The sequence below is a fragment of the Halichoerus grypus genome, chromosome 7 (assembly GCF_964656455.1).
Source record: "Halichoerus grypus chromosome 7, mHalGry1.hap1.1, whole genome shotgun sequence".
NCBI classification, from domain to species: Eukaryota; Metazoa; Chordata; class Mammalia; order Carnivora; family Phocidae; genus Halichoerus; species Halichoerus grypus.
Window position 1 is genome coordinate 103361870 of NC_135718.1, and position 288358 is coordinate 103650227.

At 38.6% G+C, this 288358-nt stretch overlaps 7 protein-coding genes, 2 long non-coding RNA genes and 9 other non-coding genes across 36 annotated transcripts in view; 3 read left to right on the forward strand and 15 right to left on the reverse strand.

The window, feature by feature from the left end:
- Positions 1-18350, reverse strand: part of ANKRD45 (ankyrin repeat domain 45) — a 54707-nt gene extending 36357 nt beyond the window's left edge. Inside the window, exons 1-2 of the mRNA XM_036103926.1 lie at positions 18272-18350; positions 9354-9714 (exon numbers count right to left, since the gene is read on the reverse strand). Of these exons, the coding sequence (XP_035959819.1) occupies positions 9354-9699 (346 nt within the window). The 5' untranslated portion in view covers positions 9700-9714; positions 18272-18350. The remainder of the gene's footprint in view (positions 1-9353; positions 9715-18271) is intronic.
- A 19702-nt stretch (positions 18351-38052) lies between these two features.
- On the forward strand, positions 38053-96275 carry KLHL20 (kelch like family member 20). Of its 3 annotated transcripts, none has more exons than XM_078077975.1 (13): positions 38053-38186; positions 39088-39151; positions 46116-46318; positions 53725-54298; positions 67272-67430; positions 67969-68063; positions 70412-70527; positions 77968-78151; positions 80326-80469; positions 89161-89294; positions 90245-90453; positions 92119-92225; positions 94732-96275. In XM_078077975.1, exons 4-13 carry the CDS (start codon positions 53756-53758, stop codon positions 94814-94816), a joined length of 1776 nt encoding a protein of 591 aa, XP_077934101.1. In that variant the 5' UTR covers positions 38053-38186; positions 39088-39151; positions 46116-46318; positions 53725-53755; the 3' UTR covers positions 94817-96275. The 3 variants fall into 3 exon arrangements, with proteins under 3 accessions (XP_077934101.1, XP_077934100.1, XP_077934099.1); XM_078077974.1 differs by lacking the exon at positions 46116-46318 and having other exon boundaries at positions 53725-54097; positions 54149-54298; XM_078077973.1 differs by lacking the exon at positions 46116-46318.
- A 2696-nt stretch (positions 96276-98971) lies between these two features.
- CENPL (centromere protein L) lies at positions 98972-117052 on the reverse strand. 2 transcript variants are annotated; one of them, XM_078077980.1, is made up of 6 exons: positions 116663-117052; positions 116445-116536; positions 112397-112573; positions 109784-110035; positions 104962-105504; positions 98972-102675 (listed from the first exon to the last, which is right to left on the reverse strand). In XM_078077980.1, exons 3-6 carry the CDS (start codon positions 112568-112570, stop codon positions 102604-102606), a joined length of 1041 nt encoding a protein of 346 aa, XP_077934106.1. In that variant the 5' UTR covers positions 112571-112573; positions 116445-116536; positions 116663-117052; the 3' UTR covers positions 98972-102603. The 2 variants fall into 2 exon arrangements, with proteins under 2 accessions (XP_077934106.1, XP_035933504.1); XM_036077611.2 differs by having other exon boundaries at positions 116445-117052.
- A 117-nt stretch (positions 117053-117169) lies between these two features.
- Positions 117170-143620, forward strand: DARS2 (aspartyl-tRNA synthetase 2, mitochondrial). 3 transcript variants are annotated; one of them, XM_078077976.1, is made up of 18 exons: positions 117181-117277; positions 117710-117875; positions 118499-118598; positions 120415-120481; positions 121254-121355; positions 121943-122038; positions 123648-123771; positions 124470-124516; positions 125267-125373; positions 126332-126401; positions 127804-127983; positions 129037-129144; positions 131079-131141; positions 136640-136792; positions 139199-139417; positions 139637-139747; positions 141336-141411; positions 142203-143620. In XM_078077976.1, exons 2-18 carry the CDS (start codon positions 117752-117754, stop codon positions 142415-142417), a joined length of 1962 nt encoding a protein of 653 aa, XP_077934102.1. In that variant the 5' UTR covers positions 117181-117277; positions 117710-117751; the 3' UTR covers positions 142418-143620. The 3 variants fall into 3 exon arrangements, with proteins under 3 accessions (XP_035933447.1, XP_077934102.1, XP_077934104.1); XM_036077554.2 differs by having other exon boundaries at positions 117170-117875; XM_078077978.1 differs by lacking the exon at positions 117181-117277 and having other exon boundaries at positions 117741-117875; positions 121258-121355.
- A 1965-nt stretch (positions 143621-145585) lies between these two features.
- Positions 145586-150522, reverse strand: LOC144382589 (uncharacterized). Its single transcript, XR_013449829.1, has 2 exons — positions 148950-150522; positions 145586-145775 (listed from the first exon to the last, which is right to left on the reverse strand). It is a non-coding gene; the product is annotated as an uncharacterized LOC144382589 (long non-coding RNA).
- A 407-nt stretch (positions 150523-150929) lies between these two features.
- On the reverse strand, positions 150930-155696 carry LOC118526383 (uncharacterized). Of its 7 annotated transcripts, none has more exons than XR_013449831.1 (12): positions 155581-155696; positions 153984-154036; positions 153752-153785; positions 153523-153558; positions 153226-153257; positions 152846-152888; positions 152550-152576; positions 152386-152416; positions 152143-152197; positions 151420-151447; positions 151176-151227; positions 150930-150997 (listed from the first exon to the last, which is right to left on the reverse strand). It is a non-coding gene; the product is annotated as an uncharacterized LOC118526383 (long non-coding RNA). The 7 variants fall into 7 exon arrangements; XR_013449830.1 differs by lacking the exon at positions 155581-155696 and adding an exon at positions 154617-154761; XR_013449832.1 differs by lacking the exons at positions 153523-153558; positions 155581-155696 and adding an exon at positions 154617-154761.
- Positions 151063-151139, reverse strand: LOC118526419 (small nucleolar RNA SNORD81). Its single transcript, XR_004912605.1, has one exon. It is a non-coding gene; the product is annotated as a small nucleolar RNA SNORD81 (small nucleolar RNA).
- LOC118526442 (small nucleolar RNA SNORD47) lies at positions 151305-151381 on the reverse strand. The gene has a single exon (XR_004912622.1). It is a non-coding gene; the product is annotated as a small nucleolar RNA SNORD47 (small nucleolar RNA).
- On the reverse strand, positions 152019-152098 carry LOC118526426 (small nucleolar RNA snR60/Z15/Z230/Z193/J17). The gene has a single exon (XR_004912608.1). It is a non-coding gene; the product is annotated as a small nucleolar RNA snR60/Z15/Z230/Z193/J17 (small nucleolar RNA).
- LOC118526438 (small nucleolar RNA SNORD79) lies at positions 152261-152346 on the reverse strand. Its single transcript, XR_004912613.1, has one exon. It is a non-coding gene; the product is annotated as a small nucleolar RNA SNORD79 (small nucleolar RNA).
- Positions 152664-152728, reverse strand: LOC118526434 (small nucleolar RNA SNORD78). Its single transcript, XR_004912611.1, has one exon. It is a non-coding gene; the product is annotated as a small nucleolar RNA SNORD78 (small nucleolar RNA).
- LOC118526451 (small nucleolar RNA SNORD44) lies at positions 152960-153020 on the reverse strand. The gene has a single exon (XR_004912632.1). It is a non-coding gene; the product is annotated as a small nucleolar RNA SNORD44 (small nucleolar RNA).
- LOC118526432 (small nucleolar RNA SNORD77) lies at positions 153336-153403 on the reverse strand. The gene has a single exon (XR_004912610.1). It is a non-coding gene; the product is annotated as a small nucleolar RNA SNORD77 (small nucleolar RNA).
- On the reverse strand, positions 153861-153922 carry LOC118526437 (small nucleolar RNA SNORD75). Its single transcript, XR_004912612.1, has one exon. It is a non-coding gene; the product is annotated as a small nucleolar RNA SNORD75 (small nucleolar RNA).
- Positions 154324-154403, reverse strand: LOC118526448 (small nucleolar RNA SNORD74). Its single transcript, XR_004912627.1, has one exon. It is a non-coding gene; the product is annotated as a small nucleolar RNA SNORD74 (small nucleolar RNA).
- ZBTB37 (zinc finger and BTB domain containing 37) lies at positions 155015-173662 on the forward strand. Of its 3 annotated transcripts, none has more exons than XM_036077580.2 (4): positions 155015-155044; positions 156888-157844; positions 159322-159421; positions 165761-173662. In XM_036077580.2, exons 2-4 carry the CDS (start codon positions 156922-156924, stop codon positions 166247-166249), a joined length of 1512 nt encoding a protein of 503 aa, XP_035933473.1. In that variant the 5' UTR covers positions 155015-155044; positions 156888-156921; the 3' UTR covers positions 166250-173662. The 3 variants fall into 3 exon arrangements, with proteins under 3 accessions (XP_035933473.1, XP_035933466.1, XP_077934105.1); XM_036077573.2 differs by lacking the exon at positions 155015-155044 and adding an exon at positions 155643-155768; XM_078077979.1 differs by lacking the exons at positions 155015-155044; positions 159322-159421; positions 165761-173662 and adding an exon at positions 155643-155768 and having other exon boundaries at positions 156888-157848.
- A 9037-nt stretch (positions 173663-182699) lies between these two features.
- Positions 182700-193286, reverse strand: SERPINC1 (serpin family C member 1). Its single transcript, XM_036077597.2, has 7 exons — positions 193137-193286; positions 190660-191029; positions 190150-190365; positions 189202-189339; positions 187080-187470; positions 185973-186037; positions 182700-182943 (listed from the first exon to the last, which is right to left on the reverse strand). Exons 1-7 carry the CDS (start codon positions 193175-193177, stop codon positions 182767-182769), a joined length of 1398 nt encoding a protein of 465 aa, XP_035933490.1. The 5' UTR covers positions 193178-193286; the 3' UTR covers positions 182700-182766.
- A 9808-nt stretch (positions 193287-203094) lies between these two features.
- On the reverse strand, positions 203095-285054 carry RC3H1 (ring finger and CCCH-type domains 1). Of its 6 annotated transcripts, none has more exons than XM_078077981.1 (21): positions 284776-285054; positions 283262-283405; positions 251379-251752; positions 247276-247396; positions 245906-246145; positions 245288-245463; positions 241576-241776; positions 238223-238355; positions 233108-233226; positions 231328-231440; positions 227349-227630; positions 226794-227008; positions 224081-224451; positions 223090-223257; positions 218105-218257; positions 216130-216343; positions 215239-215329; positions 214832-214964; positions 212755-212925; positions 211737-211852; positions 203095-210766 (listed from the first exon to the last, which is right to left on the reverse strand). In XM_078077981.1, exons 3-21 carry the CDS (start codon positions 251607-251609, stop codon positions 210616-210618), a joined length of 3399 nt encoding a protein of 1132 aa, XP_077934107.1. In that variant the 5' UTR covers positions 251610-251752; positions 283262-283405; positions 284776-285054; the 3' UTR covers positions 203095-210615. The 6 variants fall into 6 exon arrangements, with proteins under 6 accessions (XP_077934107.1, XP_077934108.1, XP_077934110.1 ...); XM_078077982.1 differs by having other exon boundaries at positions 283236-283405; XM_078077984.1 differs by lacking the exon at positions 283262-283405 and having other exon boundaries at positions 238223-238349.
- Positions 285055-288358: the final 3304 nt, after the last annotated feature.

Below are 288358 nucleotides of genomic sequence, written 5' to 3' on the forward strand. Positions count from 1 at the left end.
TATTCTTGCTAAATTACATTCTATTAGTACTAATAGTAGATTCCCTTGGATTTAAGTCTATATCCCTATGAATAATGAGAGTTTTATTTCTTTCACTCAAATTCTTATACCCAGCAGTTTGCTGGTAAATGTTTACCACTAGTTCTCTGGGGAGAAATCCCTGATTTGTACCATTAGCAATTTCCATGATATATACTCCTAACATGGCCAACTTCAACCTACCAATGTGATGTCAACCAATTTACAAAACCCCTGAAATTTTAACAATCAGCTGGCAAGAGCTGGTAAAAGCCAGCTCCAGCACATACTGTGTTATGTCTCTTATTTATTTTTCTTATCTTACTGCACTTGCTAGGACTGCCACTCTAGTCATTAATAAAAGCCATGATAGGGGTGCCTGGGTGGCTCAGTCGTTAAGCATCTGCCTTCGGCTCAGGTCATGATCCCGGGGTCCTGGGATAGAGCCCCGCGTCGGGCTCCCCGCTCCGCGGGAAGCCTGCTTCTCCCTCTCCCACTCCCCCTGCTTGTGTTCCCTCTCTCGCTGTCTCTCTCTCTCTCTGTCAAATAAATAAATAAATAAATAAATAAATAAATAAACAAAAGCCATGACAGGGATGCCTGGGTGGCTCAGTTGGTTAAGCATCTGCCTTCAGCTCAGGTCATGATCCCAAGGTCCTGAGATCGAGTCCCGCATCGGGCTCCTTGCTCAGCAGGAGCCTGCTTCTCCCTCTGCCTGCTGCTCCCCCTGCTTGTGCTCGCTCGCTCTCTGACAAATAAATAAATAAAATCTTATTTTTTAAAAAAAAAGCCATGATAGTGAATATCATAGTCTTGTTTCTGACTTTATTTTTTTGAAAGATTTTACTTATTTGAGAGACAGAGATACCGACAGAGATAGTGACAGAGATGGCGACAGAGAGCACAAGCAGGGAGGAGAGGGAGAGGGGCTCCCTAATGAGCAGGAAGCAGGTAGCCCCACACGGGGCTCAATCCCAGGACCACTGGATCATGACCTGAGCCAAAGGCAGATGCTTAACTGACTGAGCTACCCAGGGGCCCCTTGTTTCTGACTTTAAAAAATGCTTCTAAGGATTCAATACTGAGGTGGCTGGGTGGCTGACGGTTAAGCGTCTGACTGTTGATCTCAGCTCAGGTCTTGATCTCAGGGTTGTGAGTCCAAGCCCCACATTGGGCTTCACGCCATACATACATACATACATACATACATACATACATACATAAATAATAAAGATTCAATACTAGGTAAGTTTGCTTCAGGTTTTTGATAGAGAGCCTTAAAATTAAGGAAGGTTTCTTCTATTTCTATTTCCCTAAGAGCATTCATCATGGATGAGTGCAACATCTTTTTCAAAAGACTCCCTACATCTTTTGAAATTATCATGTGGTTTTGTTCATTCAGTCCTTTAATGTAGTAAATTATACTAATATTTTTTTCTAATGTTAAAATCAACCTCTCATTAATGGACTAAACCCAACCCAGTACATTACATTTTGTAATACACAATCTAGATTCAATTTGTTAATATTTTATTTAAGATGTTTGCATCTTTGTTATTAAATGAGATTGGCCTATAACTTTTCTTTCTACTACGGCCATTAAGCAGTTTTCCAACTCTCTTCCAATTCTCTGAACATTGTATAAGCCAGAGATTACCTTTTCCCTAAAAGTGCAATAAATCTTACCTTTTAAAATGTCTGAGCCCAGAGTTAGGTGGAGTTGGGGGAAAGAGGCCTATTTTTATTACTTATTCATTTTTTCAAAATAACCATTGATCTAGTCAAGATTTCTATTTTTTTCTTGAATTAATTTTGGTAATTTATACTTTATAAGAAAATTGTCCATTTCATCCAAGTTTTCAAATGTATTGTCATAAAATTATTTATAATATTTTCTAATGATTTTTTTCTTCAAATTTTTATTTAAATTCTAGTTAGTTAATGTATAGCGTAATATTGGTTTCAGGAGTGGAATTCAGTGATTCATCACTTACATATAATACCCAGTGCTCATTACAACAAGTGCACTCCTTAATACCCATCACCCATCTAGCCCATCCCCCACTCACCTCCCTCTATCAACCTTCAGTTTGTTTTCTATGGTTAAGAGTCTCTTATGGTTTGTTTCCCTCTCTGTCTCTCTTTCTCCCCCTTCCCATTTGTTCATCTGTTTTGTTTCTTAAATTCCACATGAGTGAAATCATATGGTATTTGTGTTTCTCTGACTTATTTCACTAGCATAATACATCTAGTTCCATTCACATCATTGCAAATGGCAAGATTTCATCCTTTTTGGTGGCTGAGTAATATTTCATTTTATACACACACACACACACACACACACACACACACACACACACCACATCCTCTTTATCCATTCATCAGTCGATGGATGTAATGATTTTTTTAAGATTTTATTTATTTGAGAGAGAAAGGGTGAAAGAGAGCATGAGAGGGGAGAGGGTCAGAGAGAGAGCAGACTCCCTGCTGAGCTGGGAGCACAATGCGAGACTCGATCCTGGACTCCAGGATCATGACCTAAGCCAAAGGCACTTGCTCAACCAACTGAGCCACCCAGGTGCCCGATTTAATGATTTTTTAAGTCTTAGTTTTTCCTGTGTGTATGCTCCATCTTTTAAAATTGTAATTATTATTTATGCTCTCCACCTCTCTGATATTAACAAATATCAAAAATTATCAAATATTATCAAAGGTTTATCAATTCTGTCTTTTTCACTAAATTAGATTTTGGTTCGTTGATCCTCTCTTTTCTTTATTTTCAATGTCATTACTTCACTTCTACTTTTTTCCTATTTTTCTTCTACTTTCTTTCGATTGCTCAGATTTGGGGAGTTTTCAACCATTATTTTTTTAATCAGTTCTCTTGCCCCTCCCTCTCCCTTTGCCTCTGAGACTCCCATAAAGCAAATATTGTTTTGCTTGCTAGTATCCTATTCTCTTTTTCTAACTCCTTGAGTTAAATGCCTTGCTTATAATTTTCAATGTTTCTTATATTCTAATATATGTTTTAAGATTTTTTATTTATTTATTTGCCAGAGAAAGAGAGAGGGAGAGTACAAGCAGGGGGAGTGGCAGGCAGAGGGAGAAGCAAGCTCTTCGCTGAGCAAGGAGCCAGATGTGGGACTCAATCCCAGGATCCTGAGATCATGACCTGAGCCAAAGGCAGACACTTAACCATCTGAGCCACCCAGGCGCCCTAAACTAGAATTTTAATTTTAGTTTTAGTCCACAGGTCTGACATAGAGTGATCCTGTTGTCACTTAAATATTTCATAAGTTCTAGTGTATCTTCTCTGACCCAGAGATGATTGAAAGTGTGCTTTTGTTTCCAAAATTATACAGGATTTTCAGTTATCTTTTTGTTACTATTTTCTAATCTTATTTTATTGTGGTCAGAGAACAAAGACTACATGCTGTAGATCCTTTGATATTTGTTGAGACTTTATGGACTTACTTGTGATCAATTTTTTTAAATATTCCATGTGAACATGAAGAAAATGTATATTCCCTATTTGCTGGAGGTCATTTTTTTCTTTTATTTTCTAAAATGACCATGTAATATATTTGCAATCTGAAAAAAAAAAAGTGACCAAATAAAAAGAGCTAATTAGATCATGACAGCAAAACTAAAAAAATCTTCAAAGGAAAGAGATAACAATATTATTATTAAGCAATTACTGTATATCAGCTTACTATGTGCCAACTACTATGATAAGATATTTATATTTACTATCTTATTTAATCCTTACAACATCCTTTAAGGAAAAAACAACTATTATTCCCATTTTTCAGATGAAGAAACAGAAGCACAAAAAGATTAGGTAACTTGCCCAAGTCATACAGCTAATTAAGAGTGAAGTCTCTGAGGATGCCTGGGTGGCAGCTGGTTAAGCATCTGACTCTTGATTTCAGCTCAGGTCATGATCTCAGAGTCATGAGATCGAACCCAGCAGTGGGCCCCATGCTGAGTGTGGAGCCTGCTTAAGGTTCTCTCTCCCCAAGGGACAGGTCTATTTGAACAAATTATAGCTGAGAACTTCCCTAATCTGGGGAAGGAAACAGGCATTCAAGTCCAGGAGGTACAGAGAACCCCCCTCAAAATCAATAAAAATAGGTCAAAACCTTGACGTATAATAGTAAAGCTTGCATTCATGCATTTCAAAGATAAAGAGAATATCCTGAAAGCAGCTCGGAACATGAGGTCCTTAACCTACAAGGGTAGAAACATAAGGCTGGCAGGAGACCTGTGCCCAGGGACCTGGCAGGCTAGAAAGGAATGGCATGACATATTCAATGTGCTAAACTGGAAAAATGTGCAGCCCAGAATTCTTTATCCAACAAGGTTGTCATTCCGAATGAAGGAGAGATAAAGAGGTTCCAGGACAAACAAAAACTAAAGGAATTTGTGAACATTAAACCAGCCCTGCAAGAAATATTAAAGGGGGTCCTTTCAGTGGAGGGAGAGCCCAAAATTAACAAAGACCAGAAAGGAACGCAGACAATCTACAGGAACAGTGACTTTACAGGTAACACAATGGCACTAACTTCATATCTTTCAATAATTATTCTGAATGTAAATGGAGTAAATGTACCAATCAAAAGATATACACTATCAGAATGGATTAATAAAAAAAGACCCATCTTATATGCTGCTTACAAGAGACTCATGTTAGACCCAAAGACAGCTCCACGTTGAAAGTGAGGGGGTAGAGAACCATTTATCATGCCAATGGACATCAAAAGAAAGCTGGAATAGCCATCCTTATATCAGACAAACTAGATTTTAAGCCAAAGACTGTAATAAGAAGGACACTATATCATAATAAAAGTGTCTATCTAACAAGAAGATCTAACAATTGTAAATATTTATGCCCCTAACTTGGAAGCAGCCAAATATATAAACCAATTAATAACAAAATTAAAGAAATTCATTGATAATAATACAATAATAGTAGGGGACTTCAACACCTCACTCTCAGCAATGGACAGATCATCTAAGCAGAAGATCAACAAGGAAACAAGGGCTTTGAATGACACACTGGACCAGATGGACTTAACAGATATATTCTGTTAAATATATTCAGAGCATTTCATCCTAAAGCAGTAGAATACATATTCTTCTCGAGTGCACATGGAACACTGTCCAGAATAGATCACATACTGAGTCACGAATCAGGTCTCAACCAGTATAAAAAGATTGAGATTATAACATGCAAATTTTCAGACCACAATACTTTAAAACTTGAAGTCAACCATAAGAAAAAATTTGGAAGGACCACAAATACATAGAGATTAAAGAGCATCCTACTAAAGAATGAATGGGTTAACCAGGATCCATGGAGGCAAATGAAAATGAAAACACGACAGTTCAGAACCTTTGGGATGTAACAAAGGTGGTCCTAAGAGAGAAATATATTGCAATACAGGCCTTTCTCAAAAAATAAGAAAATCCTCAAATACACAACCTAACATTACACCTAGATCTGGAAAAAGAACAGCAAATAAAGCCTAAATCCAGCAAGAAAAGAGAAATAATAAAGATTAGGGCAGAAATCAATGATATAGAAATAAAAACAATAGAACAGATCAACAAAATTAGGATCTGGTTCTTTGAAAGAATTAATAAGATCAATAAATTCCAGGGTGCCTGGGTGGCTCAGTCAGTTAAGCATCTGGCTTCAGCTCAGGTCATGATCCCACAGTCCTGGGATTGAGCCTTGCATTGGGGTCCCTGCTCAGCAGGGAGCCTGCTTCTCCATCTCCCTCTGCCTCCTCCCCCCGTTCATGCTCTGTCTCTGTCTCTGTCTCTCTCTCAAATAAATAAAATCTTAAAAAAAAAAAAAGAGCAATAAACTCCTAGCCAGACTTATCAAAAAGAAGAGAGAAAGGACCCAAATAAATAAAATCATGAATGAAAGAGGAGAGATCACAACCAACACCAAAGAAATACAAACAATTATAAGAGAATATTATAAGCAATCATATGCCAACAAATTAGGCAATCTGGAAAAATGGATGCATTCCTAGAAACACATAAACTACCAAAACTGAAACAGGAAGAAATAGAAAACCTGAACAGACCCATAACCAACTAAGAAACTGAATCAGTAATCAAAAATCTCCCAACAAACAGGAGTCCAAGGCTGGATGGCTTCCCAGGCGAATTCTACTAAACACTGAAAGAATTAATACCTATTCTGAAACTGTTTCAAAAAATAGAAATGGAAGGAAAACTTCCAAACTCATTCTGTGAGGCTAGCATTACTCTGATCCCAAAACCAGATAACGACCACACCAAAAAGGAGAATTACAGACCAATATCCTTGATGAATATGAATGCAAAAATTCTCACCAAGATACTAGCTAAAAAAACATTAAAAGGATTATTCACCACGACCAAGTGGGATTTATTCCTGGGCTGCAAGGGTGGTTCAACATCTGCAAATCAATCAATGTGATACACCACATTAATAAAAGAAAGGACAAGAACCATATGATCCTCTCAAAAGATGCAGAAAAAAGCATTTGACAAAATACAGCATCCTTTTTTCAGAAAAACTCTCCACAGCGTAGGGATAGAGGGAACATACCTCAATATCATAAAAGCCATATACGAAAAACCCACAGTGAATATCATCCTCAATGGGGAAAAACTGAGAGCTTTTTCCCCCAAGGTCAGGAACACGACAGGGACGTCCACTCCCACCACTACTGTTCAACATAGTACTAGAAGTCCTAGCCTCAGCAATTCAACAACAAAAAGAAATAAAAGGCATCCAAACTGGCAAAGAAGTCAAACTTTCACTCTTAGCAGACAACATGATAGTCTATGTAGAAAACCCAAAAGATTCCAGCAAATAATTGCTAGAACTGACACCGGAATTCGGCAAAGTCGCAGGATATAAAATCAATGCACAGAAGTCAGTTGTATTTCTATACACTAACAATGAGGCAGAAGAAAGAGAAATCAAGGAATCGATCCCATTTATATTTTCACCAAAAACAATAAGATACCTAGGAATAAGCCTAACCAAAGAGGTAAAGGATCTGTACTCTGAAAACTACAGAACACTTATGAAAGAAATTGAGGAAGACACAAAGAAATGGGAAAACATTCCATGTTCATGGATTGGAAGAACAAATATTGTTAAAATGTCTATGCTACCCAAAACAATCTACACATTCCATGCAATCCCTATCAAAATACCAACAACATTTTTCACAGAACTGGAACAAACAATCTTAAAATTTGTATGGAACCAGAAAAGACCCCGAATAGCCAAAGTAATGTTGAAAAAGAAAACCAAAGCTGCAGGCATCACAATTCTGGACTTTAAGCTGTATTACAAAGTTGTAATCATCAAGACAGTATGGTACTGGCACAAAAACAGACACATAGATCAATGGAACAGAATAGAGAACCCAGAAATGGACCCTCAACTCTATGGTCAATTAATCTCTGACAAAGCAGGAAAGAATATCCAATGGAAAAAAAAACAGTGTCTTCAACAAATGGTGTTGGGAAAATTGGACAGCCACATGCAGAAGAATGAAACTGGACCACTTTCTTACACCATACACAAAAATAAACTCTAAATGGATACCTAAATGGCAAATCCATCCTAATCCTAGAGAACACAGGCAGCAACCTCTGTGACCTTGGCCACAGCCACTTCTTGCTAGACATGTTTCCAAAGGCAAGAGAAACAAAAGCAAACTGAACTATTGGGACTTTATCAAGATAAAAAGCTTTTGCACAGCAAAGGAAACAGTCGACAAAACTAAAAGGCAACCTACAGAATGGGAGAAGATATTTGCAATGTATTATCAGACAAAGAGCTAGTACCCAAAATCTATAAAAAACCTATCACACTCAACACCCAAAAAACAAAAAATCCAGTCAAGAAATGGGCAGAAGACATGAACAGACATTTCTCCAGAGAAGACATACAATGGCCAACAGACACACAAAAAAATGTTCAACATCACTTGGCATCAGGAAAATACAAATCAAAACCACAATGAGATACCACCTCATACCAGTCAGAATGGCCAAAATTAACAAGTCAGGAAACGACAGATGTTGGCGAGGATGCGGAGAAAGGGGAACCCTTTTACACTGTTGGTGGGAATGCAAGCTGGTGCAGCTACTCTGGAAGAGTATGGAGGTTCTTCAAAAAGTTAAAATTAGAGCTACCCAGGATGCCTGGGTGGCTCAGTTGGTTAAGAGTGTGCCTTCAGCAGGTCATGATCTCAGGGTTCCTGGATGGAGCCCCATGTTGGGCTCCCTGCTCCATGGGGAGTCTGCTTCTCCTTCCAGCTCTCCCTCTCTCAATCTCTCTCTCTCTCTCTCTCTATCAAATAAATAAATAAAATCCTTAAAAAAATAGAGCTACCCTGTGACCCAGCAATTGCACTACTAGGTATTCATCCAAAGGATATAAACATAGTGATTTGAAGGGGCACATGCACCCCAATGTTTACAGCAGCAATGCCCACAATAACCAGAATATGGAAAGAGTGCAGATGTCCATTGACAGACGAATAGGTAAAGAAGAGGTATATATATACCACCTCTTCTATATATATATATATATAAATGTGTCCACACACACAGTGGAATATTACTCAGCCATCAAAAAGAACGAAATCTTGCCATTTGCAACGATGTGGATGGAACTAGAGGGTATTATGCTAAGTGAAATAAATCAGAGAAAGACAAATACCATATGATTTCACTCTTATGTGGAATTTAGGAAACAGAGGAACATAGGGGAAGGGAAGGAAAAATAAAATAAGATGAAAACAGAGAGGGAGGCAAAGCATAACAGACTCTTAACTCTAGGAAACAAACAGGGTTGCTGGAGGGCAGGTGGGTGGGGGAATGGGGTAACTGGGTGATGGGCATTAAGGAGGGCATGTGATATAATGAGCACTGGGTGTTACATGCAACTGATGAATCACTAAATTCTACTTCTGAAACTAATAATATAGTATGTTAATTAAATTGAATTTAAATTAAAAAAAGATTCTCTCTCTCCCTCTGCCCCTCTCCCCACCCCCACTCACACATGCACATGCAGGCTCTCTCTCAAAAAAAAAAAAAAAAAAACAGAGTGAAGTCTGTGTACTTAACTACTATGCTATACTATATCAACATGTATACACATGCTCACACATTCATATATATGTATACTATATATAATATATGCAAAATATAAAGCAGGCACATCAAATTTATCCAACTTTAGAGATGGTACATAGCATCTTTAGGTAGTCATAAGTAATATCGATGAGAGAAAAAAGACAAAATACCTCTGGTGGTTTTTTCATTCAGGTTCACACCATATTTTGCCAAAGCTCTAATCACATGACTTTGCCCAGCCATGCAAGCTGCATACAACAAATTTCTCCCAACGATGTCTTCTTCCAAGAGGAGCTGCATGGCCTGTTCATGATGAGGGTTCTTAGGATCCTCAAAAATCTTCTGCAAACCTTCTACATCCCCTGTGAGAGCAGGTTGTAAGAGAGGATTAAGAGTGGCCGTTTCCTCTGGTTCTTTCGCTTCTTCTTCATCTTCTTCTTCTTCATCGTCTTCTTGCTGTGAGAAAAATACTGATTTTTCTGAACTCTCTGATTCTGGAGGTCCTTCTGGCTCCATTAACTCCCAAAATACCTGAAGCCAAGAAAAAGTAATAGTAATCTACTCAAACAAATCAGTATTTGTTTATCTGCTTATTTCATCAGTCAACTGACAATATAGATGGGATAAAAATACTTAACTGGTTGAAAATAATTATAAGACACTTACTTCATCCCGCAATCAATAAAGTTTATTGTGCACCTACTATAAATGAGCACACTGCCTGAATATATACTAAAATGCTGAATGTGTGATATAAACAATAAATTCAACAGGAACAGAAGAAGAAGCAGATCAATGTGGCTAGATTTATTAGGAAAAGATTGAAAGAGAATGCTAAAGAGATTCACCTGCCTAAACAAGGGTTCATGCTGGGGAAAAGTGAGAAATACAGAGGGATTACTGGAGCCAGATTAAAACTTTAAAACTTAGGCACTGACATTTAGACAGAATTATTCATTCAGTGATGCTTACTGAAAGCTTACTAATGTACTAAGTGCTGTGTAGCCACTATGTAAATTACAAAGAAGAATCAAATTTATTTCCTGCCCTCAATGACTTATTATTTTAAGGGAGAAAATATGACATGCACAAAATAAGTGTGATAAAAGGTAACAAGTGCTAAATATCATAAGACATGAGGTATGCTATGGGAGTTCAGAAGGGATGAGATTAATCCCAGGCACAATTAATCAAGGAATTCGTTGTGCTCAGTCTAGCAGAACACATATTAAACTGGTAATGATTCAGAGAAGAGTAGCATAGTCCCCTTCATATGTATAAGAATGTTTGTAGTATCACTGTTCATAACAGCAAAAATCCTGGGCAGGAAAACAAAGCCCAAGAACAGGAGTATAAACTGTAGCATAGTCACACAAAATAGTATATAGTAGTTAAAATGAATAAATTATAGTGATACCATGCGGTAGGCAGCTTCTAACAGGGCTCCCAGTGACTCTTACCCTGTCTCCTGGTATTCATACCCTTGTGTAATTCCTGCCCCTGAATGCAGCCTGGACATAGTGACTTTCTTCTAATGAAAATACAGCAACAGTGATGGGATGTCATTTCCACAATTCAGTTATAGCAGACTGTGACTTTGCCTTGTTGGTATTCTCTCCCTGGCTCTTCTTATGTAATATGATGGAGAGGGCCACCTTTCAAGGAACAGAAGGCAACCCCTGGCCAGCAGCCAATAAGGAATGGAAGCCCTCAATCCATTAGCTCATGAGGAACTTAACTCTGCCAACAACCACTGAATGAGTTTGGAAGTGGATCAGCCCCAGTTGAACCTTGAGATGACTGCAGTCGCAGGCAACACCTTGACTGTGTCTTCATGAGAGATGCCAAAATGAAAGATCTAGCTAAGCTGTGCCCAAGAAACTGGGAGATAAGGAATGTGTGCCATTTTGAAGCTACCACATTTGGGGGTAATTTGTCACACAGCAATAAATAACTGAAGCACACAATATGAATGAATCTTAGCAATATAATATTAATGGGAAAAAGTAGATCCAAAAGATTATATATATCAAGATATATTTTTGTAAAGTTCAAAGCAATTAAAATTGACATTTTAGGAATGCAAATAGACTCAGTAACACTATTTTTTAAAAAAGAAGAAAAGCAAGATTCAACATAAGATTCAGGATCATGTTTGTGGCAGGAGCGTGGGGGAAGACACAGGAAATGGGATAAATGGATTCATATATTGAGTAAAAAAATATATATATATATAGCATTTAAGCTGGGCCATAAAGAATTGGCAAGATTTGGTCATTCAGAAGTCAGAAGGAAGGGCAATCTAGTTAGACAGAATAACATCTCTATCTACATAACCCTACATTAATCTCTACCTTTACTAAACGTGTATACTTGTAAGCTGTTGAAGTTAGGAATTCTTTGGTTATAGATAACAGAAAAATAGTAAGATTGACTTTTAAAAGTAAAAGATTATTTTTTCACATAACAAGAAATTTAAAGGTGGAGATGGTTCAGCAGCTCAAAAATATAGACGCAAGCTCTTTCTACCTTTCTATTCCATCATAGTGTGTAAGACTTTCATCATCATGGCTATTGCCTCATAGTGACAAGAGGGCTGTCATAACTCCTGGCATCACATCTGCATTTGTGGCAGGAAAAAGAGGGAATCCTCCAGAGGATAGCTATGCCTTTTTAAAAGGAAAGCAAAACAAAATCTTTCCTGACAAGCCCTAACAAAGGCCAGATTGTATCCCTATATTTAAAAGAAGAAAAAAAAAAAAAGCAAGTTTCTCAATTTTCCTGCCTTTATAATAGAAGCAAGCAAGGTAGATGGGGTTGGGAATGGGAGTTGTTAGCCAATCAGCCATGACTCCACCATAAGATTTGGCCCAAACTTTATCTTTGAAATTGTTTCATTTAATTCCCTTCATTTTACAGAATAAATATGGAAAAAACATCCTTTTGAGTGCTAGCATCTAACTTTCCACCCTCCTAACACACACACACACACACACACACACACACACACACACACACACACACACATTCTTAAAGAATCCCTATCTCCATTTTAGAGATTTCTAGTGGAAGATAAAGCTAACTTCCCACTATATAAGCCAAAGGCAAAATCCTCCTCCTCTCCATCTCAGCACAAGGTTGGGGGCAAGAAAATAAATTAGCTCTGCCAATCAGGTGCTCAATCCTACGATCTTGACACTTTTTCTGCTGTTGTTTTTAATCATTTTATTTTCTCATTCACATATAACATTGTATTAGTTTAAGGTATGCAACATAATAATTTGATCTATGTATATATTATAAAATGATTATCACGGTAAGTTAACTCCATCACCCCACATAATTACAAAACTTTTTTTCTTGTGATGCAAACTTTTAAGATCTAATCTCTTAGCAACTTTCAAATACAATACAGTATTGTATTTAATTCAATGCAGTATTGTTAACTATAGTCATTATGCTGTACAGTGCATTCCCAAAACATATTTATCCTATAATTGGAAGTTTTTACATTTTGACCCTCTTTACCCATTTCACCTACCCCTAACTCCACGGTGGCTCTGGCAACCACCAATCTGTTCTCTGTATCTGTGAGTTAAGTTTTTTAGCTTTCAAAATAAATGACCAGGATCTTGACACTTGAACAAGGGACACAGGAACATGAGGCTAGTTGAAGGTCATTCATCAAGGTGACAGCAAGGGTGTACTGATCAAACTTCCTGCTATGAGAACATGCTGTGGTTCTTGTGGTCTGACCCTCCAGAGCTCCCTTGGTTCCTGCTCGTTTCCAGGCTCCTCATGATCATGCGAGCCCCTGTTATAGTACTCAGACACAGCTGTCTTCCATAAAATCTGATCTCCCCTTCTTTAGGAACAGAACCCCATTCTCTTTTTTTTAACCACACATTTTTTAAAAACCTATATTTATATTGGGATAAAACTACTTCCCAGTCTCTCTTGCAGCATGATGTGGCCATATGTCCAAATAGTAGACCTAAGATGTAAGTAGTCATGTAGTATACAACTTCTAGGAAAGTGTAATTCCTTCTCACTGGATTGCAAGCATGATGACTAGAGCTTGCACAGCTAATTTAGACCATGAGGTGGATGTCCTGTCCAAATACATATATATTGTTTAATATATTGTATTACACATAGTATAAATTATTTTTATTGTATTATATAGTATATATTAGTGTATATCTTATTTCAATTTTATATATGTAAATATATATATACATATATATATCTCCTACTAATAAGGTAACCAACCAAATAACTTATTGGCAGTGGTAATGGACACTTGGACACTTTTGTCCTGGGTACATTGCATATATGGGGTATACCTGCATGTATATCATTAACCAAAATACTATTTATCCTTACTACATGTAATATACTGAAGTTTTTATTCCCATTATGTATTTTTTAAATTTTTCATTTTTTAAGTAATCTCTACACCCAACGTGGGGCTCAAACTCAGGACCCTGAGATCAAGAGTCACATGCTCTACCGACTGAGCCAGCCAGGCGTGCCTATTCCCATTACATTTTTTAAGGCTGGTGCAACCCACCAAATTGATTTCATGATCCGCCATTGGGGCACAAGTCACACTGTGAAAAAACACTAGTTTTGAATAACCTCTCTGGAACTATACCAGGAAATCGACAAGAGAGAATTTAACAGAAGTTAGACAGCAGGTGTTTATGGTTAATAGCTTGGGTGACATATGTTTCAATGGACCCAGGGCAGTTCCAGTTACATCTGTTCCCCTGCTGTAATTTTTAATAGCATCCTCTTACTCTCAAAGGTGTCTATCATTACCACACAATAAATGGTTTCATCACCCTATTAATAACATTGTGATCTTCTGGAACATATCTGCTATAGATATCCATATTCAAACCTTAGAGAACAGAGGCAGAATATGCTTAAAATGCCTTTCCTCACCGGCCTAGTGGGGGCCCAGACATGAGACCTTGAAGATACTGAGAAAATCCTATTTACATCTCATACATATTCCTATTACTAGGCCTAGAATAATGTTTTTTTCCTCCTCCATTCCTACTCTCCAAATCCTATTTAGGCCAACCTATAAACCTATTTTCTTCCTAAAGCTTCCCTTGACTCCTCTCTAGAATGCACATGGGCCTCTCCCTCCTATAATCTTCAAAGGCCATTATATATAGTCTATAACATACCTTACCAAGGATGGTATTACATTATTTTCTATTTGTTTCAAGTATAGAAGACATCTACTTAATTAGATTATAAACTGGATGGGGGCAAGGATCAAGCCTTACATTTCTCTTGTGTCACTTTCAGACTTACCACAATTCTTGACATGTATGTATTCAATAATTCTTAACATCAACCTTGCAATTCCCACTGCTTTTCTGCACAGTCAAGAACAATAGGAGTTTTGGAGTCAGAAAGACTTGAGTTTACCATCCAATCCTGCAATTTATTAGCTGCATAACACTGGGTGATTTACCTAATCTCTTGTAGGAGTAACACTAGACCTAGTTTATAGGATTGTTATAAGAAATAATAAATTAGATGATGCATATGCCAAGCACATGGTGAGCACTCAGGAAGCAAAACCTATCATCATCATATCATCATTCCTCCAGCAAAAGCATTTGTGAAATAAAAGAAAAGATGGTAATTATTATTCTTTTTCTTTAATACACAGTTGTCCTACACAAGGTGTGAGTAAATTATTTTCTATTCTACCACCACCAAACATTTGATTACAGACAGATTATTCTGCATCTAGAGATCAGTGTGGTCCCAGGTTATTTCAGAGATTTGTAAATAAACTAGATCAAATCTGGAAATATGATTCAGGCCAGAATACTCAAAGCTACAGTTGATATACCCTTGAATAGAGCTTAATTTCCATGTCAGCCCAGAATTAACATGACTAGGGCAGCATTTCTCAAATTCCTTGGTCTCGGGGCTCTTTACACTCTTAAAAATGGAGAGCTCCCAAAATTTTTATTTGGGTTATATCTATCAATATTTACCATATTAGAAAAAAACATTTACCATATTAGAAATTAAAACTTAGAAATCCTTATTTATTAATTCATCTTAAAACAGTTACATGTTAACATACAAAATATAGCTTATGGGGGGCACTGGGTGGCTCAGTCGGTTAAGCATCTGTCTTCAGCTCAGGTCAAGGTCCCAGGGTCCTGGGATCGAGCCCCGCATCGGGCTCCCTGCTCAGCGGGGAGCCTGCTTCTCCCTCTCCCTCTGCTGTTCCCCCTGCTTGTGTGCTCTCTCTCTCTGTCATATAAATAAATAAAATCTTTAAAATATATATATATAGCTTATGAAAAATATATTTTACAAGGAAAATTTGATGAGAAGAGTGGCATTATTTTACATTTTTGCAATTCCCTTTAATGTCTGGCTTAACAGAAAAGAGATGGGTTCAAATACCTGCTTCTGCTTTCATTGCCATGACATGTGATGTTGTGGTATCACCTGTCATTTAGCCTCTAGAAAACCACCATAACATGTGAGAGAATGAGAATAAAAGACAAATGATGTGTAAGAATTAATATGAAGATAGCTTTACTGGTGAACTCTCTGAAAAATGTCTTAAGGATCCCTGGGGAATCGTCAGACCATACTTTGAGAACCACTGGACTAGGACAAAGTCCTAGGACTTAAGCCACCGTGGTCTATGGTCAAACCTTCAAGACTATTCTAGTCCAAATCTAGACTAACTGAGATCAGCCTTTCTGAAATAAAAGGACAAAGTGAAGTCTTCCAGGGCATTTATCTTTAGGTCTGCCTTTTAAAAGACATCTAATCAGGAGAAAAAAAAGTAAACTCTCCTGTCATGTTTGGTGGTCTACGGCTGATTGTGTCCTTCATCATACTGTCTTTTGGAGATAGAGCAAAGAATTCTATTCTTTATGGTTTTTTCTTCTTATAACATAGAAGTTTTAAAATATTTTGAAGTATTTTTACTGTGACTATAAGTACTAATAGGATGATCATAGTAACATAGCTTTTCCTTTCTCCCTGTTATCAATATTCTACATATTGAAATTTTTTAAAAGATTTATTTATTTGAGAGAGAGAGAAAGAGAGAGCGAACATAGGGAGAGGGAGAATCTCAAGCAACTTTCCACTGAGCACAGAGCCCAACACGGGGCTGGATCCCATGACCCTGAGATCGTGACCTGAGCAGAAATCAAGAGTCGGACACTTAATCGACTGAACCACCCAGGCGCCCCTATATTGAAAATGTTTAACTCTACTTCCTCACTAATATTTTTGTTTTAGAAAATACTTACCTTCCATGAGAAATACGTAATTTATATTTAACATAAAATGGGCTTATTTTTGTTATTGTTAAAAGAATTAATAAACATGTTTTTAATTCTCAGTATATTTTTAATGCTTACTGTATGGCTAGATAAAACCCACATAAAGGAAAGCTCTTTGGGATCAGTAATTTTTTGAGAGTATAATGGAGTTCTGGGACCAAAACATTTGAGGACCACTGTTCTAGGACACGGATGAGATCCAGAAGTGGCAGAGTCTTGCAGGGGCCCTTGCCCCCACATGGTTGCTGTAGCAGGGTGAAGAAGTTCTGTAGGGAGGGACGCCTGTGGGCCAAACCACCCCACCAGGGTGGAAAGGAAGTCACAAGAAGGTTCAGGGCACTGATCAAACCAGGAGAGATCTGTTCACAAGGTACATGACCCCAAACATGACAACGGGACCTTGAACACTTTCCCAAAAATCTTGTGAATCCACATATATCCACATACCAGGACACCATCTCAAGGAGAGAATCAGGGGAGAAGTTATCTGAGAACCTAAGTATTTTTGTATAAGATAAATTAGACATTAGACAAAGAAGCCAATTACAGATTGGTCTAAACTTTAAAACCAGTTGAACGTTTCAATTATTTTTTTTCCTAATAATCAATGAGTGAGTGCTCCCAAAAGAAACTAGAAACAAAAATAAATTACATTTTCTTTGCCCATAAAAGTTATAAATCAAAATTCAACCTAGGTGCCTATAGCCAAAAGTTCATAGAGAATGTAAGCATGGAGAGGGGAGACAGGGTTGGAACTATGAAGGCAGAATGGCATAGCAGTCTGTGAGTCAGAAGGCCCATGCTTTAGTCCTAATTCTGGTATTTAATAGACTTTTCTGAACTCACACTCCTTATTCGTGAAATGAGAACAGCACCTGCTCTGCTTTCCTTAATTCGTGTTGGAAATAAAGCAGGTCTACAAACTCTTCCTTTTAACTATGAAGTGCGAACTCTTTTGAGGTTGCTAAGGAACTAATAATAGAACATCCCAGAGGCCACGGTCCTACCCCATAGGCCATTTATTCCCCACAGTGGGGGAGCCACCAGTAAATCAGCAATGACGATGAGCTAAGGGATACAATGGAGAGAAGCAAAGAGCACTTTGAGAGTAACGACACTGGACAGCTAAATTAGACTCGCAGCGGGGAGGTTCGGAAAAGGCTTCCCAGAAGTGGGGACACCCATCATGGAGTAGTAGGAGTCTTAAAGAGAGAAGAAAGCGGCAATCCAGGTCATGCGAAACATAAAGGGCAAGGAGGCAGACAAGCTCGAAGTTATGACGAATAGATCTGAAGGGACTTTTAAGCTAATTGAATTCTTTCTTCAAAAAACGTGGTCCCTTGAGGATTTTAAGTCCCCAGCTCAAGGAGAGGGCCCTAAAGGGCAGCCCTGGGCCCCGGGGGGTTAAACAGAGGAAGGCCTGAAGAAGAGCAAACAGAGAGTGGCGGCCACACCGCGCGTCCCAGGAGGCCCGGCGGGGCGCACACCCGTCGCTTCTGGACCCCGGCGTTCGCCTTCCGGCCTGAATCCCTCAGGGACCCTCGGGGATCTCCGAGGCTGCCCGCGGGGCGGGAGCCGCTCTGCAAAGCTCTGGGCAGAAGCAAAGCCGGAGGACGCCGGGGTGAACGCCCACTCCCCTCCGGCTCCAGCCCCAGCGGCCACGCGGGGAGATGCCCATTCCTTCCCCCGACCCCACCCCGAGCACCCACCGCGGCCCTCCGCGCGGGACCTCGACTCACCGCTCCCTAGGCCCCTGGCTTCCGCGGTTACCATGGCGACGGCGCACCCGTGCGCGCTAGCGCCGCCCCGAGCGCTGCGGTTCCGGCTGCGCGCCTGGGTCAAGGTTGCGAGGTGCGAGCCGAGAGAGAGCGGGAGAAAAATCAGGAGGAATCCCTCCACATGAATTAAATCTCTGCATTCGGATGGAGGCGGGGGGGGGGGGGGGGTCTTTATTTTGTAAATTTTCTACCATATGGTCTATATTTACTTTACAGTTTAAAAAAAATAAAATTTAAAAATAAGGCGTGCACACTGGTTGCGGGTCCGTCTTAAGTCTTATCTTTGGCCTTTGAACTAAAGAATTTTTCCAGAAATACGAGGATGCTTTCTGAAAATTACAAAAGATTGTAATATAACGGACAGCTTGCTTAATTTTCTAGGCTGTTAGAGGTCTTTTTCTTATGGTTTATGGTCATTGTCACCAAGTCCGTTTCCTGAGACCTCACAAGTCCCAAGTATGTCAGGAGCGGAAGGGCCTTGGAAATTAACATCTAGCTTGGTTGAGGAATTTAAGATCCAAAACAGAAGACGTTCTAGAAAGGAGGATGGGAAGGGGTGGGACGGGGGTATCAAAAGAAGCCAGCAGAGAAGAGCCACGCTTACCCAGAAACTATATAAATGTCCACATTAATCAGAGGGAAGACGGGGAAGTTTTGGTCCTGAAGACAACTAGTGAAGGAAAACATTCGTTTCTTTACTATTTCCACAAGGAAATAGTTAAGGAGGAGGTAATATTTTAGAGGAGCTCAGAACATCTGAGTTGAAGGCTGAATAGCCTAGTTTTAAAATAAATATTTGGCCTAAGACCCAAGCAAAATATCGCTATCATAGATCTGAACTTCTGGAATAAAGAATAAGTTTGAAACTGTAACTATTAGATTTCTCTTATTCAAAGTAGTTGTAATAGTCAAAATATTAGAGTTTGATGTATAGACAGGAACAATAAATAGTCATCTGCTAGCTCACTCACAGCATATAGCACATTTGCTCTACTAAGCACTCACTTCCTACTGAAGTTGTTGGAGGAGCAAGACATTTTAGGTATTTCACTTTTAATATGTTTTATGTATGTACTATGTTTTTCATAGTCTGGTTGGGGTTTCTTTTTTAGCATCTGGATGGAAGATGACTTCTGATGTATGATCGTGCATGAATCTGTTTTTAATTAATCTTCATTGGGTGTGAAGAATTCCCAAATACAACTGTTTATGGAAAGTCTTAAATGGATTTCAATACTGAAAGTTAAATAGAATTAACTAGAAAGGATGGGAAGACTCTAAGTAGGTCTGAGAAACCTAAAAGCAAAGGGGCGCTGTTCTCTGCTTAACTCCATGTCAGAAACAACTGCATGATTCATTTAGGCAGACCAGGTTAGAAACAGCCTTATGAAGGAGAATTCTGGCCTGGGGGTGGTCCAGATGCAGCAGAAAGACTTTCATGATCCTCTCTAACTCCCATCCTCTGTCCCCCAAGTTTGGCATGAGAACATTGAAGAGAGCCTTTAGATCTAAGGGACCAAATTGATGTGCAAGAGACAAATCTTAGCAACAACTTTTGGGTACTAATGATGGAAGTCCAGATACGACAATGAAGTCCTGGTGTACAAATGGCTTAAGGAGCAGATGAGTTAAGCAGTATTCAAGCCCCCCCCTAGAAATTAGGTCAGCTCCAGAAAATTATGGTAGGGGGGAGGTTTACAAATTGATTGAAATTAATTTTTTCCATCCTGAAGGTAGACATGCCTGAACCCATTTTTTATGCTCCTTTTTCAATTATTACAATAAAATACTTTTTTCTAGGGGCGCCAGAGTGGCTCAGTTGGTTGAGTGTCTGCCTTCGGCTCAGGTCATGATCCCAGGGTCCTGGGATCGAGTCCTACATTGGGCTCCCTGCTCGGCGGGGAGTCTGCCTCTCCCTCTCTCTCTACCCCTCCCCCCTGCTCGTGCTCTCTCTCTCTCTCTCTCTCAAATAAATAAATAAAATCTTTTAAAAAATTACTTTTTTCTAAGTAATCCAAAAAAGGATTGGATTTCTGTTACTTGTAACGTCAATGCCTCATAATATTGAAGAGGGAAAATATAGTATGGCTTTATTTCAGAAACATGCTGTCCCTCAAGGTAAATTTCCCAAAATGAAATTTGGGAAGGATAAAATTGCAGGTAGGTGTTTCACTTGTGGATGAACAACTGTGTGTGAGTATTATTAGTTAGAGGATCAATGTTAAACCTGGAGGCAGGTTTCTAGCAGGATGCTCTAGTACTCTGTCACCCTCTCCATTTCAACAACTTTGTGTCAGTGACTGAACTATAGCCCTATAAGGCATACCTAACAGATGACCCAAGGCTCAGAATAATAAATAATATGATAGACGATGGCAGAATGAAAATCTAAAATCAAAGGATAAATAGAAATTCAACAGGCAAAGAAGTGGGAAAAGGCATTTCAAAAGAAATTTGTAAAAAGGGATGGAGCCACAAAATAAATAGCAAAATAAATGCATATGTAGATTGAAACAGGCCAAGGATATGCGGTTGAGAGAGGCGAGAGATGTAATTAAAGAGAATGGAAGAGGGGGTGCCTGGGTGGCTCAGTCGTTAGGCGTCTGCCTTCAGCTCAGGTCATGGTCCCACGGTCCTGGGATCGAGCCCTGCATCGGGCTCCCTGCTTGGCGGGGAGCCTGCTTCTCCCTCTCCCACTCCCCCTGCTTGTGTTCCCTCTCTTGCTGTGTCTCTCTCTGTCAAATAAATAAATAAATCTTTAAAAAAGGGGGGGGGGATTGGAAGAGGTCAGACAGCAATGTGGAGAATAGTTTAGAGGAAGACAACAGGCACAAAGAGAAGCCAAGAGTGACTCCCAGGTTTCTCTTGGGGGACCAAGTGACTAGGGGTCTTCTAATTCAGAGGGATTTTGAAGAAAAGCAGGGTTAGAATCAGGATGATGTGTTCAGTCTTAGACAAGCAGAGGCAGAAATATCAGTGTGCCTCCAGCCAACATACATTTGAATCTAAAGCTCAGTAGGGGTGCCTGGGTGGCTCAGTTGGTTGAATGTCTGACTCTTGATTTCAGCTCAGGTCATGATCTCAGGGTTGTAAGATCCAGCCCCTCCACCCACCCACCCCCAAAAAAATCAGGCTCTGTGCTCAGCAGGGAGTCTGCTTGAGATGCTTTCTCTCCCTTTGCCCCTGCTTGTGCATATGCATGCGCACAGGTGTACTCTTTTTTTTCTCCCTCTCTCAAATAAATAAATCTTTAAAAAAAGTAAAGCTCAATAGACAAGACTGGAATATAAATATAAATTTGGGAGTCATTGGCATATAAATGTTATTGAAAACCTTCAAAGAGGATGGAGTCATCCAAGGTGATGCATAAAAGAACAGAGGGCTAAGGGCAAGTGATGGGAAGAGCAACGCTAAGGAATAGGCAGAGGAAGATAGGGAGAGAATGAACAGGCCTAGGTGAGTGTGGCAACATAGAAGCCAAGAAAATCGTTTCAAAAAAGACTTGAAAAAATGACAATGGAATTTGGCACCTATGGGTAACCTTTATGGGATCAATTTTGGTGAAGGGTGGTAGGCAAAATCAAGATTGCAGTGGACTGAGGAGTGAATGAGGGAGATCAGGAAGTAGACCACTAGGAATAGAATATTCTAGCTTGAAGAAGGTAGAATAGAAAGCTTTTTAAGAAAACTCTCTCCCACTCCCCCTGCTTGTGTTCCCTCTCTCCCTGTGTCTCTCTCTGTCAAATAAATAAACAAAAAAAAGAAAACTCTCCTTATAGGAAATATCTTTATTTTTAATGTAAGATAGGTTTGGCATTTGTCAGAGATAACATCAGGGTAATTGATTTAACAACTATAATTGAAAATGAAGTGGTAGCAGTGAAGGTCTGCTATTCTTTTGAGAAGTTCCAATAAGACGTTGAGGAAAGAAATTGCTCAGAAGTTAAAGGAATAAAAGGATCAAGGGAGATATTGCAGCAAGGTGAGGATCACAGAAGCCTAAGTGTATCTATAGTGTGACAGCAAGGAACTTGCTGAAAGACAAGATTAAGAAAAGAGATGACCAATGAAGTAAGATCCTAAGGGAAATTGAAGGGTAAAGGGCTAAGTATCTATGGAATGATGGCCTCGAATAGGAGGAACTTCACTTGCTCTTCTAATTTTGAAATGAAAAAAAGTAACAGAAGCTTGGATGCAGATAACTTTTCATCCTATGGAATTTATGTTTGAAGAAAACCCAGCTTGTGACCTTGGACTAAGTATGCTTAAACTGAGGGAGGAAGGCATGGGAGGGGTGAGAATAGCATGAAGATTTGGCAAAACAAGTAAAAACTTTGGTTGCATTGAAGAGGTGATTGAGGTTGAAGACTGAATTTGAAGTCACCTCAACCTGCACAGTTGAGAGATTTTCTCCAGCAATGCCCAGACGCCCAGTTCGGTCTGAAGTTGGTATGACAGAGGCATGGAGGTGTGTGTGGATGAAAAGTGCTGGGGAGAAAACGAACTCTTTCTTGTCCAAAAAAAAAAAGTTGGCCCTTCTCCCTCAGCTTCTGGAAGGTAACTTCTAAGCCCTTGGAATGAACTGCCTGTCTTTGTTTACCTGGAGCCTGTGGGCCATGCTGCAATAGTCTACACTAACAATGTGATTTATGTTGGGACCTTGGGCCATGCAGCAGCAGCTCAACCTATGCATTGGCTGGAGACTAACCATTACTATAACTCTTACAGATCCCTTCCATTCTGCCTCTGCTGCTCATTATGATAATTGTATCTACCTGGCCTCTGATGATTAAGTTATGTCATCTAGCCTCTATTGTGTGTATGAGGGAGGTGGGGCCATCCTGACATCTTCACCATAATCAGGAAGCCCAGTTCTGTGTCAGCATCTCCTACCATCAATCTGATCTACAGAGGAGAGCCAATACTGAATTTATTAATGGTTCTGGGTACCCCTCTCACCAGCACCTTCCTTATTACTTTGGTAAATGGTCTGTCCTCTGGTCCCTCCTGTGGAATATAATTGCCTGGTGGGTTTTCAAGGCTTACATAGGATATCCACTCTAGCATGCTCACTTCTTTGAACTTTTTGATCTCTTATTCTACTGCCTTCCATGGCAATTCTGGCACCTTTCCTTCATTGAGTATGGGTCATCACTTTCCATGCTTATGAAGCCATTCTGTAGCATGTTTGCACCATCTCCTAAGATCCTTGTCAGGTTGTTAAATCCCAGGAGAGTGTTTCAAAATTAAACTCCCTTGTTCAACTTTGTATTCTGTCTCCCCAGATCCAGTGTCCTCAGAATTAAGTCCCACATGCACTCACCCAGATCCTGAGCTCCCGGGATATAGTCCCTTTTACTCTGTCATCATGTGGATTCCCCTGGATCCTGAGCTCCTTGGGGTATACATCATCCTTTTCCTGCATTATCAGGCCTACCATATCCCCAGCCAGGTGACTTAGTGACTTAATTCTACTTACTAGTGGTATATATATACAATGGAATATTATGCAGCCATCAAAAGGAATGAGATCTTGCCATTTGCAACGACGTAGATGGAACTGGAGGGTGTTATGCTGAGCGAAATAAGTCAATCAGAGAAAGACATGTATCATATGACCTCACTGATATGAGGAATTCTTAATCTCAGGAAACAAACTGAGGGTTGCTGGAGTGGTGGGGGGTGGGAGGGATGGGGTGGCCGCGTGATAGACATTGGGGAGGGTATGTGCTATGGTGAGCGCTGTGAATTGTGTAAGACTGTTGAATCACAGACATGTACCTCTGAAACAAATAATACCTTATATGTTAAAAAAAAAAAAGAAGAAGAAGAAGATAGCAGGAGGGGAAGAATGAAGGGGGCAAATCAGAGGGGGTGACGAACCATGAGAGACTATGGACTCTGAAAAATAAACTGAGGGTTCTAGAGGGGAGGGGGTTGGGGGGATGGGTTAGCCTGGTGATGGGTATTAAAGAGGGCATGTTCTGCATGGAGCACTGGGTGTTATACGCAAACAATGAATCATGGAACACTACATCAAAAACTAATGATGTAATGTATGGTGATTAACGTAACATAATTTAAAAAAAAAAAAAAAGACTGACAGCTGAGATCTGTCTGTCCACAGCACTTCCAGTGACTGGTGGATTACGTCCCTCATTTCTGAAGGGTGTCTGGCTGGCACGTTACAGGACTCCCTATATGCCACCAATTTGACATGCAGCTCCGTCCATCTGTTTTTCAATATTCAGACATTGCTTTTTTTTTTCAATTAAATCTTGTTTTAAAATTACTGAAGACATTTAAATAAAATGCCTTAAATTTTATTGAAATAAAAAATAGATGTTGTCTAAGTAAATAATAAAGTAAAATTTTATTTAAATAGAAGTAGATTTTGCTTAAATGAATTTTTAGTTATGAAGAACATTTAATAAATTAAAATATAAAATTCAATACTTTCGGAGAAATCTGACTTCCATCCCTAACCTTTCCGTTACCTCCTTTTCCTCTAGCCAACCATTTTTATTGAGTCTCATCTTATCAGGGTGCCTGGGTGGCTCAGTGGGTTAAGCATCTGCCTTCAGCTCAGATCATGATCTCAGGGTCCTGGGATCGAGCCCCTTTTTGGGCTCCCTGCTCAGCAGGGAGTCTGCTTCTCCCTCTGCTGCTCATGCTCTCTCTCTCTCTCTCAAATAAAATAAATAAATCTTTAAAATATATATATATTTTACATATATATATATATATAGGTAAATACACATATACCTACATACACTTACACATTATATTTCCTCCCCTTGCTTAATCAAAGTTAGCATGCTATACACACCATTCACTTGGTTTTTTTCACAATATATCCTGAAGAAGTGCCATGTAAGTATTCAGAGATCTTCCTTATTTCTTTTTTTTTTTTTTTTTTAAAGATTTTATTTATTTATTTGGGAGAGAGAGAATGAGAGAAAGCACATGAGAGGGGGGAGGGTCAGAGGGAGAAGCAGACTCCCTGCCAAGCAGGGAGCCCGATGCGGGACTCGATCCAGGGACTCCAGGATCATGACCTGAGCCGAAGGCAGTCGCTTAACCGACTGAGCCACCCAGGCGCCCGAGATCTTCCTTATTTCTTTTTATAGCTGCATAATCCTCATTATGTGGATATCCCATTGTTTATATAATCAGTCCTCTATTGAGAGGCTCTATGGTTATTTCCATTCTTTTGCTGTTCAAAGAATCCTGCAGTTAATAACCTTTCACATAACTTTTTTTGTTAATATTTTTGCAAGTGTTTCCTTGGGGTAGTAGGATCACCGGGTCAGAGAGTAAATGCAAATGTAGTTTGGCTAAATGCTGCTGAATCCCTCTCCACAGAAGTTTTACCATTTTGTAGGCACACCAGCCATGAATGAGAACGCCTCCTTCCCCACAGTCAGGTCAGCAGAGCAGGTTGTCCAATTTTGGATTTTTGCCTACCTGATAGGTCTTAATACAGCTACAGTGAGCATTTATCTTATTATGAGCAAGACCGAACATATTTTCAAATGTTTAAGGGCCATTTCTTTTCCTGAGGACTGCCTGTTCATGTATTTTGCCCAATTATCTATATTATATATTTTTTCTCCATTTTTAGGAGACATGTATATATTACATTATGAATCCTTTGTGATATATATTGCAAATATTTTTTCCTGTCATTTCTTTAATTCATTTGTATGTAATATTTTTCTCATGGAAAATTTTTAAATGCAAATTTATAAATCTTTTTGCCTCTAGATTTTGAGTCACAGGGAAGTTTTTCTCCATTCTCAATAAAGAAATTCATCTGTTTTCTTGTCCTATTTTTATGCTTTTATTATTTGCATTTAGACTTCTGATAATTTAGTTGTTGTGGGGTATGAAGACCCAACTTCTTCACCCCAACTTGTGACAACTCTGAAGGGCCATCCCAGCCCCGGAGCTTCCCACGGGGTCTTAAGAGGCCTTTGTTGAGATTGCAGTGGAGTCCAGTTCCTTATATGAGATGGATCCAATTTTGTCTTTTTCCACAGCTGTGTCCACATCATTTAAGCCACAGTCCATATATTCCCCACTGATGTGAAATATCACCTTTATCACATACTATATTCCCATATGATCTTGGGTCTATTTCTGGATTTCCTACCCTGCTCCATTTGTCTGTCTGTTCATACACCAAAACCACAGTTTTAATTACAGAAGTTTTAGAACATGCTTTAATAATATCTGTTAGGGTTAGCCTTCCCCTTTGCTGTTACTGGGTATTCTCATTTGTCTGTTCTTCCATATGAACTTTATAATCAATTTATCTAGCTCTGTCAAAACTCTGATGTTGATTTACTTGGATTGCACTAAATGTATAGATTAACTTACGGCGTGCTACCATCTTTATGAAATTGAGTCTTCTTATCCAATGACATGGAGTGTCTTTCTATCTGCTCAGGCCTACTTTTGTTTCTTTCAGGAGTGTCTTATAGTTTTCCTCATATAGGTTTCATGTAACTAATAACCCTTGACTGAGAGTTGTAAAGAATTCAGATTCCATCTTGTAGGTGAGAAAACTGAGGACCAGAATGACCAAGTGATGGCTTGAGATCACAGAGTTAGCACTGGGACTCGGCTCCCATCATAGTGCTCTCCACTATCCCACCTTCTCATCCTGTGGGTGCATCTAGGGAACTAGGAGAATGCTCTGCTGTTGTCTGATCTGTGCTCACTCCTCCTGTTCTGTTCCTGAACTTCCAAAGTGTTTTCCCAGTTCTCCAGCTCTGTCTGCTGCCATTCTCTCCAGTGCACCCCTGCTGAGCTGTCCTTGCCCCTCTGGCTTTATTGTCTTTGCCTAGAACCCTCCTCCTCCCTTCCAGTTCTGCCACCTAATAACCCGCATCATCCTTCATGTCCCAGCCTAAGGGGCGCTCCCTCAGGGAAGTCTTTTGTGTTAGTTACCTATTGCTACATAAAAATTTATTTCCCCAAAGCAAACATTTATTATCTCACAACTTTTGTAGATCAGGAACCCAGGCATGGCTTAGCTGGATGCTCCTGCCTCCAGGTCTCTCATGAAGTTGCTGTCAGGCTGTAGGCAAAGTCTGCAATCTCATCTGAAGGCTCATTTGGGAAAGGATTTGCTTCCAAGCTCACTCATGTTGCTGATGGCAGGATTCAGTTATTCATGGGCTATTGGATTGAGGACTTCAACTACTTGCTTGTTCTGAGGGAAGTCAGCTGCCATTTTGTGGGGTGTCCTATGGAGAGGTTCTCATGGCAAGGAACTGATAGAGGCTTCTGGCCAACAGTCAGCAAGAGAGAGATGACATTGCATCAGAAGCTCCAGTCCTTTTGTAAACTAATCTTGGAAGTAACATTTCATCACTAAGTCTTCTATTAGTTAGTTCCTAGGTGCAGCCTACCCTCAAGGGAATTACACATGGGCATGAATACTATGAGGCAGAGAACATTGGGGGTTATTATAGATTGGATTGCATGCCCCACTCCCACCCCCAGTTCATATGTTGAAGCTCTAAATCTCATTGTGACTATATTTGGAGATAGGGTCAATAAGGAGGTAATTAAAATTAAATGAGATAATAAGGGTAGGGCCCAAATCCGACAGGATTCATGTCCTTATAAGAGACACCAGAAAGGAGCTCTCCCCTACCTTCTCCTCACCCCAACCCTTTATCTCTCTCTCCCTCTCTCTCTCTCTCTGCCCTTCGGGGACACAGTAAGAAGGCAGCCATCTACAAGCCAGGAAGAAAATTCATCAGAAACCAAATCAGCTGACACCTTGATCTTAGGCTTCCCAGCCTCCAGAACTATACATTTCTGTTGTTTAAGCCACTAGTTTGTGGTACTTTGTTGTGGCAGCCTGGACTAAGACAGGAGCCATCTTAGAAACTCCCCACCACACCTTCCCATACCCTCTAGACCAGGTCTGGGCTCCTTACTACATAGTTTCCTTAGCATGTGGTAGGTCTCTTTCAGACAATTATCCCAACAGCAATTAAACAACTAATTGCACAACTCATGGTTTAGTTTTAGAATGTCTCCGCAAGAATGGAAATTCCATAAAACAAGGAAACCTAACATAACAATAAAAAAAATTAAAAAAAAAAACAAGGAAACCTGTGGGTCTTGTTTACTGCTGAACCTTGGATCCAAACACAATATTTTATACACAGCAAACAATGTGTAATTTCTAATTGAAAGACTGTAAGCAACTCCTGATGAACTGTTTGGCTGTTGTTACTTCCTCATACCCAATCCAGATAAAAATATATTTTAGGGTATTTTCAACTAGAAATGCAGGCTCCGGGGCACCTGGGTGGCTCAGTCAGTTAAGTGTCTGCCTTCGGCTCAGGTCGTGATCCTGAGGTCCTGGGATCCAGAAGTCCCGCTCAGTGAGGAGCCTGCTTGTCCCTCTCTCTCTGCAGCTCCCCCTGCTTGTGCTCTCTCTCTCTCAAATAAATAAATAAAATCTTTTTTAAAAATAATTAATTAACTAATTAATTAATTAAAAAAGAAAAGAAATGCAGTCTCCCCATGGGCACACTTTTACTGAGGGTGACAAAAATCTCTCAGTTGTTGCAAATGCCAGGTTTTTTGTACTCGTATTTCTAAATGGAGTTCTCTAGGCCTTGACATATATAGAAAGGGTTGATTTACACTAAACTTCTCCACTTTAAAAAGAAACAGAGTTAGCAGAAGCACAAACCAGATCACAGTGGGTTGGAGAATGAATCATAGCTTTACAAAAGTAGGAGGGACTGCTCTTGTCCTGGCTAAGGGTTTGAAAATTCAGTCATTGCTTGGCAGCATTCCTTAACATTTTTATACCTCCCTCATTATCATTTTCTCATGTTATGAACGAATCTAAGGATCACCTTGGAAGATGTTCTTTTACAACAGGCAATTCATAGAAGAGAAACCTGAATGCCAGCCACAAGTATGAAAAGTTGCCTTGACTGAACTGGCCATCAGGGGAAAGTGCATCTAAACCACAGTGAATTACCCTTTTATACCCATCAGATTGGCAAAACACATTTAAAGTTGGGAAACACAAAGCGTAATGATGATGTAGACCAATAAGAACCTTCATACATGGCTAGTAGGAGAGGCAGCGTAGCACTGTGGCTGAAAGCAAAGACTCTAGAGCCATTTTTGTATGGTCTCAAGTCCTGACTCTGCCTCTTTGCCTTGCCCTGACTTTGACCAAGTTCATTAACATTTGGTGCCATCTGTAAAATTGAGATGATGATAATAATATAATAGCTCCTAACTCAAGAAGACTAGTGTGAGTATTAATGAGTTAAGAAAAGCACTTAGAACAACATCCAGCATGTGGTTCATGCTACACAAGGATTTGCTAGTAGTAGTAGCAGTAATAGTAGTAGTTGTTGTTGTAAAACAGAACAACCACTTTAGAGAGCAATTTGGCTAGTGCCAGTAAAGTTGAAGATATACATAGCATATAACCCAGCAATTTTACTCATACTTCCTATCCTAGAGAAACCCTTACAGATTTACACAAGAGAGCATATGCAAGAATTTACATTGTAGCATTGTAATAGGCAAAACTGGAAATAGTCAAAATATCCATCTGCAGGATAATAGATCTTTTAAAATCTCTGGTATAGTCATACAATAAAATACTATATAGCAGTGAAAATAAAGAGTGCTGGATTTCAAGCTTTAACATGCATTACAATTACCCAGAGGACTTGTTAAAACAGATTACTGGGCCTCACTCCAAAGTTTCTGATTCAGGAGGTCGGTGGGAGGGCTCAAGAATTTGCATTTCCCGGGGCGCCTGGGTGGCTCAGTCGGTTAAGCGTCTGCCTTCAGCTCAGGTCATGGTCTCAGGGTCCTGGGTTCGAGCCCCACATCGGGCTCCCTGCTCGGCGGGAAGCCTGCTTCTCTCTCTCCCTCTGCTGCTCCCCCTGCTTGTGCTCTCTCTCTATCTGTCTCTCTCTGTGTCAAATAAATAAATAAAAAATCTTAAAAAAAAAAGAATTTGCATTTCCCAAGTAATGCTGATGCTGTTGGTCACAGTTTATGAATCACTAAATTGGACCTTCATTGATTAACATGGATAAATCTTCATTAACAAAGTTGAGTGATAAAAGCAAGTTTCAGAATACATTCACTTTGATATCATTTATGTAAAGTTTAAAACAATATGCACACACACTGCATATGCATTTTTGGTCAAAATAAACACAAAGAAAATGCATAGGAATGGTAAAGCAATAACTTTGGAATGATGTTTACTTTGTGATGAAAGAAGATAAGACAGCAAAGGGGAGTAGATAGGGTGCTTCAATTGTATCTTTGACATTTTATTTCTTAAACTAAATTGTGGATATAGTATGTTTATTATAATATTCTCTATACATTTTTATATTTAAAATGAGTTTCTTATAGGCAAGATACAGTTGATTCTTGCTTTTTTTAAATCCAATCTGATCATCTCTACCTTTTAACTGGAGTGTTTAGTCTACTTATATTTACTGTGATTATGATATGTTTGAGTTTTTAATCCACTATCTTGCTATTTGTTTTGTAATTGTCCCATTCATTCTTCATTCTCTTTTTCATCTTTTCTTATCTTCTTTTAGATAAATTTAGTATATTATATGACTTCATTATATCTCCTTTTTTGGTTTATTAGTTATACTTTTTTGTTTTGTTGCAGTCCTTTGTGGTCACTTTAGAGTTTATATTATACATCTTTACTAGAGTCCACTGTAAAATAAAATTAAAACCCTTTTATGTATATATAAGATCCTTACAAGCAGACAGTCTCTCCTTTGTCCTGCATGCTACTCCCTTGCAGTATATTCAATAAACTTCTATCTCCTTCATTCTGCCTTAGGTGAGTTCTTTCATTGCCCATGCCGCTGGCCTCCACTCGATTGGGATGCCCCACATTTGGTGGCCCCCATGGGTACCTCTGCCAGCTCAGGACTTTCCCCAGATTCTCTGGGAATTTCTTGGGACTTTGCCTCTGTAGACCACTCTAGTACTCCTTGGGGAACTGACAACCTCCAGTCAAGTTTAATCCTGGGTGAGGACTAAAGCCCCAGGAGGAACCAACCAGACAGCCCTTGCCTGAAAGGGTGAGGGATTTCCCTTCTTGTCCTTTGGAGGGATCCTTCCCTCCCTCTCCTTTCTCTTTTTAGCCCTTTAGTAGTCTAACCCTAGTACTCCTCAGGCAACTTAAGATCTCTGGCCAGGGAAGCTCCCTGGTATGATCTGAAGGTCTGAGGGTGAACAGATCAGACTGCCCAAGCCTGTGATGGCCAAGGACCCTTTTCCTCTCCTCTCCCACTCTGTCCTTCTGTGGCCTTCCTTCCTAAGCTTGTCCAGGGCAATTCCTCACACATTACAGACTCAGATGGGACCCTTTCCTGATGCTGGCTGGCTCTCAGCCACTTCACTTCTTTCAGGCTCCCACCTTTTTTCCTTTGTTCCCACAGATCCAGCTGCCATCTTGATCTACATGTCTGAGTGAATCCAACAATTCCATGTACGAATGCTGGTTCAGTAAGGATTCCAACCCATACCATTGGATGATCATCTCCCCCTAAATCCCATGGACCTGGCCGCCAAGGAATTTCACTCAAGTCATCTATCAGCACATCAATATAATACAATGCTCCAGTCTGTAACTGCACAGAACCCCTGACGGACTGACAAGTTTAGGTAGGGACAGCCTCTCCCCACCCCCACCCCTGTACAGCATGAAGCAACTGCTGAAGATGAGACCTCTGCTCAAATGGTAAAGATTTGTCATTGTCCATCTGTCCAGGGGAATGTAGAGGTTGCTTTTAGGAAAAAGGCTTGAGCAATGGAAACCCCAGTAAAGTAAAAGGGCCCACAGTGACCACTGGGCTGAATGTAAACAGGCTCATTAGGTGACCCACCTCAAAATAGCCATAAGCCCAAAATGACCAATGGGCTACTTACAACCAGGCACAGTAACCAAAAAAGGAAATTTCCATACATTCCCATAACCTCCTCACTCCCCCCTCCCTTAACTCTTACCCTCCTCCCCTGCCTCCTGGCAGACAGTCTCTCCTTGCTGTCACACCTGCTGCACCTTGCAGTGTATTCAATAAAATTCTATCTCCTCCAAAGAAGAAAGAAACTTATGGGGCACCTGGACGGCTCAGTCAGTTAAGTGGCCAACTCTTGATTTCGGCTCAGGTCATGATCTGAGTTGTGAGATCGAGCCCCACATTGGTTCCACACTCAGTGGGGAGTCTGCTTCAGATTCTCTCTCTCCCTCTCCTTTGCCCCTCCCTCACCTCTAAAATAAATAAAATAAATCTTAAAAAAAAAAACAACAGTATACTTCCATTTTCCTCCTCTTGGCCTTTGTTATTGTTGCCATTCATTTCACTTCTGCATGTATTATAAACCCAAGCAAACATTGTTATCATTTTTGCTTTAAACAATCATTAATCTCAAAAGATATTAAATATGAGAAAATATTATTTTTTATTTACTCACATATTTACCATTTCTGGTAGTTTTTGTTCCTTTATGTAGGTCCAGATTTCCACAGAGTATCATTTTCTTCCTTCCTTCCTTCCTTCCTTCCTTCCTTACTTCCTTCCTTCCTTCCTTCCTTCCTTCCTTTTTCTTTTTCTTTTTTTTTTAGAGAGGGGGATAGAGGGAGGGGCAGAGGGAGAGAGAGAATCCTAAGCTGGCTCCACACCCAGTGTGGAGCCTGACATGAACTCAATCTCACAACCTTGGGATCATGACCTGAGCTGAAATCAAGAGTTAGACACTTAACCCAGGCGCCCTATCATGTTCTTTCTATATATAAGGTTTTCTTTAACATTTCTTGTAGTGTAAAGCTGTTAGTGATTAATTCCTTCAGCTTTTGTATGTCTCAGAAAAATCTTTATTTTGCCTTTCATTTTTGAAATATATTCTTGCTAGGTGTAGAATTCTAAGTTGACAGTTTCTTCTTCAATACTTTAAAGATATTGTGTTAGTCTTCTGGCTTACATTGTTTCCTATGAAAAAATCTGTCGTCATTCTTATTTTTGTTCCTTTGCATATAATGTGTCTCTTTTCTCTGTCTGCTTCTAAGATTTCCTCTTTATTATTGGTTTTAAGCAATTTGATTAAGATATGCATTGGTGTTGTTTTCTTCATATATCTTGTACTCAGAGATTATTGAGCTTCCTAGATCTGTGGAGTTACAGTTTTCATCAAATTTTGAAACTTCTCAACCAATATCTCTTCACATATTTTTTATGCTATCCCATCCCTGCCTCTTTTTCAGGAACTCCAATTACACATACATTAGGCCACTTTAAGTTATTCCTCAAATCATGATGCTTTGTTCATTTTCTTTAGTCTCTCTCTCGTTTCATTTCGAATAGTTTCTATTGTTGTACCTTCAAATTCACTAATCTTTGTTCCTGTAATATCTGATTTGTTTTTAGTCTCATCCAGTGACTCATCTCATACATTTTTGTTTTCATCTCTAGAATTTTGAGTCTTTTTTTATATCCTCTGTGTCTCTCCTTGACATGTTCCTTTACCTCCTTGAACATATGGAATATAGTTTTAATAAACTCTTTTTATATCCCTGTCTCTTAATTTTATCCCCTGTGTCATTTCTGTGTCTGCTTCCATTGATTAACTTTTCTCCTCAGTATGAGCCATGTTTTCCTGCTTCTTTGAATGCTATGTAGTTTTTAATTAGATACCAAACATTGTGATTGTTACTTTGGTCACGGTTGTATAGTTTTTTTTTTTTATTTCTATAAATATTCCTAAACTCTGTTCCGGAATGCAGTTAAATTACTTGGAAACAATTTGATCCTTTAATCTAAGGCTAAATTTGTCCCAATGCTAACACTACACTCTTCTAAGTATTTTACCCAATGCCTTGTGAATTATGAGAATTTTTCACTCTGAATTTTTCACCCCATATACACTCCACAGATTGTTTCTTCTAATCCTTCCAGGTAGTATCTTCCCTGGCCTTACTTACTTTCATCACATGCATATGCTGATCAGCACTCAGATTAAGATTCAAGGGGGTACACCTTAAATTTACACAATGTCTATGTCAGTTATATCTCAGTACAGCCCGGAAAAGATTCAAGAGGAATCCTCTGAAGCTCTCTGGAACTCTTAGTGTAGCTCTTTCTTCTATGGTACTCTGGGCTGCAAACTCTAGCCGCCTTGGTCTGCCCAGACTCCTAACTTTATCTCATCAATTGAAGGAGGTTTTCAGGCACCACCTGGGTTCTCCTTCCCTGCTCTGTGGCAAAATATCCAAGCAATAAGCTGGGGCAATAGTAGGATCACCTTGTTTGTGCCAGCTCTCTCAGGGTTCACTATTCTGTGCTGCCTGAAAACTGTTGTTTCATATATTTTGTCCAGTTTTTAGTTGTTCTTAGTGGGAAGGGAAATTTGGTCCCTGTTACTCCATCTTTCTTTTTTTTAATACAGATTTTTATATCTTAATTATTTCATAGTAATTTCTTCCAGATGACTTCTTTTGTGACCTGACTCACAGAGCTTTCCATTGGATTTTTCATTTAAAAATCCAGGTAATTGCATTTATTGAGCATCTCTGATGTGCCAGGGATCTCCTAAGTACTTTACGTGTATTTACATGTATTACAAAATTCCTGTCCTGTGGAAATAACACAGCATTATTAACTTTCTTCTTGGACCGGGCAAGACTTTACCTTGATATTCTATACTTTCTTTATCTATTCATCCATTAGTGAACACTTAGGTTGTTTCCATATCTTAGCTATTATAAATAATGTTGCAATGAGCATGGGAATACATGTATCTTTTCAAGTTAGCGTTTTTGTTTACTTAAGGTAAGTACCCAGATGAAATTGCTGGATCATATGGTAGCCCCATTTTTAATTTTTTGAGTTTTCCATAATGGCTGCACCAATTTACACTCCCACCAGCAATGCACAAGGGTTTTCTTTTCTCCATATCCTCATCACACTTGTTACTTCTTGTCTTTTTGATAAAAGCCATTCTAACAGGTGTGAGGATATCTCACTGTGGTTTTGATTTGTATTTTTTTGATGATTAGTGGATGTTGAACATCTTTTCATGTACCTGTTGGCCATCTATATGTCTTGTTTGGAAAAATGTCTATTCAGATCTTCTGCCCATTTTTTAATTAGATAGTTATTTTGTGTTTGTTGCCAGAGGGAAGGAGCATGGGGCAATGGGCAAAATGGATGAAGGGGAGTGGGAGATATAAGCAACAGTTATGGAATGAATAAGTCATGGGAATAAAAGGTACAGCATGGAGAATATAGCCAATGATATTGTAATAGCGATGTAACAGGACAAATTGTATCTACATATGTGGTGAGCATAGCATAATGTATAGAGATGTTTAATTACTATGTTGTACACCTGAAACTAATGTAACATTGTGTGTCAACTATACTCACATAAAAAAATTTTAATAAAAATAAAAAAATAAACTAGCCTCTCCTTTCCCCAACTAAGTCACTCTCCATAACATTACTCTGTTTATCTTCTTCCTAGATAGCATTTGCCACTGACTGAAATTATTTTGCTTATTTGTTCACTTGTTTATTGTCTATATCCTTTTATATGAATTAGTATGCTCTGGCTGCAGGTAATAGAAACCCCCAACTCACTTTAAAATATGAAATTTATTATCTCATATGACTAGATGTCCAACAATAGGGAAGTCTCTGGGCAAGGGAGAATGAGTAGTTTAAAAATGACATTTAAGGGGTGCCTGGCTGGCCCAGTTGGCTAAGCATCCAACTCTTGAGATAGAGCCCCGCAGCAGGCTCTGCATTCAGTGGAGAGTCTGCTTGAGATTCTCCCTCTTCTTCACCCTCTGCTCCTCCCCCTGCTCTCTCTCTCAAATAAATAAAAAATAAATATTTTTTAAATAACATTCAAGGACCCAAATTCTTTCAGTCTCTATGTTCTACCATCTTTATTGTCTAGCCTCATTCTCCTCTGGCTTCCCTCATGGTTGCAAAATGGTTGCAGTGGTTCCAGGTGTCACATACAAACCCAACAATGGCCAGAGAGAAAAGATGCTATCTCTTCCTATATGTTTTCTAAAATTGGTGGGAAGTCTTTCTCCACAGTCCTCATTAGATTTTCTCCAATTTTTCATTAGTCAGTATTGGGTCATTTGCATGGAGATGGTGTAGACCAATTACTCCTAATGGAAAAGATGTTAGAAAGTCAACCACCATAACCACATAAATGATCAGTAGAACTTCAGGATGTTGTCTATCTCCTTCATGATTATAGTTCCAAAGCCTAGAGTAGTACTTGGCATACAATAGGTGCTCATTTAATAAATAAGTCCATTTAAGTAAGTAGCATTGGAAGAGGAAACAAAGCTAACATTTGTTGAGTGCCTACTAAATGCCAGACACACAACATGATCTTCATTATCACTTACTTCTCAAAACAACTTTTTTTTTAAGCTATTATTATTCTTTTACACAAAGAAAACTAATGCTTAGGAGATGAAGAACTTTGACCAAGATCATAAAGCCGGTCAGTCAGAGGACTAGGATTTGAAACTATGGGCATCTGGATCTAAAGGCCATACATTTCCCACTACAATCTAATTAACAAAAGGTATTCTTTCCTTTTCAGAAACAACTGGACAAACATGTCAATCCCATGTGAAGAACATCTAAAGAAAATCTGATTAAATTCATGCTTAAGCCTGGAAGTTATCAGGAAACCAGTGACAGTCTTTCACTGATATTACTGAAATTGTATCCCTTACCCTATCACTTGTTTATTTTCAAAATATAATCAGATGGCTGTATGCTCTGGTAAAATCAGGCAAAGGACAAGTTAAAGGGCGCCTGGGTGGCTCAGTCGGTTAAGCGTCTGCCTTTGGCTCAGGTCATGATCTCAGGGTCCTGGGATCCAGCCCAGCATCCGGCTCCCTGCTCCGCCGGGAGTCCGCTTCTCCCTCTCCCTCTCCCTCTGCCCCGACTTGTGCTTGCTCTCTCAGTCTCTCTCTCGCTCTCTTTCAAATAAATAAATAAAATCTTAAAAAAAGAAAGGACAAATTGAAAAGGAATTTTTCCCCTTAAGACTAAAACGAGTTCACAGAAGTGTTTGAAATGTCTGCATAAAGTATTTGGACAAAACACTTTTTGTTTTTCTCCTGTTAATCTATTTGTCTTTGGTAAAGTGTTTGGATAAAACACTGGTATTTTGAAAGCTAAACTGTGGGAAATCTGGAAGATCAGGTCTATTTCTGATTTGGCCATGTATTGTGGGCAGCTTGTACATAGGAGGGGCTTAATAGGGTCGACACCGCTTATGCATGCACCAATCATGCAATCCACAATTACGGACAACATTGTGCCTATATTGTGCAATAGGAGACCCACCGGCTACAAATATATCAAAATTCCTAGCTTTCTGTGATTACACCCATCTTTCTGTTGCCTTCTGCTGGGGAAAACAAAGAAGAAAGGAGGAGGCTTCAGTATTCAAATGCTGCCAGATCCGCTGTGAACTCGCGAAGTGATCACCCTCAGAATAGGAGGAACCGGATTCGAAGACAGGCAGTCTTTGAGGTTATAGGGATCCCCAGCAAAGGGCGCGGCTACTTCCTGAGCCACACCGGAACCTTTGGGTGGGCTATATGGATTCCAGAGGGAACGACTTAGGAACAGGATCACTTCCGCTGCTGAAGAGAAGAGAGGGGTGGGGAGGAAATAGCTCGAGGATCTGCATCCTGCTTGCGCTAGCCGCGGCTGCGAAGCAGGCAGAGAGCGGGCGGCGGGTGGAGGAGGCTGAGGGGGCGGCGGCAGAGAAGAAAGTGACAGAGCCGGTAAGTTAGCCGCCTTAGAGCAGGGGACAGTGGACAGCGCCCAGGGCTTGCTTTGCAAATCTTGTCCTAAGTTGCTGAGCTGCCGGGTGGGTAGGGGGCCGGACTTCGTCCGCCGTCTGTCAGTCGGTGCCGAGAAGGGGCTCTTGGGGCGCTGGGGCTGGGCCTCGCGGGGCACTAGACTGTGCCGAGCTGGCTGACAGCCCTACCCCGGAGCCCGGGGAGGCGCTGGGGTTCTCACCCTGGACAGCTTCCCCGGACAAGGGCTGGAATTCGGGGGGAAGGAAATGGGTACTGTGCGTCCCATTTAACCCTCGGGACCTAGCGAGTTCTTCCAAGTGGGTGGTGGATATTGTTTCGGGCACTGAGGGAAGGGCTTGTAAGGAGAATGTTAGTCTGGAACCAGAGCTTATCTGCCCTGTTCGTGCTGCCCGGCAGTCGGAAGCGGAGTTGTTTTTAAGGGCAAATGCCGCCCCCTGCTCCTGTCACTTCGGGACAAGTTAGAGCTTCAGATCCGTTGTTAAACCTGCGTGTTCCCTATCCGATCTATCATGTCAATACTGCTGTGGGTATCTGGTAAATGTTCTGTAGGTATACTTGATAGTGAGATCAGAGTTAAACGTCTTAAAGCACTTCTTGAAGAGAGACAGGACTAACCTAGCAATCAGGACTGTATAGCGCTTTCCCTCACCTTCACTTACAATCGTTTTAGCATTCCATGTCCATATCCAGAGTAAGGATAGTCATCTTAGAGACACTAAATAAAGCTTATGTTATGAATAAACGCTTGTGGTATAATATAATATAAAATTCTTTATCATTGAACGAAATGATTATATTGAGATTGTTACTGGAAAGATCAGAAATAGTTTTTTATTAAGTTACTGCTTTTCTATTGTCTTAGGTTCGGCTTTAGAGTGTGGTGAAGGGTACTTTTCATGGTGCATGGAAGGAAAGCCAATGCGCAGGTAGGCTTTTAGGAAGAAAACCTTCGGTTCACTGATTGAAATTCAGCACGTAATAATTCAGGACTTCATTTAATTTTTTTAAAGGTTTTCAAACTTTACCAAATTCTGCTTTGAACTAATGATTCTTGTTCTAAAGTAAATAAAAACTATTATCAGGAATTAATCACTTTTGAAATAAGGGTCCAGTATAGTACTTAAATTTCTAAAGGGCGTTCTGAATTTTATGTAGTTACTAACATTTAAATTTTCCTTTTTGCATGGTTTTTTTTTTGTGATAAATAATCATTAAGTATAATATGATACTATACGGGTTCATTAGTCTTCAATTACCTATAGAATGTAAAAGGTTCTGTTGCCGTAGAAGAATAATAATTATTTGTAACACACTGTCCTGTATATCTAATTATGGTTTTGGTTATTTCATTGATGATCAATAATACATTTGTTCTGCGAAGTAAAATAGCTGCATTGCAGGAAAGATTGGTGAAGGACTAAAAAGGTATTGGACATAATAACTTAGCCCATAGAAAAATAGAACAGAGTGTAAGAAAATATAGTCAATTATAAGCCCTCCCAATTCTAGAATTTAGTAATGTTTTTTCTTAATCTTTTCTAACAGATAAATCTAGAGTCTTCTTCAAAACAAAATCAGCCTAGTTCTTTCTTTGTTATTTAAACTCATTTTACATTTATTGAACTGTATGGAATCATTTGTTATTTAACATCAAAGAGGAACAGCTCTGGCAGACCCTCTTAAGAGAAGAAACATTTTATGATGGGGGTATGACTTTTGACTTAGAACCAGGAGCAAGAACCGGAATATCTATCTTTTTCCAAATCTGTTATTGACTTTTTTGGTTGACCTTGAGCTATTCGCCTTCTCTGTGTCCTAATTTACTTTTCTAATGTATCTGACCAGGATATTGGGAACTAATGGGTGCTTGCAAGTGCTTTGAGATCTCCAGATGAAAAGATGTTGTGGATGTAACAAATGTCATTATCTTATTTGTATCTAACTCCAAGTAGGAATAATATTTGACTGTGAAGTACATGAAGAAATTAACAAAAATATATTAAATGCCTTACCACTTCATCCTTTATCATGGTTGCAAAAACCACTGATTGCTTCTCTTCCTCAGCTGCCATAAATGTCATATCTTATGTAATTGCTAAAGTAAGAGCTTATTATTTTTTAAAAAGGGAAGGCACAGCGTGGGAGTGTTTTTGGTTTATCGGTAATTTCTATATAAAATATTCACTTAATCATTCATACCTACTCTCTTTTTTCTTGTTTTATTATATAATACTGCCAGTTATTCAAAAATCAAGTTGGGGGGGTGCCTGGGTGGCTCAGTCAGTTAAGCATCTGCCTTGGGCTGGGGTCATGATCTCAGGGTCCTGGGATCCAGCCCCACATCAGGGTCCCTGCTTGGCAGGGAGCCTGCTTCTTCCTCTCCCTCTACCCCTCCGCCACCTTGTGCTCAAGCTGTTTCTCTCTCTCTCTCTCTCTTTAATAAATAAATAAAATCTTTTTTTAAAAAATCAAGTTGGGGAATTCTGGTGGCATTAACTTTTAAACTACACAGCTCTTTCTTCATCACCATCACATGGCCAGAGCCCAGCCTACCATTGCTCTCTGATTTAATTTTACTTTTGCTTACATTAAGTCACCTTTCCGTATTGGGCTGTTATTTTTGCTGCTGCAGCCCAGAAGGCAGTCTCTGTAAAGTAATGTTGGTTAATTTTATACTTAGCTGCTATTGGAGAAGCTTTGAATGAGAAGTAACTGTATACTAAGATTTTTTGAATACATGTTCATTCTCCCTACTAGGATATAAGCTCTTTAAGTCTCCTATGTCTTCCATATGTTTGTATCCCTGGCACCTAATGATTACTGAATAGTAATTCAAATGACCACACAATATCTGCAGACTTCTCCTCTGAGTGCCCCCTGCCAAAAAATATGAATGAGAGGAAGATTGAAAACTATTGTTAAAGGTATTCTAATGCTTAAATATAAAGTTTTATGAAATTGGTTGATATTAGTAAAGCTTCATTGCATTCATTTAACTAGTCATTATGTGTACAGATACAAAATTTAAAAGATACAGTAAGATATTCAGTGAAAAATAAGTCTCCCAATGCCAATCCCAGCTCCCAGTTCTCCTCTTTATAGGCCACCACTATAAACAGTTTCTTACTCATTTTTTGTAGACATTATAATACATATACAATCATATATAGAATATCTCTTTTTGTGAAAACACTAATGTCAGCATATCATGCACATTTTTCTCTTTCTTTTTTCACTTCCCACATTATTTTGTAGATGGTGACAAATACATATAGACCCACCATATTCTTTGTAATAGTTACATAGTATTTCATTGTCTGTAGGTGCCATAGTTAACCAGTCCTTTTCAGAGACATTTAAGTTATTTTGCTGTTATAACCAGTTCTGCAGTGACTATCCTTGTCAGTGGTTTTTGCCCAAATGTGTATGTATAGAATAAATTCTTAGATGTAGAACTGCCCAAAAAGTATGTGTGTTTTTAAATTTTGGTAGATACTGACAAATTTCCTTCCTGAGAGATTATTCCAATCTATAGTCTCACTAAAAATGTGCCTGTTTCCCAGAAGATGGCTCTTTCCTCAATTAAGAATATTACCTTTGGAATAGAAGGTCTAAGGAATGTGTGACATGATAGCCCTGAAATTTGAAGGTGACTTACACATTTGGGTGGGTGGAAATGTTATTTACTTAGGGAGGTACCAAAATTTGTAACATTCCTTTGGTAAACATGAAGTATATTTAAGATACCTGATTTGTTCTTTGGTTTATGCTTCCTACCCGCACATGATTCGGTTATTGTCACTATTAAGAGATATCAATATTCATAGAAATTACCCATCCTGGGGCACCTGGGTGGCTCAGATGGTGAAGCATCTGCCTTCGGCTCAGGTCATGATCCCAGGGTCCTGGGATCGAGCCCCATATTGGGCTCTTGGCTCAGCAGGGAGCCTGCTTCTCCTTCTCCCTCTGCCTCTCGCCCTGCTCATGCTCTCTCTCTCTCTCTCTCTCTCAGTATCTCTGTGTCTCAAATGAATAAATAAAATCTTTGGGGCACCTGGGTGGCTCAGTCATTAAGCGTCTGCCTTCGGCTCAGGTCATGATCTCAGGGTCCTGGGATCGGGCCCCACATCGGGCTCCCTGCTCAGCGGGAAGCCTGCTTCTCCCTCTCCCGCTCCCCCTGCTTGTGTTCCCAATCTCGCTGTGTCTCTATCTGTCAAATAAATAAATAAAATCTTTAAAAATAAATAAATAAATAAAATAATAAAATCTTTAAAAAAAATTACCCATCCTTTTACCTAGCCTACATTTCCTCGACTTCCTAAATTCTTGTGACTTTGACCTTCACTTACTTCGGTGATTCATTCCTACTGTCACTGAGAACAACTCTCTCTCTGAAATCATAAATCCTCATAACTTTTTTCCTGAGCATAACCTGTGAAACGCCCATTCCATCAGTTCTTTTATGTAGTCACAATCAACATGCCTTTGGCCCTTCTGTTTTCACACAGTTCACTTCCGCAACCACTTCAACCATTTTCTAGCCATCACTCAAATTCCCTAGATTGTTCATGGCATTTCCCAACTCTTGATTAATGTAAACATTTATATTCCCTGATTTGAATGGTTGATTTACTGCTGGATGAAACCAGCCATGGGATATTTGTGCTACTGTAATCAGAGTCTGTAATATTATTTGAGCCAACATTGTTCTCCAGCAGTAATTCTGAAGGTCCCTGGGTAATGCTTACTCATTCCCCACAGCAGCTGTGTCACATCTTCACCCATTCTCTCGTGATCCTGTCACTGCTCCTCTCACTGGCAGCAACTTCACAGAAAAAAATAGGGGCCATCAGGTATGAACTTCTCCAAGCTCCTGATGCCTCCTTACCATAAAATAAATGTATCATTTCCACCTTATTTTCCCACCCCACTCCCTTCCTCTGATCTCTTATGTAAGCCCTTCTACCTTTTGTCTAAGAGTCATTCCTCTGTATTTTGGTTCCATACACTCCCACTCTTCAAAGATCTCGCTCCATCATTTATTCTTTCCCTTTTATATTTTTTAATTTCTCCCTCCTCATTCTTCATATCAGTATATATCATTTTCCAGTCTTCCTTAACTTTAAACTGACATAGTATTGGATGTCTCTTCTTTTCACAGGTAAGCTTTATTCTAGAAATATTCCATACTCACTGTCTCTTTCTTTACCTTCATTGACCACTGCCATTGACTACCTCAGGTTTTTACTGAAAGTTTAGGATAATGAAGTTTTTTGGCTACTCATCATTTTCTTACTGGCTCTCCCTCCTTAGATCACAAACTGCCACCATTTTTATCAGTTCCCCTTTCCTTCCCTTCTTTCTTTCTTCTAAATTACTGTTACTTTATTATACTGAGCAGTTTAGTCTCTTTGTTATAATCCTGGTATCTCTAGAAGAGGTTAAAAAACAAAATCTTGTATCTTTAGGTAGTTCATATAAATGTGGGGCACAGCTTCACAAGACAAAGAGTGGTGGGGACTATGGTGAAGTAAGAGTACAAGCCCTCCTAATGATACTCAAATTCAATTTCAATTTCAATCTCAAAACAAAACAAACCAAAATGGACAGGCAAAAATCCTTCTGATGGTCTTTATCATTCCAGGGGACCCTCACCTTGCCTTTTATAATTAAAAGACCTAAATACTTGTTTTCTCAAAAGCACCATCTGTCTCTGAAATAAATGTTGTTCTTTTTCCCAGAATGTAAAAGAACAATAATTGAAAATTTTTAATAGCATTTTTTTCCTTCTCACCATATGTAGAGATTCAAATGTAGTAATTATAGTTTCTTAAACTGATTCCATAATATCTGATGCCTGCCTTACAGAATTTTTTAGATTTATTGACATTTTGGTAAATATGAATCCTTCTTGTTTTATTTGATTTTATATGTTTGGTAATGACACTTTTACTTTTTTTTTTCCTTTATACCTGCATTTTGAATTATTGCTTTCTCCACTCTGTTATTTCCCTTCAACTTAGGTCAATATATTCTTTTTGTAACAACTGACTTAGTCAAATTTTATTAGCCAGTTATTAGTCAAACTTTAATGTGTGTTAAAATTACCTACTTGCTAAATGCAGATTCTAGAGTCATACTACCAGAGATTCTGATTCTCTAGTACCTCAGGAGCCTGCATTTTAATCAAACACTCCTGTATATCTGGTGTCAGAGAAACACAATTATTTGAAAAGTTAATATAACAGCCTAATAGGAATTGGGCAATCAACGAATAATAGTATCTTCTCACATTTTCACTTCATTTGAAAGAAAAGCCACAAATTCAAGCCATAATTTTAAATCTATCAATACCATGTTTAGAAAATCTGGTAATAATGGAGGAAGACCCTCTAGATACAAGAGTATTTGACCAATCAAAGCAAGGGGAAATTTCTATATTCAAATTGGTTAGTAAATTTAGAATATGTGGCTGATTTTACTTTCTCATTTTAACTACCATGTTTTTGGTATCAGAATGTTTTGGACTGAAAGTCCTGACTCAAACTGGTTTAATCAACATGGAAACCTTTTGTTTACATAACAAGAAGGCCATGGGTAGAGTGGGTTCCAAGGTTGGTTTGAGACCAGTGGCCTGATAATAGCATCTTGGATCCAAGTTCTGTCTCTCCAATGTAGCTGTGCAATAGCAGCTTCATCCTAACCCAAAATTGATCTTCCATTCCACTACCACCTACCAATGTAGAATGCTACATTCTTCTTTGTTAATGCCTGGCAGAAGAAACTCCCTAAATCATGGAATATAAGTCTGTTCCTGTAGTTTGATGACCAGCTGAGGTAAGAGCATGCCATCAGCTAATTGATTTGAGAGAATTCAGGATTCGTGCTTAAAAGCTAGGGACATCATCATCTTCCTCTGAAGCAAATGGCTAGTAGAGGAACAAAATCAAGGTTATGCTGAAGTTTGAGAGAGTTGATGGTAAAATATGATATTAATAGAATTTATCTTGAAGTTATGCTTTTCATCAGTGCTAAAAGAATAAAAAATCTGCTAAGGTTATTATTAGCAGATCTTACACCCTTTGGTTTTAGAAAGACTGATTTCTTTCCCTGAATTGACAGAGTCATTTTGTGAGGGAAGGCAAAAGCTCTGTTTGGTCTCCCTAGTTTGTTAACTGTGGATAGGGTCCAAAGTAATCCTTTCACTTGCCTCCTTCAACCTTAAAATACATGTAGATTAATCTTGCAAATTAAGTTAATAAAAATGTTATTTGGGTTCAGTTTCTTTTTGTCTGTATTTGTAATATCATTAGTTCAATATTGGAATAGAAAGCCACAGATTGAAAAAGCAAATAATTTGAGATCTTCTAGTTTTTCTAGATGAATATTTACTTGGACAATAAAGCTTGCTGCCTCAAGGTTTAATTAAAACCTTTTGTAGGGTTCTGTCCTGGGGAGCAGTTCACACCTCAATTTACCATCCCCCCCACCAGGTCTTTAGAGTATTTATTTCATCAGACTCCAAACAAAGAAGTTGTGAATATAGATGTGACAAGGTGTAAACACAGTCTATTTCTAGGACCCTTATTATAACTTCCCTTCAGAAGGTGCCCAGAAAAATGTACAAAAAACCCCACTTTTCTGCAGTTAGAATCCTGTGGATGTAATGAGACTAATGGAGGATATGCACTTAGATTTTTTAAAGTACACATTTACAAAAACAAAATAGAACCATAGGAGAAATAACTTAGTGTATAGAATTAAATATGGCTTCTGGAATTAAATTGTTAGAATTAAATACTGCTTCTCAGGACATTAAAAATGAGGTACTCCTTCAAATCTCAGCCTACCAGTAATCCCTCTTCTCGTTTCTTCTCATTCTCCTAAAAGGGCAACATGGTCCAGCCATGGGCAGTATGCTTGCTTTTTTTCTCCCATCTAAGAATAACAACTACATAAATCAGATTGCCAGAGTCATTTCTATTTCAAATACTCAATCTAGTTGCCTAAGACAATTTGGGATAATAAAGCACTGACTTCGAAGTCAGAGGACCTACATTCAGACAAATCCCAACACTGTCACTCCTTGTAAGGTAAGTTTAATTATCCCTACATTACAAATAATGAACTTGAGGATCAGAGACGTTAAGTTATTTGCCTGAGATTATACCTAATGAGTGATGGAGGTAAGGTTTGAACCTGGCTACAAGTTTGCCTGGCTACAAACCTGGTTTCAAGAGAATTAGACAAGACTTCAGGAGGTATAGTTTTTTTGGGCAGGAATAAAAGCTGAATTCATTTAACAACAATTTAATGAACACTAGATCCAGGTATTGGGTTATAGCAGTGAGCAAAGAAAAACATAAGGGCCTTGTTCTCACAGATCTTATATTCTATTTGGGGGAAAAAGCCACTATATCAGTAGGTAATATATTTATGAAGAAAAATGAAACAAATAAAGGGTATAGAGTGGTAGGAATTTAAGAGATGCTATTTCATAGAACATCGTGTTGGGGAGGAGGAAGTTCCTCTGCCCTTCAAGGTCCTTCTAGCTGGACTTAGAATCAAATTAACAATGAGACAGATTAACAGGAGGAAGTCAAATTTAATAGCCTTCTTAGGGGGAATCCACACAGACATGGAAATTCCAAAGATAGTCAGGCAATGAAATACTTATATGAGCAGGGGAGGGGTAGGGACTGAGGGTACAAAGGGGAGAAAGACCATTAGCAGAAGGGAAAGATGTTTAGAAAACAAAGGTGCCCTATTTATGTAGATAAGTTTCTTAGGTAAAGAGAAATCTGTTAAAAGCTCTCTTCCTGGTAAAGCAGGCAGTTGAGGGGGAAGTAAAGAGCTTTTTCTGAGTCTGCTGGGTTTGGATTGCTTTTAACTCAAAATAATGTTCATGCCAAAGTGGCCCACCTGGGGGTGGCCTGCCACTGGCCCCTACAGTGGTCTGGTAAGTTGACATTTGAGCAGAGATCTGAAAGAAATGAGGGAGTGAGCTCTTCATAGTTATTTGGGGGAAGAACCTTTCAGGAGGAAGGAGGAATAAGGCTCTTTAGCGAGAGAAGTCTTGGCATGTCCCAGAAAATAGCAAGGAGGTCTGTGTGACTAGAGAACAATGGGCAAGAGGGAAGCAGTAGGAGATAAATTCGGAGAGTTAGGGACGCCTGGGTGGCTCAGTCGGTTAAGCAGCTGCCTTCGGCCCCCGTCATGATCCCAGGGTCCTGGGATCGAGTCCCACAGTCCTGGGATCGAGTCCCACATTGGGCTCCTTGCTCAGCAGGGAGCCTGCTTCTCCCTCTCTCTCCCTCTGCTTGTGCTCTCTCTGTCAAATAAATAAAAAAATCTTTAAAAAAAAAAAATTCAGAGTTGGCCAGGGGAAGAGTCATGTAGATGTTGGTAAACCTTATATGCTTTGTTTTTTACTATGAGTGTTTAAAGCATTTGGAGCAGAGGAGTGGCATAATCTGACTTTTTTTTTTTTTAAGATTTTATTTATTTATTAGAGCGTGCACAAGGGGAGGGGAAGGGCAGGGGAGAGGAAGAGGGAGGGGAAAAGAATGTCAAGCAGACTCTTCAATGAGCATGGAACCCAATGCAGGGCAGGGTCCCATGACGCTGAGATCATGACCTGAGCTGAAACCAAGAGTCTGACGCTTAACTAACTGAGCTGCACAGGTGCCCCATAATCTGACTTTTCTAAAGGATCAGTTAGGTTGTTTAGAGAAGAGAATATAAATTGGCAAAGATAGAAGCAAGAAGACCATTTATGAGACTATTATAATATAAAACAGTGAAAATAGCCTGAATTAGGGTGGGGCTGGTGAAGATGCAGAGAAATAGTTGGAATCTAGATATTATTTGGAGGTAGAATGACAGGATTTGCTGATGGATTAAGTTTGAGGGTGTGTGGAAGGGAAGGGGCTCCAAGATTTTTGGCCTGAGCAACTAGAAGAATGAAATTGCTTTTTATTAATCTGGGGAAAGCTAGAAGAGAGCATGTCAGAGAAGGTAGAGAATCAAGGGATCCATTTTAGATACATCATTGAGATCTATTTAGTTTGTGTGATAAGAGACATTCATATGGATCCAAATTGAGACCTTATCCAGGCAGGAGATAAGGCTCTTTTAGCCATTCATATATGGGTGATGGAAACCATGAGATTAGATGAGCTCCCCTAAGAATGTGTATAGAGAGCAGAGAGGATAGAATTTTAGAGAATGACCACATTTAAGAGATTTTTTTGCAAGTTTGCAAACCAGACCTTTGATAAGAGTTTACAAATTAGCCATTATTAAAAATCAGAATCTATACTAATACAGTAATAATAGCACAATTTTTTTTGCTATGGTATACTTTTAAATGAAAGGGAGATACGTAGAAATTAGCTTCCATATTGTATATAGGCAAAATAAAAAATTGTTTATATCTGAGTTTAATAGTACTGTCTTTATGTACATAATTATGGTTACAACAAAATGTTTTCATTTCAACATGCAATGTCAATATTAAAATAGGAATTTTTGAATTTATCTTGTCTTTAATGGTGGTTCTTTTTTTTTTTTAAAGATTTTATTTATTTATTTGAGAGAGAGAATGAGACAGAGAGAGAGAGCATGAGAGGGGGGAAGGGTCAGGGGGAGAAGCAGACTCCCTGCTGAGCAGGGAGCCCAATGTGGGACTTGATCCCGGGACTCCAGGATCATGACCCGAGCCGAAGGCAGCCGCTCAACCAACTGAGCCACCCAGGTGCCCTAATCGTGGTTCTTTTTTAAAGAAGCTTGATTGTACCACTGTTAATTAACCATGTGATTTATTCTTTCAGCATCTACTATGTACAAGGTATCTTTAAGCACTGTGGTTAAAAGCTTCCTTGATTGTTTATGTGGGTGGTAAAAATTATTCTTTAACTGCTCAGTTTTTTTCAGTCTTTAAATTGTCAAGCATAAACAGTGCTGTTTCTACCAGATGTCAGAATTATGAACATTTTGTATTCTAGAATACAGAATCACCTATGGGCTAAGGCCAAGCCTAGAAAGATTGAATTTATAAGTACTTTGGAAAAACAGGTTGAGAGAAAGGAACAACGGTCTTCTTTGCTTTCAGGCTGTGCCTTTGTAATGTAAATGTAGTTTCTTTTCCCAAAATGTCCTTTTCTTCTCTCCTTCCCTGGGAACTCTTTCAACACAGGTGTTTTATTATACTGTAGTTCCTGTTGGTGCCACAGCTTTAGGGGTAGTAAACTGATACTGTCCCTTGCAGGCCAGATATTAGACTATCTCAATATAGTCATAGATGATTAAGTCTGTGAGACTCACATGAGGCTGACCTAAAACCCAGTGATCAGAACGGTGGAGCTACCTAACCCCCTTTTAAATAACATGGAAGAATTATTCATCAGAAGACTGCTTAGTGAATATAGAATCAGAAGCAGAAATACAATGATCTGGACCATGGGTATAGGATATTTCACCCAAGTTCCAGAATAACCCAATTTAATATTCCTACTTCACAACAAAAATACATACCTGTGAAGTAACCTTGTAGCTTATGCCAGTTAGATCTAGGATCTTTCCAGTATAAACAAATACTTTATTGATTTTTGCCTTTCTGACCATAGTTTGTATCCTGGTTGCCCTCTCTCTAGTTATTCATGTATCTCCCCTTCTCAATAGTTAGGTTCCCTGGTTGCCTCTTTATATTCCTTTGAATTTTTCTCAGTTTGAGCAAAATGCTTTGTAAATTATATGCAATTAGTAAATATTTGTTAAAAGAATAATTACCATTTTAGAGGGGCATAGATCTCTTTTCTCTGCATATCAGTAGATACAGTGTGATGATTATGAAAATCCAAATATCTTCATTACACTTATGTGTCAATTTAAATTTGTGGCATTTATCTAGCAAGTTAACCCCTGAATTTCTGAAATATGAACATAACATGTAAACTTTGCTTCTCATATATTATCTGGAATAACTTTTTAAAAGGTAATAAGCCTTTGACTATATTTTATTAGAAATGTAATTTCTTATGTTTAAAGTTTAAATGTTTAAAGATAATTCTGAAAAATTCTTAGACTATCCCAGTATTGTTTAGCTGGAAAAGACTTAGGTTCAATTTTGTTTGCTATTTTCCTCAAGCTTAACATTCATTTTGTAGGCCTCTTACCAAGTTAGTTGATTCTTCCGATAGTTCACTGGTGAAGTTCTTTATGATGACTGGACCAAAATAATCTGCATTTATTGCAACTTCCTAGGCTTTTAAAAAAGAATTGTACAGAAATTTGGATATCCATAAGGAAAAAAACTGAAAATTTTATTTTGAATTGTTAAATAATTCTACAACTCCCTTCTCTCCCCAACCCAGCATTCACATCAATCCCAGTTACTAAATATTTGCAGTGCCCCAGGAGACAATTGTGGTTTATCCAAAAGCATCAGGAGACCTGCTCTGCTACTGAAAGGATAGCTTCATGATTTTAGCAAGTCACCTAACCAAATCAGTTTCTTCATCTGTTAAAGGAGGATATTATGCTAAATGATCTGATGGTCCATTCTATTTCAAATCTCAGTCTCCATTCTTCAAGCTAGGTAACAGATTATGCCAAGCAAGGAAGGATGGTTTTCATATTTAAAGACTTCTGGAGAATATTAACATGTAAAATTTACTAATACATATATACCCTGATCCTGTGATGCAATGTGTATCAAATTTGAGAAATTTACAGAGCTGCCACTTTTTTTTTCAGATCCTTTTTTAAAGGAAAATAATTACTACAGCCTCTCAAGAGTGTGTCCTGTAGCACCATTAGGGTAATACGTACTTAAATATATAAGAAATGCCCAACTTACAGACTTCCAAAGTCTTTGCATAAAAGTAGCTTCCCAAGCTCCAGCCATCACCCTACCCAAAAGCCACCAAAAACAATAGCAACAGCAAATCCTAGATAATACCAAAATGACAGATATTCTTTTCCTTCTCCTTGTACCTCTTGGCCCTTTTGTCTTAGGACTTCAAAACTCAGGTCAGAATTCTGTGTCAGTGGCTTTTAAACTTATTTGATATAACATACAGCCTGCAAAGGGACCTGATTATGCAAATGTATATGAATTTAAATGTGTATAGAACACATAGTTGAAACATATTTAACTAAAAGGAATGTATGCCAATATTTTTTCTTCTATTTCATTTTTTTAGTGCTGCTTTTAACACACCGAATTGATTTTACAACTAAACCTAGCCCCACTTACAGCACTCTTACTAAAGACAAATACAAACCTCCAGGCAGCATAAAATTAAACTTTTAGAAAAGTATTTGTAAAGTGGAGAATGTCTATTTATGTACCTATACATTTCTTTTTTTTTTAATTTTATTATGTTATGTTAGTCACCATACATTACATCATTAGTTTTTGATGTAGTGTTCCATGATTCCTTGTTGGCATATAACACCCAGTGCTCCATTCAATACGTGCTATACATTTCTTTTGTAATCATAGTAAACCTTCATCAATTCTGACTGATTTGGTAGGAACAATTGGATATATGTAGTACTTTTATTTCGGGAGGGAAGGGGCAGCAGGAGAAGGGGAGAGATAATCTTAAGCAGGCTCCATGTCCAGCACAGAGTTCAGTGTGGAGCTTCGATCTCACAACCCCAAGATCACGACCTGAGCCAAAATCAAGAGTCGGACGCTTAACTGACTGAGCCACCCACATGCCCATGACATATGTAGTACTTTTAAAGGAATGAGGCTTATTATCAGATTTAATATCTCTAGCCCCAAATTAGTTCAACAAAGTCTTTCTCGAGGCTCTTAAGAGTTCTACTAAATAAAAAAATATTTTACCTGCCATCTTCTTTACCACTTTAATATTCATAAACTGTGAAGAAAAGATTTCTAAGTGAAGATAAACTTCAATCCAGACTTGCTGGATTATCATTAATTCAAAATTTATGTAAATATTAATTGAAGCATATCAACTCAGATTGGATTTTTTTATTTGATTTCTAATATGGATAAGCGTAACTACCTTATCTGAAAGGAATGTAGATAGTTCTATTACTAGGATAGCTACAATTTAAAATTGTTAACATGTAGCAAGCCCTGAGCTGGAAGCTTTTATGTACATTATCTCATTTAATCTTTACCATATGGGGTAGATACTTACCCATTTTAGAGTTAAAGAAACTGGGGATTAGGAAGGATAAGTAACTTGTCCAGTAATTGTCTGTACTAGCATTTCAACCCAGGTCCATCTGTTACACAGTGTGCTTTGAAACTTTATGCTAACTAATGACAGAGTAGCCATAGTACCCAAGTGTCAGAGCTGTTAGACTTGGGGAGAAAAATAAAAGAAATCTTAATTTAAGGTATGGTAAAATATTTTGAGACATCTATGGTTGGACTAAGACTTAGGCAGAGAAGAGAATTTTAACTCGTTTCTCCCTGTGAGTGGCTTCTAAAATCTTTGGTTTGATTCTTTCCCTTTTTTACAAACTAATGTGATTACATAGTTATTTACTATATTTCCTTCCTTATAAGACACATGACTCATTTAATAACTTTTTAGAAGTGTAAATATTGCATTAAAGGTATGTAAAGCTTTTATTAGCTGATAGTCTAACATGTATTTATCCATATAATCAATACCTAAGTTTTCTTCAATATCACAAAGTTTGATTCTAAGCTTTCCTCTCATTCACAGACCAAAGAATGTCCTGAATTATGTCTGGCCATTGCAATTATCTGTAGCATCCCAGCAACACACTAGTTTTTGTAACCCGGGCTTGTGTGTTTTGGTTTTTGTTTTTTTTAGTTTAGTTTGTTTTTTACTTAACACCATTGTGATAGACTGTACAAACTGTGAAAACTATGCATCTTAAAATAAAGGAAATATAGTACTATATATAAAGTTAATTTGGAGGGCCTTGGCCTCATTTTTCTGATCTTTTCATGCAGCATGGGCTATAATATTTTATAGCTTTGTGCTGAACCTGAGAGAAATCTAAAATATTATCTGTGATAATGAGAAATAAACATTTCTGTGTTTTAGAAAAATAACAAATATCAATATTTTGGTTAAACCAGATTAAGGATTTAAAGTCCATAGGTCTGTTTTGTGCAGAGAGAGAATAATTTACAAGTGTTTTTCATAAATTTTTATTAATGTATTGCAGGTAGTTATAAAAGATGTGGCCCGAGACAGTCTAGTCTGAGTACTTATGAGATGAAAAAAGAATTGTCCTTTATTTTATGGGAGTGCATAATGAAAGTGCCCTGATTTGGGATTAATAATGTTTGTTCAGAAGACTTTAAGGAAGTTTATGAGTTTTAGCGTTCTTAGAAACGAAGCTCTTTGGGAGCTTAGTTCTCCCTTTTGATTACCTGCAGGTTTCCCTATCTCTTGACTGTGAACACTTTATGGCAAGAGTGAGTTTCTAATAATATTGCCATCATCTTTCTTCCCTCCTTCCCCCATTCCTGTAGGTGTACCAACATTCGACCAGGAGAGACTGGAATGGATGTAACAAGCCGCTGCACCCTTGGAGACCCCAATAAACTGCCAGAAGGGGTTCCCCAACCTGCCCGCATGCCCTATATCTCAGACAAGCACCCTCGACAAACCTTGGAAGTGATTAACCTTCTGAGAAAGCACCGGGAGCTCTGCGATGTGGTGCTAGTTGTGGGCGCTAAGAAGATATATGCCCATCGAGTCATTTTGTCGGCCTGTAGTCCCTACTTCCGAGCTATGTTTACAGGAGAATTGGCAGAGAGCCGTCAGACAGAAGTTGTGATTCGAGACATAGATGAGCGGGCTATGGAGCTCCTGATTGACTTTGCATATACCTCCCAAATAACAGTGGAAGAGGGCAATGTTCAGACCCTTCTGCCAGCTGCTTGCCTCCTTCAGCTGGCAGAGATACAGGAAGCTTGCTGTGAATTCTTAAAGAGACAGTTAGATCCTTCTAATTGCCTGGGCATTCGGGCTTTTGCTGACACACACTCATGTCGTGAGTTGCTGAGGATAGCAGACAAGTTTACTCAACATAACTTTCAAGAGGTGAGTTGTACTTGGTGGTTTGGATGCGTTCATAATGTATTGGTCAGGAGAGCACTATGAGTTCATGTTCTGCTAATTAACATGTACCTGTTTGGGTATTTACTACTGATTCTAACTCATAATACCAAAGATATAAATTGTTATAAATTCTAAGCCTGGTTTTTATTTTAGAGACCAATTTTATGTTCTGTCAACCAAAGGTAAAGTTTAGGGATTTGATTCTCCCTAGCCATACTAATAAACTAGTTTATAAGTCAGAATACAGTTTATTAATTCATTAGGAGATCGGTGATAGGATACCTGGTATCAGTCATTTGCATGAAACATTACCTTTCTGATTATATGGATTGTTCAGCAGAATAAATAATAAATCAGCAGTTACTTGGAGAACTAACAATTGGGAAAAAATGAAGTTAGATGTATATGAAAAGAATGTTTCATTAAATCTGTTATTTTTCATTTCATTTATTTAATAAATATGTGAAAAGCTACTGTTTCGGCCACTGTACTTGGGAAAAAAAGGCTACATGTAGTAGTGAACAAGATGCCTAGAGTGTCTGTTCTCATGGAGGTTATAATCTAGCAGGGAGGATATCCATTGAATGCATAATTACACAAATAATTAATTACAGTTTATAGGTGCTACAAAGAAGCCTGGATGATTTAGCATATTACAGAGAGATTTAACTTTGGTTCTGGAACAGCTCATTGCAAAATTCTGAGACATAGGTTGAGAAACTGAAAGAAACCCAGTGAGACCCAGAGAGCAAAAGGGAGGATGTTACATATTGATTTTACAGAAAGAACAGAGCCCCATCACACTGGAGTTAATAGACCATGTTAAGAATTTGAAATTTAATCTTAAGAGCAATAGAAAACCATTAAAGGGCTTTAAGCAAAGACATGGTCCCTTTTGCACTTTACTATCACTCTTCTCCCCAGCAGGATAACTTCCAATGGATCAAAGATTTAAAAATACAAAATGAAACCATGAAAATATTAGAAGATGACATGGAGCAATTTCTTTTTAATCTTGAATTGAGAAAGGCCTTTCTAATTGACTAACACAGAAGGCATAGAAGAAAATACTGATAGATTTGACTACATAAAAATAAAAAATTTTTTCATGGTAAAACAAAAAAACAGTAACAAGATAAAAGTCAAAGACAAAGTGAGGGAGTGGGTGGCACCTGGATGGCTCAGTTAATAGAGCATGCAGCTCTTGATCTCAGGGTTGTGAATTCTAGCCCCGCGTTGGGTGTACAGATTACTTAAAAATAAAATCTTAAAAAAAAAAAAGATAAAATGGAGCAAAATATTTGCAACTATCACAGACAATAATCTCTTTAATACAGCAAGGGATTTTATTGGTCAACAACCTAGACCAATGATGTAACCAAAAAATGGGCAGTAAACAAATTCAGATTGCCCTTAAACATATGAAAATCTGCTGCAGGTTGTTCATAATGACTGAAACATAAATTAAAACTATACCAAAGTACTATTTTTCATTTCTCAGATTACAAAATTATAATCTATCAGATTCCAAATATCTAGAAGTTTGATTCCACACCCTGTTGACAAGGCCACGGAGACAAGGTAATGGAGCTACATTGCTAGTGTGAATATAAATTGATACAACCTCCTTGAAAGGAAATGTGTACACTTTTTTTCACACTCTTTGACTCAGCAGTCCCATTTCTGGGAATTTGTGCTACAAATTTACTGGAGAAAGGAGCAGTTTGAGGAGATGAGATCATGGGTTTTGTTTTAGATATATTAATTTGAAACACCTATAAGATGTCTAAATAGAGATACTGAGCCAGGCCACTGTTTATGAGTCTTTTATCTTAGAGGTTAGACTGAGATTAAAATTTAGGAGTCATCAACTCATAGTAATAAACTATGATGGCTTAATCCTTTTAAGGCAGGATTTAACCCAGGAACCATAAAAGGTTGATAAATTTGATTGCATAAAAATTTTAAACTTTTTTATAACAAAAAAGCACCAAAAACAAGGTCAAAAAATCAATGCCAATGAGATCACCAAGAAGGGAGAGAGAAGAGAAAGCCTTAAAATTTTTCCAGCATTGAAGGATGGTTAGTGAAAGAGCAACTGGCAGAGGAAAAAGGGAATAACTAGAGAAGAGAGAAGAGGAAAACCAGGAGTGTGAGATCATGAAATGCAATGGAAGGGATTTTTTTTTAAGAATGAGGAAATTATATATATGTGTGCGTGTGTATGTATACTGGCATAGCCAGGAAGTTTCCAGAAATTAAGATTAGGGCCATTGGCCTTAAGAAATAGTAAAACATTACAAACATTTTGGTACTAGAGAAGGTATAGATCAGTGGAGCTGAAAAGAGTCCAGAAGTTGACATTTCAAGTCCGTGGAGGAAAGTGAATTGTTCAATAAATGTCATTAGGGAAATGGTGATTTGGGGGAAAAAATAAAAATGGAATTCCCAGTGGATGAATATTTTAAACCTAAAAAACAAAATTCTAAAAGTTCTAGAAAATACCATTGGTTGGCTGGTAGTAAAAATGACCTTTCCAAGCAGGATACAACCGAGAAGCCATAAAGAAAGATTGATAAATTTGATTGTCTAAAAATTAAGAATTTTTGTTCTTTATAACAACAATAACAACAATAGCACTATAAACTAAATCAAAAATCAATGCCAAACTCATATGTGGAGCATACATGACAGAAAAAAACAATAATTCCCATAAAACTCATACAAATTCAGTGAGAAAAACCTTGAAAAACACAATAGAAAAATTGGTAAAGGTATGAATAAGTAAGGTGTAAAAAGAGATTTTCAAATGTAAATAAACATACAAAAGCTTAGTCCCCCTTACACATAATTAAACATACATCAGAACAAGACATGATTGTTAACCTATCAGGTTGGAAAAACAACTTTTTAATTTTATTTGAAAAAAATTCAAATTTACAAGAAATTATAAGAAAAAGAAAAAACTTTCATATATCCCTTACCCGGATTACCAGTTGTTAACATTTTGCCACATTCGCTTTACCATTCCCTCCTTGTTGTATCAAATCTTTTTCTCTGAACAATTTGAGTATATTGCATACATCATATTCCTGTACTCTTGAACATTTCAGTGTGTATTGTCTAAGACCAAGGACATTTTTTTTACATAGAATTCTCTTACAGCAGTTCATTTATCAAATGCAGGAAATTTAACATTGATAAAAACATTATTTAATCCATAGTCCCCATTCCAGTTTCACCAACTGTTGCAGTATTGGTTTTTGTTTTCGTTTTTTTTTTTAAGATTTTATTTGACAGAGAGAGAGACAGCCAGAGAGGGGATACAAGCAGAGGGAGTGGGAGAGGGAGAAGCAGGCTTCCCGCGGAGCAGGAGCCCAACGCAGGGCTCGATCCCAGGACCCTGGGACCATGACCTGAGCCAAAGGCAGACGCTTAACGACTTGTTCTTTTTAACAGTTTTTTTCCAGTCCAGATTCCAGAGCAGATGATTGCAGTGCATTTATTTGTCATGTTCGTTGAGTTCTAGATAATCTGTAGTAGTTCCCTCCACATTTAAAAGCATAGGCCACTTGTCTCATGTTTCCTCATGGGTAGATTCAATATACATTTTTTTCCTTTTTTTTTAAATTTTATTATGTTATGTAAATCATACATTACATTATTAGTTTTTTTTTTTTTAAGATTTTATTTATTTACTTGACAGAGAGAGACACAGCGAGAGAGGGAACACAAACAGGGGGAGTGGGAGAGGAAGAAGCAGGCTTCCCACCGAGCAGAGAGCCTGATGCGGGGCTCGATCCCAGGACCCTGGGATCATGACCTGAGCTGAAGGCAGATGCTTAACTGACTGAGCCACCCAGGTGCCCCTACATTATTAGTTTTTGATGTAGTGTTCCACTATTCATTGTTTGCATATAACACCCAGTGTTCCATTCAGTACGTGCCCTCTTTAATACCCATCACCAGGCTAGCCCCTCCCCCCACCCCCCTCCCCTCTAGAACCCTCAATTTGTTTCTCAGAGTCCATAGTGTCTCATGGTTCGTCTCCCCCTCCAAATTCCCCCCTTCATTTTTGACAGGAGTACTAGTAAGTGATACTTTGTCCTCAGTGCATCACAGAAGTACATAGTATCTATTTGTCCCATTACTGATTATGTTAACTTTGATCATTTGGTTAAGTGGAGTCCCCAAAGTTTCCTATTAAGTTATTATTTTTCTTTTTGTAACTAGTAAGAACTTTTAGAGAGATACTTCAAATCCATGTAAATATCCTATTCCTTATCAAACTTTTACTCACTTTCACTCACATCCATTGATAATTTCTACCCAAATTAGTTATTACTATGATGGTTGTAAAATGGTGATTAAAAAAAAAATTCCCACTTTTCTATCAACGTTCTGCTATAAGGAAGAATTTTCCTTGTTCTGAGTGATTGGTTGGCATTATGGATTCATAGACTTTTATTCTAGTATAGTCCTTTGTTACCATTTATTATTTTGGTGCTTTATAGTCTGATTTATCCTTCCTATGCTTTTTATTTCCATTTCTGTCCTACACAAAAGGTAGCATTGTGTATATTCTCTGTTGCACTTTGCCTTCTACTTAATTTATTCCGAAATTCATTCCATATCAGTTCATAGAGATCTTCCTTGTTCTCTCTCCACAGCTGCATTCTTCTAGTGTGTACCACAGTTTGTTCAATCAGTTTCCTATGTTTGAGCCTTTAGATAGTGTTCAATGTTTTGCCATTACAAATAATGCTGCAGTGAATAGCCTTGTGTATGAATATTTCAGTGTTGTTGGAGGTTTATTTTCAGGATAAATTCCTAGAAATGGGACTGCAGGGCCAAAGGTTAACTGCGTATGTAATTTTGTTAAATATCACCAAATTCCCCTCTATGGGGATGAAACCATTCTGATCCTAACATATGAGGGTGACTATTTCCTTATAGCCTCACTAACAGAGTATATTGTCAACCTTTTGAATTTTGCCAGTCTAATAGATGAGAAGTGGAATCTCGGTGTGGTTTTAATTTGCATTTCTCTTAACATAAGTTGAATATCTTTCATATGTTTAGGGGGCCTTTTTAATATAATTTTAATATTGTTTATTATCATCTTTTGCCCATTTTTCTATTCAATAGTTTTTATATTTTTTTCTCCTCATTTTAAAGTTCTCTCTTTATTAACAGTGATAGCCTTCTATCTGTGCTACATGTTAAAAACTCTTTTTCCCAGTTTGCATTTGCCTTTCAACTCTGCTTATGGTATTTTTGGTCATGCAAAAGGTTGTGTTTTTTTTTTTAATATTGTCAAATATATAAATCTTTTACTTTATTGCATCTGGGTTTTGAGGTGGAGTTTGAAGGCTTCCCCTTTCCTCAGGTTACAAAGGAATTTACCCGTATTTTTTATGTATGTATATGGTCTCTCTGAGTTTATCTTGTGTAGGGTGTGAAATGCTTACTATTTTCTTTTTGTAAATATCCAGCTGGTCCCAGTACCATTTATTTAAAAGTCTCTTTTTGCCCCCAGTGATCTGAGATAACATCTTTATTATATACTGAGTTTCTGTGTGTGCTGGGTTCTAGATCTTCTAGTGTAGGCCATAACAACACTACCACACTGTTTTCTACAATGTTTCAATTATTGAGGCTTTGTAGTATATTTTAATACATAGTAGGGTTATTTATACCCCTCCTGTATAACTCTCTTTTTCAGTGTTTTCCTAAATTTCTTGCATGTTTGTTTTTCCAAATGAACTTAATATCACCTTACCTAGCTCTAAGAAAAAACCTTGGTATATTTATTGGGATCAAATTTATTTATAAGTTAAGAACAGTCGTTTTTATGATGTTGTGTTCTATTAAAAAATGAGATCTGTCTTTCTGTTTCTTCAGTTCTATTTTTTTTATCTCTCAGGAATGTTTTATACTTATCTTCATTTAAGTTTTGTACATTTCTTCTTAAGTTATTCCTAAGTGTTATTTTTTGTTCCTTTTGTAATTTTTTCCCCTTCACTATAGCTTCTAACCAATTGCCATTAATGTATATGAAAGCTACCTTACTGAGTTTTTTTATTCTTTGAGTTACTTTTGCCATTGATTCTTTAGAGTTTTCTGAACATCCTATCATGTCATCTGCATATCAGTAGTTTTATTTCTTCTTCAATTGTTAATGCCTTTGTTGTTTTTTTTCTCTAGTTGTTTGGGTTAATACTTCTAGTAAAATGTTAAATAGTAATGGAAATATTGGACATACTTACTTTGTTTCTGGCATTAGTAGGAATGACTTTGGTGTTTTCCCATTACCTAATATGCTGTTTTTAGGATTGAAGTATGAAAATTTTATCATATTAAGGAAGTATCCATGTACAACAATTCCTATTTTCTTGGATGCTTTTTATTAGGAATGGTATTGAATTTTGTCAAGGGTTTTCTCAGTATTTATGGAGGTAATCATATGAATTTTCTCCTTAAACCCATTATTATGAATTACATGAATGAGGTCCTAAAATTAAAGCATCTTTGCATTCTACGTACACACATTTTGGTCATGGTGTACTGTTAATGTGATGCTTGAATCTATTCACTAATATTTTATATAGTGTTTCTATATTGATATTCAGAAGTGATGCTAGTCTTTAATTTTCTTGTGCTGTCTTTATCAGGTTAGATATAGATATAAATATAGATATATACTACTTCATGAACATGAGTTAGAAGTTTTCCTGCATGTTCTGTGCTTTGAAATAATTTATACAACATTGAGACTATGTCCTTTCTGAAAGTTTGGTAGAATTTCTCTGTGAAACTGTCTAGGCTTGGTGCTTTTTTATGAAGTAGTTTATTGATACTTTTCTCTGTTCTATGAAATTTCCCCTTTCTACTCGGATCAATTTTAGTAGACTATATTTCCCTAGAAAATTATCAATTTTATCTACGTTTTCAAGTTTATTTGTATAGAGGTGTACAAAGTAATTTCTTTTAATTTTTAAATTTCTGCATCAATAGTTATTTGCCCCTTGACTTTTTTTTTTTTGGAGACAGCACATGTGAGTGGGGGGTGGAGGAGGGGTGCATGGGCTGGGCAGAGGGAGAAGGAGAGAAAGAATCTTAAGCAGGCCCTGTTACCAGCGCAGAGCCTGACTCCACGCTCAATCTCACAACCCTGAAATCATGACCTGAGCTGAAACCAGATGCTCAACCAACTGAGCCACCAAGGCATCCCTTACCCCTTGATATTTTGCATTTTGTATATGTGTGCTTTCAATGTTTTTTTCCTTGAAAAAGGTAGCTAGTGGTATGTCTATTTTGTTTATGTTTTTCCAAAAAATCAGTATTTTGACTTATTAATTAGATCTACAGTTTTTTCCCCTGTTTCACTACATTCTGGTTTTACTTTTATTATTTCCTTCCTTATGTTGTCTTTTGACTTGCTGTGTTCCCTTTTCTAGCTGTTTGAGTTGAGAATTTGATTTGTTTTCATTCTTTTACATTAACTACTATAAATGTTTAAAGCCATAGTTTTCCTTTGATCACTGTTTTAAATATATTTAATAGATTCTTATCTTTATTGCTCAATTGTTGTTTTACTGTAATTCTATTTATATTTCTCTTTACCAAGAACTATTAATAGCAAAATTTTAAATTTTTAGGTGGAAGGAGTTTTTGTATTTAATTTCATTTTTAATTTCTAGTTTTAGTGCATTGCAGTGTTTGTAGTATTTCTGTTTCATGAAATTTACTGACTTTTTTAGTCACATAATTTATGGTCAATTTTTCTGACTATTCTATATGTGCATGGAAAGGAAGTATATTTTCTTGTCTCTATTCTCATAGTATAGTATTTGATATAGATGCATAAAGTCTATCTTACTGATTATATTACTTAGCTCTTTTATATTATTTTGTCCATAGACCTGTGTGTTAAAGTCTCTTATTATTAGTGTGTTTCTATTTCTCCTTGCATCATCTGTAGTTTATATAGGTGGTCACTGTGTTCTTTAATGCATATATAATCATAATTCTGTATCTTAATTACAGATTGTGACTTTTAGCTTTATAAAGTATCCTCCTTTGTCAGATTTACTTCATTTGTTGTCTTACTTCTACTTTGATACCTGGCTTTTAATTCTTGTTTTCTTTTGTTTCCACCTGCCTCGTGTATCTTTGCGCATTTGCCCTTTACTTGTAGCCTTTCTGCATCATGATGTTTTAGGTATTTTTCTGGAATTTGCATAGAATTAAGTTTTACTTTGTGAGCCAGTTTGAAAATCTTTTTCTTTAAATAGGCAGTTAAAGCCCATTTGTATCTATTGCCATGACTGATATGTTTGCACTAAACTCTATCATATTTTTTATAAAAGGTATCTAATTTAGTTATATTTACTATATTTCTTCTTCTATATGATAGGTTCTTTGCTCCTTATTTTTATTTTATTTATTTTGGTATATAGGAACATTTGTGGTTTTGTTCTAGTGATTACTTTTGTAAACTAGAAAAAAAAGAGCAAATTAAACCCAAAGTAAATAAAAGGAAGAAGAGAATAAAGGTTAGAGCAAAAAACCAATGGTTCTTTGAAAAAAAGTTGATGAACCTCTAGTTACACTGATCAAGAAAAAAAGGAGGGAAGACATAAATTACCAATATCAGAAATAAGAGGACATCACTACAAATCCGTCAGATTAAAAAGCATAATAAGGGAGTATTAACTTTTTGCCAGTAAATTCAACAACTGATAGGAAATGGACAAATTCTTTGAAAAACACAGATTACAGAAACTGACTCAAGAAGAAACAGAAAACCAGAACAACCCTTTATCTATGAAAGAAATTGAAATAGTAATTTAAAAACCTTCCCACAGGGATGCCTGGGTGGCTCAGTCGTTAAGCGTCTGCCTTCGGCTCAGGTCATGATCCCAGGGTCCTGGGATCAAGCCCCGCATTGGGCTCCCTGCTCGGCGGGAAGCCTGCTTCTCCCTCTCCCACTCCGCCTGCTTGTGTTCCCTCTCTCGCTGTGTCTCTCTCTGTCAAATAAATAAATAAAATATTAAAAAAAATAAAAATAAAAAAAACCTTCCCACAAAGAAAATATGCATCCCAGATGGTGAATTCTATCAAACATTTAAGGAAGACATAATACTAATTTTATATAAAGTTTTTCAGAAAAATGAGGAGGAGGCTGCCAAATAAAGACAAAGTCACCCTGGTATCAAAACCACAGGCACTAAAAGAAAACTACAGATAGATCTCTCTCATTAATTTAGATAGGAAAAAATTTAATAAAATATTAGTAAATTGATTCCATTTAAATATAAAAAGTGGAATACACCATAACTAAGTAGAGTTTATAGCCCATTAAAGTTAATACATTAATTTCTCATTTAAAATAATCTAACTTCTTCATACACTTTTTTAACAGATTTGACTCTTAATTTCATCCCACCATTTTCTTTTCTTTTTTTTTAAGATTTTATTTATTTGAGAGAGAGAGAATGAGAGACAGAGAACATGAGAGGGAGGAGGGTCAGAGGGAGAAGCAGACTCCCCGCTGAGCAGGGAGCCCGAAGCGGGACTCGATCCTGGGACTCCAGGATCATGACCTGAGCCGAAGGCAGTCGCTTAACCAACTGAGCCACCCAGGCGCCCCTCATCCCACCATTTTCAAATGTCAAAATCCACTCTCTAAAACTAAAGATTTGCCAGCATTGAGAATTTCCAAAATAATTTGCCGGAGTCATTGGACCCCATATTAAGAAGTCCCTGCTTTTAGGATGATGGTGATATTTTATATCTTGATTGTGATCATGGTTACATGAGTACACTGATCAAAACTGATTGATCTGTACATTTAAAATAAATAAATAAGGTTGATTTTTAAAAAGTTCCTGCTTTAACCATAGCTTTTGTTTTAGATCTAAGGTAGTAGCAAATATCTGAAGAATATCCTTAACAGTAGAGAAAGTTTTAGAATCCCTTCCAGTTCTAACCCTGCCTCAAGTAAACCTAATGAAGTGAACCTGATATATACCATAATGAAATCCCCTTGTTTGTGGACTAAAAGGCACTAGTTTGTTCACTAGTTCTGTGCAGATACAAAAAATGTCACCATTTGGGGCTTAACACATGTGACTCATTTAAATTATTCTCTAACTTAAATCTATATTTAATTTCCTTCTATTTCATTAGACCAAGCTTAATTCATACAGTGTTATTTTTGTCCATAAACATGAATTTAAAAATTGTCTTTCAACATTAAGTTCACCATTCACTTCTGTTAGAACAACTCTAGATGACTTTGCTTATTCACTCTTGTTGTTTTGAGCTTTATTCATTCTTCAAATTGCATCTACATTTATCTGAAGAAACTAAAAGTAAGCTCATTACCATAATAGTGTGGGACTTAAAATTCAGATCTCCTGTAAACTTTTACTTAAAACAGGTACTTAAAACAGATACTTTAAAGAATTATTTTCTTGGGGTGCCTGGGTGGCTCCGTTGGTTAAGTGGCGACTTTCAGCTCAGGTCATGATCCCGGGGTCCTGGGATCAAGCCCCACATCAGACTTCCTGCTAAGCAGGAAGTCTGCTTCTCCCACTGCCCCTCCCTGCTGCTCATGCATGCATGCTCTCTTCTCTCTCTCTCTCTCTCAAATAAATAAATAAAATCTTTAAAAAAAAAAAAAAGAATTATTTTCTTAACCTGGTTGTTTGGTCAAGAATAGACTTAAGTGCTAGGTTTGCTCTAATAGTGAGCATTAATATCTTTCTCTTCTTGATGGAAAAAGGAGAAGTGACAATTTAACCAGACTTTGTTTATCAAAAGTATTATTTTTATTCTTTGCTGTTAATGCCAAACAAATATTTTCTCACTCGGATTTTCATGTTTTCTTGCCATTTAATGTTTCCAGTAAGTGTCTAGTGAATATAATAGTGGTTTATTCGTAAACTTTAAATTTGGTGATCATTGGTTTATAATCACTAAGTTAGGAAAAATAATTTATACTTTAACAAGATCCAAAAGAATGCTAAGGCACTTCACAGAGATATATGATACCACCTTTGTGTTTAAGTTAAGAGATCAGAGTGAAAAAGTTAATAAGAAAGTAAGATACAGCCATGGCTACAGTCTTGTATGCAATCTTGTGAAGGCCAGCACATCTAATTTGGGGCCAGGCCCCCAATTTTGCCCATGGTTTTATAGCCCCACCATGGGGTTGCCAGATAAAATACAGGCTGCCCGGTTAACTTTAAATTTCAGATGAACAACAGGTAATTTTTTAGTGTTAAGTATGTCCTTTGTTTGATTTACTACTTCTGACAACCCTGCCACACAGAGTACAATGCAGCCATTCTAACTACTGAGTTGCCTGGGTAAGCAACCTCAGCTAAAATTTGGAGGTAACCTATTTAATTTCCTGACCTCCAGAAGATTTCTCACCAGATGATTTGAAAATTTGTGCCTATAAAAATTGTAGAGTTCATTAGTATTTTCTACTGTAAGTACAGCTGACCTTATGGCCGTCATGGTTTTGGGATTTGCATTTTTTCCTAATGTACTTGGGAAAAAACATTCTTAATCAAATACTCAAATTGCTATGGCTGATCTCATATCCTGCTAAATATTCTGACTTTTTTATCATAAAAAAAGCCCTCTCAAGAGAGTACATCATCTGCATTAGAGGTCACACAGTAGGAATTAGCGCTCTTAACCATATCCTTCCTGCACTAATAGATAATAGACATCACATGTAGCACAATCTTCGAATGAGAGAACAAACCACATGGAGTGTAGCAGTCCTGTTTCCCTCCTCCACATTGCACTTTGCCCCTTTTACTCTACATACCGATGACAAGATTTATAAGATCTTGGGATTTGTGGCTGGACTGCACAGCAAGGTAATATTCTTATTGCCATTTCATCTCCATGGTTGCTCCTCAGAGTGGTTTGATTCTCAGAGATTTTCATGTGTGTAATGCTCTCCTCAGTATATTCATTCTTGCTTGTAGAATTGCTGATACCCTCATTCTTTTTTTTTTAACTGGCCCCTTGGTGTTTCTGCCCAAGACATTGCTCTTTCAGCAACCAGTCTTCCTCTGAAAACTTCCTCTGATTTTTTGTATGCCTCATATTTCTGGAGTTATAATTTGGTGTAGTTTAGTTTATTTTGAATGTAAACTTATATTTTGATACTTAATTTTAGAAAAACAGCTTTCCTTTTTCTTAAATTGCTTGAATCACAAATTACTATTTTTCCTAAATTTTAATTATGTCCTCGGTACTCTCTTTTGTTCCCCTACCCCTTTTTTAAATAAACTTTATTTTTTTCTAAAGATTTTATTTATTTTAGAGAGAGAGAAAGTGCACGGAGGGGAGGGGCAGAGGGAGAGGGAGAGAGAAACTTAGGCAGATTCTGAGCTGAGCACGGAACCCAATGCGGGTCTCGAGCTCATGACCCTCAGATCACAACTGACTCTACCACCCAGGTACCCCCAAACTTTATTTTTTAGAGCAGTTTTAAGTTCGCAGCAAAATGGAGCAGAAAGTTCAGAGTTCCCATATGCCCCATTTACACACACACTGTTATCCCTGTTATCAATATCCTGCACCAGAGAGGTACGTTTGTTAAAATTGATGAACCTACATTGACATGTTATCATCACCTAAAGTCCATAATTAGAGTTCACTGGTGCTGTTATACATTCTGTGGGTTTTGACAAATGTGCCCATCATTGTAGTACTATAAAGGGTAGTTTCATTGTCCTAAAAGTCCTCCGTGCTCTGCCTCTTTGTTCCCTTTTTTAAATTTTTCTTCCCTTTCTTCTCTTTTGAACTTCAGCTCCATTATGAAATAGAGCTTTGCCCCATAACCCTGAAGGACAATATTGAAACAGTACATTAAATGTGGTCACAGGGTTTTTTTTCTTTATTCTTACCTAACTTTGAACAGGTAATGGAAAGTGAAGAGTTCATGTTGCTTCCAGCCAATCAGCTCATTGATATAATATCTAGTGATGAACTAAATGTTCGCAGTGAAGAACAGGTGTTCAATGCAGTGATGGCTTGGGTCAAATACAGTATTCAAGAAAGACGTCCTCAGTTACCCCAGGTATGTTGGAAACCTTTCTCCAAGTAACTGTCTTTTTTGTACTAGATGAAATAGTATATATTTGGCTTGCAAAAAAGAAACCGTTGTCACTGTCCCTTATATTAGACTGCAAGAGAGATCATCTGTCTCCCAGTAAATCAAGGACATAGTGTTTAGAAACATTTTAAGTGTTTATCATTATGAACTTTTTGCTCCTTAGCTTCCTCTCTATCTTGCATCAGCTCTAGGTTAGGGTATAGCACAAGTCAGAACCTAAATGGTACTAAATGAACAAAAGAAAGCAAGGATGGCAATTGTCTTGCTTCCCATCCCAATGTGTCTTGGAAATCCTGTTACATTTTGAAGAGGAAAGGGATGATATGGGCCATAAGTGATCACTAAATGAAATGTTTAATGTTCTTGTTCTTATTCTTCTTCTTATTATTATTATTAGATCCCAAAGCAATTGAAAACACAGTATGGGAGCATGGGTTATGTATTCTCTTAAATATCTTGCAAGTGGGAACTCGTGCCTTTAACAGTATTTATTATCTCTTAGGTGCTGCAACATGTTCGTCTGCCTTTGCTTAGTCCCAAGTTCCTGGTGGGCACCGTAGGCTCTGATCCCCTCATCAAAAGTGATGAAGAATGCAGGTATGAGTGGCCCTGGGTGGGAAAAATCAACAACTAAGCATTCCTATTTTCTCCCAATTTCCTTATTTGTCTTGATTCCTAAATATTTGTATTTCTTAGTGCTGACACCAGGGCAATATTTAACAGGTTTTTCTTCTGGGTTAGGGTCAAGAGGAGGAGATGGAAGAAGAGAGGACTGAGCTTCCAGTATTCCATTCCATTAGTTTTTATGTGTGGTGCTAATTGGTGTAGAAGTGGCAATAAAGAGGTAGATTTCTAAGATTTTAATGCAAGCTTGAATTTGAAGAGGCAGTTCTCTGCTAATACATGTTTTTCTTGAGATAAATAATGCTGTTGACTCTGTCAAAAAGTGTCAGGAGCATTTTTTCGTTCTATCACATATGCCTGCCTAGGGAATAGGACCAGCCTTGCTTTCTGAGGATGTAGACAGAGTCAAAGGACTACTCCTCAAGCCCCTGTGGAAGGGTTTCCACTAGAGTTTGGTGGAGTAGTTTCATAATGTATTTTGATTGAAAGAAATTCTAAATGCTTTTGTAATACAAACAAGATACCTATTTTATTGGGCTATCTCTGTAATATACACACAATTTAAAAATTACTTTTCCCAGTTTGATAGATTTTAAGATTTAGATTCCAACCAAACCATATGGTGTTTTTAACCATTTTCTCCCCCCAACATGTTCTATATATAAAAATGAAAGAGCAAGTCAATACTCAGAACTTCTTAGACTATACTGACCTTTGGGTCTCCCTTAGTGACTAAAGAAACTTGTTCTAGTATTAGGCATCTCTAGAACAGAGGTAGAACACGTAGATTCATTTGCATTTCTTCTATAATCTGAAGCCTGTCCCTTTAACAAGATATGTCAGAGGGAGTTTTAGATATTTGTCTCTTAAATTTAAAAAAACAGACAAATGGCAATTAATTCCCTCAAATATTGACAATAGCAGAAGGAAAACCATATGAATTATGGATTTGAAATCTGAAGAAACAATGCAAAGATGCCCCTCCCCCCAAAACATAAATCAGATTGTACTGATTCTGATGCACAAAGTAAAGGTACTTCCAAAGTCACTTTTAAAAGAAGCCCCTTCCTGATATCTTGACCTCGTGACATTTACTAGCTGTGGGACCTTAGGCAAGTTACTTTAACCTCATTCTGCTATGGTTTCTTCATCTGTAAAGCAGGGATAATAATAGTACCTATTTCATAGGGCTGTGGTGGGGATTGGCAAGTTAATACATATTAAGCCCTTAAAACAGGGGCTGACACATAGCTGTAAGTGTTCTTGTTGTTACTATTAATTTTGGGTTGGCTTGCTAAGTATTAGCTCTATAGTACTCTTTCTAGGAACCCCTGAACACTTAATTAAAAACCGGATATTAGATCACAGTCTTTGTTTTTAAGGCTGAGGAAGCTTGAAAAAACTCTTGGTCATCAGCTTGGGATTTGGGGGGTGGAGGGGCTGTTGGTTTTTTGGGGTTTTTTAGGATAAATAAACTCAGAAGGGGTCTTATCAAACCCATATATTGGAAGTGCATTATTGGGTCATGATTAGGACTGGTTCTGCAATAATAATTTACTCTTTGTAACATAAAAAGCTAGAGAAATGAAAATGTATTTTAGGAAACACTTCCAAAATTGAGAAAGAACAGAGAAACAGATTGAATTTGCACTGATCAGGCACTGAATAACTCAGAGGACTCAAGTGAGAGGAGTACATACATGAATAGATTTGTATTAGGATATTGTATTCAACAAGTATAATTACTAGGATCTTCTCAGAAAGTACCTTAATAGACAGAAAAAAAAAATTTGTTCATCCTCAGTAGACTTGTTGAGAATAAACCATTTCATATGGTACCAGATAGCCACTTAATATTAAATGACAGTATAGTGTTTCTTTTTAGCAATCCAATTTTTGACATAGTTTTATTATTTAATTAATCTAACAAATATCTAATGCCAGGGCTGATGTACTGCTTTGCCAGTATCCTGCAGAATCTAGTAAAATTCATTAGAAAGCAATAACCATGCAGGCTGGTAATTGAGTTGTAAGTTTTAGTTTCCCATAAGTTATTGTTGGCCCCAAGCATATTAAGTTTTAAGCTAAAGTTTATACTAAGATAGGAAGTCATGATGGAAATACCAATCAATTTACAACTCATAGTGTGACTGGCATCATTTCTCTCAAGTTTGTGACTTTTTAAATATTGGCTGGCATTCATGATTTGGTTTGATTTATGCTTGTTCCCCTTTGCCGACGTACATATTCCTAAACCATATTGGGATTTGACTAACAATGTTATTTAGACATTTGGAATAAAGGCAAAATTTTCTCCACAGGGACTTGGTAGATGAAGCTAAAAACTATCTCCTATTGCCTCAAGAACGACCACTAATGCAAGGACCAAGGACAAGACCACGGAAACCTATTCGATGTGGAGAAGTACTCTTTGCAGGTTTGGGTCTTAATATACTGTGACTAAACTGAATATTTTCCCACATGTTAAACTGATATCCACTGTCATAAGAAACACATAATAAGTTACCTTGTAGCTTGATTGTTAACTCATGATCCAACACTGGTATTCTCCGAGAGTGCTCTATTTTTATATAAGTCTAAAAATGTCATGCAATGGATGTTTTGTTAAAATGAGTCACATGCATTAATTCTGTCAAAAAACATTACATTAAACAGTTACATGCTTTCCTAGCTCTACTGAGCTAGATTGAGACCAAGACAACCTGCTATATCATTTTGCTCCTATTCTCTACTCCTAAATCTCTGACAATTTTTAGCCTCAGATGTTTCCCTTCCTTCCATGTAAACTCAGCTACCTTGCTCACCTGAACAACTTTCTCACTGTTTAGTCAAACTACTTCTTACTGGTTCTGTCTTAGTCCATTTGGACTACTCTAACAGAAAACCAGAGACTGGGTGGTTATAAACATAAATTTATTTCTCACAGTTCTGGAGGCTGGGAAGTCCAAGGTAAGTCACCAGCAGATTCTGTGTCTCATGAGGGCCCACCTGCTTCTTCATGGAGGGTCGTCTTCTCATCTTTTTGCTGTGTCCTTACTCGGTAGTAGGGACAAGGGAACTTTCTGAGGTCTCCTTTATAAGAGCACTAATCCCATTCATGAAAGCTCTGCCCTCATGACCTAAGCACCTCGCAAAGGCCCCACCTCCTAATACCATCACACTGGGGACTAGATTTCAACATACAAATTTTGATGGGGCATACAAACATTCAGTCTGTAGCAAGTTCTTTGAATTTTTTTTCTAATTCTGATTCATGTAGCTAGCGAGGACTTACTCTAGAATTTGTATTTAAGCTCCCAACTTGCACTAATTCCATGGTTTCTTAGATGTAGGTATGCTTGGATTCTTTTGTCCCATTTTAATTTGTGAAGTGTTCCATTCCTTCTCATCAGGGAATTTCATGCAATCTCTGGGGCATAGTATCCTTTTCTGTCAGCCTAACCACTGTCTATCTTTTTCTTTCCAGTTTAATTTTCTCTTGGCATGTGGAAATATATTTTCCCCTATATTTTTAGAAGAGGCACCTTGGTGGCTCAGCTGGTTGAGCGTCCAACTCTTGGTTTCAGCTTAGGTCATGATCTCAGGGTCTTGAGATCGAGCCCCGGTCAGGCCTACACTCATTACGGAGTCTGCTTGAGATTCTCTCTCCCCCCTCTCCACCTCTCCCCCTCCCCCTGCTCTCTCTTTCTCTCAAATAATCTTTTTTAAAAAGAAGAAAAATTTGATAATTTCTGTTTTGAATTCTCTCTTTTTAAATTTTTTCATATAAATTTCTTCATGTAGAGGATATTGTAGTATTTCTTTTTTTATTTATTTGAGAGGGAGAGAGAGAGCGCATTTAAGAGCAGGGGAAGGGACAGACGGAGAGGAAGAGAGAATCCCAAGCAGACTCCCCGCTGTGCCTGGAGCTCGACATGGGGCTTGATCCCATGACCCATGAGATCATGACCTCAGCTTAAATCACAAGGTGGACACCTGGCCACCCAGGTGCCAACCCCCCCTTTTTTTTTTAATTGATTGATTGATTGATTGATTGATTGACTTGGGAGAGAGAGAGAATAGTATTTCTTCCAGAAGAAAATTGATGCCAAGTTTTCTTTTTCTCCTTAATCTTCATCAGGCTTTTTTTTTTCTCTTTTGAAGGAATTTCTTCATTCTTGTTTTAAATTTCAAACTTAATTATTAATTCACTATGCACTGAATTCTCTCATACTTCCAGTGTCCACATGTCTCCATTGTTATTAATTGATTTATCATTTGTATTATCACTCTTATTTATTCCTATGGCTTTCATTCCTATGTGTGCATGCACAGTTACATATTCACCTGTTTGTGTGGGTTTACACAGACACTTGCATGCTCACACCTACGTCTGTATCCTTGCCCCCACATACCAGTCTTAGAGTTTCTCTTTCCCAATTTTGATATTTTATTTTATTTAAAAAAAATTTTTAAGTAGGCTCCACGTCCAGCATCAGGCTTGAACTCACAAGCCTGAGATCAAGAGTCGCATGCTGTACTCAACTGAACCAGTCAGGCACCCCCTCTCTTCAATTTTGAAAGTCAATTGTCTGTTTTTAAAATTAGAAGCCTGCAAGATCTAATTATTTGGCACCTGTGGCTTCATGATGTGTTGGTTTTAGGAATGTAGTAGTAAGGCCATCTTTGTGGAGTTATGTCCATTATTATGAAGATCTATTAACTGTTTTATTTGGCTGACTGTTAGGTTTAATTCCTGACTAGGGATGACAGTACAGTACTGTTTCATCAGCCTCAGAACATTCTGGCGATGATTAAGAACTAGATTAACAGAGGGGAAGGTAACAGGAACTCAGACAAATGAAACTGAAGAGAACTTCCTCCCTATGATCAAAAGCTAGAGGCTAAGCCAAAAGGGTATATGGAGAGTATATTTCATGTCCAGGGTCTTCTCTGGCTTCAGTGGGGATACCAATCCAGTGGAACTAGACAAGGCATACCTTTGGGAATGCTGAGAGACACTAATGTAGCTCCTTAAATAGGAATTTAAACTTGACTTCGCTTGAGTTATTCAACAGCTGCCATCTTTATCCTGCTGATTTCTACCATATTTTTCCAATGTGACCTGATTATAAATTGTCAGGTGGCATGTTTTCAGTGTGTAACTATCTTCATGAAAATCTAATTTGCCTCTTTGATTAAATCATGGTATTGGGTGCCTAGCTCGCTCAGTCAGTAAAGCATGTGACTCTTGATCTCAGGGTCATGAGTTCAAGCCCCACATTGGGTATAGAGGAAAAAAAGAACACCTTTTGAGGCACCTGGCTGGCTCAGTTGGTGGAGTGTGTGACTCTTGGTCTCAGGGTTGCAGTTTTAAGCCCCATGTTGAGTGTAGGGATTACTTAAAAATAAAATCTTTAAAAAAAAAAGATCATGGTATTAATGAAACCATACTTTGTCTTCTTTAGAAGCCAGCTAAATTGGATCAGTTTTATGATCTCAAATTCCTGCTAGTAATCACATAATTTCACATTGCTGATTGAGTATCTGATTCCTTGACAATATTGTTAACTACTTGAAGGCAAGGACCATTTCTAATTTATCTCTGTAGTTTCTAGATTGTGTAGCAATCTTATCAGAATAGGCACTCAATAAAGATTAATTACATGCTGCTGATCCTGAGGAATACTAGTGAGAAATGAGCATCAACCCACCATGACTGATGGAAAAAGGAAATTGGAAAGCACATGCCAGTAGCATTAACGGATTACTAATGTCACTTTGCATATGAAAGATAACCTATTTTTAAATAACACCTTTGGGGTGCCTGGGTGGCTCAGTCATTAAGCGTCTGCCTTCGGCTCAGGTCATGATCCCACGGTCCTGGGATCTAGCCCCACATCGGGCTCCCTGCTCAGCGGGAAGCCTGCTTCTCCCTCTCCCACTCCCCCTGCTTTGTGTTCCCTCTCACTGTGTCTCTCTCTGTCAAATAAATAAAATCTTTAAAAAAATAAAAAATAAATAACACCTTTGGGGCACCTGGTTGGCTCAGTTGGTTAAGCATCTGACTTCAGCTCAGGTCATGATCTCGGGGTCCTGGGATTGGGCCCCACATCAGGCTCCACGCTCTGCTCTCCCTCTCCTTCTGCCCCTCCCCCCACTAGTGCACACTCTCTCTCTCAAATGAATGGATAAAATCTTTTAAAATAAATAACACCTTTATTTTTCTGATAATATATATGTGGTATAAAAATTTTGATTAACAGGGTACCTGGGTGGCTCAGGCAGTTGGGCGCCTGACTCTTGATTTAGGCTTAGGTCGTGATCTCCAGGTCATGAGATCGAACATGGTGTGGGGCTTCACTGGGGGGCAAAGCTTGCTTGGGGTTCTCTCTCCCCCTTTTTCTCTGCCCCTCCCCCATGCATGCCCATGCACACACACACTCGTGCGTGCTCTCTCTCAAATAAATAAGAAATTTTGATTAACAAAAAAATATAAGGGGCACCTGGGTGGCTCAGTTGGTTAAGCAACTGCCTTCGGCTCAGGTCATGATCCTGGAGTCCCAGGATTGAGTCCCGCATCGGGCTCCCAGCTTAGCAGGGAGTCTGCTTCTCCCTCTGACCCTCCTCCCTCTCATGCTCTCTATCATTCTCTCTCTCTCTCAATAAATAAATAAAAATCTTTAAAAAGAAACCGAAAAATATAAAGAAGAAAAGTTAAATTATCTACCATCTTTTTTTACACTATGAAGCTTTACATTTTCATTTGTAGAGAAGAGCCATTAGGTCTTTTCCTTTACAACTGCTTTGGTTTTTCCCAGCTTTCTCTGTCTTTTTATGTTTTCCAGATCTGAATATCATTCTTGAGTGATACTGTTCACTGACATTATTTTAGATCTTGACCTATCTGTCTCTACTTTAGTAAAGCTTAATCTTCAATTTCTTTTGGTTTTTATTGCAATTTTGTTTTCATTATCTTTAGAATGCCAAATTACCAATTCTCACTTAACTTTGGAAAATTGAGCCTTCCTTTCTTCATCACTCTGTGGAAACCCTGGAAACCTAAGATCAAATCTATAATCTTAGTAATTTTTTACTCAGGAGCATTTTACTTCTCCTGATATCTTCTGGCCTGTCCTCTTGTTTTCCATTAGACTTCTTGATGCTTATCATTTTGTGTTTCTGTTTTGTTTAGGGTTTTTTTAGGTTTTCACAGTTCAGTGATCCTTATTCCAGATACTTTCTAAAAGTTGCCTTCTTTAAGGTAATACTTTTTGACCAAATCTGTCTTTGAAGTAATTTTTTTTAGAGTCAACATCTCACCATGTTTCTTTGTTTGTTTTTCAGCAATATTTTTCCTTAGGTACATTTCTTAACTCAAATTGAGCATTCTCATGGCAAGGACATGCATACACTTTATTTTGCTAAATATAGCTATATTTAGCTTATAATAACTTAACTAGTTCTGTCCCAGCTATATTATCACTTGTTGCCTCAGAAATCATAATACAGGTAAAGTTGCCATGAGACAGTGGAATTGATGCTTTCCTTTTCTTGTTCCCCAGGTCACAGGAAATATTGAAATTTTCTTTCCTAAAGACCTATTTTTTTGTTGTTGTTGTTGTTAGTATCAGAGGACACAATTTATGAAGTGGTAATAATTTGATTTGGAGCCAGATAATCCAAAAAAAGTTGGTTTTAATGGCTCCCATAGTAAAATTGTGACCAAGGTTTGGTGGTTAGGCTATTTGATTTGTCTTAAATGCTTATAACCCTCACATTTGCAGCCAAATTTTATTTTGGATTTTAAGATGTTTTCTCTGACATTGAAACTCCTGGCATATATCCTAGAACAGAATTAAAATTAAAATTAATATACACAAACTTACTATGATTTAGTATGTTTTTATTTTAATTAGTTAACATGAAGGTGCAATATTGGTTTCTAGAGTAGAATTCAGTCATTCATCATTTACATACAACACCCAGTGCTCATCACAAGTGCCCTCCTTAATACCCATCACCCATCTAGCCCATCCCCCACCCTACTGTGATTTGGTATTATTTGAATATTCTGATTTAAATGAAACCATAAAAAATAAAATGTATACAGCACATTGAGATTTGAAATAAAGAAGTAAGTTTTCACATCCATCTAGAATAAGATTAGAAAACATTATAGAAACCATTATTTTTCAGATGTTTTGAGATTACAGTATCCTTACTTAACTTTTTAAGCTCCAGAATGTAGCTCTTATTTTGGATTGGAATAGAGATGATTTGAAAGAATAACAAATTAAATGTATCTGCTATAACCACACTTTTTTTCAGGTCATACTCAGGTAGTACTCCAAGAAGCTCTGTGGAACTCAGTTTGACTTCTGTCATTCTGGTTATGAAAAATGTAGTTTTTTAAAAAAGTTTTCTGACCTTATATGTCATGTTGGATAATATAGAATTCAGTACAGGCTTAAGATTACGCAGAAAGTATTTTGTAGTATATATCATAAGAATTTTTATATTATTTTTGGTCACAAGAGGACTATTAAGAGACCATGAATAGACGAGTCAAAATCCCTTCCCCTACTAGAATAAAAACAAACCTAGGCTTCTGATTTATAGTGTTTTTTTTAAGTATAATTAACATATAATATCTTGTTAGTTTCAGGTATACATCATAGTGGTTTGATATTTTTTATGCATTACAAAATAATCCTTGTTTTACCATGTGTCACCACACAAAGTTATTACAATATTATTGACTGTATTCCCTATGCTACACATTACATGCCCATAACTAATTTATTTTATATTGGAAGTTTATACCTCTTAATCCCCTTTACCTATTTCAGCCACCCCATAAACCTCCACTCTGGTAACCAACATTTGTTTCCTATATCTATGAGTTTGTTTCTGTTTTGTTTTGTGTGTTTGTTTTGTTTTTTAGATTCCACATAAGTGAAATTGTGTTCTATTTGTCTTTCTGTATCTGACTTATTTCACTTAGTTGGATCCCTCTAGATCCAACTATGTTGTTGCAAATGGCAAGATTTCCTTCTTTTTTATGGCTGAGTAATATTCAGTTGTGTATGTGGTATCCATTCATTTATCAGTAGACCCTTAGGTTGCTTTCAAATCTTGGCTGTTGTAAATAATGCCACATTGAACACAGGGGTTCACATATCTCTTTGAATTGGTGTTTTCATTTTCTTTGGATAAATATCCAGAAGTGGGATTGCTGGATTGTATGGTAGTTCTATTTTTAAGTTTTTGAGGAACCTCCATACTGTTTTCCAGAGTGGCTGCACCAAGTTTGCATTTCCAGTAGTATGAGGAATACATTGCAAATGTATGAGGATTCCCTTTTCTCCACATCACCAATGCTTGTTATTTTTTTGTCAGGTTTTAGTTCTTTTGGTTTTCAATAACAAATTACATTTATGTAGTGTTTTATTCTTTAGAAAGCAGTTTCATGTATATATTATTTCACTTTTAAATTTTTATTCTTTATTTTACAAATAAGGTAGTTTACAAGATATTCCCAAGATCATATCGCTTAGTAGAGGTTACAGTCAAACCCCAGTTTTCTACCTAAATTCAGTGCTCTATCCATTAAATGCTACATTATTTCTCAATCTCATTTAAATTAGTGTCTTTGCCCTCCTCTATAAAATGGACCTAATACTAACTTATTTAGAAAATTAAAGATTATAGCAACCCCAGTAGCATAAGTAAAAGTCATAACTTATGTTTTGACCTGCTTCTAGACATATTTGGTAAGTCCAAGCATTAGGTCACAATTTAAAGTTTTGCAATGAGTGATACATTCTGTGCATTAGGACAGGTATTCTCCTGACCACTACTCTTACTTCCCCAGTCGGTGGCTGGTGCAGTGGAGATGCCATTTCTAGTGTTGAACGATATGATCCACAGACCAATGAATGGCGAATGGTAGCTTCAATGAGCAAAAGGCGATGTGGAGTTGGGGTCAGTGTTCTTGATGATCTGCTATATGCAGTAGGAGGCCATGATGGATCCTCTTATCTCAATAGTGTTGAAAGGTAAGTAAGGTCAATTTGAATTTTTTTTGCATTTGAGATGTTAACTAGGAAACAAATGTGATTTGCTGCTTTAGTGTTACATTTGTGGCACTAGTTGGCAGCCTTGACCCCTTAGCATGACGTACAAGTCCTTCATGATGTAACCTCCGCCTGACCTATTTTTGCAGTCTGTCTCCCCCAGCCACACCACTGTTCCCTAATGCTACTCCAGATCCACCAAATTGCCTGTAGTTCCTTGGACACACTAAATTCTTTTATTCCTCTTTGCCTACCCATATGCATGCTGTTCTTTCTTCCCTGGATTATCTCTCTAAGATTCAAATGTTATTTCCTACATAAAGCCTTCTCTGACACCACACAATTAGTTACTCATTCCTCTGCCTTTTCATAAGTATTTTGAACATACATATCTGATTGGCTATCATTGTTAAAATGTCTTTTCCCATATCTATCATAGTGCCTGGCACATTGGAATGCTACGATAATTGTTCTAGTTTCTTGCTTTCATATTCCCTTTTTCATTAAACTGGGATTTACAGTGATTCTTGGTATTTCCTAAAAATGTCTGTGACATCCTGCAGCATTAAAAGATCTAGAGGTAGGGGCGCTTGAGTGGCTCAGTCGTTAAGCATCTGCCTTCGGCTCAGTTCATGATCCTAGGGCCCTGGGATCCAGTCCCGCATTGGGCTCCCTGCTCAGCAGGAAGCCTGCTTCTCCCTCTCCCACTCCCCCTGCTTGGGTTCCCCCTCTCACTGTGTCTCTCTCTGTCAAATAAATAAATAAAATCTTTAAAAAATAAAAATAAAAAATAGAAAAGATCTAGAGGTATAGTTTGTATAGCTGAAAAATGAAACAGAGGAATCAACTCCATAGAAGTTAAAAAAAAAAAAAAGCACACTTAAAAAAATAAATAGAGTTAGAGGTGCCTGGGTGGCTCAGTTGGTAGAGCATGCAACTCTTGATTTCAGGGTTGTGAGTTCAAGCCTCACATTGGGCAGAGAGCCTACTTTTAAAAAAATTGAAAATATGAGCGCCTGGGTGGCTCAGTTGGTTAAGCGACTGCCTGCAGCTCAAGGGATTGAGTCCCGCATGGGCTCCCTGCTCAGCAGGGAGTCGGCTTCTCCCTCTGACCCTCCCCCGCCATGCTCTCTCTCATTCTCTCTCTCTCTCTCAAATAAATAAAATCTTAGAAAAAAAAATTGAAAATATAAAAAATAAAAAATAAAATAAATTGAGAAAAAGAAATAAGAATGGAAATTATTAAATATTTACAACTTAATAACAATTAAGCCCAAATATATCAAAATGTGTGGAATGCAACTAAGGTAGTATTCAGAGGCAAATTTATACTGCATTTTAACTTAATATGCATTCATTTGAAAATAAGAAAGATGAGAAAATAAATCATGCTTTTAAATCATGAAGTTACAAAAAGAGCAACAAAACCCAAGAAAATAGAAAAAAAGAAATTAAATAGAAAAAAAGAGAAAGAACTAATGAAATTGAAAACAAATAAAATTGATATAATTACACAAAGAGCAATTTGATAGTTTTTTTTGACACTATATTTTTTAAATTGAAAATGACTCTACTCTGTGCCCCATGATTCTACTTGTCATCATCTATTTGCACAAAGAGAAATATACAAGGATAATCACTGTTTTTAATAGCAAAATGTCAGACACAATGTAAGGATACATCAACAGGAATATGTAATGGAACACACAATAATGAAATGCTGGAAAAATCTAGAACATTATCTATTAGCATGGATAGATCTCAGAAGTATGTTGAGTAAAAAAGCTGTGCCTACTGTGTGGTATTATTTATGTAAAGAAAACATACTTGCATCTAAATATACCTATTTAAAAGTATTTTACTGAAAAGTCTTGAAGGACATACACCAGGTCACAATGGGAAGAGACCAGAAATTGGTAGAACTCAAAGGAAAATTTAGGTTTATCTATAACATTCTGAAAAAAGTTTTAAAGAAAATATATTCATATGTGACCTGTATAAGTAAAAATTAAGTTTAAAAAATAAAACCTAAATTAGCTTTTCATATGCTTTAGTTATTAATCAGCCCATATTTAGAGGAAAGAGTATAGAATATGTAAATATAGCCAGGCTTTCTTTGTGTAATACAAACTCTGCTCTTACTATGTTCTCTGCAGGTATGACCCCAAAACAAACCAGTGGAGCAGTGATGTGGCTCCTACAAGCACTTGCAGGACAAGTGTTGGTGTGGCAGTGCTCGGAGGCTTTCTCTATGCTGTGGGTGGCCAGGATGGCGTGTCTTGCCTCAACATTGTTGAGAGGTGATTTTTTTTAAGTCATTTTCAATTTTTTAAAAGAATATAAAGGGTATTTACCCAAAGGATGCAAACATAGTGATCTGAAGGGGCACCTGTACCCCAGTGTTTATAGCAGCAATGTCCACAATAGCCAAAATATGGAAAGAGCTCAGATGTCCATTGGCAGATGAATGGATAAAGAAGATATGGTGTGTGTGTGTGTGTGTGTGTGTGTGTGTGTGTGTGTGTGTAATGGAATATTACTCAGCCATCAAAAAAATGAAATCTTACCATTTGCAATGACGTGAATGGAACTAGAGGGTATTATGCTAAGTGCAATAAGTCAATCAGAGAAAGACAATTATATCATTTCAATATGATTTCACTCATAAGTGGAATTTAAGAAACAAAACAGGATCATAGGGGAAGGGAGGGAAAAATAAAACAAGATGAAATCAGAGAGGGAGACAAACCATAAGAGACTCTTAACTATAGGAAACAAACTGAGGGTTGCTGGAGGGGAGGTGGTTAGGCGAATGAGGTAACTGGGTGTTGGGCATTAAGGAGGCCACTTGATGTAATGAGCACTAGGTGTTATATGCAACTGATGAATCACTAAACTCTACCTCTGAAACTAATAAGTAAATAAATAAAGGAAAAGAATATAAAGGGCTCTTTAAAGGAAACAGGTTAGGATGCCAGGGACAGCACCATTCAGTGGATATCCCATGGGCTTTAGGGGAAAAGTTTTCAGATGATCTTAAGGGTCTAGGAAGATGAAAGATATAACCTGATTTTTCAAACTATTTGTTATACCAATAGAGCCTAACTGAAGAGTTGGAATCATATTCTAAATTATATTCCATATATGAAATTAAGCATAGCACTTCTGAAATCTGTTCTGATTTTTCCCCCAGTACTTAATGTATGACTGCCCAGACTTCCTCCAAAAAAAAATGATTGAAGTAATAATACTTTGTCTAGCCCATCTTATAAATACCCCAAAGTATTTGTATATGGATTCTCATTAATTCTTGAAGTGTACTTAGGGAAATCTGGGTTGGCTGTGGAAGTTTAATTTATACTTTTACAAATCAGTTAATTTTAGTGAAATAGATTCTATTCTTAATTTCTTGCTCCATCAGTTTGTCATTCTGTCCTAGAGATTAGATTTTGGAGTCTCATGTGTTAATGATTAATAGCAAGAACATTCCGTATTTCATCCTCACTTCTTAAAAAGAAATGTTTCATGACTCTTCAGAATTTTTCAAATAGCATTTACTAGTTGGGTTACCATGTTTAAGTTGAAGAGTTTAACTGTCTTAAATAGAGATAAAGTTGCAGGTAACTCTTGAAAGCTATTTCTTTTTATTTTTCTGTTAAGAAACTTATTTCTCTACTTTCAAAACTCTATGCAAAAGGATTCTGGGAAGATAGCAACAACAGCATAATTCTTTAATCTCTCCAAATTCCCACATAAAAACAGAGTAATAGATAGCAAAACTAAAAACCTATGGATAAATTATGGAACTTGGTTGGATAACAGTGTGAATGTACCTAACACTGCTGAACTCTACACTTAAAAATGGTTACAGTGGTAAATTTAATGTAAATTGGTGGTAAATTTTACCATAACTTTAAAAAAAAAACCTATGGACAACATTTAAAATATAACTAAGGAAGAGGGTATTCCCATAAACACCAAAACATCAATGGGCAAAGGCAAAGTACCAAAAGCCACAAGACCTGCAGGATATGAGTGTCTATGCAGGAGAAAATACAGAGAAGCAATCAGAAGTGTGACAGATCTAAGAACAGAAGAACCCCAAAATAGACAATATATATTTACTAGAAAGAGTGAAGGGAAAATTTATGACCAACAGCTGAAACTAAGAAGGGTTTTGCTCAATCCCAATATAGAGTAAGTGCAAGGGACCTATAATAAGATCTGAAGGACTTAGAAGAGAGTTGCTGAACCTCAGTACTATTGCCATTTTGGGCCAGATAATTCTTTGTTGTGGGGGCTGTCCTGTGCATTGGCAGATGTTTAGCAGCATCCTTGGCCTCTACCCACTAATTGCCAGTAGCACACACCTGGTTGTGACACCAGAAGTCTCTAGACATTGCCAAATACCCCAGGTGGAGAGAGGAGTGGTGCAAAGCCACTGTAGTTGAGAACCAGCTGGGCTGGAGCCATCTAGTCTCTAGGAACCCTCAAAACTGACCAGCAGTATGACCTTCCAGAACAGGGCCCACATTTCTGGGTGCAGGATCAAAATTGAGCAAGACAAGATTAATATGCAATGAGAAGAGAAGGCCAAGATAAAAGGAGGACCAGTGAATAAAGCCAATAAATCTCAGGAGGCAAACCACTATACTTTTTTCACACTATATGAAAAAACTAGAAAGAGTTCCATGAAGTTAGAAAATTACCATGAACCACTCCTCAGGAAAACTCATTTCATATAAAAATGAACAACAGCAGAGTATTGAGGTTAGATCCAATACAAAGTTAATAGATGAGAGAATAAGCAGCAGAATAACATCTCTATAGACAATAAAAGCACAGCAGAAAGACATACCCAGAGAACAGATCAAAACTGTAATCAACTATTTCACAATGTAATAAAAGACATTAGGAAAATGATATAAGATATGAAAACACTACATAAGTCAGAATTTGAAAAACCCAGATATGAGATGACAAAACTCAGAAAAATATTAGAAATAAGAGGAAAAATCACTTCAGAATGAAGATTAAACTAGAACAAGTAAACAAAACAGATAATGCCAGAAGACAAATAGAAGGTGAAAGAGGAAATATTTTTAAGTCAAAAATATAAAAAAGAAATAAAAAGGATATGTGAGATAGCAACAAATATTGAAGATAGGTAAAAATCCAATATAGATAATAGGAGTCCATGAGGAAGCAAACCAAAGCAAAGGAATGGAACAAATGCTAATAACTATAATTCAAAATTATTTTCCTGTTCTAATAAAAAAAATTGAAATTATTTATTGAACGAATACACTATATCCTCTGAATACTGACCTAGAACAATCAACACTGAGATATATTCCAATAAAATTACTGGACTTTGAAGAAACTAATTCCTTAGTCAATCAACAAAAAAGTACATGTTATTTATACAGGAAAGAAATTTAGATTACTATCATACTTTTTGAAAGCAATATTTTATGCTAGAGGAAAATGGGATAACATTTAAGATATTCAAACAAAATGTAAGCTAAGGATTTTATACCTAGAGAAGATGACTTTGAAGTATGAAGGGCACAGACAAACTATTAACATGTAAGAAATTGGAATATTGTTCCCATGAGTCCTTACTGAGTAATCTACTATAGAACAAGCTTCAGACAAAATTACTAGAGACATTGATGGAGGGTGAGCATGAAACATACAGTGAATCAGAGAATTCTGAGTAAATAGGGGTTAAAAGAGAGAGTAGCATGCACTGGCTACATGTCAGTTGGTGTAAATGTGGTACAAATATTTTCAAAAGTGGGAGGAGAATGGGACAGAGATATGCAAAAAGAATTTTGATTGTTCTCAGGGATAGTGAAGTGATAGTATTGCTCAGCTGAGACTGCTATATGTTTAATGTGGAATAAAGGAAATGGGTATGGGTTATTCTAATTCTGTCATCTCCTGTGTTCTTGAAAACTAGGGTTCTTGATATGGAAGAATATAAATGTAAAATAGAAGAAGTTAAGTAAAAGACCTTGTAGTCCTGAATTTCAATTTGAATTAAGTTCCTCATTAAAAATAAAATTATATTCTAGCTCTGTCAACTGAAGAAGCCTAGACATAATGACCAACTAGTGGCAGTGAATAGCTCTATTCCTAGATTGTATCTTGAAGTTCCATTTCCCTAAAAGAAATGAGGGCTTCTTGGAGAAATGTCTGATTCCAGATTTAGGACAGGAAATGTACAGATAAGCCTGGGCTAGCCTGTCCTACCAGATAGCAAGCAACCTATCAAAGACTAGGAGATGTCAAAAAGACTCAAGAGAAAACTTGAAGATGTTCTCACTTGACCAAAGATGGGACAGTTAAAAGAGATAATAATTGTGACTGATTAAAATCCAATAAATATATTTAAATCTATGAGTTCCTACTGACATTTAAAAGAAAAAACCCTATTTAGTTGCCTTCAGAAGGTCACAGGGAATGAATTTATAATCTTGAGGTCTAGTAAATAAAGTGAAAGAAGCACACATATGCCCAACCTTTCTTGTATGAACTGTATCACATATGAAATGAGTACAAAACAGTCGATAAGAAGATTGTTGTTTGTTTGTTTTTTAAGATTTATTTATTTATTTTAGAGAGAGAGAGCATGAGGGGAGGGGTGCAGAGGGAGAGAGAGAATCCTGAATCAGACTCCCCACTGAGCACGGAGCCCAATGCAGGGCTCAGTCTCAGGACCCTGGGATCATGACCTGAGCCAAAGTCAAGAGCCAGCCTCTCAACCAGTTGAGCCACCCAGGCACCCCGAGGATTGTTTCTTTTTAAAAATGTCCCAATAAAAGAAAATAAATGATTGAATATAACCATTTTGCAACACTCAGTAAATAAATGGACTTAGGCATTAATAATTAGCAGCTGCTAACATATCACCTTCTGTAGTTTTGCCAAAGGGACCAAATGTGGCCTGATCAAACTTCTGGATCCAGCTGCCAATTTGTGGAACATACAGAGGACAGACCAGTGTGTTGAACTACACTATGAGTGTCTAGTCAGTCAAATCCATGTTGTGGGGGAAATTGCAGGTCAGATGCCCCAGGTTCTAAAAGATGAATTGTGGGGAGACAAGAGGAAAGGGGAAATGGAGGGAAAAACCTGTAGATAAAAAGAGACTTTAAAAAAATTATAATGAACAAAAGTAAGGGATGCACACTTGGGTGGGAAAAACTCTAAAGAAACTCAAGGAGGCAATTACTGTAAAAATCAAGATAATGGTTATCCTGTGGGGAAGAAGGCATTGAGTTTAGAAAGGGACACATGGGCAGGCTTCCAGTGTGGCGGGCAAAGTTATTTTTCTTGGCCTGGGTGATGGGCTTTCCTTATAATAACACATTAAACTACACATTTGTTTTGTGTGGCTTTCTGAATCGATGTTTTTATTTTATAATTAAAAAATTATGCAAAGACTTCTGCTTCCAAGTAGAATGTAGTAAGTAGTGCCAGCCATCACTCCCACTGCAACAACAGGAAAAAATGAGAGTACAAATATATATATTTTTTAAAACATCAGAGACATGTGGAAGTAACAAGGACTAGATGAACTAAAATTCCATTGAAGAAAGAGCCCATTTATGTGAACTGAGATCATCGGCTGTTTTCTTCCCTGGGGATATTTGCCAAGTCTGAAGGGTTGAATATTGGACTTGACTTAGGCAAAGGGATTCTCCTGGAGGAGAGTAAATCAGTAGAACTTTTAACAGTCATGCAGATTGGCATGACAGATTGGAATCTAGAACAATTCCAAACATACTGCTGTTTTTCTCCATGAGATGTTTGCTGAGTGCTGGGGTAGCTCAGGAGACTAGGGAACTAGGGTGAGTGAAATCTCATGCAACCTGACAGTGCTTAGATGATAAAGTCCTGCTGTGAGGAGGGGCCTGCAACAAATACAGGATAGCTCTCATCCTTGAGACATTTGAAAGTTGAGGTGGACTGAATCTAATGAAAACTCAATTCCTGATTGGACTGGGGTGATAATATTTCACCCTCCCTGCCTAATACAGAAAAGAGTGAATCCACTGCTGGTGGCCAGGAGGGGTGGGTGCAAGGGCAGTGCAGGAATGAGGGGATAATAACTTCAGTTTCTAGGATTCCATTCCTTTATAATAATGTCCAGCTAAAATAAAAAATTATGAAACATCTGAAGAAACAAAAATATGGCCAGTAGCTGAGAGAAAAAATAGATAATAGAAGCATACTTATCCACATTTAGGGGTGCCTGGGTGGCTCATTCAGTAAAGTGTTGGACTCTTGATTTCAGCCCAGGTCATGATCTCAGGGTGGTGAGATCAAGTCCCGCGTAGGGCTCCATGCTCAGAAAGGAGTTGGCTTGAGATTTTCCCCCTTTCCCTCTCCCTCTGCCCCTCCACCCACTTGCATAAGCTCACTCCCTCAAATAAATAAATCTTTTAAAAAAATAAAGTAAAAAATAAATGATCCACATTTAGAGTTAACAGAAAAAAACTTTAAAATAAGTATAATGAATACATTAGAGGAAAAGATTAAAAATGGATAAAAGATTGGATAATTTTAATACAGAATTGGAATCTAAAAATAAGATGTGCATTTTACAACTGAAAAATATAATATCTAAAATTAAGAACTCATTGAAATGAGATTAACTAGACACAATAAAAGTAGACCAGACACAACAAAAGACCAAGTTAATGAACTCAAAGACAGATTAATAGAAACTATCCAAACAGAGGAAGAACAAAGAAAACAGAACGGAAAGAACAGACTGTAAGAGACTCATGGGACACAAACAGTCCAACATACATGTAATTGGAGTCCCAGAAGGAAAGGAGAGTGAGATAAGAGCAGAAGCAGTATTTGCAGATAGAATTTTTGGCTGAGAATTTTCCAAAAGGGATGAAAGATAAACTTTATTCAGAGTGCATGAACGGGGGCACCTGGGTGGCTCAGTCAGTTAAGCATCTGCCTTCGGCTCAGGTCATGATCCCCGGGTCCTCGGTTCAAGCCCCACATTGGGCTCCCTGCTCGGCAGAGAGTCTGCTTCTCCCTCTCCTTCTGCCCCTCCCCTTCCTCTTGCTCGTGCGCTGTCTCTCTCTCTCTCTCTCAAATAAATAAAATCTTAAAAAAAAAAAAAAGTGCATGAACCTCAGGAAACCATCACTGGACTAACCACAACCTTTCTCCTGGGCCTCCATTCTCCAGTATTTATATTTCTGCTGCTTTCATCTGTGTTAGTTACTACATTCTCAGAATCTGTTTGCAGGTTTTTCCTTAAGAATGTGCTCCATCTCCCTCACTTGCTTCTTAAGAGCGAGGTCTGTTTTTAGTATCATTTATTTTATATTTTCTGCAATATTGATAGAGTTTACTAACAGTTCTGAATAGACTAACAGAACTTCCCACCCATGCAATAAAATGCCAGCACTATTCCAAGTGATTTTTGTCATATTTCTGAACACTTGTAATTTATCAATCAGGACTCAGTAAAGAAAACAGAAGCCATACCAGTTACTTTAGTAGAGAGAATTTAATATTCAAAAATTGGCTAGCAGATATTGAAGGGCTGAAAAAAACAAAAAGAGGACACTGAAATAACTGTAGGAACCCTGATCTGGGAACACGAAGGAGAGAGATTAGAGTTTTGGGAGCCTAGAAGCCTAGAGGAAAGATGCCACAGAGCTGGAACCATCAGCACTGAAGGAGTGGCTGCCCTGAACAGCTGTGACACACCTCCGGGAAGGCTTCTCTTCCTGGCTGATTTTGGAAGATTGTATTTTCCAAAGGTAATAACAGTACCTGTCATTTCACATGCTCTGTATCATTTGCCTTTGACACTCTTCTTATTGAAAGGTGGGATTTACGTTTTCTCCCCTTGACTCTGGCTGCCTTACAAGAATGGCCAAAGTGGCACTATGTGTGTGACTTTAGAGGCTAGGTCATAGAAGATGCATCTTTTACTTGGATCTCTTGGGGCCCCTTGGAAGCCTTGAGCTGTCTGAGGTCATGCTGCGAGGTCTACATGGAGAGACCCTGAGGCTACTTGGAGAGATGCCCAGCCAGCCACCCGCTGCTTTAGCACTCCAGCCCCAGCCACAGTTTGATAGCAACCACATGAGACACTGAGCCAGAACTTCCATGTGAGGCCCTCCCCAAATTCCTGACCCATGGAAACAGGAAAGTTAGTAAAATTATCTTAAGTCACTGAGTTTTGGGGTGATTTATACAGCTGTAGATAATTGGAACACTGGTACTCTTACCTCAGGAGCTCTGAGGAGGTGCCTCACGGAGCCATGACTAAGACCTCCAAGAAGCACAAGGCTAGTTTTGTGCCAGGAAAAGGCTAGAAACTGAAATTAGCAGGTTTAGTCAGAGTGAAAGGGCCATTGCTGAGACAACACTAACAGAATTGGCAAGAAAACAGAAAGGAGTCTGTCCCTTCTCCTCCCCTAGACTTTCAGCAGCTAGTCCTTCCTCTTGGCAGAATCTGACAGAGAGCCAGCTTGGCAAAGGAGAAATGTTTTCAGAGTTCCAGCCCCAGCATCACAAGTCAGAGTATAGAAAACAACTATGGGGCGCCTGGGTGGCTCAGTCATTAAGCGTCTGCCTTCAGCTCAGGTCATGATCCCGGGGTCCTGGGATCGAGCCCCACATCAGGTTCCCTGCTCCATGGGAAGCCTGCTTCTCCCTCTCCCACTCCCCCTGCTTGTGTTCCCTCTCTCGCTGTGTCTCTCTCTGTCAAATAAATAAAATCTGTAAAAAAAAAAAAAAAAAAAAAAACAGCTTAATAACTGACACGGGCACAAATTCTTTTTTTCCTAGTAACTAAGTGAAATATGTTCGATTCTCACTGTGCATTTTGACCAGAGCAAGTGTATGTATCCACCATGTCTTTAGCATGATTTCATACCTTATGAAAAGGGCCTCACGTCATAAAAACAGGGATGCAGTCTTTGGTTTCTCCCTTACTGCAGGTATGATCCAAAGGAAAACAAATGGACTCGAGTGGCTTCTATGAGCACCAGAAGACTAGGCGTGGCCGTGGCTGTGTTAGGAGGGTTCTTATACGCTGTGGGTGGCTCTGATGGGACATCTCCACTCAACACAGGTTAGTCCCTTCCGAGGTCAGTCCGGTTCCCCCAAAGCAGCACATTCCTCAAGAGAGTCCCCCTACAGAAAAGTATAAAAAGTCATGTTATCCTATAATTTTGTTATAAATTGTAAATTTAAAATAATTTATATATTTATGTAAATAATATAATTATTTATAATCTAAATAATTGAAAATTATTTTTCCCTTAGAGTACAACTCCCAACTCTTCCTCAGCTCCTTCTGCAGCCATATTCTTCTAGCATATTCCCAAAATACTTCTTTCTCCCTCCTCTTTATAAGCTTCTAGGAATTTATAATGAATAAAAGAACTATTTTCCTAATATGATTATTTCTCTGCCTCACCCCCAACCATCTCTCCTTAAAAAACCAAAACCAAAAAAAAGACAAAACAAAACCTATATTGTAATCTAAGAATAAATAAAAGTTATAGCTATAAGCTGGTTTATGTATTAGTCCTTTCTGTTGAGAGATAATGGGTATTTTTGCCTAAGGATATCGTCAGTGTGGCACTCGCATCAGATTCGTAGTCGCATATCTTGTCTTCTGCTTAGAATGCAGTAGGAATACAGGCAAAGGGAATACAAGAGGACAGAAGTTGTCTGATTATGACAATCAGTTACTAGTATGGAATGGTGCCTCCAGATCCTTTAGTCAATCCCCTCATTTAAAGATAAGGTGAGGCCACGAGTCATAATAGTCAGAACTAGAACTAAGGTCCCTTGACTCCAACACGTGCCTTTTCCACCATACCGTACACAGACGAAACCAGTAGTCCCCGAGGAGATTATAGTGGTTTTGTCTAAAGGTATACAAGTCCTTCTCAGAGCAAAAATCGGATTGTGTATTGAAAATACGTGTTATCACAAAGTTTTAGTGGCTATGAGGAAAACTAGAGGTGAGAGGAAATGGTTAAATGGTCACTTACTGGTTTTTTTCCCCTGCAGTGGAGCGCTACAACCCTCAGGAAAACAGATGGCACACGATAGCTCCTATGGGGACCCGGAGGAAACACCTCGGCTGTGCAGTGTATCAGGACATGATCTATGCCGTAGGAGGGAGAGATGACACTACAGAGCTTAGCAGCGCGGAGAGATACAACCCCAGAACTAACCAGTGGTCTCCGGTGGTGGCTATGACGTCCCGCCGTAGTGGAGTAAGTGCCCAGCTACTGAAAACTTTGGGAAAAAGCACCAAGACAGGGCTGTGCAGGAGAGCTCTGATCTGTAAAATACTGGCATAGTAAGGAGGTGCACTATTTCGGCAAAACAACCCCTGCTACTTTTGTACTGGAAAAAAAATTAATTTGTCACAATTGCTGTTATCTCAAGTAGTTAAATATCTTATAGTCAGTCATAGTCTTAATAATAGAATTATTTTTTGTGATTTATCTTTCAATTGTTTTCCTGAAAGACATTACCTTATCTTATCCACTACTTTATGTAACTTCACCCATATTCATCCCTCTCGATTAGAGCTAAATATTCCTAGCGAATGTTCCTAGGTAATATTCTAAGTAGTTGGCACACCAATACAAATGTTTAGGCAGAAACACATCTGGCCCCACCACCAGTCTCCACAAACTGGTTGGAGTCTGTCCCATCTGTAGTCTAGACCTGGTCAGGCTGACCTATGTTATGTTCTAGACCATGAATGACATGTGACTGCAAGAGACTTCCAGGGTGGAGTTTAGCATTCATCCATCCCAGGATGTTTGGTTCAGAGTGAAATGTAACCCATAAACCACTGATTGTGTCAGGAGTGCATTGAGGTAGGACAACAGGTGGGAGAACACAGCAATAGCTAAGGCTCCATAATCTGAGGAGAAAAGGGAGTAAATTCTAGTTTGCACAAATCAGGGAATATCATTGATAGGCATCAGCAAGTCAAGACATTCCCACATCTGTGGCTCTTTATTACTGGTGATTAACAACTTCTAGGTCGCATTCCTGCTGTTTTCACTGCTACATTTTGATTATTTAGCAAATATTTATTAAGTGCTTACTCTGTGCTAGGAAAGCAAAAGTGAGCACAACTCCAGGAGGAGCTCCCAAGTTAGTGAAGGAAATGGAAGTGTTTACAGCTAACCATAAAAAAAAAATCTTACAGCCGCAGCATGTGCATTTCAAGAGAACATGGGAGAATATGCTTAATGTGTTTGGGGACAGTGAAGAGACTCACCAGAGAAAGTCGCATGTAAGCTAGGCCTTGAAAGAAAAATAAGATTTTCCAGAAGAGGGAAAGAAGACACCAGCCAGGGAACAACATGTGCAAAGTACAGAGGCGTGAAAAACATGGTCTTTTCTGGAACTAGCAGTTAAATCAGTATTCTTGCAGCATCGGATACATAAGGAGGTGAGGCTAAAACATGGGCTAGTATGGATTTCTGGAGGGCCCGAATGACATAGTAAGGACTTTAAACTTACCCTTAGACGGTAGGGAGGCTTAGAAAGTTTTTAGAGGAGAGTGACAGCATGGTTAGATCTGTATTTCAGTGGTCATTTAGATAGTGGGTTAGAATAGGCAAATACCAAAAGAAGTGAGAGCAGTTTGGAAGTTCTTACCCACTCCCAGTGATGATTTTCCAAAAATTTAAGAAATTTATGTTTTTGACTATAAAATATTCTAATTGAATATATAATTTTATTGTTCCCACAGTGTAACAGATTTTTGTCATTACTTTTTTCTCTGTGTTCAAGTAAACCAGAATGTAAGGTCATAAAGAATTATCTTTTATTAAAAAGATTTATCTAGATACTAGTCAAAATTCTCCCAGTGATTCTCTGGCTTCTTCAGTAGCCACTGTGTTTTGGTCCTGTAGGTTGGCCTGGCAGTAGTGAACGGACAGCTCATGGCTGTAGGAGGCTTCGATGGCACAACGTACTTGAAGACCATTGAAGTTTTTGATCCTGATGCCAATACATGGAGGTAACCTTTAAAGCTACATTGCAGATCACCTCACTGCTGACTTGAAAATCATGGGCATAAGGTCGCCTGTGACCATCAAAATGGGGATGGTCAGTACATTGAGAAGTGCTCTTGCAGTACTCATAAGAGAGCTCCAAGTTACCCATATTTGATGGCTTCTTGTGACTTCCCTGCTCTAAAGTGGCTGACATCTGACAACAACATCTCTTTGGTAACTGTTCAGTTTTATAATAGAGATGGCAAACACGGAAAAAAAAAAAATCTCCTCTCTAGCCCCATCATGTTCAGCTGAGGTAAGTGAGGCACTGAGAAATAAAATGAAGCAAGTTAGTGATAGAATTAGAACTTAGATCTCTTGCTTCTAATCTGTCACAGTTTTTTGGTGTTCCTATGCACAGCTTTATGCCCAGGAAAAAACAAACTTCAGTTACTTTTTTAAAAAATAATAGTTTATTTCATTTAAAAATTTTTTTCCTTAAGCTTTTAAAATCTATTTAAACATATTATTATTCTATTTTAAAGTCTAAGGGCGCCTGGTTGGCTCAGTTGGTTAAGCGTCCTACTCTTGGTCTCAGTCAGGTCTTGATCTTAGGGTGGTGAGTTCAAGCCCCGCATTGGGCTCCATGCTGGGCATGGAGCCTACTTAAAAAACAAACAAACAAACAAACAAAACTATTAAATTTTAACAATCACTTTTAGGAAGGAATCTACCACTTATTTAAGAGGTTTAACTATGTTAAATTATATTTATAGGTTAATTTCACTTTGTTTTTAAATCTTTGTCTTAACAATCTTAACAAATATTTTCTAAGGACTTAAGTAGTTCTTATAAATTCACATAAATCATGTGACTCGTGCATTTATTTTAAATATTAAAAAACTAGGACGCCTGGGTGGGCTCTGTTAGTTAAACGTCTGCCTTCAGCTCAGGTCATGATCTCAGCATCCTGGGATCTAGCCCTGCATTGGGCTCCCTGCTCAGCAGGAAGCCTGCTTCTCCCTCTCCCACTCCCCCTGCTTGTGTTCCCTCTCTCACTGTGTCTCTCTCTGTCAAATAAATAAATAAAATCTTTAAAAATAAATAAATAGAGGCACCTGGGTAGCTTGGCTCAGGTCATGATCTCGGAGTCCTGGGATTGAGCGCCTCATCAGACTCTGCACTCAGCTGGGAGTCTGCTTCTCCCTTGGCCCTTCCTCCCCCCACCATGCTCGCTCTCTTAAATAATTAATAAAATCTTTTTAAAAAATTCAGTCTTCATGTCTGGGAAAGCCACACTTTTACAGATGTTTAAATGACATTCTTTGGATTCTGCCTTTCTCTCATGGCTCTGTATGACTTGGTCACAATACTAGGGTCAGACTAAAAGTCAGACATTGTACATTTTTGGCTTCTACTACATCACATTTTCACAGCCTTGTTCATTAAGTAAAGATGTACTGAGTATTCTAGACATCAGGGATACAACAGGGAAAACAAAATTCCCTGCTCTCCTGGAGCTGACATTCTAGTAAGAAGACTAACAGTACCATGTCAGGGGGTAGAAGCACTATGGTGAAGAGCCAAGGAGGGTGGGGGTGTCCAGGGAGGAGCTTCTTTTGAAAATGTGGCCTAGGAAGGCCTCACTGCAAAGGTAACATTTTAGCAAAACCTAATAGAGGTAAGGGAGAGATAGATAATGGGAGGTTTTCCTGAAGAGGATCCTCCCACTTGTGGCATATTTTCTTGCATATTCAGCTTTCTATGTTTAGTGGGAATTTGGGGAAATCTCCAGATTTACTTCTGCTACTTAATCACTATAATCCTACATAAGGACCTATTTCTCAGTAACTGTCACTAAATAGAATTAGTAATATGTGACCGAGTAATATTTATGAAATTCTTAAGGATCATCTATTGAGAGGTTATGATCTAAATTTTTGTAGTTACATATCCCAAACTTAAAACCAGTTTTACCTTACAGCTGACAGAGGATCTAATATTCTTTTCCATGTAAATCTTTAACTTTGAAGATGATCTTGTTCACAGGTCAAAAACTAGATGCTTACTTTATTTACTCATATCCAGGTTTGTTCCATAAAGGAGGAGGCTTGTAAGAATACATATAAGACAAAAAGGTTAAAATAAGTTATCGATGTTTAGGCAGAGGGAAATGTGAGTAGGAAAATAAGATAGCCATGGTCAAAACTAGACAAAAATGTAGAATATGATTCTGTGTAATTGTTAGAAGTCAGTTTAGGTGTAAAGTTACAAAGTCGTGATACAAAATGTGGATACAACACTCTCTTATTCTTAAAACAGTATCCTGGAAATGAGACCTTTTCACCCAATGTCTGAAATAATTCTGCTACTTGCCAGTGCTCAATTCCAGGTCCTAATCTTTGGAAGAGAAGTAGGAATCTAAAAATATTAGTTATGATAGAAAACATGTGTTTTATTAACATCTAAGTCGTAGAACAAACAGTGATTTTTCCACTTTGAAATCTGATTTTGTTTCTTTCTTTGCAGGTTATATGGTGGGATGAATTACCGTCGGCTAGGGGGTGGTGTAGGAGTTATTAAAATGACACATTGTGAATCCCATATATGGTGAACATCTAGAGACAGTCGTGTACATGATCCTCTGTATTCTGGAGAGCTTTGACTTTGGAGCTTTGTATAGCTCAAGAAAACATTAGAACAAATTTTATTCTTTGCCGGTGCCTCAACATATGGAAATACAAATACAATGAAAGTACTTCAACTGCAAGATGCCACCTTTGCACAAAAATTTTCAATTCTGTGCAGAATATTTATTTTTGGTTTTAATTTATCATGGGTTTTTTGTTGTTGGGTTTTTTGTCGTCGTTTCGTTTTGCTTTGGATTTAGCCTTCCTCCCACTAAAAAAGGAAAAAAAATAAAGGTAAAAATTCTAAGCAGTGAAAGTTTATTTTTAAGATATTAAGTTTGAAAATACTAATAAAGGGAGAAGGGCTATATACATGATCTAGTTATTTCTAGGCACTGCATCCACATGACTCCACTACTTACAAGGACTACCAGTGACAAAGATAGGTATGCAAAGTGTATTATTTAGCCATCATGCTTGCACTAAGCACCAGAAGACTTGAAAATCTAAAAAACAAAACAAAAAAAGGAAACACTCATTTTAAATAGTACAATTCAAAAGGAATATTAAGTAGATAAAACCAGGACTCAGACACTAAAGTTTTCAACAGTGCAAGTTTGCAAATTGTTTCCTTCCATATGAACTTGTTTTCCACTATATTTAGTCTTTTTTCATAATATTTTCATAGAATTTCTGCTAGCTCTAGAGCTCTGCTCAGTGCCTCTATAAAAACAGTATACAGTTCTTATATGCTGTCTTGAGAATCCTCCAATAGAATCATGTGCTACTCTGCAGAAGTTTTTGCTCAAAAATATTACTGACTGAAACAACTTTCCTTCTTGTTTCCTTACTGCTACTAAGGACCAGCAGGGAGAAATGCCCTCTCCCCAGCAGTGAATACTGTTATGCAATTTTCACTCGATGCTCAGGCCTGCTGAAGCTCAGGCTTACCTGTAATCACAGCCTCCAAGGGAATGAATTCTTCAGTTCATGTAATAGTACACACTAATGAGTGTAAAATTGAGGCATTTTATTAATAAAATCTTGGTTCTTTTATACAAACTATATATCATCCTCATTCTCTGTTACTACTCTGAAATTGCACTTTCTGGTGAAAAGTTAAAATTTTTAAGGAAAAAATGATACAAATTTCAGTGGTCAGAGTTTTGTCATTGTGTTCATAGACCAATTTTTTTCAATGTATTTTGCAGGAAAATCTTTGAATAAGACTTTAACCGCAACCAAAAGGAATAATCTTCTCCTTCTCCCTCCCCCAATACAAAAATGTTTGGCAACTTTTGTGTTTACATTTAAAGATCATTTGCACCTTTACAAGGAAAAAAAATAAGTATTTGGTAAACAATTGTTTACATGTATCATTTATGCTTTTTTCTAGCATGTATAACTTTTTTAAATAAAGGTAGTACTTACCGTAAAAAAAAATTTTGGCTAAATGTTTTTTAGTGCTTGTGTCTTTGCTATTTAGTTTCTATATCATTTATATTTCCTTTATGTAAAGTTGTAAGTACTTTCGACCTGAAGGAATAAAGGGATTGCCAGCTAGAATTATGAACTTTTATTATATATCTTATATAATAGGATTATATTACCTAACCTCTAAACTTACTTTCTGGTGTAGCACTTAGAACCATACAATTCTGAGCTAGAAGGACTCTTAACAATCCCCGGGTCCAAACCCATCTATTTCTATGCTCTAAGACTGAAAACCAAAGATGTCCTTCCTAAGAGTAAATATAGTCAATGATAGGACCAACATTAAAAATCAGTTCCCTGAACTCCCACTCCATTTCTCTTTCTGTGCCACACTGCCACTCCACCCACACTTGAAACATGGCCTAGAATTCAATATACTAACAGACAGACTCTAAGTAAATCTGGTATGTAACATTAAAAAAATATAAACACTTTATGAGATCCTTAGAGTACTGCATCATTAAGTCAGTCTTCAAGACAAAACTCACTTATTTCCCAAGATTCTACTATTGCATGTATTTTAAGAAAAAGAGAAAAATAAACAGGGTTGCTGGAGTGGTGGGGGGTGGGAGGGATGGGGTGGCTGGGTGATAGACATTGGGGAGGGTATGTGCTATGGTGAGCGCTGTGAATTGTACAAGACTATTGAACCACAGATCTGTACCTCTGAAACAAGTAATATATGTTTTAAAAAAAAAAAAGATAGTAGGAAGGGAAACATGAAGGGGGGGAAATCAGAGGGGGAGAAGAACCATGAGAGACTATGGACTCTGAAAAACAAACTGAGGGTTCTAGAGGGGAAGGGGGTGGGAGGATGGGTTAGCCTGGTGATGGGTATTAAAGAGGGCACGTTCTGCATGGAGCACTGGGTGTTATACACAAACAGTGAATCATGGAACACTACATCAAAAACTAATGATGTAATGTATGGTGATTAACATAACAATAAAAATTTTTTAAAAAAAAGGAGAGAAATAAGAACAGGAAAAAAAATTCTAGGGATTAGACTCTCAGTAAGTAGGAAAGTTCCCAATAGGAGCAATTGACATGGCAGTGATTCAAGAGCAGAGACCCAGGAACTACAATACTGACCAAAGTGTTCATTGGAGCATAAAGGGTTATTTTTTCCCTCCACTGAAAGTGGTCCAGTTTTATTATTGACAAAATATACCTATTATATAAATGTCATTGCTGTAAAAGAATATTTACATACTGATTTCCACAACTATGAAGTGAGCTCAGAGTTGGGTTGGGTTGGCTGTCCTCTTCATTTTATAAATAAGTAAACTGAAGCTTAGAAAGTTAGAAGAACATGGTAGAAACTGAACCTCATATCCACATAACGATTCCAAATCCATTCATTGTTCTCTATACTACTCTCCAACCTAGGGGACAGCTGTTTACCCTATATCCTCCCCTCCTATGGATCCAAGAAGAGTTGTTGATTTTTCCATCTCTTCAACTTTTTACTTGTTAGGACACAGTGGCCATCCTCGTATGAGGAACTGGAAACTGGAAGTGAAATGTGTAGTTTTAAGTAAAAAAAATATAAATCATGAATTATCTCAATAGGTACAGAAAAATAATTTGACAAGATCCAACATCCATGCATAATAAAAACCATCAACAAATAGGAAGAGAATTGCTTTAACCTGACAAAGGGCATATATAAGAAACCTACAGCTAACAGCATATTTAATAGTGAAATACACACTAAGATCAGGAACAATATAAAACTACATCCTCACCACTTCTATCTGCCATTGTGGTGGAAATTCTAGCCAAGGCAAGTTGGCAAGAAAAAGAAATAAAAGGCATCCAGGTTGAAATTAAGTAAAACTCTTTATTCACAAGTGACATTAGTCTTGCATACAGAAAATCCTAAGGAATTCACTGAAAAAAATTACTAGAATAAACAAGTTCAGCAAGATCACAGGATATAAGAGCAATATATATACTCACAACAAACAATCCAAAAATGAAATTAAGAAAGCAATTCCAAATGTATAAAAATGCAAGCATCTTTTTAAGAGGTCTATCCTTCAAAAACAGAAAACACATAAAATTACTCTACTGTCATTATCTAGTATGGATGGACGTGTAGCTCTACTTTGAAACTCCCTAGCTACTTACCTTTCCAAAATAAAGTAATTTTCACTTATTTTGCAAAAAGTTTTTTTCCATTCTCAATAGCATGAAATAAATACTTAGGAATAAATTTAGCAAAAGAAGTGCAATACTTGTATGCTGAAAACTATAAAACACTGTTGAAGGAAATTTTGAAATAAATAGAAAGATACCCCATGCTCGTAGATTAGATATTAGACTTAATATCATTATGATGGCAGTACTCCCCAAATTGATCTATAGATTGAACACAACCACTATCAAAATCCCAGCTAACTTTTTTTCAAAATTGACCAGCTGATCCTAAAATTCTTTGGAAATGCAAAAGACCCAGAATAACCAAAACAATCTTAGAAAAAAGAAGGAAAAGCTGGAAGACTCACACTTCCTGATTTCAAAGTGCACTACAAAGCTACAGTAACCAAGACAGTGTGGTACTGACATCAATGAAATAGAACAGGGTCCAGAAATAAACATCTACGGCCAAATGATTTTTAAGAAAGGTGACAGAGGCAACATGGGAAAATAGTCTTTTTAATAAATGGTACTAGAACAAATGAATGACATGAATGAATGAATATGCAAAATGATGAGTTTGGATGCTTACCTCACCCCATACATAAAATCTCAAGATGGATTACAGACCTCAATTTAAAGCTAAAATTATAAGATCCTTAGAAAAACACAGGAGTAGCCCTTTGAGACCTCAGATTAAGCAATAAGATTTCTTAGACACAACACCAAAGGCGTAAGAAATAAAATAATTGATAAGCTAGACTTCATCAAAATTAAAAACTTTTACATTTTGAAAATAAATGAGTTCACCCTGGTATTTCCAATTCAAATTTAACATTACAGAGTTTCTACTTAGCTTACTTTATTTTGTAATTGCATATCTTGATGCATAACATTGTTACATGTTTTATACTCAGTTGTTACATGTTGTACTCAGTTATCTTGAGTACAACTTAAATTCCTTTGCTGCTCTTTTCCTAAGATATAGCTGACAACATACAGTCAAAATACTAGGATTTAAAGATACTAAAAATAACTCTTTGTGTGATTATGGCATGAACTTAATATAGTTAGGTTTATTTTCAATTTTTAAGGATTGCTTTTTCTTTTTGATCCAATTTTGTTTTGTAATTATATAAAATACTTACATGGTTCCAAACTATAAACAAGGAACATTCAAATAAGTTTTAACTTTCATTCCTGTCCCCTTTACCCAGTTCCTTCCTTCCCCCTAATTAGTAACCACTTTCATTAGTTTTTGGTTTATCCTTCCATTGTTTTTTGGAAACATAAAGGAAATACACACACAAACTCGTATTTCACCCATTCCTTCCGTAAAAGATAGCATACTATATATACACTGTCTACATGATGCTCTTTCAACAACGCATCTTAGAGATCAAGATCACTCCATGGCAGTACTAGATATCTTCCTCAAACCTTTTTATAGTCACATAGTAGTAATTCACTGTGCAGCTACACCATAAACAATCCCCCTTTGATATGCATTTGGATTTTTTTCAGTCTTGCTATTACAAATACTATTGCTATACTAATACTAATACTAATACTATAGATACCCTTGTACACGCTTCATTTATATTTTGCCAGTGAGTTTTGGGGGTAGAATGCTAGAAGTGGGATTGCTGGTCAAAGGATAAATCCCACATAATTTTGCTAGATATTGCTGATTTCTCCATAGAGATTGTACCATTTCCAATAATCTTTTAACTGTTTTTCCTTTCACTCTTGTCCACCTATAACTCATTCTCCCTCATATCTTATAAAACATAGATTAGGTAATATTACTCTCCTGCTTAAAACTTCAGCAGCTTCCCATTGCATTTAGAATAAAATCCAATCTCTTCACAGTATCTACAAAAACTTAGATGATATAGATCCTGCCTCTTTCTATCAGGATTAGGTTTGGCTATGAGCAAGAGACCCAAAATAGCAACAGCTTGTACAAGATAAAAGTTTACTTCTCTGGGGCGCCTGGGTGGCTCAGTCGGTTAAGCACCGACCCTTGATTTCGGCTCAGGTCATAATCTCAGGGTTGTGAGATCGAGCCCCGTGTCGGGCTCCACGTTGGAGGTGGAGACTGCTTAAGACTCTCTCTCTCCCCCCTCTCTGCCCCTACAACCCTCTCTCTCTTAAAAAAAAAAAAAAAGTTCTCTGACATGTAAGTCTAGAGGAAGACCACCCAAGGGTGGCAATGGGGTTCAGCTTTAAGAAGTCCTTGAGGCACAAACTCCTTTCAGACCATGCTCTACCAGCCCTATGACCTGACCTGCATCCCCGTGACCACAAAGAATGGCTAGAATTCCAGTCATTATATGTGTTCCAAAGAGAAAAGATGGAAGAAGAATAAGAAAAAGGCAAAGGGTACATGCCCACTGTTCTTTAAGGAAGATTCCTGGAAGCTCTACATGATCCTTCCATTTATAGGCCGTGAGTCAGAACTTAGTCATATGACTATACCTAGGTATAGTTTACACCTGAGAAAGGCCAGAAAAGGTCATCTTTATTCTGGACAGCCACATGCCCAGTCAAAAATTGGGAGACATAACCAATGGAATAAGTCTCTGCTGCACAATCTCTTCACTTTGATCTACTACTACTCCACCCTTACTCACTATGCTCCAGCCACACAGACTTCCTTCATTCCTCAAATAAGCCAAGTTCTTAGCTATCTCAAGGCCTGTGCTCTTGCCATTTTACCTGCCTAGCAAACCCCTCCACACACCTTCACATAGCTGGTTCCCTCTCACCACTCAGGACTCAGCTCAAATGTCACTTCCTCAGAGAGACCTTCTTTGACAACTGTATAAAAAGTCACCCCTTTCCATAATGTACTGCCTTATTTTCTTTATAACATTTATCTCAACTGAAATTATCTTTTACCTTCCTCCACTAGAATATAATTTCCACATGACAGGGATCTTTTTTGTCTTCATTGCTATACCCCTGTTGCCCAATACAATTCCAAGTATACTGTAGGAGCTTAATATTAGTTAAATGAATGACTGTTTGACTCCAAAGCCCATGCTTTTTCCACTATCTCTGCTATTCATGGTATATGTGAAATAATACCCCATGCCAGAAATTAACCTTTGTTTTTAGAATGACAGCCTATTAAAATTATTTCCTTTCAAACAAATTTTTAAAAACATCATTTATAAAGTAAAACAAAATCTTCCTGTGCTCAATAAATTAAAAGAAGAGATTTAGAGATTTAGATACAGCATCTTGGGCAAGTCTCCTAAGTTGCTTGATCTCATAGTTTGCATCTATAAAATGGAAGAGTTGGTTAAAATGCATTCACTTAATCTGCAGATATTTACTAAGCACTGTGCTAAAGCAAAATTAGGGACATGAAAGTTAAATAATTTCTGCCCTCAAAAGAAGCTCACAGTTGCCTTTGATTCCATATAATTGTTGGCTTGTAACATTTGTGCTAGAGAAAAAGCCTACGATTTCTCATTTCTGAGACATTAATTAAAGATCTGTCACCAAGACACTAATAAAAACACTGCTTCATTTTAAAAGTGAGTATTTAATTCAACATTGCAATAAGAATTGAACAGTATTAAAAACAGAAGCATATTAGTGGCTTAAAAAAGTGTATATTAATATAATCTCTAGTTTCCTTTGGAGGAGATTTTAATTGTCAACTCTCTACAGTGAAATGATACTAGGAAAATGTCTTTAGAAGACAGAAATTCTCTCTGGACCCAACTCTAAAATGCTTAAAAGGAATTGAAGGTTTTAAAGATCCAAATCAGAAATAATATTAGAGATACCTCATTTGAATCCTAAAAATTTAATGTAATAAACATTACATATTTTTTAGAAAGATGGTCCAAGAAAATAACAACTCAGCATTTTCTAGAATCTGGCATCCCAGATCATCATGACTATTATCGAGCACCTGGCTGTGATTCATTTACTACCACCTTCTTTGTTCTTCTAGATCCTTCTTGAATTCCATCTGGGCAATTCCAAAGGCACTGAGAGGAAAACAGATGCAGAGATAGATGCATATTTCTCCTGCAGGCCCTCTCAGCATAGCAATTAGGCAAATAATCAGTGAGAAAAAAGTATATAATCCATCATGTATCGTCCCCACAAGACTTCAATCAATTTGAAAAATTGCCAGTTCTGTCAAATATGCCAAGACTCCAATAAGGTATTTATGACACAGAATCTGAAAAAACAAAAAAAACCAGACATTTAAAATTAGAATTCTGATAACAAAGCAGTTTAATATTTGATAAATATTCCAGGCTTATTTTAAATTCCATATCTGCAAGCTAAGATGAACCCAAACCACTGCTGCTCTAAGTCAAATAAATTTTATTCTATTCAATGAAGACTACTAACTTTAATAAGTATACAACTATTAGTCAATGGTGCGTAGAAATAACTAAAGTTCTTATTTATCTTGATTTCCATGGATGGGCTATCTGCATAAGGAGTAAGGAGAGCAACAGGTATCCCTGAACCCCCTGGATTTATATGCAAATTGAGTATCTACATTTTCTAGAAAGATGTTCCATAGCTTCCTTCTTCTCAAAGGGATATATGATTCCAAAAGTATCTTGTAGAAACTAAGCAGATGGCAGAAACCTGGTTAATACACTAATTTCAAACTTTTGAGAGGCAGTACACTGTTGCAATTAAAAGCATAAGCTTTTGAGTCGGATGACTGGTTTCAAATTCAAACTCCACTTATTAGCTATGTGATCTCAGGGAACCTACTTATCCCCTGTGCTAGTTTCGTCTTTACAAGCTATGTCAACAGATTGTTGTGAAAAACTAAATAAGACAGTATACATAAAATGCTTAATAATGCCTGGCACTGCTAGTGCTTAATAAATGTTCACTATCAAAAAAAATTTAAAAATGTTAGCTATCATCATGGCATTATGTGAAGGTAGGAGCCAGTTACTGTCTTACATCATTAAGCGAGGCTCTTAGTGGGGTGCCTGGGTACCTCAGTAGGGTAGGCGTCTGACTTGATTTTGGCTCAAGTCATGATCTCAGGGTCATGGGATCAAGCCCGGTGTTGAGCCCTGTATCAGGCTCCACTCAGCATGGAGTCTGCTTATCCCTCTCCCTCTGCTCTCCCCTCCCACTTGCTTGTTCTATCTCTAAAATAAATAAATAAAATCTTAAAAAGAAAAAGAGGCTCTTACATGTATAATAGACCAGATAAAATCAATTTGTTAAAGAACCACCTTTATATTCATAAGAACACATTATACATAACAGTTTTTAAATGTAGTTTACTAATGGAATGTGGGTATATGAAAATAAAAATCTTAAAATATACAAGGACTTCATGAACACTGAATTCTGAGGTGCTAAAATGGAATTTTTTTCCTTTATAATATCAAAGTAACAAGGTATAGTATAATCTTTCAAATGTTTTACTGCAAACCAAAGAAATAAATTTAACATCATGACCCAGTACAAGTAAATGTATACCCTTACCACATGTGATACACTCATTTATATATTTTCTATTATATTTCTCTCTTGTTTTTTTAAAGCTGGTCTCTTCCCATCAAAATTATTTTCCAACTTACTATTGCATTATGACCTTCAGTTTGAAAAACATTAATACAGTATTTATAGAGTATGAGCTTTTTGGAACCTAAGAGATAAACATTCAAATACTGACTCCTCCTCTGACTAAGCTATCTTGCAGGTATCACTTTCACCTATCTTATTTTAAAAATAAAATGTGGATAAAAACACCTATTTTAAAAATAGGTGTTATTTCTAAAAATAAACTCAATAAATTAAAAATAAAATTTTATTATTTTAAAAATAAATGTTTCCTTATTTTAAAACTAAAATGTGGATAAAAACACCTACTACAGGGTTGCTCTAAAGATTAAAATTAAGGTGTATTAAACTCCTAGCACAGTGACAAGACCAATATTCACTGTTTACTGTGGCTATATTTTAATACATTTTAAATATATTAATATATTTTATTATATTTAGGTGCCTACTCTCAGTTTATTTCTGATACTTCCTCTAGCAAGTACTTCATAGAGAGTAAAACAATGCCAATTATCTCTTTCCCAGTAGGGAGAGAAAAGCCTAAAATATAAAAATGACACCTTAGTTATGTATTTCTGGCTATAATTTTCTGATCTAACACACAAAATCCTCTGTTGCTCCAATAATCATTTCAAAGTTTGACAAAACAATTTTTAAAGTTTCAAAGTTACTACAGAATAATTCCTATTATTACCAAAGTCTATAGCACACAGCATACAGTGTCCTCCCATTATAAAGCTATATCTAGAGGCTGAAGACTTTTTAGTAAATCATTTATAAAGCATAAAATAAAATATCTCTACTGTCTTGAATTAGCATTCAAATGTGTTTCTTCAATGTAGAAAATCCAATTACCATACATTTTGAAAGCTATGTAACAATAAGGAAAAATTACTTAACTAGATTTGTTCAGACTAACCTTTATTTTTCCATCAGTATGTGCTGAAGCTACAGACGTGGAAACACGGACCAATCTTGTGGCTGATAAGTGAATTTTGAAATGCCTATGGAAATGTGAATAAAGGCAGTCCATAAATAAGTCAACTTCCTCCTGAGTAACTTCCCCAGGTGTTTTGTGGACACTGTCCCACAACGCTTTGGCATCCTCTGGATGTATGGCATAAGAAATGTCCAGACTTTGAGGGCTACAGGGTACAGACCAAAGAAATTCGGTAGCAGCCATATACTGGTCCATTTTGCATGCAGTCCACATAGCAGCCATCCAGGAAAGATTAAATGCATTGATTGCTAAGGGACTGAAATAACAATCAAAAGTTTTCTGAAACCAGGTTCCTACTATGGCTGTATTCGTCTCTGCTCCATTTGCAAGGAATAAGGGTACACAGGTGAAATCTTCTGAAACAGTCTCCAGAAGACTGTCTCCAAATATACAGCAGAACCAACCAGTCCACAACACTTTATGTTCTCTGTTCTCAGATGGCAATTGAGATTTTGACAGAATCTACAAAGAAAAAAAAGGTTAAGTTCAAAAGTACATTTACTCCTAAATTACATCTTCTCAAAATTAGTACATTTAAAAATAAGAAGATATGTTGTACTACTTGCCAAAAAACACAAAGGGAATAATCTCCCTAATCACTATTAGGATATATCAAGTTAATTGACCTACCTCTTAATACTCTTATTAGGATATGGTATATGGCAAGATCTTGGTGCAGCCAAAATGCAAAATAAGGAATGCCGATATGGTGTAATCAAGTACACTATCCTAAGGGAAAAAATCTCAAAATCTCAACTTCAGAAGGGACTGTAAAAAGTCACCAAATCCAAAGTGCTTGAATTTTTCCTAAGGCAGCTCTATCAACTTAAAAACGTTCTCTCATATGTTAGGCCCACAGTTTCCACCCGCAGGTCCTGTTTTCTTCCTTATGTGCATGTAGAACAAATCAAATCTAATTTCTCTTCTACAGGAAAAGCCCTTCAAATATTTGAAGACCCCTATCATATGTAATGTCAAGTTCAACATCTCCGTTTCTTCAACCATTCCTCCTATGCCATACACATTATCCTGGTCACTCTGAAATTCTTCTGCAGGGGAGTCATTCATAAGTGAATATAATTACTTCAAAAAGATCTGATTAAAGGACTGTAACCGGGGTGCCTGGGTGGCTCAGTCGTTAAGCATCTGCCTTCGGCTCAGGTCATGATCCCATGGTCCTGGGATCGAGCCCCACATCGGGCTCCCTGCTCAGCGGGAAGCCTGCTTCTCCCTCTTCCACTCCCCCTGCTTGTGTTCCTGCTCTCGCTATCTCTCTCTCTCTGTCAAATAAATAAATAAAATCTTTAAAAATAAATAAATAAAAAATAAAGGACTGTGACCATCTTTAACCTAGATTATACAACGATTAATATAATCTTAGATTGCAGTAGTTTTCTAATTTTTAGTTGACAGCTTTACATAAATTATCCCTATTCGTTTTTGCTATTAATAGGTAAATCTCTGGGCACCTGGGTGGCTCAGTCAGTTAAGCAGCCAACTCTTGATTTGGGCTCAGGTCATGATCTCAGGTCCTGAGAATGAGCCCCACGTCAGGCTCCATGCTTAGCAGGGAGTCTGCTTGAGATTCCCTCCCTCTCCCTCTCCCCCTCCCCCTGCTTATGTGCTCTCTAAAGTAAATAAATAAATCTTTAAAAAAAAGAAAAGGTAAACCTCCCCTAATATACAGAGGCAGTATATTTATTCCTATTAAAATTTTAATCTCTTTCAATTTGACCCATTGCGCCAATCCATTCAGATTTTTCAGAATCTTATGTTTTCCAGCAGACTGACTAACATCTCAAACTTCAAATCTATAAAGTACATGACAAACATACCTTCCAGATATTCATAGTTTTAAAGTTTGACCAGGATAAAGTGAAGATCACAGCCCAGTATCATATCTCTTTAGAGATAATCATTTTAACAGTTACTTTTTGCATATTTCTCCTCCTTGTTCAAGAGATTGTAAGAGACTCAAAAGCTTTTAAGCCCAGATAGGTCTATCACACTTTCATAACCTAAAAGTTCTGTAACTCTTGGATTTAACTTGGACACTATTAGGACAATCTACTAAGAGTTCAAGAAGTCATTTCTATTCCTCACAAGAACGTTTGCCTGTTGACATGCAAATCACATCCCTTCTCTGGGCATCAACTGCTTCATTTGACAAAGACTGCTGTCTACCCAGTACCTATTTTTCCTTCCACGATAAAACTGCTTTTAATGAGGTGGCAAAGTACCCACTAAAACAGAAAAATTTCCTAGTCTGCCTTCCGACTGGGATGTAAAGAGAAGTTGTTGGGTCTTAGCAGTCTCATTAAAGATTCATTTGGTTCACCTTCCTACTTCCTGCCTGGAACTTGCAGAGAATATTTAGAGCTTCAGGAGCCACCTTAGACTTAAGATGCAACCTTAAGGATAGAAACCATGCACCAAGGATGAGAGAGAAGATGGAAGAAGAAGATGGAGAAGATGGAAGGAGCCTAGATTATTAATTCATAAAGCATATACCAGCCTTAAATACCTTACCTCCAAACACTTTTTGGTAAGACAAATAAGCCTCTATCTATTAAACCTCAAGACAGACATTTAATTCACGGTTATTTGGTCTTTCTGTTTTATGCAGCTAAACCTAATCCTAGGAATCTTGAAGATCCTTGCCAATATCATGATCTATACCAGGGGTTAGCAAATTCTTTCTGTAAAAGTCAGACAGTAAATATTTTAGGCTTTGCAAGCCACATGGTCTCTGTAGCAAATACTCAAACATGCTGTTATAGCACAAAAGCAGCCATAGACAATATGTAAACAAATGAAAGGAGCACTGCTCCAGTAAAACCTGATTTCCAAAAACAGCAACAAAAACAAGCAGCAGGTCAGATTTGGCCCGCAGGCCATAGTTGGCGTATTTCAGAATTTATAATGACTAAGATGAGTTCACTCAGAAGAAACAGAAGTAGCAGGCATGAATAATAAATCCAGTTTCTTAATCCAAAAATAGTCATATTACTTTTAAATACTACACATAGGAAGGAATGTTACATTTCTAAGAGTAACCTGGCATGATATATCACAATATATGATGATAGATTATATATGTGTGTGTGTATATATATGTGTTTGGTTTTTTTTTTGCTAAAATTCCACTTCTAGGAATTTAGTCCATAGAATTAGACAGATATACTTACAAAAATGTAATATTCTTGGGTTTCTTCTGTTTTTTTTAAAGATTTTATTTATTCATTTGAGACACAGAGATACAGAGAGAGAGAGAGACAGAGCATGAGCAGGGAGAGAGGCAGAGGGAGAGCGAGAAGCAGGTTCCCCACTGAGCCAGGAGCCCGATGTGGGGCGCAATCCCAGGACCCTGGGATCATGACCCGAGCCGAAGGCAGACGCTTAACCATCTGAGCCACCCAGGAGCCCCCAAAAATGTAATATTCTTAAGGACATGAGTAATTATCTACAACACTATTATTAATTTTTTAAAAAAGTCCATATGCAAAAGTATGGGCAATAAAATCCCAATTTTAGTAGATCCAGATAGCCAGACAGATGTATCTATGTTCATGAGAGATATTGATCTATAGTTTTAATAATCTTTGTCTAGTTTTAGTATTGGGTAATGCTAGCCTCACAGAATGTATAAGGAAGTATTCCCTCTGGTTCTATACTCTGAAGAGACTGCAGAAAACTGAAATAATTTCTTCCTTAAATGTTTGGCAGAATTCACCAGTGAACCCATCTGGGCCTGATGCTTTCTATTTTGGAAAGTACTGACTCAATTTCTTTAATAAATAGAGGTTTACTCAGATTGTCTATTGCCAAATAGATGTAGACCAAAATGTTAAACTGTAGTTTTCAATTTTCTTTGTATTTTTAAGTATTTTCTAAGTTTTCTAAAGTAAACATGACTATAATGTAACTGGAAAAAAAAACTTTTTAAGTTAGCCATATCTAATTACTATAATTTGGTCAAACAAGACATAAAATAGGTTATAAATCACAAGGTTAAAATTTTTTTTTAAATGGTAAGAAAATACCACAATTTTTTTTCTTTTTTTTTTTTCTTTTTTTAAAATTTTATTATGTTATGTTAGTCACCATACAATACATCATTAGTTTTTGATGTGGTGATCCACGATCCATTGTTTTCATATAACACCCAGTGCTCCATGCAGTATATGCGCTCCTTAATACCCATCACCGGGCTAACCAATCCCCCCTCCCCCCTCCCCTCTAAAACCCTGTTTGTTTCTCAGAGTCCATAGTCTCTCATGGTTCATCTCTCCCTCCAATTCCACCCCTCTCATTTTTCCCTTCCTTCTCATAGTGTCCTCCATGCTATTCCTTATGTTCCACAAATAAGTGAAACCATACGATAATTGACTTTCTCTGCTTGACTTATTTCACTTAGCATAATCTCCTCCAGTCCCATCCATGTTGATGTAAAAGCTGGGTATTCATCCTTTCTGATGGCTGAGTAATATTCCATTGTATATATGGACCACATCTTCTTTATCCATTCGTCTGTTGAAGGGCATCTTGGCTCTTTCCACAGTTTGGCTATTGCAGGCGTTGCTGCTATGAACATTGGGGTGCATATGGCCCTTCTTTTCACTACATCTGTGTCTTTGGGGTAAATACCCAGAAGTGCAATTGCTGAAAATACCACAATTTTTAAACCAAGACAGTGCCAATTCTTTTCCCCCAGGAAGCAAGGATTGCTTATATAACATACCTGAACAAGAAACGCTTCAGAGTCTCTTTGTGTTCCTTTCATTCCTAGGAGAGTGGAGAAAGTCACTTTGATGTTGAAGTCTTCTCCCACTTCCACAGCAAGCCCTTTTTGCTTTTCAGCAGCAATAAATGCACTCAGAAGTCTAGAATACTCTTTGAGATTAGTATAGGAGAATTTATATAGGGGAGTTAGACTATATAAAGTCCATTGTTTATGCAGAAGGAATGCAACTTTTTGAGGATCATTATCTTCCTACAGGAAAAAAAAGTCAAGACAAGTTTAAATTCTCATTTACTAATATTTCCTAATTCTTAATCATAATATTTTAAATACTTAATACAAATCTATTACTGGGTACCTGATCTTTACACTCCAGCCAAAATAGAGTTTGCAGGACTCTGAAGATCCCTGAACAAGTCTTTTCATTTGCTGTACCTTCACTCTGGAATACTCTTCCCATATGTGTTCACATGGCATGTTCCTTTCCTTCACTCAGGTCTGTCCAAATGTCACTCAAGAGGCTACTCTATCTAATTTTGTCTCACTCCAATTTTGTCACTTTATATCTCTTTAACGTGCCTTTTTTTTTCAAAGCATTTATTACTATATGACATTATACGTTTGTCTGATTTTTATTGTCTGTCTTCCTTACTAGAGTGTAAGTATGACAAGAACAGGGATTTTGTCTATTAGGTGCTATATCTCTAGCATCTAGAACGGCTGTTCAATAAATATTTATTGGATGAACATTTATGTTTGACTTTTAGAAATTTAAAATTATAGATTTAGAAAACAGTAACTACTCCTGGAGCGTTTAATTTGATTAGTTTTAATTATGTAATTTTCTTAAACATTTGGTGGTAAATCCACTACTATGACACAATGTCAAATTCAGTAGATTAAATAAAAAGATACTTGGGAGCATTTCTGCCATGTTCTGTTAGAACCACAGGTACCATCAAAAACAAAAACACTTCCTTCATATTGGCCCTATGACATTACTGAGGGTCTTCACATACGTCCCCATACAGGTTCCTACTTTCCTGCTGAATTGAATTTTTCTATAAAATCCACAGTTTTTGACATAGTCTTACAGCTCCAACTATCTTTTGGAACTTTGATTACAGTTGTCTACTTGATAAAACTATTTCTTCTGACTAGAGTGTTCATGGAAACTTTTATAAAACTTACATAAAAAGTTATAAACTTTTTTCTTGTTATGATCAAAAGGTACGGGAAAATTATTTGTTTCACAGAGATAAGGAAATGAATTGGACATTCCAATCTTTATATACAATTTCTGTTTTATGGTTAGGAACCATCACTTTCATTACCAGCACTAGTAATTTAAGAAACTTTTCAGAAAGAAGCAAAAATTTTCCCATATCTCAAGAGATATGAGGCACACAACATGGACAAGAAAACAAGACTATAGGGAGGATGTGGGTGACTGATCAGCCAGAATCCTTGCTATGTTTCTCAAGACCACACATCAAACCCACACTGACTAGGGTTTTATTTCATGGTCCAGTGAAATCACAAATTACTAATGTTACCTTCAGAGTTGTTTATGAATAATCAAAACAGAGAATGTTGCCAGCAGACAAACTGGTGACAATATAAACATCAAAATAATTTAGTAATGATTTAGAAAAATTTGAAAAACAAAAACTCATTAATAAATAAATAAATAAATAGAGAGAGAGAGAGAGAGAGAGAGATAGATAGAGGAGAAATGAGAAGGGTTTATAATAGAATGCCAAAGGCTGATTGGTAAATATGGAGCAAATGGAGTTGGAAAATCATTATATTATGACCATCATGATATAGAATCAGACAAATATAATCGATGGATGTTAAGTGTAAGGGGAAATTTTGATGAGGAACAGAATATTGACATTATCCTAAAGTGTTTCCCAAACTGTTTATTAGATGCAGAGAGGAATAAAACAGTAACCACTAGGCAACACCTTGACAGGATGATCAAAACTGACATCACCTCCGTGCTACCAGATGTTATTCCCCAAAAAGGAATGTGTTCCAGCCAATACATAACTTCAATCTAACCATGAGGAAACATCAGACAGATACAAAACAAAGAATATTCTATTTAAAAAGGAAACGGGAGGGGCGCCTGGATGGCTCAGTCTTTGAGCGTCTGCCTTTGGCTCGGGTCATGATCCCAGGGTCCTGGGATCGAGCCCCGCATCGGGCTCCCTGCTCGGCGTGAAGCCTGCTTCTCCCTCTCCCACTCCCCCCTGCTTCTGTTCCCTCTCTCACTGTCTCTCTCCCTGTCAAATAATAAATAAATAAAAATCTTTTTAAAAAATAAAATAAAAAAGGAAAGGGGAGGAAATTACATTCTTCAAAACATCAATGTCATAAAAAACAAAGAAATACTGTGGAAATGCTCCAGATTAAAGGAAGTTAAAAGACATAACAGAGGTGGTACTGATAGTGTGAATAATTGTTTGTTTTTGCTATTTCTCATTTATTTTATTATCTGGGAGATTAAGAAGACACTAAAAATATTAAAAAGTAACAAAAGTCAAAATGTTTTGCTCACAGATTTTCTCAAGTATTGAGTAACACGAAGGAACACAAAAGGCATACCTGTAATTGTGAACACTGAGGAATTTTCCTTCGAGGTGGAGTTGGGATAAATGAAGTCAGCTTCCTGACTGATTCTAATCGTTTCTGCAAAGGGGTGGCACCTATAAAGTAATCTTTAAGCCTTGAGGATGCACTGTGCCTAGGAGTCGATTCTGATGTATCATAAGAATCCATGGTCTACATAAAAAGAAATAAAACCAGAATTCTGAACACTAAAAAGTTAATTCATGCTCATAGTTTCACTGATCCTTCTTCTCCTTGCTATAAAGGAATTCTTTCTTTCCCTTCCTCTCCCTGCTCCTCCCCTCACCCCCAGATTTGAGTTTTTAACCAAGTCCTGTATTTCTCATTGGCTATAGGCTATTTTTATGAATATCTTACCAATACCTCAAACTCAGAATGTTCAAAACTAAATTCAACTCCTTCCCATCCTCCTCCAAAAGTTAGCTGGTCCATTTTCAAATTCCGGTCAATTTTCTATGTTAAATTCATTTAAAGTGGGAGAAAAGTATTCTCCCACTTTCATTCTTGAACATGTAGTCATTAAGCACATTCTTTTAAGTTTTTCCTTCAACAGTCTCTGTCATCCATTCCCAAAGCTACTTCTTCTAGGTTCTTATTACAGTATCTAAGGGTAATCCATTCTTCAGCAGTGACACTTTATTAGTCGCCTGTGCAAAAAAACTTTACAGTGATGAGAAAAATTCTACTTTTCTGCTATTTAAGATCTTTCATAATTCAGCTTGCTCTTATCCTACTTCTCCTAGGCATAAACATATTCTTGTCTTCATGTTTTTGCCTATCAATCATGTTCCTTATCCACCTCCTTTAGGACCATGTTTGAATCTGATCTCTTTTCAAGTAGAAGGGTTTTGTTAATCTTTTTTCCCCAGAATATCTATGTTATACACTTCTGTCTGTATCAATAGCTCATTCCTGGAAGCAATGTGTATGGGGGCATGGCTGTGTGTGCACAGAATGAGATCTCAGGGGTAAGTATTTTTTAAAAGCCCAAAAATCCTCTCGATGAGTCTAACAAAATCTCTCAATATGTTTCATAAAATGTTTGGAGATTAATAATATACCAGCCCGCATAGCTCTCCTTGATCATCTAGTTTGTACCACTCATTTTAGCCCATATTCATATAGTTCCTTGTACAATTTTTTTTGGTGTGCATTTTTTCTCTTCCCAACAAGACTAAAATACTTTGAAATCATGCTTTATATTTCTCTTGTATAATTATCCTAATATAATGCTGAGTGTTTTTTAATTGTTAGCAAGTATTGCAGGGTTTTTTATTTGTTAGTTTTTGTAGTTTCAAGTTTTTCCTTAAATTCCAGTTAGTTAACATACAGTGTAATATTAGTTTCAGGAGTAGAATTTAGAGATTCATCACTTATATACAACTCCCAGTTGCTCATCACAACAAGTACCCTCCTTAATACCCATCACCCATTTAACCCATCCCCCCCTCCGCCCACCTCCCTTAACAAGTATCAGTTTAAATCAACAGAAGAGGGGCGCCTGAATGGCTCAGTCGTTTAGCGTCTGCCTTCGGCTCAGGTCATGGTCCCAGGGTCCTAGGATCGAGCCCCACATCGGGCTCCCTGCTCAGTGGGAAGCCTGCTTCTCCTTCTCCCACTCCCCTTGCTTGTGTTCCCTCTCTCGCTGTGTCTCTCTCTGTCAAATAAATAAATGAAATCTTTAAAAAAAAAAAAAAAACAGAAGAATTTCATAGAACTCTGAAATTATAACTTTCATTGAAAGGAATTATGATTTAAAAGTTATAATAATTACTCCCACGTATTGGCACAGTTACCCTTTGGTAACAGTTTTTCACAAATGAAAACTTGTAGGGGCGCCTGGGTGGCTCAGTCGGTTAAGAGTCTGCCTTCGGCTCAGGTCATGATCCCGGAGTGCCCGGATACAGCCCCACATAGGATAGAGCCCCACATCAGGCTCCCTGCTTCTCCCTCTCCCCCTCCCTCCCGCTTGTGTTTGCGTGCGTGCGTGCTCTCTCTCTCAAATAGAACCTTCTAAAAAAATGAAAACTTGTATTTATTACTATTTTTAAATTTTATTATGTCAAAGTAGGACACCCTCTGTATCTTGCACAAAACTTCACAGGTTAAATATGCATTTCTCAATGCTCAGATAATGCCCAGGCAAGATCATACACCACACAATTTAAATAACAGCTACTTTAAAGCATTCTACTTTTAAATGCATACTGAATTATCTCTTTAAAAGGGCACCTAGTTATCTCAGTCAGTTAAGAGTCTGACTCTTGATTTCGGCTCAGGTCATGATCTCAGGGTCGTGAGATTGAGCCCCGTGCACTGGGCATGGAGCCTGCTTGAGATTCTCTCTCCCTCTGCCCCTACATCCACCCTTCAGTGGCATGGTCTTTAAAAAAAAAAAAAATGGGCGCCTGGGTGGCTCAGATGGTTAAGCGTCTGCCTTCGGCTCAGGTCATGATCCCAGGGTCCTGGGATCAAGTCCCACATTGGGCTCCCTCCTTGGCAGGGAGCCTGCTTCTTCCTCTCCCGCTCTCCCTGCTAGTGCTTTCTCTCTCTGTCAAATAAATAAATAAAAAATCTTAAAAAAAAAAAAAAAAAGCAAAAAATAGCGGGGAGGGATTTTAATCAGTCCCATCTACACAGAATGTTTCTTTCAAATTTTTATTTGGATTAATTGCTAACATTTATTGAGTATTCATCAGGTGCCAGGTACTTGTCCAAGCCCCTAACAAATATTGTCTCATTTAATCCTCAACCCCCATGAGGTGGTTTATTATATTCCCAGTTGACAGATGAAAAGACAAAGAAGTTCAGTAATCTGCCAAAGTCATACAGGTAAAGAAGGCAAGAACCAGGATTTGAACCCAGACAGTATAATGCCAGAGTGGGTGCTCTTATCTCTTTTTTCACATTGCCTTTCAATAGAGATCAATTTCAAGGCAAAAGAAGCCCTGCTGAATTTGACTCCTTAAAAGAGAAATGCTATGAATTCCAAAAAATGATTTAAAAATCTGTGTAGATGAGAAAAGGACTATTAGCACGGAGACAGTTGGTTTTGAGAAAACCTTTCTCCTCAGTATTTAATATTATGGTAATGTGAAATATCCCAAACCACGCATGAAAGATTAGAAAATGACTCACATCTATTTTATTCTCTCACTCCGCACTCAATAAAGGGCAATTTTGCCCTGCCCAATAAGTAAGAGGTTAAAGATATATCTTGACTCATTATTTTAGTGTCCCATTCTTAACCCCTTTCCCCAGTCCATAAGGAGTGATCCATAGACGCCACTTCTATCTTGTCATTACCTTGCTGGAGATCCCCTAACAATTCCCACCCATCTTTCAGATGAAGTCTGAACTTCTCTGAGTTTCATGGCACTACATGATCTGATCTTATTTGATATTATCCAGGTTCATTTTCTACTTCAGGAGTTCTCGGCCCAAGATCTATGGACAAATGGCCTTTCCAAAATCCAACAACCCTCTAAGGTTGTATGCAAAATGCTGTATGCATGTGTATTTGGTGGTGGAGGGGGAGGAAGAAAGGTCCAGTAGACGATTTTTGAAAAGATTATGAACCACTGCCCTAGACTGATCATCACCCTACTACTCCCCTTCGTGCCTGTCATGTTTGCCTCTGCTCCCTGACTTTTTTATTCAGCCTTCAGCCAACTAAGGATGCTTCTCTCCTCCCACTGGCCTGACCAAATGCAACCCATCCTGGAGGTTTCACGTCCTCAGAAGCCGCCCGGTATCCACAGAGTATCACCAGCTCTTCTTGCACTTGCAGTTCATAACACACAGTTACAACTTAGTTGTTTTTCTTGTGGTAAATCCATGAAGGAACGGACCCTGACTTTTTACACCGCTACCAATACCTAAATCCCGCTACCAATGCTTGGCCGAGTGCCAAGCACGTAGCGTGCAGCCATCTAAACACAAAAGTGTTGTAGAGATAACGAGTACACAGCAGGGCAAAACATAAAGTTGACGGCCAGTCCTGGACAAAGATAAAGCTTCTTACCAATAAAATACCGTGATGACGCTGTCACCCATTCCGGCTTCAAGAGTCATTCTTCAATTCTGGTTCCAAAAGTAGGTAGAGACTAAAATCCCCTGAAGTTTAAAAAAAAAAAAAAAAAAAGCCGCCAAAACGGCAGGTAAGAGAGAGTTTGGAGGAATCCTTGGCCCCTCCAAATTCCCTCTCGCTCCGCAATAACTGGGTTCACCAGGGACACAAACTCGCTTCCTCAGATGTCCGGAGACTTCACCCCAGGAGGGGCATTTCCGCTGACCCAGCCACCAGCTCTGCGACCCTCGCTTCTGCGGAGTCGGCCTCTGCCGGAGGAGGGGAAGGGCAAGGGACAATGGGTCCCAACTCTCCCCTCTCCACCTGAGCCCTTCAGAGGCCCAGCTAACTCAGAAATCGCGCCTTTGAGAAGCTGCAACCCAGCGCTCAGCCGCCGCCTCAGTTTAAAATAGTTTCCCGTCTCGCTCTGCGGCGGAACGCCGGAAGCCTCCCTGGTGCCGATCACACGTTAATGAAGCAACTACGGTCGCCATTTTAACTGAGGTCGAACTACCTAACCATAATCGTCAACTTGGCTAACCGCGCGGTGATAGTCTTCAGCGCTTTTCTGCCTGCGCGAAGCGTTCCTTCAAATTTCCGCCCATAACAAGCATGGCGGCAGCACCTCTGCTCTGATTGGTTGAATGCCTCCACCGTAACTTGAGTGCTCTCGGAGCCGAATGAGGAGCGCTTGGCTCTCAGAGGTGATTCGGCTGTGGGTTCTGGACCTGAGAAGGTTTCGGGTTTGCTGGCCTTCCTCTTTCTGAAGACCGGAGGCCGGCCGCCAGGTTGGAGAGATTTAAAACCTGGGGCTGAGTTCCTTCTTGTTTTCCAAGTTCGGCCTGCGGGAACCTTCGGAGAAGCGTGGAAGGAAGGGAAGGGCGGGCAGTTGGTGGTCAACCCCTTCCGCCTCTGTATGGTCGCGGAGGAGTCCCACTCTGCCCTGCTGTGTGGAAGGTTCTCTCGGCTCTTCTGGGGCCGCAGTTCGGTTGGTTAGAAGTGGAAACTGATGCATTGGAGGTGGGAAAAGGCTCTTTCCCCTACCCGCTTCCCGAGGGCCCCAAAGAACTTGTAGATTTATCTAGTTTCTAGACACGTGTACTTGAATGTTCAGCGGAGAAGGGCTTAAATATTGGAGAAGAGAGCGAGAACAACTAGCATTTTAAGGGATTTGTGTATATTTCCAAAAGTGACTTTTGATCATCATCCAACACCGGCAGCCTGGGATTCGTGAGCGTCTCTCGCCATCCTGCGGCTCCAACATGTTCTCCTGTTGGTTAAGTCGGCTATGCAGGGGTTTTTCCACACCCACCGGAAGGATCGCCCACCTGATCCGGGGTTCTCTCTCCAGAACGCTGGTGCTCGGTTCACAGAGGAGAACTCCAGGTGAAAGCAGTGAAGGGTTCTGTCCTCTTAAACAGTACTTCCTCCTGGTCTCTGCAGTCAGAGTGCTCTTATTCCATTTTCCTGTAGTCTGAACTGGATAGCCTTATGTGTAGAGGCAGATCATTCACTCTCCATTTCTTATAATGTAGATTTTTGTCTGGAGTTTTAAAAGTAACCGCGTGAATTCTGCTTTTAGCTGATGCTATTAATAAGCCTAAAAAATTCTTTCACATTTGAGAATGTTTTGTGTAGTGTTTTCTAGCGTGCAAGTGACTGGTTTCACTCTAGATTCATACCATCAAACCCGTTATTCCAAAACCTCATTTCATTTTGGAAAGGAATGTGCACTATTAAAAATAGGGTAATTTTAGGTCTCAATGCAAATGCTACGTGATCAAAGTTTAGATTTCCTAACACAGGGCAAAAACTTACAGTAAGACTGTTAATTCACTTGGCTTTTGACACATTTGCAGGTCAATTAAATAGTGACTGAATCAAATTACATACTTCAACTTTATGAATTTCATTCATTGACATGAAATACTTAAGATGATATAATTTGAGCGTCTTTATTTTCAAGCAATTTGCAAATCATATGTTTTTAATCTTGCTTTCCTTTAAAGAATTCAGTAGTTTTGTTGCTCGGACCAACACGTGTGGAGAGTTGCGTTCTTCTCACTTAGGCCAAGAAGTCACTTTGTGTGGATGGATTCAATACCGAAGGTAAACTGGCTTACGAATACCTGGTGGTTAGGGGTGACTGGGTGGCTGGGTCCGTTACGCTTTCAGCTCTTGATTTCCGCTCAGGTCATGATCTCAAGGCCGTGAGATAGAGCACCAAGATGGGATCCGCCTGCTTAAGATACTCTTTCTGCCCCTCCCACCCCCCCCCCCGCAAAAAAGAATGCCTGGAGGTTGTTTTCCCTCAGTTCCAAACTTTTATTAATTTTCAATCACTCAGAACAACAAAAGCTTTTCAACTCCTGCAGGATTATCAGAATTCATTGAGTTTTCAGATTTGTTTTGAAAGACCCAAACAGAGCCACTGGAGTGGCATCTGTTGAAGGGTGTGATAACAGTGTGTTCCACCAGTGGACTGAAATGTCCCTTAGCTTACTCGAGTTGAAGAGTTCCTAGGACCAGTAATTGGGAGTGGGCCAGCTGGTAAGCTTCAGTAGCATGAAAAAGCTTATTTTATTCTAAATTTAGGTAGAGAAAAAGCCTAAAAACACGAACAGTGATTCCTTAAGATTAAAGCCCATTTTGTTGTTCATCTCCATATTCCAGCACATACCTGAATAGTACATTAATTAACAGTGAAGAGCTCCAAAATACATAGATTGTGTGGCCTTCCTGAAGAATATGTTCCATATGGGTGGATATTTGACCCATAAATTTGGTGATTTCTGAACTCAAAATCTGAAGAGGTTTTCTGTACCTCTTCCTAGTACTAAGGATAGTATGAGAAATGCAGGTTGAACGCTAAAATGTTCGGATTTGGGGGACCTTTTTGATGGTTTATAGGAGTATTAGTAGTTGGACCACTTCTAGGAAATTATAGTTTTATGTTTTAAGAAAAGAGTTTATAGAGACACCTGGGTGGCTCAGTCGGTTAAGTGTCTGCCTTCAGGTCAGGTCATGGTCCCTGGGGTCCTGGGATCGAGCCCCGAATTGGGCTCCCTGCTCAGCGGGGAACCTGCTTCTCCCTCTCCCTCTGCCACTCTCCCCAACTCGTACTCTCTCTCGCTTGCTCTCTCTCAAGTAAATAAATAAAATCTTTTTTAAAAAAGTTTATATTGCTATATTTCAAAAATGACCAATTGGATATTTCTCATATCCTAAAATATTTGTGGATTTTAATACATGAAAAGTTTCCAAATTTAATAAAATTTTCATATAAAGACTTAAGCCAATGAAAATTAAAAGTTTGCCTTTTACTGACAAGCCATCTGGATAACTTTAGTAAGCTGAATATATAACCAGTAAAAATTGAAATTGAAAATGAAAAGCCTGGGGTGCCTGGTTGGCTCAGTGGGCAGTGTGTGTAACTCTGAATCTCAGGGTTGTGAGTTCGAGCCCTGCTTGTGGCATGGAGTTTACTTAAAAATTTTTTAAAAACCAGGAGCACCTGGGTGGCTCAGTCGGTTGAGTGGCTGCCTTCAGCTCAGGTCATGATCCTGGAGTCCTGGCATAAGCCCCATGTTGGGCTCCCTGCTCAGCAGGGATCCTGCTTCTCCTTCTCCCTCTGCTGCTCCCCCTGCTTGTGCTCTCTCTCAAATAAATAGATAAAATCTTTTTTAGAAAATTTTAAAAATAGATGATTAAGAAAATAACAAATGCAAAGTCTGGGTTTTTTTTTCCGTTAATAAGCTACATAGAAAATTGCATGAATGTAGCACATAATGAAAACACATAATTATTATAAAAAGAACATGGGAAATTGCATGGATTTTTGTTTGTTTCTTTAATTTGTTTTGCCTCCTTAAAATTTTGGGCTCAGAGATTTTGGCCTAACATGTTCATTTTCTTCATTGATCAGGCAAAACATCTTCCTGGTCCTGAGAGATTTCCATGGGCTTGTTCAAGTTGTCATTCCCCAGGAGGAGGTAATAGAAGGTTTCCTACTGTTATCTGAAAGTCTCTTTGATGCTATGCTTAGTATGTTGGATAAGTATGTGTGTGTGTGTGATGAAATGTTCCTGGAATAATACATACATATCTGGTAACATTGGCAAACTCTGGGAAAGGCAACTTTTTACTGTATATCTATTTATACCCTTTGAATTTTGAGCCATGTGAAGGGTACCACCTGCTCAAAAAAAAATTAGCATTAAAATTAGGTAAAATAGCTCTCATCATGCTTGTTGAGCAATATTGGTTTCTCTTATGGTAATGTTTACAAATGCTTTATACCTAAGAAATGTATGATTTACTCAGTTCTTAGTCTTTGAAGTAAGTAAAGAGCAATGAATTATCTTTCAGGGATCAGGATCCAGAGACGAGCATAGCTAACCCAGGAGAATTCCTTTCAGTTGGACTCCATTATTTCTATTGGATGTAACTGCCCCTAAGACTAACTCTGGAGACAGTTGCCTTAAAAGTATGTAGGAATTGTTTCCATCAATCATTTTCCCCTTATTTTCCTTTAAGGAAAAAATTCTAAAACCCTTAACTAATAGGTTTACCTGCTATATTATGTGGAGTCAAAATGGCGATGCAATTTACCAAATTCTTTAAGAAAGTCATTAAGGGCAGCCCCAGTATTTATGGCAATTAAGCTGTGAGTGTTAATATTTTTCTAAACCATAGACTGCGGTAACTACATATTCCTCTACATTCATTTGTTTGTCGGAACTGTTTTTCTCTCTCATTCTGTAGTCAGCTGCTTCTGTGAAGAAGATTCTATGTGAAGCCCCTGTGGAATCTGTGGTGCAAGTGTCTGGGACAGTAATTTCCCGACCTCCAGGACAAGAGAATCCAGTTAGTAGTTAAGAAGCGGTCTATGTAAATTTTACCTGTATACGTGTGCAGTCTACACATTTAGGCAACAGACACTGAGCACCTATTAGACATCAGGCACTAAGATTTCTGCAGGTTCCACAAATGAACCTACAGATTCCAAAATCTTCACTACAAACACACACCAATGTGCACAGGCATGTTAAGACATCTGTCAGTGAGCACATCGACCACAGATATGTGTAAGAATGTCAAAATCAGGGGTGCCTGGGTGGCTCAGTTGTTAAGCGTCTGCCTTCGGCTCAGGTCATGATCCCCGGGTCCTGGGATTGAGCCCCGCATCGGGCTCCCTGTTCCGCGGGAAGCCTGCTTCTCTCTCTCCCACTCCCCCTGCTTGTGTTCCCTCTCTCACTGTGTCTCTCTAAAAAAAAAAAAAAAAAAGAATGTCAAAATCACGCACAGACATTGATGCTTTAGACTACACGCCATACGCACCCTCACATTTTACATATGTAAATAAATGCATGCATTTTACAAATGATCACTGTGTACAGGTCCTGATGAGTGATTTTTTTTAAAAAATAGGTCTTTTCTTCTCTCTCTTTAAGAAAATGCCAACAGGTGAGATCGAAATCAAAGTTAAAACAGCTGAACTTCTGAATTCCTGCAAGAAGCTGCCCTTTGAAATTAAGGACTTTGTGAAGGTGCCATCCTCTGTTATTAATAAAATAGAGTATCTAGAAAATGTTGGTAACCGGTAAAGTGTTTTCAGAGTTTTTTAAAGAAAAACTAACTTCTACAAAATTAAGCATTTTTTTGTGGACCTATCGTGAAGTGTTCTGTTCTGTGCTGTTCTGAAGTAAGCCATTGCAGTTCCTAAACACCTAGGCTGCTTTTTCAGACAGCTCAAAACATGGGTCTACCTTTAAGACTTGAGGTGGTGTTTTCAGGTTTTTTTGTTGCTGTTTTACATTTTGAAAGGAAATTTGTGTCTAGCTTGGAAATAGCCAGACGGCATAGGAGATCCTGCATCTATTAACTTTTAGGCTCTAACAGTGATAAAATGTTTGCTTGACTTCCCAAGCATATAAATCTGATTACTGTATTTTAGGATGTACTTTGCCCAAGTTTGAGGGGTTGTCGAATCTAAATAGCTCTGGGTGAGTGTACCCTGATAATCTGCAGCTTTGAAACAATTATCTACAGTTGAAGATGTATATACATCTAATTTGTAAACTGATCTATAGAACGGTTTTTAAATTAACTGTATGGCCACTTAGTGTTACATTTAAATTCTCAATACTTAATCTTTTAATTAGAAAAAGCAATATAATTATCTGGTTGACCTTTTTGTGGGGGGAGAGAAAAGGAAATACACAGTTTTCCCCCAGCTAAGCTTTCAGAAAGAAATGACAGTTCTACTTCTGGTTAAAAAGTTGTCAGCACAGGGGCGCCTGGGTGGCTCAGTCGTTAAGCGTCTGCCTTCGGCTCAGGTCACTATCCCAGGGTCCTGGGATCAAGCCTCGCATCAGGCTCCCTCCTCGGCGAGAAGCTTGCTTCTCCCTCTCCCACTCCCCCTGCTTGTGTTCCCTCTCTCGCTGGTCTCTCTCTGTCAAATAAATAAATAAAATCTTTAAAAAAAAAGTTGTCAGCACAGAGAGCTGCAGAGATGTACAGCTTTGAAAATAAGCAAACCTTCTTACCGATTTTACTAGTACAACAGTGGGGGAGTTTCCTTGCATTTCTCACACCTGTACTCCCACTTAGGTGATAATGTCATAGCTATTTTTACTCTTGTGTATTTTTTTTTTTTAAGATTTTATTTATTTATTTATTTGAGAGAACGAGCAGGGGGAATGGCAGAGAGAGAAGAGAAGCTCAGTAGGGATCCCGACACAGGGCTCAATCCCAGGACTGCGGGATCATGACCAGAGCCAAAGGCAGATGCTTAACCTACTGAGCTACCCAGGCACCCCTACTCTGGTGTATATTTTTAAATGATCTTTGAAGTCTTTAAATGTATTTTTCAAGACTCAACTATGGGCTTAAATAAATGGATAAATGTTTAGTGAGGGTAGGCAAATTTCAGTCAGTGAAGGGCGATGTTAATAATAAAGAAGAGTTAAAAAAAACATAAAATCTATGCTAGTAACAAACTTAGAGGCTATAGGAATTAAGGATGGTGTTGTATTCGCAAATGGTGGAAACTAAAGATAGAACTGAAGTTTTTGAAAATCCACGCTCTGTATTAAAGTTAATATCTCTTTAATATTCAAAGAATATTTAAACATTAAAATCTTTCAATTTGTTTAGAAAACAGAGGCTCTTCGTTTGCAGTATCGCTACTTAGACTTGCGTAGTTTCCAAATGCAGTATAACCTGCGACTGAGGTCCCAGATGGTCATGAAAATGCGGGAGTATCTCTGTAATCTACACGGTAAAGGACATGCCTAAATGTTCTTTAGAGCTTTTTAGCATCTTCTTTTTGTTTTATTCAGCATTTTATTGTATCTCTCTTTAGCATCATTGGGTCAGAAGTTGCCAGAGGTCTGGAATTCACTTAATGTGTAAAGCAGTTTTTGAAAAAAGGTGATTTCCACTGTTTTGTCCTAGAGCATAATTTGGTAACTTAGAACATAATTTAGTTCTACTAGGTCCCAAATACAGTCTTTTAAAGATATTGCATTGAAGGTAGAAAAGCTCTTTGGTTGTTATTTATGAGTTTTCTTAATTTTTTATCACGCTTATACTAATTTGTTAGGAGCTCAGAAATGTCCTATGAATTAAACTAGACTCTTCAATCAGTCCTGGAGGTTTTTCTACTATGTTTGAGTTATTTTTGCTATCCTAGCAGAACATTTAGAAAACGAAAACAGTTCAGTAAACAAGAATCCATCAAACAGTTGGAATTATTTCATGACAAAAGTGTCACTTTATGAGCCAAATAGGGTTTTATGAAAATCCTCAGCTTCTGTCTTGGATGTGTGGAAATCAGTATTCAGTAGGCTTGGTAACTTCTTTCAGTCAAAATTCCTAATTAAAATGTAGCCTCAGATTTGATTTGTTGAACTGTACCCTAGACAACATACTTGACAAATTCCTATCTAGTAATTTCTGATGCTTCTCTCTTTTTAGGATTTGTGGATATAGAAACTCCAACATTGTTTAAGAGGACTCCTGGGGTATGTATATCCCTTAAATCAGCCTACTAATAATGTCCTATTAGTTCTGAAATAGGACCACTTTGTTTTTATATTCATGTGGCTGTATTTTTTTCATGTATTTTACTATTTCACAATGATCACATTAACTAGGTTTTGTTAAGAGTTGAGAAAATTATATGCGTCAGTATTTTGAGTCAGAACACTTTTATTCTACATGAGTTTTCTTTCCCTTGAGGTTTATAAATGCAAATCAATAATGAATTCTTTCCTTAAAAATAAACCCCTTGTGGGGTGCCTGGCTGGCTCAGTCAGGAGAGCATGTGACTCTTGATCTCAGACTTGTGAGTTCAAGCCCCAAATGGGGTATAGAGATTACTTAAATAAATAAAAAAAACTTAAAAGAAAATAAACTCCTTGATCAATAAGAATTGACATTTCTAAACATTGATATTTATACAGTCCATGGACTTATAAAAACATAGTTTAAAAAAGCAGTTAGCAATTATTAGATAGGAATTGCACAGAATTCTTTCAGCTCATAACAGAATTGGGAATTCATTTCAACAAGCACGCATTTATTACTTACCATGTACAAACATTGTTAGAAGCCTACTGTGTGCAAGCCTTTTGGGGGACTAAAAGATGAGCAAGAGATGATCTCTGTCATTTGCTCTTTAGTTAACTTCATTGATGAGCTGAAGTATCAACTTCCACCAGGTCTTAGGTTCAGGTTTTTTTAACAATATTTCTGCTCTCCTCTCATTAAAGGGTGCAAAAGAGTTTGTAATACCATCCAGGGAACCTGGAAAGTTTTATTGTCTCCCTCAGAGTCCTCAACAGTTTAAACAGCTTCTGATGGTTGGTGGTTTAGACAGGTGAGCCTTCTGTATGTTAGTAGTAAGTTGTCAGAAAAAGAAAGGGGAGGAAGGTGGGGAGGAAAAAAGGAAACACAAAATTATCTGATCTCTTAAAAGAAGTTAGAAAATGTATGAGCATTTGGAAAACACTTGTTAAAAACCCTAAACATTTGTAGTCATTATTTAGTAAAGATGTATTGGGTGGCCGCCATGTGCAAAGCTCTATGCTAGTAGATGTGCAGGGAATTAAAAACAAAAAAGGAAAGGTCTTAGGAGCGCCTGGGTGACTCAGTTGGTTAAGTGTCTGACTCTTGATCTCGGGGTTGTAAGTTCAAGCCCTAAGTTGGGCTCCAAGGTGGGCATGGAGCCTACCTAAAAAGAGAGAGAGAAAGAAAGCAAGCAAGCAAGAAAGAAAAGGTTTTGCTCTCCAGGAGTTAATGAATGTAGTAAAACAGAATAGGGTAATAAATAAATAAACCAACTGCCAACTATGATAGAACCCAAAAATAAGTTTGTTGAGGGTTGCAAACTAGGTATTGTTTGGGGAAATATTATTAAAAAAACTTTGTGAGCAAGGCCTTTTGGGACAGTGCTGCCTCTCAGCAGATGAAGATGAGAATGGAAATGGCATAGCACAAAAAAGCTCAAGTGTAGTCATGGATCAATAAGTATTTTGATTTGGCCAGAGCAAAAGAGTATTTATAAAGAAGCATTAGTGCCTTGCATGCCAATCTAATATATGAATATTGAAAGGTGCCATTGTATATTTTTAAAACAATGTATAGAATATTAGTTTCTTATGGGTCTACTGTATATCTGATTAGATTAGAGCATCATAAAGAATTTTAAAATTTCTTATGTCCTTTAGGTACCATTATTAATTTATTTCGTAGACTGCACTACCATGAACTTTTGGGGAAAAGTGAGTGTATCTTCCTAGAATCATGACTCAATTCATACTATTTTTCAATTGTAGATATTTTCAGGTTGCCCGATGTTACCGAGATGAAGGTTCAAGACCAGACCGACAGCCTGAGTTTACTCAGGTACTAAGTTATATTCACTTTTGTCTCTTACTCAGTCATCCTTGTGCCAGTCAAGTGGTTCCAGACCAGGCAGTAATTTTATATATAGGCAGACCTTGTTTTGTTGTACTTCGCTTTATTGTGCTTCGCAGACATTGCATTGTTTACTGATTGAAGGTTTGTGGCAACCCTTCAGAGCAAGTGGATCAGCACCATTTTTCCAACAGCATTTGCTCCCTTTGTGTCTCTATGTCATGTTTTGGTAATTCTCACAATATTTCAAACTTTTTCATGATTATATTTGTTTTGGTGATCTGTGATCAGTGATTGTGATTCACTGAAAGCTCAGATGATGTTAGTATTTTCTAGCAATAAAGTATTTTTTAATAAAGGTACATACATTTTTTGACAATGTTACTGCACACTTAATAGACTACAGTATAGGATAAACATAACTTTTATAGGCACTGCAAAACCAAAAAATTAATTTGACTCACTTTATTGTGATTATGCTTTATTGCAGCAGTCTGGAACCAAACCTGCAAGAGCTCTAGTGTATGCCAGTGCTTTACTTCTCATTACATTTTATCCATCAGATATTTAATTAAACTAACCTGCAGTTGAGACACTATTTAATTTTTGATCCATTTCATGTGTCCTTTTTATAACACGTATGGTCATCAACTAAGAAATGCCAAAGATTCCTGCAGTGTTTTAATGGTCGTTGCTAGGATAAAGTTCTTTAAAACAAATCTCTTGTACATTAAGAACCAAGAATTCTGGGGCTCCTGGGTGGCTCAGCTGTTAAGCGTCTGCCTTCGGCTCAGGTCATGATCCCAGGGTCCTGGGATCGAGCCCCACATCGGGCTCCTGCTCGGCGGGGAGCCTGCTTCTCCTTCTCCCACTCCCCCTGCTTGTGTTCCTTCTCTCGCTGTGTCTCTCTCTGTCAAATAAATAAAATCTTAAAAAAAAAAAAAAAGAACCAAGAATTCTGTATGTTGGTATTTAATCTGTCTAATCTTTAGACTCATCAAAGCTGTCATGATTTGGTTTTTATGTGATAGCGTGTTAATCAAAGTGGTGAAGCACAAAAATCATAAGCTTTGGAGTTGGACAAACCTGGGATCAAGTGTAGTTTCACTACTTATTAAGTGCATGTACACAGGCAAGTTACAAAGCCTCTCTGAGCCTTAAGCCATGAGGAGAGTGATGGGAACTAAACAAGTTGATATATGTAAAGCCTTAGAATAATGCCTAACACAAAACAGATGTACAGTAACATTTATCCTCCCAACCCACACCCATGTATTAAGTATTTATGTGCAGAATCCTATGGTAACTTGAAACCAGAGGAATGTATAAATACGTACATATTAATATTGTGGCTGTTCAAGTTAGTTTCCATATGTTATTTTGGTTTCAGATTGACATAGAGATGTCTTTTGTAGACCAGACCGGAATCCGGAGCCTAATTGAGGGCCTGCTCCAGTATTCCTGGCCCAATGACAAAGATCCTCTAGTGGTTCCTTTTCCTTCTATGACTTTTGTTGAGGCATTGGCCAGCTATGGAACGGATAAACCTGACACTCGCTTTGGGATGAAGGTACTTCTCTTCACTTTTCCAGGACTCTGTCCCACCATAGTCCTGCAGTTTTTTAAACCACTTTGAAATTTACAACCAGTTACACACATTGTTAGATCATATTTTTTTGTTGTTACTTTAGCTTGTTATCAAGCTATAGCAAGAGAGAATAAAAGCATGTTAGCACTACAGTACTTTTGTCCTATCTCCTATGCTCCTAGACCGTTTCCAAGAGTAAGGTTCTTGCCATAAGGTTTTTATTACTGACAACTTATTAATTATATGGACATGAATGACCACTTGAAAGGGGAAAAAAAACCCTATTCTTTCCTCTTCAATTTTTCTTAAGCTAAAATGGCACTTGGAAGGCAAATGATTAAGAGTTATTCTTTTTCCCTAGCCTATAAAGAGCTCAAACATATGGAAATGTTTATTCAAACTAGTAAGATCTGTACATATTTTAACTAGGGGTAAGAGTAGAATTTATATAAAGCAGTTTCCATTAGCAAGCCTCTCGTTATTTGCTCTTAGAAAGCAGTGGCCCTTCATGTCTATAATGCTGGTGGCATTTCTCTAATCTCAGTTCTCAGTGCAAATTCCTTAGAAATCGAAGTTCCACTTCATCTATAAATAGGCAGTGCTCGATTCTTGGGATGAAAAAATATACAAAATGTTCTAACTGCCTACTTACAGCTGCCAACTTAACCACTCCTTATTTCTTCTTTTGTAATCTAGAATAGTGGTGCTTAAGTCAGACTTCTTAGGTTAGGTTCTGGCTCTGTGTTATCTTGGCCGAGTTACTTTCTTCTCTGTGCTTGGTTTCTTCCTGTATTACATGGGGATAATGAGAGTGCATATCTCATACTCTTGTTGTACTGATTAAATGAATTAATGATGAATAATACATTAGTAGATTAACCCCTGTCGTAGTGCTCAACCCAGTAAAAACTGATGGCGCTCTGTAAACATTAACTTAGTAAGATCTACTTGCTTCTTTAGAATTCTTGTTTGTAAAATTTTTTGAGATAAAAATTACTTCACATTTAGTTACCTTTTTTTGTTGCTGTTTTATAGATCGTAGATATTAGTGATATGTTCAGAAACACAGAGGTTGGATTTCTTCAAGATGCACTTAGTAAACCCCAAGGAGCCGTCAAAGCCATATGTATCTCTGAAGGAGCAGTAAGTGACTCGCAGTTCTGTTTCTCTAGGGTGTATATTTGGGAAGTAAATATGTTCAGTGTTCAACACTGGCACATTTAAACTTCAAGAAGAACAAATCTTTTTTTTAAGAATATATATTTTCAGGGCGCCTGGGTGGCTCAGTTGGTTAAGCGACTGCCTTCGGCTCAGGTCATGATCCTGGAGTCCTGGGATGGAGTCCCACATCGGGCTCCCTGCTCAGCAGGGAGTCTGCTTCTCCCTCTGACCCTCCTCCCTCTCATGCTCTCTGTCTCTCATTCTCTCTCTCGCAAATAAATAAAATCTTTAAAAAAAAAAAAAAGAATATATATTTTTAGGGGCGCCTGGGTGGCTCAGTCAGTTAAGTTCCAACTCCTGATTTCGGGTCAGGTCATGATCTTAGGGTCCTGAGATTGAGCCCCACATCAGGCTCTGCACTGAGCATGGAGCCTGCTTGAGATTCTCTCTCTCTCTCCTTCTACCCCTCCCCTCTTTCTAAAAAAAAAAAAAGAAAGAAAGAAAGAAAGAGAATATATATTTTTAAAACAGTGTCCCTGAAACTATAAGTAGAGAATAAAACCCTGTGAGTGTGAATTTACACTCAAGATCTAGAGTTTTTGTCTTTTAAAAAATTCTGTAGGGCGCCTGGGTGGCTCAGTTGGTTAAGCGACTGCCTTCAGCTCAGGTCATGATCCTGGAGTCCCTGGATCGAGTCCCACATCGGGCCCCCTGCTCGGCAGGGAGCCTGCTTCTCCCTCTGACCCTCCCCCCTCTCAGGTGCTCGCTCTCTCTCTCATTCTGTCTCAAATAAATAAATAAAATCTTTAAAAAAAAAAAAAAAAAATTCTGTAAAGTACTCCTCTACTTCATTTGGGATCATTCCCACCAGTGATGAGCATGAAATAGTGTTCATATGTCCTCCAGCCTCAGTTTATCCAAAGGCTCCCAGCCCATATCAGCTCCAGCATCGCCCTTGCATGTTGGTTCTGGGTCTTCAGAGATCCCTGGTCTCAGTTGCATTCAATTGCATTAATAGCAGTGGGAGGGCCAGGAGGTGGAGCTGTGAAAAGCAAAAGGGAGGGGACGTTAGGGTAGGAGAAAGAATGGCCGGGCTAGGCAACCCCTGACTCTGAGATGATGAAACACATCTGTTTTCCATAGTTACCACACCTGCTTAGAACAGAATTTGAGAAGAGTTCCAGAAGGACTTTGAACAAAATTACTATTTTGAAAGACGACTCATTTGAGCATATTAGTGTATTCAAAATGGGAATAAGAATTCATTCTCATTACTTTTTATTCACTTCACATGTTTAGTGGAAAGTAATTTGTGTCCGTACTCTAGTCCAGACATAATGAATGCGTGCAGGTAAGCTCAGTGTCACATATACTGCTTGGTATTATTGTTTGCCTCAATTTGAGTATGTCCAGTCTTCCCCGAGCAGATTATAAGAAGTGCAGGATTGTGAACCGTGTCTCCACCTTTTTGTATCTCCCATACCTAGTCTAGTGCCCCGAGAATATTAGTTATGATGATAGTCCTCATGTCTCACTTACAAAGGCATTGAGATAATTTAGAAAGAGTAAGATACAAAGAATTTTAAGCAACCTGAAATAAGCAAATTCTGAGTCCTCTTTCTGATCTGAAAGTTATTTTTTCTTACACAGTTCAGTTGTAAAGATTTGAACATGTACCCCATGTATTCCATATGCAGGCTCTTCTGTGGAATACATTCATAGCCGTTTCCAATGAGACTTGTGTAATTGAGGGGGGAGGGTAATAAGCCCTGTGACAAGCTCTAAAGTGTTGTCATTTGGAAGCAGAAATTAAATTTTACATTGAATCCTCTTGTGATGGAAGGACACAAAATGTATTTGTATCCTATTTGATACCATAGACATGTTTATGAAGCTGAGTTTACTTTTCTTTTCAGAAATACTTAAAAAGGAAGGACATTGAATCCATTAGAAAATTTGCAGCTGACCATTTTAATCAGGTAAGGAGTTAATTACAATAGGTTTTTTTTTTCCCTTTTAGGGATTCCATATTTTTAGTAAGTGTTCGAGCTCTTTATACAATCACTAGTTTTGAGGTCTTGTTATTTCAGACCATTTTTCTACTTTTCTTCTTTTTAAAGTTCATCTAATCCCAGGGCATGACTCTAGGACTTTGACTTAGACAGTTGAATTCACCATTAATCAGAATGTGGAAGTTCAACCATAGTTTTTAAAATAAATGTGGAGAGATGCCTGGGTGGCTCAGTTGGTTAAATGGTTAAGCATCTGCCTTCGGCTCATATCATGATCAAGCCCCATGTCGGGCTCCCTGCTCAGTGGGAAGTCTGCTTCTCCCTTTGTTCCTCCACCCACTTGTGGCTCTCTCACTCTCTTGCTCTCTCTCTCAAATAAATAAAAATCTTTAAAAAATAAATAAAATAAATGTGGAGTTTTAATCCAGTTAGGATTAGATTAGAGCCCCATGTGCCCAAGTTTTGAAAGAAAGCCTGTATTCATTGTTCTTCCCATACCCTTTTTAAAATTCTGAATCCACCTTTGACAGACACAGTTGTGTTGTTGGCTTGGTGAATGGAGGAACTGAACTACAAAGGAGCAGGAGTGGGAAACAGGACTTCTTATCTTGTCACTGGACCTGGAAATGGCCTCAGCCTTCTCGGAATCAGTAACTTTAAAAATAATCATGCCCTCTGAGTCATTAATTTTCCGTGACATACTTTGTAGAAAACATTCTAAATGTGAGGAGAGTATGCTTATTATAGTATCCTTTACAACAGGGATAAGATGAAATTAAATGGGAATGATTAAATAAATTAAGGTATAATCAAAGGAATTAATATTAAAGTTCCTTTTTAAAACTTTGTCTCCAAAGAGTTTATAGTATGGGGGACATGTTCATGTTGTAATGATTCGTAAGAAAAGGCAAATACAGAATTCTATAAACACTGATCATAACCAGGTAAAAACACAGTATTTGTGGACTGAAAATGGACCACCTCTGCTGCCACCACAAGCCAAGCCTCATACCTCAGGCTCAAAGGGATTTTTCAACAAGAAAGAAAGAAAGATTAGGATAATGGTTTCCAAATGGGTCAAGGCAAAATGAGAAAAGTCAGAGCAATATAAAAAGCTTTTCATAAAGCTAAATGAATTTAAAGAATTATCCTTTACTTCTCCTTGTTCTTTGTTGTAAAAATGTATGTTCTTTTATGAAATGATGGTAATAGCAGATAATGTTTTAGGTTTGTTTTATGCCTTTGATAAAATTTAAAAGTGGCAACTCTAGATCTCCCAATTTTGTTTCTTTACTTTCATGTTGCTAGTGTTTGAAGTCTGCATCTAGGATCGACAGGACCAGGAAATAAGCCCAAAGGTTAATAACTTCAATAGCCTTCAGTTGATGGAACTCTTACTACATGTTCTTCTTTTCCTCATCTCTTTTCCTCTTTTTTTTTTTTACCCTTTCTCATTAACTGGATTTTTATAGAAGAAATGGGCACTACTTCTGTTTTTTCAATTTATTAATATATTTTAACTTGGCTTTTTTTTTAATATGTATATGAATTTTTAGCAATATGCTACATGCGCAGGGTTAAAAACACAAATAGTAAAGGATTACTAATGAGAAGCAACAAGTGTGTGTTCCAGCTCACATCACTCCAGTCCCACAGCAGCCAGAACGTCTTCGTTCTTAGAAATATATCTACATACTAGTGTTTTTGTTTGTTTGTGTTTGTTTTTACTTATCCATTTTAAATTTTATCTCTTAACTTCCTGCACGATAGATGAAGCTCCCACACACAGGCCTCACTTAGTTACTCTATCCCTCCTGCACAGCTATCTTTCTGGACCTTTTCTCCATTCCTCTTCTGAGTTGAAACCACTCTTCCTGGATCCCAGATCTTCCTCTGTCTTATTTGTGTTGGAGTATATCCTCAGGTAACTTCCTAAGAAAGCGTGCAAGAGATACACTTGCTTTGTCTAAAAATGTCTTTATGTTCAAAACCTCACACTTGATTACTAATTTAGCTTAGTATAAAATTTGGAATTGGCATTCCTATCCCTTTAGAACAGTGCTGTCTGGGGCACCTGGATGGCTCATTTGGTTGAGCCTCCGACTCTTGGTTTCGGCTCAGGTCATGATCTCATGGGTCATGGAATCGAGCCCCACATCAGACTTCCCACTTATGGGGAGTCAGCCTGAAGATTCTCTCCCTCTGCCCCTCCCGCCACTTGCCCTCTTGCGCAAGCTCTCACTCTCTCTCTAAAATAAATAAATATTCTTTAAAGAAAGGAAGGAAGAGAGAGAGAGGAAGGAAGGAAAGAAAGGAAAGAGAGAGAAAAGAAAGAAAGGAAAGAAAGAAAAGGGAGGGAGGAAGGGAAGGAAGGAAGGAAGGAAGGAAAATAGAGAAAGAACAGTGCTGTCCAAGAGAACTTCCTGTGATGGTGGGAATGTTTTGCATCTGCATCGTCCAATATGGTAACCACTAGCCAGTGTAGCCATCCAATGCTTGAAATGTGGCTAGTATACCTGAGGAGCTGAATTTTTACTTTTGTTTCACTTCAGTTAATTTAAATAGGTACGTGTGAGTGGTAGCTACTATATTAGACAGCACAGCCTTAGCTTGTTGAAGGCATTGTTTTTTTCCGTGGTACCTGCTGTTACTGCTGAGAAGCCTGATGCTGATACAAATTTATTCCTTTACAGCAAACCTGATTGTTTTCCTTTGGAAGCATTCAGCCTCCTGATTCTTGATGTTCCAAAATTTCAATTTATGTACCTTTGGGTTGTTTTACATTCGTGTGTTGTACACTAGAAGGGCCCTTTCAATATGATGGCTCATGTCTTTCATCTGTGGAAAGTTGTTCTATTACTAATTGTTTTTACTTCATCATTTTCTCTAGTCTCTTTTTTTGGAATTTCTTTTAGTCCTATTTGGACCTCCTATTGTAACTTAACTTGTCTCTTTTTTTCCCCATGTCCTTTCCCACCATTTTCTTCGTCCTTTTTTTTTTTTTTTTTAAGATTTTTTATTTATTCATTTAACAGAGATAGAGAGCACAAGTAGGCAGAGGGACAGGGAGAAGCAGGCTCTCCACCGAGCAGGGAGTCCGATGCAGGACTCGATCCCAGGACCCTAGGATCATGACCTGAGCCGAAGGCAGTCACCCAACTAACTGAGCCACCCCGGCACCCCTTCTGCGTCCTTTTTATTCTTTCTAAGAGATTTCTTCAACTCTTCTGTTGAATTCTTTTTAGCAGTCATGTTTATGTCCCAATAGCTGTTTCTTGGTTTTTTCCATCATATTTTATTCTCATTTTATTGATAAAATATATTTTTGAGGGCCTTTGAGGATTCAGTCCTCCTTTGGTCCCTAAACTACGTCTTTCGTCTCGGGCCTTTTTTCTTTTTTTTTTTTTTTTTTAAATACTGCAGAATTTCTTTGATGAATGGTGACTGTTGATTGTATATATTTAGAATGAGGCTTTTTTTTAAGTTTTTATTTAAATTCCAGTTAGTTAACATACAATTTAATATTAGTTTCAGATTTACAATTTAGTGAGTCAGCACTTCCTTACAATGCCTGGTACTCTTCATCCCCATCACCTGTTTCACCTGTCCTCCACCCACCTCCCAGAACGAAGCATCTAAAAAGCTGACTGGGGGTGGAGCCTGGCTGGTTCACTTGGTAGAGCATGTGACTCTTTTTTTTTTTTTAATTTTATTATGTTATGTTAGTCACCATACAATACATCATTGGTTTTTGATGTGGTGGTCCACAATCCATTGTTTTCATATAACACCCAGTGCTCCATGCGGTATATGCGCTCCTTAATACCCATCACCGGGCTAACCAATCCTCCCTCCCCCACTCCCCTCTAAAACCCTGTTTGTTTCTCAGAGTCTGTAGTCTCTCATGGTTCATCTCTCCCTCCAATTCCCCCCCGCCATTTTTCCCTTCCTTCTCCTAATGTCCTCCGTGCTATTCCTTATGTTCCACAAATAAGTGAAACCATACGATAATTGACTTTCTCTGCTTGACTTATTTCACTTAGCATAATCTCCGCCAGTCCCATCCATGTTGATGTAAAAGTTGGGTATTCATCCTTTCTGATGGCTGAGTAATATTCCATTGTATATATGAACCACATCTTCTTTATCCGTTCATCTGTTGAGGGGCATCTTGGCTCTGTCTACAGTTTGGCTATTGTGGACATTGCTGCTATGAACATTGGGGTGCATATGGCCCTTCTTTTCACTACATCTGTGTCTTTGGGGTAAATACCCAGTAGTGCAATTGCTGGGTCATAGGGTAGCTCTATTTTTAAATTTTTGAGGAATCTCCACACTGTTTCCCAAAGTGGCTGTACCAACTTGCATTCCCACCAACAGTGTAAGAGGGCTCCCCTTTCTCCACAACCTCTCCAACATTTGTTGTTTCTTTCCCCGTCCATTTTTGCCATTCTAAGTGGTGTAAGGTGGTATCTCAATGTGGTTTTGATTTGGATTTCCCTGATGGCTAATGATGATGAACATTTTTTCATGTGTCTGTTAGCCATTTGTATGTCTTCTTCAGAGAAGTGTCTTTTCATATCTTCTGCCCACTTTTTGACTTGATTATTTGTTTTTTGGGTGTTGAGTTTGAGAAGTTCTTTATAGATCTTGGATACCAGCCCTTTATCTCAATGTGAGACAGGAATCCATCAAAATCCCAGAGGAGAACATAGGCAGTAACCTCTTTGACATCGCCCACAGCAACTTCTTTCAAGATACATCTCCAAAAGCTAGTGAAACAAAAGCAAAAATGAACTTTTGGGACTTCATCAAGATAAAAAGCTTCTGCACAGCAAAGGAAACAGTCAACAAAACAAAGAGGCAACCCACAGAATGGGAGAGCATGCGACTCTTGATCTCTCTTGATCTCTCTTGATCTCAGGGGTCCTGAGTTAAACCCCCACACTGGGTGTAGAGCTTAGTTAAAGAAAAAAAACATTTTTTAAAGCTGGTTGGGAACACAGGGTGCTTGCAGGGGCTTTGTGAATGGGTAGGTTCAGTTTAGGGGGAGCAGCAGAGCCATTGGCCATTACCCTGTGAAACCAAAGCTTCTTAAGAGTCCTGAGCCTACCCTCTAGGCTTCTGCAGGGTAAAATCAGTTCCTTCTGTGGTGAGACTACATTTTTCTCCAGGCCAGAACTTCCTGCATCTTGCTGCTATAATCGTTCTATTCCATTCATTTGCAGCCTGCCACAAATTTGCAGAAACCTCTTTGCTGGTGTCTCCCACCTTTTATTCCCTTTTGTTTTTGATTATAGTGAGATTACTTTTGTAATTCCTCTAGTATCATTTTGAAGGGGTCGAGGGAGGGAATGAAGATCATCCCGTGTTCTATTGGGAACAAGAAATCTTTCTACGACAAGAAAAATAAATCACCCCCACTTTTTAAGAAAATGTGACTAAAGTCTTTTTCTTTATCACAGGAAGTCTTACCTGTATTCCCGAAAGCCAATAGAAACTGGAATACTCCAGTTGCTCAGTCCATACTGGAGGAACAAAGATCAGGACTAATCAGACTCATGGAAATCCAAGAGGATGATATGGTCCTGCTAGCTGCCGGGGAGCACGAGAAAGCAGTAAGAAACACTACCTGTGAACATCTGTGCTGTTGATGCTGCATGGTGCCTCTCTTCTACATACATAGTACATATTTAAAACTGACTTAATTTCATAAAATGTTGGGGCTGCTCTACATGAGTTTTCTATTAATAAATACCTTTCAGCACTTACAAACAATGCACTGTATCAGAACTAGAGTTTTCTTCATCAGCTCCCAGCCTCCATCGGCACTGCTCACACAGTGATAATTGTGAGGATTGGCATTGTTCACACAGATTAGATCTGGCTCTGATTAGGAAAGTCACTCAGGTAAAGGGCCATTGGTATTCCTTGTAGGGCTGTGAAAAAATATTTTCATTTTCCAGGTTTTGCAGATCAGGATATTTTGGTAATCCCAAACTTTTGTAGATAATGCATTCCTAAAACTGTGGAGGGAGAGATCAGACTGTTGGAAGGCTACTGGGCTGGCAGACATCTCTGGCCCTCCTTGGTCAAGGCAAGACCCTTCCTCCTCAGGAGCAGCAGCTGGGAGGTGATGAGCTCCACCATGCCTGGTGATCTGTGGAGTGGACTTAGCCATAAAGATCATTGTAAAATGTACAGAAGTATGGAATATAAGTCAAACATGAATATTGAAAATATATTGGAAAGGTCAAGTGTGATATAAATTCATTCTTGCACTAAAGTATAATATGATTTCTTTATAGCAGTGGTATCTGATTAGTACTTTATCAAGTCCATTCTTTTAATTTGTATTTGTTCTGTACATATCATTGTTTGTTCCAGAGGAAAAGCTTCAGAGGTCAGTTTCAGTGCTAAATGTAACCCACTACCCGGCACCTGGCTGGCTCAGTCGAAATAGGATGCAACTCTTGATCTTGGGGTCATGAGTTCGAGCCCTACGTTGGGTGTAGCGATTACTTTAAATAAGTAAATATATAAATTTTATATAAATTTTAAAAGACTTCTTTTGAATAAATAAATAAATGTAACCCACTGTCTTTCCCTTCCCCTGCAATAGTGGAGTGAAGAAAGCTATTTAATTACAAATTTGTTTTGATACCACAGTCATGTTTATAATGAATTCATTTATCGACATTATTTTTTAATACCAGCCATGAACAGCCCTGATAAATTTGCTGGGGAATGCACCAGTTAATTACAAATTTTACTGTCAATGAGTTTCTTACAAAAGAACTTGGGATTTTGTATTATATAAGTATCCTGTTGCAAACTCATTTGGTCATTCCACTCTCAGGAAGGTACTGTTCCAATTCCTACTGGGACTCCTTGAAACAACTAGAAATCAGACTAGGAGGAATAGCATTAGATTCTGAATATGTCACAGTGCAAGTACCCTGGGTGCATATTTAACGTAAGCTAGAATAGGCCATAAAGTGACACCCTATGCATGTTTCCAGGCATGGTTTCCTTTCTCAGGGAAGCTCTGCATATCATAGTTAGCACTTAGTGAGCGCTTCTGTTTGCTCAGCACTGTTCTGTGTACTTTGTGTATATTAACTCGTTTAACCCTCATGACAACCTTATCGGAGAGAAGTTACCATTTTAAGATAAGAAAACGGAGGCATGGGGGCGCCTGGGTGGCTCAGTCAATTAAGCGTCTGCCTTCGGCTCAAGTCATGATCTCGGGGTGCTGGGATCGAGCCCCACATTGGACACCCTGCTCAGCGGGAAGCCTGCTTCTCCCCCTTCCTCTGCCCCTTTCCCCCGCTCCCCACTTGTGCTCTCTGCTCTCTTTCTCAAATAAATAAAAAAAATATTTTTCAAAAAAGGAGAACTGAGGCATGGAGATGAGAAATTTGCTCACACACAGCTAGGCAGTAGGGGAGCCAGGGTTCTAATCTATGAAGTCTGGTTTCAAAACTCAAACTCTCAAACAGACCTCTTACCCGTACTGCCCCTCTAATCATAGCCAACTTTTATGGGCCATCAGCTGTGGGCCAGGCACTGCTCAAAGCCTCACCACACCCTGCAGGAGCAGTCAGGAAAATATTCACAGAATAGCCGCCATGGATATGGCACCTCACATGCCGAGTCTCACTTGATGTTCACAACAGCTTTTTGGAGTAGATCGGTTGATCTCCATTGTCCCCTAGGAAAAGGTGCAGAGAAGTGAGTCAGTAGCCAAACTGAGATACACCCAGGTCAGTCAGGCTCGGGTGTCTGTGCCCTTCACCATGTCATCAAATCCTCACCCGATCTGCCTGCCGAGCGTGACCGTCCTTCTCAACCATGTTTCAATCCGATCATCCTCAGCTGTCTCCTGAGAGGCTCAGAGTGTCTCATCTATTAATTGTCTAATCCCTTCTCAGAGGATGGCCTGGCTGTAGAGTCCAGCTTGTGTCATTTGCTGCCTACTCTGTCACAGCGGTTAAGTCAACATTTGTATCTTCTCTTTGCAGTGCTCTGTGCTGGGAAAATTACGACTGGAATGTGCCGACCTTCTAGAAGCAAGAGGATTGGTGCTCCGTGACCCAGCTCTGTTCTCTTTCCTTTGGGTTGTGGATTTCCCACTCTTCCTTCCCAAGGAGGAAAATCCCGGAGAGCTGGAGTCAGCCCACCACCCATTCACTGCTCCCCACCCCAGTGACCTCCAGCTCCTATACACTGAACCCAAGAAGGTACCGTATCTGTACTTCCAAATAAAAGGGAAATGTGGAAACACAGGCAAAGATGTTTCGATTTCACAGTCTGACCCAGTTCTAGAAGCCTCAGAAGAGATGGTCGGGTTTGAGCCCATAGTGAATACGTTGTCTCTAAGTAACTTCGCTGTCTTCAACCTGTAGAAGAACAGAAAACTAGAAATTTTCTCTAACATAAAGGTTCTGGGAATCTTCTAGGTCCGTAGCCAACACTATGACTTGGTTTTAAATGGCAGTGAGATAGGCGGTGGTTCTATCCGAATTCATGATGCAGAGCTCCAGCGTTACATTCTGGCAACATTACTGAAGGTAACATCATCTTCTAACCTGTTGTGTTTTTTTTTAACCAGAATATTTGTTGTTTTAGCCAGCATTGATGATATAGTGGTAAGCATAGCTGCCTTCCAGAATGTATGTGGGGTTGTTTTTTTTTTTTTTAATTGGTATGAATGGAGGATTCACTAGATACAGAATAGTGTTGGCTTGTCTCTCTACCTTTAGTGTAAGACTTTGAAAAGTAATAAGAGCCGTTCATTAGTACTGATCATATGTGCCAGGCACTAAGTACTTTATATGCACAGACACATTTAATCCTCACAATTACTTTTTGAGATAAATACCCCTGTTCTGCCCATTTTAAAGATGAATGACTGATGCAGATTAATTAATCTGCCCAGAGTTACACAGCACGGAAGTAAACTGAGCCACTGTTGGAATCCAGGCAGGGTGGCACTTTGAGCCCAAGCTCCTAAGCTCTGAACCACCACACTGCACAAAAAAATGATGCGGTCAGAAATGCATGGAAATGTTGATAATGCTAGAGAAAGAGCCTGGCTTGAAAGAATTTTGTATCATTTAATACGGGCAGGGAGGTATTTTAGTGATAGAAAGTGGCATAATCAGGATTTTAAAAAGGAGAGTCTCTACAGATGCAGGCCTAAAAACCTGCAGTTTCTTGATGATTCCATAGAAGGCCAGGATAGATTTCAGGAAAGCAAATGTCTAAGAGTCTGATCCCAAGAGATCATTTTGTGGGATTAACTAACAGGGGTGAAGTAGGATGGAAGAATTTTATTTGAAGACAGGATTGGAGAACTCAAAACCCTAGACTCCCCGTTAGCCTTGAGGACATTGTGACCTCCCTTAATGTTTCTCCTCCCAACTCAAGGCATCCAGTCATCAGTTTCCCAGCCGAGTTTCTTCCTTCCTTTCATTGTTAAGCTTCTTAAATGAGTCAGTGAGAATTCATTGCTTCTGCTTCTTCCCTTCCCCCAGTGGTTCTCAGCCCTGCTGCACATTGGAACAGAATCAAGTGGAAAGTGTTAAAAACAAAAAAAATCACCCCACTACTCCACACCAGATCAATTAAATAAAAGGCTCTGTGTGAGGCTTTAGCATTCCTTCCTTAAAAGCTCCCCACTTGTTTTGGATCTGTAGCCTGGTGAGAGAACCACTGTCAGATACACTTTCAACATTTCTACACACATTGCCCCACATAAGTTAACTTGCACAGCCACCAGATCCAGTGGCCTGTTCTTGGCCCCTAAGCTGTCCTACCTACCAGCAGCGTTTGACACTGTTCCTCTCTTAATAATGTTCTCTTCCCTTGGCCCTGTGATAGGACAGTTCCCTGCTCTTCATCCCACCTTTCTGAGGCCACATCTTCATGTTCTTGATTGGCGTTACCCTCTTCCCATTCCCAGTATAATACTGGCTGCATTTACTGAGTGCCAGGACTTTCTCTGCATGTTTTAATATCTGTGACTAGTTCTACTTTTTTGCTAAACTGTAAACTTCTTAAGGTATTTTTTTAACTCACCTGTTTTTTTCCTTTATCACCTAAGCTTACTGTGGACCCTCAGTGTGTATTCAAATTGAATTCTGTTCTGAATTTCAGGAGGATGTGAAATTGCTGTCCCATCTGCTCCAGGCTTTAGGTTTTGGGGCGCCCCCTCATGGAGGCATTGCCTTAGGTAAACAACTATCCTTTGACAAGCTAAATTTCATTCCATAACTGTCCGTATGTCTCAGATTTGGGCTCAGTTTCCAGGCAGGGGCAGAGGAGGAGCGGGTGGGGGTAAAAAGGATAGGGTGCGAGCCCAAGAATTCTGTAAGAATTTAAGTTTGTATTTTCATTTCGTTGATATATGTTTAAAATGTACTTTACCAGTTAAAGGTAAAACTTGACTGATAATTTGCATTTGAAAGATTTCTTAATAGAATAAAACTTCAGTCTTAAGTCAGTATTGCTCAAGTCCCTGGGGGCTCACAGACACATTCATAGGTATCTGAGAGACACTGCTCCATAGTATTCAGCTTGTGTGAGAGTAGGAATATGCCGGTGCCCTTCCGCCATGGTTGCTCACCTTGCTTGTTTTATCAAGCAAGGAGGAGTGTGAGAAATTCTCGGAAGCTCACCTAGATTGTAGGCCCTCGACAGCAAGGACGTCCATCTGTGTTCTTGGGAGTGCCCTGCACAGCACCTGATTTTTGTCAGCCTTTAGAAAACCCTTGCTAAGGACTCATTAATTGCTGTGACTTAATTTGAGCATGTGAATATTCATCCTCAGCATTTTTCTAGAATAAGACAGAAAAGAACCTTTCAAACAAACAGAAGTTCCCTAAAAAAGGCAGGGAACTCTGCTTGGCTGCAACTTGTTAAAGATTCTTACTTAAAAGTTCTCTACAACCTTTGTGGAAAACCTTAGTCACTCCCAGCCTTAGATTACATTCTCATCTGTTAACCTTTGTACTTTATTTCCAGGGTTAGACAGACTGATATGCCTTGTCACTGGAGCACCAAGCATCAGAGATGTCATAGCCTTCCCCAAATCCTTCAGGGGGCACGACCTCATGAGCAGTGCCCCAGATTCTCTCCCTCCTGAGGAACTGAAGCCCTATCATATCCAGGTCTCCTGGCCAGCAGACTCAGAAGCAGAAAAGAGCTCGTTGAATCAGCCATACCATCCAGAAAGTTGAGCTTTTGAGTTTTGTCTGCTTTGCTTCCCCAAGGCTGAAATCAGATGCGGAGTTCTGCCACAGGTCTAATAAGCAGGTGTTTAGGTGGAAGGAATCCAGACAACATTCTTCACCACAACAAAGAAACAGAAGGTATCCAATTTTGACTTGATAACAGGCATTACTAGGATTTTTTGTTTGGGATTTTTTTGGCAGTTTCTGTTACCTGGAGAGGTGTGAAAATGGCCCTTTGTCTGAGTAATATAATAGCTTAATGTTTTCTCATCGTGTTTTTCATACCTGGATAGTAGATCGTTCACTTGAGACAGAGGTAATCAGACCATGTGAAATGTGGGGAAATGCTTGCCCCTTTAGACTAGTCAGTTGATGGGGGGTTAGTTGAACCAGCATCATCAAGAGAGTCCTGTAAATTAAGCTAAATAGTGACATCTCAACTATCAGTATAATACAACGAGAAGCATCATGATATAATGAAAAAAAAAAAAAATCACCAAAATCAAAGTCACAAAATCTTAGTGTTTCACCTTGAGCAAGTTACATAAGCCTCCTTTCCTGCTTATATGAAATGGGAACACTGCTTGCCCAGAACCAGAGGAAATGATATATGTGGAAGGAATAGTGAGTGAAAATGCTTTAAAAAACTATAAAGCATTACACAAATGTAAGATAATGGTATTATTTATCTGTAAACAGATATAGGTATACCTATGTATCTTATAGTCTAAGATTAAATAAAATTGATATCTATAGTATAAGAAAAACAGTAATTAATCAGTATTCTATTATTTCTATTTTTAAAAATAATTATTGGGGTGCTTCGCCGGCTCAGTGGGTAGAGCATACAACTCTTGATCTTAGGGTTGTAAGTTCGAACCCCACATTGGGTCTAGAGATTACTTAAAAATAAAATCTTTAAAGAAATAATAAAATAATAATAATTATTATTATTAATCCCTGAATACACTCATTTGTAAATAATTGAAAATATTGATCTTAGGCCAACCTCAAATATAGAAAAGTGAACACCAAAGCTATTGTAATTTTCTTATACATTCTGTGACATAAATAAAAGCTTATAATTAGTTAATAATTATGAAACGGGAACAAGGCCTTGATTAATGAAAGTGTTCTTTTCTACTTTATCTTCACTTTTGCCTTTACATTCTTTTGATGTGTAATAAAGTACCAAGTATCAGTCCTCAATCCCTGCCTATTTTTCTTGGTGGTCTAAGCAATGCAATCCTATGGTTGTTTCTGTTTGAAAATAAAATCTGCTTCCCTTCCAGTTCTAATCTGTGATACTCAGTAGACCAAGATGAGTATGAACGTTCTTCACTGCTGCAGAAAAGTGGTTTACCGTTAGGTGGAGCTTCTCTCTAAAGTATGTCCTTGAACCCAATCTCCCCATCTGTGGGTGTACTCTGGAACAAGAAAATTCTTGCTGGCAGGGCTCTCCTGGTGAGAATGGGTATCCAAGTCTGCCTGCCCTTTCTCAGTGGAGAGAATTTCTAGAACTTCCCTTTAATAGGTGGGGAAATGCAGTTTACGTCCATTTATTCCCCGTGGGATAAATGTAATTCACTATTGACTATGTAAAGCCTAATTCCAACCAGAATGTTGTCTTTTATCCTGGAAATGAGAGTTCCAGAAGACACCTAAAATCCTGAGAATATTTTCTAGGCTACAAATACTAAAGACCCCCAGTCCTTAGAAGTCAGACAATCCTGTATTGTTATCTCAAAGACCTAGTCATTTTGGGCCTCACTCGGCTTCAGTCTTGCCTCTTGCGGAAAAAAAACAAAATGCTTATTCTGAAATCCAGGGAAATGTCACTTGTTTTAGATCCCTTATCCTATTGAAGTGAGATGAAATTTTAAATTAAGTCTTTTCTCAAAAATTAAGGAACTACTTAATGATAAAGTTGAAAACAACACAGCCAGGATTTTGAAATGCACAATCTGATTGTAAACCGGATGCTAAGTTTATTTCAAATCCTATCTCCCCACTTTCCTAGGGAATTTAGATTTATCCTGTGTTGCAAGTTTTAAAAACAAAGGTAAGCAAGTGCCAGCTATAACATCAATAGTTATTATTAGCTTCAAGAGAGCTCTGTCTTATGAACAATTTCTCCTTGTTGGAAAGAGATTTGTCAGATGAGAGTCTGATGGGATTGCTTTATGCTCTTGGGCTTTGCTTGAATAAAACAATGCATCTATACAGCTGCTCCAGGATTCCCTTCTCTGAAGAACCAGAACTCTGTAACATCACATTCCTTGCTACTGGTTTTTTAAGCATAACCAACCCTAAAAATACTGCCTTAAGGACACCTTTTTTCTTATTTTGAGGAAAGGGAGTTACGTTGTACCATGAGAAATAACCAGGTGCATAGTAAGATGAGACAGCTGTGTAACAGTTGCACATGTAAGTCCTGCAACAGTGTACATCTGAGTCGTCTTCTCTATTTAAGACCGTGTACTTGGTAGAAAGAGCTTGTGTGGTTTAGACAAACCTGAATTTAATTCCCTCTTTACCATTCTCTAGTTATGCAACCTTGCCCAGCCGTTCAACCTCTCTAGGCTCCTGTTTCTTTTTTTTTTTTTTTAAGATTTTATTTATTTATTTGACAGAGACACAGAGAGAGAGGGAACACAAGCAGGGGAAGTGGGAGAGGGAGAAGCAGGCTTCCCGCTGAGCAGGGAGCCCGATGCGGGGCTCGATCCCTGGACCCTGGGATCATGACCTGAGCCAAAGGCAGACGCTTAACGACTGAGCCACCCAGGCGCCCTCTAGGCTCCTGTTTCTTGCAGTTCTCAAATTTTGGTCTCAGGACCACTTAACTCTTTAAAAATTATTGAGGACCCCGGGCACCTGGGTGGCTCAGTTGGTTAAGCAACTGCCTTCGGCTCAGGTCATGATCCTGGAGTCCCGGGATCGAGTCCCGCATCGGGCTCCCTGCTCAGCAGGGAGTCTGCTTCTCCCTCTGACCCTCCACCCTCTCATGCTCTCTCTCTATCATTCTCTCTCTCTCAATATATAAATAAAAAAAAATAAAATAAAATAAAAATTATTGAGGACCCCAAAGAGCGTCTATAAATACTCTTTTACTATAGTAGGAATTAGATTTCTTAAATATGTATTAATTCATTTTAAAATAATGAACTCCTGACATGTTGACACAAATAGCATGTTTTTATTTTAAAAGTAATTATTTTTCAAAACAAAAATTAAAGAATGACGTTTTACATTTCTGCAAATCTTTTTGATGCCTGGCTTAATAGAAGACACTGGATTCTCATTATCTGCTTCTGCATTCAATCTGTTGTCATATGTTGTTTTGGTTGAAATATGTGAAGAAAACCTAGCCTCACATAAGTGTGAAGTTGAAAAAGAGAGGAGTATTTTAATAGCCTTCCTGATAATTATAGGTATTCTTCTTTGATACTATACAAAACCTTGACAAGTTCCTTAAAAATTAGTTGCAATGTGGAGTCTGAAGTCAGATTGATAAACTTTTCTAAAGTCCATTGGTTGACCTTGTATTTTGAATGCAACTTTTATGCATGCTTTTGAAACACTACACACTGATCATTTGGAAAATATTGGTACACTGAGTTATACAAATCTTCCAAATGTTGACACATTTCGGCCCATAATATCTAAAAAATCACACTGATATCACCATGACCTTTGTCACAAGTCTTTAAGTATGAAGAGGCTGCAAGGACACAGTGATAGATACAAGCTTTCCAAATTCTGTTTTTCATTAGAAAGCTTGAATTTCACCATTGCCAACGAAGACCGTCAGTTTTTTTCCAAACTTACTCATATTTTGTTTTGGTTTCTTTTTTTTTTTTTTTAAGATTTATTTATTTTAGAGAGAGAGCATGAGCGGGAGGGGCAGAGGGAAAGAGACTCCCAGGCAGACTCCATGCTGAGCGCGGAGCCTGACAATGGAGCTCTGTCTCACTACCCCAAGATCCTGACCTGAGCCAGAAGTCAGACACTTAACCAACAATACCACCCAGGTGCCCCCAAACTTGATTCGTTTTTTAGAAAATATCTGCCAAATACCCAAATACGAATAATCTCAATTTGTCAGCCTTGTTTTCAAGTAAAAATGATGTTGTATGGAGAAAGCACATAGTTCAGCTTGCAGGGGTGCCTGGCTGGCTCAGTCGGTGGAACGTGTGACTCTTGATCTCAGGGTTTTAAGTTCGAGCCCCACGTTGGGTGTAGAGATTACTTTAAAAAATAAAAATAAAGGGTGCCTGGGTGGCTCAGTCGGTTAAGCACCTGCCTTCAGCTCAGGTCATGATCCTGGGGTCCTGGGATGGAGTCCTGCATCGGGCTCCCTGATCAGTGGGGAGCCTGCTTCTCCCTCTCCCCTTGGTCCTCCCCCCTGCTCATGCTTTCTCGCTCTCTCCCTGTCAAATAAATAAAATCTTTAAAAAAAATAAAATAAAAACAAAGATTCAGATGTCTTTTTTTTTTTTTAATTTTATTTATTTATTTGACAGAGAGACACAGCGAGAGAGGGAACACAAGCAGGGGGAGTGGGCGAGGGAGAAGCAGGCTCCCCGAGGAGCAGGGAGCCCGATGCGGGGCTCGATCCCAGGACCCCGGGATCAGGACGCGAGCCGAAGGCAGACGCTTAATGACTGAGCCACCCAGGCGCCCCTCAGATGTCTTTAAAAAAGCACTGCACCTGATTTTTCTAGAAAAAAATCATACATTGTTATGTGGCAGAAGTGCACGTGTACTTGCTCTTTTGTTAAACAAAATATTTAAATGACATGCACTCAAGGTCAAGATTCAATAACTAAAGTTCCAAAATGATGAACAATATATAAAAATTTGTAATCTTTATGCTTCTCAAAAAGTTTTCTGATTCAGAAAATGGCACTTTTATATAAAAGAAGGAACAAAAATATGAAGAATATATATCAATTTTATATATAAAGAGGTATATAAAAATTCAGAAAACTAGATTTTTTCGGGCAGTTTTTAGAATACTCACTATTTCGGGCAGTGGGAGTTAAGTAAATGAATCTGTTTTGGCACACACAACTACTGTTCATATAATATCACTGAATATTTAAACAGTGTTAGCTTAGGACTTCATTTTAGCAATATGATAGAGTAACTATCCTAGAAAATCTTTCTTGTACAGAACACCTAAAATTCCTAAATAAAATTTCTTTGAATCTTTGTATTTTTTTTTTTAAGATTTTATTTAAAGAGAGAGGGAGAGTGTGAGTGGGGGGCGGGGCAGAGGGAGAGAGAGAATCTCAAGCAGACTCTGCACTGAGTGCGGAGCCCGACATGGGGCTCAATCTAATGACCCTGAGATCATGACCTGAGCTGAAATCAAGAGTTGGACGCTTAACCCACTGAGCCACCCAGGTGCCCCTCTTTGACTCTCTTTAAATGCATAAATGAACTAGTAAGAAAGTAAGGGAGCTCCTTAGAGACTAGAAATGCCCCCGACACTGATGTAATTAGGTGCAAGCTGTTGATATCCTGGGGTACTGCTGATCTGGTGTGACCTAGGACTTCGGTTTTTGATGGATTATAAGGGGAAACAGGCAAACAAAGCCTACTGCCTTCTGCATACGTGGAGAAGTTAGATAAGAGATCCCCATGTAAAACAAGCTCCTGAAAGGAGACCCCCTTGGTAGAGGGTGATGATAAAGAAACTTGTCTGTGTTTGCATTGGCTCTGGGGATCTGCTCTGAGCATTAACAACCACAAGCTGACACTTAACGGAGGTTTGAACACTTTACAAGCTGAGATTCATAGTGTTCCTAGGTTGATAAAAGCAAATGCAAAATAAAACAAACCCGGTTCTCAAAGAATTGCTGAAGATAAAGTTCCAAGGCACGTAATCTCATTTTTTTTTTAATCACAAAACACCCAAGGAAACAAGCTACTAATCAGACATTATCAGCAAACAGAATCAGATTTGCAAATATTTAATGTATTGGAACTATCAGAACCTAACAACAAAACATATATATTTATAGAAATAAGAGGGAAATAAGTGTGTGAGTGGGGTATAAGAAATGATAAAAATAGCTAGGCAAATTTGGAGGGGGAATTGAGAGCATTATATATAGGGGCACCTGGGTGGCTCATTCAGTTGAGTGTCTACCTTCGGCTTGGGTCATGATCCCAGGGTCCTGGGATCAAGCCCCACATCAGGCTCCTTGCTCAGTGGGGAGTCTGCTTTTCCCTCTGCCTGCCAAGCCCCCTGCTTGTGCTCTTGCATGCGCTCTGACAAAGAAAATCTTTAAAAAATAAAAAGTGCTTTGTAGATTTCCTGACATATGTCCCTGATTGTTAAGTGCCACATAAAAGTAGCTTTATTATTACATAACATTTTTTTTCCCAGACATTCCAGAGTCATCTTGTGAACACATGGTAGTCCTCAGTTTTATGGTCAGAACAAGAACAGGAGTCTGGAGAAACTTGTCTCAAAGGTCTTGTCAGCTCTACCTTCAAAATATATCCAGCATCTGATACTTTTTCTTACCTCCAGCCACCACCCTGGTTCAGGTGACCATCTTCCACAGCAAAAGCTTCTTAACAATCTTGCTTGCATCCTTACCCCTCAGCAGTCTGTCAGGAAGGGTCGGGTCACTCCTCTGCTCAAAACCCTTCAGTGGTTTCCCATCTCACAGAAAAGCCAGAGTCCTTACAGTGGCCTCCAAAGCCATTTGTTGGCCTTCTGGTAGGATAGGGTCAACTAACGGGCTATTTCCATTTTGTTCAATGAAAATAATTTACATGGGCTCTTAGTAATGGGTATCAATTTTCCAGGGGGCCAAATCAAATATTGGAAGTATAAATGTGGGAATCAAGTTATTCAAACTGGAGTTACCAATGACTCAACAGTACCCTACACACCCATCCCTCACCTCCCTGTGTTTAAGTGGTAGGCAACAAGTTAAAAGGATTACGTGTTCCAAGGATTGCAGGGTACCTCGTAACTTGAGTCCAAGCTCCCACCCAGTGCCAGAGGCTAAAGTCACATTAGGGTTTTCATTTTTTAAAATCAGCCCAGCCCTTTTGGATAACCCTTTGTCCCATAAAGCCTCCCAAGTCTTCCCCAATCTAATGTCAAGCAGACTTTACTGATTCTAGGTATACACTGGGACTTTTCAGACCAGATGACAAGACCTTTAATATTTCTGCCTGTAGTGTTTCGTCTAGTGGTTTTGGCCCTCCCTTCGAGCCCCCTAAGAGATTGGTCCTTCAGTGTACTAATTCTGCCCATTACAATAATACACTGTAGTATATTCTGACACTGCTATCTGTGTGGCCTCTGGCAACTTTATCCTGAGGTTGTGCATCTGTAAAATGGAGGAAATTCCTCACTTGCTGTCCTAAGAACTAAAAACATTTAGCATATAGTAGACATTCAAAAACTGCTTCCCTCATTCAGGTTTTTTTTTAAATAAGACACGATTGGTGTTTCTAATATACTAGAGATGTCCCTTCTAATTTATTACCATTAGTCTTCACTTCATGAAGTTTTCAACCAGCCATGAACTCACCTTAATGGCCATCTTCCAAGCCATAGACCATCATGATTGCTGCCTAATTTCATTATTGACCTTTGGGCACCTAGTCACAATTTCTCAGAGACGAGCTAATCCCATCTGCAATAAATTCGTACTTTACTTTCCTGTACAAGTGTGGATGTCAATGTGGCTGGGGGTAAGTTTTCTCATACTCTGAAAGCCATCAAAAGCTCATGATCAGACCCCAGTGTTTATTTCGTCACATTGTATCCAGATTTGCAGTATCTTTGGTCTTAAAACTCTGAAGTAGGTTAAGTCCGAAGATAAGTTGCAACCCGAATGTGTCATGTCACCCCCACACTTCAAGTACTAAATGTGCAGATTTGGAGTATCTAAGGCTTTTATGTTGCCAGAAGCCAAAGCGGTCTCTTTAGGAATTTAGGGAGTAATTGACTGGCAACCCACTAGTTTACGATTATTCAGTAATGACCAAAATCCCAATTGTCACTTACAAAATTAGCACTACTACTAAATATACCTATTTTCTAAAGGATTGGTATAACCACAGTACTGACTTCAGTCTTAAAATCCATTAGATTTTTAGGCTTTCTTTCAATTTGTATTGGGGCGGGGGGGGGGGGGGAAGATACCGAGTCACTTCCTTTTATCATCTATCAACACTTCTAAGAGACCATGGTGCTTAACAGCAAATATTTTTCTGACAGGGATTTCATTCAGCCCTAGAAAATTTCCGCAAAATATACAGCTAATCCCAGATCATGTCACTAATCTAAGTCAATACAAATACAGTATTTTAAACAAAAGGGCTATAGTATATTCCTCTGCAAATTATTTTCAAGCCCAAGACATCCTATAAAATACACATGAAAAGGTCAACTAATGAAACTAATGTCACAGGGTCTCAAACCACAAAGATGTCCTACTTCCCTTCCTTCATCCCATTAAATTGAAAGAAGCACTCTTGATCAGATGATTTATAAAAATTTATTGAAATTGGAAATTTGACCTTCTATCCCATAAGCATCCATTCAGGTGCCTGCAAGGACAAAGAAGCTGTATTAGCCACATTTCTGTGTTTCAATTCTAATGGTACTGAGTACATAGAATATCAGATCTTTTATAATCATCAAGTGATCAGTGAGAGAGTTCAAGTTGGAGTGAGATCATCATGTATTCTGGAATAAGACAACAGTACTGATGTCTTCAAGCCTCACCTTTCAACTGGTAAGCTGCTCTCATAACTGGATTGCTGCTCTCATAAACACCCTAAAATCAACAACTGCAAGTTAATCATGGTAAAAAAAAAAAAAAAAAAACCCTTATATGATGGTTGCTAATAAAGTAACCTCAGAATCAAATGGAACGGTTTTAAGAGTGATATCATTCTATTTCATTTGGCAGAATCACTACATCACTGGTTACATTCTAACTTATCATCTAGATCAGAGACCAACTTACCTCTAAATCTTCAGGTTGACAAGTCTGCCTGTTTGAATATGGGAGAAATAAAGCCCTTAATTTAAAATTTGTCCTACTTCATTTTCCCCATTTTTAACTTTCTGAGAAGTAACATTTAGGGCAGCAAACCTATTCCACACATTATGACAGTTGTGTAGGTGTCATACACTATTATTCAAGTCCATACATCATGTAACACCATGAGTGAATCCTAATGTCAACTGTGGACTTCGGTGATAATGGTCTATTATAGATTCGTGATTGTAACAAGTCTCACTCCATTGTTGAATGTGGATAGTGAGGTGTGTGAAGACAGGATATATACAAAGTCTATGTTCAATTTTGCTGGGAATACTGAAACTGCTCTGGAAATGGAGTTTATTAATAAGTAAATACAACTAAATAACTCATTCTGGCATAATCTATTCAGATTTACATGCCATAATTTCCTGGCAAAAATGTATCAGCCTGTATTTCTCAAGTTATGAGTCCTTAGAACTATTTGTGTATGAACCACTATAGTATTCAAACCCTAAACATTTTCTGTGGTAGAATGGCTTATTTTTCTTTTCAAGGGTTATGGATAGGATTGCTGCAGCCAGATACATCAGATAGGAGCGAAAGACAATTTTGCTCATCACTGCTAGTCTGCTGAACTATGGTTTCATCATCGTACCGGCTTTAAACCACTTCATATAGAAATCAAACTTGAGATTTCTGTACCTTAGCTTATAACTCCTTGTTCCAGGCTTTGTAAGGTGCCCCCAACTCTTCACACCTGCAGAAATTTAGTCAAATTTAGTAGTAAGTAATAACAAGTAGGTTTCTGAAGTTTTCCTGATACTGTTTCAGTTTTTTAAAAAATCTTCACTCTTTTTCAGAGAGATTCCCATCTGTTTTTAATTTCAAAAATCATCACTAACAGCATCTTGCTTAGTAACCAAGTAAGATTAATAGAATACATACCTTTATATGAAAACGTCTTCAAACTCAGTACCTAACAAAAAGATACCCCTTCAGACACACTTCACAACAGCCAAATCCTCCCCGCAACACCAGAAAGCACTTAACACATAGGGTATTTCAGAAACATATACTTGACTTCAGAAAATGAACTGTTTTTGTCTTACCCCAAGCAAGCCATCCATGATAGTGGCCTATAAGCTAGAAAAGAAACAAGACATTTCGTTAAAAAGTTAATTATCATTGAATTAATTGGATTGACAATTATCACTGTCACAGGGTTCTTCAGTGTTAAATTTGTCTACATGCTCATTTCAGGTCAGACATTTGATCAACATCATTTCAAAAACCCCGTTCAGAGCATGCTCAACATGCGTTCACTAATCAGCCATAGAAAACTAGTAACTTGGTAGTTAAGCGTTCTACTTCCACATTCACAGTAAGTTTGTTTGTTAATACTTACCCCAAAAATGGTCGGTCCAGACATGTCTAAGACTCAAGTCCACCTAAGAAATAAAGATAGTCAGCAAGACGCCAAAGATGAATTTTCTCCCCCACAAATTTAAAAAATGCCTGAAATCAGGTAGAGCTAATTAAGACCTTCATGTTCAGTCAGTATTTGCTTATCATCATACAGGCTGGTTTTTTACAAATGACAGGGTCCTAACTAATGGTAACAGGACAAGGATCTGGCCATTGATTTATTTAATGCCTTCAGCAATGCACTCAAGCATTTCACGGGAGGAGTGGTTTCTGTGCATTAGGCAACTCTGAAAAGCCATTAGTGGCATTCTTTGTCATGTCTGCCCAGTTACCAATGTTTTAGTTCAATTAACTACTCACCCCTTCAACTTCCAGCTACTTCTGTTTAGTGCCTACAAAAAAGGGAGCGAAATTAAGTTAGTGACATTTTCCTTATGCTATTAGTACCAAACCAGTTTTACTATCAATGCAGATACATCAGACAAATGGTGTCTCTCTTCATGATCCAATCTGCTGAACTATGCAACCATCACAGTATCTGCTTTTCAGGTTCCCCAAGCGTTTAACAGAAGATACTGGAGTACAGAAGTTCACATTTGTGTTAAAAAAAAAAAAAAATACCGAGTAATATGGACTACGTAATACAAGGTTTCTCACCTCTTTGCCCATGGCGAGGGTGTGAAACTTTAGGACCTAGGAAATAACAGCTTCATGTAAACTTGGTGGCAATCTCTAAATTTTTTAAATCACCATTTTATGTGCCTCAGTTAGTGTAACGGTGGTAATAATTCTCGTCATTCTCACAGTCAAGAGTAGCAAATAAAATGTCATCATTGTAGCACTTTCAACCTAACCTCCCCTTTGTGAGAGAATTTCAGTAACTTACCTCGGCAGCCACTTCCACCCCCTTTGGCACAGAACTAGAAAACAGACAAGGAATATCCAGTGAAACACACCGAGTAGCCAAGTAAATTATCAACACTCTTAACTACTTAAGCCTCAGAGTAGGATTTTTCAGAAATCCCTTCTGTCCACTACTCTTAAACCATCACAGGCTTAACACAAAGACCACCTCCAAGCAGACCTGACTCCTACCACTGCATTTACCCGTTTCTTACCTGTCCATCAGAAGCCATCAAAAGCCACACTGCATTCGTGCCCAGCACGATTCCTAAGAGAAAAGACGATTTTTAGGATACCATTTTGCTCTAAATAAGTCTAAGCATGTCGTTTTCCTATCATCTATACCAGGTGGTCTACACCACCCGTGACTTCATGACTATCAAGGGTGCACTTCACAGGTTAGAGAAAGCGCAGTGCACAAAGGTTCGGCACCACTGACGTAAATAACGGTGCGCTGCAGGATGCAGCCACTGAGAGAACCACGTGGACTAAGCACCCCAACCGCCGGCCTCCCTGAGCAAGAGGCCGCAGGAGGCCCACTCGGGTCATCGGCACGCGCCGCCATCAGAGCCGTTGGCATTCATCAACAGTCTCAGATGTCCCTACCAACGCAAGCTTCATCACAGGCAGGGAACGCGAGCCCAGGGCTTTTTCGCAGTTCAGCCCCCACAACCCAAGTAGTTTAGGCCGCACCCGCACCCCACGCGTAATCATCTACCATCTTCATCTTGTGAACCCTGCAAAGGCTCACGAGCAGCCTAGAAATACATGTATAAGGTGACTTTAATGCCAAGAGTTGGCGGCCTCGAGCCAAGAAGCCACTAAGCAAAAAAAAAAACAACACTTACATACAGAACGGCGACTGCTAGCCTCAAAAGACCGAGATGGCGGCCAGCGCTAGTATATAAGGATGGGAGTTTTATGACGTCATGACGCATCCTCCCCGCCAGCGCAGGCTTCAGCTCCTCCTCCTCTCCTCCCCTCATCTCTTCCTCCTCCTCTAGCCACACCTCCTTCCTCTTGGCCCCGCCCCACCTCGCCGTTGTGGGCGGAGACACGACCGCCCGCGTGACTCAGGGCTCCCGCCCTCCGACCGACTGAGAAGGAAGAGAGGGGAGGGGGCGCGAGGGACGGAAAGCGCTGGGGGAGGGGGAGGGGGGCGGTGTAAGGGTGAGTGATTTCCTTCCGGCACGTCGCCCGCTCCGGGGGAGGGGGTGGGGGGTTTCACTTCCGGGACGGTGTTCCGGCCCATTCCGGCCCATTTCCACCCCCGGAGGTAGGTGCTGCTCCTTGACTGGGCTCGGGCCCCGCACTCCGGTCCAGCTGCCCTGCACCGGGGCCGCCTTGTCCGGGCTCCGCCGCAGCCTGCTCCTGGGGCGCTCAGCCACTCCCCTTCACCCCACCCTCAAGGCACCGGAGACCTTCCACCCCCTTGGCCCCGGGCCGGGCTGAGCTGCCGGACCCGCCCCCTCGCCGGGCCCCTCCCTCAGGACCCCGGGATGGGCGGCCCCCTCCCCCACCGCAGCCCGGACACACCCAGATACACACACCCACCTCTGGGCAGCTCCCCGCCCGCCTACGCTTACCGCCTGGACAGGGTCCCGGGGCGCCGCCCCCTTCCCGGTCTCTGCCCTCACCTGATGGCTAGCTCCCCAGCCTCACGCCTTGCACCCCTCTCCCCCGCTCCTCGGTGACATTTCGCCCTTCTGCCAGTTCCCCGCTACCCACGCTTCCTAACGCAGACTAAAGCCCCTCAAATACCGGAGTGGCCAACCCCATGGCGTTCCCGATTCTCCCTCTTACAGCTCTCACCCTTCCAGTGCCGACGGTAAAGACCTTACTCCAGGGGCTTCCTCCTCACTGGGGAATTGCCGGAAAGAGCAAACAAAAAAGGCGCTGGTGTAGGCTCCAAAATAAACACATCTGAATTCATGATGGCATCGACAGAGGCTCTTATTGGATTAAAAGTTTCAAAACAGACCAAAACGCTTTGGAAAAAGGTCAGATTGGCTAAAGTTGGTTCTTGAAAGCAGTGTATACACTTCCCTATTTACTGATAAGTGTGTCGTAAATGCGGGGCAATACTGTGAGCTTGTCAGGATAAGTTCCTGAAATTTTAGGTCTTAGATAACTATGTAATGTCTTATAAAGTTCCAGATGAATGGAAACATTGGGCTCAAGTCAGTGTCTTCCTGTTGAGATTTATACAAATTACTCTCAACCATTGAAGGCTATTGGGTGCAGTTACCAGCATAGTGTTTAAGCTATTTTTTTTTTCATCTTTTAATGTCAAAATTTTGACCATACTTGGTAAATGCTCTATTTTTTTTAACCAGTTTTGGGGAATGAAATTTCAGTATCAGTATCATCACCACCCTGAAATTCCCGACTTTGAATTTAGATAGAAGTAGGTTTACCTACTCTGTCCTAATTCTGAGAGTGAATTTCAAGTTTTCTGCATCTTCACTGAGTTCTGACACAGCTGTGGCACGTTTTCCTAACCTAGAGTTTATTTCAGAGTCCTAAACCCAAAGCCTTTTGGTGGGAGCTCTGACTCTTAAGCTTAGAAATAATGGCTTGCATTCATATGGGCTATTAGTCACCTTTTAAATAATAAACCTAACTCACGCATAATGTAGTAAAGTATTAACAGGAGGGATGGATGCCTAATCGACCCGTTGGTGTGTAATTACATTTATTCAAAGAGCTTATTATTTTCTCCTCCAAAGAAAAGTTGTCAGAGGATTTTTATATTCAGTGTGCAAATACTTTATGACTAAAGAACAAAAAAAAAAAGAACTGTCACAACTGCTTTGCCCCTTCTATTCTGTTGAACTTCTGTTTTGATGTTGCATAGCTTATTAGTAAGGGACATATGGACATAGCTCGAGTGTACAGAAGTCTAGCAATCACATTTCGGTTTTAAGGGTATCTTCTGGGAAATGTGAACTGAAAAACCTGTTGATACTTCTTTTCCATATTTAAATGTGAGGAAAGTTATCTTTTTACTTGGAGATTTTGAAATTTTACCCAAAACTATTCGTCAGTAGAGTTGAATCAGAAAGCATGAGAGGAGTGACATTCTAACTATTGCTGAACATGGTTTCCTCTTTCCACAGGGTTGAATGCCTGCCTACAGCCTCAGGCACGACCATGGAGAAAGGTGGGAACATACAACTGGAGATCCCGGACTTCAGCAACTCTGTCCTGAGCCATCTAAACCAGCTGCGCATGCAGGGCCGTCTCTGTGATATTGTGGTCAATGTGCAAGGACAAGCTTTTCGGGCGCACAAAGTGGTACTGGCTGCCAGCTCACCCTATTTCCGGGATCACATGTCCTTAAACGAGATGAGTACTGTCTCCATTTCGGTCATCAAGAACCCTAGTGTTTTTGAACAGCTCCTCTCCTTCTGTTACACGGGGCGGATATGCCTGCAGCTGGCAGATATCATCAGCTACCTGACGGCCGCCAGTTTCCTGCAGATGCAGCATATCATCGACAAATGTACACAGATCCTGGAGGGCATTCATTTCAAAATCAATGTGGCAGAGGTTGAAGCCGAATTAAGTCAGACGAGGACAAAGCATCCAGAAAGACCTCCAGAATCTCACAGGGTTACACCAACTCTAAACCGTTCCCTTAGCCCGCGGCCCAATACCGCAAAGGGAAACCGGCGAGGTCAGGTTAGCGCTGTGTTGGATATCAGGGAGCTCAGTCCTCCGGAGGAGTCCACCAGCCCTCAGATAATTGAACCGAGTTCTGATGTAGAGAGCCGGGAGCCCATCCTTCGAATCAACCGAGCAGGACAGTGGTACGTGGAGACAGGAGTAGCAGACCGAGGGGCCCGCAGTGATGACGAAGTCAGGGTCCTTGGAGCAGTGCACATCAAAACTGAGAATCTGGAGGAGTGGCTCGGGCCTGAGAATCAGCCTTCCGGAGAAGATGGGAGTAGTGCCGAGGAAGTCACAGCTATGGTGATCGACACCACAGGCCATGGTTCTGTGGGACAGGAAAATTACCCTTTAGGATCTTCAGGAGCCAAGGTGGCTCGGCCAACAAGCAGTGAAATTGACAGGTAAGGTTTGTTTTCCTTGGTCATCTGATGGCTGTTGAGCAGACATCCCTGAAGCAGGCCCTCTGTGTGGTACAGAGGGCATCTTCCTTACTTGCTGTTCTTAGCCAAGATAAGTTGGTGTTGGGGAAACTGGAAGTGTGCCAAAAGACTTGCATTCTTATTTTTTTAAAGCAGGAAGCTCCTAGTCGTGAAGTATTCACAGTGTTGTGAGAACTATGGTAAAGTTAGACACTTCCATGAATCAGAATAGCGGCTGCAGCCACACTAGGATCAGTAATTGCCAGGGCCTCCTCGGATTTCCAGGCAGGGAGCTGATCATCAGCTGGGAGCCTGGCATCTTTGCCCTTCCTTGGTATGTTATCACACAGGTAGGTGGCCTCGGGGACTTTTACTTTCCTTTGTAGCACTGTTTACTTTTCCTTGCCCCCACCTACCAAATTAGAGGAAGGATGGTACCAGCAGTGATTGTTCTTTTTAGTGTAATCACAGTAATTCCAAAGAAAAGCTTTTTGGATGTTTTTCCCTTTTTTTTTTTTTTTTTTTTTTTTTAACTCATTTGCCATTTGATAATATCTTCCCTGTTTTCTCTCATCGATGACTGCTGGCACCACAAGCCTGAGAGTCTCTTTTTTCCACCAGTGCTGCTAATGTCCTACCCCTCACTTTTCTTTGTCTGATATATTGCAGAACTTTTTTTTTTTTTTGGTGGAAGTAGCAATAATTCTAATCTAAGTAAATTGAAACAAAGTCTCAAGTGAAAGAAAGAAATATTACCAATGTAGATTGGTAACATTTGTTTTTTTCCACTCTTGAAAATAAATTAAAATTGACTGCATGAACAATGAAAACTAAAGAAGCTATTACTTTGGTTCACACCTGGTCTTGAAAGTGACATATATTTCACAGAGAGTATATCCTGTATTTACTATAGGTGGTCTTTTCTTGTGTCCTTCACAGTTAAAATCTCCTTGTGCACAATATTTACTGCCCCCTGTGTTAGCACTGTTGTCCAGTGTTAGAACTGTATCAGAAGTAATGGCTTTGGATGCAAAGATTTGTAATCTCCATGATCGGTATCAGCAGTCTGAAATATGTAACAAGTTACCATGGGGACTGGAGGGAGGAACAACCCCAAACCTAATAGTTACATAGAAGAAACAAAATCATAGACCCAGTTTTAATTTATGCCTCTATGGTCTCCCAGAACTTAAGGGTAGAAGCTTCTATTTAGCCTTAGTTTCACCAGGCCATGTGGTCTGTCTGCTATGTCATTTTGTGTTTGTTAGATTTACTAAGGCAGACCTTTCTTATTTCAGATCAGATCCTATATTGACTCCATGAAAGTATTTCTTAGTAATCTGTTTTTCCGTTTGTTCCCCCTTCCTCAGCCATGGGATAAAAAGGGTAGACATCACTATTTTTTAAGTTCCTTGACGCTACTTTTCTATCAGTCCCCTTTTTGCTCCTCTTCCAACAGATTTAGCCCCTCCGGCAGTGTTGTTCCCTTGACGGAGAGACACAGAGCCAGAAGTGAGTCTCCTGGGAGAATGGATGAGCCTAAGCAGCCCAGCTCCCAGGTATGTAGTGGATTTAGGATTGCTGCAGTGGTTGAAGAAAGTGCTGCTGTGTGTGAACAGAATATAATGAATAAGAAAGAAAAGATGTAGGAAAGGTAACAGTGGCCCTGTTAAATAAATACTCTATTTGGTTACTTTTTTTCTTTATTCTGGCTTGTGAGCATGCAGGAAATACAGTTTTGTTGTCAGCAGAGTTTGGGAAGTAGAAAAAGATGAGATTGTGGAACTCTTCCCTGATTATAGGAACCAGTCTGTATTCCTGAGAATAATATAAATAACCCCTGAAAACTACATGCAGGTAATTTAGGACCTGGGATGGAGAGAGTCTGATTTTGTACTTGGGTGGGTATAACACTACATAATTACTGATTTATATAGTGTCATAGTGTCGTATATTTGTAAATAAATTGCATATGCATTTTTGTGTATGTGATTGCTTTTTTTGTATGCTGGTATCTTTTCATTTTTTTTCTTCTTTTTTTTTTTTAAAGATTTTATTTATTTATTTAAGAGAGAGAGAGAATGAGAGAGAGACAGCACATGAGAGGGGGGAGGGTCAGAGGGAGAAGCAGATTCCCTGCTGAGCAGGGAGCCCGATGTGGGACTCGATCCCAGGACTCCAGGATCATGACCTGAGCCGAAGGCAGTCACTTAACCAACTGAGCCACCCAGGCACCCTTTTCATTTTTTTTTCTTCTGGAATCTTTTGTTAGACCAAAATGTTCTAGAAAGGATAGGAATGATGTTTTCCATCTTTTTTGCAACTTAGCAAGTAGTGTAAGTAGTTGATAGTTTTGTTTGTTTGTTCTCATAAGTCTGTATCATCGAAGATTGATTTTTAAAAAGATTATGCACTCACCAAGTAGAACACAATGAATTGTAAATATTTTTGCCCTTTAAAAGGAAACACTGGTGGATTAAGATTGGATAGCTAATGTTTTTAGATTCTGCATTGTATGATAGTATCTTAGTTTTTATGTAAACCATTGGATGTTTATTGTGTCCATAGTATAGTAACAGCGGTGAGACATTGTTAGAAACTGTATTTACTTGTATGTTATCAGGCCAGGGTACGGGAAAAGGAAGGTAACTATTAGAAGATAGATTTTGGTTTTAATAAGGTGTTAGAGAAAATGTTAGGAGCTTGGAGGAAAAGTAACTTTACTCATATAATTAGGGCCCAGATTTTCTCTTCACCTCTCAGATAGGATGCAATGACCCTGTGAAGGTGACTATTAGGCAAATACATACTGCAGTGGGACAGACCTGACAACTGCCTGGGTGGGTAAGACAGACTAACAGATACATGTATAGGAAAGACTGTAGCAATTTGAGGAGCAGTGCTGTGGGAGTGGGAGTAGCTAACAGGCAGTTCTGAGAATCACTGTACCCCTAGCAAAGAGTTCTTCAGGAGAGATGAAACGCATTTTTGCAAGAAGTGGTTACAAAGAGGTAACTTACTCGTATGTAGATGGGATAGGGATGAAAATGGGAATTCTGCAAGGGTGTTTACCTGACCAAAGCAGAAGGTACAGGCTATAAAGCAATAGCAGGTAAGTAGTATTATCTGAAGATGATATTAAGAGCTGAATTATTACAGACCTTAGTATGTGTGAAAGCTCATTATGGTGCATCTCCACCACAGTTCCTTTTTCCCTGCTGCAGAGGACCAAAACAAGACATGAACTTACATTACAGTAAGAACAAATTTTGATAGACTTGAAGAGCTTCCTGATTATAGGGGTGATTAAACTGCTAAGGTCACTTCTTTATTCAAAACAATTCTGTGGCTTTTTCTTTTTTCTGCCACGTGAAGGTGAAAATACTTGGCCTAATTTTCCAAGTAATTATAATCTTTCTAACCTAGCTTTTCCCACCACTCATCAGCATTTATTATCCCAAACAAACAGACTTTCTCTGTGTGTCAGAACCACATCAAACTTATTCCTGTCTCTGTACCTTGAGTCTGGGATGCCCTCTTCTTCCCAGGTGTCTGGGTTCACCTAAGACCCCACTCCTCATTCCATGTGCCCTAACTAGTCCAGTCCTCTTTGATCCCTCCTTAAACCACCATAGCATTTACAGATGGTACGATATAATTTTTCCTAACTCTACTGACTCATATAAATTATTATTTTTTTATTTGCATGAATTTTAAGTCTCCTCTACTTTGAAATTTCCCTGAGGACAGAGTCCTCATTTTCTAATCTTCATATCTGACTGCCTTTTCAGGTACCCAATAAATAGAAGTTGTTTTACCACTAATTTTGAGTAACTAAGGTTACTTAGTAGGTGCTCAGTAAAGAGGCACCTACCAAATGGGGGATTATTTGGTTGTCTGAATTTCCAGTTTTAGAGATCTTCAAATAAAATTAATGAGCCAAATTGATGAGTTTTTTTTTATTTTTAATTTTATTTTTATTTATTTGACAGAGAGAGAAAACAAGCAGTGGGAGGGGTAGAGGGAGAGGGAAAAGCAGGCTACCCACTGAGCAGGGAGCTGGACACGGGACTCGATCCCAGGACCCCGGGGTCATGACCCAAGCCAAAGGCAGATGCTTAACGGACTGAGCCACCCAGGCGCCCCACAAATTGATTAGTTTTTAAAGTTACTTCAGTTGAGTCTGATTAGTAATTAGAAGATTAGGATGGTGAACATATTTGTTTTCTGGGGTTTTTTTAAGATTTTATTTTTTTAAGTAATCTCTACATCCAACATGGGGCTCAAACCCACAACCCCGAGATCAAGAGTCAGGTGTTCTACCAACTGAGCCAGCCAGGCGCCCCAATGGTGAACATATTTGAAGGCCACGTCAAGAATCTAGACTGGTATTGTAGAAAATATGGAAACCATTTATATGAAATTTATTCATTATATGGAATAATTCACTTAAAAGGATAACTTAAAAGACTTAAAAATTAAATAAATAGATTTTAAAAGATAATTTAAAAAGATAGCATGGATAACTAAAATGCATTTACTTTCTGCTTGTGGATAATACTGGTATGACATTACTTTCCTTAAAGTTAGGGGGGTTGTTTTTTTTTAAGAGAATCAGTACCCTCAAGATTATGAATAATATTGTGAGTTGATAATGTTTAATAATAGTTAACATTTACTTAGCTACATTAAGCACTTTAGTATATTAACCCATTCAGTGCTCATTGCAACCTATCAGGTAGATGCTATTATCGTATTCATTTTACAGAGGAAGAAACTGATACAGAGGGTAGTTAAATAACTTGCTCATGGTCACACATTAAGTAGGATGCAGATCTGAACCCACATTTCAGCACCCTTAATTGCTATACAGGGTAATAACGTGCATTCAGAATGTTTCAAGGTACCTTTATTGTGTTTGATTCTCCTGAGAATCCTCTTGAGAGAATTCATTGAGCTGGCGGAGCATGTACTAACCTTTTAATTTTGTGGATGAGAAAACTAAGCCTCAGAGAAGTTATTCTGTGCTTTGTCCAGGAACTTTTAGTGGGCTAATCCCTCGTTCTTTATGGGAGTTCAGTGTTGATTATCCAGGGAAATGGAGCAGAAACAAATGTTATATAAAACAAATCAGAAATCATCTAAAACCTCAGTCTTAACTATTCAACGCTTGACTTCACATACTGCTTCCCAAGCCTGCTGAGAACTGCTTCTGTTCTGTTGGAAATGCTGGAGAGCACTGTCAGTTTACACATGTGAAAGGAGACAAAACTCATTTTTAGAAATTCAAGAGAAGAGGGGAGCCTGGGTGGCTCAGTCGCCCTTAAGCGGCTGCCTTTGGCTCGGGTCATGATCCCAGGGTCCTGGGATCGATCCCCGCATTGGGTTCCCTGCTCAGCGGAGAGCCTGCTTCTCCCTCTCCCTCTGCCTGCTGCTCTGCCCACATGTGCTCTCTCTGTCAAATAAATAAATAAAATCTTAAAAAAAAGAAATTCAAGAAGAGGGCACAAAATTAATTACAAATTAGATGAGTCTTTCCCCAGTTAATCCAGAGTCAGCTTTTGCATTTTCTCCTTTTTGCAGTTGTACTTTAGCCTCTACCAAACATCTGTAATTGCCTCATACATCTTTGTACACATATAAGCTTTTTTTTTATTTTTTCAAATATTTTATCTATTTATCTGTCAGAGAGAGAGAGAGAGCACAAGCAGGGAGAATGGCAGGCAGAGGGAGAAGCAGGCTACCCACCGAGCAGGGAGCCTGATGCGGGACTCGATCCTAGGACCCTGGGATCATGACCGGAGCCGAAGGCAGACGCCCAGCGGACTGAGCCACCCACGTGTCCCACATAAAAGTCTGCCTTCAGCTCGGGTCCTGATCTCAGGGTCCTGGGATCGAGTCCTGCATCGGGCTCCCTGCTGAGCTGGGAAGCCTGCTTCTCCCTCTCCTCCCTGCTTGTGCTCTCTCTCACTATCTCTGTCACTATCTGTCTCTCTCAAATAAATAAATAAAATATTTTTTTAAAAAAAAGCTTTTTATTCAAAACATTATGTTATATGTGTGTTACTTATATTTCAGAAGTCCGCAGACTGAAAATATCAGTAATTTCTGAATGGGGAGATTTTAATAAAGAATTTTGAATGAAAAGCATTTATAAATCCAAATGTTTAGGGGTACCTGGCTGGCTCAGTTAGAAGAGCATGCTACTCTTGATCTTGGAGTCATGGGTTCAAGCCCCATGTTGGGTGTAGAGATTACTAAAAATAATAATAATAAACTTTCAAAAAATTGTTATAAAAATATTTCAGGATTTTTAAATTATTCATTAAAAGAAATATATTGTTCCCACTCCCAGCTTTCAGATAGGAGGAACCCTTGTTTATTTCATATATTAAAAACTTTATTTACATTGTTAATGTTCACATTAGGTAAAACAAAATTAAGGTCTTTAATTGATATTGATGAATTACTGGGTTTTTTAGGTGTGGTAGTGGTAGTTTGATTATATTAAGAAAAATAATCTTTGTCTTTTTTTTTTAAGATTTTATTTATTTATTTGACAGGGAGAGACAGCGAGAGAGGGGACACAAGCAGGGGGAGTAGGAGAGGGAGAAGCAGGCTTCCCACAGAGCAGGGAGCCCGATGCGGTGCTCGATCCCAGGACCCTGGGATCATGACCTGAGCCGAAGGCAGGTGCTTAACCGACTGAGCCATCCAGGCATCCCAGATTATTCTATTTTAATAATCTGTTTAAATCAATTCAAAACCACTACAAATAGGTGTATAAAGCCAGATGATAATATGTCTGTGCACTGTATTTCAAGGGTAACCTTTAGTATAAGCAGTTTGAAAAGTGAATGAGCAATATCATTAGGAATGTGTATTGATCCAGTTTCTCTTTGTCTGGTTTTTGTTCAGAAATTTTATCTTTTGTTCGGAGGGCAAAATCAGAAACCAAGTCTCACGCTTCTTTCTCTGTGGTTATCTGTTATTGTATTTGGTGGACAATAGTCAGTAAATATTTATTGAGTATCAATTTGTGAAAAGGGTACAGGAAGGAATAACCAAGTTAGTAAATCCATATCTCAGTCTGGTTTCCTTTCCCACCTCTTCTGCCAATTTGCTCTGAGGTCAGTTACAATTTGAGTAGTCTTTAGAATGAAGATCATATATATTGATATGGCACCAAAATATTTTTGAGTAAAGGAATACTGTTACTAACAAATTGTATTATCTATTATAAAGGTAGTAACTGCAGGATTAGATTTTGGTATTAATGATAATGCCATAAATAGAATTTATGATGTGTTTGCCATACATAATGTATTCTATACCATCAGGTATTGTTATCGTTGGCCATGTCACATGTGGCTATTTAAGTTTAAATTTTAATTAATTGAAAGCAATTAAAATTAAAAATTCAGTTCCTCAGTTGCACTAGCCATATTACAAATGCTGAAGAGCCACACATGGGTAGGAGCTGCTATATGAGATGAAACAGGTTACAGAACATTCCCATCATCACAGAAAGTTCTATTGGCCCAGCACTGCCTAAGTACCTACGTGATTGTTTAGAGTCCAAGAGGATGGTATGAAGGGCCTCAGGTTCTCCTATCGTGTAAAATAGAACATTCAGCGGGGGCTTTATGAGCATGCTGTTTGTCAGCCCAAGTAACTCTACTGCCTTGCTCTTCTAAAGAAATGGAATAGAGTGTCCTCAGATTGTTCTTTTAATTCCTGTGTTAACATCTTTACTTTTTTGTAGTAATTAATTTCCTGTTCGGATCTCTCCTAAAAATAAGCATATGGCTAGTATGAGAGGTAAAAAGAGATTTGATCTCTTTTAATATGTATACTTAAGCGTAGGTGTTCTTTCCTGCTTTCCTCACCTGGCACAGGTCGAAGAGTCTGCAGTGATGGGAGTAAGTGGCTATGTGGAGTATCTCCGAGAGCAAGAAGTATCTGAGCGGTGGTTCCGGTACAACCCCCGTCTCACCTGCATCTACTGCGCCAAATCTTTCAACCAGAAGGGGAGCCTGGACCGCCACATGCGCCTGCACATGGGGATCACGCCGTTCGTCTGCCGCATGTGTGGCAAGAAGTACACCCGGAAAGATCAGCTGGAGTATCACATCCGCAAGCACACAGGCAACAAACCCTTCCACTGTCATGTTTGTGGCAAAAGTTTCCCCTTCCAGGCCATCTTGAATCAGCACTTTCGCAAAAATCACCCTGGCTGCATACCCCTGGAGGGGCCTCACAGCATCTCCCCGGAAACAACTGTCACATCTCGAGGACAAGCTGAGGAAGAGTCACCTTCCCAAGAAGAGACAGTTGCTCCTGGGGAAACTGCCCAGGGCTCTGTGTCCACCACTGGGCCAGATTGAAACATCGAGGGGGAGGGGGCAGACCCTCTTCCCCTTTGGGCCGTCAGCAGCCAGCATCAGGGCCGTGGGCTGGTACTTAGATTTACAAAATGCCACATCACTAGATCGGAAGATGCTCCCAAGATGTTGCCAAACTAGAGGATCAGCAACATACACAGAAGCACTAGAGGCTCTTCCCCTACTCCTTCCCACCTCATACTTTGGAAAATAATCAAGCAAATCAACTTTCTAATTCAGGGATCAACAGCCTTGGTTTGTTAACTTTATAAGAAAAAAATTTTTTAACAAAACAATGATAAATGGTCATTTATCTACCAGTCATGTTTGAACACTGTACTTTGGTCCATATCATCCTGGTGGCTGTAATTGCCCGGATCTAAAAAAACAGCAGGAGCCTTGGTCATCTGAACCAGCAAGCCACCAGAGAGAAGGAAGTAGTTGTGATGGTGACAGGAAGGAGGTATTTCTCCTCTTCCTCCCCTGCCAGAACATGCAGTTTCACATTTGAAGAAAAAAAAAAGTATCCTGGTGGTTCTTACTGTTTTGAAAGGTCAGACCTTATCTTTCCTCTGATTAGGCATCTGATGATACTTTGCCTGATTGTTTCATGTAAGCCGCCATCTTGGAGCGGTGTTCTCGTGGGCAGCATCACCTGAAGCACTTTAGGCAACTGGAAGTGAAATGAGCAGCAGAGTGTTCGCAGTAGGTTCTGCTACATTTGGGGGCTTGAGTGTCCTATTGAGGAAGAGGGGAGCAGGGAAGGAAGTGGGATTTTTGTGCAAATTTCAAATGGCGCAGAGTACTGCAACTTCCTGGTCGGTGTTTTTACACCACAGTGCTTAATTATCTTTGGGTGTTAGGAAATGGCTCTAGTCCAGATGAATTAATGTGTTAGGCTGAGTACCAAAGTTTCATCCAGTCTCTCTGGCTCCTCCTTTCACGTAACAGCAATATTATACATCAAAAATGTCACTTTCCAGTGAAATGAGCCTGGACTGTATTTTTAAATCTACAGGTCTCCATATTTGATAACTTTTATATGAAGTTTTAAACACATTTTTTCTGCAATATTGTGGTTGAAGAAATTCAACACTATGGTTCTTATTGCAACCACAATTCCATTTCCTTCTACATATGTGATAGTTTATATTTTCAAGCCAATAGAAGAACCTCACTAAATCCATGTCTCGCGTCTGCAAACCTAGTAATTCATAAACCCACCATCAGCAAATTGCTGGTGACTCCAAGAGCTTTGCTTTTTAATAATACACTACAGGGCATTCACCAGAAAACATCATGCACAATCATGTTGCAATAAATTGATCAAGGGATCAGTTTTGATCAGGTTTGGTTACTTAATCATTCCTAAGATTTTTAAAACTTCAAGGGACCTTTTTGGTAATTCTGGGAATTTCTGAGATTCTTAATCCAGCACTGAGAGTCAGAAAAAATTTACCAAACATGTAGAGTTTTAGATGCCCTGTCTCGCATTCAGAGAATGAAGGAGGTTTAGTAAGGGGTGCGGGCAAGGAGATGCTTACAGTACAAATAGAAAAGAGAAAAATCCATAGCTTCTCCTAATTGATCATTAATGTTTTAAGAGTTTTTAAATATGCAGTGGTTTAAGCAGTTATTTTGGTGCAGAGGCGTAGATGATTGTAAAAGAGATGTGGGGCGGGGGCGGGGCTAGTCGTGCCTGCACAGGTGAGCCTTGTGAGAATGTTAGTAGCATGCTCCCTTCCTGAGAATGCTTTGTGGTATGTGGAAAGGTGGGTAGGAAAGAATGGCATTTCTTTGCTGATAGGAAGTTAGAGTGCAAAGAGTAACTCGTAAGCAATCTGCGAATTGTACCTACACATAAAGCTGCACCGTGTCACTGGAGAGTGGTTATTTTCTCTTCTGGAAAAATGTAGAAATGCGTCTTTCAATAGGAATGTAATGATGCTACCATTTGATAAGAGCCTACCCTTACACGATCTGCCGAAGCAGTCTTGTCTTTCAGAGACATAGACTGGGGCACTCTCCTCTTTAGTTGGGCAACAGCACGATAGGGTCATCTTAGGGACCAGCTATGCTCTGTGGCCTAGAAGTGGATTTGAAATTAGACCCAAATCTTTAGGGAAACCTTTTTGCAGGTCATCCAGGCTGTCTGTGGACAGATTCATTACTGAATAGGCAGGAAGGTGAGAAGTACAGAATATGCTGCTGTCGATGGAGCTTTTAAGCCTACCAAAAAAATGTTAAGTCCACCCTACTTGTGAGAAGTAGTATGCTGGAAAGTTCTTTATGCTTCGTTAGTTTCTTAGATTTTCCGTGAGGAAATAGAGCTTTTTAAACTATTACCAAATCGTAAAGGTGAAGTGCAGTAATCTTTGTCAAGAGAAACTCTGCAGCATTTGTCAGTCCTCTGGCCAGGATTAGCAACAAACCTCTTAAACAAGTAGGGACTGTTGAGCAGATGTGGAAATGCTGTGAGTGTTTGGTGGGTCCCTCTCCCTTGTCATTCACTTGTCCTAGGTTTTCGCTGTATTGATACTGTGAATAGAGTGCTACCCGGTCTTCTGGGACCACAGCAGCACGTTTGCTGGTTCTCGCCTCTTAATTGGCCTAGCCCAGAGCCATGAAATCCATGAACATACAAGCCAGGCTAGCTTTTAAACAAATTCAAGCTTCTGAAAGCAATTTCCATTTTAGCCACAAAGGCTTTTATTATTCTAAATAACTATCCAAGATTCTTATCCAGGTTCACTGTGACATTGTCCTAATTCTTAGCTAACATCACTGTAGGGTCATAGGAGTTAGTAGTGTTCTGTCTACATTAATGAATAGCTGTATTGGTGTGTGCACAGAGGATACCTCTCTTAAGGATGTACTAAATGGACTTTAGCTAATGCTGAAAACTCATTACCAAATCTTAACTTGCACATGTCACCTTGTGAAGGGAACTGCATTAGCAATGAGAGCTAAATCATCATTAAGTACTTTAATGCCATGAAATAGCAAACACTGGGACCGTTTTCATTCATTGAGTGGCACTTAATAGCAAAGGAGCTACCCAATATTCTCAGCAAAAGAAGAGAGATGGCAGTATATTAATCTGTTTTCATTCTAAGAGGTACCTTTTATTCTCTCTGAACTCCGATACCAGTATATAAATATAGCATTGGCATGAATAGGAACACTGTACTTAGGCAGAAGGGCTCTTTCTAATGACTTGTTCTCTCTTTACTCAGAACCATATTTACCTCTGAACCGAGTTGAGTTTTATTTTATGTAATTTGCCAACTACCCCCAAGCCATCATTATGCCAGACAGTTAAATCTAATCTTGAATAAGTAAAAATAAGTTTGTTCCTAAAGGATAAGGATTGGAAAAGAAGGGAGGTAGCAGTTGAGGAAAGTTTTCTTGTTATTTTGTTTTTGGTATTTTTAAATGTTTCCAGTTCCCTCTATATCAGTGAAACAGAGTTTCCAAAGATGTTGTGACAATAGAAATAAACCATTCTCCTCCCACCTTCATAGTTGAAATCTGGCCTTGGTTGGAAGTGGTCTGAAGGAAGAGTATTGAAATAATGAACTTCATCCTTAGCTGAGTAGTCTCTGGTCAAGAAATAACTTTAAAAAATTTTAGCTGTTACTTGACACAAATTTCGTTTCTTTTAACTAGTAAAAATTATATTTTGTTTGACTAGAAGATCTAATTTAAAGAAATAAAAACAACAGGTAATGGAAAGGAAATTCAATTGAACAAAGACTGCAGTCTTCTTAATCCTAGTGGAAGGCATTTAATCAGGAAGGGGTTGGAATCCTGGAAGTTTTTCTCTCTTCAGATCCAACAGACAGGTGTTTGTTTGTTTTCTCTTCCTCAGATGCTCTCCTCTTTACTTACTGGTTTAAGGCATAATAGAGAGGCCTTTATTGAACTTGGCTTTGAAAACGGGGGCTCTTTACCTTTGCCATTGGGAAGGGTGCACAATATTGAAGTATTTTAGTTGCTGAGATTTAGAAAAGGGACACCAACCTATTAAGTCAGGTAAACTCCTGGGTTCGAGATGATGCCCCTTAGCAAAGTGTATCCCTAGAATTTATGAATTAGATAAGGGTTCAGCAGACTGCGGCCCCCAGGGCCCAATCCTGAGGCCATCTGTTTGTCTAAAGAAAGTGATGGTGGAATGGAGCCACACCTGTTCTTCAGGTGTTATTTCTACTGTGATGGCAAGGTGGAGTGCTTGTGACTCAGACCACATGGCCAGCAAAGCCTGAAAATGTACTGTTTGTCACCTGACAGAAAAGTTTGCTAACTCCAGAATTAGATTTGAAAGAATGACCCCCAAATTTGTCACTCCTGCCATTTTGTCTTTATGATAGTTTGGTTGAGGTTTTAAATTCATGTTGCCATGTATGCATCAGTTTCTTGAAAGAGCTTGCCATCTTTTTCTAGATCTTTGTCTCATAACCCTCTTTGTGTTCCTTAATGATTCCCATTGCTTTAAAAGCATTTAGAATAGCCTTACGATCTGTCCTTGCCTTAAAGGTGCAGGTAGATTAAAGTTTAGGATAGTAGTTACGGATGTAAGAAAATAATTTAAAAAATAATTCCCGTGATAATAATGTAGGATTAAATGAGTACCATGTTTACATAAACTACTGTAAAAAATTAATGTTTTTGTAAGTAAGTTTTGCCATTCCTCTGAGAACACTTGAACTGATTTGCATAATGATGGCAAGAATGAATTTTTTCCCATTAGTATAAAAATTAACTTCTGTTATGAATAAGTGGTTTGATTCTTACCCAAAATACTGCTTTCTAGATTAGAAACCTCTACCCTTTCCATGTACTACAAATCTTCATTTTCATTTCCTCAAACTTACTCTGTTCCATGTGGAGTAGTAAAAAGCCAAATCTTCTTTCCTTCCTTTATCTTTTTTTTTTCCAATGAATGTTTTAAAACATAATGAAATTTCTGAGGACTTCAAATTCCTCTTAGACCCATCTTACAAATTCTGTTACTATCATTTTTCTAAATATATACTGGGCCATTATTTATTTGCTCTCTGAATGTTCATTCTTACTGTTCAAATACCTTATTTATGCCAGATGTGCAAAAAATGGAAAATGTTAGGATGACTATTAACAGAATTCCTTGCAAGAGGAGAATATAATTGTTCCCCATCTGGAAACCATGCATAGACTTCTGAGTTAAATTTATCAGGACAAAATGTTCTAGGCCATGCTGACACAATGCAATGAATTTGATTCATACTTTGTTGTCAGCTCAACCAACACAAACCAAGTTCAGATGAGTGACCTAACCTCCAGTAAGGCATCTCTCTACTAGGCATTTTATTCTTAAAGTTCCTTTTTTCTAAGTTGGATATTAGTAAGTTTTATATGATATGCCCTATGAGTAATAGATGACCCTTACCTGTAAAGTTCCAGAATATTTGCCTAGGTTAGAACTGCCTTGTCATAGCACACTTAGAGTAATACAGGGTTCTTGAGATTTTGGAGTGTTGCTTTTCTGAAAAATTTGGGATTCTGATTAATCTGAGATATAGAACTTGTGAAAGCGATTGAATTTAGAGAGCCAGATGAACCGTCTGCCATTTCTATGCGAATGCGTTGAAAACAATGTTGTTTGCCCAGCATTATGATTTCTTTGATAATTACCAGTCTTATGTTGTGCCGCCTTTGCTTTCTAGAGTCTGTTTCTCTGTTTTCAGTCTTCTCATTTTTAGGTAGGCTTTTCCCAAGACCAGTCTTTTTACTTTGCAGTAAGTAGGTGTTTCTTGCTCAGGACAAGCCAAAGTTGGATATTATGAGTCCCTTCAAACACCTGACTTAGTTACATTCCAAAGGATGTAATTACTGACAGCAACAGTGGTATTAAAACCCGGAGGATATCGGCACAGACTCTCCAGTTTTCTCGTATAGGCAGACTACCTTTTCCCTCAACTGCGAGGAACAGCAATGACTTAAAAGGCAGTTATTACTTGAAATGTATAGTGTCTTCACAGAGTACGTACGTGAATAAATTTCTTCTCTCACATCTTCCCCATTATCTATATAATAAATACTTCCCATCTTAACACAGTTAAGAGGGGCTGGCTCACTCAGATAGTGGAAGCTTTAAGCAACAGAGCTAGGTTATAAAGGCAGAGCAGTTCATGACAAATAAAACTCTTCTAATGCTTGCTTCTTTCTTGTCCACTCAGTAAGTCCTGTTGAGGAGGCTAGAATTCACCATCCAGTTAAGGGAGATATATGTGCAGCATCTTATATGGACAACAGCACAATTTAATATACTGTGAATCTTAGAATTTGCATTAATCCATGATGCCAAAAGTCAGAGTTTCTTGTGGGAAAATGTTTCCTATTCTGTGAAATCACTTGTCTTAAGTGATAAGTAGCATACAGGAGAATCTGTCCCATAAAGTAAATATTAAGTACTTTTTGGTACCTGACCGTATGCTTGGAATTTATATAACAAAATTGATTTTAGACATAGTTTAGATGTGGCTTCCTATACTTGAGAGTCCTGAATCCACTTGGTTGGAGTCTGGATGTACGCTTTTTAAAAGCCTGCACTTTTCACCACAGAGATCAAAGAGAAAGGGACAGAATTAACTGTCCTAAATGCTTTAGTGGCATAATTGCAGTTAATCCTCAGAATAATCCTGTTAGTTAATAACAGTAGAACTAAAAACGGTTGAGAGTTTTTTTGAGTGCTTCCTATGTGCCAGGCCCGGACCCATGTGTTTCACATCGGTTAACTCACCTAATCCTTACAGCAGTCCCATGTGGGTAGACACCGTTACTCTCCTCACTTTAGAGAGGGAGAAATAGAAATTGAGGCACAGAGAGGTTGACCCAGGCAGTCTGACACTAGAGTTGACACTCTACTAGACTATGTTGCCTTTAAGAAGCGTAATTATACCACATTTTATAGATGAAGAAACTGAGGAGCCCAGGGTTATACAGTGAATAAATTGCAGACCCAATATTTTTCAGTCTGATTCCAAAGCCCAGACTCTCTCCACTGCATCATATTGACTCTGTTTACTTATAAAGAGTTGGGGTGACCTGGAATAAAGAATAGCCAGTAACAGTACTGCTTTCAGTGAATTTTTAACTCAAGAAAGCATGATTGGAAGATTTCTTCAAAAGATAGTGTCTCTGAGTGGATGTTGAATGGTGAATATTTTCTGGAGGTATTGCCCATTGATTCAGGAGTCGCCCATTTGATAGATCTAATTGTGACTCAGTTCAGGTTACCACCAAGGCAAAAATTGAAAGATACCATTCTTGTATATCTAGCTTTGTAACAAACTGCCCTAAACTATAGTGACCTAAAACAACAATTTTATATATCTTGTGATGTTGTGAATCAGAAATAAAGGCTCCTCTAGGCAATTCTCTTGTTCCCTGTGGTGATGACTGAGGTCACCTGGTCGTATTCAGCAGGTGGTTGGACTGGTCTGGAGTGTCCGTGCTGATCTCACATGCCTGACACCTTGCAGGAGGGCTAGAAGACTTGGGGCTCAGCAGGCCTCCTCTCCCCCTCTGGAGTCTCAGGGACTTCCCATGTGGTCTCTGCGTCGGGGCAGTCAGACTTATTAAATGGCAGCTCAGGCCTCTAAGAAGCTGGGCAGATGGTGCCAGGCCTCCAAGGCCAGGCTCAGAACTATCATAGAGTCACCCCCATACGCTGTTGGTCAGAGAAGTCACTGGTCAGCCCAGACTCAAGGGGAGAGGAAATACCACTTGATGGCATGTATGTCAAGGATTTGGGACTACTTTAATCTGTCGTAGGTAGCATTAGGTTATTGATTTCTCTGGGCTTTTCTGTGTTCATTCATTTGGGTTAGTTGTTTGTGCCATAGAAACCACTTATGATGTCTACCGTGGGTCAGTCAAGGAGCTAGAAAGAGAATGAGACACACACCCCGTAAAGGTTTCATTAGCTACCCACCCACTGAGTTTCACTTATCTTAGAGCAAAATTTCCATTTCATTTTTCTTTTGTTCCAAGTTCCAAGTTGTGAGCATTTGCTGGTTTTGTTTTGTTTTTTTTCTGTGAAGCCACAGTAACTACATACTGAGCCGGAAATACCCCAGAGGGAGGAAAAAGCTTGCTGTTATACAAGTTTATCTGTTAGAGATGTCAGCTGCATTTAAGTTTACAAATAGGCAAAAACTCCTGTGGTATGGAAAATTCATATGGCTACTAAATCTCTTTCAACAGGAGTTTCTATTGCGTGACTACATGGATCATACTCTTTAGATAATTGAAAGCTTCGCCTGCATATCCTAGTCCCACCTTAACTGACACCACACCACCTCAGGCGCAGTTCTGTGCTACAAGATGAATAAGTTCATCCCATTTTTTATCACCTTTCATATGGGAAGATTCATTGCTCAATTTAATATGTTGTTAATCCTTTAAAATCAGCAGTTGAGGGGGCGCCTGGGTGGCTCAGTCGTTAAGCATCTGCCTTCGGCTCAGGTCATGATCCCAGGTCCTGGGATCGAGCCCCGCATCGGGCTCCCTGCTCGGCGGGAAGCCTGCTTCTCCCACTCTCACTCCCCCTGCTTGTGTTCTCTCTCTCGCTGTCTCTCTCAAATAAATAAAAATCTTTTTTAAAAAAATAAATAAAATTAGCAGTTGCTGTCAACCTGTCATCTAAAGTAACAGATCACTGAACTGTGAGGATTTTTGTCAGATTTAGGGTGCTTTATTTAAACTCCTGCTGGCTGATACTAGTTAGACTATTGCTGTGACAGAAGAATTATGGGCAGAGAATAAATTCTGCTCTAAAAATGATCACCCCCAGACCAATATGCTTTGTAAGAGAAGAAAGATTTGGGATTATCTATTCATGCCGTGGGCAGTGGGTTCCTGGAGAATTAGCTGTGAAGGCTTCTTGCTGGTCATCCCTAGGTATCAGAGAGTGAGGAGGTCTCTGTTCCTTAGGTCAGGCCTCAGGAATTGCAGACACAGGAAAGGGAGGGTATTCAGTGCTGAAGGCTTAATATAGGGCTCTACAAAATGCTGGGAAGGGAAAAAGACTTTGGCATTTCTAGTTGGATAGCCAGGGATGAAATGTTTGAGGCATTTAGGCATCATTTGAGGCATTAGATTTTATCATATAAGGATTGGGGCAAATTTCAATTAATAAAAACAAATGAGCCTTAACATTTTCTTTTTGATCCACATTTCCACTCTGATGTACCTCAAAGTCTGCTTTTTGTGACAGAGAAGCCTTTGAAAATATATTCCCAGGGAATGAAAAATCTTATGGTCATCTATGGAGAAGTCTCATGTTCTGTATGGGATAGCTCTTTGGGCCCTCCTCTAGATTCTCTGTGGCGCTTAAGTTTGAAATCCTCTGCTGGTGGCATGAGAATGAAGTACTGTGGTCTTGATTTGCAGAAGAGAACAGAGTCAGAAGAAAGGGAACCTGTAGATTGAGAACATAGTGAGTCTTTCCAGCATCTCAGGCCAGTCACAGCGCCCTGCGGGAATAGAAATTCTTAGGGTTCAGATTTCTGCTCTTAGCTACATCATAAAGCAGATGTTCGTGACATATTTGAAGATGATCTCCTGAGTTTCCTATAAAGTAATAGAGTCCTCACTGTAGTGGTTGTTTAAGAACCACTGCAAAAACAGAATTACAACACAGGGAACAAAGCTTAAAATGTGTTTCCTCTGGAAGCCGAGATGCTCAAGCAGGTGTCACTGAGAGTGTGGCTGAATTCTATGTCTAGAACCGCTATCAGATAGCAGAGATATTTAGGATTTATATGGTATTTCTAATATTTTTACAAAAATGATTTTAAATCATGTAACTTGAAGTTTTAAAAAATTAGCCTGTTTTCTTTTTGGAAAACTGGCCCAATAAAAATAACACTAATATAACTCAATTGTATATGCATGTGCATTGAACACAGAGTGGTATACTAAAGATAGTTCATGCAAATAGCTTTTGTGGGAAGTTTGGCTATTTTCGTAATATCTTTTTTCATAAATGTTTATAAATATATTTACTCATCCACTATGACCTTGGTAGCATTAGAAGCATTTGTTAGCTGTATCATTGATTCTAAAAAATCAAATTCTTGGCATAGTAGGCTATGAGAGCTTTTTGTTGCTTTGTATTTTGGCTAAGAAAATTATTTCTTGCACTTTCTATTTATAAAGATGTTATAACACATTACACCCACTTAGTGTAGCTGTTGTTTAGAGACAAAAAAAAATGTAGGTGTTAAAGTGAAATGTATGTTTAAAAAGCCTGGCATAAGGAGGGACCTCAAAATAACAAACTTGGCTTGCATCTACCTGAGAAGGGCTGGGGTTTCATATCAAATTTAGAGTGAAAGGAGCTGTTGGGGTAGGCGTGCTGTTGCTGCAAGTTGCAATTTTATCGCGAGTTGCCAGCGATGTGTGTGTGATTTTATGTGTGTGTGTGAGAAAAAGGTGTCTGATGAAGGCAGATAAGTCAATGTAGAATAGTCTACCTCCCATTAAAGACTGAGCATATTCCAAGATTGCCCTGTAGCCCTTTGGGCAGGAAGCTGCGTTCCTCAGCCACTGTCCACCTCGTCCTCTTTTGCACTTGCTTCAGCTCCTCTACCTCTGAGCACTTGGCTGAAGAAAGAGCGTGCTTTTTGTAGCAAGCGAAGGAAAGCCAGACACACAGTCTAGAGGTCGTGGTATCTCCTGGTCACGTGCAGATGTTGGTCCTTAGCTCTGGTGTCGAAATCCAACAGTGTCAGATTGCTTTGGTTTAGTGCTTTTATCTGCTGGCTTCTATTTGGCAAGAGTAGCCAGTGCATGTGGAATCTTCCTGGTTTTTTTAAAGACACACCAAACTCCTTTTAATGAAATATGAAAATTTTGTTTGAGTCCTGAGCTGTTTTTTTGGTCATTGCCATTTGCAGTCCATTACTGGGGGACCAGATGACTAACCGTATTTGCCCGACGATGAGCCTTCTGCCAGTATCTTGACACAGAGGAATGCGTGACATGGGTTTTTAGATGACTTGTTTTGCTTTTAGTCACTCCAAAGAGTCACTCCTGTTTTAATGCCTCTACTGTAGTCAGGATGGCCTCACTTGAATGTGCGGGTGTCAGGAATCTGAGTGTCAGTAATAAACTCCCACGAGGCACACCACCTAATCTTTACATTCGGTTGTGACGCTCGGCTGACTTACTGTTTGGGGCGCTCGCACACCGAGCCATATCAGGTTACCTACGTTTTGAACACGTGTTCTGGCTTAAGAAGGACTCTCGGCCCTGTCATAGATCTCCTGTGGCGCTTTCCACCTTTTCATTCTAAGGCACTGGCTGCTGGTAACGTCCAAACGGGGATTCTCGGGTTAGGAGTGAGAGTGAAAGAGTGATCTAGTCTCCGATGTTTACAGGTTGGCCTCTGTGTTCAGGTCCTAGCTGATCAGTATTTGCTGTCCTGGTGACTGGGAAGGGCAAGCGACGATACGGTGTGAAATTCCAGTTAATGAGACAGGCATTACTCCTAGGAGGCCACTGATCTAAGTCACCTCTGCCTGAGTACAGCGTGAGTCCTGGAGGGAGCTGAGGCAGGAAATCATGTGAGTCGACTCACCACAGCTGTTGGTTCTCTTCCTTTCTTTTCTGTGTGTGTGTGTGTGTGTTTATTAAAGCAAGGGGGAAAGAGCTGCCCAGCTATTGTTATTCTAACTGTAGAATAATTGTCATTTTATAAGCCATGCTAATATCCTAGACTCAGGAATTAACTCCTGCTTAGGAAACTTCTTCCCTCTGGCTTATCTTTTTGTGCCAAGTCTGTTCTAGGCCTGTCCCCAGGTGTTTTGCTATAACACATGCTTAAATGCAGACTTACCTAAATCCGAAATTTACTGTTGGCAGTGTGACCTGTTACAGCCAAAGTGATTTATTTAAAAACAAAACAAAAAAGTGAGAAATGCCTAGCCATGTCTTTGGGGCGCATATTAAATCTGTGAATCTGAGAGGAAGCATGGAGTCTTACCTTTCTTCCCTCTGGCTTGAGTGAACACTGGCCTGAATGCTTTTTATTACAGAGCCAGTTGACCCTAAGCCAGTAGTTTTCCATCTTGGCTGCGCATTAGAATCACGTGGGACATGTAAAAAATGACTGTTGCCTGGGGCCCCTGCCGGACCCTCATGTTGAATTGGTCTGCTGTGCAACTTGGGCTTTAAAAGCTCCCCAGCTGATCCTAGTGGGCAGCCAAGGTTGAGAATCACTGGCCAGGTATTCTTGAGTGGTCTCCAGCAGGATAACCTCAATCTGGTTCTTTTTGTGTCATAAGATACCTTTATTGCTATCCCAGCATGGCTCTGAGTTTAAAGTGGGCCTAGGCTCAGGTGGTAAAATGGATCATCCATTTGTCCTCAAAGTAATTCTGGAGAGAGATGTTACCATCCATCCAGTTTCGTCTCTATACCAAATACAAGGTGTGCATAAGTAAGCAAAACATTTTCAGAGTCTGGTCTCTAGAATCCTCTTTTCTTTGCATTATGTGATTTGAGTGGAGATTTCTCAACTCTGCTAGCTAAAATAGAGCACTTGAACTTATTAAAAGGCCAAGCCCAACCCACCTAGGATGATTTCTATTTGCAAAATAAACAAGAAGCATTATTAAAGTTAATGGAAAAAGAGAAGGATCCTTCCTGGGGGTGATGGTGATACATTTGATTATTTGTCTCTTAGCCTGTCTTCTAAGTGGGATTTCAATGTAAAGTGACTTTCACTTTTCCTTGGGGTTTTTTTGTTTGTTTGTTTTTTGGGGGGGTTTGTGTTTGTATTTTTTGTGAATGAAATGCACTAGCTAAGGCTTAAATATTTCTGAATTTTACATGAAATGTGAAATGAGTCATTTTAGTATCTTTATTCCGGGATGGCAGAGACCTAACCTGGTAATTCCTAAGTGAGGTTCCATATCTTTCTTTCTCCCCACCCCAGGTAGTAAAAATGCCTGCCCTGCCCATGGCAACTTCGCACGTGGTAATGGGAAGGGGAGAACAGTTTGATTACCTTACAAGTGAGACACCACCCTCCCCCCCCCCCGCCCCATTCAAACTGATTAGCTACCAAGTGATTTCTCGTTCATGATAGAAATTTTTGTTTAAGAGCAAGTTCAGTTATAGCAGTCTCTTTTCTGAGAGAATTCTGGGCACCATAGAAATTTTCATTCATATATTGCCTACAATAATTGATACTTTAAATTTCAAATAGGTCACGGTGTGTTCAAGAAGAAAAATCAGTTAGATGGAAAGATTGGCTAGTGCAGAGGACTGAATTAGCATCAGGCCTTGACATTTCATTAAAATAAATGGAGGCCTAGCTGTTTACATTGCATGTAAATGCTGCAATGTCTTTTAGAGAAAATGCCTCCTATGCCTTAGAAAATTTATGAAGGCTTCTCGATATGGGGTGGAATAGAAAAACAGTAGCCTTTGGGACTTGCATGCATCCAGAGAGTAGTGCGTTAGGGTGTCATACTGAGGAGGATTGTGGAGTACTGTGAACCATTGTTGAACTTTATGCAAATCACACTGCACTGGATTTTATGATTCCTGGGTGGAGGGGGGGAGTAGACGAGGAGGATGGGGCAGTAACGGTACAAAATATATAAACTTGTTCTATATTTTAAGCAAGGAATGAAACAAATCCCCTACAGGAATTCTCTGTCAGAACTGTGAAGTTCAGTCAAGTTGTCTGCCCTACTGGATTGGCTTGCTGATTCCTCTTCAACTTCTAAGGAGTCCTTTCAGAAACAGCTACACAAATGCTAGTCTGATTACAGTTTCACCACCCTCCCCCTACTCAACAAAAGAAAAACATTCCCAAACCAGAGAAATGTGTTCTCTCTCAGTCCATTACCTTTTTATCTGCTCTGGTCTGTGTTCACAGTTTTAGCCCGTTGCGTTATTTTGTGATCTCATGGCAGAACTTGAAGAGATCTGCCAATTCAGTAAGGAACCAATGGCCTCTCCTTTAAGGAATCTTAAAACCAGAACTCTCCATCTTTGGCATGTTAGCCTAAGTGAGTAAAGGGAGAAGTACATTTGGAAGAGCACTTAGATTTCCTGGCTCCTCATCATTCAGGGTTGGGACTCACTCACGCTCTGCCCCTGGGAGGAGAAGAGAAGGCTGAGGGTTTAAAGATAGAAAAATCAAGGTAGCTGAAATGTGGTTTCCTTCAGATGGACATGGTCTGAAAGAAATCTGTCCACCTGTTCTCTATGGTGCTTATATGGTGGGTGACAACTGTCCCCCATCTACCTGTCCCTGGCACTGTGCCTTCCCACTGGTCACTGTGAAAAGCAGATCACACTGGACTCAGAGGCCAGAACCCAGGACCATTTCCCCCCTTCTCATCTTGAGCCCATCACTTCTTCATACAGCTAATAATGTAGCATTTACTTCTCTTTGGGAAACTCTTGGGTTTGTCCCCCAAGAAATAGTAAAGCATTTCAAGGAAAATAGTCAGAAAATAAGGTCCTGGTGGTAGCTATCAAATAAAGAGATTATAGGACAATTTCTCTTCCCCTCACCTGATACCGATAGCAAGGATCAACATGCCCCCCCTTCCTGTGTTTTTAAAGGCTACCGTAGTATTTGTAAGTGACAAACTTAGGTAACATTTTTTTCACAACTTGCTAATCAAAGATTCATATTAAAACAGACAATCAATTTCTAAAATGTTGTTATCCCTGAAAGGGAATGAGGTAGAGTTTTAAACTATAAGAACCTACCAGTCTGTTTTTTCCCTTTGAAAAAACAAACATTTGAGGTTTGTGTCTTTCATCTGAAGCTATTACACCATTAATAAAGATGCCTCAGAAAAGTCAGTGAGCCAGGCGAGCGCTCTTCCACCTCTGAGGGTGCTGGCCTGGGTTCGTGCATCTTATTTCCTTAGAGAATATCTGTTTTTATTATGACCTTAATTTATAAATACCTATATATAGGAATAGGATTTTCTCTCACCCCACCCTCTTTTAATCATTATCACTTAAGTGTAAACCGCACCTCCCCTCACCCCCCTTGTACTGAACAAATGCACTTTAATTCCTAAGGAGAGTGGCTGTTCCTGGCCCTGAAGCCAGATTACTTCAGGAGGAGAGTTGAGGAGGGAGAACTCCTGCCAGACCCTGTGAAATTAACCAAATTCCTTAATGTCAACACACAAATCCTACCCATTTTTAAGCTGTCCCCACCCCCTGCCAAAGGGAAAAAAGAAACAACCAAAATGAAGTTTAAAATGCCTACCCTGATTGGAGAAGTTTCCCTGGGGACAATACCCAATATTAAGTTATTTGCTCAGCTACCAAATTGTCAGAAACTTCTAGGTTGTTTTGTGGGAGGCTGAGATTTCTTTAAGGAAAAAGGTGAAAACATAAAGGCTATAAGATATTCTGATTTGTGTCATTTCTAAATATTAGATTTGTTCTCTCTCTTAATTTGACAGGTGTTCTCAGTCTCTCCTCCTGTAGATTCTGTCCTTCCCCTGATGACAAGCCAATAGTCCTTGGTGGGGTTGCATGTCTCCTAGAGCCCCAGAAGCCCTGTCGTGTCGGGGGAGGGGGGAGGGCAGGAGGGCGGGCCGAGACTGGGGTTGGGGGGAGGGAGAGTCAGAAAAAGAGTGAAGATATGGGTTTATATAAACATATTTAAAGCAGTTTAGCAAAAGCTTTCTCGTTGAACAGCTTTAAGAACAATGTGAATGAAATCTTAGCAACTTGGTTAGTAATTTGAAAAGTCTATTAATGTATACTTGAAATTCTGTTTGTATAAAAATACATTTTCCTCTTTATTTTAACACTGTGTAAAAGAACATTATGCATGTGAGTGGTTTGAGAATTAAATGGTTTAATACTCAGATTTGACTATCTGGTTTTTCTGTTTATAGAGATTGATTCTTTTACAATTTTTGGATTTTTTTTTTTTTTTTAGTATGATGGGAATACGGACATTTCAGGCTCCCCCTGCCCTTTCGGCATGCCTACCATCCTACCATCTTTCAAGATGCAGCAGTAACGTATTTCCCTCCATCACTTTCTTTTTTTTTTTTTTTAAGATTTTATTTATTTCTTTATTTTAAGAGAGAGAGCATGTGCACAAGCGAGCGTGGAGGTGGGGGAGCAGAGGGAGAGAGAGAAGCAGACTCTGCCAGGTGCAGAGCCCTGTGTGGGCCTCGGGGCTCGATCTCACTACCCTGAGATCATGAGCTGAGCTGAAAGCGAGAGCGGGAGGCTTAGCTGACTGAACCAGCCAGGCGCCCCCCTCCTTCACTTTCCTGACCCAGGTGTGCTCACTGATAGAGAACAATTGAAAGTGCTCGCTTGACCAAATGCCCACCAGCATCTCTATCCGTTTCTCCTCCTCTTGTCTTCACTTCATGTGGCAAAATCCATTCATAACTGGGAGTAGTTGTGTTTATTTTTACTTCTGTCACAAACCAAAATAGGAAGAGGTACAAAAAATAAAGAACACTTCAGTGATCACAAGGGTTGGCCACTCTGCCCATGAAGATGATAGTGTTCAGAGCAACCTCCCTTATGAGAACGAGGAAGGGCCTGTTGGCCTTGAAGGTCACCCTGCTGGAGTTCAGCGAACGGCCGGCGATGCCGACGACAGTACTTGCTGCAGCTTCGCTGCCCTCCTCATTGACCTGCAGACCACAGAGGAGACACAACGGCTGCGTTACCTGCCCTGCGGTTCGTCGGAGGCGGGAGGTCACGCACAGACACAGCCCTTCCTCAGAATGCTGTCTTCCGGGGGGAAAGTACCCTCGGGTCAGGTGGCGTTCCCGCCAGAACGCGACTTTTACTCATTGTTTCAGCCGATGAATACTGAGGTGAGCACCTGTGTTCCTCCAAGCCTCGTGCTGCGTAAGAGCAAGGGTTCCATTCAGGTAACTCCTGAGCCAGGAATGCGCACGTTCAGCAGGCTGCCGCGTTTCCGGCTGGCCCCATCGTGCAGGGTATGGCAGGAGGGTTACCTTGTACCAGATGCTAGAAGGGACTTTGACTCAAGATCAGAACTCTGTAGTTGAGATAGTTTCACTCTTGGGGCATCAAGATCCCAGATAGAACTACCCCAAGCAGCCACTCAGGACGTTGGGCCTATGAAAAGACAAGGGTCCTCTGGCTGAATGAGGTGAGTATTTTTTGGAGTAATGGTCTGACACATTGGTATTTTAAATTGCTGATAAGCTGAATTGCCAGAGAGACACCTTCAGAAAATTTTGCTTGGGGACCCAGAATATCACCAAAACTCTGTCCCTGCCTCTTAATGGAAGCACTTCAGATCCCTGAGCTTTGTGGAGCTGGTTGAAGATATTCTCTCCCTGTCACTCTTCTTCCCTGCTTCCTTACTATCCTATGCCCCCATCTCCCCGTGCTGTTTCATGGTCATTCTAGGACTGGATCTGTGAGCGGCCTGGAGCTTTTGCAAGACCACGATCATCTTATTCAAATCAGACACTGGCTTCTAATGGCTTCCCAGGAGATCTACAATCAGTTGGGGTCCTGTATATTGGGTTCCCAAGGTTTCCAAGGGGAACAACTTTGTTCCAAGAGGAACTTTGCTCTTGTTGTTGGAGGAACTTTGCACCATCGTTTAGTGGGCTAAGGGGGATAAAATGAATCCAAACCTCTGCTTTTTCCTAACGGGAACTCAAAGCCCTCAAGGGTGTCTGAGTTGACTTCTTCTATTTAGGGTCCTTAGGGGAGGATTTTTCAATCAGAGTTAAAACACTGAGGACATAGCTTCCCTCGCCCTCTTCCTAAGTGTACTAACCTTCATAATCCATGTGGAAGAGGGGGGTCAGTAGTGACTTTTGTACAACTTCCAAAACCACTAATTCAGTACTCCTCTCAAACCCCTAGGTCTGATCTCGATACCTTAAAGATACAGGCCTCTGCTCTTGCTGTTGTCCTGCAGGTCACGACATCTGTGGGCCTATGGATTATATCCCCACGTTGAGGATTTGCGCACCTCACTCACAGCCTTCCTGCCCACCCTAACTCCTGCTATCATTGGATGCAGACAATTACCTATCTTGGTAGGAGGCCCAGTCAACACACTAACTCCCCTTCCTTTCATCTCATCAACCCCAATGAGCATTACCTTCACTCTACTTAAGCAAACCAGTCCCACGGCCATGCCTTGAACTTGCCATCTCTCAGACTTGTTCTACCTTTGAAATTATAATAATGACACTATGTTCTCAGACTGTAACCTTTTTTTTCAAGCTATTGCATCTCCTCACTCTCGTGACAATTATTCTGCTTTCCTTCTGCTCTTTGATCCCTCCGCTTCCCTCCTGACATTTTCTCACTGAGCTTGGACTCTGCCACTATATTTACCAGCACCATGCTCTGAAACCTTTCTCCTTTGACTGTAACCTTCTTTCTTTGCGGTTTCCTCAATCCGTGGCAGTCTCTAACAGCGGCCATCCCCTTTTCCTCATAGCCCGGTTCCCCCAGAGGACAGTGCTTCCCAAACCTGGTTGTGGATTTAAATCTCCTGAGGAGCTTTGTAAATATGCTGATTCTCAGGCCCCGTCCTGGATTCCCCAAGAGTCAAGCTCCTCACTGAACTAGTGCTACTGGTCCATAGTTCAGTATTTGAGAACCAGAATTCTGACAGGCTTTACATAGCTATTACTCTAGTAAAGGGTTCCACGGGCACCTGAGTTGGGGAAACACTAGGTTAAGCAATATATTTTTTTAAGTTTTTATTTTAATTCCAGTCAGTTAACGTACAGTGTTATATTAGTTTCAGGTGCACAATATAGTGATTCAACAATTGCATGCATTACCTGGTGCTCATCACGGCAAGTGCCCTCCTTCATCCCCAACACCTATTTCACTCATCACCCCCCCCCCCCACCTTCCCTCCAGCAGGTTAAGCAATATTGAACCAGTTTTTCCACTGTGGGGCTTCTTAGTGTGCATTGTTAATTTCCCAAGAAGAGGATACACATTTACTTGACCACCAAACTTTGTTCTTTGCAGCGTAGAGTTCTAGTGCTTTAGAACACACTTTAGGACATGATCCACTCTCCTCAGCTCTTCTTCTTTACCCTCCATTTGCTCTTCAGCTGTCACAATCAGGCCTGTGCCCCCACTGTTCTGTCTAAATTCCTCAGGGAATGGTAACCTATGGCCAATTTTCAATCTTGTTACTAGATGCTTTCTGTTTCCTTAAAACTCCTCCCTGGGTTTCCGTGAGTGCCCACTCTCCTGGTTCTCCTCCTTTGTTGGAATTATAATAACGACACGATGTTCTCAGACTATAACCCTTTTTTTCAAGCTATTGCATCTCCTCACTCTCGTGACAATTATTCTGCCTTCCTTCTGAAACCTTTGTAGCCTTTGTTGGCTTCTTTTCCTGTGTCACCCTCCCCCTAAATGTTTGACCTGCTTCAGGAGAAGTAGTGGGAGGGAGGGTGGAACAATGGGACCATGAGGGCTTCAGGGGAGGGCTGTCTTGGGGAGGCCTCATGGAGGAGGGGGCTACACATCTGCGGTTTGAGGGACACTGGAAACATGCCTTTTTCCCCAGTTGTGTCCTGCTGTTCACATACCTGCTGGAAGACCATAGACCCAGCAGAGCAAGAAGTCCCTAGTTACAAATCACATGAGATATTGATATACTGGAAAAGGAAGTGACAGCAAAGGAAGGTGTACCCACCTCAAGAAAGGCCTTATGGAATGCCTGTGAGACATAGAGGTCGCTCCGGCCCTCTGCGATAATACCTAGAAGGAAGACCAGAGAAGTTTCTGTGAAATGGGAGAAAGTCGGCTTCAACCCACAAAAAGGAATTCAGTTTGAATTAAGAGGTCCTTTGGGGCTTTTTTTTTTTTTTTTAAATAAAAATCCTGAACCCTCACCTAATGATACTCCCTAAATAAATAAATGCATGTTTAAAAGAATAAAGTCCTTTAGGCTTTTTCAGCCTGGCTCCTGTGAATGTAATCTCACGCTTCAGCTCTTGGAAGGGGGCAGGGGACTCTGTTCTTAAAGAGAAACTCACCCCACCTAGTAGGAATGTCTTTCTTTCCAGTCTGGCAACGTTTTCAAGAGAGAAGTTGGTTAGACCTAGTTTAATTTTTTTTTCAACTTTTATTTAATCTCTACACCCAATGTGGGGCTCAAACTCATGGCCCTGAGATCAAGAGCCACATGCTCTTCCATCTGAGCCAGCCAGGGGCCCCTGGTTAGATCTAGTTCATAGGCAGCCCATTAAAGGTAAATTCAATTACCTGACATTGTAAACTTCTTTTGTAAAAAGATATTTTAATGCATATTTTTAAAGAATGGTAGACTGTAGGAACCAAGACCGCAGAACACTTGCTGAAATCTCACAGCTGGGGAAGGTTGGCTGCATCTGTTGTCCAAGTGACTTGAGGGAAAACTCATGAGCCCTTTGGAACATCAGGCTGTTCAACATCAACTATGCCTATTGTGTGGGACCAAGATGTCCCCAGCTCTGAATCATATCTTTGCTTTGAATTCTGATGTCTTTTCGAGGTCTTCTCTACTTGGTCCCATCCCCCACACCAGTTACGGTCTCCAAGCATTCCAGTGCTAGCTGGGTTCCTGGACATCCAGGTGCAAAGTCCCCAGGATACGGAAGAGGAACCAGACCTTGGGAAGGAAGGGTCTCCCTGAGTTAGCAGTAGAACCCTTGCTCTACTCCTGACCCATTGCTCTTTTCTACTCTTTCCCCAATTCTTTCACCTTTGCTCAGACTGCCTTGGGAGGCCGAGGGAAGAGAAACGCCCTTCCTAGGCTAACCTGGGAGCCTGGACTTCTCAGGGTTGAACAGGTCCACAAGGCCCATGTCTTGCAGCTGCTCCTTCACACTGAAGCTGTCCTCGATGCGGAAGCGGGGCATGTGGACCACCAGCAGGGTCTCTGCCATCTCATCCAGCCACTCCTGCAGCATCTCCGGGGTGAGCTCCTGCTCCACCTTGGCCAGGCTCTTCTCGGGCTTGGGCAGGATGAGCACCATGGTGATGTCATCACCCTTGAAGGGCAGCTCGAGCACCTGGGTGCCTTCGGCCACTCGCCGATAGCGGAACTTGCCTTCCTGGTACATCATGGACGCCAAACACGACTCCCCATCAGCCTTGTAGAACAGTTCCTTCCTTGTGTTCTCAAGACTGAACTTTGACTTCCACAGGCCCTGGGGGTGGCAGGGATTGGGGGGGGAGACAGCAGGTGGGAGAATCACAGCGAGAAGACCAAAACCCTCCATAGGAGAATGCTGACGTGGGAAATAGTCACATTATTTTATCACCCTAATATGCAGGCAGAATTAGTAGGAGAAAAGATTAGAGGCTATGCATGAAAAGGCTTACAGTGACTATGGCAGAGTGATGGGATTATGAGTGGTTTTTTTCTGTGAACTTTTCTGTATTTCCCGGATTTTCAGCAGTGGCTATTTGCTTTATAACCAGAAAAATAAAAAACTAAAACCCAGAACAACCTACTGGCCTCCTCACAAGCGTCTTTTTGAGTTTAAATCTAATTGTCTTTTGCTTTCTGCCTCCCACCCGCCTTTCTCAAGGGCCATCCTCCAAAGGGCGGGGCTCCGCCCCTGATAAATGAAGGCCAGACACAGATAATAACCCAGGGGGTTGTCCCGGAGCCCTGCCTGGCAGAGGGTGAGTCCTGGCTAACTTCCTGCTCAAAAACGGAGGAACCCTGGGATACAAGACATCCCTTTGAAATTTCTGAGTTGTACCTACCATTCCTTGTCCTATTCTGGCTGGTTGATTTGGGGACAAGTCATTTAACTCTTGGAGTGGTGGGTCCTGGCCTGTAAAATGAGGAGCTGGAGATGGCTAGTATTGGCGGGATGCTTACAGTGTGCCAGGCGCTGCTCTAAGCATTTCAGCTGCACTCACTTCGTCAGGGGTCAAGGGGCAGGAAACCCATGAGGGAGGTGCATCATTATTCCCATTTTAGAGATGCACAGAAAGGTCTCCGGTAACTCACCTGAGTTCACACAGCAGAAATGGAAGAGGCAGGACTTAAGCTAAGTAATCTGTCTGAGAGGCCCAAGGTCTCATTGACGATCTTATGAGAATAAAGAGGGCTAATAAACAGCAAGGTGTTCTGTAAACCTTAAAGGGCAATACATATTGGGTAAGTACAACCTTCTCCACGCTGGGGGAGAGGGAAACCCCAAGAGACAGAGTGGCTGGCAACAGCAGGGACTGGCTGAACTCCTGGGCTCCGTGCGGGGTGAGAGGGCACGTGGAGCACGACCCATGATGGGCAAATGTGCCCCAGGTCCCCCCGTCTTAAACCTGTGGCCCTCCTGAGGATCAATGGTCTGTTTATTCCCAGTACCCTCCCCCTCAGTCTCCTTCCCACATGTCTCAATTTGGAGCAGCCTTTAGAACTCTCGACTCTGAGAAAGACAAAGCCATCCGCACAAATCACAGGACTCTGCAAAATTTGGGGTGAGCCTGGCACCGGGGGGCTCAGAAGCCTCGGGCAAGGGGAACTTTGAATCACTATTGAAGCTGCTCCAGATGATGGAGAAAATCTCAGCACCGAGGACTGTCAGCAGAGTCTATCATGTTGTTCCAGATTTCAAAATGGAGTTAACTGGATAGCAAAAATGGTCACACATGTATGAGAGTTCATCCCCACACATACCTTGCTAAATTTGTGAGTGCGTACACTCTTCCTTGGGCCCAGAGGCACGGCCAGGTCCCCCTGGACTTCAGGCCAGCAGCCGTGGCCCTAGACATGGTTCTAGACTCTCAATAAATTTGTATTTCTGCCCAGGCCATGCATGGACCGTTTCTCAGAGAGGACCTATCTAATGCCTAATGGTGTGAAAGCAGGTGACCGGGAGGACAAGAGGAAGTCCTCTGGGTCTCTCCAGGGCCATTTTGAGTACCTTGAAGTAAATGGTGTTGACCAGCACCAGGACTGTGAGCTCGTTGATGGCATCCTGTGGCACGACATCAGTGATACGCCCTTCGGTCTTATTGGATACCCATTTGTTGATGAACATTCTAGACTGCTCTGCATTTTCCTGAGGAGAATAGGAAACAAACCTATCCACCTGTGCTTTCAGTGGGCTTCTCCACTTCCCCACACAACATTTCATTTTATTCATCAGCCCTTTGCCCTTTCACACCGTTTCCCACTCTAACCCAGATTGGGGAGAACTTACATATCTAGTATAAATATGCCATGAATCTTCCAGATGGTTAGTAAATATTAATAGAAGAAAGAGAAAGAAAGAGAAACAGAAATAAAGGAACAGAAAAGAGGAAAATAGTCGGGGAAAAAGAAAACAAAATGTTATTTTTCTGACATATCCAGAAGCTAGTGAGTTATGCAGGGGTGAGGGGCAGGAAGGATGCCTATGTAGTCAAAAAAATAAAAATAAAAAAGGAGAAATGCTGACTGAATAAAGCCAATAGACTTCTTTGTTGCAGGACTTCTCAGAAAACTTACTAGGCTCAGGTGTTTCATGAATCTCCAAGAGGAGAATATGACACACACCATACACCAATTTTATTTGATCCTGGTAATTTTTAAAAATTAAATAAGGTATCTTGTAGGATTGGCATCTTGGTGGATAACATGAAGAATTTATTATTTATGCAACTTTTTCAGAGAAGCCACCGCAATCTAAGCCATAGATACCATTGATTTCTCAGGTTTCAAGCAAGTCCAGGGGTGCTGACTTCTAGTCACTCCCCACCCCCAACCTGCCTTCAACTAGCATAGCTCATAGCCCATAGTTCATTTGGATCCTGGATCCTGCTTCTCTACCTTCTCAACCTCCGAGGGGAAACGAAGAACTCTGAGGTCGGGGACGACATCTGCAACTCACCTTGAAGTCCAGGGGCTGGAGCTTGGCTCCGTACACCACCTCACTGATGTCCTGATAGGTCTCATTGAAGGTAAGGGATTTGTCTCCAAAAAGGCGGTTGGCTGATACCAACTCAGAGGACTTGTTGGCTTTTCGATAGAGTCGGCAGTTCAGTTTGGCAAAGAAAAAGTGCACCTGATCAGACGTCTTCTCGGAAATGGTATCAAACTTAAAAACCTGTGGAAGCCAAAAGAAAATGGTGGAGGAGCTTGGCTAACGCGGTGGGGTCAGTCCCTGACCAACAGCCACCCCACGTATGAGCTCCTTCAAGAGCAGCACCCAGCACAGCATAAATACTCAGCTCATGTCTTCTAAATGAATACATGGGTAAAAGGAGAATAAAGGATAGGAAGGAGAAAGGGGAAAAGCACAAAGAGACTGGGATACCACCTAACATCTCTACTGGGCTCTAGACCACACATTTCCTTGGGGTCCAGTAAAGAGGCTAGGCAGAAAGGCTCCGGACTGTACCTCCATCAGCTGCTTGAGGGTGTTGTCACAGGCCCCCAGCTTGGTCATAGCAAAAGCTGTGGAGATACTCAGGGGCGATAGGAAAATATTGTCGTTGTCATTCTTGGAGTCCGCCAGGTGCTGATAGAAGGCGGTGGCGAAGCGCGAATTGGCTCTGGACAGTTCCCAGACTCGCCGGTTGGTGGCCTCGGGGATCTTCTGCTCCTCGCCCTCATCCTCGACTGCCTTCTTCTCTGCAGACCGGTAAATGCACATGGGATTCACAGGAATGTCCCGAGGTTTGGCTGTGCAGATGTCCTCCACGGGGCTCCAGCGACAGGTCACACAGCCCCAGAGGCCAATGAGCAGCAAGGACAGAAGACATGCCCTCCTATAGGGGGACAGAAAGCTGAGTTAAGCTTGGCTGGGAGAACCCCGATCCCCGCTGCCCATCACAGACTTGCCCCAGTAAAACACCGGATTCCAGCCCAGCTGGTGTGGCCGGGAGGCGGGCCCAAACCCTCGCAAAGTACAAGGGCCCAGGACAAGTCCGGTCGTGGATCTCTCCACTTGCCTGGACACAGTCAGGTTGAAATTAAAATCAACCATTGCAGCAACTGATGGTTATAAAGCATCGCGGGCCCAAGGCTGGAAAAATAAAGAACGCACAGCTTCCGGCTGGCTAGATGAGACCCCCACGCATGATATACAGGCAGGGAACCCGAGTGCCCAGCGCAGACCTGGGGCACTAGGAGGAGCCCTTTACAGAAGCTGTTTAGGAACGGCCTCCGGGATGTGAAAGGGTTGGAGATTTGGGTTGATGCAGCAGAGATTTCAGTAATACAACAGGGGTAAGAAGGGGTGAACAGGGGATGCCTGGGTGGCTCAGTCGGTTAAGTGGCTGCCTTCGGCTCAGGTCATGATCCCAGGGTCGTGGGATCTAGTCCCGCATCGGGCTCCCTGCTCAGCGGGGAGCCTGCTTCTCCCTCTGCCTGCCGCTCTCCCTGCTTGTGCTCTGTCTCTCTCTGACAAATAAATAAATAAAATCTTTAAAAAAAAAAAAAAAAGAAGGGGTGAACAGGGCGAAGCCTCCGCAGGCCTCCAGCTCCAGCCCGGCCCCGCCCTCCGAGCGGGGGCCAGATAATTCCACCTGGACGGCCTGAAGCTTCCTTAGGGAAATACGACCAGATTGTCCTTGTAAGTCTCCCCCACCCACTGCTTCTCCTCCTCCATCCTCCAGCTCAGCAAATGGGAGCCTCCTGCCGGCTGACGTCCAAGCCAGAGACCGGGAGTCTCCCCCCGATTCCTCCCTTTCACCCTCAGTCTTCAGACCCTGGATTCAAAGAGCTCTGTGTCCTGCTCTCTCACAGCCTTAGGCCTTCATCATTTCTCTGCCTGCAAATTTTAATGCTTCCAACACGGGTTCACTAAAAGCCAATGAAATTAATCTTACTTTTTAAAAAAATGAGATCATGCTACTGGCAAATTAGGAGAACTGGAACACTCAGGCACACCAGGAGAAAAGCTTGTAATATTTTTGTACAAAGACAGGGTGGCCCGGGAGCTTCCTCTGGCTGACTTGGGAGTCCGTGTGGGTACGGAGTCTTCTCAGTCGTCCCCTGGCAGAAAAAGATACGCACACAGGGCGGAAAGGACTCGCGGAGGTGGTCTGCGGCCGAGTGTTGGGCTGGCTGGAAGCTGGGGGCAGCTGAGGGGTACTTGGCTCCTTGTGTGAGGGAAGGCCGGCTCTGCAGCCCTTTAAGAACAGAGGCACAGAGTGGGGAGAAGCAGAGACCCTTGGGGAGATATAGAAGGCAGGGTGAAGAAGCGGAGAGAGAACCTTGCCGTTCATCTCCCCGTCTTGCTTGCCTTTGGTTTCCCTTTTTGTCCCTCAACTACGTTGGGCAATCCGAGTGGACGCTGAGGGGGATCGGGAGCGTTGTTCGTGGGGGGAAGGAAAACCAAGGTGGAGGGGCCACAGCCTCGCCTGTAGCCTCCCACAACGACCCAGGTCAAGAAGGGAATGTGTGTGGTGTCGAGGGAGGAGGGGGCCTGACTGTGAGGAAAGGGAACAGGGTTGCTGTCCTTCAGTCAAAGGTCACTGAGCTCTTGGAGTGGGGGCAACTGAGTGGAAAGAGAAGCAAAAAGGGAGTTAGGAGATCCTCACAGTCAAATTTTCCCTCTTTTCAGCTGTCTGGCAGGCCTGGGAACCCGCGCTGGAGTCTCCTGGGCTGCTGTGAGGGCTGGCGCTTGCACAGCATCTCTGGGGAGGGGAAGATATCCCCTTTGTTTCTTGGGCTAAGAACCCAAGGTGTGGCTTACCCCAAGAGGGGGTGGGAGGGAGGGCACTTGGAATGACGTCTTCCAAACACATTTTTACTGTTACTACCAGGGAGAGGGCCTGGTTTTCTCCAAGGTTTCGAAGCCATCCTCAGGAGAACTTCGAAGGTCAAAAAACCCAATGAGGGCATGCAAAAGAGAAAACTTGCCTCTCTTACCTTTTTCCAGCAGCTACAGTTCCTATCCCACTGGAAAACATGGTTGCTAATCTTCCACAGGGCCGGGCAGAGAGTGGAGATACTGTGTTCTGAGGCAATCGCTCTGAAAACTGGTTCTTTCCTCTGAATCTGACTAAGGTTCCAAAAGCTAAAGTGGGGGAGGGAGCTGGTGACGAGGGGAAGACTGAGGTCAAAGGCTGATGACCAGCTTCCAGGGTTAAGCAAAGTGTAGAGCCCAGTGTTGTTTAATTAGTAGAGAAGTTTTAAAGTTCAGTCAGGTCGGGGGAAGGCAAGGCCCACCTCTCTTAGCCATATTCCCTCACTCTCTTCTTTATCTTTATAGAAGAGGAAAAGGAGGACATGTTCTCAAAGTCAAACTTGGTCAGAAAATGCCTGAGAACTTTGTCTTAAGGATTTTTTTTTTCTTGGTTAACCAAGCCAGGAGGTAGAAAATAGGTGAATATAACTAGCCAAGTTGAATGTCCAGAAATTTCTAGCTTTCTTGCTCAGTGCAATATGCTCTCTTTCACAGCTCTCTTTTGAGAGAGAGAGTCCATAATATCTAGTCAGAGGGGAGAGTATTCTGAAACAAGTACTGCCTTCAGGCTTCTAAGGGCCAACGTGTCCACGACCCAGACGAGGACACACAAGGGAGAAATTGATCCACTGGGGGATCAGGAAACAAAGTATGGGGTAGGTAAAAAACATACATGCTAATTCTGAAATATTTATTTTCATTTTTTTAAAGACTTTATTTATTTATTTGACAAAGAGAGAGAGCACAAGCAGGGGGAGAGGCAGAGGGAGAGGGAGAAGCAGGCTCCCCGCTGAGCAGGGAGCCCGATGTGGGGCTCGATCCCAGGAACCTGAGATCATGGCCTGAGCTGAAGGCAGACACTTAACGACTGAGCCATCCAGGCGCCCCTGAAATATATTTTTTTAAGATTTTATTTATTTATTTGACAGACAGAGAAAGAGACAGTGAGAGAGGAACACAAGCAGGGGGAGTGGGAGAGGGAGAACCAGGCTTCCTGCCGAGCAGGGAGCCCGATGCGGGGCTGGAACCCAGGACCCTGGGATCATAACCTGAGCCGAAGGCAGACGCTTAACCGACTGAGCCACCCAGGCGCCCCAAGACTTTATTTTTAAGTAATCTCAACATTCAACCCCAAACTCACAACCCTGAGATCAAGACTCACGGTCTACTGACTGAGCCAGCCAGGTGCCCTTGAGATACTTCTTTAAAAGCAAAGAAACCAAATCCTCTCTCTTGGTGTATATTGTTATTTTTACTTCTAGTTATTGGGGAGATTAAATGAATTCAAACTAATGGAGATAAAGGGTAGGTTTATTTATATTTTCCTCTTCCTAAATAGCCAAAGACAGTATCATAAGGATTGCTGCAACAGTATTCACAGGACAAGTATGCCTCCTTCTGTGTGACTGAAGATTCTTTGAAAGTGGTACACTCACAGGTATAATGCATATAATATATATATATATATTATTTTCTGTACTCTTTGGGAGTAAGTTGCAGATATAATATCCCTTTATCCTTAAATAGTGTGAAGTTCCTAAAAACAAGAACATGACCTTACATGTCCACGATACAGTGATCAAAGTAAGGAAAACCAACAACGATACAGGACTATATTCAAATCTAGAAACTGGGGGCGCCTGGGTGGCTCAGATGGTTAAGCGTCTGCCTTCGGCTCAGGTCATGATCTCAGGGTCCTGGGATCGAGCCCCGCATCAGGCTCTCTGCTCGGCAGGGAGCCTGCTTCTCCCTCTCCCTCTACTGTCCCCCCTGCTTGTTCTTGCTCTCTCTGTAAAATAAATAAAACCTTAAAAAAAAAAAAAATCTAGAAACTGTATTCTAAGTTTGCCAATTGTCCCACTAATGTTCTTTATAGCAGCGGTTCTCAAATTTTTTGCCCTCAGGATCCCTTTGTAATCTTGCCAAATAATATCTAAGTATTATTAAAAATGGTATATTAAAAGTTTGACTTCATGCATACATGAAGGAGTCCCGGGGACTTCCTGGGGCTCCTGGACCACACTTTGGGAAACATTGATTTAGTGCCCCCTCCTGCTTTTTTTTTCCTTTTCTAGGATCACACATTGCATTTAATTGTCATGCCTCCCTCTCTCTCTCTCTTTGTTTACAGTCCAGAGGTCTTTTATATTTCCTACACCTATCATGCCATGAGTTCATAGGGAATGGGTTTCATCAGCACAGGCTCCTTTCAGTTGGTTCTCACGTGTGCTTCTTTGGATGAGGCAGGCTGGTGCTTCAGTTGAACCCAAGTATCTCTCTCTGGCTTCTTTTTCTGATGATTTTCCTTCACACGCCTTACGAAGCTATCTTGGCTCTTTAGAATGCTTAATATGCTCAACATGCACATTAATTCTCTTGGCAAGAATCTTGCCCTTAACTTGTCTACAGTAATGCCAACAGCATCCTGGGTAACACTGTTGACTTTTCCAGTTTTGTCATGTTAATACTCACGGGACATTCCTTTTAGGACAGTGCCCGTCTCCTTGATGTCTACAATATCATCTTTCTTGTGGATTTGTATGTATGTGGCCAAAGGAACAACCCCATATTTCCTAAAAGGCCTACAGAACCTATAGCGGGTGACTCTCCTCTTTCCCTTTGCGTTGGTCCTTTTGGCAAATTACTGGAAGATGGTGGATCTAGCCGAAAGGGTGTCATGTCTCTAGTGTCTTCTGGTTTGAAAAAGTTGCTCTCCTTTGTCATTTTTTTAAGAGTATAAGGCAGTTATTTTTTTCCTTCTTTTTTTTTTCCAAGTAGGCTCCATGCCCAATGCGGGGCTTGAACTCACGACCCTGAGATCAAGAGTCGCATGCTCCATTGACTAAGCCAGCCAGCACCCCCAAGCCAGTTATTTTTGAAGAATGTCTCTCAATTTGAGTATGTCGAAGGCTTCCTCAGGATTAGATTCAAGTTATACTTCTCAGGGGGCAAGCATACTACAGAAGTAATATCGTGTCCTTCCCAATGCATCATATCAGGAGACACATGATGTCAATTTGTTCCATTACTGGTGTGATGTTAATAACTTTGATCACTTGGTTAAGATGGTGTCTGCCAAGTTTTTTTTCTCTGCTGTAAAATGTGCAGTTTTCTTTTTTATTAAATAAATATCTTGTGGGCAGATACCTTTAGAGTATGTAAATACATTGTTTTTCATCAAACTTTCACCTGCTAATATTTCCATCCCTCAATGATTCCTTTGCAAGACTTTTTAAGCGCTGTACTTTCCCAGTTATTTCTCAGCTGAGTCCTTAAAAAGGGTTATCACTACAAATTATTGGAATTAAAAGAGATTAACTAAGATAGCACACTCTCTTGCTGGGCTGTGAGGAGATAGGCCCTTTTACCCATTGCTAATGGGAGGGCAGAATGCTGTAACCGTTTGAAGGGAAATTTGACAATACCAAAAATTGCAAATAAATTTAGCCTTTGAGCTGGAAATCCCACTTCAAGAAATGTATCCTACAGATATATCTGTATGGGTGTCAATGAGATTACTAATTGTAACCTGATTTGTAGTAATAGCAAAAGATTACAAACAACTTCCATCTATAAGGGACTAGTTAAATAAATCAAGGTACATTTCCACTGGAAGACTATGCCACTGTCAAAAAGAATGAGGATCCTTTCTCTGAACCTGATATGGAAAATCTCCAGGATAACTAATAGGGAAAAAAGTAAGCTGCAGATCAGTGTTTTAGCATGTTACCTTTTGTATCACAAAGTGGAGATGATAGGGGTGAGGAGTGGACAGACAAGAGAGGAAGCAAGACTTGTCAATATGTACCTTCTTATTTAGTGTTCTATTTTTTTTCTTTTTTAGAGAGAGAGCATGCACATAAGCAGGGGTGTGGGGAGGGGCACAGGGAGAGGGAGAGAGCGAATCTTAAGCAGGTTCCACGCCCAGCACAGAGCCCACATGGGCCTCTATCTCACAACCTTGAGATCATGATCTGAGTGGAAATCAAGGGTCAGACGCTTAACTGACTGAGCCACCCAGGTGCCCCTAATGTTCTACTTTTTAACATGCCCAAGTATCACTTATTCAAACAGGTCTTGACTTTGTGAGCAATAAAGGTGTCAGTGTTGTATTCCACTAAGGCTTGGGGAGAGAGAAGTACCAGGGCATGATGAAGGTGGCACCAAAGAGGATCTGAAGCAGGCTGAGGCCCTGGCTAGCAACAAAGGAGAAAAGGAGAGGGAGACAGGCCCAGTTCGGTGTCTGCAGGTGCAACAGAGATGTTTAGGCGTGCTCTGCCTGGCAAAATAATTTCTAATGGCTGTAGAATATTTCATGGTCTATAATTTAACCATTACTTTACATTAGCTTAGGTCAAATTGTTTACATCTTTGAATACAATCACTATAATAGGTGCCACTTTAGAACACTTCCTATATGTCAGGATCTATGCTAAGGGCTTCACAGGCATTAGCTTATGTAATTCTTCTGTCAGCTCTACAGGTTAGATATTCTTATGCCCAGTTTACAGATGAGAAAACTGCTATTCACAAGTTAGGAATGTGCCCCAAATTACAAAGCTAGCAAAGCTGAGATTCAGACCCTTTGTGCCTGTCTCACAGGTTTTGTGCTACTATAAGATAGCTATGAAGAAAATGTTGTCTCCCCAAGTTAAAATTCAGTGTCCAGTTGTTTTTCTTGCTTTTCTATGTCATCACCTGGTGGTTCTCCTCTGAATATACTCTATCAAGTTTGTCCACGATTCCCTCCAAATCCAGGGCCCCGGGGCCCAGAAATGAACCCAAGGACTGCCACCTTTTTTGGTTACACATATTTTATTAGAAAGCATTCGTCTCTGATGCACACTCCAAATGAGATTTTCAGTTGGTTTTTGGGATTCTTTAATACCAGCCTAGTCTCTGGATCTCATCCACCCCCCCTTGCCTTTGCACTGTCTAGCTTTTCATGATCCCAAATCCCTTTCCTCTTAGTTCATCTCAGATTGGTTTGATGAGGGAAGGGAAAAAGAGCTTATATGCTGGGCAAGCTAAGCTGGGTCTCCCCTCCCACCTCCAACCCACTCATCCACAATATTCTATAGTGTTTTAACAATGGTCTATATTTAAATACATAAAAGTATATTTAAATCGAATTTTTCATGGTAACGTCTGACCATTTCTGGAATTGGGGGTAGACTATTTTTCTCTGAGTAGAAACAAGGTTGGAAGGAAACAGGGGTCCTCTGTGCTCTGCTGTTAGGGGTAGGTTTGGGGGGCCACAGAGAGGAAAGAGTATAGCATTCAGTCACCTCTTTTTTAAATTATTTATTGGTTTAAAATTTGAGAGAGAGAGAGCGTGTGTACGCAAATTGGGGGGGTGGAGGGAGAGGGAGAGAAGCAGACTCCCCGCAGGGTGTGGAGTCTGATGTGGGGCTCGATCCCAGGAACTCGAGATCAAGAGCTGAGCTGAAATCAAGTCAGATGCTTAACCCGACTGAGCCACCCAGGCGCCCCACCCTCTCTTTTAAAAAATATTTCCTTCAAGTTGAGTAATAAAGTTAAAAAATTCCTCTTTCCCTACTCGGCCTCTAGTCTCAGTAGCAGCTCCTGAGCAGGTAATTCAGCTGATCCTTACTCTTCATTCCCTCATGTCCTGGCCTGTTCCATTCTTTTCTTTGGCACCAAGAAGAAGACCTTGGCGGAGTACAAACAGTAGAGCTGAGCTCCTGCTGCTGGTTACTGAGTAACTCAAAGCTTAACTCTTCATGGAAATTTGGCAAAATATCTGGCACAAAAACCAGAGCCATCTCCAGCTCTCCTGGGTTTCTAGTTTACTAGGTAGTTATGCTATTTTAATTGAGGTGAAATAAAGTTTATCAAAATAATCCTGCATTATTACTTGGCAGCTTTTAGGTAAGATTCTCAAAGCATCTCACTGGAATTTGTTCAAATTCTCACACAGGTTAGAAAGTCCAGCTTTAGTTTCAGGGACACCAAATCAAAGCCACAAATATTTATTGAACATGCCCAGTGCACATGCCACTGGGCTTTCCATGTACCAGGTACTCAATAAATATTTGTGTTTGAAGAAACCCAGGTTCGGAGTAGTTTTGCCGACTTGTTAACAGAAAAATACTTTAAATTCCTCCTAAATGGAAAGTTGAGATTATTAAAAATGCTTACTTGTCCAGAGGGACTGACACCTTGTATGAACAGAAGTACTGGGCGAGGGTATTCTCGGGAGGTTGAGCAGGAGAACGTTGCATGGAGTCAAAGCTTGCTGTCCTACTTTAGTCCAGGAAGTTGTAGGTGGTTAAAGAGACATCGAGAAGGGGAGAAGACAGAGAGCAGAGGCAGAGGCACGGGGGGAGAGTTATCTGGAGAAAGAGGGGATGGCTTGGACAAACCCAGAAGCAACAGAAAACTAGTGAAGCCAAGGCCGAGGGTGTGTGTTTGGTGAGTACGGGTCCACCACGTGACTGGTGTCTCTCACCCACCGCCGCCGCCGAGGGAGGAGGGCTGCTTTAGCAAATCTGTCCAAATCCATTTGAGGGGGGAGGTGGAAAGGAGGATCTAGGAATGAATATGGCCTGGTAGCTTTTATCCCGTCAGGACACAGGGTTGGTTTCGGGCCCTTTCCGGATGGCCAGTGCTGAAAACCAACAGACGCTGCTTGGGAATAGGTTGTTCCAACTTTGAACAGAAACGAGCTTCAGTTATCACATTTTGTTCGCTTACCGAAGGTCAGCTAAGCAGGGAATGGTGCTGAAGGCAAAACCCTCAAGCTGCTCAGTGAGAGAAATGGGCCGGCCCACTCTGCAGAGGCAGCCTGGGTCTTGCCCGAGGTCCAGGATTCCTAGGTCGGGTCAGTTTCCCTAGCTTGTCAGGATAACAAAAGGCCCAATCAGTTAGATGAGAAGGACAAGCTTAGGGACTGAGGAAAATCAGAGGGCCCCGTAGTTTAGATCGTAATAGCCTGAACTTTTTAGACTTGAGGAAGATGATAAGCTGAGGTGACTGTAGGTTTTCCTTGAAACTGAGTATTTTCAAAAGAGCTTCGATATTGCAAAGGTCATTTTTTCCCTTTAACCTGATGATTTATTTGGTAATAGACCGAGTGCTTGGTGAAGGGAACCATGGGAAGCAGCTGACTTTGGTGGCACCTGTTTGGGTGGTTAGTAATGCCAATCATGCTTGCACCGTCTGTTGTCAAGTTGTGGCCCCATTACAAACGATCTTGGACATTCTTCCCTCCTCTTCACTCCCACTCTTCTGCTGGCCAGCCCTCATTATTGCTTGGAAGTCTACTGCAACAGATTCATAACTGGGTTTTCCGCCTCAGACCCTATTCCACTTCAAGTTACGATAATCACATCTCACTCTGGCTTAAAATCTTTACTGATTTTAACTGCTAAAAGATAAAAGTCGAACGACTCAGAACTGTACACAAAGCTTTCCAAGGCCTGGCCTCCAAACTTTTCTAGCTATCCTCAACTCCTTGAAGTTCATTACAAAGCCACATTCTTTCATGATTGTGTATGCGCTCCCAGGCTTGGAGTGTCTACTCTCCACCTTGATCATCTTATAAACCCTTTCATACCTTTATGAATCAACTCTTCAGAAGTAAAAACCTCCCTGAATCACTTTGCTTCCCCAGCTCTATGCATTTTCCTTGAAGTAGTCTCCAGGTATTGCTGTGTCTTACATCTCATTCAATTCACAAAAGTCTGATGATGGCAGAAACTGGATCTTTCTGCTTCTCAAATTGCTTTACTACTCACAAGTGTGGCCTTCGGACAAACAGGACGGGCATCAGCTGGGAGCATGTTAGATAATCCCAGGCCCCCCTCCAGACCTGCTGCAACAGTAACGGCACTTTAACAAGAGCACCAGGTGAGCACCAGAAGCTCTCCAGTAAATGTGAATAAAGAGGCACCAATCAGATCCCTTCACTGCCAGCTTGCAACCTTTCCTTGTATTCCCTTTACTTTCAGAATAAAATCCAAATCCTTTAGCATCACCTGCAGGCCTCTGTGATCCAGCTCTGCCTCATCTCTTGCCATAGTCTCATTCCCTCTACTCTTGCCTCAACCGCTGTTTCTGTAACACAGATTCTTCTTTCCCAAGAATCATATTCCATAGAAACATATTCTATTTTCTCTAACAGTCTCGTCTCCAACGTTACCTGCCATCCTGTCCATTGTTCAAGTGCCACCTTTGCTGCAACTTCCTCGGGAAAGCCATTGCTGCTCAGCCAAGCAAGGTGAAGTCTTCTTTGTGTACATTCTCACAGCTCCTGGCTCTTCTCTTTTGAAGACAATTGTGGCTGCATAATTATTTGGTAATTCTATTGTGTTTTGTTGATGATTGTTACCTATTTTTTTTTAAGATTTTGAGAGAGGCAGAGATAGCGAGACAGCACGAGTGGGGTGGGAGAGGGAGAAGCAGGCTCCCTACAGGGAGCCCGATGAGGGGCTCGATCCCAGGACCCCACAACCACGACCTGAGCCGAGGGCAGACACCCAACCGACTGAGCCACCCAGGTGCCCGTTACCTATTTTAAACCTGTATTCATGTCAATTTCCATAACTGGAGCCTAAGCTCCTTGAAGATAAAGACCGTATTCTCTTTATCTTCTACAGTGTGGTACATATGATTAAGGACTCAATAATCCAGTAAATACCAAAGTGGGTGTTCAGTGAGTAGTTGAAAGCTCACTTTTGATTTGCAAGGTGTCCCAAATAAGGGTGGCAACCATTAACTAAACAGGCCACCATGTTGGAAAGTGGAGGGGATTTATTAGTTGATCATTGCAGATTAGCTGGTTACTGGGAATGAAATGCTAATATACACAAAAAACAAACTCACATTAATCTATGTGAGTCTGAGTGTAAAGGTCAGAAAATACCCTACTGCTTGTGAGCAGGGTAGGCCTAGGATGGTGGTAAAGATGGCACGCTGGTTTGGGAATCCCCACTCTAGACTTTCTAACATTCAAGGGTGGTTGCAGTAGTTACCATCCTTCAGACCCTCTGACCTTTTTTTACTCTGGTTCCTTCCCTTGAGGTCAGGTAAGGATATCAAACAAAGACACCTAATTGCTAATTGTTGGTAGGAGGTAAAAATAACCTTCACTGTTTATGTGCATTACTTTTCTGTAAAAATAAAGGAAATGCTAGCCATTGTCAGCTCTATGTCTCTTAAAAATATAGACATTTACTTATGCATGTTGCTATTATTACACTGAACAGAAAGGTCATTCCTTGGTCTTACCTAGTACCCAATTTCCCTAATTATTTCAAAAATGTCTTTGCACATTTGATTCACTGGAATCAGGATCCAAATAAACTCCACATGTTACATTTGTTTTTTTCTCTTAACTTTCTTCTGAATCTAGAGCAGTGCCTTCCTCTCCCCTTTTTTCTTCTTCATGCCATTGAACTGCTGACTAAGGCATATTTTATACCAGTCTCTAAGAGAAAATCAACCTACACTTATCCTCTAACTACAAGGAATGACTAATGGGTGGAGATTTCAGGACAATTAGAAGTCAGTAAGAATGGAAAGACAAAAATATTTGCATCAGGAAGGTACCCACAGGTGGTCCATGTTGCTTAAACATAAAGAAGGTCCTGATTTAAGAGAAGCCATAAGAACCAGGACTCTGGATGTGTGCCATGGAGTCTCACTGAACAGACCCTAGGATCTCAGAACCACTACCTTGACTGTGCAATCGCTGTAGAACATATGAAGGAATTTGGACTGTAGTGTATTTAAGGTTGGAGTAATTCCTCTATCTCTATAAAATTGGCTACTTCAAGTATGTGTTTACTTGTGCATAAGTATCTAATTCTCTATTTTTCACATAAAAAAAGGAAAGGTGTAATAATCCTAAGGTTAGAGTAAAATGGCACAGACTCATTTATAGAAAAAGACTACACGTTTCTCCTCATTAATTTATCATTTAATATAAATGCTGACAGAAAGCAGATAAAGACCAGATATTTACAAACCAAAAGGTGAATCACCTCCTTCTACTTGTTAAAATAACCCTTTTATCTGCAACTCTTGGGAGCTTTAAACACTAGTTAGGAGCAACATGAGGCTGAGTCAGTTTCCAAGGTAATAAAGAAAGGAAATAGGATTTTAACAAAATGTGGCATCTTTGATATAAACAACATGCACACAAATAATACAAAATTGAAAAAGATGGCGTTAATCCTTTTAAAAACCTGACAAGTATAACATGTACTTATTCAGACCCAGAATTCTGCTGCCCTAAACATCTTCCTATTACTCTTTATTTCCACCTCGCTTGTTTTGAAGGCTGTTTAAAAATTGGATATATAAACACATTAAAAAGAGAAGAAAATGGTCCATTTCAAACAGGGTTCTTTTTCCTATTCCAAAAGAACTTTCAAGAGATAAAGTCTTCAAATAAGATTTCACAGTTGGCCAGAATCTAAAGAATTATTCACAGCTTGTGAAATTTCAACCATTTGTCTTCATTTAAAAAAAAAAAAGTTGAAAACACTTGGAAAAAGTATAATTTCACAAACTTTAGCAATTTAAAAATCAGCTGTCACTTTAAGACTCAATATTTTTATTTCTGAACAGGTGGGTGGAGACAGGCTTAAGAAAAAACAGGGAGCTGAGGCAAGGAAAAAAATAGGAATGCAAGAGAACTTTTTAAAAATGGTATTTTGTCTAGCACTGATTTGTAAGAATATGAGATATAAATTCTCACTATCCAAAACTCAGTGATTTCATGAAGTAATTTATAACCTGACTCAAATCTCATGGGCTCCTTTATTAACCTAAATTATTTTTGTCTTGTTAAATATACCTCTGCAGGGCACAATCACATACAATCAATACGATTGGTAAATTACACAAGCTCTATCCCAAGCAAATATGCATCAATGTTAAAAAGTTTTTTTTTAAAAAAACAAAAAACAAAAAAACCCAAAATAAAACAAAATAAAATCCACCCAAAAAGGTGATAATGACTGCAGAATGTCTCGGGGAGACTGGTATGAGCCTAAAGACCAAATTGACCAAGGTCAGGGGAAAAGGGTAGCAGGGGTAACAAGGGAAGAGACCACACACAAAGAGGAATCTCACAACTGGAAAATGCTTCAGTGGGTAAAAGATTTTGTTCATCATCTTAATTCACTTTTTCCATTGCTCTTGTTCCAAAAAGTTGTAGTATCATCATAAAGTAAGACAACAAGGCCTCTGGATCAGTGAATAAAATGGAAAAAAAAAATTCCCCCCAAGTTCCTTTCATTTCCAGAAGGTGAGAAGAGAAAGGATGAAGGGGGTTGGGATGTGTGGTGTGGTTAATGAAAATGTGGGCAACAATACACCTGGAAAAAGTAGCTCTCAGGACAGTGCCTTCGTTGAACAGAGGATGTAAAAATGATAAACAAAAGCTTAAAATACCTTTAAATCAGAGGAATATTTTACAGGGTTGTTTAGATATTATTTTAAGAATGGCAGCCAATCAATGATTACACTATAAATGGTGATTAAAAAAAAAAAACAGGCAACCCCCCCCCCTCCCCACACACACACCCCCCAAACCAAAACCCAACAACAACCAGGCAACCAATTATCCAGTAGTTTCTTTCCATCCTTTTCTTGACCCTTTTATGCACTGGCTGGGGTGGGGGGTAGGGGCTGTCTGACAGTTTCCAGTTATAAGATGACTCTGAGTGTACAACCTAAAATGGATGCCAAAGACTTGTGAGCTCTGTCTACTCAAGAGTTAAAAACAACAAAACAAAACAAAACAAAACAAAAACAACCAGAAACAGAGAGACCTCAGTACAAGAAAATAAGTCACCTTATCTAGTATATAATATACTAATTCCACAGGATTTAACTTTCCTAAATACACACTTTTGGACACAATATTATCTTGAGGTTTAACTTCTCTCTCTTGGGTTATTGTGCCTTATTTTCTTGTGAAAATAAAGGTTATTACTCTAGGGATGTTTTGTTCAGGAATAAAATTTAAAGTAAATTCAGTGTTTGGCTGAAAATTCAGAGGCTCTGAAAACAAGGATTCCAGTGGTGAGGTTAAGTCCCTTTATCACAATAGGATTTCAAAGGACTCTTCCCACTTTGTTCAGTGCAGTATTGAAAACCCACCCATTGGGAACACATTTACTGTTAAAAGGTGTTACTTTTTCCTGGTGGTGGCAGTGTCCTATTATTTATTAACATCATAGCTAGTATTACTTATCAATTAGAATCTGTTATATATGAAAACATCTTTAGCAGTCAAAGCAATCAAACCTTAAAAACCAAATCTTAAGTTGGTATTTACTGTAATTAACAGTACCTTTTGACAAAAACAGCTTTCTTTTTCAAATGGCTCAGAAAAGTTAAATTAAGAATTTAATAAAATATTAACTGCAATCCACCTACAACTCCCAATAAGTCCTTTCAGCAGGAAAATTTCATAAAGCTGTGCTGAAGCAACAAATAAATATAAAAGTCATAGCTGTCCAAGGTAGAAAGGTATGAATGAGGACCAGCAAAATGAGTAAAATGATGACAGCAGTAAACTGTTTGCTTGTTCAGTCCCTAATGTTGAAAGTGAAATCTGCTTTAGTTTAGTTGCTCTATTTTTTTTCTAAAAGGACAGGCTGATTTTTCAGGGAAGAGATCATCTTGCAACACTATCACCAGGTATCACCAACTAAAAAATAAACACAATCAGGCTCTTTTAGGGGACAAATCTAAGTAAATGCTGCAGTTAATTTTCAGGCAGGTTATTAATTTTTCCTAAAAAGTAACTGGGTCTTTCCTTTTAATAAAATAACTATCATTACAGGTGCTTTTTACAGGTAGATTTTATATTACGAAACCTTTACTCAGTTCTTTAAAATGAGCAAAAACGAAGTGGAAAAAAGATGGTAAGACCTCCACCCATCACCATGTGTATTTAAAAGCAATCAAATACTTTTTAGTGAAAAGAATCTGTTTTTCTCCAAATCTGAATATAATCTTACATGTACTGACTATAGTTTATTTCTCACCAGTCACATGGTCATGAATTCTTTTACCCAGTCTCATAGCTTGACCACAGTGATATAGATTGTCCTTCAGACACAAGTTAAAAACCAAAACACACAAGATGCTATCATTGACAAGATAATCTCAAAAAACGGGGGTACTGCTTACACACAATATTGTAAAAGATGACATTCACTGGTTTAGAGAAACTGGTGAATTTTCATTACTTTTACATTTTATAAGGCCAGCTACTGTTAACAGTTAACTTCAGATAAATCTACTTACACAATACAATCAACTCACAAATACTAAAAGGTTTCACAATCAAAATGGCTATTTCCCCCCAAAACCAAAACAGAGTAAAGCACAAGTCTTTGGCTCTCCTTTAAAGAAAACAGCAGGTTACCATCTTAACCAGACCTTTGTTTGCCTACCAGTAGGGCAAATACCACATTTGTGCATCACTGAGTAATAACACCATTAGAAAAGGCAACTTCACAGAAGTTATTGGCTAAGCGAATTCATTTGAATGCTCTGTTTTGAGGCAGCAAACTGTCACTGTTGCAGATTGGGGAGGGCAGTGGGTAAGTCAAGGGGAATTTGCAAGATAGAAAAGGGCCAGGAAAAAAAACTTTGAGCTCTAACCCTGAAGACCTATGGAAAGTATGATGGAGTTACATATTCATGGTAGCAAATAAGAATCATACCAACTTTATGTCTTTTAGGCAAAAAAATAAATACACGGGAAAGTCTAGGAGAAGGGAAGGGAAATAAGATGAGAGAAGGGAATCAGCCACATTAATGCCATACCAATTAATTTTTTATGCATTCTGAGTATTTGGATATCTGTAGCTGGCATTAGAAATAAGTGTCTTATCATGTGAATACTATTACTAGAAACCTATGTTATAACTAACTGTTCTTTTGATTACAAAAGTAAAAAGGAATGGATCTTTGGTCACTTTAGCTTCTGTAAATCACCCAAGACAGGACAGCTATTGGACTTATCTTGTGACAGTATCTATAAGGCAAAAGAACTATGTATGTTAGGAAACTGCGTGTAGATATCTTATTCTCAGTTCTTCTACTCTTTTCCAGAGATACCTTGGAAAAAAATAAGTCAAAGTACTTTTATATTCCTAACTATAATAAGATTCTGGTTTTGCTATCTAAACAAGAGTGAACACAGTGCTTATTATACTCCTACCTTAACCCTCTCAGAATTGCTCATGTTCATCTGTGATGTCAGTGTTGCTTCTGAATTTACTGAAAAGCAAATAAAGTCATCTCCAGAAGAAATTAATATTTTACTTACTAAGTAGAAAGCATAAAAACTGTATTTCCTATCTGACTGATTTAATCTCTTAACTGTCTCTAAAGGCATACATTTTAAAAGCCAAAAAAAAATCAATGCCTTTCACAGGTTTTGACAAAAAAAAAGCAGCTGAATAGTCAAGCAGTTAAAACAAACAAAACAAAAAAGGAGTCAAGCAGTTTTGCCCAAAAAGGCCACTTACCCTTATAGGTTCATCATTTCACAAAGTGTATCACAGAGAAAAGGGGGAAAAAAAAAATCCAAACTTTGGAGGTTTTATTTAATTCCTAAAACTGCTTATGACTACTAGGAAAGTTGTAAGAATTTCCATGAGATAAGGCAGAATGACTAATTTAAAATAGGTTAGTTATAGGCACAATGGGATAGGATATCATTCTTCTGCCTTTCTACCCAGCCAGATTTCCTCTAGAGTATGTGGGGCCTCACTGAAGTACAGCTAGAATTAAGGCTACAATTTAAGAGATCTGTCCCCACCCCCATCCCCAATGAAATTAACTTAAAAAGTGAAAAGGATTATTTTAAGTCAATTCAAAACAGTGGCTTTTCTGGTTTTATTCAGAATAGGAATACTATATAAGTTAACATCTATTCCTGCCTAGCTTACAAAATCAAAATGGTGAAAGCAAGGAGTGTATTTGGAGGATATATAAACAAGAATAACAGACGTTGACTTATTAGATGTTTCAATGGATATCCAAAATAGAATTTTACTTTTATTCTGAACTTCAACAAAATTAATACCCATAAATTCCCTTCTAATACCAGAATCATTCTGAGTTCCAAATTGAACCAACTGCTTCTAAAATTTAGGAATTATCTAGTTATGTCCAAAGGAGAAATAAGATCTGCCCAAATCTGCCTACAGAAAGTTGGAGGCCAAGAATGTTGCCTTTTATAGTTAAACAAAAAAATAAAAAATCTTGGGACTCTGTCAGACATACAAAGTTTCTCTCCTTCTCCCAAAAAACAATAAGCACTTACATATAAGAGGGTTTTAAGCAAAAAAGAAAACAAACAAAAAAGCAAAAAAAGCAAGTGTGTATTTTTAAGAAAGGAAAATATGGTATCAACTGAAAAAATGCCTCATCTTCATTCAGTGCTTCTACCTCCCAATCAGTCATTTTATCGCAACAGCTGCGCTCATGCGAAAAAATCCTTAAAACATACCCAATATATATACAGATATAGCTATGTATATATGTATATATATATAATATATATAAATTTTTATTTAAATAAAAAAGAAAGCTCGAATCCCAAGCCAATATGTGTATATCAAATCCTTGACCAGCCAGGTCTGTAGGGCATAATCAAATTCAATGTGAAATAGTATATAAACACGGTGCCTTGACTGGGCAAATTAAATAATCGCTACTCAAAAGAGTGTTCTGTTTGGACTCTCCTACTGGTAGGCAATGGCAGGACTGTATTTCCCTCCCCCCTCCCCCCATTTGTTTCAGTTAACAGTATGATGGACACAGAGCTTACACTGAGGTTGTTATGACCTCAGCAGGAGTTAAGGGTTAAGAAAATAAGAAACAAGAAAAATACAAACTCTTGCTTTTACCCAACCAAAGCAATGCAGTAACTTATTACATAACCAGTGCTTTCTGTTTTAGTAGTATAATCCAGAAAGGGAAATTTCTTAAAAATCAGGCAAACAGAGGGATGGGAAGGTGACTATATCAAATAATCCCCACTAAAAACGTTTTATAAGGTCTTAGTTCAGTATAGACACATGGCATCAGAATATGTGCAGCAGAACTAAATTTTAAAAAATTCTTCCTTATTCTTTTCAACATTTTCATGAAGAATCTCTTCACTATTGTAAAGTCAAGTCTATGAAAACTGACTTTTAGGTACTTACTACCTACTGGTGCCAATGATTCTGAACAACTAGTCAATTCATAAACTACAATTCATAAACTATCCTTAAGATCTGGGTAGTCTGTATTTGCCAAATCTATCTGAAAGCCAGGGGCTTTCATTTTATTTTATACTTTTGGGTTTTGACAGTAAAACAAAACAAAAATATCCACTGAAATAATATGACTGTTCATTTTCACTTCAAGTCAAGTGTTGCAGTTTTAAAACATGGTTGATTTTCCTGTGTTTTTTTTTTTAATACATTTTATGATTTTAGCAAAAGTTTAATTTGAAAAAGCACAGCTCCAAATTTCCAACCATCAGCTCAGTACAGGTAATATACCAACCATGTATTTTCAGTACTAATAAATCACAGTTCATTCTTAAAATAATCTCCATTTGAACCTAATCAAACAGCCTACAGTGTTGGTCTGGCTTTCTGATTACATTAAGAGAATGAAATAGATCCATAATATGGAAATGAGGACTTCAAAAAATTAATTGGTAATTATCTCTCTGAAATAGCTGAAATAAAAACAAAAACAAAAAACAAATCCCTCCTGAACAACAAGAAGTTTTAGTGCCATATGAAAAACATACACATGAAGCCAGTTACCAGAAAGGGAAAGAAAATTATGACTTTCAAGTAATAGCTCTTAGAAAAGTTGGTGTGCTGCACATTTTCTAATAACTAGTCTAGTACTGTCTTTTTGTTTCTCAAGCACCACAGAATTCTCAAGACAGTCCGGTGCTTTCTGTCTGTTTTAATATATGGGGTTTGCGAAAGTTGGAAAGGATTGGGGGAAAGGAATTATACACTGGGTATGTAATAATACCAAAATACAAGAAAAACCTACTTCATTAAGATCATACAATTAATCAAACAGAGTGTATATATAATATCTTCTTTTTTTTTTAAAGCCCTGGATCCAAGGCGTCCAAAGTTATTAAAATAAAGTTCATTCACAGAACAAAAACAAATTTAATCTGAATTGCTTGCAGATACTGCTAATTTTCTTTTTCTTTTTCCTTTTTTTTAAATTAAAAAATGCATTAATGTGAACTATGTGCAGGGTTTGTTTTTAGTAGTGGTGTTTGTGCACATTGCCTCCGGTACTTTTCCTGGATTTCTCTGACCACTCTCAGAGAAAAAGTCTAGAAGTTATCTGTTCTCCTACCCCTAATGCCCCACAAATTGATCAGGAGCAAAAGATAAAAGTTGGACTCTTCATAATTTAGGGAGCAGAAGTGGGTGTGACTCCCGCTCTCTGGGAGTCATTGTTGTCACCTCCTCCCTCGGGGTCCTCTGACAGGTTCAGAGAGCTGGTTTTGTTTGACAGGAGGCTGATATTCTCTTGTGTCAGCGCTGAGCCATTTGGTACATCACTGTTAACATTTAAAAAAAAGTTGGAATTTTAAATAAGGAGAGAGAGAAAAATGATTAGTAGAATAAAATCAATAGGGCTTCTTTTACGAGTATGGAAAAATATGCAAGTAGCTTTTAAAGTTTAGTTTACAGCTCGATGTCCATTCTTTAAGCACAGGGGTTGGCAAACTAAGGCTAAGCAGTGCCTGTTTTTATTAGTTTTACCGAAACACAGCTTGCCCATTTGTTTATGTATTGTCTATGGCTGCTTTCACACTACAAGGGCAGAACTGAGAGTTTCCACAGAGACTATAATACCCATAATTTGGGTCTTATAGTCTGGACTTTAAGAAGTTCTGACCCCTGCTTTAGCAGGCTTACTAGTACAAGAAATTATTTTGAACCCAGGACAGTGTATGGATTTAAATAGCTAAAACCTAAGTCTGAAAGCAACAGGGCATTAGAAATTATTGTTATACAATCATCAGGAGGGTAACTCAGGACTATGCAGCAAATGACTTCAAAATACCGTAAGCAAATAATTACAGCTGTGCAAATAAAGAAATATTACAAATCTGTTTATTGCATGGTTGTTCAATGATAGCTGACATGAATCCTTCCACCTCTAGATGATACGGGATAGACCAAATTAAAAACCAAGGGGATGGGGTGGAAGGTGGATTTGAAAGAGGCTAAATATCCACACACTTTAAAGGACTGGAAAGGTCTACACCAAAATGTTAACACTGGTTTTAAATAAACTAAAAAACGGGAAAGAAGAAATGGAGCCAGAAAAACTCATTTGTTAGGTATTAACAGACAATTCATTCTTGAATCTGTTCTAAAATTAAGTTTTATTAACTAAATTTATGTGAAAATATTCTTTTCTCAATGTATACAGAATGATATTTTTAAAAGCCAATCATATTTATGAGGGCACTTCTGTCAGGGCTGGATAATATAAGACTATGACAACGTCCCTTCCTTTACCTGAATGTCAATGTAAGGTCCTCAGCTGGAACCTTATTTTGTGGTTCTGGTTGTCCGTTTTCGGCTTGCTTACTTGTATTCAATTTGCTTTTCATGTCCAGAGAACACTGGTTCTCCTTTGAAAGAGAAGGAAGTAAATTCAATTATCTTCTATTTAATGGTGCTAATGAAAGAGAGACCAAATACAGATAATACAAATTGATAATTCATATATCATATATAGTTTTATAAAATGACCAAAGAAATGGCCAGCCTAAAAGAGAGACATACACGATGATAACAACAGAGTACACTTGCTCACCATCCAAGCTAGAAAACAAGGGGGAGAATGCCCCAAGTTAGAAAAACTGATGACTTAGAAAAGGTAAGCCAAAATATAATAACTACCTATAATACACTTATTGAAAGCAGAAAAATGAAATACCCCATTTATTTGCTTAGAAAGACGTGAAAACTATTCAACAAAAGAGTCAATTACCATGCAACCTGGGGGAATGGTTCAACCCCCAAAATCCACAATTTACTAAAACCAGTATTCATGTACTATGAAGCAAACCCTAAGCATATCCATGGATACAATTCCTCAAGAAGGAATGTGTAGATTGCATTTCACTCATAACAAAAAACAGGTCTTCAATAACTAAAGGGCTATAAAAACTAGAATGCTATTTGTGAACACATTTGCAAAATCATAAACACCATCCCCTCAGCTTCCCTAATCAGTATATTAAACAGTAATTTAATAATGTCCAATTAACTGCCTTGTTTTCCCTGAAAGTTCTTCATAATGCAGAATCCTAAGACAGAGAACACACTCAAACCAAAAAGGAATGAGAGGAGGAATGAATAAAATAGGGAGATGGCCCATTTTCATGAGACTTATTCTAAGTATTAACCACTCACTGGAGTGCCTTGGGGTGATGATTCTAGAGCTCTAAAGCCATGAGTTCTGGGACATCACTGCACAGCTTTCCTTTCACCTCTCCCAGCTCCCACCCTTTCCCACCAGAACACTCACCATACTCAGTTCCCGGGTTCTCTTCCCGATTTCCCTTTCCACCTGGTGCAGTTCCAAGCTCAACTGCTCACTTGAAATCATTCCAGGCCATTTTGGAGGTGGTGGTGGCGGCTGTGACTGGCCTGCCAGGGTGTTCACCTCCCTCTGCAACACCAGCCTGTTACTAACAGCCTAGTGCATAAAGCCAAGCATATATACAACTCAACACATTTCACACCATGCACAGAATGACCAGGCCCAATTTCAGACCACCGCCTCAAGTAGTTTATCATGAAGATATTTGCAATAAAAATGACACTATTAGGCACTGTCTCTTTGAATGCCATTTGAATTAAAAAAGAAAAACTAGGGGATTTAAACTTAGTAAACAGTAATTTAATCTTACGGATAAGTTGCTCTTACTTTATTTGAAAGAGAAGTATAAATGCACATCTTTCCCCCTTTTTTTTAAATTGAATTTTCTGAAGTAAATCCTCCAATTTATTTCAATGAAACCTCAGTAATGGCAAGAACTTTTAACCATACTGAGTTAAATATGTGGCAAACTTCCAAATGATGCCGATTATTCTTTTGGAACAGAAAATGGGTCTACAAATTTCAACTAAGATAAAAAGCCATGAATTAGTAGGTTAAGGAATAATACTTGGAATTAATGGTCTGAATCCTGAAAAAGTTAATCAACTAAAGAAGGACATAATCAGACACAGCATTTTTTTTTTTCTACAATAGGAATCAGCAAGAAGTTCTAGACCAATGTAAATAAAATAATGGCACAAGAAGACAAAATATGAATATTACATAGTTAAAAAAAATTCTAAGCCTTATTGCTTACATAAGAGCATAAGTCAGACATGTGTTCCAAAAAAACAATCTCCTATTGGCCTTTGAAATACGGGAATCTAAGATAGAATTAGTTAAAAATTTATTTCCAAAGCGAAGCCTTCCTTATCAAAGATCTTGGTAGAAAGATAATGACTAATGTTCTGACAGTTATCTTTATCTCCAGGAGGGAGCCATGTATTTATCAGTAGAATGTCTTCAGTTTTCTAAATTCAAAGAATATGCTCCCATGTAAAGGGTAATGTAAACAAAACCTAGTCTTCTTTATGTGGCACTTTGAAGGATTTTAAAAATTCTTTGTTTTCAGGGGCACCTGGGTGACTCAGTTGGTTGGGCATCTGCCTTCGACAGGGTTCCTGGATCAAGCCCCGCACTGGGCTCCCTGCTCAGCGGGGAGTCTGCTTCTCCCTCTGCCCCTTCCCCCACTTGTGCACGCGCTCTCTCTCTCTCAAATAAATAAATAAAATCTTTTAAAAAAAAAATTCTTTGATTTTAGATATTTTTTCTCTTTAAGTGTCAGGCAGCATGGTGGAAAGAACACTGAATTTGGAGTAGGAAGACTTGGATTTGTATTTCAACTTCTGTGAAACTCCTATCCTTCAACCAGAAAGAGGGACTATACCACTTGTCTAACCTACCTGACAGGGTCATTGTAAGGGTCAATCAGGACCTGTGATGGTAACTTATAAACAGAAAGAACTATATTAACGAAAGGTACAATTGCTATACAGAGGCTATTCTCTTTGGAAGTCTATTCTTCTTTGAAGTCTAGAGTTAGTTGATTAACTTTTTAAAGATTCAGACCATTAACTCCAAGTATTATTCCTTATCCTACTCTTTTTTAAGTTCTAAGATTCTATCTTTTAAAGATATATAAATAAATGCTAAGAATTAAAGGAAATAGAATTTTTTTTTTTTAAATTAAGAAAAGCAGTATGAAAAATGAAAAACAAATGTTAAGCTAAAAGCATTTGTTGATAAAAACTGTATACCTTAAATGTGCCATCAGGGAAAATTTTAGATAGTCTGTTTTCCATGGAATAGAAATTCTGAATTTCCTATTGTCCCACACTGAACTCTTAAGTACTTAAATTCTTTGAAGAATGGACACCAATACTAACTCTTTAAGGAACAGACCTTAAGTTTTTATGTTCATAGTACCTTAGAAGTTCTTCCTTTTAAAACTCCTTTGAGAACCCTCCAAAAATTGGAATGAAAAACTATCTGTAGGTGGTACCTCTAGTCCACGGAGCTGAGTCTGTTGGCTGATTTGATGGTTTAGTTGTTGCAATTCCAATCGTAGCTGTTCCCTCTCAGCAGACGGAAGGGGTTTTCCGTGACTGGCCACTTCTGACATGGACAGTCTCTCCCTTTGGTGGGAAAGAAAGGATGGAATAAATTTTAAGTTTTATTTAAAAAAAAAAAAATTATTGATCTAATATAACATTTTGTGTCAACTATACTTCAATTGAAAAAAAAAATCGAAAGAAAACAAAAAACCGCCCTAGGTTTGATCTCCTACTGTTCTGACATAAAAATCTGTTATTTCACTATGAAAATAATAAAAATTATTGACAAGAAAAATAAAATAAGAAAAGCTGAATAATTTTAAAGGTTTATAAAAGTAAAAAGAATGACCCATACCTCTCACTGAAGTGTCCCTGAGAAGGTATGTTTTGATGAGGTGAATATGGAGAACCTCCCCAGCCACCATGGGTTCCATATGGACTATAATCTATAAGAGAATAATTTACTGTGGGATGATGCAATTCAGAGATTTCATTCTTCTTTTAAGGTAGCCATAATCTGGGGTGCCTGTGTGGTTCAGCTGGTTGAGAGTCTGCCTTTGGCTCAGGTCATGATCTCAGGGTCCTGGGATCGAGCCCCACATCGGTCTCTCTGCTTGGCAGGGAACCTGCTCCTCTCTCTTTTCCCCCACTTTCTCTCACTATCTCTGTCTCGGTCTCTCTCTCAAATAAATAAATAAAAATTTAAAAAATAAGGTAGCTATAATCTAAAAGGCACAGGCCTATTTTATACACAGCTATCTGGAAAGATGTCCACTAATTAAAGAGGATACTGATGTTTGTTTTTTCCCCACTGAAAGATAACAGTCTTTGGATTGTTTCTTTCTTTTCTTTTCTTTCTTTCTTTTTTTTTTTTTTTTGGTAGGGCTTGAACTCATAACCCTGAGATCTAGACCAGAACTGAGATCAAGAGTCAGACACTTAACCGACTGAGCCACCCAGGCGCCCATTTCAATTTTTTAAAATGAGAATGTATTATTTTAATAAAAGCAACAAAGCTATTAACACAAAACCAACATAGGTAATCTTCACACAGAGACATTTTAGTTTGTACCCTTAGAATTCCCTGGGTTATAATTACCTTTCTACAGGGATAATTCCATGGAAGAGTTTAAAAGATTACTGCCTTACAAGATTATGGAAAGCACTCATAGTAAATGGGGAGTAGGGATGGGGGCTGAAAGTCTTGAATATGAACCCACTAGATGAGCTTACCTTCCATTCTTACCTGAAATATTAATAGGTTTTGTGGGAGCTCCCTGAGGTGCCATAGCCTGCATTGGACCAGCACCCTGATATATTGTTTTGGAGGTTCGAGAGATGGCACCAAACCGCGATACAGTTGGTCGGTCTCCAAATGGGATAAGGTCATCATCACTGGTTTCTGCAGCTCTTCTCTGAAGATCCAGTCGTTGATCTCTCATTCCTTTACTCTCCACATTCTGGTAAAAAGTAAAATGAGAAATCCACCCCACACTTAGATCTCTAACATTATTTCCACAGCTCTGTGATAAGGTTAAAAAAAAAAAAAAGAGTATAACGTTCTTATTGGTAGGACTAAAATAATTTGCTTGTCATCGTAAACATTGCTTTTTAAACCTCTGATCACTCCCCACAATAAGAAATATATTTTACATCATGACCCAGTACATATATATACACTCTAATATACAGATATAATTTCATGACAAGTATTTACCTCTACTATACATGCTCTTGTATTTATATTGTTATTCTAAATTATTCCTTAAAAAAGCCATCACAACCCACTCAATTTCAAAACTCAATAGTTAGAAAACCACTGCCTAAAAATATTAAGTAGCTGACACAGATGTTTCAAAGGGATTCCAGTTAGAAAGAAGTAAGTACCAAGAGAAATGGAAACGGAAATCTAACTGGTACACCCTTGCTACTCAAAATATAGTTTGAGGAATAGCAGCAGCAGCATCAGGTGGGAACTCATCAGACATGCAGAATCTCAGGTCCCACCCTAGTCTTACTGAATTAGGAACTGCACTTTAACAGGTTCTAATTAGACTCCAACATAATTTATATGCACACTAATTTCTGAAAAACACTAACAGTCTTTCACCCGTTTGGGAGATTTTCAATTATATCTAGGTTAGGTTGACAAATATTTTTATTCTTTAGTGATTTAAGGAAATGAGTCTTATTTTGCTAATTTCTGTTACTTTAATAACCCTCCCCCACTTTTAAAAAGATTTATTTATTTGAGAAATAGAGAAAGAGAGAACATGAGCAGGGAAGGGGGCAGAGGGAGGAGGAGCAAACTCCTTGTTGAGCGGGGAGCCAGAAAAATAAACAAATAATTAACTTGTGTGTGTGTGTGTGTGTGTGTGTGTGTGTATATAAAACAATACCAGTTATCATACAATGGTATTTGATAAAGTAGTTAAAATGAAAGAACCTGACCTATAAATTTGGATACATCTCAAAAACAAAGTTGAATGAAAATGCAAGCTGAAGTATATAATATATATAAGGCCTATAAACATACAAAACAAAACTGTTTAGGAATAGTAAAAAAGTATCCATGAAATGATAAACTTTCAATTCAGGATAAAGGTTACCTCCAGGGAAGAAGGGAGGAAGAAAAATGAGATTAGGGAAGTATATACAAGAAGATTTAACTATTTCTATAAAGTTTTATTTCTTCAGAAAATAAAGAAGCAATCAAGATAGTTACATATATATATATAAAGCTTGGATATTAGACATATAAAAATAAAGTTTAATACATTTCAATATACCACAGTTGACTTGAAGCTTACTAGCTACAATTCTGACTCAAATACTACTACTGTTCATTAGATTCAACTTCATTGTTTAAACTTCAGAGTTGTAAGAGTTATAATTTACTTGAACAAGAAATCCAAGATCCTGATTAATTATGCAAAATAAACTAATTTTGGTTCTAAACAGTTGTTGGGTTAATCGATGGCTGCTCAGAAATACAACAAATGCTCTTCTTTGTCTATCTAGACATGTATTAGAAGATTTATGTTTATACCTGAAAGAAACAAATAAAAAACCCATATAAACATAATTCAATTCACATCATATAGAATATGGCCTGAAATTCTTAAGGAAAGCTCAATTATTTGTGTCTTCACTATTAACAGGGTCTGACTTATTTGGTTTCTCTTCATTTGTATTCATTGTGGCTTAGTTATCACACATACCATCATTTCCACACTCCCTGCTGCCACCACATCTTTGGGTTTTGCATCTTTGGTTCCAATGTAGGAGCCGATGGTGTCGCATGACCAGGGAGAATACTGGCTATAATCATTTCCTTTGTATTTCCCAGCTACCTTCAAGTCTTCATCCAAAAACTACAGATGGAAAAAAAAAAAGAAATATATATATATATATATATATATATATATATATGTCTTATAAGTAACAACACAGAGAAAGCAGGAATTTCTTAGAACACCATGCTAAAGCAACATAATGATGGTTACTTTATCTGTTACAACAGAAGATTTCTGTAGACTATGAAAAATATAAAACACGTGAAGAAAGATGTTTAGTTTTTACCCTTTGTTAGCAGAGGGTCAAAAACAAGTATCTCAGTATCTTTCAAGGAATCAAGCCAGGACTTTTGAGGAGGTTTGCTCATCCTCTTCTTCATTGGAGGATCAACCCTTGAGCTAATATGCACCAGGCCCTAGTTTTGCTGGACACTCCTCATTGTTTCTTTCAATAACATTTCAGGTAAACAAGAGCATTAACAACTACTTAAAATGGAACTTAGAATGTTCTATATAGTGCATCATGATGCAGTAACTTTTTTACTGAAATCTCTTTAACAGCATTAATTTGTATTTTAAATAAATTCTGGTCCTTAGGTTGATTCTGTGAAGTGAAAAGGGTAAAGATACTGAATCTTCTCAAGATGAGTTCTGAAATTATATAGTAACAGAATAGCTATTCTAGGTCTAACGTATTTTTTTTTAAATCACAATATTCACATTTGTGTAAAGTTTTACAGTTTTCAAAGTGCTTTTATGTATACTACCTCAAATGTTCCTCAGGTCCATGTGAGAACACAGCTGATCTAAGGCTATACCATTAAAGGGCAGAACTAGAACTAGAACTTTATCACAAATATATATACATTGATATACTGATAACATAGAGGCTATTGATATATCTAAGTGTCTCTATGCCTCCCCCCATCTAAAAAAAATAAAAAAACTTTTCTGAGTCATCATTACTGGTTTTCTATAGTGACAAAGGGGTTTGCTGTTCATAAATATTACTCATTTTCAACCATAACTCCCATTTCTACTGTTTATAAACTTTTTTTGTCCTATCTCAATTTAAAAATTTTATCTCCTTTATTTCTCCTTCACATGCAAACTTCATGTAGAACAGCTAGCTTTTTAAAGATATGACCTACTAACAAGAGTGCTTACCCTGCTGTACCCTAATATATTATGTGGCTGGTAAAAAGAATTAGATAAATTTATATACTGACAAAGAAAGACATCCAGGATAATTGGTTAAGTAAAAATAATAAAAAAAAGTAAATATAAACAAAATCTCAGGATATATTACTAAATGATCCTATTAAAAAGTAATAGGTTAGTTCATGCACACAAAAGTTGAAATATATTTAGAAAGTTGAAATTTATAATAAACTTACAATGATACAGAAAATGGGATGTTGGAGAAATTTATGTTATGTATTTTTATAATGTATGAATTTATTTTTATTTATTTATTTGAGAGAGAGAGTGTCAGAGGGGTGGGGAGGAGCAGAGGGAGAGGAAGGAGCAGGCTCAATCCCAGAACCCCAGGATCATGAACTGAGCCAAAGGCAGATGCTTAACCAACTGAGCCACCCAGGTGCCCCAAAATATATGAATTTAATACAATTATATGTAGGTTGTTTATAATCAGAACTGAAGTTAAAAATATAGCCTTGTATGTCAGTAACTAAAATAATTCTAGATAAAATTCCTTAATAGCAAGGCATTATTATAATATTTATTAGAAGTAAAAAGAAAAAAGCAAATTTAAACAGTTATTATTTACTGAATGCCTGACATGTGCCAGATGCCTCGTGTCTCAGTAAATCTTTACCACACCACTATGAAGTAGGCTTTATTATGCTGGATTTACAAATGGAGAAACCTGAGCTTCAGAGTTTAGGGAGGTTAAATAACTTATAAAACATCACACAGAATGACACAGCTGAACTTCAAAAATAAGTATGTTTGATTCCAAAATTAGCTTACATCTTTGCAGTGTCATATCGCTAAAAATATTAGTATGGCATAACAAGGCTCTAGGAGGACTCTAACATAGAATGTTTGAAAAGTAATGTTTATACTTACAAGTAAAATTACATTAATAGAAAATGTTATGACTTTACTAATTAACCTACATTGTGGAAAATTCATCTAAAGTGTTTAGATAGAAAAGCTAGATAACTGTGAACAACTTTTATTTAGTAGACCACTGTCATAGGCCCAAAAAAATTACTGTTTTATTATATGCAATGTGACGCACCTCACTTTTCACTGTTTTTTATTCATAATGTCGGACAGCAATGCTGTTTAGAATCATAACTCTATCCATAAAGGATGTGAGACATTTTCCTTACATAATTTCAACTGCAACCTTGCTGAGAAAACCTAATGGATTTTTAAAAAACTTATACACACTATGGTTGAGGCAGTACATACAATCAACACACCAAAATAAATAAGATCAATAAAGCAAAAGCTGGCTTTTTGAAAAGACAAAACTGATAAATTCCTAGCAAGACTGGCCAAGAAAAAAAGTTATTACCAATATCATAAGTGGAAAACTGAACACCACTATAGACCATGTAGACACTAAAAAGATAAGAACAGGGCGCCTGGGTGGCTCAGTTGGTTAAGCGACTGCCTTCGGCTCAGGTCATGATCCTGGAGTCCCGGGATCGAGTCCCACATCAGGCTCCCTGCTCAGCAGGGAGTCTGCTTCTCCCTCTGACCCTCCTCCCTCTCATGCTCTCTGTCTCTCATTGTCTCTCTCGCAAATAAATAAAATCTTAAAAAAAAAAAAGATAAGAACATTCATTTGTGATAACAATCAGCACTGTCCTGTAGAAACACAAAGTAATCCCCAAGATCATGGTTTATACCCTGCAGTACATTTAACCAGTTTATTCTAGCAACTTTATATTAGTGGTTTTTCCTCTGCCTTTCACACTACTATATTAGCCTGTCTCTCTTCTTCTTTGAATCAACTTTACCATCCTGCTATTTTCCTCATTACTGAGTTAAATAAATCCTTGACGTCTCAATTATAAAAAGTCTAAAACTAATAATAGAAGGGGATTATTAATTTGATGAAGATCATCTAACACAAAACCTACAGCAAACATCATAATGGCAAATTATTAAAAGCTCTATTTGCTCAAAGACTAGAAATAAGTCAAGAATACCTGCTGTCATCCCTTTTATTCAACATTATACTGGAGGATCTTAGCTAGCACAAGGTAAGAAAAAGAAGAGACATAAGAATTGAAAAGGAGAAGGTCAAATGGTCATTATTCACAGAGGATCTGATTGTGTGCATAGAAAATTCAAAAGACTGCACTAACAAATACTAGACCCAATAAGGAAATTCAGCAACACTGCTGAATACAAGGGTCAATACACAAAAATCTACTTAATTTCTCTGCATCAATAACAAAATGAAATTTCAAAAAGGATTCCATTAGTTTCAAAAAACATTAGTTATCTAGAAATAAGTTTAATTAAAGATATGCAAGACACTAAAAACTATGATTTATGACATTATTGGGAGAAATTTAGTAAGATCCAAGTAAATGAAGGAAATACAATGTTCTTGGAGACTCAATATTGTAAAGATGTCACTTCTCCCTAAATGGATCTAAAACAATGCCCAATGGAAATATAATGAGACCTACATATATAATTTTTAAAATTTCTAGCAGCCACATGAAAAAAAGACAGGTAAAATTAATTTTAATAATACATTCTATTTAATCTAATACATCCAAAGTATTATCATTTTTTTTTTTTTTAAAGTAGGCTCCATGCCCAGTGTGGAGCCCAACATGGGGCTTGAACTCATAACCCTGAGATCAAGACCTGAGCTGAGATCAAGAATCGGATGTTTCGGGGCGCCTGGGTGGGTCAGTCGGTTAAGCGGCTGCCTTTGGCTCAGGTCATGATCCTGGGGTCCTGGGATCGAGCTCCACGTTCAGCTCCCTACTCAGCGGAGAGCCTGCTTCCTCTCCCTCTGCCTGCCACTCTGCCTACTTGTGCTCTCTATCTCTCTGTCAAATAAACAAAAATCTTTAAAAAAAAAAAAAAAAAAAAGAATCGGACGTTTAACCAACTGACCCATCCAGGGCGCCCCTTAAGTATTATCATTTTAATATATAATTAAGAAATTTATTAATAAAAAAGGAAAATATATTAATGAAATGTTGTACTCCTGGGGTGTGCTAAATCTTCAGATCCAGTGTATATTTTAAAAAGCTTACAGTAAACTGAATTTGGACTAGACACACTATTTTAAGTACTCATTAGCAATACGTGGCTAGTGGTTACCATACTGGACAGCACAGATCCAGAAATTAAATATAACCTCAATAAAAACTGCAGCAGATATTTTTGTGAACATCAACATGTTAATTTTAAAATGTCTGGAACTTGCAAGGACTAAGAACAGCAAAGGTAATACTGAAAAATATACATCAGAACACACTAAGACATATTATAAAACTACACTAAGACAATGTGGTGTTGGTGCAAAGACAGAGAAATAGATCGATGAAACCGAATAGAGTCCAGAAACATTCATAGTCACCTGACTATGACAAAGGTGACCTGATTATGACTACGGTGACTTCAGGGCACTAGGGAAAAGATGGTCTTTTCATTAAATGGTGCTAGGTCAATGAGATATCTTTTGGGGGAAAAATGGATCTTTACTCCTAACATAGTAACAAGAATCAATTCTAGATGGACTGTAGATCTACATGTAAAATAAAATAAACCTTTTAGAACAAAACACAGGAAAATAACTTCATAATCTTAGAAACAGTCAAAATTACTTAATACTTAAACAAGACACACAACAAACAACTGATGAAGGAAAAATTGATAAATGAGACTAAAAATGATGTGCTTACTTCCTCTTGATGAAAGGTAGGAGGCAATGTTGGTGAAGGTGCAAAAGGAGGTGGAGAGATAACCTTCCTTTCCTCGAGCTGGGCCATTATTTCCTTTCGTCTGCGATGTAGCTCATCTAGACTAGGATGGGGCTGAGGAGGAGGAGGAAGCCGGCTATACGGAGGGTCCTAGAAATGCAAAGATTAGTAAAAACTGAAAAAGAATTTCAGAACACATTAACTCATTTAGCACATATTTTAAATAGGTAGCAGCTTGTATATTCATCTCAGTATTTGAACATACTAAGATTTAATAAAACAAAACTCCCTAAACTCTGAGGTTTTCCCAAAGAGCTAAATTTAAATTTCTTTTCCTTGGCCAGAGACCATAATTTCAAATACAGTTGACCCCTGAACAATACAAGCTTGAACTGCACAGGCCCACTTACACATGGATTTTTTTCAATTAAAACAGTTCTGTAAATATATTTTCTCTAACAATTTTAAAAACAGTTTCTTTTCTTTACCATATTGTAAGAATACAGTATATAATACATAAACATACAAAATACGTGTTAATTGACTGTTTATGTTAGGCTTCTGGTCAATAATAGGCTATTAGTAGCTAAGTTTTTGGGGAGTCAAAAGTTATACATGGGTTTTCAATTGCATGGGGAGCATTGAGCCCCTTAATGCCTGCATTGCTCAAGGGTCAAATGTAGATCTAGAAATGTTAATAAAACTATCTAAAGTTCAGAAACTAAGAAGGGTTAGTGGGAGTGGGGTGGGATTTTTTTTTTTCCCTTTAATAGTTAAAAAAAATAAAATAAAATAAACCCAAAACAAAAAAGAACAGCCCTACCCAAACTGTGAAAAGATGATAAAAAAGGAAGGGGGAAGCTTTCTCATAGAAAAGAATTGATCAAAGGGTTACTACCATGGCAAAAAGGTAAATCACTGCAACCAATAATCAAATTAAATCTATATAATAATAAAAAAAAAACCAGCATACTCTCATGTACGAAGGTCTGATCTGAGTTGGATGAGGAGCCACTGGATAGTAACCCTCCATCTGTTGGTATCTTTCTCTGGATTCTGGTACATAGGATGGTACTGCTGCAGGTGGAATCTCAATGGGTATAGGACTTTCTCGGAAAATCTCCTCTCTTGTGTAAGACTGAGCAGGGTATACTCGGCGGCCATCATAGTGTGGTGGGTACATAGGTGGGTATTGTTGTGGCTGTGTGCCATACTGAGAGTTTACTACACGATCTTGGAGATAGGGTGGATAATGATCCAAGTAGGGAGGACCAGGTTCAGGAGCAGATGGTGGAGGTCTGACAAAGCGAGATACACACTGTGGTGGTGTAGTATAGTACATACCTGTACAATACAAAAAAGGAACCAAAAGCAACAATAAGCTGATCTATTTTTCTATATTTTTCCTCTTAATATACTTCAACACTAAAGAATTAATAATCCACTCATTTCTTTACATGTTTTCCCCTCTGCTTATGTAGTCAGGTTAGCTTTATGAAAAATAAGCAAAAGTTAACCTTAATCCTTAAAAGTTATTGAAAAAACAAATCTATTGATAATCTACAATAGTAGATTGGCTCTCTCAGTTGTTCCACCATCTTTCTGGTGTGCCTTAATGCAGTGCAAACACTGGAAAGCAAGACTACATTTCCCTGAAAATCACTCGCATGGAATCTGAATGTGAAATGGAGCTAACTGGAAAGGAATGTGGCACACACAGATCTGTTCTGCTGCTGCATAGCTCTGGAGTTCTGGAGACAACAGTTGTGGCAAGGAGCTTCCCAATTTTCAGACTTCGGCCTCAAGTGATGGGATCCTGGTGCATAGATAGGAACCATGTTTCCTATTTCTACTGCTTCCTCACTATTCTTTTTTAAGATTTCATTTATTTGAGAGTGAGTATATGCACACGTGCACAAGAGAGAGAAAGCGTGTGCATGCATAAGCTGGAGAGGCAGGGGGAGAGAGAGAGAAGTAAGCTCCCCGCTGAGCAGGGAGCCCGATGCAGGGCTTGATCCCAGGACCACAGGATCACGACCTGAACCAAAGGCAGACGCTTAACCAACTGAGCCACCCAGGCGCCCCACTTCCTCACTATTAACAGGCTTTTTCAGTAGCTATTTCTGGGACTCATTCCTGGAGGCCTAGCTTAAGCCTGCTTTTCCAGTACTTCCACTGATTCTGTAGGCACCTAAACTCCCTGCATTAAACCTCTTTCTGCCTAATACAGCAAGAATGATTTCTGATCTCTGCCACTGGACCTTGACTGATACAGTGTGTTTAAGGTCACCTTCACAAAAGTAGCTGAATTTTTCCTGTGATGGATGGCCCAAAGGAAGATACAAAAAACTTTCATCACATTTTTACATGTGTTAATAATGCCATACCAATTTAAAGCTATTCTTCTGAAAGTAGAGAAGACATTTCTAATTCAAAATTAAGACAGCCTTGGGGGGCGCCTGGGTGGCTCAGTTGGTTAGGCGACTGCCTTCGGCTCAGGTCATGATCCTGGAGTCCCTGGATCGAGTCCCGCATCGGGCTCCCTGCTCGGCAGGGAGTCTGCTTCTCCCTCTGACCCTCCCCCCTCTCATGTGCTCTCTCTCATTCTCTCTCTCTCTCAAATAAATAAGTAAAATCTTTAAAAAAAAAAAAAAAAAAGACAGCCTTGGGAAAAGGAAATGGAGAACACCTTTAATCTACTCCAGTTTAAAAAAATGATAGCACCACATGGTCTCTGACAGAGATCCAACACTTTAAAAATCAGTGTTCCTATTTTTCACAGGAATTGTGTATGTGAAGCCTCAGTCATCTCCACTCCTTCACTATCCATACCTAGTATTGTCATTAAAGCTGGCTAATTTTTCAAATTTGACTATTTTTTCAAATCCCTCCTTCTTCTTTCCCACCACACTAATCCAGGCCTCAATACTCACACCTGGTTTAACAAAAGTCCCCTTATTCCTCCTCAACTCTAGACTGTCATCCTTGCAATCCATTCATAAATTTATATTTTTATTCCCATACTTCTATTTAGGGCATTCTTTCATTAAGTCCTTTTGATTCCTCAAGTTCTCAGTGATCCCCCTTGAGCCTTGCAGTTAATCTCTACCACATTATTATTAACCACACTGATGCTTAATTTTTAACACACATATATGCACACACACACACTACGTATGTATACTCCTACTATTTCTTTACTAATATTGATTCTACACTATTAACTCTCTACAGTACGTATGCTACATTTTTTTCATATATACTACAGGGCCCAGAAAAAATATTAGGTGATAACTGAAAGCAAGAAAAACATACTGTGTGTTTAATTTATACCCACTGTAATATTAAATTCTTTTTCACGCTCAAAGAAAATTTTGGTCAGGAAAATAATATACTGCCTTAGTTAAGCGAATTTCTATTGTCTACTTGGGTCACTTGTTATTTCCATAAATATATGCACATATTTAATATATAACTAGCTTCCAGTGATGGGCAGTTTGCTTTATATACCTCTGTTAGTTCACTTATTTTATACTATTTAGTTGATCATAAAATCTCTGCTTTTTCCAAAGTATTACATAAACACATTTATTTATCTTGAGGCTGCTGCAAATACGATCACTCTTTCTTGGAACTGTTCTCATAACTCCTAAGAAAAGAGAGCAACATAAACAAAAGATCATTACCCTGCTGATAAGGTGCTGGTTCAAATGGTGGCGCAGCTCCTCGAGGATCCTGATAATAAACATCTGCCTGTTGTGCTGGATATAACTGAGAACCTCGTGGTACCATCTGAAGTGGTTTGGTGACAGGCATAGGAGGCAAATCTGTCGGCCCCCTTGGAGGTACAGGATGTGGATTCACAGGTAAGGCAGAAATACTCTTAGGGACAGATTCTAGCCTAAAGGAATAAGATTCTACAAGTCAAGTTTAAGGTCTCAAAAATACTTCTAATATACACAAATTACTAAATGTTCAAAAAAAAAAAAAGCCTTAATTTGGGAATACGATTTTTTCCCCAATAGTCATTTCTTCTACACATTTCATAAACTTTGATCTTATTTCACTTACGCTAATTATTTCTTAAAAATCACTAGCACAGGAAATAAAGAACAAAATAAAGCCAAAAATGAAGTGTGTTGGTTTTTTTTTTTTTTTTTTTTTAAATAAAACACTGATTTTTCTTTCTTCCCTCTACTTCCCATACTACCTTTAAATAAAAGTTAGGAAAAATGACGTACAGGTCAGGAGGGGATCCAGGGGCACTACTGCTCAGATGATCTATCTTTCCTGGCTTGAGGCTAGAATCGTAGGTGGCGTCTGTCCCTCGGGGAATCAGCTGTGTTACCGTATTCCCTGCTGATACAATTCCATTTGGCAGAGCAGGGGTTTTTCTACTAGGCAGATCCACTGCACCTTCATCTGGAAGGACAGCTGCTGAAGGCAGGCCCACCTCATTAAGCTGACCCAAAGAGGCACTCAGGGGTCTTCTGGGAACTAGGCGTTTGTTCATTTTACGAAACCTATATAGAAAGCAAAGTCACACACCAAAACCCAAAATTATAAAAGCAAAACCAAGAACTAAAATGTATTTGAAAAACAGATACAAAGGAAAAGCTACTACGAACATTACTTTCCAGAAATTCTCTTGAAACATTGGCTGTAGCTATCAACTTGAAAACTTGTTTGTGTGTGTAGACACTACAAAATCTCAGGCAACACACTAAGTATAAAACTCCTTATAATGAGTATTTGTTAACACTACAAGTCATGCTAATTAATATCTGCATTATAACCTACTTTTACTGTAATTTCTATTTCTGAAACACTGGAGGGGGGAGAAACATCTTTAGAAGACAGTTTCTGAAATATCTTACTTTAGCTTTCCCTCAAATGCCTTAGGATACAGTTAGCCTATATTATAAATTAACAATAAAACAAAAACCCAGTGTGCAGAGAAAAATTTACCATTTATTCCATTAAAATTTTTAAATTAAGAATAGTACTTTGTATCAGATATGATTCAGAGATGCTGATGCTATGTGTGCCTACCCAAAATTAAAATTATTTTAAAAGTGGATTAATATATACAATACGGAATAATGCCTAAATTTAAACAGACATTGCGGTATAAAACGCATGTAGAGTCTAAATCTAACCACAGGAATAATATTAAGCCATCGACTCTAGTACCCGTGCTCAACAGTGAAAGCAAATCTATTTACACCTGCTAGGACACTTGAAAAAATAATCTCAAAGACAACCCCCCATAAGAATAATGCTATTCTCCCGAATGTTTCCCATATTTGACAAATTTCAGAGGGGCAGAGAGGAGACACTACTCCTTAGGTGTAACCACTGTTAACAGTCTGGTACATAATCATACAGATTTTCCCCTCCATACCATGCCTTAATATTAAGATGAATGTAAGACTATTATTAACAGAAATAGGGTCATGTATGACTGCTTAGTAACTTCTCCTTCTACTTTGTAACTTGGATATTCCTTTATGTCAGTACATTTTAAGTTGTTTCTAGTTTTTTTCTATTAAAACAATGCAGTAACAGATGCTTATGTACATGTACTTGCATCCTTGTGTGACTAAATGACTAACCAGAAGCAGAACTGTAAGTCTAATGTATGCACATTAGAAACTCTTACAGTGCTCTAAAACTTATTCTAATTCCTAATGATAATAAATGTCCTTTTCCCTTATCTCATCAAACACTAGGTAGTATCACAGTCCGTCTTAATTTCTAAGTTCAAAATATCATTTTTTAAAAAGATTTTAGAGAGGGCGTGCACAACACACATGCACATGCATGCACGGAGGTGGGATGGAGGGTGGGGTGGAGGGATTAGCAGACTCCGGCAGAGCGGGGAGCCTGACACCCCAGCCCCTCCATTTCAGGACCCTGAAATCATGACCTGAGTGGAAAACAAGAGTCCTATGCTTCAATGACTGAGCCACACAGGTGCCCCTGAAAATATCATTTTGTTTTAATTTGTATTTAACAATCAATGAAGTTGACATTGTTTTACATTTTTTTTTTTAAATTCTTCTGTGAATTGCCTATTTGTTCATGATCCATATTATTTACTGGTTCTTCTTACAGATTTGTAGTTTATATTAGGGATGTCAGTCCTCTGTATGTCATTTCCCCACCAATCTTTTTTTTTGTAATTGTGGTGTTTGGGCCACATCTTAGATTTTTTACGTAATCATATTTATCAATCTTCTCCTTTACGGAGGCTGGGTTGTCTTTCAAAAATTCTTTACTATTGTAAGATTAAGTAACAACAGAAAAGATTTCTAAGTACAGTTTCCTTCTTAAAGATTTGAATTTCTAATGCATTTATAATCCATTTTGATATAAAGGTAAGAACTGAGTTCTAATTATTTTTCAAATGGATAGCAGTTCTTTCAATGTCGTCTTCTTTGTTACTGAGGTGAAATACCACCTTCAGTACAACACTCAGTTCCTATTGTGTCTGGCATTCTTTCTAGATTTTCCACCGTATTTCACTGATCTATCCGTTCCTATGCTAATACCACAGTCTTTATGTACACTGCAGCTCATAATACACCTTAATAGTTGTTAGTGTAATCCGTTGAAAACTTATTTTTTCAGAAATTTTCTGGCCATTTGTACGTATTTACTTTCCCCAGTTAAGGATCTTGTTAGGTCCTAACAATCATCATGTTAAGATTCTGAGATTTCACTGAATTTACTGTTTAAGAGAAGATAAAACCTATATAATGGTAAGTCTTCTCCAAGAACACAGTATGCTTCTTCATTTATTCAGTTGTTCGCTTATGTGCGTAGGTAGCTTACTAATTCAATCCTCAATAGTTCTTGTTACTTTATTATTTGGTATTTATCTTTTTTGTTGTTGTTGGTAATGCCAGAGATCTTTATTTTCCTTTATAACTGGTTATGTTTCCCTTTTTAGTTTATGAGAGCAATTCATTTCTGTAAAGTAGTATTTTTGATTTGCTAACATTTTCATTTCTTTTGTTTCTAGTACTTCTTGAATTTTTCCATGTAATGATTTTATGACGATTTTATTCTTTGGTATGTACAGTGGCTACTGCTCCTAGAATGTTCAATAATAGTCTCACTACTGCTAAATTTTGCCTTACTGTCAACTTCAATGAGACTGAATCTACTATTTTACGAATTGAGCATCATGCAGTCATACTAGCTTTTGAGATACAATTATGTTGAGCAAGTGTCTACGACAGCTTTCTTCTGTTAAAGAATTTTGATCTATTATGAACATCTGATTTTACTCAAATGCCTTTTGGCATCTTTGCATATGATCACATGGTATTTCCTCTCTAACCCTAAAGTAATTATATTGTGTTACCTTTGCATTTCATGGTGTCTACTTTAACGTATTACTGAATGCTAATATTTGGGATTTTTAAAATATTAATATGTGAGATGGATTTGTATTTTCTTTAATTGTGCTATCTTTGTCAAGTTTGGGGGCAGTGTTACACTGGCTTTATAAAAAAAATTAAGAGGTTTTCTTTTCTTTCTACTATATGCTGGAAAATTTAACACTGGAATTATCTGATCTTTGAAATTTATTTATTATTTATTTTAAAGATTTTATTTATTTAGTTAGTTATTTGACAGAGAGAGAGACACAGAGAGAGAGGGAACACAAGCAGGGGGAGTGGGAGAGGGAGAAGCAGACTCGCTGTGGAGCAGGGAGCCTGATGTGGGGCTCCATCCCAGGACCCTGGCATCATGACCTGAGCCGAAGGCAGATGCTTAAGAACTGAGCCACCCAGGCACCCCAATCTTCGAAATTTAAAAGAAAATCTGTGAAGTTACGCCTGTCAATAAAACAATTTCGTGAACAGAGCAAAGGGCAAATTTTTCAATTGGAAATACATTATTCAATTAGTTAAAATCAGTTAAAATTGATGAAAATCTTTAGAGTTTTAATTTTTTTTGGTAGTGCAAATGATTCACTTCTATATTTAGTTTCCTATTTGTGGGCACGATATAATGAAAGCTGAAGAAACTTACTTCAGTTTTCTTTTTTAAAAATCTGTATTACTTTCTAAACATTTCCCATTCATTAAAGAGCATGCAACTGCTCCTTTTCTGTTTCCTAACAGTGGCGAATTATTCTACTTAGTAACTCTACCTTATTTCATAACAAGTTATTAGAAGGTTGAGTTTAACAACTTTCACACTTACTTCTCCAGTTCCTCCTGTGAGTGTGCAAACGTACAGCTGGCCCCACGAGGGCATCCTCCCCTCTGCTTCATATCTCGACACATGTATGTTTTATATTTGCTATGCTGTGGAGGCTGAGACCAAAGTTGAAACATTAGACACCGATTCAAACTAACTCACACCATTAACTAGACTGCCCAGAGCAAAAGTGTTAGAAAGCCATTCTGTCCGAAGTCTGAGTCCAAAAATAAATTAATTATAAAGAATGGGGTCCTGATTTTTTGATATATTGGCACTAATTCTCAAACATGTAGCATCGTATAAATCCTAGATTAAATCCCACGACGGCTTTATCATTTTCTTTCCAGGTTTATAATGGACAAACAAACCACTGGAGTTTAGGGCTTTCCAATGTTTAATATGTGTTCTAATATTTGTTTTGGACAATGTTTAGTATAGCTATATTTACAATTAGAGTTTCCTATGACACAACACGAATCTATAGTAGGCTCTATAAATGAAAAATACTCTGTAACCAATTCTTGATATGCAGAAGAATATATCAAGGACATACAGTATCTCTAAAAGTACAAATGAAACTATTATTTTCTAGTATAAGACAGGAGGATGGACTTGGGAGTTAACGAGATATCAAACACAATACTAAGCTAAATGAAATTTGATTACCTATCGATTTGATTACCATTTTATCACCTATCGACAGAGCTTAAAAGATTAATCTTATTGTTACATTCTTCATGATGTCTAATAGAACATGGAGTTAAAAATAAGTTTTTAATCTTTTATTTCTTATCATAAAATAAAGTCTGGTCTATGCTTAGATAATTTAGGAAAACTGTATCCATATTATTCTACTCAGCAGGATACTTTCTTTAAAAAAAGATTTTATTTTTAAGTAATACCCAGCATGGGGCTTGAACTCACAACCCTGAGATCAAGAGTTGCATGTTCTACCAAGTCAGCCAGGTGCCCCCCTACTCAGCAGGATACTGAATGGAACTTAATGTTTCTTGCCTCTCAAAGAAAAAAGAAATATTGAATAATCTATTGTTAATAGATTAATTTATTATAAATTATTTAATTAGATTAATTAAATTAATTAATTAAATAGATTAATTTATTATAAATCATTATAATTAATTAATCTGAACCAGATAAATTAATAACAATGTTTTAATTTCACAAGCTTACTATTGCAAAATAAAAGATCTAGTGAACCTAACATAAATCATGAGGGCAAAATAAAGTTATTGGGAATAAAATGAAAAACTGTATTCATAACATAAGCTATTACGTTTTACTGTCATATATTTCATTTAAAAGTATTTGAGGAAAATTTGGCCCTCTTGCACAGCAGACATTATATGAATGAATGAAAAATGTTAAAATACTACTACAAAAAAAGCATTTACAAATATATGAACAGTACTGGACAGATACAGCATTAAAAAGTGATATATATTGTCAAACTAAAATGTAACAGTAACCAAAGAGAATCATTTTACTTAACATAGAACCTTTAGCACAGAATCAAATGCTGCTATATATCCAAAGTGAAAAATGACTCCAGTGCAACATTAGACCAACAGGATTATTTCATTCCATTGTTGCCAGATAAAATCACTACACAAATCCATTAAACTGGGTGTAAACCATATTAAAGTAATTTATAGTTTCTATAGTCAGAGTCTCAAAATATTCATGTCATCTTGTTGGTTTTGTCTGTATCTGTCGTAACATCCACAGTGGCTTACTTCTAAGTTTCCAACTTCCCCCTTACCTGCTGTTGATCTGCTCCCTTTTTGCTATGGTTCTGGATATAGTCTACTAGCCCATGTACCACAGTCCGCACAGCAACCAGTCCATTTTCCAGCTGCTCCCAAGTAGGAGGAGGAGCATCTACACAACAAATCAAAAAACTTTTTAAATGATGTTATTCAATATTTTGCCCAATATTATTAAACTAACAAAAGGGTTAGTGTCAGCCCTTCAGTTAAATCAAGTTAGGCTTCATACAGCTTTTCAGGTAATAACGTATTCACCTAAACATCATTTTAAGGAATGGATTGTAAAGTAAAATAACTACAGGGACAGGGAAGGTAGCATAAAGAAATTATGTAGGCCAGACAATAAATGGCAACCACCATTAGACACTCAGCGCTGGGAATGATGAGAGAGACAGAGACGGGGTCTGTGCTGAACTGTAGAGTGTGGCCCACATCTAAGGTTATGGTTACTATTCATCTTTAGCTGATTGCCGTTACGTGACGATGCAAGGCTGGCACTCCAGATACACCGCTGTTTCCCAGGGAAAACTAAAATTTGAGATTTTCATGTAAAATTATCCAATTTTAAGTTTTACCTAAAAAATTTAGAATATTGTGCAGACCAACACTGTGTGGACCAAACAAAACTTAACTGTGGACTAGCCAATTTGTAATGGCCATTTTGAAATTCTGCATAAATGAAGTTTTGGTAAACAGAATGTTTAAAAAGTCTGAATGAATAGAAGAGTCACTATATAAAGTAACTCTGCTATATATCCTCTTCATTTAATATTTGTCTAGTGTCAGTGCTGTGATTTTATAAAGGAAAAGTTAACCACAAATATGAAATGTTCTCTAGGAGAAAATAGAAAAAGAAGTGAGAACACAAACATAGAGATGAATTCCTCTTGGAGACACTCTGAGAGGCTTCTAGGTGATGGCTGTGAATGAGGCTTTGAAGGACTTCCACTTGTGAGTTTCACTTGGAAAAAAAAAATTAAGATATAGAGAGGGTGAAGAGAACAGTCATACAAAAAAGTAGTTTGGAACACCTACTAAGTCCCAGGTATTGTTCTAGTTGCTAGGGAAGCAACAGTGATCAAAACAAAAAACCATTACATCCTAGGAGAGGAGACAGACAATAAATAAGATAATCGAAATATAAACAATTTACATAATGATGACTTGAATAAATAGAGCAAAGAAAGGGAGTGGTACTGGTATGTATAAAATTTTAGACTGGGTGGCCTGAGAATGTCTCCTTGAAAAGGTTACATTTGATTAAAGACCTGAAAACAGAAGGGGAATGAGTGTGCCTTGTGGCTATATTAGGAAAAAAATGGTTCTAGGAAAAGAGAAGAATAAGTGGAAAGGCCCTGATGTGGGAATATGCCGGGCATGTTCCACGGAGGTCAAACTGGAAAGGAATGAATTAGGTAGAAAAGAATAGGAAATAAGCTTAGAAAGAGGTAAAGAACCCCAGATCACGTGAGGCTTGGTAGGTCATGGGAAAGATTTTCGCTTTTACTGACGAACGGAAAGCACTGGAGATTTTTTTTTCAAGATTTTATTTATTTATTTTTAGAGAGCGAGTGAGTGAGAGAGCACGCGTGTATGCGAGCAGGGAAAGGGGGAGAATCTGAAGCCGACTCCATGCTGAGTGTGGAGCCCAACCCAGGGCTCAATCAGTTCTGGAGAATTTTTGAGCAGACGGGTAACAGGATCACTCTAGTTCTTATGCTAAAACCAGACAGACAATAGAAGGCTATTCTGCAATCCCTGAAGAGAGATGAGTATAGTAGCAGTGAAGGTGATAAGCAGATGGATTCTAGATGGATTTTAAAGGGAAGGGCCTACAGGGTATGCTATTGGATCAGATGTACCACATGTGAGAAAGAAGAGTTGAAGAGATCTCCAAGGTGTTTGAACTGAGGAAATGAAATGGAAGGTTGTAGTTGCCACTAAAAGGAATGGGAGGTGGGGTTAGGGCAGTGTTTGGAACTCACTTTTGGACAGATTAAGTTTGAAATTCTTTTTTTTTTTAAAGATGTTTTAATTTATTCATTTGAAAGAGAGAGACAGAGCACAAGCAGGGGGAGAGGCAGAGGGAGAGGGAGAGGGAGAAGCAGACTCCCCACTGAGCAGGGAGCCCGATGTGGGGCTCGATTCCAGGACCTGGAGATCCATGACCTGAGCCGAAGGCAGACACTTAACCATCTGAGCCACCTAGGTGCCACTAAGTTCGAAATTCTTACTAGATATTCAAGTAGGCCTGCTGGATGTTGAGCAGGCAGGTGGATATACAAAAGAATTCAGGAAGAAGTTTTGGGCTGGATATACTACATGTTTCACAGATTCTAAATCAATTGCAACATACACCATTATTTTATGTGCCACCAAAATAAAAAAAGATTGTTAATTAAATTACACGTTATTACTTACATAGATGTATCCCAATTTCAGAAATGCTAAGATCCAAAGAAATGTGGACTTCAGAACTGATGAAATATAGTAAATTTGTGAGTCATGTAAATAATATTTAAAGCTATGAGACTAGATGATATTATCTAGGGAATAGGTATAATTAGAAAAGAGATACATGTATTAAACTCTGGGAGCAATCCAAAAGTGCGAGGGTATGGAGATGAGAAATTAGCAAAGAAGGCTCAGAGGAGGGTCCAATAAAATGAGAAGGAAACTCGGAAAGTCAAGTGAAAAAAGTGTTAAGAGGATCAGAAAGTGAACAACAACATTAAATGCTGCTAACGGGGGGGTGCCTGGCTGGCTCAGATGGTTAAGCGTCTGCCTTCAGCTCGGGGCATGATCTCAGGGTCCTGGGATCGAGCCCCATATCGGGCCCCTGGCTCAGCGAGGAGTCTGCTTCTCCCTCTCCCTCCGCCTCTCTCCCCTGCTCATATTCCCTCTCTCTCTCTCTGTCACATGAATAAAAAAACAAAAAATTAAAAAAAAATGCTTTAAATGCTGCTAACAGGTCAAATAAATGAGAACCAAGAACTGATGTCTGGATTTAACTTCATGGAAGTCACCTGTGACCTTGACAGAACAGTTCTGGTTGACAGTAGAGATAAATGCCTGATTGGAGTGAGTTCGAGAGCATGTTTAAAAAGAAAAAGAAAAACAGTAGTAGGTGGATGGCAAATGTTGTCCAAGTGGGTTATGATGACAGGAGTTAATAGGATGTTTGTATGTTGACAGAAATACTCCAGTAGAGAAGGAAACTTGATGATATAAGAAACAGAAGTGATATGAAGTGATATACTTGACAAGATGATATTAGGAACATGAGAAGGGAGAGGGGCCTGAGCTTAGAGGTACAGTTTATCCACTGTTATACAAGGACTGCAGACTATACTGGCACAGATACAGATAAACAGGTTGGTGGCTGATGGGGTGGTGAACTTGTGGAAGTGCTCTTTGGATTCCTCAGAATGAGCAAAGCACAATAGTGAAAAAATAAAAATGTCGACTATATTCTAGGAATACATCTGACCTGGTTTGAGTAAGCAATTTTGATAGTAAAAAAATTTCTTTAAGATTTTATTTATTTGAGAAAGAGAGAGAAAGACAGAGAGAGCACACAAGCAATGGGAGCAGCAGAGGGAGAGGGAGAAGCAGGCTCTCCGTTGAGGAGGGAGCCCAGTGCGGGGCTCGATCCCAGGACCCTGACATCATGACCTGAACCGAAGGCAGACACCTAACTGACTGAGCCACCCAGGTGCCCCATTGATAGTAAATTCTATAAAAGTAGATTGATAAAAAAAATAAAATAAAAAATTAGAGGGCCCTGAATGCCACTGTCAAGAGTTCCAAACCTTATTCAATAAGCAATGGGGTGTCACTGAAAGTTTATGAGCACAGAAATAAGATCAGAGATGTGATTTATTTTGCAGCAGTAAGTGGGCTGGACTGAAAGAATTGAGAGTAGAGGAAAATGGAAGGCATCCAGTCTCAGGTAAAATAAGGCCCTCACCAATGCAGTATTAACCAGCATGGGATAGAGGGATATTGTGAAAGAACAGATAGATCCTGTTGTCTGAAATGGTATGTAGAGCAAGTAAAAGGAAAAGATACGAGCTAAGACAAGAGACTCGGGTTTTAAGTGTAAATACCTCAGACAATGAGGTCATTTAACAGAGAACACAGGAGGACGAGCTGGTATCAAGTGAAGAAGAATTTGCTTTGAAGAACAGAGATGATGAAGACTCTCAGAAAGCATTTGGGAAAGTAAGTCTGGAGTGATGAAGAGACAACAATGATAGAGATATTTGGGAGTCTATTTTCTACAGAAAGTGATACCCAATGAATGACCTGAATCATCAATAGAATGCAAAAAAACCAAAATTCCAAGAACACAACTGGTCTACTCCTTAGTGGGCAGGAGGGAAGAGTGGTCAAAATAAGACAGAAGCAGCATTTAGACAAGTCAGAAGGAAACTATGAGAGTACAGAAAGATAAGGTATCAGGAGAGTTTCTATATTGAGGAATTAGCCAACAACATTATCAAATGCTAAAGAGAAATCAAGTAATTTGAGGACTGAGAAACCGCCTTTGGAATTCGAAACTGGGAAATTACTTGTGAATGTTAGGAGTTTTTTAGCTCAGGTGCAAGACACAAGCTAAAAATACCTTAGATGAGAAAAATGAAAGTTGGGTGATTTTCAGGTCAAGGGCAAGGAGCAAGAAAAGGGTTGACAAAGTAAAAATATGCAAGAGAGGATACTTGATGAATTAGACATTATCATCACAGAGTGGGGGAAAAATGGGACCAAGAAAATGCAACTAAGGACATAGGATACAGAAAAAATTAGAGAACCTGTGTTTTGTCAAAACAGATGAGAACAGTAAATACAGCACAATTCTGTGATATGAGAAGGATCCCAGAGTGAATCTACTTCCCTGGTGAAGTGAGCAGGAAGTACAAAGGTTTTAAATAAATACTGGTTGAAGCAATGAACAGATAGATGGACAAGGCTGGGGCAGAAACTTAAATACTGTGTAAATGGGAAATTCTCAAGGAATGTAACAAAAGATAATTAATTAAAAGAATCACTGAGCAGCACTGAGGCACTCATAGGACAGTCCATTAATTTCCCTTGGGTTTATTTACCTGGACTAGGGTCAATGTTTGCCAATAGCTCCAAATGGGGTCTTAGTCGGTTCAAATTTGCTGGATCTCCAGTTCGCTGGAGAGCAATTGTTAGTTCCTGAACACTTTGTGCAAAAGAGGCTGGGGTCTGCAACTTAAAAACGATAAATATTAACTTTCCAAAAACCAGCTAATCCTTTTAAAGTAAAGATTATTTACAATATTGCAATCATTTTTGCAACTTATTATATTTAATTTTATCCTCCCACACATTCCAGGCTTTGGCCAAACTGGATTACTGGTGCCTGAGCAAACCCTGCACTTCCCTGCATTCACAGCTTGGCAGATTGTAAACTCTCTTCCCTCTGATGGCACATTCCTCAAATGTGAGGCCTTTCTCAATTCCTCAATTTGGAAGTATACTCTTTCTGTCTTACGTTCTTAGAGCACTATATTAGTTTGGCTCTTGGAGTGCTTCCCAAAGAACTGAAATTTGGAGTCTAGAGATAACACTATACAATACCAAGAACAATGAAACTGAACTCAGTCAAACTGAGCTTGAGTTCAAGTTTTGTTAGAGACCACAAATCATGACACCGGATATAATCTTTACGGACTCAATCGAAGTCCATCTGTGATATGGACTAAATAATTTCCAAAGTCCACTCCAGCTCAAAAATAATCTTATAATGGTTTGGGATTCTTGGAAGCTATCAGGCTGTATATTTTCCTCAAGCTTAATTAATGACACACTTTCTTACATTAACTCCCTAAGAGGCCCTACATATAGGACCTTTAATAGGGGGAAATTGATTAGATTATAGTAACTAAAGGTGCTTACTTGGAAACATTTAGCTCTCTATGCAGTTTATTAATATAGATGAGACCCTAAAAGGTCACTCTTTAAAAGGTAATTTTTTTTTAAAAAAAGCATACATTTTAAAAAACATGAGAAATAACCATTCAAATGCTAACATGCCTTTATTCAATTTTTTCATCTTTGCATGCTTTTTATAAACTTAAAATTATTTACACACTTATGGTTTTGGCTACCATTAATATTATAACAAAAGCATTTTTCTACTGCTAACCATTTTTATTATGAAATATTTCTAAGTGTCTAATATAATGACAACACCCATGTATCCATCACTGATACTTAATAAAAATATTACTTTTTTTAAAAGAAACTGAATGTTATTTATCAGCTGAAGAGAGTATCTGTCTTGAAGTAACTTATTTTAATGGTCATATAACCGTATTCTGAGCAGAGAGCTAGATAACTTCTTTAACCATCTGCTTATTTTCTACTTTATAAATAATGTAGCAATTAACACTTTTGAATTCATAACCTTTTTCAAAGTTTGGATTATTTCCTTAAAATATATTCCTGGGAAGAGCAAATTTGATCAAAGGACATGAACATTTTTGAGTTTTTATTCACTGACAAATTGTTTCCCAAAGGTTTTAACTAATGCATTTTACAAACCATAAGCAATGTATGGCAATATATGTCTCTTTTGCTAATTTAATAGGCAATATTTGTAATATTAGTTTTAAATGTGCATTTAATTATTACTGGAGCTGAATTCTATCCTATCAATTACATATGTTTCTTCTTTGGGAACTGATAATTCATGTTTATCCATTAATTTACTATGATTATTGCTTTTCATATCACTTTTAATAAATTCTCTGTAAGGTCCAACACAGTAGCCATTAGCAGTATGTGGCTATTTAAGTTAAAATTAATAAAATAAAAATGTAGCTCTTCAGTTGCACAGTCACATTTTGGGTGCTAAACAGCCGTGGGTGGCTAATGATCACCATATTAGTGCATATATAGAACATTTTCACTACCACAGAAAGTTATACTGCTCTAGATAATAAGATGCCACATACACTGCAAAGTTTACCAGTTTGTTATAAGAAGGTCTCTGGATATTAAATTCAAACTATTGCTCATGATGTGAAGATACTGTTACAGGATAAATTATATAGTCTAGTTCACACAAAAAGGTCAACCTGCTTGTAGAACCTTTATAAAAGCAAGCCAACTTTCTCTTCAGAGGTAGAAAGTTACTTCTTTAAGAGACCATTACTAAGGTTTCAATACATTATAATCGGTCAGTTGCATAATTTCAGACCTAGGAGTTGCAGGTAAAGTTTGGGCAAAGGTATCTAGAAAAGATTTATAGGACAAAACAAGTAATATACATTATACTGAAAATTATGTAACAAGCATATAAAACACATTCCCCAATTGTCCTTTGACATCAATACACTACTCATTCAAATAATCCTTTCTTGGGAATAACAAAAAGTGACAGAATAGTCTGGAAAGATTTGGTGGTTAAGAACATGGATTCTAGAGTCAGTATACCCAACTTCAAATCCAGCCCTGTCACTGATTACCTATGTGATCCTGGAGAAATGTACTTAATCTATCTCCCTGGGACAATACAGGGTTATTGAAAGGATTAAATGGATTATTTAAAATGACCAGGCACCAGTAAACTCTCAGTAAGTGTTAAATAGTATTATATTTGATCTACCCTTACATCTTGATCTTATTTCTTTAAATTAAATGTGGGTGGACTCTAAAGTATAATCATCTCTCTAGTTTTAAGTATTTAAGGTAAAATAGTAAAAGTTAATGCTATCATAACATATATATTTACATGGTGCTTTAAGACTTCCTACATTTTCATATACTTCATGTTGAATTACAACAAAAACAATTATAGGATTATCCTAGTTTTAATAGAACTAAATATAGCACTTAGAGCCAGCAACAAACAATGGAGCCTGACCATGTGTATGTACTCTAGTGATCTTTTTATCATAACAAAGAAGAGATAAAGTAGAAATAAGTTTATTGAAAATTTGATCAAACCTAGAATGACTGGTAACTTATTATGTGAAATTATTGTGGCTAAGAATCATAAGAAACCTCAATGTATACATTCTCCAGAACACTGAATGGCTGTTACAGGAAGACAATAAAGGCATTTAGAAAATGGGTTTAATTAACACAATGATTAAAACTCAGGGAACAAAACAAGAAGGGAGAGAGGCAACAATAATAGAGATGGAAGACTCTCAAAATAAACTAGAGTGTGCCGGATAAACTATTATAACACTAGTCAAATCTTATATGAATATCAATTATACATTAATTAAAAAAAACCTTTATATAAATAAACTGGTATTACTATGTGACAAGCTATGATACTCAGCTACAGATAATGTAATTTATAAGAGCCTGACATACAGTATTCACTTTAACATACATTTATTAAATAAATTACTAAATCATGAATTACCAAAACTCCAAGATTAGTCCAAGAAGTAAGGAACAAAAAAGGGTCTACCTTGTCAATAATTGACTGCATATGAGACTTGTGAGACTGGTCTCCATAAAGTAAAGAGGACCATTGGTCTGGTGCAATTCGTAAGCCTGCTTCCATGGCAATTTGCACTATCTGGGAGTCATGTTCTCGCCGCAAAGCTTCGTAGGTTCTAAATTCTTCTTTTAGCTGCATCAGAGAAGAGTCTTCATCACGTTTGGTGACCTAGTAAGACACACATAATCTCATGAGTCAGGTAAGAAACAAAATGAGTTTATACTTTATATGAGCATATATAGAGAACAGATAATTTTTAATATAACAAATTTAACAACAATAACAAGATTAAAATGGAACACACTGTTTTGCCTGTAAACCATTTCTGCCTTTAAAGACATCAAAATCTTGTCAATAGGTCTTATGGGAAGAATGAGTATGTGCTGGAGGAAAATCCCAAGATTGGATAGACCTTAACACATATATAGAGTTTAAACTGTATATGTATAGATATGCATTTTTGAAAAGAAGAAAATACTTGAGGCACCTGTCTGGCTCAGCCAGTACAGCATGTGACTCTTGGTCTCAAGGCATGAGTTCAAGCCCCACATTGGATATGGAGCCTACTTCTTTATATATACATACATATGTACACACACACACACACACACACACACACACACACAAATAAAGCAATGACTTAAAAAAAGGAAAGAAAATATGCAATTATCCTGGAAAAAAAACCCAATGTATGTTTCTTCTTCATAACTGTGGATTATTAAACTTGGGCTTGCCTGGCATTGAGCTGGCTGATACTCCTAAGTGAAAGAGCTTCAGTCAGATGCTGGTATGATTCTAAAGATGATTAATCTGTGCTTAGCTTAATTTTCCACAGAGTTTTGCACGCTGGGCCACCATCAGAAAGTATAAAATAATAATGATGATAATATCTTTTAGTAATTAAAATGATTAACCCTTATTGAGCCCTTAGTATGTACTAGTCAGTGTGTTAACTTATTTACCCATCATACTGACATTAACTCATTTAATTCTCTAAACTTGTTGAGGTAGGTACTATTGTTATTTTTGCTATATTGCTACATTTTGAATCAAGCTGGGTTTAGGCCAAAGGCTCAAGAAATCAAAGTTGAATAATTTTTTTTTAAAGATTTCATTTATTTGAGATAGAGTGAGAGTGAGAGCGAAAGAGAGAGAGAGAGAGAGAGAGCATGAGCAGGTGGGAGGGGCAGAGGGAGAGGGAGAAAAAAGAAGGCTCTCCACTAAGCAGGGAGCCCGACACAGGGATCAATCCCAGGACCCTGGGATCACGACTTGAGCCAAAGGCAGATGCTTTGCCAACTGAGCCACCCGGGTACCCCCAAAGTAAAATAATTAATTCTAGTCCAGGATCATCTGTATCCTAATATATTTCAGAATATATTTTACCTTGTTAACCTTTTATTCCCATAAAGACTCAAATTCCTCTAGTAGAAAATTCCCATTTTTTTCTTCCACCAAAGAAAACTACAGCAAGACTTCTAGGTCAGCCTGATTATATTTTTAAATGTATTCCATTCTTAATCAGAAGAAGGTCTAACTTAAATTTTGTTAGGTAAGTCCGTACCAAATAGATTAAAAAAAAAAAAATCAAGAACTAGAGTCACAAAAACAAAAAATATCTTGCCACTATTCAAAGGCAAGTCAAAAGACCAAATGCATTATGTGGATGTATAAAAACACCCTCTCAATATAGGCTAAACCTTATTAAAATGTAGAATGTTTTCTGTAAGATATACTAGGGTTCCCTGGCCTTGGTTCTCAAAACTGTCTTTTACCTAAAAACAGTCAAAGATTTCTAAGAGATGCATGTCTAAAGTAAGTCCTGGAACTATACTGTACTAAGAAGGACCAGAATTATCCCTGTCTGAAAAGGTTTTCCTTTAAAGATTTTATTTATTTATTTATCATGACCTGATAAATAAGGACTGAGCCACCCAGGCACCCCTGAAAAGGTTTTTCAAATGGAAATAAAAGAGATGCTAAAAGGATGCAGCCAGAACACGGCTATGTGGACACATACAGCTATAAGGAAGAATGGAAAATGCCTACCGATGTGACTTCCACAAAGAAAATGAAATAGGTATTGGTAGATACTTAACAGAAACTTTGCCATGGTGAGTAAAATTTAGGGTATGGACCTATTGTGATGAGAGAAGATAAGTCTTCTCATGATGGAGACTGTAGGACATATTACCAGCAAGAGAAGAAAGCAGGTAGACAATGAAATAAGGGGAAATAATCATGACCCAAATGAAAAATAATTGGATTTTTACAAATTTCCAATCTCTTTTCAATTACTATTAATGCTTTTAATTAGGATTGAGAGAGGTTCACTGTGGGTATTCTGGAGTTTTTGGACTAATTTTTCACAGGGGGAGGATGGATTTCCTTTTCTTTCCTTTTATTTTTTAAGCTTGCAATATTGTGTCTGTCTGGTGCTGTTATTAGAGAAAAAAGAACTCTGGAAGCAGACAGACATTCTGAAGTATATTCCAGATTACACTGTACAATCATGTTATTATAATCATTACAACAAATGTGAGTTATTTGGGGACAATCTGAACTAGCTGGGAGTTATTTTGGCTAGAGTTTCTGACAGTTCCAGAGGTACCTAAGGCCAAGGACAGGGTTGGGTACAGACCTGGAGTGCACACCTCATTTTCATTATATATATAATCTGACTCTAGAAAGAAACATAATAACGTGGGCATTTATAGAGCTTTAAAATTTTTTTAAAAATTAAATTGGGGTATGCTTTTGGGGCACGTGGTTAAATGTCTGCTTTCAGCTCACCGAGCCCCAGGTCAGGCTCTCTGCTCAGCGGGGAGCCTGCTTCTCCCTCTCCCTCTGCCTGCCACTCCCCCTGCTTGTGCTCTCTCTCTGTCAAATAAATAAATAAGATCTTTAAAAATATATAAATAAACTGGTATGCTTTCCTGTTGATTTTGTAAACCATTCTATCTTTCTCAGGAAATGAGAAAATAAACTATAGTACACTGTAGGATTTTTTAGTTTGAGTGTCAGATGAGGGGACATGGTGACCCAGGAATGGATATCCTTATAGTTTGTATGAATTAAAAAATTTTTAGAGGCATGCCTCCCTGGTCTATGAAGTACTAGTTATGTGTGTGTCAGAAGCAAGAAGCCTTGACATTAAGAAGTCAGGAAAACAGGATGAATGATAAATGATACACAGTGAGCACTGATGTTTGAAGCAGTGCTGATTCAATTTGGGATACAAAAGAATATGTGCGGCATTACTATATATACTGAAAATGAAATGGCAAATGAACTCCAGTACTCTATATGTGGAATTACAGCAGGAGCAAAGAGCAATATGAAACTTCTTGCTTCAATTACTCTCTGTTCAGACCAATTCTGCATATAGTCTTGGTGAAAAAAATGACACAGCTTATTAGCCTCTTCAAATATAAAAATCTATAAATCTCAGTTTGCTCTATGTTGTTCAATATCTAATATACAAAACTTAATATAACAAGTTCTAACTTTAATAGGACACCATTTACATTCTTTTTATTTATTTTTTTTACATTTTTGAAAAGAAAAAAATTATTGAAATTTTCTGAGGGGCAACTTTATTAAACTCAAAGTTTTACTACTTAAGTTTGGGAAAAAGACAATGTTTCCTTTTAGGCTGAAATTTAACATTAGTTCATACCTTGAAGCAGGAAGCTCTATAAAGGAGCTGGACAACATGCCCAATGCTAGTTTTAGAGGCCTGAGGAAACCGCGGCTCCAACCTTTGCACCACAAAGAGAACCAATACTTTTCTTGACAAAGCAGAACCATCTTCCAAGGCCAGGAGAACCAGCTTTAAAGCTTCCTCCTGCATTGCTAGGAAAAGTTAGGCAAAACCAAAATTTATTACATACAAAGATAAGATAAATTTATTTATCAGAAGGGCAATGTTTAATAATTTCTGCAGGTACCACTCGATGGGCAACACAACACAATAACACATATCCACAGTTACACTTTCTAACCATTCTGGGGCAATTTTATATTACACTCTGCATATTTTATTTAAGAAAGCAGATAAAAAATTAATACATTCAAGAAAAACCTCTAACAAACTGAAAACTTTTAACACTGAGAAAAGTTTTACATGGTCTAAAATACTGACATGGAATTACTGAAGCCATGATTGTCAAGTGGGATATTTCTTGGTAACAACAGAATACTACAAAGAACTAGACTTTGTACATCACATTTATAGTTCTTAACACCATACTTTTAGAATTACTAGTATAGTAAATATCAAACTTTAATCACATACCTGGTCCAAGGAACTGGCAGCCCCTAGCCCTGACTGCTGCCCAAAGATTAGAGGAGAGTTGCTGAGGATTCTGGTGCTGAAGAATGAGCTCTGTAACTGTTCGTTCACCTAAAGATCGAGCTGCTCTCATAGCACGAATCCTGCCTTCTTCTTCCACTAGTTGGCAGTGGACCAGAGTCACCAGCTTCCTCTGCATTGGGCGACTCAGAACACTCTGAGTAGTGCTATTCAGACCCACTCCTTTAAAAGAGAGTAAAAGGTTATTTCTAGGTTTACAATGCAATTTTAGAGTCCAGAAAAACTTCCTCTGATGGGCTGACTGACTTACGCATACATGAATAGTTCCCAGTTCTACTAGAATGTTTAAAATAAATAATGGATAAAATTATATAAAGCCTAGTTTGCATTTTAAAAGTATACAAAAGCTGTTATCTCATGTAAATATAACACTCATTACAACATTAAATATATCATTATTCATCATAACCATGGAGGAAAAAGGGGAAAAGGCCAGACAACATTAATAATTAGTTTAAGACTCAAATCTTGAGGTCCTAACAGTTATGGCACATTATTTCATAATGGTTAATTTTACCTTCCTAATGAAATAATAAGCCATAATGGCAAGGCAGTTAAGGGCAACTTCCAATTTTATTTCACTCACTATGGCACACCACATAAAACTGAATAGAAGGCAGACAATCCAGAGTTGTCAAATGATGGAGAGCCCTTCTGAAACCACTAGTATATTCACTTAGTTTTGCAACTCATTCAAATGTTTTCAACATCACATAAACTCTAAATTCACTTATTTGATGTGGTTTGTAATGATATTATTTAGTGTTTGTGGGTTTGATTTACAATAAATAAGTGAATTTCATTAGCATTCACTTAGAGCCCACAATTTTTTTAAGGATTTATTTATGGGGCGCCTGGGTGGCTCAGTTGGTTAAGTGTCTGCTCTGGCTCAGGTCATGATCCCAATGTCCTGGGATCCAGTTCCGTGTCGGGCTCCTTGCTCAGTGGGGAGCCTGCTTCTCCCTCTCCTCCCCGCTTGTGCTATCTCTGTCGCTCTCCCTCAAATAAATAAATAAAATCTTAAAAAAAAAAATAAATAAGTACAATAAAATATTTATTTATATTAGAGAGGAGGGGGAGGGACAGAGGGAGAGAGAAACTCAAACTCTGAGCTGAGCACAGAGTCTGACAGGGCTCAATCCCATGACCCTGAGATCATGACCTGAGTCGAAACCAAGAGTCAGACACTTAAATGACTGTGCCACCCAGGCCCCCCCATAGCCCACAATTTTTATGATAATAAAAACATCTTTAATAAACATGTTTAGCATGGATAGTTGCATCTGATTTACCTCTAGCACTGCTGAGTGGTTTCAGGTACAATGCTAATTCTTCTACACATTTCTTGGCTTCCTCATAATGCTTTGTATCTTCAACCCCACTACACAAAGTAATGGGCTGCTGCTCAGGGACCTTGAGGTCAAAAGAAAAGGTCTGTATGAGTACTCATTAATTAAATGTTTGATTGAGTATATTTTATGCACTGCTACTCTAACTGTGGTAACATCAAAGCTCCCACTAAATTTTTTGAATTCTTCCAAAGGCCTTTTCTATACTAACACATAAAATTTAATGCATTATTTTGGTTTTGTAATAGCTTTACTGAAATATAATTTGTATACAAGTGACCCATTTAAGATATACAATTCAATGGTTTTTAGTATATTCATAGTTGTGCAACCATAACCACAATTTTAGAACATTTTCATCATCCCTTCAAAGAAGGCCATACTCTTTTAAGTCTCCCCTCCCATATTTCCTTCCAACTCTCCACCAACCATAGGAAAACACTGATCTATTTTCTGTCTCTATGGAGTTGCCTATTTTGGACATTTCACATTAACAGAATCATAGATTCATATAGTAACTTCCAAAGTGGCTATACTATCTTTTATTTTCACCAGCCATTTCACCAAATGAGTTCTATTGTTCCACATTCTCACCAGCATTTGGTATTGTAAGTGTTTTGGATTTTAGCTATTCTAATTGGTGTTAGCAGAATCTTGTTGTTTTAATTTACAATTCCTTAATGACAAATATGTTGAGCAACATTTCATTTGCTCATTTGCCATTTGTGTATCTTCTTTGGTGAGGTGTCTATTCAGATCTTTTCCCATTTTAAAATTATGTCCTTTTTATTACTGAGTTCTCAGAGTCTTTAATATATCCTAGACACAACTTCCTTTCAGATATATGAGTTACAATTACTTTCTCCCATTCTGTGAGTTGTTCTTTCACTCCCTGATGGTGTCCTTTGAAGCACAAAGTTTTAAGTCTTGATTTAGTTCAATTTATCTTTTATTCCTTGTGCTTTTTCATGTCATATCTAAAAAAAACCACTGCCTACTCCAAGATCATGAAGATTTATGCCTGTATTTTCTTTTTTTTTTTTTTTTAAGATTTTATTTATTTATTTGAGAGAGAGAATTAGCGAGAGCCGGAACGCAAGCAGGGGGAGTGGGAGAGGGAGAAGCAGGCTTCCTGCTGAGCAGGGAGCCCGAAGCGGGGCTCAGACCCTGGGATCATGACCTGAGCCGAAGGCAGACGCTTAACGGCTAAGCCACCCAGGCGCTCCATGCCTGTATTTTAAGAGTTCTGTAGTTTTAGCTTTTACATTTAGCCTTTGGTTCATTTTGAGTTAGTTTTTGAATACGGTGTGAGGTAGGGTCCAAATTCATTCTTTTGCATTTGGATATCCAGTTTTCCCAGCACCATTTGTTGGAAAAACTGTCCTTTACTCAATGAATGTTCTTGGCAACACTGTCAAAAATCATTTCATATGTGTGTATTTATTTCTGGGCTCTGTTCTATTCCATTGATCTACATGTCTGTCTTTATACCAGTACCACACTGTCTTGATCACTGTAGCTTTGCAGCTTCAAAATCTGGAGTGTGATTCCTCCAACTTTGCTCTTTTTCAAGATTGTTTGGCTATTTGTGGTCCATTCTGATACCATATGAATTTTAGGATGGTTTTTTTTGTTGTTGTTGTTTCTGCAAAAAGAACCACCACCATTGGGAGTTTGATAGAGCTTGCATTGAATTTGTAGATTGCTTCAGGTAGTACTATGATCTTAACAATATTAAGTCTGCCAATCCATTAACACACAATGTCTATTTATTTATGTCTTCTTTAAATGTCTTTCAGCAATGTTTTGTAGTTTTCAGTACACAAGTCTTTCGCCTCCTTTACTAAACTTATTCCTAAGTATTTTATTATCTGATGCTACTGTAAGTGGATTTGTTTTCTCAATTTCCTTTTGGATTGTTCATTGCTAGTGTATAAAAACACAACTAATGTGTTGATTTTGTATCCTGCAACTTTGCTTAATTCATTTATGAACTCTAACAGCTTTTTAATGGAAATCTTTAGAGTTAAAATAGTGGCTACTATATATTAAAATGCCCTATCCTTGTTCCTCAGAATGTTAAAAATAGAACTACTCTATGATCCAGCGATTGCACTGCTAGGTATTTACCCACAGGATACAAAAATACAGATTCTAAGGGATACATACACCCTGATGTTTTATAGCAGCATTATCAACAATAGCCAAACCATGGAGAGAGCCCAAATGTCCATCGACTGATGAATGGATAAAGAAGATGTGGTATATATACAATGGAATATTACTCAGCCATCAAAAAGAATGAGCTCTTGCCATTTGCAATGACATGGATGGAGCAAGAATATATTATGCTAAGTGAAGTAAGTCAGTCAGAGAAAAACTACCATATGATCTCACTCATGTGGAATTTAAGAAAGAAAAAAGATGAACACATGGGAAGGGGGAAAAGAAAAAAGGAAAGAGGGAAACAAACCATAAGAGACTCTTAACGATAGAGAACAAACTGAGGACAGATGGAGGGAGGTGGGTGGGGGATGGGCTAGATGGGTGATGGATATTAAGCAGGGCACTTGTTATGAGCAGTTGGTGTTGTAAACAAGTGATGAATCACTGAATTCTACTCCAGAAAACAATATTGTACCGTATGTTAACTACCTAAAATTTGAAAAAATAATAAAATGTCCTATCCTCAAATACAAACATTAGTTGTTTCAGTTAAGATATAACAAGGTCTTACTCATTTTGTAGAAAGAGTTAGTTCATCTTTAGACAATTTTATGAAAAAAAGTAAGCCTTGGTTATTTGCTATTATAATAGTATATTTCTAAAATTATTACCCTTAATAAGTCTATTTTTTAAATGTTTCCAAACTATCATAGTGGGATTTTCAAAATAAAGAGAAATGATTATGAAATGAAAAATTAAGTACAAGAAGCAAAAGGATCTATTGCACTTTCCCTTTTGACAAATATTTTGTAGTGTTGTGGGTGACATCACAAAAGAGGTTTAAAAAGTTTTCCTTTTGAATAAGCTATTCTAGAACTGCTCTCTTCATCTCCAACATACATAATATCAACCTTTCCTACATTTTAGCAGCCTATATCAAGACTGATCTAGAGAACATTAATGGAGCCAGATCCAAAGTTCTAGTATATTCATTCAGAAAATGATTTATGGTAAATATATGGCATTTCAGACTCACACTATGCAAATTTAGTAAAGGATTACTTAAGTAGGGGCACCTGGGTGGATCAGTCGTTAAGCGTCTGCCTTCAGCTCAGGTCATGATCCCAGGGTCCTGGGATCGAGCCCCGCATCGGGCTCCCTTCTCTGCGGGAAGCCTGCTTCTCCCTCTCCCACTCCCCCTGCTTCTGTTCCCTCTCTCTCTGTGTCTCTCTCTGTCAAATAAATAAATAAAATCTTTTAAAAAAAGGATTACTTAGGTAAATCATATCTAGCTTTCAAAAACCTGCCTCCCTTGGCTTTGTGAAATCTTCTGAAGATACTACTAATCTCTAAATTTGAGAATACAGACATTAAATTTTAGAGTATTACCATCAGACTTGCTAGACTAACTTTTATATTTAGATACCTAGGAATATTTGCTCCTACTCTAGAAAAATGGTTCCCAATATGCTCTATAGTTCTTGTCACCATCTCCATCTTTCATTTCAGTTAGTGTCTACTAAGGAAAACTCTGAAGTAGCTTCACTTTTCCTATTAAGTAAAATGCAATGGTTATATGAGTAATATTTTCCTCAATATTAAGAGGTCCTTTAGGTTTCTCTAGTGATCTGAACAGCTCAGATTGTTGAGAAAGGCTGAGCACCAGATTGAATGGCTGTTCCTGCGCTATGACCGAGGAACACTCCACTACCACAATCCATCTCCCAACACACTGAAATAAAGGATTTGCACAGTACTGAATAGAATTTTACCTATTTAGATAGAAGGCAATGTTGCCCAATTTTAATTCAACAAGTTTCCCTTAGGAGGAAAACACATACACTCAGAAATTTAAAAGAACAGTAAGCCACCCATCTTACCTGAGCACCCACTAGCTGCAGCAGTGCTGAGTTCACGGGGAGGAGCTCAATGTCTGTGTTGATAGTGGTCTGGTCAAAGGGGCAAGCCTTGCGGTGGAGCTTATTCAGGCACATCTTGCAGACAGTATGGCCACAACCCAAACTGATGGGCTTTCGAATTGTTTCATCGAAGGTCTGAGTGCAAATCGGGCAGGAGAGGAAATCCGTCCATTGTGGAGCTTGTACAGGCATTGTTACTGGAGTTACAATTCACACACACACACACAAAATAATCTAAAGCAAAGATTCCACTGGAATCAAAATCTTTGAAAAAAGTTTTTTTTTTTTTTAAATATCTTCTGTAGATACAGTCAGCACATAGTGTGAAATATAACCTGGAAAACAAAAAAAAGAGAGAGAGAGAAAAATCAGTGTCTTCCTTTTCAATTAAACTGTGCATTCACACTCTACTACCTACAACCTTTGATACCCCATTTATATCATTATAGTACATTGTTTTGCACTTTTATAGAATTAGAGCCATAACAAAACATCTAGTTTTATCCTCTCACTGTAGAGATGGGGAATGGACACTAAAAAGAAAATTACTTGCTCAAGGTAACAAATGAAGTTAGTAATAAAGTTAGATCCAGTATCTAAGTCTCTGAAGTTTATTGAAGTCTATGATTATATTGAAGAATTAGCCTTTTTAGGTGGTTAATAATATTATTTCTTGATTTGAACATCAGTTACATCAATCTGTTCGGCCGTGAAAATTTATCAAGCTCTACATTGATGAAATGTACACTTCTGTGCATGTTACACCTCAATAAAGAGTTTTTAAAAATTGGCCTAAGGTAAAAACTACCTTAAATATTTTATCATCAAATTGGGTATGGGTGGGGCTCCTGGGTGGCTGAGTACATTGGGCATCTGCCTTCGGCTCAGGTCATGATCTTAGAGTCCTGGGATGGAGCCCCGAGTCAGGCTCCCTGCTTGGCGGGGAGCCTGCTTCTCCCTCTCCTCCCTGCTCTTGCTCTCTCTAGCTATCTCTGTCTCTCAAATAAATAAATAAAACATAAAAAAAAAAAAATGGGTATAGGTAATGAAATAACAAAGAGTCTGTGGGCTTTTTTAAAGTTTGTTTTTAAGGGTCTTAGATATTGTTAAGAATTTTATTTACAGGTAGTTATCTTTAAGCCCCTGGTATGGCCTATATTTATTGCTATTGTGTGTTGTATTAGAACAACTGCATAGTTAAAATTATTTACTTCAAAAGATTTTTTAAATTCTCAAATTTATGAATGATAGAACAATTATAATTCAAACTAAAATCAAATTTCATTGTCTACCCTCTGTTTTTGGCAGAGGATAATAGCCAAATCACAAAACTCATCACCTGTGTCTAACAGAAATTCTTTTTATATATAAAATTCAACCTAAAACTTCCAGCACATATCTTAAATAATACCTACTACACTTACTCTAACTGTAGGTTCTAAAAATGAGAACTGATGCACAGAACAATAAAGTAACAGTATTACAAGGTTCTTCAAGATTTGATTATGCTCGAGAGACTGCTTAAAGATGAAAAAAATTATTTAAGCTGTAATTAACTATGAAAGTAAATCATCTATATATCTTATTCTTTGAGCATTATATTTAATTCTTGTTTTACTGAAATAACTCAACCTTAAATGCAAGCCCATTATTGATGAGAGAGCAGTTTCCATTAGATATGCTAACAATGTATCTATTCATTCAACAAATATTTACTAAGCACTACTATGTGCCAGATTGAATTGGGGAAACAGTGAAACAGCACAGTCATAATATCTGCCTTCTGAGTAATCTTAGTTTTGTTTAGGTTTTTGCAAAGTGTGCTGTAAGATAAATGGATTTTACCAAGTTAATTTTATGTTCAGGATGTTAAAATTAAAGTTATCTGCATGTGTGTTAAAACGGCCCCTGCAATAACAAGAATGAGTAAATAAATTGCTCACATCTTGATTTCTATAATGTTTTAAAGATAAATACTTCTAATAAAATAGATTTTATCAAATAGATTATGAGTAGCTCCAAGTATTTATATTAAATTATTACTACTTAATAAATTGAAACTCTCATCTGGAATGGTTAAAAAAAGAGAATACAGTATCTAACTACTCTATTCAACTGCAGACTCAAATGGTACATTTGTATGCGGGGTTAGAGAATGCTCCAAAATAGAGAAAAAAAGAGGTGAATTTTTAGAAGACATAATACTCAGAAAAAAGAAGTAGGTTATTAGTCATAAACTGCTTGCTGAACCTGATTAAATCAATGAAATATCACCCACATGAACTTTTCTATAGATTAGCACGGCAATTTATATTAATGCCTGCGAAGAATGTGATCTTGTGTTAATCTCTGCAAAGTAGAGTTTAATGGTTCCTTCCTTTTTATTAGTACGGCCTTGTAGACAACTTAAAATTTGTTAATCATAAGTAAAGATAAAACACAGCACTTTATTCTCTCAAACACTAAACTATACAAACCCCAAAGGGCACAAAACATAAATATTTTATTGTACATTGTTATAATTTTTACTATTTACACAGCTATGTGCCACATACAATGCTAAATGCCTTACACAGAGCACTTATAAAAGGTAGATAATTACTGTTATCCCATTTTACAGATTTGAGAAATGGAGGTTTAGAGAGGCTGGGTAAGATAAAAAGAAATAGAGCTAAGATATTAAACTCAGATATTCTGGCACAAAACCCAAACTCTTAACCATAGCACCATTCATAAATTAAAGGCTAAATATAAAGAAGGAAGAACTACTTGTGACTTCATCCAAAAACCAATGTCACAAAGCTGCCCTAATAAATTAGCTACTGACCTCACAGCAATTCTGCTAAACTTATTGCCAAATCTAATGGTCAGGTCATTGTTCTAATCTCATTTGTCTTCTCAATAAGATATGAAACAGATGACTACTAACTTCCTGCTTCTTGAAAGTGTCAATGAAACACACTTCCCTCATCCTTTCCAACTTGCTGTGTTTTTGATCTCTTAAACTCCTAAACGTTGGAATCATCAGATCTCTATTTTGAGTTTCCTTTTCTCATCATTCTTCAGCTAAAATCCTGAAACAGCTTTCTATTACATTTAGAGTAAAATCTGGATTACTTATTCTGGTTTATGAAACCCTAAATGATATGACCTATAATTCTACTTCAACTTCATTTTCTAACACTTATCCCCACCACCCCAGGACTGTCCAGCTACTCAAGTGAAGCTTGTTCCCACCTTATTATGTTAGTATGAGCTATTCTCTCTCATCTTTGAATTGGAAGCCACTCTTTATCACTTAGATGCCACCAAAAATGTCAAGCCCTCCCTGACCACTTAAAACTCTAAATCACTCTCTAGTCCATCACTATATTTAAATTCTCCATAAAACATTTCCATCATCTATAAGTAGCATTTTCTTTCTTATATTTTTATCTGCATACTTAATATCTATCTTCTATAAGAATATAGATTCTACAAGACCTGAGACCTAATGTGTCTTGTTCACTATGAAAGCTATAGCTCCTCACTACAATTTAGGCACACTAAAAATTTTGTATGTAATTTCAGAGAGTTCATAGGCCTGTGGAAATCTATTCAGAAAACTCTAAGGTACTTAAAAACTCTAAATTAAGAAATTCTAATCTATATTATTCCTTAATGAGTCTTAAAAAAATACAAGTAGGGGCGCCTGGGTGGCTCAGTCGTTAAGTGTCTGCCTTCGGCTCAGGTCATGATCCCAGGGTACTGGGATCGAGCCCTGCATCGGGCTCCCCGCTCTGTGGGAAGCCTGCTTCTCCCACTCCCCCTGCTTGTGTCCCCTCTCTCACTGTGTCTCTCTCTATCAAATAAATAAATAAAATCTTAAAAAAAAAATTACAAGTAAATATTTGAGATTTATTACATGTCAGACACTGCAATATGGAAAACAAGTAGAAAATACGGTCACCATCAGTTTTACAGACTTGAAAACTCATGGCTCTCCTACATGATCTCAGATCTGTGCTGCCATAACAAATTTTCCAAATTATTCTGTTGTAACAAGAATTGTTTAAAATACAATCATAAAATTTTACTGGTAAAAGATACCTTAGAGATCATCTTACTTCTAGCCTAATTTTTCAAGATGAGATGCCTAACATTTATTTCTGCCCTATCAAAAGCAAATATTACTAAGCTTTTTCAAACACCTCTTTTCATTTAATCTTTCAAACCCAAAGAACGGGACGCTGGGTGGCTCAGGTCATGATCCCGGGGTCCTGGGATCAAGTCCTACATAGGGCTCCTTGCTCAGTGAGGAGCCTGCTTCTCCCTCTATCTGCCACTCCCTATGCTTGTGCTCTCTCTCCCTGACAAATAAATAAAATCTTTAAAAATAGATAAATAAAACCCAAAGAACTGGAATCACTTTCCTTCTTTTTGCAGAGAAATAAAATAACATTCAGAGAACTCTATCCAAGGTCACACAGATAGTAACTGGCAAAGTCAAGAAGACACAGCCACCTCAGGTCAGTACTTGACACTGAAGCCTATGTGCACTTTCCACTGCAACAATTTGACATGGAGAAGACCAAAAGGCAAGACAAGTAAAATAGTTACAAAGTCATGCAGCTTGATAATGGCAGAGCTAGGATTAGAAACCAAGTTTCCTGACTCCTAGTTTTAGTGTCCCCTGCATCCCCACCAGAATGCCTTGCATATAAACCTATCACCAAACACCTGATTTTTAAAATATCCTTGCATACTAAAACCACAGTTAACAATATTTGGCTTGGATCAAAGCATCCATTAATCTTCGAAATAATATGTAAAATTGTTTATATACATATGCTCATTCTTCTGGGAATAAGGCCCTGACTTTTATCAGATTCTCAAAGGTTTTATTTGGGGAGGAAGAGAGGGGGAAGATAAGTATCACTGACTCAGACATATTGAAATAAAGTAACTGGTGAAAACATAAGAATATAAAAAAATTAGAATGGGCGCCTGGGTGGCTCAGTCTTTAAGCGTCTGCCTTCAGCTCAGGTCATGATCCCAGGGTCCTGGGATCGAGCCCCGCATTGGGCTCCCTGCTCGGTGGGAAGCCTGCTTCTCCCTCTCCCACTCCCTCTCTTGCTGTCTCTCTCTCTCTGTCAAATAAATAAATAAATAAAATCTTAAATAAATAAATAAAATTTATATGACATTTATATATATATATATCCTTTGTATTTGCACCACAATCTCAACAGACTCTTATAAATTTTTTAAAAGTGATGTTCGTGTGCAAACATTTTTTTCTACATGGTTACACTGAAGTGTCTCCCTCTCACCCCTATCTCCCATCTCTCTAGTCCTCATTTCCACCCCACCTCCACAGATAAACCACTGTTATTATTCTCTTTTCAGTTTCTTTATTCATCTAGGTCAAATATATATTATTTATTGGAAAGAAAAAGCATTTTATTTATTTATTTATTTTAAAGATTTTATTTATTTATTTGACAGAGAGAGACACAGAGAGAGAGGGAACACAAGCAGAGGGAGTGGGAGAGGGAGAAGCAGGCCTCCCACAGAGCAGGGAGCCCGATGCGGGGTTCGATCCCAGGACCCTGGGATCACGACCTGAGCTGAAGGCAGACGCTTAACGACTGAGCCACCCAGGCGCCCCCTAGAAAAAGCATTTTAAATGATGTTATTTACAACTCTTCTATCTCTTTCTTCATTAAACCAGTTTTTCTTAGAAATTATACCTAGAGGGGTGCCTGGGTAGCTCAGTCAGTTAAGCATCTGCCTTTGGCTCAGGTCATGACCTCAGGGTCTTAGGACTGAGTCCTGCATGGGGCTCTCTGCTCATCGGGGAGTCTGCTTCTCCCTCTCCCTCTGCCCCTCCCCCCCGCTCGTGTGTGCACGCTCTCTCTCTCAAATAAAATCTAAAAAAAAAAAAAAAAAAAATTATACCTAGAAACCTTTCCCCATTCCCAGTAAAAATTAAACAGTCCGTTACTTGCAAAAAAATGTTTTATTGGTCTTTACTATGTGCCCAGCACTGGGGGACAAAAAATAGTGAACAAGCAAGTCATTCCAAGTCTGCATAGACCTTACATTGTTTTCCTTCATTACCTATATAAAGTATAATGACACAAACTAAATACATGACTCCAAGGCATGGTAAATGATATTAGGTAAAGGTAAAAGACAGGGAAATGTAAGTACCTATAACAGAGATAATCTAAAAAAATTGGGGTGAGGTTGTATGGGGCACTGCTTTCCTGAGGAAGTGATATTTATGGTAATACTTTAAAGATGAAGAGTAAATAAAAGTTATGGGAAGAACAATGCATAATATGTGTGCAAAGATTCTAGGTAAGGAAAAGCATAACCACAGGCGCTGAGACTAGAGAGAATATAGTACAAATGGTGAGCTAGAAAAAAAAACAAGAGGGAAATGAAAAACAAAAACAAAAAGCAAAGAACAGAGCAAGAGAAATAGGGATGAGGTTAGATGAAAGAATCAGCAAGGGCCAAATAACACAGGATCTTTTATCTCCTATTATTGTACTTAGTCATAATGCGAAGAGTAACACACCCTCTTTTAGGGCACTAAAAGAGGCAGGAAGGATCTCACTTCATCGTGTTTAATACTCCCCAATCTGCATACTATTCTCACGAATCATCATTCACTGAGATCTCCTTCAAGGCCCAAATTTGAAGGAGAACCTAACAACACTATGTGATTTCTCTCTTTCACTACTGGGCACTGAAGCACCTAAATGCTGTTACACCAGCATCATGCCTACTTTAAGAAAACCTGATATGTAAAAATTCTAATACAGAGAAGAAATAAGTTACAGGGACTATTCATATTACAGAAAGATAATCTACTTTACCAAGGTATTCATAACAGAATTCTTTTAAAAGAAAGGCTAGCAATGTCCACAATAGCCAAACTGTGGAAAGAGCCAAGATGTCCATTGACAGATGAATGGATAAAGAAGATGTGCAATATATATACAATGGAATATTATGCAGCCATCAAAAGGAATGAAATCTTGCCATTTGCAACGACGTGGATGGAACTGGAGGGTATTATGCAGAGTGAAATACGTCAATCAGAGAAAGACGTATCATATGACCTCACTGATATGAGGAATTCTTAATCTCAAGAAACAAACTGAGGGTTGCTAGAGTGGTGGGGGGTGGGAGGGATGGGGTGGCTGGGTGACAGACATTAGGGAGGGTATGTGCTATGGTGAGCGCTGTGAATTGTGTAAGACTGTTGAATCACAGACCTGAACCTCTGAAACAAATAGTACATTATATGTTTAAAAAAAAAGAAGAAGAAGAAGATAGCAGGAGGGGAAGAATGAAGGGGGGGAATCGGAGGGGGAGACAAACCATGAGAAACTATGGACTCTGAGAAACAAACTGAGGGTTCTAGAGGGGAGGGGGGTGTGGCAATGGGTTAGCCTGGTGATGGGTATTAAAGAGGGCACGTTCTGCACGGAGCACTGGGTGTTATATGTAAACAATGAATTATGGAACACTACATCAAAAACTAATGATGTAATGTATGGTGATTAACATAACATAATAAAAAATAAATAAATAGGGGCACCTGGGTGGCTCAGTTGGTTAAGCAACTGCCTTCGGCTCAGGTCATGATCCTGGAGTCCCGGGATCGAGTCCCGCATCAGGCTCCCTGCTCAGCAGGGAGTCTGCTTCTCCCTCTGAGCCTCCCCCCTCTCATGCTCTCTCTCATTCTCTCTCTCAAATAAATAAATAAAATCTTAAATAAATAAAAAAATAAATAATTCTCAAAGGGAAACCATATGGAACCCCAAAGGTGTGGAAAAATCCCAGAATCGTTCACATGCACGCACATTATCATACCAGTCACATTTTCCTAGAATATATGTTTTTTTAAAAAAACATTTTGGGGGTGCCTGGCTGGCTCAGTTGGAAGAGCATGTGACTCTTGATCTCATGGTTGTAAGTTTGAGCCCAACGTTGGGTGTAGAGATTACTTAAATAAATAAAACTTAAAAAAAAGAAAAGAAAAGAAAGGCTAAAAATCTTTGTAACTGAGAAAAATTGAAAACACTGTGTCCAAATAGGGGAACAGCTAAACAGGGGGTACACCTGTACTATGGAAACAGATGCAATAATTAAAAAGAAATTTATGCATGAGAAATAGAAAGGGATACAAGACATATTAAGCAAAAACAAAACTTGCAGATCTATATATGGTATCATTTGTGTTTGGGGAAAAAAATCCTATGTATTAGTCTTGGTATTAAGGGATGTAAATGGATGTAAGAAAAAGGTCTGGAAAGATATCTAACAAACTTAACAGCAGTTACACAGTGGGGCAACTTATAAAATGTATATAATCATGAATTATATAACTGCAAATAAATCTGAAAGAATGAAAACAAGAGAAACCAAAGTATATTTGCACAATTCAGGCTATTTCTAAGATAAATTACCATAAGACTAAAACATTTTTCCTTATTAAATTGACCACTGCACACATTTGGATATCCAAATCATCAAAACTTATGAATTCTTTTCAAAATTCACTAAAAGTTTTTTATAACTTCTCTATAATTTACCTAGTTCAAAGAACTAGCACAGTTTATTAATTTTATATATCATTTCGTATCACTTAACCTAGTAAAATGAGGTATATAGTTGCTAATCTCTTACATTTCCTAGTAAAATAGTTCTTAGAGACAACTATAACAAACTTGATAGAGTAAACATACAGAATCAGCACCAGGTTCTTCACTAAAAATAAAAGCATTCTTTGGATCAGAAAGATAGGTATGAAGAGATGGAGGGGAAAACAGTATTTTAAAAGCTTGACTTTGCTTGGGAAATTTCATGATTATGAATAGTAACTCACTCTTTGATGATTCTATTTCAGGAACTACAAAATCAAAAGCAAAGATTTTTTTTTTAGAGCATCAAAATGTCATCGGTAGTTATTAGATCTAAGAACAATTTCCACTTCCTCATTCTTTAAACATCTTTCTCCAGGGGCCCCTGGGTGGCTCAGTCCATTAAGTGTCTGCCTTCGGCTCAGGTCATGATCCCGGGGTCCTGGGATAGAGCTGGCATCGGGCTCCCCGCTTCTCCCTCTCCCTTTGCCTGCCGCTCCCTCCCACCCCCCGGCTTGGCTCTCTCTCTGTGTCAAATAAATAAATAAAATCTTAAAAAAAAATAAACAAATAAACATCTTTCTCCAAAGTCATCTTTTTAAACATTCTCCAAGCTTTCTCAAAGGCAGATGTTTACATCATCTTCAACCACAAAACGTATCTAAACCACATAGGACACGGGACATATGGCTTAGTGACTATAATAAATATTCTTTCAGGCAAGAGTAAACATATGAAATAAAATTACTAAAACACCAAATATCAACATCCAAATGCTTTAAGCTTCTTCAGAGCAAGGTTCTGTCAAGAAAAAAATAAAAATCCTAAATAATTCTACTAATCAAAGCACATGTGCTCAAGGCCTCCAGATAAATCATTATAGATTAGGGGTCTGCCCAAATCTAGCTCAATAGGAGTAATTCTACTGGAACCTTTCTAATCAGAAAAGCATGAATGATGGTCCTCTTTATTTCTAACAAAACCCAAACGAGGGGCTGCTGCTCAATGATGAGAGCAATGGTTAACTTTCCTATCAGTTAAAACAAGGCCTACTCCCCTACATAAATGGCAATTATTGATTTTACTGATACTAAGTGATAATACAGAACACACATGACAGTTAAGTAGCAATCAGTTCACCTTGAAGAAGGCCCAAATTTTAAAATATCATATAACTTCCCCAATAATACACATGTTTTTACACCAGAAATAGCACTCATAGCTACTACAGATAAAAAATTATGACATGATACATAAAAGACCTTGGTTTTCTGAAAATAAAGCATGGATCAGGCATTATGCTAGCTGTTTTCAGATGCTTTTCTTTTTAAATGTGTACCATAAATGTAAACGACAAAGTGAGCTCCCGCCAGTCAGCAGTACTTGAAAGTACCAGTGCTCTGTATATAGGAGCTAATTACACGCATGTTCACAGCAAAGCTGTGATGCAGTTACTATCTTCACTTTAATGATAAAGAAACCAAAGTACAAAGAAGGACCCAAAAACACAAAATTCGTAAGTGGCAGGACTATGATTCAAACTTGGCCAGCCTAATTCCCAAGCTGGTACTTCTAAATACTGTAATTTTTGTGCCATCTTACAGATGAGCGTTAATAGTCATTAAGCCAGGGGAACTTTTAAGGGTGATGGAAATGTTCTAGAATTGGATTGTGGTGATGACTGCACAATTCTGCAAAATTCATTGAATTATACACTTATTATAAGTGAATTTTATAGTGTGTAAATTATACTTCAATAAAGCTATTAAAATCATCATTAAAGGCTTTTAAATAAAGTCTTAGTTTTCAAATTTTTAAGTGTAATAATTTAAAAATACAAAGACGTCCTCAGATCTGTTCTATGAACGCAGCAGTAGCCCTATTAATAGCTAAATTATATTGCTTTGAAGATGTTATTTAAATATATTAAAAAATGACATTAAAAAAATTGTTAAAGGTGTATTACCATCTCCTCTACACAGGTTCATTTTATCTGCTTCTTTTTTTTTTTTTTTTTTAAAAAGATTTTATTTATTTATTTGACAGAGAGAGAGAGAGAGAGAGATCACAAGTAGGAAGACAGGCAGGCAGAGGGAGAAGCAGGCTCTCTGCTGAGCACAGAGCCCGATGTGGGGCTCGATCCCAGGACCCTGGGATCATGACCTGAGCTGAAGGCAGATGTTTAATCATCTGAGCCACCCAGGCATCCCCATTTTATCTGCTTCTGATTTAGAGGGAGAAACACAGAAATAAAATTCATCAAGTATCTAGTCTGGGCCAGTCACTCCTCTGAGGCATTTTTATGCCCATTTTATAGATAACGCTTAACCTTCAACAGCATTAAATAACTTGCCTAAAGCTAATTGTGAGCTAAGACCACAACTCAGCTCTTAAGTGAATCTGAAATGTAAGTTGCCTTGAGAAAGATATATTAAATAAAACTTTATTGTCTGTAAGAAGAAAATCTTGGGTTTCCTCTCACTCTGCCCTATAAGTTTAACTCTTTATTCTTGGTGTTAACTTTAATTTGCCATTTCTCTGGAACATTTCCATAGCAATATGCAGGGCAACTTCAGAGAACATTTTTAACCAACTTGAAAAACGAAGCTAAAAGCAGGAAATCAAAACAAAAAGAAGAAAAATCAATGAGGGTTTATTATAACACTTCTCAGTGTTCTAATTCTCAGCAGAGTTATCAGTTAATTTACAGATGAAATACTAGTCTGAGATTTTTGAGGAGGCTCAAGGTTTTTCCAGCAATAATACCCTGGGAAGAAAGACACTATTTTGATTGTAAAAAAATCTCTCTTCCCAAAATATATTAATTTGTAACCCTATATTATACACAACATTCTAGATCTAACTAATGTAATATACTAAAAGTTAGTACAAATGGACAAATACTTGGGACAGGTATAAAGAGAATGGCTTCTGATTTAGAGAGGGGAAAGCCTGAAAGATAGAACTGGACAAACAAGGGTTGAGAAAGCTGCAAAGGGTTCATTTAGCTGGCTTACTTTCCCAGTGTTCAGAACAACAAAAAGAAACATTTCTATCTGCAACTTAATGCCAAATTTTGAAGAAGAAACAGTAAGGAAAGATAAAACCATTCATGGGGAAGCTGTGTGACCTGAAGTTCAAACAGTACTCTATAAAGTGAACGATAACTTCTAAGTTTGTGTACACAGTTTAAAGCTCCAGGTTTCTATTCTACACAAAGTTACGCATTGTGTGTAAATGTGCTACGCATTGTGTGTAAGTGTGCTACACTGAAGAGGACATCACCAGTTATTAAGAGGTGGCAAAAAAGCATCATCTTGAAAGTACCTGTGAGGTAGTAAGCAGGGAAAACATACCCATTATAGCAAAACAGCCAAAGGTTATTTTATTTTTTTCAGCTTTTGCATTAATATTCTGCGGAATACTACATATACTATATTCTCAAGTATGTCATCACCATTTAGTGGTATTTCAAACATCGACAACACAACAAGAACTAATCAAAATCAGGAATATTTTGGAATACACTAGGCATTTTAACTAATCTGTTCTCTTGTTAATTGCTTTCAAATTAAATGCAAATTTCTGATACTGGTTGTTTTCTTTGTGAAAATTGATGTCTCCTTAATTTGGCCTCTTTTCTAAACCACAAAGATAACTCAGTCCCAACACAAAAAGATCCACGAATAATTTTTGGTGCCTAGGCCAAATATTTTAACCATACTTTAAATAGTTTTTCAGATCACGTTTAGAAATCTCTCCTCCTACTACAATAATGGCTCCTTTTGAGAACAGGAAGTTTGTTCCTCCGGTCTGCACAAGTTATTTTGAGATACAATGACAAATCTGATCGGCAAGTACTTGGTAATCTTGGATGTAGGGGTAAATGCTCACAAAGAAAAGAAAATCTAACTTGTACCGCATAAACTCATATTTAATTACAATGAAATTGAGACATTTTGAGGGGCAGCACTAATAATCCGTTTCTTCAACTTATCCCTCTTTACTAGTTCTTTCCCACCCGCATGCTCGAATCCTTGTTCGGAAGAGCTTAAAATAACCCACATTTCTATCTCTAGCCTGTCTCCAACCTTTAATTTAAAAAAAAAAAAGCTGGGGCAGGTGACTGGCTCAGTCGGTGGAGCCTGCGACTCTTGATCTCAGGGTCATGAGTTCAAGCCCCACATTGGGCCGAGTTTACTTTAAAAAAAAAAAAAAAGGTAATTTAATCCCTGCCCTTATTTTCTTCTTAGGCTCTATTCTTACTCCCTCACCTTTCTGTTTTAAAGCTACCACTCTATCCCAATTGCTATGTTGAAACAACTCTTAACAAAAACATCAACAACCTTCTTTTGAAATTCAACAGTTATGTCCCATTCATTATCTTCTTTTTATATAGCATTTAATAAGTTGACCAGTTATTCCTGCAAATGCTGCCCCCTTTTGGTTTCTATAATGGCATACTGTCCAGGTACTCCACTAATGGCAAGCCACTCCTTGTGTGTCTCTGTTGAGGACTTCTCCTTCTCTGCCCATCTCTGGAATATATGTGGTTTTTCAGAATTCCCTCCTCAATTCTCTCCTCTACAAAATTTCCCTGAGAGATTTCATCTATTTTTCAGCTTTCAAATACTAACTACATGCTGAAGATTTCCAAATCTATGTCTCAGTTCAAACGTCTCTTCTGAATGCCAGCCAGGGCCATATAACCAGGTGGCTACCAGTCATCCATGTCCAACTAGTGTCTCAAATCATCTCAACCTTACCAAAAACCTTTTGTTCCCTATGTCAATGATCAAGTCACTTACCCACTGACAAAAGCATGGGGAATCATCACTGACTCTTCCCTTTTTCCTCAAACCCTTCCCCCTCAACTAATCAGCCACCATGTCCTATCATTTTATTTTTTTAATGTTTGAAACCTTCCCATCCATTCCCAATACCTAAATTTAGATTACCAACATCTCTTACCTGGATTACTAGATTTTTTTAAAAAGATTTTATCTATTCATTTGACAGAGACAGACAGAGCAAGAGAGGGAACACAAGCAGGGGGAGAGGGAGAGGGAGAAGCAGGCTTCCCCTGAGCAGGGAGCCCGATGTGGGGCTCAATCCCAGGACCCCGGGATCATGACCCAAGCCGAAGGCAGATGCTTAATGACTGAGCCACCCAGGCGCCCCTAGATTACTAGATTTTTTAACTATGGTATCACTGTTAACAGCATCCTCAGTAGAGCAAAGCTAGGGTATAACTAGACTCTAAGTTCCTTAAAATCAGAGAACATCTTGGGTTTTGTCTTTTTCTCTCTCTTGCCATTTTCTCTATGGTTTTAATACAGAAAAAGCCAGCCACTATACATTAGCAAACCTATCAAGCTGGAGTATTTATTTTCCCCAATATTAAGTCACTGAGCTCATGGAAAGCTAGCTGCTAGGGAAGAAACCTAGGCCCTTACCATCCAGAGTAGCATGCACAGATCACCAAGGATTTGTAAGACTTGAATAACAACACTATGAACCAACTAGACCTTAAAGACATCCAGAGAATATCTAACAGCAGAATTCTTTTCAAGTACATATGGAACATTCTCTAAGACCCACCACATGCTAGACCATAAAACAAGTGACAATACATTTAAGAAGACTGAAATCACAAAAGCTATATTCTCTGAACACAAAGGAATGAAATTACAAACCACTAACAGAAAGAAATCTGGGGAACTCACAAACAGGGAAATTAACATACTCCTTTTTTTTTTTAAGATTGTATTTATTTATGAGAGAGCGAGAGAGTGAGAGAGAGCATGAGCAGGGGGAGGGGTAGAGGGAGCTGGAGAAGGAGACTCCCCACTGAGCAGGGAGACAGACGTAGGGCTTGATCCCAGGACTCCGTATCATGACCTGAGCTGAAGGCAGACGCTTAACCAACTGAACCACCCAGGTGCCCCTAAATAACATACTCCTAAATAATCAGTAAGTCAAAGAAGAGATCAAAAGGGAAATTAGAAAATATTTTGAGATGAATGAAAATGAAGACATATCATACAAAAACTTATAAGACACAACTAAAGCAAGGTTTAGAGAGAAGTTTACTTCTTTAAATGCCTATATTAAAAAAGAAGGGGGGGGGTGCCTGGGTGGTTCAGTCTGTTAAGTGTCTGCCTTCAGCTAAGGTCATGATCCCAGGGTCCTGGGATTGAGTCCCTAGTCTGGCTCCCCACTCAGTGGGGAGTCTGCTTCTCCCTCTCCCTCTGCCCCCACCCCCGCTCATGCTCTCTCTCTCAAATAAATAAAATCTTTTAAAAAATAAATAAATAAAATATAAAGAAGAGGGATTGGGTGAGGGATGGGTGAAATATGTGAAAGGGTCTACACTTATCATGATGAGCACTAAGTAATGTATAGAATTGTTGAATCACTATATTGTACGCCTGAAACTAATACAACACTCTGTTAGTTATATTGGAATTAAATTTAAAAAAATGAATAAGGAAAAAAATAAATAAATAAAAAATAAACTAGAGAAAAATAAAAATTAGAAAATTTAAAATAAGAAAAATCCCAAATCAATAATCTTACTTTCCACCTTAAGACACTGAGGGGAAAAAAGATATCTAACATCAGCAACATAATGACAAATTCTCTGTGGCCAAAATGTAAACTCTGAATTTACACTGGTAGCAAGTGATGCCAATTTTAGACAATTACTCTCCTAAACACTACAAAGTAGAAACTTATAAGCCAGACATTAAAAGCTTAAATTTTAAAAAATAAAAATAAATTTTCAAAAAGCTTGAAAATTCAAGTATTCTTATACCCTGAACTGTTTAATACTAATTAGTTTAAGAGGTATAAATGCAATCTTAAAAAATCTTGGTAGTTCCTTTTCCCAATGAACACACACACACATTTCCATTTTGGAAGAAGGAGATATGATAACCTCAAGGTTTATAAACTCAAATATAAAATCCAGGTTTTTGTTTCATTATTTTAGGTAAACAACTTATAACATGACCAAACGAGCCTTAATATATCAAAGCTGGCAAACCAGAAACACCCTCAACTTTATCTTTCAAAGGGCTTCTGGAATACCACTTATTAGCAAGCTATGCTGGCATTCCTATCTTTGAAGGAGATTTCCATAGGTTCAATATAAGCAAATGAAGACTTAAACGGAATGCTAAGTTTTAAAATCATAGCAGCATTTACTATGGGTTAAAATATTCTAAAAACTTTAAAAAGTACATTATTTTTAATTATCATAATAACTTTGCAAAATATTATTAGACCCTTGAGAAAATCAGGGTTAAACCATATTCTCAAGGTTCACAGCCAGTAAGGGCTAGTAGAGTTTAGATTCCAACCCTGGTGTGTCTAACTTTACTATTGTTGACTGTCTCCTTAGGTTTTTAAAATCATTTGTTGTGCTAGTCTGCAAAGATGGGTATAATTCCTCCCTTTGTAATTTGACTTTGCTGCTCCTTCTATTAAGAGAGGGGGTCTATTTTCCCACCTCTTGAATCTGGATAGCCTTGACTTACTTTGAGTAGCAGGATGCAGCAGAAGTGATGTTGGAGGAGTTTCAGAGCTTAGGCCTCAAGTGACCTTGCGGCTTCTACTCTCACTCTTGGAACATGGTGCCACTATGTGAGGAAGCTTGAACCATCCCCAAGGGTGAGACCAAAAGAACAGAGAAAAACTGTCCAAGCTCAGACCCCTAGAACAATCAGCCCCAATCTGAGCTGCCAGATGACTGAAGCTGCATGACTGGCCCCAATGGAGACTAGCAACAGAACCACACAGCTAAATCCTGCCCCAAATGTGACTCAAAGTGTAACCAAATAAAATAGTTATTGTTTTGAGCCACTAAACTTTGGGGTGGTTTGTTACTCCATGATAGATATCTGATAATTGTTTATATAATTAAGACATAACAACCAACATAACAACATTTAAAATTTCATCATAGCCTTCTGAGAATACAGTAATACTGAATGTAATATTGACACTGTTATCTCAATTGAATTACAACCCTTTAAAAGAGTGAGTCTATCTATCCTCTTTTTTTAAGGCCCTAAAAATTACTAATATATTGAAATACCTTCATAAACACAACATGCCTAAGTTTAGCTTCTTAATCCTACAGCATAAATTAACAGTAACTACGGGGAAAAGTATTTAAGTATACCAACGGTAACATTTTCGAAGTACAGCATGGAAAACAAATCCTCTAGACAAAACATGTACCACTTAGGCTCAATTTAAATCCATCTAAAACTTTTTACTACATTCCAACTTAATACATTTGTCATCCATGCGAACAGTCCTTCATGCTGATGTGCCAGAGAAGCATTATTAACTCTTAATACTGATAGATGCTACAATGTATTTTATTTATATATATAAAGTGATTCAGAACAGGTAAATTATAAAAGAAAATACTTTGCTGATTCTCAAGTAGTAGCTACTTTTAGAGAATCTACTGATTTTTTGCTACTATATCAGAATTAAACACAAAACACTTCCTTCAAAATACATAATGATGACCTTTTGGGGATTAAATTCATGCTGAGGTTTGTGTAATATATTTATGTGTGTTGCAGACAGCAAGGGATAAAAGGTTTCGGAAAGTCTAACTGCTGTGGGTTGCACAATAAACAGATTACTACTAACATTACACTTTTTGGTAAAAATAGGGAGCTCTGCTTTCTTATCTTGAAGAATTATGATCAGTTTGTCCACTATTCCCCCAATCCTGAACCTTTTCCTCATTTTCCTTTAACCATTAATCTACGGATTCCCTTATGAAGGGCCTTACTTGATCACCTTATTTAAAACTGATCTCTCAACCCCAGTCCCACTACTACCACCATACACAAATTGTTGCTTCCCATCTTGTTCCTAATTAATTTTTCTCATAATACTTCTCACCATCCAATATGCTCTCTTCCTTGTTTTGTTATGGTGCATACCCACCACTACTAAAATGTAAGCACCACAAGGATAGGGATTTTTGTTTGTTTCTATCTCCAACTCTGAGTTCATTCTATGTGCCAGGCACTATTCTAAGTGTTCTACATGCATTATCTCACTTAGTCTATTAGGTATCACAATGAACCTATTAGTTATCATTATAAAGCTTAATTTTAGAGTTGAGGAAACTGAAGAATGGATGTTAGGTAATATGCTCAAGGTCACATGGTAACTAAACGTATCCCTATTTTTAAACTGGCAATTCCTCTGTAGTCTTTGCTGCTTTGGTGACACTACTGTCCAATTTGACACTCAATGTACTAATCTGGTAATCATCCTAGATTCCACTGTTTTCTACTCCTATTAAAAAATTTTAGGGGCACCTGGGTGGCTCAGTCGTCAAGCGTCTGCCTTCGGCTCAAGTCATGATCCCGGGGTCCTGGGATCGAGCCCCGCATCGGGCTCCCTGCTCCGCAGGAAGCCTGCTTCTCCCTCTCGCACTCTCCCTGCTTGTGTTCCCTCTCTCGCTGTGTCTCTCTCTCAAAAATAAATAAAATCTTAAAAAAAAAATTAAAAAAATAAAAAATTTTTATTATCTATTGCATCTATATATTCCTTTCCATCTCTACTTCCCTGAGGACCCATATTCATTCACTCAAAAAATACTGAAAACCTACCATGTGCCAGACAGCGTCCTAGGATCTGAAGTTACAGCCCTGAAAGAAACAATGACCCTGCTCTCATAGAACATATAGTCTACTCACCTGGATCACAGAGTAACCTTTTAGCTGATCGCTGCCTCCAGCTTTGCTCTTGCCTTCCTCTATCATCCTCACACCTATGTTTTTCTTCCATGACAACTCAATTAAAAACAGACATGGGTGCCTGGGTGGCTCAGTTGGTTAAGTGACTGCCTTCGGCTCAGGTCATGATCCCGGAGCTCTGTGATCGAGTCCCGCATCGGGCTCCCTGCTCAGCGGGAGTCTGCTTCTCCCTCTGACCCTACTCCCTCTTGTGCTCTCTCTCTCTCACTCTCTCAAAAAAAAAAAAAAGCTATAAAAAAAAAACAGACAATAGACTTGAACAAACATTTCACAAAAGAGGATATCCAAATGGCCAACAGGCATACCATATGCCAACTGAAGTTATAGAATAACATTACATGGGGTGCCTGGGTGGCTCAGTCGGTTAAGCGTCAGCCTTTGGCTCATGGCATGATCCTGGGGTCCTGGGATAGAGTCCCCCGCCCCCAATCAGGCTCCCTGCTTAGTGGAGAGCCTGCTTCTCCCTCTCCCTCTGCCCCTCCCCACGCTTGTGCGTGCTCATGCGCATACTCTCTCTCAAATAAATAAATAAAATCTTAAAAAAAAAAAAAAAGAACAGCATTACACATGCAGGGAATTTAAACTAAAACGACAATGAGATACCATTCCATATACACCAGAAGGGCTAAATCTTTTTTAAAGATTTATTTATTTTTTAGAGAGAGTGAGCATGAAATGGAGGGGCAGAGGGAGAGAGAATCTCAAACCAACTCCATGCTGAGCATGGAGCTGACATGGGACTCGATCTCATAACCCTGAGATCACAACCTGGGCCGAAACGAAGAGTAAGACCCCCAAACGACTGTGACACCCAGGTGCCCCAGGCTAAAAATTTTAAAACAACAATACCACAGAGGATATAAGCATGTGAAATTCTCATACAATGCTGATGGCAGCGTAAGTTGGCACATTTCACTTTGGAAAACTGGCAGTATCTACTTAGGCCAAACAAAAGTCTACCAATGACCCCAAAAATTCCACTCCTGGGTATTTATATGAGAGAGATGACTAATTATGTCCATCAAAAGACAAATACAAGAAAGTTCACAGCGGCTTTATTCATAAAAAGCTCAAAACAAACTGGAAACAACCCAAATATCCAGCTACAGTAGAACAGATAAACTGTGATAAATTCACACAATGGAATATAATATAGCAATAATAAAAGATTGATTTGTTACATAAAATATGGCTGAATTTCACAGATATCAAAATGAACAAAGCCAGATACAAAATAGCACCTATTGAAGGATTTAATTTATAGAGGAAGGGAAAAGAATACATTATGTATGACTTCATTTAAAAAGAAACAAAGAGTCTACGGTGCTAGAAGTCAGAATACCTGTTGGGAAAGGTGGGAGGCAGCGGGGAGGGTACTGTCTGGGAAAGAGAAGAAAGAATTCTTAGGTACTAGAAATGCTAGATATCTTAATCTAGGTAGTGTTCTGGTATATCACAGGTATATATATGTAAAAAGTCATCAAGATAGACTCCTTAAGATGTTTTTACTTTTTTTTTTTTTTTTAAGATTTTATTTGAGAGAGAGAAAGAGAGCCCAGAGGGAGAGGGAGAGGGAGAAGCAGACTCCCTGCTGAGCAGAGAGCCCGATGCGGGGCTCAATCCCAGGACCCTGAGATCATGACCTGAGCCGGAGGCAGATGCTTAACCGACTGAACCATACAGGCACCCCAAGACTTTTTTACTCTTTACTGCATGTATATTACACCTCGATTTAAAAATCAAGTAACGCCAACAACAATTTCTTCAATGGTGCCTGAAGAGGATCAATCCCAAGTACTTGAACATGCCATAAAGATCTTTGGGATGTGGCCCCCACCCACCTCTCCAATCTTACTTTTCATTACCACCTGCCTCATATTTTATTCTCTACCAACAGAAGTATTAAGGTTTCCTTGCACTCAATATATTCTTTTTCACTCTAGGTCTTGTTTGGTTCCAGCACTCCCCTCAATCTAGAATGTTAAACTTCTACTCATCCTTTAAGTCCCACTTAGTTCAGAAAGCTCTCTCAAGAAGTCTTTTTTAGCCCAGCCTGTATTAGGTACTCCCCTAATGTCTCCAATATATTCTATGCTCTTTCTATATGAGAAAGTCCATATTGTTGTATGCTGTATGGTGTATAATATTTGCTCAATAATTGTTGAATGACTGAAAAAAATCACTACTCTGCCTGACTGTAACAAGTTTCATATTCCTAAAGATAGTGTTGGGACAATTCACATAAAAGATAAAGCTGAATGGCAATGGGACTTAGGACAGCAGGATGTATCACCACACAAAGCTAAATTTTTTAATACTGGTACTTAATATTTAGAAGAAAGTATGCCTCCAAAATTAACCACATCTTTAAAAATATCTATAAGCTAGGAAAACTAAAACTGAAGTGGCAGATTAAAAAGATAAGAATAAAGAAGCTAATCTGAGGAACACCTGGGTGGCTCAGTCGGTTGAGCCTCTGCCTTCGGCTCAGGTCATGATCCCAGGATTCTGGGATCGAGTCCCACACTGGGCTCCTTGCTCTGTGGGGAGCCTGCTTCTCCCTCTGCCTGCCGTTCCCTCTGCTTGTGCACATGCGTGTTCTCCCCCTCTCTCTGACAAGTAAATAAATAAAATCTTAAAACAAAAAAGAAGCTAATCTGAAAATACTACATATTGTATGATTCCAATTATAGAATATTTTATTCCAGAGCACCTAGGTGGCTGAATTGTTTAAGTGTCCGATTCTTGATCTCAGGTCAGGTCTTGACCTTGGGGTAGTGAATTCAAGCCTATGGTGGGCTCCACATTGGGCATGGAGCCTACTTAAAAATTTTTTTAATTATATTCCAAATAAACACATGAAAAGATACTCCACATCGTAAGTCACCAGGAAAATGCAAATTAAACAACATGATACCACTACACACTCATTAGAATGGCCAAAATCTGGAACACAGACAACACCAAATGGTGACAAAGATGTGGAACAACAGGACCTCTCATTCATTGTTGGTAGGAATGCAAAATGAGACAGCCATTTTGGAAAACAGTTTGATGGTTTCTTTTTCTTTTTAAATTTTTTTATTGTTATGTTAATCCCCATACATTACACATCATTAGTTTTAGATATAGTGTTCCATGATTCATAGTTTGATGGTTTCTTACAAACTAAACATACTCTTACAATACAATCAAGCAGTCACTCTCCTTGCTATTTACCCAGAGGAGCTGAACACTTATGACTACACAAAAACCTGTAAACGGATGTTTAGAGCAGCTTTATTCCTAACTGCCAAAACTTGGAAGCAACCAACCAAGATGCCCTTCGGTATACATAAACTGTGGTATATCCAGACAATGGAATATTATTCAGCGTTAAGCTATGAAAAATCATGGACGAAAATTAAATGCATTGCTAAAAGAAAGAAGCTATCTGAAAAGGCTACCTACTGTATGATTCCAACTACAAGACACTATGGAAAAAGCAAAACTAGGGAGACAATAAAAAGATCACTTGTTGCTAGGAGTTGGGAGGAAAGATGAATAGGCAGAACACAGGATTTTTTGGGTAATGAAAATACTCTGTATGATACTATAATTGTGAATACTTGTCATTATACATTTGTCCAAACCCATAGAATGTACCACACCAAGAATGAACACTACGTAAACTATGGACTTTAAATGTCAATGTAGATTCATCTTTTTTTTTTTTTTTGTAATAAATGTACCACTCTGGTGGTGGATGCTGATAATGGAGGAGACTGCATGTGTGGGAGCAGGGAATATATGGGCAATCTCAGTACCTTCTTCTCAATTTTGCTGTGAATCTAAAACTGCTCTAAAAAGTCTTTTAAAAACAAAAAAGAATTTAAAAAAATCAAGAACTGAACCCAAAATCTTTCCCAAATATGGAGAATCGACTGACAGGATTTTACTCCCTACTTCCTTTGCCTCCACCCCCCTCACCATTTTGTCATTATGCACCTAAGCTGTTGAGTTTTATCTTGACACTGAGTACAATGAATTAACTAATGCATGTCAATCTTTAGAAAACTAGGTACTACTACTTCAATATTCAATGATGCTTTCATAAGAATATTATCTATTCTGGCCTTTGTGATATTCTAAGTTGCTCTTAAATGCATTTAGAGATCTATCTATTCTAAGGATTTTTTTATTTCACAAAACCATCTTTTTTTATAGCAGTAGAAAGAAAATAAATTGGTCTTCTGGGCTCCTATGAACAGATTTTCATCAATTGCATACCTACAGACCTATAATACTAAAATCACGTTTCTGAAAAAATTGACTCAGCTAATGAGTCAATCCACAGAACCTATAACTCAATTTTTCTAAATATATGGAGAACCTTACATTTATTTTTTAAGTCTCTGATAAATTTAAAGAAAAGCTAAATTCAAGCAAAGAATGTTTAATAAAAACAGTTCAAAAACTTCTTTCAATGGGGTAATTAATGTAAAATTTGACACATAAAATATGGGTTTTAAAAGAGTAATTATAGGGAAAGCATTTGAAAAGGAAGGTTAAAATCCAAGGTTTTTTGTTTTTTGTTTTTTTTTAAGTACAGCACTTAAATATGGAAGACGACTACTGTTTAACAGAATGTCTCCACAAAAATGGACTTTTGAGCAAGCATGATCAGTATGCAGGGACGGTCAAATCAAGACCAAACACAATATGGCTACTTTCAGCAAAAGTAGAGGTATAGCTTATCTATTTAAAAAAAGAAAAAAAAAAAAAAAAAAGGCAAAAGAGACTGACATAAGGTTCTCCATTTTTCAAGCTCCGTAAACTTCAACATGGTGAGTTAAGGAAGATACAAGTTCATGTGGTAACCAATTTGGATTTTACAGATTAAAATGTAGTTTGAATAGAATCCAAGTGTGAAGCCAAGCAGTGCCAATAGAGAATTCTAGATGCCAATAATGTTCGGTTAAATTCTATTCACCCTTACCAGCCAATTTACATTAGTCCTGGAAATTAATTTTTGTTATCTAAAATGACTCATACTCAAAAATATTTTTCCGGGCGCCTAGGTGGCTCAGCTGGTTAGGCAACTGCCTTCAGCTCAGGTCATGATCCTGGAGTCCTAGGATCGAGTCCGCATCAGGCTCCCTGCTCAGCAGGGAGTCTGCTTCTCCCTCTGCCCCTCCCCCCTTTCCTGCTCTCTCTCTCAAATAAATAAATAAAATCTTCAAAAAAAAATATTTTCCATCATAACTGAATTATAGAGAGAAATCAGCTAAATGGGATAATTTTCTTCATTTAAGATTCTAATTAAAGAATACGAATAACTATTTATTAAAATCTATAGTTTTAATCTATAAATATACTATTTAAAATTAGATAGTATATAATCAAATGGTCCCCAATCACCTCTTCAAAAGTGATTGTAACTTCAAACATGATTGTAAAGGCAACTCCAATTAGTGCGGAGCCCAAGAGAGAACCAGGATAAGGAGATCTAGATTCTAATCTCAATACTGCCATTTATTAGCTCTGAGATCTGTATACCCTTGACAAATATATTTGAAAGGTTTAGAGAAAAACAAGAAAAGGTGACTCCAGATTTTAGGAACACTGAAAAATGGAGTAAAAGATGATACTCTGATAAGAAACCAAGAAAACCATTAATGGACAATATTTGGTAAGGCTGTTTCATTCAGGGAGTAAAGTTTATTATGTAAAGTTCAGGGCTGCCAGCAACACAAGCAACAAAGCATTGAAAATGTAGGCTTGAGGACAAACTGAGATCATGTAAAGAAGTAAGTTTTCTGTGAGAGTGAACATAAACAGAGAACTGGACCTTGGGAGGATAGTTTACATCAGTACTCTTCAATAAAACTTCCTGAGATGTTAAACATGCTCTTTGTCTCTTCGGTTTCCAGTATGGTAGCCACCAGCCACATGTGGTTACTGAACCACTGAAATGTGGCTGGTGCAACTGAGGAACTAAATTTTAAATTTTATTTGATTTTAATTAGTTAAAACTTAAGTTTATGAACAAAATGGAATATTATTTAGTAGTAAAAAGAAATGAGCTAGGGACACCTGGGTGGCTCAGTCAGTTAAGTGTCTGCCTTCAGCTCAGATCATGATCCCAGGGTCCTAGGATCGAGTCCTGCATCAGGGTCCTTGCTCATCGGGGAACCTGCTTCTCCCTCTGCCTGCCGCTCCCCCCTGCTAGTGTGTGTGCTCTCTCTCTCTGACAAATAAATAAATAAAATCTTAAAAAAAAAGAAATGAGCTATCAAGCCACAAAAAGACCTAGAAGAACCTTAAATGTTACATTGCTAAGTGAAAGAAGACAATCTCACTCATAAAACTATACAGCACAAAATGTGAATCCTCATATAAACTATGCAACTTAGTTAATAACAATTTATCAACACTGGATCATCAATTATAACAAATGCACCACACTAATACAAGATGTTAACGGAAGTAACTGTGAGAGGAAGGTGTGTATGGAAATTCTGTCCCTTCAGGACATTTTTATATAAACCTAAAACTGCTCTAAAAAAAATTAAGTCTATTAAAAATTTTAAATTTAAGTAGCTAGCCATTTGTAGCTAGTGGCTGGTACTGAATAGCACAGATCCATATCGATGAAAGATTGGCGTGGGAAGAAAATGAGAACGGTATATCATTCCTGACCACTTCCTTCAAAAGTACACATACAGGGGCACCTGGTTGGCTCAGTCAGTACAGCATGTGACTCTTGATCTCAGGGTTGTGACTTCAAGCCCCACACTGGGTGCAGACATTACTTAAAAATAAAATCTTAAAAAAAAAAGTACACATACATTTAATCCTAAACGACACAAAATTTATATGCAGCTTCAGTAGCAAAATGATTTTAAATTGTCTAGATGAATATCTTTCTAAATAAAAGGATTTTTGTTAAACAGAATTTGAGGAGGAAAATAACATTTATTGAATGAGTACTAGGTATCAGGTACTATACTGAAAATGTATGTTATCTCATTTAAACTTCAAAACAAATCTTTAAGATTTTATTTATTTATTTGAGAGAGCGAGAGAGCATGCACACACGCAGGCAGGTGTGTATGCCAGCAGGGTGAAGGAGCAGAGGGAGAGGGAGAGAGAAAATCTCAAGCAGGCTCCACACCCAGCTGGGAGCCTGAGGTTGGGGGAGGACTTGGTCTCACGACCCTGAGACCATGACCTGAGCCAAAATCAAGGTGAGTTGCTTAACTGACTGGCCACCCAGGCACCCCCAAAACAAGTCTTTTTTTTAAAAAAAGATTTTATTTATTTATTTGACAGAGACACAACGAGAGAGGGAACACAAGCAGGGGGAGTGGGAGAGAGAGAAGCAGGCTTCCCGCTGAGCAGGGAGCCCGCTGCAGGGCTCGATCCCAGGACTCTGGGATCATGACCTGAGCCGAAGGCAGATGGTTAATGACTGAGCCACCCAGGCACCCCCCCAAAACAAATCTTTAAAGGAAGGCATTACCATTTCTGTGTTTAGAGATGAAGAATCATAAAGCTTAGGTGATAAAAGATGGGAACCTAGATATTTCCGACTCCAAAGCCTATGTTCTAATATACTCTGTACATATTTTTATGACTCCCAAAATTATGAACATAATTGAATTTCCCCACAATGAATTTATCATCAGAAATAGTTCTTTAAAAAAGGAATGTTATATAGAACAATAATTAATGACACACTCAGAGTCTAATGAGGTGCCGTCCCTACATTAAATGGCCCTAAGCTAACTTTTTTTTTGTCACCCCCTCAACTGTCCCTTTTACCTACAGTGCCTCTACTCCCACAGCTAATTTGCACCTTTTAATCTGCTGTGGGATTAGAGAACAGATAATCAAATTCATTAGAATTATGCACAAACCAAGAGAGCTCCTAAATCAGTGCCTTAGTGCAGATGATCTGGTTGATTAATCTTGTAACAATTAAAAGTCTTTTTGTATACTTACTCTAAACTGGGACCTGGATAGATGAAATACTGTTCTATAATAAAGCTAAGAATACAATAATCCTATTTCATTCACAAATCTTCCACTAAGCCATATTTTTAAGCATAGATCTCTAAACATCACCTCACTTAAAGATGTTAATTGATTAAATGTATTTTTTTTTTTAAGATTTTATTTGAGAGAGAGAGTGTCAGTGCGCACAGGGTGCATACAGGTAGGGAGGGAGGGAGTGGGAGGGAGAGGAAGAAAGAATGTGAAGCAAACTCCACACTGAGCACGGAACCACACTTGGGCTCAATCCCAGGACTGTGAGATCGTGACCTGAGCTGAAACCAAGAGTCTGACGCTTAACTGAGTCACCCAGGCACCCCAATGATTAAATGTATTAATTTAGTGCACTAGCTTTCCTATGTTACTATAAAAAATTAATGAGGTATATATAAAAATACAGAAATATTTACAAAGAGTTAATACTTTTCTGAAAAAAGCCCCCCTACTAAAGAAAAGCATTGAGTTGTAAATATTCTTAAGTAATTCTTTCTCATCACTTTTTAAGTTGTTCTTATAACTAAGTAAATTTTCCCTTGAAAAGGGGATATTAGTAAGGTGACTTTTTATATGCCCAAGATTATGGCCAGAGGGATATCAGGGTCACCAAGAATAATTTGGAGGTTGCTGAGGGCTTGTTTTAAAGTGTTTTCAAGGGGTGCCTGGGTGGCTCAGTCGTTAAGCGTCTGCCTTCGGCTCGGGTCATGATCCCAGGGTCCTGGGATCGAGCCCCGCGTCCTGGGATCGAGCCCCGCATCGGGCTCCCTGCTCCGCGGGAAGCCTGCTTCTCCCTCTCGCTGTGTCTCTGTCAAATAAATAAATAAAATCTTTAAAAAAATAAAAAATAAACTGTTTTCAAGTCCGATGGAGAACTCTGACATTTGGAAACAACTAAGAAAATATGAATATTTAAAATCACGTTTAAAAAAAGGGGGAGAGGGAGATTAATATAAAAATTTTAAATTTTCTTCCCCACTTAGATCTCCTGTAACTCATTACAAATCTTTAATTCAATAACATGAAATCTGTTTTGCACTTAACACCATAAACTTTAAGATCTCAATTTAATTGGGGAGGGGAAGGGAGTACCATTCTGAATTTAAGATAAGGATAAAAGAGTATTTCCAAAGCCCTAAACTGAAATTTCAAATTAAGCAATTCTAAATTTACAGAAGTCTGGGGCACCTGGCTGGGACAGTCAGAAGAGCATGCAACTCTTTATCTTGGGTGTAGAGATTACTAAAAAGAAAAAAAAATCTTTTTTTTAAAGATTTTATTTATTTATTTGACAGAGAGAGAGAGCACAAGCAAGGCGAGAGGCAGGCAGAAGAAGCAGGCTCCCCGATGAGCAAGGAGCCTGATGCGAGACTTGATCCTAGGACGCCAGGATCATGACCTGAGCTGAAGGCAGACGCCTAACCGACTGAGCCACCCAGGCGTTCCGCCCCCCAAAAAAAATGTTTTTAAAAAGGGGTGCCTGGCTGGCTCAGTGGGTAGTGTGTGACTCTTGATCCTGGGGTTGAGAGTTCAAGCCCCAAGTTGGGTGTAGAGATTACTTAAAAAATAAATAAATAAAATGAATAAATTTTCAGAAGTCCAACTTTATTACACATTATTCCAGAAAAGAAAGCCTAATAGTTTTCTCTCTCAATCCATGAACTAAACCAAGCAAAAAAGGCTACAAATCAATTGCTTCTGTAACAGTGTCATGTTTTTGGAGGGAGTCAGGTAGAGAGCCAAAACCTAGGTTTTTAATACTTACTCAACATGTGATTAAAAGCAGAGTGTCAGGCAAATTATAGCTCTAAATATTCTCAAAGATTAGCTGAGTAAAATAATTATAAAGTCAGATTCATAAAGATCAAAGAATTTCAACCTAACAATCATTTTTCAATATAATCTCAAATAAATCCTTGTCTGCTAACATTCCAAGTTTCTTCTACACATTAAGAAAAAGGGGTGGGGGGAGAAAAACCAAAAGGCAAATAGGTTGTAGAGAGCAAGCTAAATAAGTATTAGTTGCTCATATTTGTATAGAACATTATAATTTAGTTAATTCTCATAACCCAATAAGGAAATACAAATGAGTCTGAGAGTTTGAGTAGGACTCCTTTGGAACGATCAAAATTAAAACTGCAAATTGCTGTGACTTTCAACTTTTCTTCCATTAAGAGTCCCTGGCAGTCTGCCTACTGTACTCAAGAAAAGCATGCAAAGAATGAGGTGGTTTTTGATTCCTAACAATCATATCCCAAAGTTTTTTTCTGTAGTTTCAATTATACATAGCACCGCTCCTTAATCTTGACTCAGTATACGTTTATGTTAAATCCACGGAGACAGAAAGTAGAAGGGTGGTTGCTAGGGACCAGGGGGAGGGGGAAATGGGGAGTTAACAGGTTAATGGGTACAGAGTTTCCTTTGGGGGTGACAAAAGTGTTTTGGAATTAGACAGCGGTGGTTGCACAACATTGTGAATATACTGCTACTGAACTGCTTACTTTAAAATTACTAGTTTTATGTTAAATGACCTGAACCTTAATTAAAAATTGTTTATGTTAAGATATATAATAATAATAATAAATATATATATTGTATGTGTGTATATATATACACATAATGACCCCTTTAGAACTCTTCTTCGAAAACATTCCTACCATGTTCAAATGCTATTTAGATCCTGGAGATTTTTAGATGCATTACAAGGTAAATTATTACCATATATGCACAATAATAATCAGTGATCTGAGTACTGATGTTAGTGCTAAAATGCTTAACATCAAAATATTGCTGACATATGACATATATTTGTTAATAATCTCAAAGAAAAACATAAATGAACCTTAAAATATTTATTCCTCTACAGCAGGTCACAATTTCAGTCAGCTCAACTGTGCATGAAAGGTCAACTCAACTTTTTTACTAGAATTCTTTCCCCAAACCTCAGCCGATTAGGAAAACATTGTGAAGTAATAAGAAGTGTCTAATATTACATAAATGGTAAACAAGAATATTATATAAGAAGTGAACAGGCACAAGTCTGACCAATAATGGCTATAAATAAATATGCTGAAGTTAACTGTCTTGGGGATGTAGGGAAACATTATTTAGGATTAGTAAACTGCTCACTTAAAAATATATAGAATCTATTTAAGAAACTTTGGAATAAGAAAAATTCCTTTGTATTATTCCAGACAAAATCAATTAGGGCATAACAACCTCCAAGGCTAGTCCAAATCCAGCCTAAACTCCAGGATTAAACAAGAGAAGGAGGTCTTCAAAAGCGTCCTACAAGAACGGGCTGATTTTGAAATCTACTATGATTGTTTTGATGCAGGCCAATGTGAGAATTTAAATCCATTTGAATCTAGCCCCAAAGAATACCTGAACTCCTGAGCGTTGACAGGGCCAAAGCTAAACCAGGTCAGTATACCCTGCCAAAGAACATCTTGCTCCGAGGTATCCACCAAACAGGATCATTTATCAGTGTATTCTTCACTTTGTTGAGTGCCAACCACTCTCAAGATATATCCAAGGGTAGAACCCCAAGATCTAGAGACAAAAAATGGTGCAGTATTCTAAATGGTTTATGGCTTTAAAAAAGTATAAATGAAGAATTTCAAGTGTTAGCTGGCCCAACTTGAACATCCCTAAATGTTACTAAAGTCATTTTTAAATTTCCATGAAGTATTTCAAAGGCACAATTTAGTAACTGTTTACACAGCAAATTAAAACCATGAAACCATTACAGCAATACCATAAATCTGTCCTATGTAAATGGTATGAATTTCTAGATCAACAGCATTTAAATTTGTTAAAAGCAAAAATAAATGTTTCATTTGTCATTCACATGAATAAATACTTTCTCAAATTTATAAGTGAATATTTGGCAGTGTATAAGTAATGTTAATAGAAAGGTATTAGGGTTAAAGGCAAGTACAGTATTACAAAGCATAGCTCCTGATCAAAACAGATAAGAATCTGTCAACATAGGAAAGGCTTCAAAGTTAAACCTTGAGACACATGGTGGCAGTAGTAAAGCATCTCATTTGTGCCACAAGACCTGGGGTTGAGTAAGTTCTTTCACCTATTAATTATGTGGCCTTTTTGCTGGTTACATAGCTTCTCCTAGCCTCAGATTCACAATTATGTGGCCTTTTTGCTAGTTACATAGCTTCTCCTAGCCTCAGATTCTTCATATATAAAGTGAGAACAATACCACCAATATTACAGCCTAAATAGGAGGATTAAATGAGAATGTTTTTACTCATTCAACAAAGATGCCTTGAAAAACTGTAAATTTTTTATGTACAAAAAACCCTTTGAAATATCTTCAAATTAATCAAATATATATTAACTTTTAATATTACCAAGAAAATGCAAATCTAATTCTTAAGCTATGGTTCCAAAATCTTACAAGGAAATTCTTAAATACTACTTGAGAAACTGAAATTATGGGAATAAACACTGATAAAATATGAAAATGCAGGGATCATATCTTAAAATAGTTTTGACACCTATTAAAGCCAGAACTCTCTAGGGACCCAGACCCAACCCATAAATTGTTGGGTCAACATCTAATTTCAAATACAAAACCTTAACATTTAAAAATCTTTTGTTTTGGGACGCCTGGGTGGCTCAGTAGGTTAAGTGTCTGTCTTTGGCTCAGGTCATGATCCCAGGGTCCTGGGATCAGGTCCCTGAATCTCCTCAGCCGGCAGTCCGCTTCTCTCTCTGCCTGCCCCTACCCCCGCTTGTGCTCGCTCGCTCTCTTTCTCTCTCTCTGACAAATAAATGTTTTTTTAAGATTTAAAAAAAGCTTTTGTTTTTCAGGAAAATGGTATTAAGTATGAGGCAAAATAGTCCTTCACACAAGATGAGATTTTTTTTCGTACAAAGCAAACTAACCACTTACAATTTTCAAACCTGTACATTCTAACAGGTTTAGGGTCACAGATAAATATAAGCATCATTACGACATAGACTTTACATGCATTTTGTGCTGACCCAACAAAATTCAGCATTAAAAAAATTATGGATTTGAGCACTTAAAAAAAAAGTGTACTTTCTGAAAAGATACATTAGCTGGAGCCATGTGAAAGTTGTTCTCTCCCCATCACTTTAAAGTCAAAACAGCCACATTATTTATGCTAGGCATAAAATGAAAGTTATTCATATTTTTCCACTATACTTCAATTCTAAACAACAATAAGATACTTCAACCTCCATGTTTATTCGATTGTTAGTGTATTTACTGTCAATTCTCTTGAAAGAATTAAGGACTAGCTCCACTCATTAAATTTCACATGCTTCGAATTACAACACAGACAATCTAAGTAGAAATTTACCCTAAAAATGGATGAAAGATACTAACTGGCATCTTCTCTGCACAGGTCACTCTTCCTTTTAAGAACACAAACTAGATGGGCCCCGCAACTGAATGTTAAATAGTAGAAAGCAATCTTCCTGGATGCATCCAAACAATTTTAATATAAATTTCTGCACACCTAGGTAGAAACTGGAATAGAAATAACTTGAATCATTGCCCCTGCCCCCACTTGGAAATGGACGAGGTAGATGTCTCAAAAAATTAAATTTAGTAGTCGCAGTTAACTGTTGAAGTTACAGGTACTACTACCGGAAGGCAAATGCAATAAAGAGCTGCCTCCCCAAAAGCCTAAACATTCAAAAGAGAACTGTTGTTTCTAGTTTTTGAAAGTCATAAAAAAAGTTTTGAAATCTTATTTAAAGTCTGCTTTAGAAATCAAATATCAAACTCAAAGGAAAGGTTAGTCTTAGAACAAATTTCTGAAAGGCAAAAATTAGAACATGAGACAGGACACAAGAAGTTCTAGCCTGGAGATGAACCACTTCTCTCCTGAAGAAATGCTTCGTTGGGTCCATTCTGGGCTAATGTTGTTGTTTGTTATGCGGCACATTAATACAAAAACGGTTCCTTTGAAGAAAAGTTCTATTCAAACATTACAATTTGTCTTCGCGTTGCCAGTTGGTGGCTTTGTTTCCAGTTTCATGGACTATTCTGGGATGTCAAGAGTTATATTACTGCTCCAAAAGAGCCCTTGTTTCACTCTCACCCGGGACGTGGGCATAACTGATGTTTAGAGAGAACTGATGCCAAGCGATGTTTTAAGAACACCCCTTAGCCCTCCATCCCTCCCCATTCCTTATCGATAATCGCGTTTTACGTTGCATGGTTTTTGCTGTTGCACTTAATTTTTTCTTAAAAGACACCCGCATACACAATTTCCCTATCGCCATCAGGAAGAAAGAAGACCATCTGGCTCGATCTCCAGGAGCTTCAGGGAAACAGACTCCGTGAAACCCACTGGGCCGAGGAAGGGGAGCGCTTACGGGGTCAGGGAAGGGAGCAGCCCTGAGGTGCAGGAGCTGCCCCGAGTGCAGGGACGCGGAGGCGGTGCCAGTTTACAGACGCCTTCACCTCCCCACCCCCACAGACCTGGGGTCCAAAAAGCATTTCCTGCGCGCACTCTCCACCCGCCGAGGCCCTCGGGGTAACCGCCGAGCTGGGCGGCCTTTTGGCCCCCTCCCTCCGGCCGAAGTCTCCCGCGCCCTCCCCTCGTCCGGGGCGGCGTCCGCACCTCCCCACGGCCTACCCTCCCCGCCAGGCCCTCCCGGCCGCGCTCGGAGGCCTGAGGCCTAAGGACGCCGGGCGCTGACAAGCCCCTCCGCCGCCGGCGGGGCTGAGGCCGGGGGGTGGGGTGGGGGGGCGGCCGCTACCGCCGAGGGGCGGAGGGCGGGCGAGGACGGCCCCTTCCCCGCCGCGGCTGCCTATTGTTCCCGACGGAGGCCGGGCGGCGGCCGCCGCACTCCCGATGCCGCCGCCGCCGCCGCCTGCCGCTCGCTCACCGCGCTGGTCCGAGCAGCAGCTCCTCTCAGCTCCGAGTCCCCGCGGCCGTCGCCACTGCTGCGGCAGCCGTCACCGCCGCCGCCGCCACCGTCGACTCTGACTCTGTCCCAGGCCGCCGGGCCACGGCCGCCGCCGCCACCGCCAGCGCCGCCTCCGGCCTCCCACCTGCTGCTGCTGAGGCTGCTCCTGCAGCAGGGGCCATCTTGTTGGTCGGCCTCCTCTTCCTCCTCCTCCTCCTCCTCCGCCCCGTCGCTCGTTGTCTTCGTCCCCTTCCTCTTCCTCGGGCTCCGGCCCGCCCCGGAGACTGGGGCGGGGACGAGGGCGAGGCCCCTCCTTCGGGGGGCGGGGCGCGCGGAGGGGAGGGGCGGGGCGGCCGCGGGAGGAAAGCTCTGAGTCACCCGCAGCCAACGCCCGGGAGGGAGGCCCGCGACGCTCTCCGCCAACCCCCGGGGCGCACCCACGCCCGGAGCTGCCGAACTGGTCCAGCCGTCCGCCCGCCCTCCCCCACCAGCGCATTTGCGCCCCGCGGCGAGCGGCCAGACGGCGAGGGGGCATTGGGAAATTTCTGATGTTTCCATCGAACCCCGCACTCCCTCTACCCCTAGGTTTTCTCAGCCCTCGTCCCTCCGGTTCCTTTTCACATCCCCCCCCCCCCACTCCCCACCCAAAAGAATTTGTTCTTATCTTGTGTTATCCGCGTTCTGGATCACACCAGCTTTGCCCTAGACACCACTCTCACCGACTCCCAAAAAGAGTTCAGCTTCCCAACGCGGCGAAACCGCCCAAGGGCCTGGACACTCACTGCTCCAAAACGTCTCTCCAGGCCTAAGTGAACGATGATAGCTGTCTAGGGGGGGACGCAAAGATTCGGCCCACGGAACAGTTCCTGGGTCTAAAAGCTAACCTTGCGATGACTGAAAGTTTCTTCTCCCTTACGGAAAAGAAGCCATTTTGATTTGGGGTAGTGGGAGACCCCTTCTAGACAGTCGCGCTTCGCCGAACCCGTGCTTTAAGGGAAACGGAATTCTCCTCGTATCATACAGTCCAAATTTCAAGATAAATCGTCTAGAATAGAGACGGTCCTCCTATAAACACCCAGTTAATACTCCTCTGCATTATTCCCTTTTTTGCTTCAGGTCTTGGCCAAGAGAGCAGAGATTTCGCTCTCCTGTCCTTTCTTCACTGCAGACATCACCAATACCAAGAACAGTACTATATTTAGAGAAGCTCCTGCCTTTAACTCAATAAATTCAATCATTATAACAATGTTTTATAATAATTGTGAAACAGATCACACACCTCCCTAAACTCTGAGCGGCGGTCTTTTTAGTTGCGGACACCCTCCTGCTACTCAGATTGCAGCTTCTTTTTGGAAGACCTATTGATGTCTTTCTATTGATTGGAATTTACTCCCTTTGAAGTGGGCTAAATCTGTAACATTCCCTTCAACCTACTCAATAGTAACCCCAATCCTACAAAGAATTAACTTCTAGCTATCACAGGGGGATTAGGTTAGTGTATGCTAATCGAAAGGATATCTATCTCTTGGATAGCCTTTCGCTCCTCAGTGAGCCAGACCTCATTCCCCTGCTAGGAAAAACATTAATCTGTTCCTCCTGTTTTTCCTCCTCCTCCCTTCTTCTCCCTCCTAGGGAACTTTCCACAACAGAAGGTTTTAGCGGCTGTTGCTAGGCAAACATGCCAACTTCCCCGTTTAGGTGAAGCAAATAACCCAACTTCCATTACAAGCAACCTAGATAATATAATTTCTTTGAACTATTAATAGTTGTACCTCAATTGGTAAATCCCTTTCAAGGTTATCTTATAAAATATGATGCTTAAGTTAAATTTATTTTTATTTATCAATATTTCAGTTAAATACAGGTTTAAAGCCATGGGGCTTCCCAGAATTCACTTTAATAATATAATTAAACAGAAACATTTGGCAGAAAAAGGAGAAAAGCAGCTTTGAAAATTACTTCGGTGTTTACAATAAAAGCTAATCTATGAGAAACATTTATATGCTTTGAACTCCCCACTTAGGGTAGATGTATAAATTGCAGAGAATAATTTGTTCCTTGAGACTGTGCCTATTTAGAAGAAAGATAATATGGTTATTTGGCAAGAAGAAGAAAATAGAGATTCTGGATTTTATTCCCTAATTAATAACACAGTAAGAATTTTAGCTACTGGGGGCGCCTGGGTGGCTCAGTCGTTAAGCGTCTGCCTTCGGCTCAGGTCATGATCCCAGGGTCCTGGGATCGAGTCCCACATCGGGCTCCCTCCTCGGCGGGAAGCCTGCTCTCCCTCTCCCACTCCCGCTGCTTGTGTTCCTGCTCTCGCTATCTCTGTCTCTGTCAAATAAATAAAATCTTTAAAAAAAAAAAAAAGTGTATTACTAAAGACAAACAGCTTATATGTTTTATAATCATTTGTGCTTAGAAATCACTACTGTGTAACTTTAACACAACGTAAGCAATTTAATTTTATTTTGTATTTTATTATTTAATTCTGATATAGAATGCCTAGAAATTTAGACTCTGCCCTGGCCTCTGTCATTGGTATACTATGAAAATTAAATGAGTCATTTCATGTGAAAGACTTAAAACAGTTCATGGCACATAGTAAGTACTCAAATGATTTTTAAAAATCCTTTTTCTGTTTATGTCATTATAGTCTTTAGTTTTTTCATCAGTCAAATGAGGATGACAAGTCATCAAATACATGTTTACTCTTACCATGAACTCTAAAAAAAATAATGCTAGTTTTTAGATCACAAATCAGTTAAAATAACGCCTTATGAATTTCTTCAATGTATTTTCTGATATGCCTGTACTCTATTGTTCTTCCTTTGATTTTTGTCTTTTTTTGAGACTAAACTTTGTTTTTCAAATTATGCAGTATGATTAAGCTAGCACGTGCTTAAATAATACTCTGGAATGTATAATTGTCAACCTAAGGCATTGTTTGTTTATTTTAAAACTAGAAAAGATTTTTAGATACCAGTCAACTTATATGAAACAGACTAAGAAAAGTTGGATAGATCACATATCTACCCAACTCCTTCTTTATAGATAAATATCATATTATTGAGGAGGGGGTTAGAGAGTGAGAAGGGCTATTCCATCCAAAAAGATGAATAAGTCATGTGTCCCTGCCTTAAAGAAATTCAACAATCTAGTAAGAGCAATACAATAAAATGTATATATAAACAACTAGAGTATAAACAAACTGGGTCATTATTACATAGTAAGTATAAAGTTCTACGAAAGTTAAAGGGAAGAATTAGTAGGAATCATCATTCTAATGTCACAGAAACTACCTTTTGACAGGTAAAAATAACTATGTATGATATTTAGATGTGTACCCAGACCCATAGAAATATAATAGCTCTCAGTTCAGGGCAGGATGCAGATGAAGGATAAGGAATGGGAAGCAGCAGTGTGTGTGAATAGCGTGTAGATTAACTAAAAAACCTGGTTAAAGTACAGCTGGAACCTGAGACCTCTCCAATGTAAATGATTTATGTAGGGAGAGGGAATGACATCCTCAAATGCATGCACAAATAACACTAGAGCTGAG

What these genes read in the sequence shown, in the direction of transcription:
- CENPL (XM_078077980.1), bottom strand. Translation starts at nt 112,570, where the DNA reads ATGGATTCTTATGATACATCAGAATCGACTCCTAGGCACAGTGCATCC. An exon ending in CTCAGTGTTCACAATTACAG is followed by an intron (nt 110,036 to 112,396) that starts GTATGCCTTTTG and finishes TTTTTCCTGTAG; the next exon opens with GAAGATAATGATCCTCAAAA. An exon ending in CTGAAGCGTTTCTTGTTCAG is followed by an intron (nt 105,505 to 109,783) that starts GTATGTTATATA and finishes TTTTCTTTGTAG; the next exon opens with ATTCTGTCAAAATCTCAATT.
- DARS2 (XM_036077554.2), top strand. Translation starts at nt 117,752, where the DNA reads ATGTTCTCCTGTTGGTTAAGTCGGCTATGCAGGGGTTTTTCCACACCC. An exon ending in CAGCTGACCATTTTAATCAG is followed by an intron (nt 131,142 to 136,639) that starts GTAAGGAGTTAA and finishes TCTTTATCACAG; the next exon opens with GAAGTCTTACCTGTATTCCC. An exon ending in CCGGGGAGCACGAGAAAGCA is followed by an intron (nt 136,793 to 139,198) that starts GTAAGAAACACT and finishes TTCTCTTTGCAG; the next exon opens with TGCTCTGTGCTGGGAAAATT.
- KLHL20 (XM_078077973.1), top strand. Translation starts at nt 39,129, where the DNA reads ATGGAAGGAAAGCCAATGCGCAG. An exon ending in GAAGGAAAGCCAATGCGCAG is followed by an intron (nt 39,152 to 53,724) that starts GTAGGCTTTTAG and finishes CCATTCCTGTAG; the next exon opens with GTGTACCAACATTCGACCAG. An exon ending in TGGAGAAGTACTCTTTGCAG is followed by an intron (nt 70,528 to 77,967) that starts GTTTGGGTCTTA and finishes TTACTTCCCCAG; the next exon opens with TCGGTGGCTGGTGCAGTGGA.
- RC3H1 (XM_036077543.2), bottom strand. Translation starts at nt 251,609, where the DNA reads ATGCCTGTACAAGCTCCACAATGGACGGATTTCCTCTCCTGCCCGATT. An exon ending in ACCACTCAGCAGTGCTAGAG is followed by an intron (nt 246,146 to 247,275) that starts GTAAATCAGATG and finishes TCTCTTTTAAAG; the next exon opens with GAGTGGGTCTGAATAGCACT. An exon ending in ACCAGCACCTTATCAGCAGG is followed by an intron (nt 224,452 to 226,793) that starts GTAATGATCTTT and finishes TGTATTGTACAG; the next exon opens with GTATGTACTATACTACACCA.
- ZBTB37 (XM_036077580.2), top strand. Translation starts at nt 156,922, where the DNA reads ATGGAGAAAGGTGGGAACATACAACTGGAGATCCCGGACTTCAGCAAC. An exon ending in ACAAGCAGTGAAATTGACAG is followed by an intron (nt 157,845 to 159,321) that starts GTAAGGTTTGTT and finishes CTCTTCCAACAG; the next exon opens with ATTTAGCCCCTCCGGCAGTG. An exon ending in CTAAGCAGCCCAGCTCCCAG is followed by an intron (nt 159,422 to 165,760) that starts GTATGTAGTGGA and finishes CACCTGGCACAG; the next exon opens with GTCGAAGAGTCTGCAGTGAT.
- SERPINC1 (XM_036077597.2), bottom strand. Translation starts at nt 193,177, where the DNA reads ATGTTTTCCAGTGGGATAGGAACTGTAGCTGCTGGAAAAAG. An exon ending in ACTGTAGCTGCTGGAAAAAG is followed by an intron (nt 191,030 to 193,136) that starts GTAAGAGAGGCA and finishes GTCCCCCTATAG; the next exon opens with GAGGGCATGTCTTCTGTCCT. An exon ending in CCCTCAAGCAGCTGATGGAG is followed by an intron (nt 190,366 to 190,659) that starts GTACAGTCCGGA and finishes TGGCTTCCACAG; the next exon opens with GTTTTTAAGTTTGATACCAT.